This window comes from Pinus tabuliformis, chromosome 3_2 (genome assembly GCF_031772625.1).
Source record: "Pinus tabuliformis cultivar Carrire ecotype Pingquan chromosome 3_2, CPIR1, whole genome shotgun sequence".
Lineage (NCBI taxonomy): Eukaryota > Viridiplantae > Streptophyta > Pinopsida > Pinales > Pinaceae > Pinus > Pinus tabuliformis.
The window spans coordinates 52067388-52355745 of NC_142302.1; the positions used below are offsets into that span (position 1 = coordinate 52067388).

General features: G+C 40.7%; 1 protein-coding gene across 1 annotated transcript; it reads right to left on the reverse strand.

Moving 5' to 3' along the window:
• Nucleotides 1-12350: 12350 nt before the first annotated feature.
• LOC149179759 (protein REVEILLE 6-like) lies at nucleotides 12351-139634 on the reverse strand. The gene is made up of 6 exons (XM_089418050.1): nucleotides 139259-139634; nucleotides 83841-83898; nucleotides 47607-47730; nucleotides 47319-47498; nucleotides 47089-47193; nucleotides 12351-12501 (listed from the first exon to the last, which is right to left on the reverse strand). Exons 1-6 carry the CDS (start codon nucleotides 139492-139494, stop codon nucleotides 12371-12373), a joined length of 834 nt encoding a protein of 277 aa, XP_089274176.1. The 5' UTR covers nucleotides 139495-139634; the 3' UTR covers nucleotides 12351-12370.
• Between the last annotated feature and the right edge of the window lie 148724 nt (nucleotides 139635-288358).

The window sequence follows — 288358 nt, forward strand, 5'->3', positions numbered from 1 at the left end:
AGACCATTCTCATCCCTAGGTTCCCTCTGGTTGGTGGCTTCATTAGGATCATTGTACTCAAATTCCAAGAGAAATTCAATTCCTTTGATCCTATTCTCCTCCCTAACTTGGTCAAGATCATCCATTTGTTGCTCCAATCCAAACCCTTGACCTCGTTTGGGCCCACTTGGGCTTCTTTGTGGTCCCACTACATTATAACTTCAATTTCACAAAGATCACTTAGAAACCCTAGTCTTCTAGGATTCCTTGATCTTGGGCACTTCTTTTCAAGTAACACTCCTCAAACCCTAGGTCTAGGCATCCTCTTAGCCCTTCTAAGAGAGCCCTCCATCTTGCTTCCATAGCAAGTAAGCCCATTATCTGAGCCTCTCTTGTGAATAGGCTTTAGGAATCACCCTACATCCTATCATTGATCCATCTATTCTAGTGATTCCTCTCATACCGAGACTCCTCCCATTAGTGAAAGTCCATAAAGAGCAGTGAGCTTTAGCTGAGGTGACAGTGGGTTATCGCTCCATTGTTGCCATTTGACCGAGTAGTTTCCCTATAGGATCCCCTCCTAGGACCCCACTAGTTTGAGAGGTAACATTTTTTCCGTCGTTGTCGAGGACACGAGACGTGTGTCTTGTTCCCTGTGACATCATTGATATATCTTTTGGTGACTCCATTGGAAGAACAAAGCCCTAGTTCTTCTTTGAACTTCAAATTTAATGCTTGTAGGGTGAAGCAAACATATATAAGGGCATTTTGATTCACCTTGGCAACTCCATTTTAATCCTAATATGCAAAATCATGAAAAATGGCTTCTTGTGAAAAGGAGATCCCTCTCTGCTTTCCTTTCAATAAACTTAGTCATGAAGACCTTGAAAATCTGCAGGAAAGCATGGACCAATGTGTTCAGCATTATGAATATTTGATAAAGCACAAGGATAGGGATTGTGTGTCTCAATATTGTAAGTGGAAGAGAAATGAGTTATACATAGTGCAGTGGCACCCTGTCTTTTTCAGCTTGCTTACCTTACTTGTACCTTTGATAGCCTAATTGATCTTGTCAATGAAAAATATTATAATCAGCCACAAAGCCCCATAGAATATAATCAATTGGATTACCAGTGTGACCCTAAAAATAGTTCTAATATAGAGGACCCTCATGAGGATGAGGGATATAGGGAAGGATGGGATGATCCTAAGGGAGACCATGATCCCATGGAGGACCTTCGGACTGAAAGCTTGGGAGTTGGGAATGAGCATGGCATAAATGAAAGCCCCATTGAAGTCCATAAGGATGAACATAATGAAGTAGGGTCTCTCATCCTAGAAAGGGCTCTTGAAAGAATGGATATTGTAGCTCCCCGGGAAAATGGCATTTTTGATTTCACGCACATTAATGAGGGAAAATGGGATATAGACAACTATCATTTTGACGGTGAACTTAGTTATGATACTGACAACGAATTGGAAGGTACTTTTCCCTTTCTTCAGGACACTACTCACAATGATATACTTATTCACACCCCTGAGAAAGAGGATCATTGTTTTCCCATATATGAAGAGGGTTTGTTGGTGGAAGTTCCTCCCATCTATGATACCAATGATGACATTGACACAAACCTTACATTCCCTTGCCCTCCTCAAAATCCCAACGACATAGTTATACTATCCATTAGCCCTCACCTCGCCTTTTCTCATAAGCCCTTTCCCCTTCCTAAACTCGATGTTGGGAAAGAACAGCTCATTGAATGTAGCCCCTTTTCCAAAGCATGCCCTCAAGATTATGAGCACACAATCATTGCCTCTAACCCTCATGACTATCACATCAAGCAGCCTATTTGTTGTGCCCCTCCATTTCCTCAGTTCTCTTTCCTTTCCCATCATAACTTTGTGACATCCACAAGAAATGATTGCGATAAGGGTTCCTTGGATTTGATCATTCATCTTCCATCCTATGCATAGAAGAAAGTCTCTGCACTTCTGGATTGACATATTTTTCCTCATATAGGACTCCTTTCTGCAGCATATGGGTATCATATTTTCCTGCCTCCCAGCTGCATCATCCTCCATCTGATTGTTTCTATGTTGCCTTCTAGATCTATTGCATAAGTAATCATATAGGTAGGCTACCGACTGAGGACCATTTGGGAGTAATCATATGGTAGCTACCTATATGATTACTCCCAAATGGTCCTCAGTCGGCAGCCCCTTGCAGCTACCAAATAGCTTGATGTGTCATTATCTTTGTCGCCTGATCCAGCCATGTGGTCCCTCGCCCATCTGTTATGATCGTATGTTTGAAGATGGGCCCTCCAACTCTAAAGGTATGACTTTTCATTATGTTGTTGGGTATTTTTGTTTACATATCATGGATACTTTTAGGCAGGATTAGTGGGGAGATTCGGCGGAAAGAGTGGGCTAGGTCTGTACTCTTGTCTCCTCGACCCGATTTGATGGTTAATCTCGTACCCTACTCCAGTGGGATCTCATTTATTGGCTATTAGCTTTCGAGGTGGCACTACATGGAAAACCCTGATTTTGGTTGTATGGTCCCACTTCCCGACACCACACATACATCAAAACCTCACCCACTCATTATAACCCATTCACCATATTTCCTATCTTGGTCCACATTTGTCCATTGGGTTTGTTACCGCTCAAACTAGCAAGGGTACTAGGAGGGGATCCTATACAACAACTACTACGTCAAGGGGCAACAATGGAGCGATAGCCCGCTGTCACCTCAATTAAGGCTCCCTGCTCTTTACGGCCTTTCACCAATGGGAGGAGACCCAGTATAAGGGGAATCACTGGATGAATGGATTAATAATAGGATAAGGAGTGATTCCCAAATCCTATTCTCAAGAGAGGCTTAGACAAATGGCTTACTTACTTGAGAAGCAAGGTGATAGGCTCTCTAGGAAGGGCTAAGGGGATCTTTGAGTTTAGGTTTAAGGAATATATTTCGACAAGAAGGTTCCTAGACTCAAAGATCCCAATGAAGAAATGGTTTCTAAGTAATCCTTGTGGAATTTGAATTGTAAACTTGTGGGACTATTACTGCTCAAACTAGCAAGGGACCCAAAGGGTAAATGTTAGGCCAAGGGCAATAAATGGAGACTTAGTCTACTGTCACCTCAGCTAAGGCTCCCTTCTATTTACGAACTTTCACCGATGGGAGGAGCCCGGTATGTTATGGAGTCACTGATGAAGGATAAATCAATGAATTGATATGAGTGACCCAAATAATCCTCTTCCCAAAAGAAGTTTGAAGGATGGAGCTTGCTTGCTTTCTAAGTAAAGGTACAATGTCTTCTAGGGAAAGGGAGGATTTGAGGGTTAGGTTTATGGAATACGACCTGCAAATGAGTTTCCCAATCCCTATAATCCTTATTGAAATTGGTATCCCAAATGGTTCTTGAACGATTGACTTTTCAAAGGAGTGGGACCAAACGGGCCAAGTGGACCCAGTCTAGGGTAGGAGGAAAGAGTATGGCAGCCAATGATGTTCTTACCCTAGACAAAGTAGGGGAAAGATCAAAGAAAGAATTTTACTTAAAGGGGTTGATTTGATCCTATAACGCACTAACCTTTGGGATGTTAGGGCAAAGTTTGATCTCAGAGCTAGGGCTTGGCTTTTCTCACAATTCCACCATCGAAATGACTTCAAAATTGGAGGAGGCCTTGAGGAAACACCAGCGCAGGACACCCTAGGAGATCAAACAATTTGGAGGGATAGTTTGTCAGAAAAATGATGCCCTAAATGATCGAACTTGGCTAGACCTGGGAAAAGGTGAAAAAGATGATTTTAGGTGACCACCTCTTGGTAGATCAGTGCCTTAGTCCTGGGAGAATGGAGTTTATGATGAATATGAGTGAGGACCTTTGGTTCTTGGTCAAGGAGGCCTCAAGACTACTTCGCTAGCCTTCTAGGTCAAAGAGAAGCAATCTTGCAACTTTTATACTTCGATGTGCAAAGGAGATGGCTTATCAAGGTCAATTCGTTAATGGAATTAACCTTAGGAGATTTCATTCACATTACATGGCCCATACATTGAGAGATGTTATAATAGAGAAAAAATTCCACAATTTAAAGCAGTAAATGCATGCAACAATTAGCCCTAAAAATAGCGAAAATCTCAGTCCAATGTATATGACAAAGTAAAACAAGAATAATATTAAAAGCATGTACTTACATGTAACAGAGTATATCCAACCATCCACAATTGACAAGAGAGAAGCTCCAAGATAAGATAGACCAATATCCACACATCAAAATTCATCCATAAACCTCCAATTCATCTTCTAGAAAAAGTGCGAAATTCTCAAGAGAGAAAAGATCCAATCCAAAGTGATGATGATAAAATGAACTCATCTCACTTGTATTTATACACTAATGAGGAGTTCAAATTAGCCTCCTTGGCCTACATAAGCCCCAAAAAAAAATTAATGTTCTAATAATCCAACTTTTGGTGACAAGCCCACCAAACTAGCTCATAAATGAAAGAATAAGCCTCTCAACAGATCAAATAATAATCTATGCATGTCGTAGGACCCTCTAAAAGGCCTGATGAGGTCCATGGGTGCCATAATGACGAGCAGGACCCTCAAAAGCAGTGGACAAGGGGTTGGCCCCTTGAAATAACCTGTGGTGCTCCAAATGACATGTGGGGGCACACATGTGTCGTCATGGGTCTCTAAACTGTTGAATTTCCATGACCTTAGGTCTAGGTTAGAGTCTTAAAATCACTGACGCTACCAAACCAAGAATCTTAGCAATAAACTACTTTGCCCAACAGAAATATAAAGCAATAAATCACATATGCACAAATATACACACTTTTTAACAAAATTGTACAATATTGTACAATCACCAATCTTTGTTATATTAAACCAAATCTGAATAATACAACAGTCTATGGTATACAAGATACAATGACAAACTTCACTGCAGCTTCTATGTCATATCTTGTCATGTCAGTCATTCGCTTCCGTACTGCTCACTAGCTGCCCCTTAGTCCTTCAAAGGACAACACATCGAGACTCCAAGAGGGCTGCCACCTAACAATGTTGCATGTCACTTTTGCTACAAGTACACGGGCTCATAAATCTGCTCTCTGGGTAGGCCTAATTCCCAAGCTCCAATCTGCCTTCTAGTAGCCTCTTTCATCCATCAAAGAGCTACTCATAAGGTTGCAAACTTCACCCAATCACACACCAAACAACGTCCTTCTTGTATGTTGCTCTAGGGCTACTTTGGGTAGCCAACACACTGCCCTCCAATCAGATCAATGGCACCCAATCCAATCACTGCGGAATCTGCACCAATGAAGACACACGATCACCCAATCTCACCTCCAAATTGGCTCCCACAAGCTACCTAAACAATCTGATCCAATCTGGTCACTACTTGTCCCAACGTTCCTCCACAAACAATCTGATCCAATCTGGTCACTGCTTGTCCAAATGTTCCTCCACAAACAGTCTGATCCAATCTCATCACTGCTTGTCCCAACATTCCTCCACAAAACATTGTTGTAAATTATGTTTGACATCGTTGTTTGTGACATTCTTGGTTAGGGCACATACTGCAGCCCTAACTCCACCTAACAGTCATCAAACAAGCCCTTTAAGGGTTGCGGCACACCTTGGCAGGCTCCCTCCTTTGCCACGCTGCCTCCTTAAGGCACTTGTCACCTCTTGACAGCCCTAAATCAAGCCCAGTTGTTGTGTGGCCTAGCAAAACAACCCTCCTCCTGTAGAAAAAAGCCTTCAAAGGTTACCCAAACAATCTCTAAACAGCAACGTATTGCTCCTCCTATACTCGGCCCAACAGCAAGCCTACTTGGCCTCTAGAACAACAAACTTAGTCATCTTTTCTAGCCCAAAGACAGTCTGTTGCCTCTACATCTCACTCAGCCTCCATAACAGAATTCAGACCCTCTTCTCTGCGTTGTCTTAGCCTCTCCTTTGCTGCGGCTAGGGCTAATTTTAGAGCTCCTTTTCCTTGGGAGGATGTTGCACAAATGGATGCTCTCAACACATCACATCACCCTCTATTTATAGCCAAAAGAGGGGCTCCAACGAATAGATGAAGAGACACATCTATTGGACTAATTTACTTCAAGCCTACATGACTTGAAAACCAATAATTACTTGTCAACTTCAAAAATTCATTTCTCCACTTCTACAACTCGGAATTCGACGACTCTCGAAGCGTTGGATTCTTCTTTCTGCCCTATATCGTCTCATGCAATCACATGTAGAAATGTGCTCTCAAAATTGCCCCAAACACGATTGGGTGCAAAACCCCATCCTTGGGTTCCAAGCCCACAAGTGACCCTTGTAGCGCTTTTCCCTCCAAAACCTGAACCTTAGGGCTTGGAGTACCTCCCAAGATACACAAATCAACACAAACAAATTGAAGATGCCTGTAGATCACCTGCAAGGGCTAGGATGATGGTATAGGTGATGTCGCATCATCATTTCCCCTAAAAGAAGAAACCCTAGTTCATACAAGGAATGTATGACATCATGTTAGCAATGAGGACGAGGATGACAAAGATGTAAGATGGATGCAAGAAGGCCAAGATTAAGAGGGAGCTAACATTCCCTATAATCATCAAAGATAATTATTTTACATTTGATTATTACTATTGTTGTTGTTAGTTACTCTCTTGTCTTTGTATCCTTTGCTTGGTTGTAATCGTTCTTCCATGACCTCCTCGTGAGGATTGCAAGTACATAGTGAAGGTTGCCAAGGCTTTAGCAACAGATGGAAGAAATGGAAGAACGAAGCAAAGCGTGTGACAAGAGGACTTTGCTAGAATCGTGATTTGTGTTAAAAGATATTTTACTCTGAGCTCAGAGGGAGCTAGTAGATCAACAAGTCTGAAGTACGCCTTGCTTGTGTCGAAGAGAAGTCAAAAATGACTTCCAAAATACATCTACAAGATCTAGCATGCAACAAATGGTAGCATAGAAACAAGATTTGGGAAGGTTCTCCCAAAAAGAGGGAGAGGATCATGACAAGACGTTTGCCCTAGTTGTGAGGTACACTTCTGTTATCATTGTTTTGAAAATTGCACCAGGTTAATGCAAAGATTGCTTTCCTCAATGAAGTAATTGAGGAGGTAGAAGTGTACATAGAGCTACCTCAGGTCTTTAAGGCACATGAGAACAAGTCTCATGATTAAAGAAGGCCATTACAAGCAGACATTTGGGGTTTAGTTAATCTTATTTGATTTGTCTCTGACGAAAGATGAAGGACTCATGTGTCAAAGAGAGCAGTCAAAGAGCAATGTTTTAGCTTCAGAGGGAGTTGACCTCTAAGTTCGAGATGATGGACTATCATTAATATTGTCAGAATAGATAGTTGAGATGTTGAAAGACAACAGTGCCAGAGGAACATCTGGAATTAACATAGCAAGATGTGTTTTAGTGTGAGGAGCACCCACTCAGGGTGACGGGAAAGGAGTTGTGATGATGGACCCAGTGAAAGGAAATTGATCAGTTTCATGAGCCAAGGCATATTACTCAACATGGGTTGGAGTACTAGCATGAGTCAGTTATGATTTAAGATTTGCCTTAAACAGTAAGTATAGCTACAAATTTAGATTGAGCAAAGAGTGCTAAAAACAGAAAGAGTTAATTGAAACACTGCTTCAGTTTGGGCTCTATTATGACTATGAACAAGAAGTAGACATCTATCGCACTCAATATTACAAAGGCCACATATATTGCAGTTAGATTGGCAAGTTGAGAAGTCGTATGGCTTCAGAGGTTACTTGCAGGACTGTCTTGATCAGGTGCAGGCGATGACCATGATAACAGGTTGAAGCACAAGAAATAGTGTGGCTTTAGTACTATTCCATAGTATAGTAGATTGTTGGCAAAGCCTCTATCCCCGGGTGAAGTCTATAAATATACTTAGGGACAAGTTCATATTTGTTGATAATGTCTCCTCAATAAGGAGTATTGATAAGATAGCATCATGGACTGACATTCTCCCTGTGTCAAGTATATTGACTTGAATTAGGGAGAATGGTACAGTAAAGGGCTGACATTCTCTTTGTGTCAAGTATATTGACCCGAATTAGAGAGAATGGTCTGGCAAAGGACAATTATTCTTCATCTGTCTAATATGTTGACCCGGATGAGGAAGAATGATCCTAGTGCATTAGGTACGTTTAGCATTGGGCCCTGGATTATGCAGTTAGAATATGGCCTTTGGAGATTCACCATGTGCCATGGACCCGAATGATGGTGGACCAAGACTAGTCTGGATACCATGTGTCAGGGACCAACCCAAATAATGGTGACTAGATGCTAAACGATGTACCATGTGTCTGAAGTATTGAACCGAATTATGGTAGGGATACACCATAGGTCCAAAGTACTGACCCGAATTATGGTAATTATTTGATGTTGTCGATTTACCACAAGTCTGAAGTACTGACCCGAATTATGGTGAGGATATACCATAAGTCTGAAGTACCGACCCGATTATGGTAACTAGTTGATGCTATCATTGTACCATGTGTCACAAATGTTGACCAGATTATGGCCCCTGGATTTGTTATAGCCTTTTCTTAGAGAAATCTGTCAACATGAAAAAATCGGGATAGTCATTATGAATACCTCCCTAGCTAAGAGGGAGTGTTAAATTTTGTAGCTATGGTCGGTCTTCAAAATTACTACTTTTAGTCACTGATGTATTTGTAAAGCATGTTCTTCATGTGATTGTGAAAAGAGAAAAATATTTGACATGTTCTTCATATCGGTTTTTAAAAGAAGAAAATTTGAAGTTTTGAAATTGAATTTTTGTCTGCAAAGAAGCTAGGTTGGCCCTCCTCCAAGACATGTCGAGACTTGGCCCCAACCTAAGAGGAACCCATTCGTCCCAGCAAAAGACTCTATATATGTGCCATTCAACCTCCCTTCTAAGCAAGCAATTCGGATCTGTCTGAGGCAAGTAATTCGGTCTATCTGACAGAGAAAAGAATTACATTTGAGGTCAGCAAAAGAGGATGGATCTTACGCCAGCGAAGAGGTCTATCTGAGGTAGCGAAGAAGCATATCTGAGGATGAATCTGTGGTGCAGTGCAGGACGAATCTCTGTGATAAATCTTCTATTGAAGGACTGAAACTCTGAGGCATTCTAGGGCTGCAAGACCGAGTTTATGGATGAAAAGGGAGGTCGAAATTCTGCCCTAACAGAGCAAGCCCAATTGAGTTTCTTGGGTAGCCATTTGACATGACTAAGAGGCTAATGGACCAAGTTTGACTTAGCTATATGGTTGGTCTATTTAACCTTGTATTTGACTAATGTATCTCTATTGAACTTGATGATTTCTCTAAGGAAAAGGTTGCTGGGTTTTCTCCCATGTGGGTTTTCCTAGGGTAAACTCTTGTGTTCTTTGTGTGGCTGTCTCTTCATGATCCTACTGTCATAACTATTATGTTGTTGATGTCTTCTGTGTAATTGCTTAATGATGGAATAATGGATAAGAATGTGAAAAGAAATCTAAATCATTTGAAGTAATTATCAGTATAGAAGACCCTATAAAAATTCAACAGCTCATAGGGTTGTACAAGGAGCTTGCTTTGGAGTTCAAGATGAAGGACATTGGTTTGATGCATTACTTCTTGTCATTAGAATTGCAGCAGCAGCTAGGAGAGATCCTTCTTGGGCAGAGCAAGTATGCAGTTGAGATTCTGAGGAGATTCAAGATTATCCAGAGAGGCCAAGTTGCACAGATATGCAGGTCATACAGCAGGTTTGGGAAGGCTGTGAGCAGCATGAAAAGGTCGAGCATTTCCAGAGCAAACCGAGAAGTTTTTGGGGCCGATTTCCAGCTGACAAGTTGAATTTCAGGAGGCCAATTTCCTTGGGGGCTGAGTTACAGGTTCTCATACAACTGAAAATTTCTGTGTGTATTTTCTCTGTGGGTCTAACCCAGAATTTTCCAGAGTTTAATAAAGTGAAGGAAGATTGTTATTGGGTGAATTTTCTGCTGTTATATGTCTGATTTCTCATGATATTTTCCGCTGCAATTTAATTTTCTGAGTTAATATACCAGTGTGTTTGTTTTATCAACAATTTCAGAATTTATTTGAGATAAATATTTTGACTTTTTAATAAAATTGTTGAAGTAAAATAAATCAGATCTGGTATAAAAGAATTAACATAAGATTTTTTTTCTTCCAGAATATATATATATATATATATATATAGAGAGAGAGAGAGAGAGAGAGAGAGAGAGATATTGTGAATAGCCTTCTCTTCACTAACAGACCATGAATTTCTCCTCAACAAAACAAATGCGAGAGGAGAGCTCTAAAAGGATCCATGCCTTCTCTACAAAACCCTCTCATTAGAGAAATTCGGTGGCTACCTATAGAAAGCTTTCTAGCTTGAGAGGCCTCTACCTGCAAGTTTAGGAATTTTACATGCCTGAACCATTCTCATGTTTAAATTATTCAGCAATAAGCAGGATTTTCTTCACCGTGACAGCATAGACAGATTGCTAATCACACTCTCATCCTCCAAGACAACATTACAAAATTGTAATTTCTAATCAAAAGAAGCTGCCAATCAAGCTGCTTTTTCTCCTGAATAATATAACAGACAAGTTTAATCAAGCTGCTTTTTCTCCTGAATAATATAACAGACAAGTTAAGTTTTCTACTCAAAATGAGCATGCATTCAGAAAGTAAAATGTTTGTGGTACAGACTTTCTGCGACTTTGTCTTTGTACACTAATAAAAAGATTAAAATACAAACATGAGTGCAGTACTGCAAAAACCAGTAGAAACCTGTTCTGGGATTGATTCATATTAACTTTTGCGATTATCATAAGTAACAGACCATAATCATCTCACATAACCCACATAGGAAGATTCCAGTCAACAATTTGAACCTTGAAAAAGTTCATCATCAGGACAAAAGAGTCAATTTTTGAAAAGCAAATTGCTGTTTATATATACAAAAGTTGGTATTGGTGGACATTACATCGGCTGCAATAGCTGATTAGACTTGTTCTGAATATTATTATTATTATTATTAATGTCAGTAATCTCATTGCTGTTATTATTATCGTACATCTTTCTTTGTTGGAGCAAAGGAATCTAATTAATATTCATATCCCATTCCCCAACCCTCTTCAAATTATTGGGATGTTTAATGATCTTGATGGCCTCTCTAAACTTACATTTAAAGTAAACTTCAATTTTCACAAGCACTAGTGCCTCTGAGACAAGGCTGGTGCATGGTATTATGGGATTTCTGGCAAGGGAAGAGGCACGGCAGCAATCAAACCAGATGTCTGCTTCATGATTTTTCATCCATAACTGGAAAGATCATCCTGTTTCACCAATATATGATTTCCCACAAGGAAGGCACCTTGTGGACACCTTTATGCTGACGTGAATAAATAGGATCTTTGACTGAATTTATCATCCCTCTAATGGTGTTATAAGGTTTATATAAATAAAAGCAACCTGATTTTCTCTAAATTGATTTTTGTGTCCTGATGATGAACTGTTCTCATATAGCTCAAAACATTGGCTGAGATATTCTTATACGGGTTCCATGAAACGATTATGGATATCTTCTTGGATGTCCACACTTTCTTTGCTTACAAGTAACTTAGAAAAATTATTTGTGAGAGGAGTATGTTCCCACCATCTAAATTGCTTTTGAATGAGTTTTGTTTCTAGTCAAAACCTTCAATGGTTTAATAAGCATGGCCTTATTTATGTTCTTCAGTTTTTAAGTTGAAAAGTTTCATCATAGCACTCATATAACATATCAAGAAGTGATAAATTCAGATAATCCTAGCACTGTAAACAAGAATCGCTTGTTGTCAAATCTATTTCTAGTCTCTAGACAAATTAACTATTCAAACTTTCAAAATGGCAGACTGACTGGACAAACCGAACTCTTTCTCTTTCTTGTTTAACTGTGCTACAAAATTGAGGAGGAACTATAGAGAACTATCAGTGCTCAAAAACGTTTTGGTTTATGATTAATGTATCCAAATAAATATCATTGGTGTCATATAATGTCTGCAGAAGTGACCAATTCATTCAAGCCTAGCACTGTAAACAAGAATTGCTTGTTGTCAAGTCAAAATTTCAAACTGGCGGCTTGAACGGACAAACTGAATCCTTTCTCTTTCTTATTTAACTGTGCTCCAACACTCAAGAAATCATAGAGAACTATCAGTGCTCAAAAAGATCTCTGCTTAAGATTATATGCTAGGGATGCATCCATAAATATCACTGGTGCACATTGGATAAGCAAGATAAAAACCACATGCTCTTCTTGCAGGTGAATGTCTAATAGGAAAACTATTGCTAAGACAAATGCTTAGCCTCAGAAGATATCCATACATACAGTTTCAAGATCAATTGGATCCATTTCTTTAAGCTTCTTCAAGTGATCAGTTGTGCTCGGGTCAAAGACACTGCCAATGAACTTATAAACTTGTGAAAAATCTGGTTTGACTGCAAGAGACACAAATCACTGCAATCAGAAATAAATATATTTCGCCAAATCACTCATCAACCCTCTAAGCATAAGATGGATATGCAAGAATAGAAGCAGAAACAACTGATAAGAAAACCATCACAGATAAAAGATTTTAATTGTATATCACCACATTCTGTATTAAAGCTTCTCTTCAATCAAACAACCCAGAATCTTCCAGCTTCAGGTGAGTGCAGAAGCCAGAACAATACAAAGTTGAAACTACCTTTCTGATTGTCAATCCATTCATTTTAAGGCAATGTGACAAAAGCAAGAATTAATCCCTAGGGCTTGTTTTCCTTTTTATATCTCTAGATAAGCAATAGAATGGAATTCTACAGTAAATAAGTTGGTAATACACTAGTGATTGAATCGCACAGAACCAAACCATATAACATAGAACTGCAGAGCAAGGCTTTCTATAATGGTATGGATTTTAGAAACAACACTTTGAATTGAACATTTCAAGAACCAGAAAGCAGCATGCATGTGTGCATGTATGTATAAATTTTAAATGTTTATTAAAAAGACACCATCAGGAAAGAAAAACTTATCTTTAATATGCATATACTGAACAATATAGCCCCAAGGGTTAGCTAGATTGGTTGACCCAAGGCATGTTGCCAACAAGAAGGCCTTAGGTCACATGTTCAAATCTGGTTAAGTCCTAGATAGTGGTTGAGCATCCCTCCCTCCAAATAGTTTGAGGAAGGGGGTCTGTTACCCACCAAAAGTGGGTGACGCCATAGGAGAATTTTTCTCCTAGTTATCTCTTGAGCCAGCAACCAACAGCCCCTAACAGCCACCAGTGTAGCCGATACATTGTGCCATTTGATCTTCGTTCCCTCCATCAGTCAAATGTCCCCTCATCCATATGTCGAGACCATATGTTAGAAGGTGGGCAATCCAGCCCAAAAGGTATGTTTTTCATTGTGCAATCGAGTGCTTATGCTTGTTTTTCTTGGGCATCTTTGGCATGGATTATTGGGTGAATTAGAAGAAGGAAGGGTTTTGACCATTGTTTTGTTCCCTCTGTTGCCTTTCCACAATACTAGAGTTCAGGATATAATCTTAAATCACTGACCCTACCAATCCAAGTATCACAACAAGACTACTTTGATACAGCGGAAGATAAACAACAGTAAATCTACTAGTGCACAAAATATACACAACTTTTTACAAATTTATACAACAACTCAATTCGTTATATCAATCAAACTGATAATACAACAGTCTAGGGCTCCCGTACCATGGATAATGGCCCTCAAATATTCACTAGTACAAGAATACAAGATACAAGATACACTGACAATCTAGTTGATGTAGTCGACAATCACAGTTGCTTTGTCATATCCTGTACACTGTGGGTCCTTCGCTTCCGTTCTACAGCACTGCCTCTATCAATGCACCAACTCCTTTAGGCAACAGAACACGGTCTCTACAATATGCCCTCCTCTAGTTGCTCATTAGTCCATCAATGATCCAACTCATAGGGTATTCACGCTCACTAGCTTCTCCTTTATCCTTCAAGGCCACAACACTTTGAGACTTCTGCCCACTGCTGCTCCTCAGCACTTTTGGGACTTTTCTTCCCACAATAGTCTTCCTGCGTTGCTCCAATGAAGACTAACATAGGGCAGGAGGGCTGCCACCTATCATCATCGAATGTCGCTTCTCCAACAATGAATACAGGCTGTACAAACTGCTTCTGGTTGGCCAGACCTTGAGCTCCTCCAAACTGCCACTCCTACCATCCACCTTTGTCCATCAACGTGCTGCACTTAGGGCTCAGATTTGGGCACTTTCACGCTGCCCTCCAACAGACCTTAAATGTCCAATCCAAATGTCTTCTCCTAGTACCTCATCCCTAGCACCAAAACAACCTCAAATTCACCAATACATACCTTTTTCTACGTTTGTCCAACTGCTGTAGGTTCTGGCCCTGATTAGGGTTGATGACAGTCTGCTTCAGCTCCTCTTTTCTCCTCCAAAACCTCTTCTAAAGTTGCGACCTTGCTTTCCTTACCTCCTGCTCCCTCTTCCTGTTGTTCAGGGCTAATTACTAGCCCTAAATCACCCTCACGACACCCTATTCTAGGGAAGGTAAGGCCTGCGGCCTACCTGTTCTTTCTGTTTGGGTTGCAGCCTCATGAACAGGGGTAAATACCACCCAAAACCACAATAAAAACAGACCATAACTTCCCTCACACCATGCAGCCGCCTCCTGTTCTTGATTCGGACCTGCAATAGACAAAACAACCCTCACAATCTGCCCAGATTTGACTCCAAGGCTTACAGTTGTCCTTCTACAGCTTCTCGGCCCTGTTGTGGAAGCAAACTCACCCCAATCAGTCCTCAAACCTCCATGCCCTGTCCTCCTCTTGAGCTCAGCCACTTCAGAGATGTATTGAAGATGTTTTGACGCACTTGGATGATTTCAAATGCCTCTCAATCACCTTGTATTTATATCCTTCACAAGGGCTTCATCAAATATGCTAAGAGGGTTTGTCCAACTGTCATAAGACACAAGCCTACATGACTTGTCATCCACAAAACCCACCAGCCACATAAAATATTAAAAACTCCACTTTTAGAGCTTGGCTTTGAGTGATTTCCATTGCCGCTTTTGTTGAAACATGTAGGGCATTAATGATTAGGAGATTTCTCTTATTGATAATTGTTTGTGACATGATTTTACTTGTATTATGATCTTCTCTTCGTTATATTATCAATGTGTTCTTTTCATCAAGACAATTACCAAATAAACAATAGAAGACAAGAGACACAGTATGTAGGCTTGTCAGCCAGGGCCAAAACCTCTCACTCTTTGAGAGGAAAACCCAATCAGAAATTCTTCTTATAGATCTTCAATTGACAAATACCAAGACCATGACAAAGACCCTTGACTCTAGTGTCCTCCCAAGACCCTTGTCACTAGCCTTGATGTTCTGCTTCTTCCCTTTCTCGGCTTCTTCTGCTCTCCTCGACTTCCTTCTAGAGAATCTCAGTCTCTACTCTTCCTCTCGGCTACCCTAGAGAATCTCGGTCTCTATTCTTCCACACTGCTTCTCTCGGCTTCCTTCTGCGAGATCCTATACCCAAACAATGTCACCTCGATGCAACAACTAGTTCTTCGATCTTATCTCTATGCCTTCGGTCCTTCTTTCTTCGCACGTGGGAGAGTATATATGCCCAAATCAGATCTTCCAGAAGTATCCCTTCCTTCGCTATCCTTCTCTTGATCTTCGCACTTTTCTCTAGCTCTTCTTCACACTTCTACTTATTCTCTTCACCAAATTTCTTGCCTCTAAGTGAGGCCGAGTGTGGCTATATATACATGTTGCCTCATGTCCTTTAGGCTGACATGATCACAAGGAGGAGAGCCAACATCATCTTCTAGGTAACTCCATTCGTTGTAGGCCGACTTGAAGAGGGCTAGTGACAAGGTCTTGAAGGAATACTTTACATAGACAAGTGTGACTCTATACAATGTGTAACATGACTTCAATACATGACAATGACTCTTTTATTCTTTTATGACTAGATGATAAAATTCCTAAAGGCTCTCAATGGGAGCCTCGACTCAAAAATAAAATCCCTTTACATCTCTTTACATCTTTTCTTCTTTACATCTCTTTACATAAAATCACAATTAAATGTCATTATGAAGACCGAACCTGGTTACACTTTTCAACATCTTTCTCCTCTCGAGGTCCTCTATCATCTCAAATCATCACATGCCAAAATCCACTAGTGGTTTCACACCACAAGCTTGGGTGGTGTTGTCACACAAAGTGTCTAGGCACCGCGACAACGCTCAGAGTAAGAGTTGTCACTCTTAATCCTTACTCTATTAAGACTCTCTCCTAGACAAGTTAAGGGGGGTAGTCCCTAAGGTAAATGGATAAAGATAGCCTGTGAAACAGAGACTCTAAGAGATTTTAATGATGGACAATTTGATGAATCTAAAGCGAGTCTCGGTCAATTAAGATAGATAAATCAAAATAAGACACAATCCCAAGATATAAATGACTACAGACCAATGCCTTTAATATTTGAATTAACCATCGACTAAATAAAACAAGTTATCCAGAACAATTTTCCAATATGTGACGAATAATGACAATCATGAATAATCAATATAAACGCCCAAAACTGTATCATGCAAGAGATTACAGAAGAATGATTTTCGTTAGGAATTCAGATCTAGAACAATTAACTTTCTCCAATAGTCAATATAATTTAAAATATTTATCGCACTAGACAATAGAGAAAAAAATGCATTTAATCACCAAATAACACTAAGGAACTTCAAATTTAAATCTTAATTATTCCTTAGGCAATAACTAGAAATAAAATAAAACGAAGGGTTAATAAATTAAAATTTTAATGGGCCATAGGCCACATTAAAAATTTTAATGTGAATGCACAAATCCCTTTAATTTATTTCATTTTTAATTTTTAGATTTTTTTTTTAAGTTTTTCAAATCTTTTAGATTTTTTTTTATGTTTTTCAAATCTTTTAGATTTTTTTAATTTTTTTATATTTTTTTAAATTTTTCAATGTTTTTAATTTTTAATTTTTAGGATTCTTCAAATTTTGAATGTTTTTAATTTTTAAAATTTTTTAGATTTTTAGGATTTTTAATTTTTTTAATGTCTTTTTTCAAATGAAAAAATAAAAATTTAAAATCATAATTTAATAATAAAAAATGAAAAAATGAAATCAAAATAAAAAAGGGTCAAAATTTAAAAAATAAAAATGAAAACAAAATCGAATTTTTTTTTTAACTTTTAATGAATCTAACTTAAGTTTTATTTAAATGAAATAAAAAAAGCACTAACCTAAACCCTAACTGAAATATACAATTGAACTAAAAAGAATAGACTAATGCATACATAAAGTTAGAGATTTTTTTGTTGTTTGCTGTGCAGATGAGCCCGACAACGGAAACGAGATCGTATGTCTTGTAGTGCAGGTCGGACGACGGCAAGGGACATCTGCTCGATGATGATACTTGCGAGGAGAGGATGCGGAATGGCTAGCGCGGACAAACAGCGAGCAGCTCAACGGGGTTTTTGAGGGAGAGCAGCAGACAGAGTAGCAACGGGATACGGGCAGCAGAAATGGAAGAGTTGTAGCAATGGGCGAGGGAAGAAGAATTCGAGAGGATTGACAGCAAATGGAGAGTGCGGAGTGATGGGGCCACGATGTGTAGCAGAAGAGAGTCATGGGTATAGCAGACAGATGCGAGTGTTTGGAGAGCAGAAAGAGGATGCAACGTGTAGGATGGCTGCTTGATGGCAAAATGGAAAGTTGGAATGGGCAGACAGATAGCAGAGGAGCAGCTATAATGGAGGTTGTGATGAGAGTGGGCAATAGACTATGGGTTTCCCTTTTTTCTTACAGGGTTTGAGGGTAGCATACAAGATGAAGGGACGCTCAGAGAGATGGTGAGGTATGATGGCAGAAGAGCGAGGAGAGGGTTGTGCAAGCTGCAGAGAAGAATAGGCCAGCAGACTGAGGAATAACACAGATCTGATATATGGCAGTGAGGGCTTAAAAAAAAATCGAAATTGCACAGTGAACCCAAAAACCCAGGCAATGAACCAATCAGCGAAAATGGCGGCCCAAAACCTCTTTAAATCCACCTGAACTTCTTTAAGTATTTTCCAGAAATCTTAATTTAAAATTTTGAATCAACTTGCTACAGATTTAACCCTGAAACCCTCACAAATTTCCAGATCTAAATTTAAGTTTAAACCCCTGGACTGCAAAATGTCTAAATAATATCCCTGGAAAACGATTTTAATGAACCCCAGAGATCCAGATCTTACCCTCCAGGGCCTAGATCTAGACTCTACGCAGTTTTCTCCTTTAGATCTGTAGCTGCAAGACAACAAGAAACACCCAAACGATATATACAATGACCCAAAAAACTAAAACCCAAGTCAGAAAATTGAAAATAATTACAGATCTATGCACATGAATGACAGATCTATCAGATCTAGGGAGTGTAAGTCCAACTCCGAACCCAGATCTGACAATTTAAGGCTCTCAACAACCAGATCTATCGATTTAGCACAACAACAAAAAAAAACAAAAAAATTTGAACTTTAAAGGAGGTGCTAAGTTCAAAACCCTTCATGCATCACCAGTGAAAAATATCTTATGATAAGCCCGGGATCAAATTAAGTTGGGCTCTTCAGAAAACACGAATCAAGAGTTGGTTAGTCCAACTGAAAACTTCTCTGAACGCCCGATGATCTAAAAATCAAGACTTTCCTGCAAAACTCAATTCAGCCATCAACATAGAGCGAGAAAATGATAATAAAATTCAGATAAATAGAGATACCTGCTATTATATTCAAAACTTAAATTATCATTTAAACCCTAGCGACTGAGCAAGATACCTGTACTCAAATCACTCTTCAGAAGCTATTATCAATAGCTAAAAAAAAATTACACATGAAAAATGATACATCTTACAGTATTTCCATGAAGAGTAACACCGGCGAAAATTAACCCCAAAGTCTTCCTTTATTATCTGAAAAAAGTTTACACGAGCTTTTCGCTTAGCACACGATCAAAAGATCGGATGAATTGACTGACAAATGACCTCCTATTTAAAGATAAATCCTCCAACAGCTAGTTCGAGTGATCCTCGTCAAAGCAATCTCGACCGTTGATGAGGATCAAAATTTCTTTTAATCTCATCCGTCGAAATTTTAAATTCTTGAGGAAATTCGAATTTTTCAATTAAATGCATTTTAATTAATTCAAAAATTAAATTTTTGAATTAATTTCCTCAAAATTTTGACTTTGACTTAACCCCAGGGACCAAAGGCTTAAAATTTAGCAAAATAATCAATTTACCTTAGTCCCGGGACCTCTTAAAATTTAATTTTTAAGGACCGACGAATTTTGCCTTCGGAGAATTTAAATTTACCTAGGACCTAAAATTAATTAAATTTCTGGCTTAGGATTTTAATTAATATTTTTTGCCAGAAAATTTAATTAATTAACCTATGAGGGGATAAATTATTTTTTCCAACCCTCAAGACACTTTACATCATAATTTTCATATTTTTACATCATAAGGGGGAAAACCCATTTGAAAAAGACCCTCACAGACTACCCATTTCTGCGACACAAATATAATCCAACAGACCAAGCAATTTGTAATAAAATAACCTAACCAAATAGTTAGGATTATTTCCAAATCACTTTTACATAGACTCGATTTATAACACTAGGACTCGCCTAAGATCCCAGTGACAAAATCCATTCCGGCTTTGGGGTAAGGCTGAAGGAAAACTCTGCCGACCATTCGAGAATGGATCGGTGAGACAAAAAACCTCCCGGAATGTAGATCATCACCAGAAAAGTAGGTTTACCTAGGCAATTACATACATGACACGGATCTGTTGAGATTATTTACATTATACACATGTAGAATGGGTTTACATTATAACATGATAATCAGGCTGATGATGATAGCTAAACAGCACGGACACGTTGATCAGGTGCTATCCCTTTTGCGAAAAAAGGGGGTGTATTGCTATGGGTTGTTGACACGTAGTGGTCAACAGGTGGAAAGCCCACACCTTGGGTTCCAAGCCCACAAAGCCCTTTTGTGGCAATCCAACCTCCAAACCTCGAACCCTAGGGCTTGGCATACCTCCCACGCTACCAAATCTCAACACTCGCTCTTAGTGAGGGAGGTACTTCCAAGACTAGGAAGTAGCTTGTCATCATCGTTGTCGCTGCTCGCAACACTCCCCCAACTTCTAGTGCCCACAACTACAGCAAACCCTGTAACATGGACTACGCCTCTCTCAGAAGTGTCACTGTCACTAGAAGCCTCTTGCTTCTTCTTCTTCTCTTGAAATGTTTTCCATTCTCTCCATGATTCCTTTTTGGCTACTGTAGAAGCACCCTTGCTCCCCACTGACCACGCGATCTTCTTGGGCTGCAAAGTCTCCCTCTGAACCTGCAAGCTCCCTCTAGAACTTGACTCCCTCTGAGCCCTCTGGAACCTGGACCTTCTTCTCTGGAACTTGTACCTACTCCTCTGAAGCCTGCACTTGCTTCTCTGGAACCTGCAACTGGTTCTCCTTTGTAATGTCCCCAAATAAGGAATTTTTGGAACAAGCGCTTCATATAAAACTATCATGCATTTTCTAGAAGATTTCCATGTAAAACCAAAACCATAAATCTATAAATTGCACAAAATCTCATTAAAAGATCACAATACGAGGAACAATGAGAAATGCAGCAACCAAAATCTGGCTTTATTATATATAGATAGATGCCAATACAATAGCTAGGAATGACCCTCCGGTCTCCAAACTGAAATAGAAAAACAATCACTACACCTGTGGATTCTGAATGAATCCACCAAGGGGAGATGGGTGCTCGCCCAATCTCTCTATATCACCCGAGGGTTTTCGTCCTAGGGCTACCAATGGAGTAGAATCTTCTATTTTATTATTATTTTAATTATGGAGCACTTTTCCCTCTTTTATTTTAATTAAAATATTCTTTTTAATGCGTGAAAAGGGTAAATTGGCCACTATGTCTCCTCAGGTCACTGAAACCCCCATCCAAAAGTCCCATCATGTAGATCTTCTCATTCTGGTTCCAACGAGCTATTACACTGAGGTGTTTCATTAATTAATCTCCCTGGAATGCCACCTCGAGCATAATTAATTAAGTTATGCCCAATAATAATGTTGATTTTTGAAAGTTGTTAGAATGCAACGAAACGAAAGGCAAACGGTGTTGATGATGGAATATGCCCAGCGAATGCCATCAAATCCCACAAAAACTCCTCAAAACTCCATCGGGACCCCCGTTGACATAAACCTGCTCCACTGACCTAGCCATCCCCTGTCCTAGAAATCCACCCTGGTTGTACTATGAAGAAGAATAAAAATGGGGACATGACAGTCCTCTTGCCCCAAGATTGCTTGCCCTCAAGCAATCCAAATATGTGGACCAATCTAGTGGCCCAATGCCACTGAGACCCAATGCCCGGATCCCATACGAACCACTGGTCCACGTCACATCTCCAAGCTATCGAAACATGATTGGATCCTCCAATACCTGGATCCCATGTCCATCTCTGACTCAACCTGCTGCGAGTAGATCCACCTGGATCCCAATGCCACCAAGAAGGAGCGTTAATGCTACATGGCTCCTGTTGTGTTGTAGCTCCGGCTGTGAATGTTGCCCTACCAACTGTGTACCAACTCATCACCTCTCTCCAATCCAATCCTTGGCATACCCCAAGGTCAGTCTCACCATACTGATGTTGCGCTGAGATACTGATGAGTGGCCAACCCACATTCTGTTGTCGACTGGAGCATGTAATATCCCCCACCTCTAAGGGCTCCTGCAGTACACTGCTCCCGACTAAGAATGATACTCCATCAATAGGATACCAACTCATGATCTCCCGCCAATCTAAGTCATGGACTCCTGTGTAAGGAACAAGTCTACTATATTGATGTTGGTCCATGCTCAACTCATGTTGCCCTATCTGGTTGGTCAGTAATATCCATCGAGAAAGTCCTGCTCTCTCCCTGTAATGCGTATAAGTAGCCAAAATGTGTTGCAAGCCTTGTCTATGTACTCCTCGAGAGGGCTGCTGCCTGAAAATGTTGTAGCTCAGCTAGCTGCCACTACCCCTGTTTGCACCTCATCAATGGGTAGACCCAAATATGGATGCACCGCCATCTCCCTCGCCTGATAGGAAACTCCATGCTCTTCCAATCCACCAATATCCTGTCATACTCCAGCATCTCCTGAGGACAAGTGTCAGCGAACATCGTCACCCTACTAGTTGTCTGTACATCTGTCTACTCCTCATCAACGACTGACCCCAAGGGTGGTTGTTCATCCTCCATCATCACGGGTTCAATATGAAACTCCAACTGGCTCTCCCAAAAAGGCTTGTCATGCATATTGTGCGCCTCATCCTCCTCAGCTGACTCACACTCCATCATATGCTGCTCATGCTGACTTGTCACTGGTGACACACTATCCTGAATGTCTGTCCTAGGACCCATGGACTACTCATCATATGAATCTGGCCTAATGTCAATGACTCACCATGACTCATGCTCCTCTATGCGCTCTATATGTTGAATCATCAGCCGCTCATCTGCTCCTTGATCTCTTTCCCACATGGGAACAATCCGCTGCTCCTACTTGTTTATTCCTTAACAAGTTATTTAACCATATAAATACTGAAAATAAACACAAATGCAGTCTCGACTCATCTATAGATCATCAAATGAAATAATAGACAAACACACAAGGGACACAATTATTTTTGGACAATCGTCCTCGGAAAAACCCAACTTGGGAAAACCGGTGCAGCAGTTCTTAGGTTTGATTATTAAGCAGCTTTCTTGAGTACAACTAGGGTGCCAAACTGGTTCACCCAATAGAGATTTCTATTTGGCAATAATACCTCTCTTCGGAAGCAGATATTCGGCTTCTGAGCACTAGTCTACCCCACGAAAATCCTTCTGGTGCTTCTCCAAGGCTCTGCGTCAGCCCTGCTAGCCTCTGCGTAGCTCTGGAACTCCCTACGTCATCCCTCTACCTCTCTGCGTCAGCTCTCTAGTCTTCTGCGTCACCCACGCAGGCCCCTCAACCTCTGCACAGTCTCTAGCTGCCTCTGTGTAGCCTCCTCAGTCGTTGCGCTGACCCTCTGGCACTATCTCCGCCTCTCCGTTATGTATTCACTGCTCCTCATTGCAACGCAGATCACTTGTTCAAATTTTTTCAGCAAACCCCGCTCCAAAAAATCGAACTAACTGATCAATCTTGGTGTATCTCCAACTGACCCTCAAGCCTCCTCTTATACTTTTCCGGTTGGTCCTTCAACGGCCAAGATTACATCTCTAATCAACGACTAAGATTAGATTTGGCTTGATCCATGTCATTTGGAACCTTCTAACCCAATTTTATATTAATACCCATTAATATTTTATTTTTCCTAAGTTTAGACTTAGGAACTCCATTAAAAATATTAATTATTTTAATATCTCCCAAACCGGTTAGAATCTGCCCAAACCATTTCTGGGTTTTGGAGATCTCATGTGCTTTAGCCTCTCCACCAATTTTCATGGCTAGAGCACATCCGATGCTACCCCAAAATCAACACTCCCTCTTAGCGAGGACTGTGCTCTAGTAATGCTCCACCAATGAACATCACACTGATCCTTCTGCACTAGTACCTATGTTGATGTTGGGCCTGCTGCCCTACATCCATTGCTGCTTCCTGTACTGTTGCCCATGGCTCTGCCACTGCCACTGCTACATCTGTATTGCAGCTCCCTCTCAACAAGCTGCCCATAGCACTACCACTACCACTGCTGCACTGCAACTCAGTTACCGAGAAGTAAGTAATTGATCTACCCAAGCACTGACATCCTTGTTAGCCTAGAAGCCTCCTGATGCTGAAGCTACCTCTGTTGCTGTCTGGTGCTTTCTCTACTACCTCTGTGCTGCAGCAAACACCTTTGTGCCTCTCGCATTCCAGCAACCTCCTTTGTACCTTTCTGCACCGTTGCAACCACCTTTATGCCTCTCGCATTGCTTCAACCTCTAAGTTGCACGAAACGGGGAAACGGAAACGAGTTTCCGAAACGGGAAGCGAAACGAAACGCGACCTCCCCAAATTTTGGAAACGGGGAAACGCGAATATATATAATAATATATATATATATATATTAAAAATATTTAAAAATTATTATTATATATATGTGCAATCATAAAGCATGAATGATACATTTACATTATATGATTATAATTTATTACATTTAAACATTAAGATTAAATTTACATCACATTTACTCATGAGTCATGAATGATCACATAATGAAAATAAAAATATAGGAAAATCCAAAATCAGCCTAGGAGTGGTGCAGAATACATTCCTCACTGCTCACTGCTCAAAACACCCTAGCTGAAACAACTGCCAGTCTCCAAGAGAAACGACTTGCTGAATAGTGTGATGAGAGAATGAGACAAACTGCTCTTTTATAACTTTAGAATAGGTTTCTAGAACATCCTGGAAACCTAAAAAAAATTAAAAACTAATTAAAAAAAAAAAAAATTTAAAAACACAACATAAATTTGGGGAAACGTGGCTCGTACGGCCTGGAAACGCGTTTCCGGCCATACGGCCACGTTTCCGTTTCGGGAAACGTGGCCGTACGGTACGCGGAAACGCGTTTCGTTTCGTTTCCCTGGGTGAAACGACCCCTAGGGCCACGTTTCCTGTAACTTAGTTCAACCTCCACTGCGCTGCTACAGACCTCTGCACTCTAGCACTGCCTTGTTGCTCCATCGCATCTTGCTTCTACCGACATCCGTCATCCTGCTACTATCATTCGAGGCTCCCGTAGCCAAATATGATCCAAGAGTTTGGGTACCTCAAGGATCTTGCCCCTCATCTTCTGTAGTCCTCCTAACTACAGCTCGATGTCACCCCACCTCTTCTCTAGAGGTGCATGAGCACTCATGGCACAGTCGTCATATGTCTCCACTTCTTTCTTCGCCTTAGCCGGAGTTGCCTTGGAGTCAGAAGCCTCTCCTTATTCTTCTTCCTGGGACATTGGGTTGTATAATGACCCACCTCCCCACCATGGAAGCACTTCACCTTGGAAATGTCCTTCTTCTTCCTCTTCCCTTGCTGTCTCGCAGATGCCAAAGCCGCATCCTCCTCCTCTTTCTTGATTCGACCTCCTTTGCTGCTACTTCCCGCCTTGGTCAACCGTCTGATCTCTTCTTGGCGAAGACCTGTCCACCTCTCTTCCCATCCTGGAAGATCAGCACTGCCCAAAATGCTTTGGACAAATGTCTCCCAATCCTCGGAGACTGCATTCTGGACAGTGCTCACCATGAACTCCTGATCCGGCGTGGCCCCTATGGAAATAAGTTGGTCTCGAATCTCTTGCAACCAGTTGAGGTATAGATCTATCTGCTCCCCCTTTTGTGTCTGATATGACCGCAGTTGATTCTCCAATAGCATCTTCCTCTGCACGGAAGTGCCCTGATACAATGTCATCACGGTATCCCACATCTACTTTGCCGTGTTCTTCTCAGCAATATTCGGTATTACATGATCCTTGACCCCATAAAGGATTATGCACTTTGCCTTCGCCATTGCATCCTCATACCTTTCATTATCAGCTGGGTCAACTGGGATAGCCACGGTTCTCAAGGTGAAGCCTTTGATGCAATGTCTATCCAGAACAAACAGGAACCTGGCCTTCCAGATGACAAAATTGGAGGCCCCGTCCAACCTGTCCCGATCCCTCAGTCCGTTCATTGCCATCTCCACTCTTCTACTGGACTCCCTCCAAGTCTCGACTTCCCTCCTTGAAGTTCTCTCCTAGACTCCCTCTAAGTCTCAATTTCCCTGCTGAAAATCTTCCCGCCAACTATCATTCCGCTCCTCTCCGATCCTCTTTGCAACTGCAACTTGGATCTAGATTTCTTGGCTAGAAATCCCTCAAGGCAGCGGCTCCCTCTACCTTGGTTTTGTCCTGTTAGGTACTGTTCTGCTTCAACAGCAACAGCACCCCACCAGCTTCCCAATCCACAATCTGCCCACAGCTCCCTAGGCCCCAGCAACTAAAGAAACTGAGCCTCTTAGCTCTGCGCAATCCCGGCAAGACTGAATTGCTTCTCTGGCCGACCGCGTCAAGCCTACCTGGCTGAGTAGGATGACGTGGCTCTTCATGAGCCTCTTCTACCTCTCTCTGCCTTTGCGCTGGCCCTCTCTCTGGCTCGAAATGATGACACAGGCCCTCTGTGTCATTCCTTCTCTGTTGCTTTCTGCTTAGGAGCGACTCTATCTCTCGGGACAATTGCTACTGCTGCAAATACTTATGATTGTGTTGGTGCCTTCAGTCCTCCTATGATCTGCAACCCTCTGATACCATGTTGAAATTTCTAAGTCTAACACGTCAAAAATTCCTACTGCATTATCTGGTCTATTTCACCTACTTGTTTATTCCTTAACAAGTTATTTAACCATATGAATACTGAAAATAAACACAAATGCAGTCTCAACTCATCTACAGATCATCAATTGAAATAATAAACAAACACACAATGGACATCGTTTATTTTGGACAATCGTTCCCGGAAAAACCCAACTTGGGAAAACGGGTGCAGTAATTCAGAGGGTTTTATTATTAAGCAGCTTTCTTGAGTACAACTAGGCTGCCAAACTAGTTCACCTAACAGAGATTTCTATCTGGCAGTAATACCTCTCTTCGGAAGCAGATATTCAACTTCTCAACACTAGTCTGCCCCACAAAAATCCTTCTGGCGCTTCTCCAAGGCTCTGCTTCAGCCCTACTAGCCTCTGCGTAGCTCTGGAACTCCCTGCGTCAGCCCTCTGCCTCTCTGCGTCAACTCTTTGGCCTTCTGTGTCACCCACGCAGACCCCTCAACCTTTGCGCAGTTTCTAGCTTCCTCTGCGTGGCTCCTGTAGCCTCTGAGTAGCCTCCTCATTCACTGCGCTGACCCTCTGGCACTATCTCTGCCTCTCTGCTATGTACTCACTGCCCCTCGCTGCAAGTCAGATCACTTGTTCGAATTTTTTCTCAGCAAACCCAGCTCCAGGAAATCAAACTGACTGATCAATCTTGGTGTATCTCCAACTGACCCTCAAGCCACCTATATTTTTCCTGTTGAGTCTTCAACGGCCGAGATTAAGTCTCTAATCAACGGCTAAGATTAGATTTGGCTTGATCCATTTCATTTAGAACATTCTCACCCAGTTTTATATTAATACCCATTAATATTTTAATTTTCCTAAGTTTAGACTTGGGAACACCATTAAAAATATTAATTATTTTAATATCAATTTCCCCAAACCTCTTGGAGATCTCATGTGCTTTAGCCTCCACCAATTTTCATGGCTAGAGCACATCTGATGCTACCACAAATCAACACCTCGTACTCCTCTACCACACATGGATGCATATCTGGGCTACTATCATCAACTCCATATGACTGCTCGTGCTCCTCTAAGGTATCATCGTATGAACCCATGGACTCGTCCAATGAAGAGTCCTCATCCTGACAGACATAAAGAATATCTCCCTGCTCTATCGCTGTCATCTCCTCAGTGTCACTCAAGCATGAGTGGTCAGGTCCCCAAGGTCCTTTGCAGATGAAGCAAAGTCCCTTCCTGCTCATCTCATTCTTGCTCCATGAACCCCCAAACCGGAGCTGCTCCCCCTGGTCAACTGTCCCCTGAACAGCACAATGTTCTGCTCAACCAACCTCTTAGCTAGACCATAAGCAACGGGTGAGACCAATTGCTCTCCCCTCCAAACAAAGAACAATCGAGCCTGCAACTCCGACAAATGGCATCACGACCTCTCATACATGATGATAACATGGACTGCATGTGCGCTATGACTATGTTAGAATGATGTTTCCTAATGCTGAAGAAGCATTGGAACATCTGCAGGATCAAACCATCGCACTCAAGATCAAACATGATTTCATAAGTCCTCATCATGGCCATGTCTCCTAAAATATCAAGCTTCTTCCCAAAGGTAGAGCCTGCATTGTTGTCCAAGTCCTGAATACTCTACTATCAATTTGAAAACTCTCCTCATGACATCATCATTGTAAGGAGCTATAGGGGCGGTGAGTCTCATGATGTTATTGAGACAAGAGGCAACTGGAAGTCTAACCCCTTCACAAGGTTCCTCCAAGAACTTGTGTTGTATGAAAGCAAGCATAGATAGTTTTAGAGCCCAAATCAATTTTCTCCCTTCTAACTGGTTTACTTCAGAAAGGAGTGCATCTAGTTCATCCAGTTTGAAAAGAACTTTCCAGGTGACCTTCATGTGTTTCAAATCTGTTCCAAGGGCAAGGATTTTGTGTCCAATCTTTGGCTCCTTCTGCAAATCTCTTGGTTGCTTTTGGTTAAGAATGGCATGGACCTATATAAGAAAGGTTTGTTGTTCTGATTGGGTTTGTAGTCCATATTGCAATTTGTTGATGCACTGTTGTTTTGACTTAGGAGGTATTTTAAATACCTCATGGCAATGGACTCCCTATAACAACTCAGCCCATACAATTAAGACTGATAAATCAAGTACATGCCAAAGGTTATGACAAAAGGGTACAACAATAACACCTCTTACTACCCAAACTTGACTCAATAAAGCTCTCACAGTTTTACTATTAATTTCTGAGTTTTGGGAAGTTATCAGCGGGAGTTTGTCAAACACTTGATTACTGACTGTTATAGCTGTAAATTCTTCTGTTTGCTCGATTTATACATCACCATACAAAGGTAAGAAGGTACAACCAGATTACAACCAGCTATTAGAATGTGACCCTTAAATCAGAAATGACATAGATATGCTTATATAAGTTGCTTTACTAAGCAATGCATCACAATAGAAAAATACATTTATCAAAGCACAATAAGAAACCTGATTTTGCAAACTGTGACTGGTCTGCTAAGATGTTCACCATCCCAGATTCTTCAACACAAGCAAACTTGCTTCCACCACCTGAAGTCATCGTACAGGAAGAGAGGTACATCTAGCAAACCAATCCACACTAGGTTCCTCAGAGAGTATTATACCTGCCCTCAAAAATGGTTCACCCAGCCAGTCAATGGGAAGAGAATTGTTCAAGCCGTGATCTTTCTCTGTCCATAACATATCCAGCAAACATAGAAGTATGGCATTTGTCCTTCCCAGCTAGGGGATACAGTTCCTTCATCCAAAAGGACTTCCCAACTAGCATTAATATGCTCAACCAGAAATGTGTGGCTTCCTGCACTTTTCATGAAACACGATTTTCCAGAGGGATCTATACGCCTTGCTCTTCACCCAGTAGATTACTTACAGGAGTGTTGTTTGCCTTGAACGCAAACACAGTAAATCAATCAGCACCTTGGCTTTATGCAACAGCGAAGATGACTTGGTCGATTAAGTTGATGCTACTCGGTTGGAAAATTAACGTGCTCGACAGTCCCTTATCTGAGCAAGAACTGGGTTGCGATATCACAGCTCCTTGGTTCGGGGCCAACATGCATCTAATGACCGACCTCAATAATACTCAGCCTTCCGGTTGTGAATAATAGCAACTCCTCAATTCCCAGGCTCGACGTTCACACATCACCCTCCAAGCTTGCAAACTATGAATCGACCCTCGAATAATGAATCTTCAGCTGGCTCAGAGAGAGAACTCGGCCGCCAGACAGAGAGAGAATCGACCCTCGAATAATGAATCTTCAACTGGCTCAGAGAGAGCACTTTGTCGCCGGACAGAGAGAGAGGTCGACTCTAGGCTCGGGTAACAAGAGGGAAGACGGCCCCTTTTGACAGCAACTCGGCTTCAATTAAAATTGGCCCAAACCTCATGCTACTAAGATTATATGTTGATGTCCATGCATAATGTGACCAAGGATAATGCTGGCGTCGAATATCCAAGTCATGCGACGACTTCCACAACTGGGCCACTTGGCTTGACGTCCAAAAAAGAAACTTTGACTTTTAGCAAATAGGGGAATCCGCTGGCCTGGCAAACTCGTCACCCACGCACAGGAACCTCAACTTCAGGAAAATACAGGTTCGTAGCACTGTCGAATTACCCACAACAAATTGTGTTTTCGTCTCGGGTCAACAAATTAGCTGGCCACACATAAGGAAGGTCCACGGTATTCAATTTGCAGCAAACTAAAACCGATTTAAATTTTAATTCAGAATCACCCGTTGCAGAAGTGACGCAACTGCTGAGACCACGACCTGTCAAACAAGTGCGATGACCAACGCACTTTGAAACTATTAGATGGCCCGCAAGAAAATTCGATAAAAAATATGGCCTTTAGTTTAACTGGTCCCTTTCCGCTTATATGAATAATGAATTCCCTCTCAGCCCCTCTGAAAATCAACTTTGGCCATTGGCCCTTCAAATAATTCAGCCAATTAATCCCCCCCATGACACCTTAAAATTAATTTGGGAAAAAAATAATATTTGCGTGTTGTAAGATTGGACCAAATAAACAAAAAAATTGTTTTCTCTTTAAAAGAAATATTTTCACGGCTCTGCGATTGTCGAATAATTATGCAACAATAGGACATTGCTTCTGTAGAATATTTAATGCCATAGCCAATTTGTTGAACCTTTATTAAAATCTGGCTATACCCTAGACTAAATCAACCCGCATTAAACCCTCAGGCTCACAGGAAAGCCAACTCTGATACCACTGTAATGTCCCCAAATCAGAAATTTTTGGAACAAGTGCTTCATATAAAACTATCATGCATTTTCCAAAAGATTGCCATGTAAAACCGGAACCATAAATCTATAAATTGCACAAAATCTCATTAAAAGATCACAACACGAAGAACAATGAGAAATGGAGCAACCAAAATCCAGCTTTATTATATATAGATAGATGCCAATACAATAGATGGGAATGACCCTCCGGTCTCCAAACTGAAATAAAAAAACAATCACTACACCTGTGGATTCTAAATGAATCCACCAAGGGAGATGGGTGCTCGCCCAATCTCTATATCACCAGAGGGTTTTCATCCTGGGGCTACCAATGGAGTAGAGAATCGGGTCCTCAACCTCTCATACAAGAAACAATATCAAAAACCAAGAAGTCCTCTAATGGCCTCCTCCTCCTCTCTTATAGATCTGATGGACCCCTCTAGAATCTTCTATTTTATTAATATTTTAATCATAGAGCACTGTTTCCTCTTTTATTTTAATTAAATTATTCTTTTTAATGCGGGAAAAGGGTAAATTGGTCACCATGTCTCCTCAGGTCACTGAAACCCCCATCCAAAAGTCCCATCATGTAGATCTTCTCGTTCCGATTCCAACGAGCTATTACACTGAGGTGTTTCATTAATTAATCTCCACGGAACGAAAGGCAAATTGTGCTGATGATGGAATATGCCAAGTGAATGCCATCAAATCCCATAAAAACCCCTCAAAGCTCCATCGGGACCCCTGATGACATAAACATGCTCCACTAACCTGGCCATCCCCTGTCCCAGAAATCCACCCTGGTTGTACTCTAAAGAAGAATAAAAATGGGGACATGACATCCTTCTTCTTCCCATGATCTATAGTCTTGCCCATCAGCCTATATAGACCATGCTTTCTAACTCCAATCACAAAACCTGTGGAGCTAGAGCCTCTGGGCCTGAGTCTCGCCTTCCCATCCTGGAACAAAACCTCAAATCCCTTCCGCTTAATCGTTGAGACAAACATCACATTATATTTGAGCCTTGGTACAAACAATACGTCCTGAACTTGCACACCTGTCCTGACTCCATCTTGAATGGCACAGCCCCTGATCCTCTGATCTCTTTCTGACTCTTATCACCCAACACCATGTGAAACTTCAAGTCCCACTCAACTAGAGTCTTAAATACCTCCTGTGACCCTGTCCTATGCTTTGACACACCATTGTCGTGTTGATTTGGGGTGGCATCGGATGTGCTCTAGCCACGAAATTTGGTGGAGAGGTTAGGGCACATGAGATCTCCAATACCCAGAAAAGGTTTGGGCAGATTATAAACAGTTCAGGAGCTATTAAAATAATTAATATTTTTAATGAAGTCCCTAAGTCTAAACTTAGGTAAAATAAAATATTAATGTGTATTAATATGAAATTGTGTTAAAATGGTCCAAAAGACATGGATCAAAGCCAGATCTAATCTTAGCCATTGATTAGGGACTTAATCTCAGCCATTGATTTGTCAACGAGAAAAGTATAAGAGGAGGCTTGAGGGTCACTTAAAGAACACACTGAGGGAAACCAGTGAATTCAATTTCTGGAGCGGGGTTTGCTGAGAAATTGAACCAGTGGTCTGGAAAGCAGTTAGAAAGCAGCAAGTACAGAACAAAGAGACGGGAGATCAACGCAGAAGAGGCAGACGCAGAACCAGAGGAAGCCACACAGAGGCAGCAGAGACTACGCAGAGCCAGAAAGGCCTGCTTCATCCACGCAGACGCTGCAGGAGTGACGCAGAAGCCCAGAAAGGTTGCGCAGAGCCTCAGTAGGTTGACGCAGAGGGTTTTCAGGCTGATGCAGAGGGTTTCAAGCTGACACAGAGGGTTTCAAGTTGTAACAGAGGTCAGTAGGGCCTACACTGGGTTTAGAAAAGTGTTGGAAGTTTGTCTATCTGTGGATAAGCCAGTTTGGCACCCTGTTGTACAAGAAAATTGCTGAATAATAAAATCCTCCCTTGCTGCACCTGTTTTCCCACATTGGGTTTTTCCGGGGACATTAGTCCAAAATAACTGTGTCAATGTGTGCATATGTTTGTTTCTGTATTATGATGTGATATCTGCAGCAATATTTATTGTAATGTTTGATTGAAGTAATTTCATGAATAATTTATGATAAAATAAGTAGGAAAAGTAAATCAGTTGTTGCAGTGATAGAATTTTCACATGTCGATGTACCATGCACCCTCATCCATGGTACCCTACGAGGAATGAGAGATCAAATCAAAGTCCTCTTTCTCCAACCCACTGGAGAGATCATCTATCTCGACAAAAGTGGCGACACCTGCGACCTGCTTTCATCTCTACTTCTCGTCATCTCCCTTCTTCATCAAACACCTCGTCGAAAAATGACCCATCTCGCCATAGTTGAAACACTTGATTTTACTCAAGTCCCTCTGCTTGCCCTTCATTCTTGTTGCAAGTGCCACATCATCATCTGAAGTATGCTTCTTCGGATGAAGATCCTTGTCTCACAACCCTTCCTAAATGAAGCCATCCCACAATGTAAAAATTCCTAGATCTAACGATCTCAAGAATCCTATTGCAACCAACTGAATCTATTTCACCTAGATTGTAAACTACATTACAAGCTTATTTTAGATTTCTTCTTGAAACATTGAAGTGAATTACTGAAGCAGCCTACACTAATTAAATATGATTCTGAAACATAGAAACTTGTTAATTTGGGGTAGCATCGGATGTGCTCTAGCCACGAAAATTGGTGGAGAGGCTAAAGCACATGAGATCACCAATACCCAAAAATGGTTTGGGCAGAATCTAACCAGTTTGGGAAATATTAAAATAATTAATATTTTTAATGGAGTCCCTAAGTCTAAACTTAGGGAAAATAAAATATTAATGTGAATTAATATAAAACTAAGTTAGAATGGTCCAAAAGTCATGGATCAAGCCAGATCTAATTTTAGTCTTTGATTAGGGACTTAATCTTGGCCGTTGAATTGTCAACGAGAAAAGTATAAGAGGAGGCTTGAGGGTCACTTGGAGAACACACTAAGTTGATCAAGAATTCAATTTTTTGGGGCAGGGCTTGCTGAGGAAATCGAAGGAGTGATCAGAGTTGCAGCTGAGGGGCAATGAATGCAGTAGTAGAGAGGCAAAGATAGTACCGGGAGCATCAGCGCAGAAGTCGGGAGAGGGTTGACGCATAGCCAGCTAGAGGCCACGCAGAAGCAGCCAGAGGCAACCAAAAGCTGCGCAGAGCCTGAGGAGGGCCAGCGTGGGAGACACAAAGGCTCCAGAGGTTGACGCAGAGCCCAGAGAGGCTGATGCAGGGCCAGAGAGGCTGGCGTTGGGCCAAAGAGGCTGACGCATACCCTAGAGGTTGACGCTAGGAGATTTCGTGGGGCAGATTGGGGCTGATATCTGTCTCCGACTAAGAGGTACTACTGCCGAGGGCATTCTCTGTTGGGTGAGCCATTTCTGGCACCCAGATTGTATTCTGAAACTGCTTAATAATAAAACCCTCAGATAATTGCATCGGTTTTCTTGCATTGAGTTTTTCCGAGGACATTAGTCCAAAAATAACAGTGTCACTTGTGTGCTTGTTTTTCCTTCAGTTGATGATCTGTATGTGTTGAGACTATACTTGTATTTATTTTCAATATTTACATGGTAAATAACTTGTTAATTAACAGAACAAGTAGGAAGAAATAAATCAGAAAGTACAGGAAGGATTTCTAACAGTTAGACTTAGAAATTCCAACAAAATTGAGCAAGGAAAATAGAAACATATAGGACATAGTTAATTTTGGAACAAAAGTCCTCGGAAAAATCCAATGCGGGAAAACTGGAGTAGCAACTCTGATGGTTTATTATTATTAAGCAGTAGCAAAATCTGAATACATCAATGAATACCTCACAGAGTTATTTAGTTACAGAGAGAAATACTAGTAGAAGCTTTGTGAGTTTTACCTCACACAGTCTTTGAGAAATCCTAGTTGATCCAACTGCTGGATGAAGTGCCCCTGGAAGGCACTGTGTTGCCTCTACGTTGTCCCAGCGTCAACCCTTCTAGGCACTGCATCACCCAGTTGAGCATTCGATCAGTAGCCCAGAGTCACTGCTCTCAGCCTCCCCGGTATCACACCCCAACTTTCGACTGCTAAAACTAACCCTCTGCTCTGATTTTCGAGTTTCTCTCTGTGCCTCTGTGTTCTGCATGGCCCTTTTGGCCCTGCGTCAGCCTCTGCGTCAAGGCTTCTGGATCACTTACTACCTCTCTCTGTTGATGTATCTCCGGCTGAGAATCTCTCTCTTCGGAAGTTGCTATCCCTACCCCTCAACTGCAAGAGATTTCCTTAATCGATTTTTCCTCCTGAGAACTTCTCACTTCAGAAAATTGATTTTCTCTATCTCTCTGTGTGTTTTCCAAATGACCCTTAAGCCTCTTCTTATATCTTTCTGTTGGACAACCAATGACCTAGATTAAAACATAATCAAAGGCTCAAAACGTTTTGGCTTGATCCGTGGCTTTTTCTAGAAGTTTCACCCCTGATTAGATTAATACCCATTAATATTTTAATTTTCCTAAGTTTAGACTTAGAAACCCCATTAAAAATATTAATTATTTTAATAAAATCACTTCTGGGTAGAATTTCCCAAAATGCTTTCTGGGTTCTTTGGAATACATGTGCCCAAGCCTCCCTGCAAAATTTGAGGCTTGGAGCACATCCGATGCTACCGCAAATCAACACACAACATGTTCCAATCTTGTAGCTTGTCCCTGGCAACAATCCCCTTGATGAACGACTTCCACTCTAGAGTCAGCCCCTTCAAGGCAATCCTCACCATCATGGAATTTGCAATAGTCACATCGACGGCAGCAAGCTCATCTCGAACCTGAGGCAAACTCGTTAGATACGAAGTCACCCCTTCACCCTGTATCATTTTGGGGGACTTCAACTTATCCTCCAATACCAATACCTGGTTCTCATTCTTATTCTCGAACAAATTTTGAAGAGCTACCCACAACTCATGTGCAGTGTTCTTCCAGGACAAATAAGGTATCAAGGAGTCCTTCACACTATCTAGGATGATCAACTTCACCTTCGTATCCAGTTCTTCGTACACATCCAGCTCCTTAGGGTATGTTGGCTTCTTGATTTCTTTCTCGGTGAATCCCAAATCTTGTTGACCATCAAAACCAACTTGATCCTTTCCTTCCATGGACTATAGATGGACAACCCTTCCAACCTGTCCTCATATCAGAGACCAACCTGCAACTTCGACATTGTTGTGAGCCCTTCACCAACAATGTGACCAACTCCCTCCTAAGTTGTACTTAGCAGTGCACATTCTGATTCACTAAGATGCTTTCCAACTGGGATAATAAGGCGAATTAGTTTACATGCAAGAATGTCAACCAAGAAGAGTAAAACTCAATCTGCTTTTGGATTTGACCAAAAATAGCAAGCTCTAGTAATTCAATCTGTTGAAAAGTGTAACTAGGTTCAGTCTTCATAATGACGTGTAATTGTGATTTTATGTAATTGATGAAAAGAAGAAAAATAAAATTATTGTAATGCTTGTCTCATAGGTTTCAAGAGCAACGAATTTTATTTTAGTGATTGCTCCCATTGTAAGCCTTTAGGATTTGTCATCTAGTCATAAAAGTCAACTTGCGTTTATGTCATGTATGAAGGACCCTTCTTGGGCATGTTATATATTGATATAAGTCCTTAAATAAGTTAGAAAGCCCTCCAAGACCAAGACAAAGTCTCCTCCTTCAAGTCGGCTGCAAAAGAAATAATAATATCTCTCCCGAAGACACGTCGGCTCATCTCCAAGTCATGTTAGCTTATTACAGGCTCCAACAACTATAAATAGGGCAGTGCGGATTTCATTTAGGCACAAAATTTCAGAGTAGATTTAGGTGATCATACAGTCTGATGTAAAAGGTGCTAAGTACAGCGAGGAAGGCTTATTATCAAGCGAAGGAGAAAGAGTATAATCCGAGTTCTATTCTGGTATGTTTTTGGGTTTATATCCTCTACACATATGAGGTATCAAAGGATCTGTTGCAGCGGTAGGAGCCAAGAAGAACAACAATCCTTAGGAAGGAGCAGAAGGTTGGAGCTGAAAGAAGTTCAAGTCATAAGGGAAGGTCGAGTCAAGCTAGTAGGAGACCCCATCCCTAGCAAAGGAAAGGCATAAGAAAAAGGTCTTATGTACAAGTTAGTGTTGATTTTTGGTAGCATCGGATCTACTCTAACTCCGAAATTTTATGGAGGGGCTAGAACACATGAGATCTCCAACACCCAAAAATCGTTTGGAGAAATTCCAACGGATGAGGAGTTATTAAAATAATTAATATTTTTAATGAGTTCCTAAGTCTAAACTTAGGAAAATAAAAATATTAATGTGTATTAATAAAAATATGGATGAGAAGGTTCTAAGTGACGAGGATCAAGCCAGTCCTAATCTTAACCGTTGATTAGAGATTAGATTACGGCCGTTGATTCATCAACAGAAAAAGTATAAGAGGAGGCTTGAGTGTCAGTTGGAGATACACCAAGTGATCAAAGAGTTCGATTTTTCTGGGGCATGGTTTCCTGAGAAAGTCGAGCTAAGTGATTTGAGTTGCAGTGAGGGTCAGTTCAGCAAGGGAACTTAAGTCCGAGGCCGAAGAATACATAGCAAAGAGGCAAAGCAACACTGGGAGAGACAGCGTAGTCCCAGAGAGGGTGATGCAGAGGCCATAGGGGCTGACGCAGGTGACGCAAAAGCCGTAGGGGCTGACGCAGGCCCTTAGAGGCAGCGCTGGGGAGATTTTGTGGGGCAGAGAGGGAGTAGTTCAGCAAATCGACTTTCTAAGCAGAGGAGGCTCATTGTGGAGGTGACGCAGTTCCAGTGCAGAGCTTGGAGCAACCATCGCTGCCCAACACTGGGAACAGCGGGGTCATCTGTGGGGTTTGATCATCCAGTTGTTGAAATTGTCAGAATATCTGTCTCCGGGTAGAGGTACTTCTGCCAGGATTTTCTCTATTGGGTGAGCCATATCTAGCACCCTAGTTGTATTCAAGAATCTGCTTAATAATACAAACCCTCTATATGTTGCACAGGTTTTCCTGAATTGGGTTTTTCATGGACGATTGTCCAAAAATAACAGTGTCCCTTGTGTGATTGTCTCAGTGTATTTTAGTTCATGATTTGTATGTATGTGTAGGCTGCAATAGTGTTTTACATCAATATTTATGTAATTAAATAACTTGTTAATGCAAAGAACAAGTAGGAGATGTTAAACCAGTGATTGCAGTAGAGGTTTCTAGTGTGTAGATTCAGAAATTTTCACATCGTATCGGAGCGATTGTAAATCATAGGCGACTGAAGACACCAGCCAAGAAATCCGAAGAATTTGTAGTAGAAAAGCAGTTGTCCCAAGTGACAGCGTTGTTCCAAAGCCTAAGACGCAAAAGGAGGAGTGACGCAGTGCAGAGAAGGTGACGCAGAGGCTCACGCAAAGCTTGCGTTGACACTGAGCCAAGTGAGGGTGATGCAGTAGCTAGGAGGAGCCCACGCAATAGTTGCATCAGTCGTCAAGGCCAGCGCAGAGGCAAAGGGAGGCAGATCAGGCTCACGCAGAGCCACGTCATCTTTTTGAGCCAGGAAGGATTGACACAGTTGGCCAGGAGGAGTTGATCCAGCCCATGCAGTGGTTGCGCAGAGCCTGAAGGGCTCAGATTCTTCAAGTTGTCGGGGCTAAGGAAGCTGAGCAGATTTTTCATTTTGAGGAGCTAGTGGGACGTTGTTTCTGTTGGTGCAGAACAGTGTCTAAGGAGACTGAACCAAGGTAGAGGGAATCACTACCTTGACAGATTTCTAGCCAAGAAATCTAGATCCAGGTTGCAGCAGCAAAGGAGGATTGGAGAGGAGTGATTCGACAGTTGGTCGGAGGATTTCCAAGAGAGAAATCAAGACTCAGAGGGAGTCTAGAGAGGAGTTGTTCCTTAGAGGGTTTCTTGCGCCCAAGGAATCCAGATCCAAGTCTTGCTAGATTGACAGCAGGAGAGGGAGAAGAGAACCAGTTCTATTTTTTTAGCGAGATGGCAATGAATGGGTTGAAGGATCAGGACAGATTGGATGGAGCATCCAATTTTGTCATCTAGAAGGCCAAGATCCTGGCAATCCTAGATAAACATCGCATTAAGGACTATGCCTTGAAAGTGGTTGTTGTTTCGGTTGACGTTGATGCGGCAAAGAAGTACGAGGAGGCCTAGGCGAAGGCAAAGTGCATGATCCTAGACAGGGTCAAACAGCAAGGGGGATGTGGGAGACCCTGACCACCTTGTACCAGGGCTCTTCCGTGCAACGAAAGATGCTATTAGAAAATCAACTGAGACAGTACCAGATGCAGAAGGGAGAGGAAATAGATCCCTTCCTTCTCAGGTTGCAAGGGATTCACGACCAGTTGACTTCCGTGGGGTCTACACCCGATCCTAAGTTCATGGTTAGAACTGCCCTGAATTCAGTGACTGAGGATTGGGAGACATTTGTCCAAAGTATTTTGGGCAGAGCAACTCTCCCTAGTTGGGAGGAGATGTGAGCAACTCTTCGACAAGAAGAGCTCAGGAGGATGACCAAGACAGGGAGTAGCTACAAGGGAGCCCAAGTCAAGAAGGAGGAGGAGAAGGATGCAACTCTCGCATCGTCGGGACAGCAAGTGCAGCAGAAGGGGAAAAAGAAAGATATCACCAATGTCAGATGCTTCAATTGCGAGGAGCTGGGACATTATGCCACTCAGTGTCCCCGAAAGAAGGGCAAGGGGGAGGCTTCTGAATCAAAGGCTGCTCCAGCAAAAGCGGACAAGGATGGTGAGGATGACAATTGTGCCATGAGTGCTCATGTGCCTCTGGAGAAGAGGTGGGGCGACATGGAGTTGTAGTCGAGAGGACTACATGGGGGCAGGATCCTTGAGGTGCCCAAACTCTTGGATCACATACAGCTACGGGAGCCCTTAACGACAGTAGCAAAGTGACGGGTGTCGGTTGGAGCGAGGTGTGATGGAGCGACAGTGGCATTGCTAGAGTGCCAAAGCCTGAGGAAGCGCAGTGGATGTTGTAGTAGTGTGAGAGGCACAGAGCAATTTGTAGCAGCACAGTACCAGCACAGGGTCAGCACAGATAGCACAAGAGGTAGCTTCAGGATCACAAGGCATCCATACAGACCATGATGTCAGTTTTTCGATGAAGGTTCAGTTGCTTACTTCTCAGCAACTGAGTTGCAGTGCAGCAGTTAACAATGGCAGTGCTATGGGCAACGTGAAGCAGCATTTTGAGAGGGAGTTGCAGTACAGATGTACCAGTGGCAGTGGCAGAGTCATGGACAGCAGTACAAGAAGCAACGGTGCAATGGATGAATGGCAACATGCCAAGTATTAGCAACACAGAGGACCGATGCAGTGGATCAGTGTAGTACTTTTGTTAAGGAGTGTCACAAAAGCACATTCCTCGCTAAGAGGGAGTGTTGATCTTGGGTAGCATCGGATGTGCTCTAGCTCCGAAATTTTGTGGAGGGTCTAGAACACATGAGATCTCCAAAACCCAGAAATCGTTTGGAGAAATTCCAACGGATGAGGAGTTATTAAAATAATTAATATTTTTAATGAGTTCCTAAGTCTAAACTTAGGAAAATAAAAATATTAATGTGTATTAATAAAAATATGGGTGAGAAGGTTCTAAGTGACGAGGATCAAACCAATCCTAATCTTAGCCGTTGATTAGAGATTAGATCACGGTCGTTGATTCATCAACAGGAAAAGTATAAGAGGAGGCTTGAGGGTCAGTTGGAGATACACCAAGTGATCAAAGAGTTCGATTTTTCTAGGGCGTGGTTTGCTGAGAAAGTCGAGCTAAGTGATCTAAGTTGCAGTGAGGGGTATTTCGACAAGGGAACTTCAGTCCGAGGCCGAAGAATACATAGAAGGGAGGCAAAGCAACACTGGGAGAGATAGCACAGTCCCAGAGAGTGTGACACAGAGACCATAGGGGCTAACGCAGGTGACGCAAAAGTTGTAGGGGCTGACGCAGGCCCTTAGAGGCAGCGCTGGGGAGATTTTGTGGGGCAAAGAGGGAGTAGTACAGCAAATCGACTTTCTAAGCAGAGGAGGCTCATTATGGAGCTGACGCAGATCCTAGAGGAGGTGACGCAGTTCCAGCGCAGAGCTTGGAGCAACCATCGCTACCCAACACTGGGAACAACTAGGTCATCTGTGGGGTTTGATCATCCAGTTGCTGAATTTTCCGGAATATCTGTCTCCGGATAGAGGTACTTCTGCTAGGATTTTTCTCTGTTGGGTGAGCCATATTTGGCACCCTAGTTGTATTCAAGAATCTGCTTAATAATACAAACCCTCTATATGCTCCATCGGTTTTCCCAAATTGGGTTTTTTCGAGGACGATTGTCCAAAAATAACGGTGTCCCTTGTGTGATTGTCTCAGTGTATTTCAGTTCATGATCTGTATGTATGTGTAGGCTGCAATAGTGTTTTACATCGATATTTATGTAATTAAATAACTTGTTAATGCAAAGAACAAGTAGGAGATGTTAAACCAATAATTGCAGTAGGGGTTTCTGGTGTGTAGATTCAGAAATTTTCATTGTTAGAATTAGGATTGAAGGCTTATTACAGGCTCCAACAACTATAAATAGATTTCGTAAAGAAATATATATATTGTCGGCTTATTACAGGCTCCAACAACTATAAATAGGGTAGTGCAGATTTCATTTAGGCACAGAATTTCAGAGCAGATTTCGGTGATCATACAGTTTGAAGTAAAAGGTACGAAGTACAGCGAGGAAGGCTTATTATCAAGCGAAGGAGAAAGAGTATAATATGAGTTTTGTTCTGGTAGCTTTTTGGGTTTATATCCTCTACACGAATGAGGTAGCAAAGGATCTGTTGCAGCAGCAGTAGCCGAGAAGAACAGTAGTCCTTAGGAAGGAGCAAAATGTTGGAGTTGAAAGAAGTTCAAGTCATAAGGGAACGCCAAGTCAAGCTAGTAGGAGACTCCATCCCTAACAAAGGAAAGGCATAAGAAAAAGGTCTTATGTACAAGTTAGAATTAGGATTGCAAACCTAATTCAAGAAGGCCGAAAGTTGAAGAAAATGGAGGTCGAAGTGAAAGAGGAGTCGAGACAAAGGAAGGAGTAGAAGATTGACTATCATCAAGGGAACTTGTGTCTTTGTCTTGGAGAGGCAAATAGGTCAAGGGTCTTGGTCTTGGTATTTGTCAATCGGAATCTCTATAAGAAGAAGAATTTGTTCGGGTTTTCCTCTCAAAGTGTGAGAGGTTTTGGCCCTGGATGATAGCCTATATTCTGTGTCTCTTGTCTCTTTATGGTTTATGCATTGGTAGCTGTTTGATGAAGAAGAATACTAATAACCTAAGTAAAAGGTCCTAATCTAAAGAAGTAAAAATCACTCACAAGCAGTTACAAATAGAAGAGAAATCATTTAACCTCTATGCCCTAGATTTCTCAACACAACCCAAATTTTTTATTTGACATTTATGGCAAAACAAATTAGGTCTTTAAAAGGTCAAACTACGAAGAGTTAGTATTTTAATGCTAGGCCATTTGGACTGTCATATAGATGGATACCCTCCAACTAACTACCATGTTTCACACTACGAGAATAGTTCACTTGCTCAACACTGCTCTTGACTCATCATCCTTCAACTAAAAACTTCAACTTGAATTTCAGATTTGAGATTATGTATTTGGTTTTGTAATTATTAATATGAATTTCAGATTTCTTAGCTAGTTCAATGTTTATAATTTTATTGCAATGATGTATTTATTATTTATGATTTATCTTTATGCACATGGTGAATTTAAAATAATAATGATAATATTTATTATTCTATAGTTTATATATATTATTTTCCTCTCCAACTTGTCGTTCCCTGGAAAATTTTGGGGTGCGCTCTAGCCATACCAGAAACTCATCCCCCGTCCCCAAAGGCAGTGCAACATACCGTGAGACCAAATTTTGATTTTGCAAAGTTGAACTAATGGTTCAAACATAACCTCATTCTTATACATCCATGTTCTCATCGTGACTAGGGAGGTCCACATCGTCCACTTACAAGAGTTAGGTCATCATAGTGCTAGTGATTTTAAGCACTATCCTAATCATCTCTAAAGAAATTGTTTAAAGCAGCTCAAGACAGAAAGTGAATAGTTTTCACCATAATGTACCCTAAGTAAGGACAAGCCATACCCATGTGGGCATTAAATCACATCTAACAAATAAAATGGGACCAAACATGAAGATGATGTGGTACTTAATGATAATGTGCACACAAGAAATGTGGTCAAATTAAAAGAAAAAAAGTGGGAAAGCCTAGCATGTTTGCAAACGTTTTTTAAATCTATTTTAAGGCAAAGCACTGAGGCAGAATGGAATTTAGTTATTGTTACCCACCAACAGTGGGTGAGCCTATAGGAGAAATTTTCTCCCAATATTTGTCTTTAGCCGACAGTCAGCAGCGCCTTGCAACCACCTAATAGATATCATGTGCTACCATTCTCTACCACCTGAGCCAGTCATTGTGTATCCTCGTTCATCTGTCATGATCGTATGCTTGAAGGTGGGCCATCCAACTCGGAAGGTATGATTTTTCATTATGTAATTGGGTGTTTATACTTTTTTTCTTGGGCACACTTGGGCGTGGATTACTAGGAGACTTGGAAGAAGGAAGGGCTTCCACTGTACTCTTGTTCCCTTACCTCAACTGCAGGGTCAATCTTGTATCCTAGTCCCATGGGATCTCCTTTATTGGCTATTAGCTTTAGGAGTGGCATTACATGGGAAACCCTGATTTTGGTTGCATGCTCCTGCTTTCTGATAACATATATCTAACTCCCCTCCACTCATTACAAGCCCTTTTCACATTTTCCCCATCTAGGTCCACAAGGTGTCAACCTCCCCTTCCCCTTGTCCACACCTTGGGTCGAGCCTAGAACGATGCCCCAGAGGTTGATGTAGCTAAAACAGAAATACAAAAGCATAATATGGCCACATACAACAAGTAATGTACCACAAAATGCAAAAGATTGTCAGGACAATAAAATTTGGCATGTGGGGAAAGCCAAACATGAGCTCCTTATCATTATGGCCATCACCATGGTACCTAGGGCCCTTATGAGTTCCCCATGCATCATCAAGGAACCCATGAATGTCCCAAGCCCTAGTGAGCAATGAACTACCCCACCTTAAGGGGTAATCACTTCTATATCTTACACATCAAGCTCTCATCCCTTTGAGCCCCGAGCAATAAAATGAAGAAAAATTAATAAAAGGCAAAAGGCCAGATGAAGAACAAATGATGTGGTAACTCATGTGCCACAATTGCTCCCTCCTACATTCATATACCAAGGTGTGGCCTTTCCTCATCATAGTTGCCCTTGTACCATGGCATGTGGCTTGGAGCCTTCCCTTTGTCCCCACTCTATTCCATCATTATTTACATGACACTTGTCACTTGATGGGTGTACCTTGGACCCGTCATTCCCTTGGAGGTTGAAATGATCTAATAGGGGCCTTCACTAACCACTCCAACCCAAAGAGGTAACACTAGTACATGTTCAAATTTAAAAGCCCCAAATTTGGAAGGGAAACCCGCTATGAAGTGTCCACTTCTACCCTTGATTAGCAAGCTTATTTGGTCAATTGCACTAATGAATCATTGTAATGGAAGGTGAGGAGACGCATTGGATCTTATACAGGATTGCAAGTGGGTTTTCATCTTAGACTTGGCCTCCCTATACAAGATCCAAGCCCTCCAGAGGATCACATTAGCATTTGTACGATGAGCGCTGAGAGCCATGGGACTCCATCCATGCAGAGGATTAACTGCCACACCATGGGCTTCTTCAACACCACCATTTGCTTTCTCGCGCCAAGATGATGATGCACTTAGACCACGTTGCCCAACCAACTACACATTGCACCCAACACTTGGCAATTGTTCCAAGGCTTAGAGGAGGTTATGTCTTTCCTAGGGGGATATGGGAGGGCATGTGTCATCTTCTGGCCCTCATCGATGGAGCATCAACTTGATCTTGAGCCACTTGAAACCCATGAGACCCATTTGGAGCCCACAAAGCCCAAATTAGGGTTTGGAGATGTGTTGCAGCATATGGAGGGCATCCCCCTCTTCTTCATGATTTTTTTGGCCCTCTCTCACATTTTTAGCGCATGAGGCTTCAAAACTGCTCCTCGAGGCCTCCACGCATGCATGATGTCAGCGTTGCATGGGCTTAAGAGGGAAAATTGATTTAATTTTTGAGCTATCATGGTTGCCTTGTAACCATGGGTGAGTTACTTGGCATATTAGGCGAATAGAGGAGCTTTGTCTTTCATAATTTGAACTCCTAACACTTGTATAACTAGGAGAGACCTAGTCTCTTCCTAGCATCATCACTTGGATTTTCGGTACCTCTCTTGAGATTTTTGGACCTGCAATTTGAGGACGAATTTGGATGTTTTGGATGAATTTTGATGTTTGGATAATTTCACTATCTCTATTGGAGCTTCTTTTTGGCATTGTCATGGATGGATATGTTCTTCATTGTCTTGTAAGTGCTATTTAATATTGTATTTCTGATTTTGATTAATGTCTAATGCATGGAATATTATCTCATGGTTATTAATGTGCCCTAATTGATGAAATATTGTCTAAAAATTGTAACTATTGGGAAATTTTGCATGTATTACTCATAGATAATGAATGAATGAATTTTCCTAGGGGATTTATTGCATTTGTATCCTTGAAACTCCATTAACAATTGTCATCGAAGTATAAACATCTAAGTGTTGTGTAGCTGCTTCATTAAGGGTAGCGAAGCTGCTTCTAGGTCTGCTTGAAGAGTGAGTTGCCATATTGAGATCATCTTTGACTCCAATTCTCCCAATTGTTAGGCACTGGTCTTAAATACTTGGTTATCACTCAAAACTCGCAAATTTCCTTCTCTTTTCATCATCCTTTCCTCATCCCTTCAAGTATAAGGAGGCCTTTCTAGGGCTTGGTGCGAAATCTACTAGAGGAGGATGTTTTGCATTTCTTCTGGATAGAACTCTTCCTTAGTGTCCTCTGACGATTCTCAAGTTTTGGTGGATTTCCCACAGTGGAATCTCCAGAAATTTGATGCCTTAGCCATCACATCAAGCGGGAACCCTAGAAGCTAATCCTTCAACTTAGGTATTCTTTGAAGGCATTTGCTTTAGTGTTCATTGGAGTAAATCATTAATCGCCTTTTCTCTTATCTACCTTGACCTTGGATGAACTCATATCTTGCTAAATATCTCAACCCTAAGTCTCGTGTGGCTTTCTTTCAAAGGGGTTTTTCGTGGAAATTCGTACTAGCTTCTCTCAAAGCCCACACTTTTGTTGAACCTTTCCATTGAATGAGCCACCTTCCCTCACTTCAAACCTACCATAGAGACATATCTATCACAAGTGAGTAATCCTGGAACTCCTCCCGATGGTGAAATCTGAGAAGAGTAGGGGACTAAGGTTGTGGTGACAGTGGGCCTCTATCCCAAGTGTTGTTGTGCCTTCTAGCTTCTGCCTCTTTAAAAGGCCTGCTGGTTTGTGCAGCAACAGTTACCAGCCTGCAAAGCACCTTGCAGTGAGAAATCAACTCATGTATATGGATGAGAGATGAAGTAAAACCCAAAGAAGAAATTGATTGCTAGACTCACCCTCATTTTTAATGGGTAAGGAACATGATTTATAACTTAATCACCTTAATAGTACAGATTCACAGTAATGCATCTTCTTTCTACTGTGTAAAATAAATTTTCTGATTAGCTTAGGATATGCATCTGTAATTCCAGTAAGGAGTTGTCTATAACGCGACTTTTTGAAAGCCTTTTCGGCGGATTTTTCCGGTCGAAATCCGGCAAGAATTATTGGAATCGCAAGTTTGATAGCTAGTTTCTGCACAATGAAAGCGTCCCAGAGGTTTTTCAGGGTGCTGAATCCAAATATGCAGTTAAAAAACCATTTTAACTGCAAGAAATCAAGATTTGACCTCAATTTCTTCGCCGGATTCCGTCACCGGAATCTTCAAAAAGTCGCATTATAGACAACTCCATTCCAGTAATCCCATTCCTGTTCACAATAGCTACACTTGGATCATGAAATAACTCAAATTTTCAACATTTACTAGAAATATAAATCTAGAAACAGCCAACCTCGAACTGGTAAAGTTTCACAACCTTTCTCAGGGATTTCAGAACAGGGTGGCCACATAGGAGGAGAACTCTCAGTGCTACCACTACTGCAATTATTCCCTGTTGCAATGCCTGGAGGCCCACCATCATCTGGAGGGAGCCAAAAATATACCAAATGATCAAGACAGAAGATATTTTAGAATTACAAGAGAATAAGCATACTACTAATACATTATAATAATTTATTCCAATAGTTTAATGAGTTATATAGCAACCTTTTTCCACAAACGAAACATCTGTTGGTGGTATGGTATGATGAACCCAGGAAGAAACAGTTGGGCATGCCGAGCCAGATTTGGTGAGTATGGAAGACGACTCTGCCCTTGGATAATATCCAGAATCTAGTTGAGTAGCAGCAGTTGGAAAAGTAGTTGATACTTGCTGTGACACAGGAACTGCCAGCAGTTCACATAGAAATATAGATATCAAGATCTGCTTAATGCCAGAACCACATACTGACAAATAAGGTAGACAGCAAGCCTGGCCATAGCAGTTTTCATTACCATTTTTTGAGGCCTTCTGTGGGTATGGATGAGATGCTTTGCGTTTTGGACGAGGAGGTGGTACATGTTCTCTTGTGCCATTCTTTTGGACCTTCAAGAAGTACTTTTGTGCATGACTCCGAATCTGCAAACACCACTCTGAATTTCATTCAACAGAGGAGACATGCACTTGTATATTGTTTACATTGTAAGCAGAAACATTATTTCAAACAATGTAACTTTACCAATGACCATGCAAATAGCATTCTGATTTCTAACATCAATAATTGCAATAGCAATTAAAAATAAAACAGACATTATTGTTCAGTCATGCAAGCATTTAAATATTCACTAGATGAGGATACTCCGAACTGACCTATGCTCTAACATCCCCTACCAAAAGAGCATATATATCTTCTGATGTAATACTTTTATAAAAGCAGTGGATATATGAGTGATCCTCCCATAGCAGTAAATTGGTAATGAAAAATGAGCATATTCACCATATTGCCAAAGCAAAACTGCATCTCAGATTAATGAGAAATTTGAAATCAATAGAATAGCGAATAAGTGACAGTTTTACTTCTAGAAAAATAAAATTATAGCAAATAAGTGACAGTTTTACTTCTAGAAAAATAGAATTTAATATTTCATTAGAAACTGTGAGTTGCAATCTTGGCATAAGACCACTAATTGAGCTTATACACTCTGACCAGTAACTAGTCATCAGCCATATGGTATGCCATGGACTGCAAATAGCAGACAGAAGCTCCACGGTTACGCAAGGCAAATGTTCATAATTCATCTGTACTAAAGTATGCACAGTGGACCTCTGCAAAGTAACTTGCCCAGCTTCATAATACATTCTTTTGGATGAAATCTAAATCTCAGACACCCTGAATTGTACTTTCGAATTATCTTGATTAAATGAAACAGACCAGAAAAAGAACCACGTCATATTGGGGCTAGCTGGTGTTGTGATTTGCTTGCAGTACTTACCTATGCTTTGGTTAGGTTGCTATCTATTGCCATTGTATGTTAGGCTGTTTCCGTAGCTATGTACTTGAAATGTCTATGTCTAATAATGTCACAACTTTTGATTTAAAATTAAAGAATTCACAGCATATGGAGAGGCTTTGTTTCTATTAGCCTTCTGCCTTTTTCAAAAGATGAAATATTGTATGGCCAGCTTTTGGCATAATTCCTAACATAGCAAAGGACTTTCCAAGCACTGAAAGGAAGCATTGCAGCTTCCATGTCAATAATAAATGCTGGAAAGTTTCAAGTCCAGAAATATTTCTGATTAACATAGCTTCAAATTTGACAGACATTGCCACTCCGGGGTCTGGACTTCGCTTAGATCAAAGGTAATGTTACAACAAAATCTAGTAGCCGCAAAAGTGCAAGGTCCCAAGGACCAAAGGACCAACCTTGTGCAACTAAGGAAGACCACCCACTGTCACCACACTAGCTCTTCCTCTCTCTTTTGGTTCACTCTTCTCCAACTCAAGGGGGGCTTCCCCAAGCACAGCATTATCAAGGCTATCGAGTGGTGATTCAAGGTCAAAAATGAAGAGTAAGCCTTGAGATAAAAACTGGTTCCTTGAAAAATGGAAAGCAAGTGCAGAATTAAAACAGCAATACACAAGAGGGAAAACCAACTCACATTGCTCATTCATAAATGAATATTGAATTCATTATTAAGCCTTCACATACGTATGATAGCAAGGAAAAATGGAAAGCAAGTGCAGAATTAAAACAGCAATACACAAGAGGGAAAACTAACTCACATTGCTCATTAATAAATGAATATTGAATTCATTACTAAGCCTTCACATACGTATGATAACAAGGAAATTCTAAGATATCAACCACAATTGAAAAAGAATAACATAACTATACAACAAATAAGATCAATAACCCAAGCTTCATTAGTCTTCAAAGCTTTGATACACAAAAGAAGCTCAACATGAGGAAAGGGGTAACTCATGCCACCACGATTGCTCCCTCCATACATCTATACACTCAGGATGATGGACCACCATCAGCTGGTCACATGACCACAGCACCTAGATATGAAGCATTTCCTCTCTGTTGCCACATTATCACAAACACCTATGAATTGACGAGTTGACCTTGGACATGCCACCTCCCCTTGAGGGCTAAAAGCACCTAACAAGGTTAACCATCTAGCCACCCCTAAGAAGGTAGGGAACAATTTTACGGGACTTGATCTAATTAGATATTTGAAGGTGATCCCAGTTTGAAGTATTATTATGCCCTTAACATTTAAGTATGGTCTACTATGATGCATCTATGGTCATTCTCTCTAATGATTGGTAACTTTCACTTGAGTTTGACATGGTTTTGTCAAGTGGTCCTTCACAGAGCAGCCAAGGCCTTGAGGACACACTCCATGCCTCCATTACACATGATTCCCAAGCTATACCTCACTTCTAGAGAGGAGTGATGACAATGCAGATGCAGTGTTTCCCCTCTAGATCAAAGAGTTGGGCACTTTGATGATTTTAGTAGTTGATTGACACCTTAGAGCACCCCCAGATGCTGAAACGTTGAGCATCCTTTGATTGGTGTTGGAGATTATTGATGATGTACCCAGCAAACCCAACATAACCCTAGGCTAGCCTTGACACTGTTTGATGGGCATGACTTGATTAGAAGTCCAAATGATGATGGTGATCCTTGGGATTACAAGGGTGGGCTTGTACTACCACTTGGAACCCTAATGCTTGAGAAAGATTGTGCCACATCATAATTCTAGCCACATTGATCATGCCACAAGTCACCCAGAGCAAGGTTTTGACACTTGGAGACATTTTGAGGCATGTCTTAATGGTGCCCCCTCAAAGATGTAATTGATTATGATGATGGGACATCCACCTAGGCCATTTCATGCACTCGAATTCATTGCCCAAAAAGGGCATGACATCATGCTTGAGGAGACTTTTGACCCGCATGTGTGGCCTTTTGCAGCATATTTTTGTTATTATGAGCTCTTGGGGCTTGTGACCCACTTTCTTGATGCATCCTCAACATTCAACTTGTCACGGGGTTTTTAGGCTAATATTTTGTTGTAAAATTGAAGGATATACCTCATATAAATTGATGATCTTTCCATTCATTCTATTCATCATCACACTTGGATTTCGGCCTCTTCTTGAGAGGTCGACTTAAACTTTGTTAAACTCTTTACTTGTGGAGATGTAACGTTTATGGTGCTCTTGCTATTGAAGATTGGCTTATGTCTTGGAGATGACTTTTTGGGATCGAATTAAGGCTTTTTCATGGAAGAAGTGTAAGTCTATTGCAGAATTTCATTGTTTTACATGTAATTAATTATTGCTAGGGTTTTTTTGTGCTACATTTCTAAATGGAAATTGTTTATGGAAAATCTTGGATAATTTTTGCATGTTGAAAGTTTCTTCCTTGAAATCCATAGGAGACCTCTTAGTGTGCTTCTCCTATTTAATTTATTCCCTCACAAAAAAAATATACAAAGTTTACATAAGTGGAAACAACCCCCTTACTCCAAGCATTTCTCCTTTATCTCTTGAAGTAGCCCCAAAATCTCCATTACCCAAGTGAGATTAGGCATTCGCAACCTTTGTGTTCATCAAAAATTTTGGAAAACTTAAGATTTTTCCTTCTTTTCATTTGAGCCACATGTGTGGGCTTTTGTGGCTTATTTTTGTTATTATGAACTCTTGGGTTGGCTTGTGGCCTACTTACCTGCTACATCCTCAACATTCAACTTGTCATGGGGTTTTTAGGATAATATTTTGTTGTAAAATTGAAGGATAGACCTCATATAAATTGATGATCTTTCCATTCATTCTATTCATCATCACACTTGGATTTTGGCCTCTTCTTGAGAGCTTGACTTAAACTTTGTTAACCTCTCTACTTGTGGACATGTAACTTTTATGGAGATCTTGCTATTGGATATTGGCTCTTATATCCTGGAGATGACTTTTTGGGATCGAAAGAAGGCTTTTTCATGGAAGAATTGTAAGTTTATTGAAGAATTTCATCGTTTTACATGTAATTAATTATTGATAGGGTTTTTTTGTGCTACATGTCTAAATGCAAATTGTTTATGGAAAATCTTAGATAATTTTTGCATGTTGAACATTTCTTCCTTGAAATCCACAAGAGAAATCCTAGCACGCTTATCCTATTTAATTTATCCCCTCGCAAAAAGATATACAGGGTTTCTATTGTTAATTTTTCTTAGGGCTATATTGTTCTTTGCTTTGATAATTGCATTTCTTCATTAGCACATTCAGCTGACCCCATAACATCATAACATTATTCAGATTTACATCATTATTCAGCAACGTGTGCAATTATGTAGAAAGAACAATAACATCATCATCAATGCAACGGAACATAAAGGAACAATAGAAGAAAAGCATTCACACATAGAGACACCAGGATTGGTCGGAGACCAGGGAAAAACCCACTATGGGGAAAACCCTTGCAAATTCTTCTTCTTAGATTGTCATCAAATGATTCAGTAAAAGAGAGTACAATGATCCATATATTCATCTATGCAACTAACCAGCAAAACAACTACAACATCCTTGAAATGAACCCAACAATGTATATACTCAAAACCTTGATTTTGAAGTATGTAATGAACTATCAATGTCTGCGGTCGACGAGCGAAATCTTCGGAAGATTGAAATTTCATCTTTTAGTTCATGGTCGCATGGAGGAGGAGTTATGCTAGCAACTATAGCTTCCTAGACGCTCCCTTAAGCCCGGCATGCGAGCAACTGGGGTCAGATCTAGACTGTGGAAACCCTAACTCCCAATCTGTTGGGTCCCTATAATACTAGTGATTACCCCATTACTATTGTAGTTATACCCCTTATTTATAATGTTGTGCCCCTATTACCCCCATATTGTTATTTCTGTGCCCCATAGAATCCCTCTATTGTTATTTTTGTGGCTTTATATTATTATTGTTAGGTTGGCTGGATTATATTGTGACTCCTTAGACTCCTATATATAGAAAGGAGGTTTTGTCATTTGTATCATCCAAGAATTGTTCATTTATGTAATGTAAAGGAGGTTGCCCCCTCGAAGAGGCTGAATTCTAAGGCGTTGATCTATCTTTTCTATCTTTTCTTGAGCTGGTTTCATAACACAATCGCATGGATGGAGAGTTGTGCGTGTGCATGGAAAGCTCCAGTTGCACGTATGAGCTTCTGTGCGAGCGATTGCCATCAACTTCTTCCTATGTTATGCCTGCGACTGAGGCCCAAAACCCTAAATCAGATATGCAGGACTAAGGCCCTGATATTTCACCTCAGAGCAAGCCTATTCCTCCGCGAACGAGCCTCAGACCTGTGCAAGCCAAAACAAAATAGAAGAGTGTCTCATGGTTGTGTCTAAATGAGGTAGAGGGCACATGTATTTATAGCCTTTCAAGGTGGTCCACTTTGTATTAAGGCCGACCTTATCAAATATGTACATGTGGGCTTTTCTTCATAAGTACACTTTCCTTTATCCGATTGAGTGATCTTTAGGTCGATTTTGGGCCTCTCAAAAAGAGGAATTCAATGCAATTATTATCTCCATCAAGTGAGTTGTCTAAAGTGGAATTTGACTGCAGTTGCATATTTTTAACACTCACTCTCAACTAGGGACAATTTCCCCTGCCAATATCTGACCATCGATCAAAATATCATCTTGTCATCATATCCTATCCAATCTCAACTTTCAAGTATCTCATCATCATGTATCATCATTGATCATCTCAATTCATCTCTTGCTTATTCCTACTTATCTCTTGATTGTTCCTGCTCATATGTTGAACATTCTTGAATCTAAAAGAAGAAGAATTTTGACATTGGAGGGGAGCTCAGTCTACCACCCTCTATCCATCGGGCTACTACCTGGAATCTCAGCAGGGAGCTAAATCTGCAATTTGTATCATCATCAGAGAGCATACCATCAAGGGAGCACATCTCAACCTAGAACCACATCAGGGAGCTCAATCTCAACCCAGAATCTCATGGGGGAGCTATTACTACGACCCCATATCGAGCAATAGGATATCCAAACACATAGGGGAGCACATCTCAACCCAATCCTATTGCCTGTTGATCTTCCCATCAATGACTCTAGGCAGTCATGTGGTAGAAAACCTGCATCATAATCAACTTGGGTTGTACACCCTAAGTACACTATCAACCCATTGGGAGCGGTATTCCCAACAAGTCCTACTTGTGGGTATGATGTCAACTGGGGTATGCTCTGCATAGACTAGATAGGCGGGCAGCATCTCCGACCTTATGAAGATAGCGAAGCAGCATTTCAACCTTGTGGGTAACAAATAGGGGTGATACCCTATTGTCCGTAGTTCCCTCAACCCCAGGAGCCCTTCTATCTCAATTCCTCACCCTGGGAGCTCGAACAGGGGGGAAGAGTTGGCTCAATGTCCTTGATCAGCGTTGCTCTCATCATACTTATATCTGGTATCAGCTTGATCATCATGTAGCAATAGCAGTGGTCTCCTGTTCATGCAGGTCATCAAATCAAATATCATATTAGAACATAAATAATCGTATAAATCACAAAAGGATACCATATTCATCCTCCCTCTTAAGGAGGTGCCAACCACAAGCTTGAGCTTGTCTCGTATAGCAGCATTGTCTCAATATATGAAGGTAACTCAGTCCTAGCTATATATGGGATTCTATGCCAGTTGATTCCCACTCTTTGTCATCATAGTGTATCCATGTCATATCTAGATCCTGCTCAGACGGCTCTCTAAGGAGCTTCTTCATCCTGCCTCATAGCTAGACATGCTAACAACATCGTACTCAACCTCGGTCGTGCTATGGACCTCTCATCCAAGATATCATGAAAAATCTCATACTAAGGCAGCATCCAAATGTGCTCATCAATAATAATCCCAAACATCATCAGTACATCCATGCAGTCACATATCGTAGATTGAATATCTTAGATCAAAAACCAATCATCCCATGCAAGTATTTTGAAGGGTGCTTGATGGCAACTCTTGCGAGTGAAGTGGCTCAATCATGAACTCATTCAAGTTCTATTCACATCATATATATACGAACGGGTGTTCAAAACGGAACATCAATGCTTCAAACAACTGTCGGTTTCCAAGTTTGTTGATTTGGGGTAGCATCGGATGTGCTCTAGCCACGAAAATTGGTGGAGAGGCTAAGGCACATGAGATATCCAATACCCAGAAAGGGTTTGGGCAGATTCTAAACAGTTTGGGAGATATTAAAATAATTAATATTTTTAATGGAGTCCCTAAGTCTAAACTTAGGGAAAATAAAATATTAATGTACTAATATAAAACCGTGTTAGAATGGTCCAAAAGACATGGATCAAGCTAGATCTAATCTTAGCCATTGATTAGGGACTTAATCTCGACCGTTGATTTGTCAACGAGAAAAGTATAAGAGGAGGCTTGAGGGTCACTTGGAGAACACACCAAGAGATCAAGATTTCGATTTTATGGGGTTGGGTTTGCTGAGAAAGTTGAGAGAGTGATCTGGGGTTGCAGCTGAGGGGCAATGAATATAGAAGCAAAGAGGCAGAGATAGTGTCGGGAGGATCAGCACAGCAGCCGGGAAAGCTAACGCAGAGGGCAGAAGTCGGAATAGCTGGAACTGCCAGGAACTGCCTAAACAGCCGGGAAAGCTAACACAGAGGGCAGAAGCCGGAACTACCGGGAACTGCTGAAACAACCGGGAAGGCTGATGTAGAGGGCAGAAGCCGAAACTATCGGGAACAACCAGAACTGCCAAAACAGCCGGGAAAGCTAACGCAAAGGGCAGAAGCAGGAACTACCAAGAACAGTCAGAACTGCTGGGAACACTGACGCAGAGGGAAGAAGAGTTTGACGCAGTCCCTAGAGGCTGGCGATGGGGTTTTTCGCGGAGCAAATTGGAGCTGAGGAGCTGTTGGAGTGTTTATCTAGGGATTCAGCCCGAGCATCTGTCTCCGAAGGAGAGGTACTAATGCCGAGATTATTCTCTATTGGGTGAGCCAGTTTTGGCACCTAGATTGTATTCAGAAACTGCATAATAATAAAACCCTCAGATAGCTGCACCGGTTTTCCCACATTGGGTTTTTCCGGGGACATTGGTCCAAAAACAACAGTGTCACTTGTGTGCTTGTTTTGTTTCCTTCAGTTGATGATCTGTAACGTGTTGAGCATGTACTTGTATTTATTTCCAGTATTTACATGGTAAATAACTTGTTAATTAACAGAACAAGTAGGTAGAAATAAATCAGAAAGTACACGAAGGGTTTCTAACGGGTCAGACTTAGAAATTCCAACAAAGTTGAGTTCAACAATATCTCTTCACAATTTCTTGAAATTCAATCAGAGTGTCCAAGGATTTACATTTCCTTTTTCCAACAATTCTTCAATAGCTTTGCGATATGAAATTTCTTTTCCCAGCTTAAAAAATTGATTCATCATGCCATGATTCTTCATGTTGCACTTCCGAGACCATCTCCCTCTTACTTCGATTATCAGGGGCTCATTTCCTGTCAAGAGAAGATCGTCAACATATAAAACCAAATTCAAAACCAAAGCCATACCTTGGAACACTTTTGAAATACAGGTTTGGACCAACACATCATCATGACTTCACCAGATGATTGTCAATGCAAACATATCAAGATCGAGGAGATTGCTTCATACAGTGCTCTCTGCGAACATAATACTTTTCCAAATCAATATGCTCAGTCTCACAATATTGTACAATCAAGTCAACTAAGTCAGCGTATCAAAGTTTAGATGCCAGATCAAAACCAATATCAAAATCATCACAGTATCAATTATTTGGACTAGGTGACAGGTAGAGCTCTCATCAAGTCATGACTTCATCTATTATCGTGCCAGCAAGTTGTCATAAGAAATATCAACCCAAACAATCCAAAGGTCAAGAAATGACTTTATCTATGTCAACAAGTAGCCATTTTCCAAACAAGTTATGCAGGTTCCATCCATTCATTGTCGGATTACTTCACATTGAATTACAACTGTCAATACTTCAACCAATGTGCTAAGAACAATGAGGCCAATACAAAACCATTATCAAACACCAATATTAGTGATTTCTCCAAGCCATGTCGACTTCTTCTTATAATCCTTTGTTGAGACTTCAACGGCCAAGATTAGATCTTAATCGATGGCTAGGATTAACTTGAAGTCGATCCATGTGAGTTTCTAGAACATTCACGCCATAACTTAATTAATCTTGCTTAATTAGTCATATTCCCTAAGTTTAGACTTGGGAAATATTTAAAAACTGACTAATAATCTAATTAAGTCATTTCTAGGTGGAATTTCCAAAAACGATTTCTGGGTTTTGGAGATCTCATGTATTCTGGCCTCTCCACAAAATTTCAAGGCTAGAACACATCTGATGCTGCAAAAACTAACACCAAACCTCCCGAACCTCCCCCCTGTTGAGATGCAGGGCCCATCTTGTTGAGATGCTTCAGCGTCAGGACCCCAAAGCCCTAAACTAACCCCTAAAGCCAGTAAGCGTGACAAGAAACCTTCTAAAAATCCCCCTCCACCAGATTCCTCACCACCCCTCAGCGCTTCCAAACCCACCCAAACCACTTCAACATTATCCTCCCTTGAAATTTCCTGGATTACCTTCAATACCCATCAAAGCTCAAAACACTAAAGGGACGAGACAGAATAAGGTCATCCACCGGGACCCCTAATCCCACAGCCTCCTCCGGGAAATATTCTGGCATAGGAGAGGCAACTTTGCCGAAACCCCAGGAAACCCCATTCTGCCATGAAACGACAGACTATGCCAGAAAAACCCCAAAATGAGTTTCATTCTGATGATGTTGAAGAACCTCCAGATTGGACAAAGATGAAAAAACTTCCCGAATCGGCGAGCCTTCAATATCTCCCAGCCCCTTAATAAGGCGCTGAGGTGGCGAATCCTACCAAATCTTCACATTCTCAAATGGGTCCAGGGTGAAATCCACCAATTCCTCATCCATGTTCCCCATTCAAACACCCCCCAAAGCACCTAGAGAAACCCGAATGAAACCCCTAACACCTTTCACCCTTTGCGAATGAGACAAACCCCTTTTGCTCCAACAGCGTAAAACCCTAATTACTACAATAATAAACAGTAAAAACCCTCGGCCAAAACACTAAAGGGAAACGACAAGTCGCTAACCAAATCTATTCCCTCCCACGTCAAGCCTTGACCGTCTGCAAAGAAACTCAAAGCGCCAGGTTGATGCACCCTAAAGTGCATCCCGCCACTTAGCCTTGGCCCTACGGCCTCATCAGAGTGCCATCACTTTTTTTACTACCAAGTATGTTAATTATACATAGAATCGATGACACTAAGACTCCCCTAAGACCTTACCATCAAGCCCCACTCTAGCTTTGGGGGATGCGTGGGAGACAAACTCTGCCAATTATTTGGGCTCGGAAACGCAAATAATTGACGGAGGGTAAAAAATGCCCTACAGGAAACTCTTTGCTAAGGGTCATAGGCTACCTAATGTTTTTACATGACTTTATAATGTTGATTTGGGGTAGCATCAGATGTGCTCTAGCCATGAAAATTGGTTGAGAGGCTAAAGCACATGAGATCTCCAAGACCCATAAATGGTTTGGGTAGATTCTAACCGGTTTGGGAGATATTAAAATAATTAATATTTTTAATGGAGTTCCTAAGTTTAAACTTAGGAAAAATAAAATATTAATGGGTATTAATATAAAACTAGGTTTGAAGGTTCCAAATGACACGGATCAAGCCAAATCTAGCCTTAGCCGTTGATTAAAGATGTAATCTCGGTCGTTGAAGGACCAACAGAAAAAGTATAAGAGGAGGCTTGAGGGTCACTTGGAGAATACACCAGAGTGATCAGTGATTCGATTTACTAGAGCGGGGTTGCTCAGTAAAGTCGAATCAGTGATCAGTGGCGAGGGGCAGTGAGCACTGGACAGAGAGGCAGAGATAGTGCCGAATGACCAGCGCAGAGGCAGAGATAGTGTCGAGAGACCAGCACAGAGGCAAAGATAGTGCCGAGAGACCAGCGCGGAGCAGGCCACACAGAGCCCAGCAGAAACAGCACAGAGGCCAAAGGGCCTGCATCATCCACGCAGAAGGCGGCAGGAGTGACATAGAGGGTCCCAGAGGCTGTGCAGTGCCTCAAAGGGATGATGCAAAGGGTTCTGAGCCTGACGCAGAGGCCAGGAGGGTTGACGCAGTGCCTCAGTGTTGTTGGAGAGGGTTTCGTGGGGCAGGGTTTCTAAATACCTGCTTCCGAATAGAGAGGTATTACTGCCGGTTATTTTTCTCTGTCGGGTGAGCCAGTTTGGCACCCAGTTGGACTCAAGGATATACTGCATAATAATATAACCATCATAATTGTTGCACCGGTTTTCCTAAGTTGGGTTTTTCCAGGGACGAGTTGTCCAAAATAACAGTGTCACTTGTGTGTCTGCTATTTCTTTCAGTTGTTGATCTGTATATGGTTGAAACTGTATTGTGTTTATTTCGATGTTTATATGTTTAAATAACTTGTTTGTGATTAACAAGTAGAAGAAATAAACCAGAAGAATACAGATAAAATTTCTAACGGTTAGACTTAGAAATTTCAACATGGTATCGGAGCGTGGTTGCAGATCATAGGAGCGCTGAAGGCATCAGTTGAAGCAGAGCATTTGCAGCAGAAACAGTTGTCCCGAGTGACAGAAGTTGTTCCTTGCGAAAGCGACAGAAGAAGGGTTGACGTAGAGGGACTGCGACATCAGTCCAGGCCAAAGAGAGGTCAGCGCAGAGGCTGAGAAGGGTAGAAAAGGGCTCACGCAGAGCCACGCAGAGGGTTGATGCAGTTGACTGAGGGAGCATTTTAGCCAATGTCGAGATTGCGCAAAGCCTAGAGGCTCAGTTCTTTAGTCTCTGGGGCATAGGAAGCTATGGGCAGTTTGCGGGGAGTGAAGCTGGTGGGGCGTTGTGGACAGAACAGTACCTAACAGGGCAAAACCAAGGTAGAGGGAGTCGCTACCGAGGTGGATTTCTACCCAAGGAATCTGGATCAGTGTTGCAGGTGCACAGAAGATCGGAGAGGTGCGACTTGACGATTGGCAAGAGGATTTCTAGAAGGAAAATCGAGACTCGGAGGGACTCTAGCAGAGAACTTCCAGGCGAGAAGTAGAGAGACTCAGCAGGAGTCAAAGAGAGAACCTCCGGAGGGAAGTAGAGAGACTCAGAGGAGTCGACAAGAAGAGCAGACAAATGGCCATGAATGGGCTGAGGGATCAGGATAGGCTGGACGGGGCATCCAACTTTGTGGTCTGGAAGGCCAGGATCCTGTCCATTCTAGATAGACATCGCATCAAGGCCTTCGCCTTGAGAATAGTGGCGATCCCAATTGACCCGGCTAATAATGAAAAGTAGGAGGCAATGGCCAAGGCGAAATGCATCATCCTTGATGGGGTCAAGGATCATGTGGTCCAACATATTGTCGAGAAGGAGACGGCAAAGGAAATGTGAACACCTTGGAGAAATTGTACCAACATACTTCTATGCAGAGGAAGATGTTACTTGAGAATCAGTTGCAATCATACTAGAAGCAGAAGGGAGAGTAGATAGATCACTTCCTCGGTAGATTGAAGGAGATCCGGGACCAACTGACTTCAATAGGGGCCACCGCGGATCAAGAGTTGATGTTGAGGACCGCACTAAACACGCAGTCTATGAGGAGTGGGAGACATTTTTCCAGAGCATACTGGGTAGGGTGAATCTTCCAAATTGGGAAGAATTGTGGGTAGCTCTTTGCCAAGAAGAGATCAAACAGTTGTCCGAGACGGGAAGTAGCAGCAAAGGAGTTAGGATCAAGAAGGAAGAGGAAGAGGATGCAGCTCTGGCATCTGCGGGGAAGCAAGAGAAGAGGAAGAAAAAGGACCTCTCCAAGGTCAAGTGCTTCAACTGTGGGGAAGTGGGTCATTATGTGAACCAGTGTCTGAGGAAGACGAACAAGGGAGACGCGTCTGACTTCAAGGCTAGCACCAACGAAAGCGGAAAAGAAGGTAGAGGAGGATGATGATTGTGCCATGAGTGTTCATGTACCTCTAGAGAAGAGGTGGAGAGACATCAAGTTGTAGTCAGGAAGCCTACAGGCGATGAGGGGCAGGATCCTTGAGGTACCCAACCTCTTGGATTATAACTTGTTATGGGAGCCCCGAAGAGAGAGTAGCAAGATTGGCGGATGTCGATAGAAACAGATGTGGATGAAGCAGCGGAGAGTGCTACAGTGCAGAGTCCCGGGCAGAGCAGACCTAGCAAGCTGCAGCAGTGTGAGATGCACAGAGAGGGTTGCAACAGTACAGGATGGCACAAAGAGGTTTGCAACAATGTGAGATGCAGGGAGTTGTTGCAACAACGCAGAGGCAATAGAGGGAGCACTTAATAGCGGCAGAGAGAGCTTTAGCATCAGGAGTGTTTCTAGCCTGACAGGGACGTTAGTAGTTGGGTGGATCAGTTACTTCTTAGTAACTAAGTTGCAGTGCAGTAGCAGTTAGCAGTAGCACGATGCAACATGATGAGAGGGGGTTGCAGTGCAGATGCAGTGTTGGGAGAAAGGACCAGCAGCAACACGGATGCAGAGGGAGTTGTTGTACAGATGCAGTAGTGGTAGTGGCAGAGCCATGGGCAGCAGTACAGGATGCAGCAGTGTAGAGGATGTTGGGTGGGGAGGCCTAGCATCAGCACAGGTACCGGTGCCGTATAATCAGAGTGATGCTCAGTGTGGAGTATTACTAGAGCATAGTCCTCGCTAAGAGGGAGTGTTGATTTGGGGTAGCATCGAATGTGCTCTAGCCATGAAAATTGGTGGAGAGGCTAAAGCACATGAGATCTCCAAGACCCAGAAATGGTTTGGGCAGATTCTAACCGGTTTGGGAGATATTAAAATAATTAATATTTTTAATGGAGTTCCTAAGTCTAAACTTAGGAAAAATAAAATATTAATGGGTATTAATATAAAATTGGGTTAAAAGGTTCCAAATGACATGGATCAAGCCAAATCTAATCTTAGCCGTTGATTAGAGATGTAATCTCGGTCGTTGAAGGACCAACAGGAAAAGTATAAGAGGAGGCTTGAAGGTCAGTTGGAGAATACACCAAAGTGATCAGTCATTCGATTTACTAGAGTGGGGTTGCTAAGTAAAGTCGAATCAATGATCAGCAGCAAGGGGCAGTGAGTACTAGACAGAGAGGCAGAGATAGTGCCGAGAGACCAGCGCAGAGGCAAAGAGGCAGACGCAGAAGGCAGAGAGGCAGACGCAGAAGCCAGAGCAGGCCACACAGAGGCCAGCAGAGACAGCACAAAGGCCAGAGGACCTGCGTCATCCACGCAGAAGGCAGTAGGAGTGATGCAGAGGATCCCAGAGGCTGCGCAGTGCCTCAAAAAGCTGACGTAGAGGGTTTTGAGACTGACGCAGAGGCCAAGAGGGTTGACGCAGTGCTTCAATGTTGCTGGAGAGTGTTCCGTGGGGTAGGTTTTCTGAATACCTTCTTCCAAATAGAGAGGTATTACTGCGTTATTTTTCTTTGTCGGGTGAGCCAGTTTGGCACCCAATTGTACTCAAGGATATACTGCATAATAATATAACCCTCAAAATTGTTGCACAAGTTTTCTCAAGTTGGGCTTTTCCGGGGCGAGTTGTCCAAAATAACGGTGTCACTTGTGTGTTTGTTATTTCTGTCAGTGGTTGATCTATAGATGGTTGAGACTGTATTGTGTTTATTTCGATGTTTATATGTTTAAATAACTTGTTTGTGATTAACAAGTAGGAGAAATAAACCAAAAAAATACAGATAAAATTTCTAATGGTTAGACTTAGAAATTTCAACATATAAGCATACTAGAATCATTTTTACAATGAAGGCCCACAGGGCTGCAGAATTTGGATTACATAATATATTGAATTGATGAAGGATGATGAGGAACTTGATGGGAACCAACAAGCCAAGGGGACACAATTGAATGGCCTAACAACTTGGTTTAAATTAAGAGGCAAGTATGATTATTAAGCACGATTTGATTAGATTCCTTAAGATTATAAGTTAGAGACCAATGTCTTGCGAGATTATTTATTTGCTCAATATCAATTAGAATTCCAAGTTACCAGATGAACAATTGCTGCAGGATGCAAATTCTATCCTAGATGAAATGCAGGACCTAAATCTATGTGAGATGCAAGCTCTTGGTAAATTTTAGTTAGATGCCCTATCTAAGTGATTCCTTCTCAATTCTTTTGGAACTAGTCTCGAACGCAAGTTGTAGAGAGAAGCCCAAAGGAAGGAGGCTATGGCCTCATTAACGATACCTCTCGTGGGGTTCTAACCACCTAGGTGCCTCCATTCCTACAAGGGATTGCCCGCAAGAGAATTGCAAGGTGACCTATGTTAACTGTGAATGAAGGTCTAGAGTCCTCAAATTGTTTAAAGAAGGTGGGCCTATTTTCTTACAACCAAGCTTATGCTTGTAGATGAATTTTAGTGATGCACTTCCAACTTAGAATGAAGATGCAAGATGTGAGTGATTACTTCAATGAGATTATTAAATGTGTTAAGTACTTCAACAAGAATAGATCACTTGAAATCAAAATGCTTGCAATGATATTCAACACAAGATGACAAGAGGAATTAAATGAAGTACTTAGAACAATTAGCAATTATCCCAATGAAACAATATTAGCAATTCCAAATTCTTCAAGAGCTTATCAATGTGTCAACAAGATCTCATTCAATTCTTCTTATGATAATGTGATTGAACAATTAGGCACAAGAAGCCTTTACCATTTAGATCATAAGCCAATAAAGCATAATAGATGATCTTAAACACAGTATTAACAAGCATAATAAGAGATTTCTAACAGAGATCTTTAAAAATGGTATGCCAAGAATGCAAGATTGATAATGCAAGGAAATGCAAGGGTTAGTATGCCAAAGAGAGTAGCTAAGATATGCTATGCGAAGTGCAATGAAAATGTAGAGATGCAATATGCAAAATGCATCTAGCACTTTAACAATTTGGAAATGAAAGAGATACTCTAATGTCAATGCAATGCTTTGCAATGATGCAAGAAGAAATGTAAAAAATGCAATTAAAGGCTATTGTTAAGACATAAATGCAACATAGCACATTCAAATCTTCCTCTTGTACTATATCGCTGTTCCAGATCAGCCCACAATATACTTGAATAAAGTCACTATTCCAATGGCAAAACTTCAAACAATTATGGAATGACCTTTAGCCTTATTAGAGTTAAGTCTTAAGAAATCATTTCAAGTCTGATCAGACCTCTTTTATAATGATATTGATCCAATATTTCATTTGCAAAGGAGACAAAACAGTGATAAATTTACCCTAGAGTTATTTAGTGAATTACTCTTAGGATCTTGAGGTTATTTAGATTATATTTAGGACCTCTTATGAGCGATTATGAGCCACCATTTATGTCACTTATGCCACTGTTATTAATACTTCAGATCTGATGTAAATTCTAATAGTGAAAAGAGAGGGATGAGGATAAGAGAAGCAAACCCTTAGGCCTAATGGCCTATGCCAAGTTTGGGGATACCCAAGAGAGAAGTCACTCCTCCAATGCCTGCACTCACAAAGGTTAGTTTGAAACACGAGCGGACTTTTTAGATCACTGCAACCACAAATTGCTAGTGCAAACACATATGCAAATAATGGATCAGACTTGTAGAGAACTAGCTAACAAGACTAGGGCTTAGAATTTTGATGTCTTGGCCATGTAACCCTTCAAAAGAACCTGCAACACAAATGGATCAGCCTCAAAACAATTATGTGTGATGGATTTTAGCCCTCCAAAGGCTGCGGCTAGGCCTAGGAAGCCCAATGAAGCTTGTGGCCTAGTGAGAAAGAGACTTTAGGCCTCATGGCTAGGGCTTTTAGCCCTCCTTGTGCTAGCAGCTATGCCTCCAAGGGTTTGGATGATGAAACAAATGACTTTAGGCCCTTGAAACCCTTCTTCAATGGATAGTGAGCCTACAAAACCAATATTAGTCCACAAAATCACAAGAAATACAATGAGAAACCCTTACAAACCCTTGCCAAAATTCACTTTAGGCCTGCAAAACAACTTGTTAGCCCTTAAAATCACTTGCAAAGATAAATTTAAGCCCTTCTAGGGCTGCGACTAAGTTAAGAAGGCCTATTTAGGCCTACAGCTAGGGCAAAATGGCCTGCAAAAAAACTTGTTAGCCCTTAAAATCACTTGCAAAGATGAATTTATGCCCTTCTAGGGCTACGGCTAAGTTAAGAAGGCCTATTTAGGCCTGCAGCTAGGGTAAAATGGCCCTTTTAGGGCTGCGGCCAAGGCCTAGAGGCCTCAAAACCCTGCAGCTAGGCCTCAAGGGCCTTCAAACCTTTGCAGCCACCTCTTTCAAACAAGAAATGTCAATCTCAAGCCCAAAAATGATCTCCAGCACCAAGAAACCACCTGCAAAATCACTCCAAAAGATAATTACTCAAGAAAACCCTAGTTGCAACAGCAAACAAGCCCTCTAGGGCTAGTGGCTTCGTCTTGGTTGCTAGGTGTTGCAAAAATGGCACTTGGGTCTTGTAGCTTAGGGCTTCTAGACCTCAAATCAGCGCTCCTTGGATGAACAACTTCTTCCTTAAGGTTGGACGGCTCCTTCTAAGGCTGAAAACCCTCTCAAACCCTAGCTGTTTGGGTTAGGTGAGCACTAGGATCCTCACACCTGAATTGCTCTTTGAAAATTTGATCCTCTAGCCCCTGCAAGTCCAATAAAAAGAGCCATCCCACAAAATCTAGAAAGATCTAAAACTAAACACCCCAAAATATTATTTACAAAATGAGAAAAATTATATACAAGGGTTGGGAATAATTTACAAATAATATACAAACTATTTAGAATAATCCACAAGAAAATATTAGCTCTAATTAGCAAATAATTCATCTATATCCCAAGTAAATTTTGAAAATAAGTAAGAGAAATAATTTGTATTTGATGTACCAACCCAAACCCTGCACAATCAATCGTTAGGTAAGCTCAAAGGCCAAACAAAATGCAATCACCTTGAAGTCCATGTACTTGGGTCATACCCAAGGGCTAAATATCTAAAGGTCTCTACACATAAGATAGATTATTAGTTCCAGATGGGCTAGATTCACACAAGAAACCTAGAGATCTAGAGACACCTGCTAGATCTGCTAGTTTTAATGTCCTTACTCTAACGCAGTACTTAAAGCAAGATACATGTGTGAATAGATAATTCAATCACTAGCTATGGAACAATAATCTTCAGTTAAAACAATAAGAGCATTAAAATAAATTCAACACATACCATGAATCATCAAGCGAGAATACACCTTGAATTGAAACCCCAAAGACTTTTATTAAAAATATTCCAGCAGAGCTTAGCTCAATACATTGAATGATTTTTTGATGAGTACATAATCAATGAGGAGGACCTCAATAGCTTCCTTATATAGATAATGAGAGGATCAAACCCCTCCAAGTGGAAATCACGGCTAGTTTCCTTGATCCTTGTCTTGATCCATGCCAAAATTAAATCATTTCCTTTGATCTGGAGAAAAAAATCGAATTTGTTGAGTAAGGACTCGATCCTCGTCCAAAAAACATTTTTTCCAACCTTTTTTCCTTGAAAAATTATCCTTGACTGAACCACCATGGCCCAAAGGTTAAATTTTTCTTGAAAATTTGACTTTTCCTTTGATGGAGGACCTCATAAAATTAATTTCTTTTGGACCCACGAATTTTTTAGGGACTTCTGATAATTTTCCACTTGGAGAGAATTTAATTTCTCTCAAATTAATTTTTTGAGATAATTTAATTAATTTTTGGCTAATTATTTTTCTTTTATTTTTGCCAGAAAAATTAATTAAAAGACTCTAGAGGGGAGTTACACATTTTCCACCCTCAATGCGGGTCTAAAAAATATTTTGGTAATGGTGTTCTAATTATGAAGAACCATTCACCAAAAATATTCCTAGACAACACTTTTACATCACAATATTACAAATAATCACCTTTACAAAGGGAAATTTACAATAGACACATATTCCTTAAGACTCAACCAAATTTTGCGACACAAGGCACATGATCTAATATGATAAAAATACATCGACTCGATAACACTAGGACTCAACTAAGACCTTGTCAATGAGTTCCACCCTAGTTTTGGGATATATCTAGGAGAAAAACTCTGCCAATTATTCATGTTTACAAACACAAATAATTTGGGGAGGTTAAAAAATTCCCTAGAGTGAAACCCTTTGAGAAGAATTATACGCTTATCTAGGTGTTGTTACATGGCTTGATAGTCATACTAGAATCATTTTTACAATACAATAGTAGAATTTAGGATTACATTAACAAACTGGAAGCTTCATGATGATAATAAATTTGAAAAAATTTATCCCTTTGATAAGTACTCTGCTTCTTGGAATAGTTGACACATATGTGGTCAACTGTACCCTAATTTGTTGAAGATATATTGAATGTTATCTAGATCATCTATTGCATGCATTACTCATACATAACATGTAAATGAATGTCCTATTGGTGAACTCTTAGTAGCTCTCCCATGAAAAATCCATTATCTATTGCATAGGTAATTTCTTGAAGTTTTGTAGCTAGGGCATCAAAACTTTAGCTTCCTTGGAATCTTATCGACTAATCTATCATATCATAGAGTCCAGACTCCCAAGGGGTAAGGGACTAGTCTACTTGGTTCGTGATCAAACACTTTCAATCCATAATTCTCTCTCTCTCTCTCTCTCTCTCTCTCTCTCTGTCATTTCGACCTCTTCAAGGATAAGCTTGCTAACTAGAGCTTGGTGTGAATCCCTAGGCAAGGTGAATTTGTGGGATTGGAGAGCCTAAACATCAAGAGGAGTGTATTTGCCACAAAATCTCTCCATTTGGTGGGCATCCACTTCAATTTTATCCACAATTTTTTTTGCCTTAGTTGTTTGCCTTAGGGTAAAACCCTAGTTTGTGTTCCTTCAACTTAGAGGCTTATTGAAGGGTTTCATGCACCTTAGTTTCATTGAAAATAATCATTTGAAACATTTTCCTTGCATCTTAGCCCTAGGTCTCTCCAACATTCAACCTATTAATCAAACCCTGGGTCATAGATTGCCCCTCCTAGGTTTCTATAGAGAAAGTGAATTGCCTCCCATTCGAGTCGTGAGCCTGTAATGTCCCCAATTTTGAATTTTTCATATGAGGGAGTTAATGAAGATTATTGGGGAGGAGCTAAGCATAGCACAATTTTGTAACTTGAGCATTGGAGACATTTTTGGCATATGGGACTTAGGAAAGATAGGAAATTATTTTGCTAGTGGAATGTGGGGGCCACACCTACAAGAAATACGCACCACTTGGAGAGAAAATCGAATTGCTAAGGGAAGGAGGTCGAAATATTGGATGGAGGGACCCACATGAGGAGGCAAGAAAAAAATTATAAATAGGAGCATAGAAGCTATTGGGGTCTTTGTTCACTCATCTATTTCCTTTGTTGCTCAAGTTGTTTAGCTGGGTCACAAGTGTTGCTTAGCACAGAGTTCTCCAAGGGGAGAACTCACCCTTCTTTCGGTGGACTTCGAGTGCCACCCTAGGGAGGCAAGCTATTGCTACTTTGGTGAGAGGGTTTGTGGAGTATTGTAGCACATTTCAGTAGATTCCTTCAGCCAATTCGTACTCCAAGGAGGACGCAGTAGAAAAATCGTACCACTCATTTCAGCTAGTTTCCAAATTCCAATGGTGTTTTGTCGGGAGAAAATTAGTGTAGTTGCTTGAGGGGGAGTCCAACCTTTATGGAAAGTTATGGAGCTAGAGGTGACTGCTACTATGGGGAACGAATTTATCTTTGTTAAAATTGGCAACTAGGGCAAAACTTCATGTGGGTCATCTTATTCATGGCTAATAATATTTTTATTAGATTCCCCTCATCGAGAGGTGTACGATTGATATAAAGATCATCCGATTCTGATAAGTATTCATGGAGATATGAATTTATTTTGATTATGGAATTATTATCAAGCCAACCTACAACTCATGTAGGCTTAGAAGCCCAACAGTCGCATCTATTCAAACACCAACGTTGTGTATAAATATAGGACTTTTCCTCATTTGGACTCACTCATCTCATCACATCTCTCTCTCTACTGCGCAAAAAATATTCTCTTCTCTACTACGCAGAAAAGGGTCTCTCCCTCACACATGTGAAGCCGGAAGCTGCCGAAACTAAAGCTGCAACTGCAGAAGTAAAGTTTGACCTGCGTGGACTAGACGATCTCCTCATCTGAACTGCGCTATGGGTTCATTTGAACCTCCTCTGAAAGCTGCAACTTTTGGTGGTGGAATCAAGTCAATCTGACAGACGGTTTGCAAGATATCGACTGCCCTAGTTTGAAGCCAGAAGCTGCTGAAACTGACGCTGCAACTGCAGAAGTGAAGTTTGACCTGTGTGGACTAGAAGATCTCCTCATCTGAACTGCGTTGTAGGTTCATCTGAACCTCCTCTGAAAGCCACAACTTTTGGTGGTGGAATCAAGCCGATCTGACGGTCGGTTTGTGAGATATCGTCTGCCCTAGTTTGATGATGAAGCCGCTAATGCTGATGCTGCTGATCTAGGGTTTGCTACTACTGATATAAATCAGATTTATTGTACTATTTCTCTCTACTGAATTATTGAAGATAAAAGAAGATTTGATCAAAGGGTTTCCCCACACATTGTGGGGTGTGTCCCTGGCTAGCCGCCACATCTTGTGTCTCTTGTCTTGGCTTGTTTTCTATCAATCGTTTAATGTTCTATCTGCACTTTAGTTTATGTACATGTGATTGCTAATCTGTGGAATATAATAAAAAAAAGAAGTAAATTGTTATAAGCATAGAACATACCATAACTTAACATGGTATCGGAGCTGAGGTGAAGACAAAGTGCAAGCAAGAGCAAGAGCAATCACTGAAGAGAAGATTGGCAAGGCTATCCTAAAAGAACAATGGGATCCTCAACACTCTTTCTTGCCGAAGACAAGCTCCGTGAGAAAGCTGACTATCACAGATGGAAGATGTCTATCGATCTAACCCTAGAAGATCAAGGAGTGTTGGACCATGTGAGAGGCAATATTGTTGAGCCTCCATCAAATGCATCTGCTGCTGCCAGGAACAAATGGAAAATCGGAGAAGTCAAAACAAAAGATCATCCGGGACTCTATCGACAAGCACTTGGTGGTCTACATCTCTGACCTGAACACCTCCAAGGAAATCTACGATAGACTGGTGAGTTTATTTAAAGTAAATGATGAAAATCAAGTTTTGTTTCTTAGAAATAAGCTGAGGAAAATCAAGAAGGGTAAAGATGAGAGTATGCAAGCATGTTTCTTAAGAATCACCGAGATCAAGAACGATCTCCTATCTATTGGGGAGACTATTGCTGATAGGGAAATGGCACTCACGACTCTTGGAGGATTGCCATCCGAATGGTACGTGTTCAGGACTACTCTTCTGAACAATAGTATAATTCCTAGTTTCAAGGAATTAATGGCTATATGCATTCAAGAAGAATCAAGGGTAGAAGAGCAAGAAATGCCCATGCCTAAAGGTCCTCCTGCTACCTTTTCTTCTGATGCTAAGAAAACAAATAATTCCAAGACTAAATCAAAAGGAAAGGCTGAACCTAAGGGTGGAAGAAAGATGATGTTACATCTGCGATAAAGCAGGTCACTATGCAAGGGAGTGCCCTGATAGAAAGTACTCACACCAGGACGATGATCAAAATCCCTCTGATGGCAATCAAAGGAATGACAAATTCAATAACAAAGGTAAGAGGAGAGCTGGGAATCGAGGAAGAGGACAACCATTCAAGAAGGCTAGAAATTCCAGGATGTATTAAATGCACCTGACCTCAAAAAGAACCTAGTGTCCATTTCGGCAATGGAAGACAAAGGTTACAAGGTAACCTTCAGCGATGGCAAGGTACGTATATGGAAAAATAATGTTAAAGATGCCTTTACTCTTGGGTTTAGTGTTGATTCATTATATCAGGTCGATGGAAGTCCGCTAGGTGTCATGTCTTATGACATATCTCTTCAGTCTGAACCTTGGCATCGGAGGTTTGCCCCCCTTCATTACAAAGCTATACTCGGTGTAAGACAAATGTTGACAGGGATGCCCGAATTCCGAGTGGAGAAAGAAGGTGTATGTCCAGGATGTACCAAAGGAAAGCTCAAAAGGGGACCATTCCCCTCAAGCCAAAGCAAGACCTCCAATATATTATAGTTGGTTCACTCAACATACCTGAGGTTGGCATTAAGAGGGAGACTACTACACCACATACTCCAGAGCAGAATGGTGTGGCGGAAAGGAAGAACCGTACGATTGTGGAAGCTGTCTAGGCCATGCTACATGATCAAAGACTTCCGAAGTTTCTATTGGCTGAAACTACAAACACCGCCGTATATGTACAAAATCAATGCCCTCATCAAGCATTGGGTTCCAAGACTCCTGAAGAAATGTTCACCGGTAAGAAACCTGATGTTTTTCATTTTTTTGGAAGCCCTGTATATTTTCATGTGCCGAAAGAGAAGAAATAAATTGGGTGCATCTGGAAAGAAGGGAATTTTCGTGGGCTATGGTGAAAATACTAAAGGCTATAGAATCTATGTAGCCGTCAAAGGGAAGTCGTGATTAGTCATGATGTCACCTTTGACGAAGATATCGCTCTCAGCAAGGTGGACAATCTTCCGACTTTGAGGAGCTCTCAAGAAGCCGACACCAGGTAACCGAAAGAAAAGGATGATGAATCAATGCCTCATGTAGAAGAACTCATGGATCTGATTGATCGTCCTCCACATGAGCCTTCCTCTTCTAGGAAGAGGCCTTCATGGCTTAGGGGGCTACTTGATGATGTTCAAGGATGTGTTGCACCCCGAGGAACCTTCCGTGAAAGTAAGAAACCTAACAGGTATCAGGGATACCTGACCATCATGAGCACGATCATACAAAATGAGCCTTCATCATTCTCAGATGTCGTTAAGCATCAAATATGGAAGGATGCTATGACCGAAGAACATGAGTTTATTATGAAAAATGATGTCTGGGAAGTAGTTCCCAGACCCCCGGACGAGACAGTTGTTACTTCCAAATGGCTTTACAAGATAAAGCATGCAGCAGATGGAAATATGGAAAAGTATAAGGCTCGTTTTGTTGCTCGTGGTTTCTCCCAGAAGGAAGGTATAGACTATGATGTGATATTTGCACCTATTGCCAGATATACGACCATCCGCTCGATCATAGCCCTTGCGACTTCACAAGGATGGAACCTACATCAGATGGATGTCAAGACCGTGTTCTTGCACGAGTCGATCAAAGAAGAGGTCTATGTGGAGAAACCCGAAGGATTTGAGATTTATGATTGAAAATCTCATGTATGCACGTTGAAGAAGGCTCTCTATGGACTGAAGCAAGCACCCCGAGCATGGTATGAGAGGATCAATAGCTACTTGATGAAGTTGGGATTCACTAGGAGTGAAGTCGATCCTAACCTTTACTTTAAGGTTGAAGATGACAAGCCTCTCACACTGGTGTTGTATGTGGATGTCCTCTTTCTAACAAGTGCATACCCTCTTATTCACAAATGTAAGAGGGAGTTGGCTTCTAAATTTGAAATGAAGAACCAAGGACTTGAAGTGTGGCAGAAGCCAAGGGAAATTTTCCTATCTCAAGGAAAATATGTGGTAAAGATATTGGAAAGATTCGGTATGATGGACTGCAAGCCTGTGACTACCTCGAGGATCTTAACTTTTAGAAGTTATATGGTAGTGATGTCGGACCAAATTTGGGAAATGCCTCTGAGTTTCATAAACTCATTCGCATTGATGTTCTTAGTGAACCTCCGTCCGAACATATGTTTTGCAGTTAGCATTGTGAGCTCATATTTGGTTGAGCCTCACTGGATTGATGCCAAGAATCTTCTGAGATATCTTCGTGGCACAATTACTAATGGGTTAAGATACACTACCGGAGATGTGAGACTACTTGGATATACTGACGTTGATTGGACAGGCAGTGTGGTGGACCGTAAGAGCACTTCCGGGTGTTGTTTCACCTTGGCTCTGCTTCGATATCCTGGATGAGCCAGAAGCAGAAGTCAGTGGCTTTGAGGACCACCGAAGCAGAGTATATTGCTGCTAGCATGGCCTCCTGTGAGGCAGTATGGTTGTGAAAGCTCTTCAGTGAGCTGTTTGGATTTACATTGGATACCACTGTGATTCTCTGTAACAACCAGAGGTGGGATTCGATTATTGAGGAATCCCGTATTCAGTAGATAGACATCATCTGGGATATGGTAAGTCGATGAGCAATGAGGCTCCATCACATTAAGATGATGTACAAGAAGATACACCTTGTCAAAGCCCCGAGGAAAGATCTAATCTGTGATTTTCCCAAACAACTTGGAGTCGTCAAGAAACCCTTGTACAAGGGTCTTGCATGTTGCATACATTGAGCTCTGGGAGCTCTGAGGGCTTGCGATTCTTACTAGAGCAACATACGACCATAAGGTGACTCACCCTCCCCTGGTGGTGCACACTAGAACAAGATGATTCGCTCTCTTGTGGGACAAGATGATTCGCTCTCTTGTGGAGCAGGATGATTCACTCTCCTGTGTAGCAGGATGATTAGTTCTCCTGTGAGGCCTGGATTGATGTGTTCTCCATGGCGATTGTAGCAAGATTGATGTGTTCTCCTGTGAGGCCTAGATTGATGTGTTCTCCATGGCGGCCTGGATTGACGTGTTCTCCATGGCAATTGTAGCAGGATTGATGTGTTCTCCTGTGAGGACAGAATTGATTAGTTCTCCTGTCGAGGCATCCTACCCATCGAGGCATCCTACCCATGCAGTCTGGGACTCATGGGAAGTACCTCTCATCTGATCAATGAGCAGGGAAATGAAGTTAGGGACCATAGTAGTACCGATGGATGCATCGTTGTATCTACCGTACTCCCTACGCTAGGATGACCTCCATTGATCTGGGATCAATGATACTGGTCTGGGACCAGTGGTAGGAGTTGTACCATACTATGACACTGACTTCGAGTCGGTTGAGACTGGTCTGGGACCAGTGGTACATACTCTGAGACTAACTTCGTGTCAGTGCAATACTAGTCTGGGACCAGTGAGAGTGGTACATACTATGACGCTGACTTCGGGTCGGTTGAGACTGGTTTGGGACCAGTGGTACACTCTCTGAGACTGCGATACTGGTCTGGGACCAATGGTAGGAGTGGTACTTACTATGAAGCTGACTTTGGGTCGGTTGAGACTGGTCTGGGACCAGTGGTACGCACTCTGACACTGACTTTGAGTCAGTGGAGGATGATACTGGTCTGGGACCAGTGGAGTTGTACTCACTATGACGCTGACTTCGGGTTGGTTGAGACTGGTCTGGGACCAGTGGTACATACTCTGAGACTGACTTTGAGTCAGTATGATACATCCTCGATCATTTCTTCTTCTTCATAATTCGGACAAAAGCAGAGCAGAACAAAATAATGCAAGAGCAAAGCAGAACAGAGCAGAACAATACAGATCAGTACAGGGCAGAACAAGACAAAGCAGAACAGGCAGAATAGAGCAAAGCAAGGCAAGGGTCAGGCTGTACAGGGCAGTGCATTTGATGGATGAATAGTAACGACCGATAAACAGATTGCAGATGAAGTTCTCCCTAGTTGAGAGGGAGTGTTAAAATTGGCAACTAGGGCAAAACTTCATGTGGGTCATTTTATTCATGGCTAATAATATTTTTATTAGATTCCCCTCGTCGAGAGGTGTAGGATTGATATAAAGATCATCCGATTCCGATAAGTATTCATGGAGATATGAATTTATTTTGATTATGGAATTATTATCAAGCCGACCTACAACTCATGTAGGCTTAGAAGCCCAACAGTGGCATCTATTCAAACACCAACGTTGTATATAAATATAAGAGTACTTTTCCTCATTTGGACTCACTCATCTCATCACATCTCTCTCTCTCTACTGCGCAGAAAAGAGTCTCTTCTCTACTGCGCAGAAAAGGGTCTCTCCCTCACACATGTGAAGCCGGAAGCTGCCAAAACTGACGCTGCAACTGCAGAAGTAAAGTTTGACCTACATGGACTAGAAGATCTCCTCATCTGAACTGCGTTATAGGTTCATCTGAACCTCCTCTGAAAGCCGCAACTTTTGGTGGTGGAATCAAGTCAATCCGACAGATGGTTTGCAAGATATCGACTGCCCTAGTTTGAAGCCGGAAGCTGCCGAAACTGAAGCTGCAACTGCAGAAGTAAAGTTTGACCTGCGTGGACTAGAAGATCTCCTCATCTGAACTGCGTTGTAGGTTCATCTGAACCTCCTCTGAAAGCCGCAACTTTTGGTGGTGGAATCAAGCTGATCCGACAGTCGATTTGTGAGATATCATCTGCCCTAGTTTGATGATGACGCCGCTAATGTTGATGCTGCTGATCTAGGGTTTGCTACTGCTGATATAAATCAGATTTATTGTACTATTTCTCTCTGCTGAATTATTGGAGATAAAAGAAGATTTGATCAAAGGGTTTTCCCACACATTGTGGGGTTTGTCCCTGGCTAGCCGCCACATCTTGTGTCTCTTGTCTTGGCTTGTTTTCTATCGATCGTTTAATGTTCTATCTGCACTTTACTTTATGTACATGTGATTGTTAATCTGTGGAATATAATAAGAAAAAGAAGTAAACTGTTATAAGCATAGAACATACCATAACTTAACAACCTAGGGCCTGCGCAGGGAGTCACTGGATATCGTTTTTCTAGAGTTGGGTTTAGCTATCTTGTGCTGGAATTTGATGTGAAACCTCTCCCCTACATCCGGGAAAATTTCCTATATCATTCCTATTGCAGATTGAGGAGAAATAAGGAGAGTTGCAACAGATAGAGCCACTGGGGACGCAGTTTCTGCCAAGGAGGGCATAGCACCAATTTTGGGTAATTCCGGGAGGTCGGAATTAGCCCAAAACATTTATGGGTTTTGTCGGTCAGGGGTCAAGGAGTTGGCTCCTAATTTTGCAAAATTTTTGGGGGAGTTTTGGTGCCCCAAACAGCAGAATTATTTGGCAGCTAGTGGGGAGGAGTGAGCTGAAATTTTGGGTTTCGGGTGGTCGGTAGAATTTGCCAAAACCCTTTCTGGGTTTTTCTGGGTTTGTGGTGGAGAGCCCAAGATTAATTTGGTAGAATTTTCTGAGCACTTTTGGAGGCTCAAACAAGGGTTTCTTCTAGCCAGCAGTTGTAAAAATTCTAGGGCCAGCGCAGTACATTGAGGAGAAGTCTTTCCTTTGCATCCAGGCAGCATTTTCTCACCTGGGATTGTCTAGCTTGCTTTGGCAAGCCCAGATGCACACATTCCATGCATTGTACTCTCCTCTTGATAATAAAATGACTCAGTTTGGTGCAATTCTGGTGCAATTTTATGGGTGTTTAATTGTTGTTTGAATTTTTCTGGGTTGCATGTGTATTTTGCTTAATATTGCTATTAATTTTCCATTTGGAACATTACAAAGCCTTTGTTGTGTCTTTCTTGTAGAAGACCTATCCAAGTCACCTTGTACCTTAAAAGTTATAACATCCCTTTTAGGTGACCTCTTCACATATTGGGACTCCTCCCATCAATAAAATCCCATAAAGAGCAAGAGGTTTTGGTTACGGTGACAGTGGTCCACTACTCCATTGTTGTCACGTAATCTAGTATTTCCCTAGTAAGGTGTCCCTGTTAATTTTAATTAACATGTTCTTTGCTTAGGACAATTACTTCAATGTTCCATATTAGCCCAATTAACAATTCCATTTCATTTCCATTAGCAATTACATAAACCATTATCACATTGACAGTAATTGTAGAAAGAACAATAAACAAATACAGAAGACAAGCCAAGACAAGAGAACACAAGAATTTGGCTCAAGCCAGGGAAAAACCCCAAGATGGGGAAAACCCTTGATCAATTCTTCTTATTATCAAATGTTCAGCAGAGAGAGAGAGTACAATAATTCAAAGTCAAAATTGACTTGCCAATTTGATGATCCAATAGCACTGTCCAAAACAGCCCAGTCAAATCTGCAATTCTGCCCTCAGTCAACAGCAGTGCGTGCCCTAACCAGTCAACGGTCAAGGGTCAAAACAGTCCCTTAGCAGCTCGGTAAAAGGTCTTCCAACTCGACCTCCTTAGCTGGTCACCAGAAATCAAAACAGTCCAATTCTGAGCAGTCAAACTTGGTGAACACATTGAAGAAGCCTTCGGTCAAAGTCTGCAATTGGTTTGTCGTCAAAGTGCCCAGACTACCTCAATTTTTGTGCCCTCCAATGCGGCCTAGAAAAACAGAAAGAATCCCAAGAAAATCGCAGTCAAAATCAGTCAAACAGCCCTTGGTCAACGCTGGTCAAAGCCCTGAAACAGATCTGAAATTTGGCCCAAACAGAAAAGACACCTGTTCTTTGCAAGTGTGAGAGATCCCTGCAATCTTTGAGCTGTACAAACCAATCAGGTGAGGAGAGAGAAGAATGTGTTGAGTTGATGAGGTGCAAAATGAGGTTGGAGGTCTCTTCTATTTATATGTGATGGAGGGTCAATTTGTCCAACTTGACCCTAAGCCAACCTTGACAAATTGCAAATGTGTGGGCTTCATTTCAAAAACTTATTTCTCCTTGTCCAAATCTAGTCATCTTTAGGTCAATTTTGGTCCTCTCGAAAAGAATTCAATGCAATAATTATCTCCATCAAATGAGCTGTCCAAAGTGGAAATTGGCCCTAGTTCCTAATTTTAACAGTCCCTCTCCTAGGCCTGCTAGATTTTGCGGCAACACCAACCACTAGGACCAGCAACCAACGTTCCAAGATTAGGTATGTCCCTCACCTATCTACCTGTCTATTCTAGTTTTGTTCACATGCCTGCCAAAAAGGATTTAGTAGGCCATAGGTACACTGTCTTTCATAGGCCTTGGACAAGCCTGTGGGATCAATACTCTGGCAATAAAGGAAAATCCGAGTAAACACATGTGGATGGGAATGTCAAAGACATAGGTCTTCATGTTCTCTTTGTTGGTGTGAACTCTCAAGTAGGCGTCAAGCCTCTTTGCTAGGCAGACCTTCGAGGGGGCTTCCTTAGTAAAAGTTTGGTTTGTTTCATGCCATAGTAAATCCCTGTGCTAAGGGAAATCCTATTGAGGAATCCTCTCTAGTGGGTTTTTTGGGCTTTGCAATTTGTCCTGATTGGCTGTGAGATTACCCTCTTCTAGATGCTAGTCTCTTCCCTGATCCATTATTCCAGGTAACTAACAAAACTAGGGTTGTCCTTCTTGATATCTTCTTGTTATTGATCTTCTCTTGACTCCATCACCCTTGAATATTGGCACTGGTCTTCACATCCCCCCCATCACCACTCTTTTCTTTTCTCTTAACCTTAATTGCTGGCATTACTTGTGATACCACCTTGTTCCTTATTGCTTAGTCATAGTGATTCTTTAGGGAAGCCTCCCTTAAGCTAGAGGAGAGGCAGCCAAAAGTGGCAAAGGTAGGTCACTAAGTTGACAGTGGGTCTCAAGTTCCACTTGGATTGTACAGTGTGAGTTAGAGCTTTTACCATTCTAACTTACAATATCAGCAGTAGCAGGGTCAAACCTGCCAAACCAGCCAGTTCCAGTGCCAATTCAAACAGTTTTTAGAATGTCAATACAACTAAAAGACTAAACCAAGGCTCCATGCTATGGCCACCAGAGGAGCTGGAAGAAATGGACTGACGCTTAGACCAGTCTAGAAGAGGCGAATCTCTAATCAATGCCCTGCCAATCTGGATTACAACTCACTTTACCTTTTTTCTTGCCTTAACTATGAATCCTAATCCTGTCCAGTACAGGAAAAGGGCCATGAACAGAACAGTGACCCCTTGCATGCATTTTTACCTCACATAACTGCCCATCATATAAAAGGGTAATTTTTGTACCTGAAATCAAGATACAAAACGGATTTAGTAGGCCATAGGTACACTGTCTTTCATAGGCCTTGGACAAGCCTGTGGGATCAATACTCTGGCAACAAAGGAAAATCTGAGTAAACACATGTCGATGGGGATGTCAAAGACATAGGTCTTCATGTTCCCTTTGTTGATGTGAACTGTGAAGTAGGCGTCAAGCCTCTTTGCTAGGCAGACCTTCGAGGGGGTTTCCTTAGTAAAAGTTTGGTTCATTTCATGCCATAGTAAATCCTTGTGCTAAGGGAAATCCTATTGAGGAGTCCTCTCTAGTGGGTTTTTTGGGCTTTGCAATTTGTCCTGATTGGCTGTGAGATTACCCCTCTTCTAGATGTTAGTCTCTTCCCTGATCCATTATTCCAGGTAACTAACAAAAGGAGGGTTGTCCTTCTTGATATCTTCTTGTTATTGATCTTCTCTTGACTCCATCACCCTTGAATATTGGCACTGGTCTTCACATCCCCCCATCATCAGTCTTTTATTTTCTCTTACCTTAATTGCTGGCATTACTTGTGATACCACCTTGTTCTTTATTGCTTAGCCGTAGTGATTCTTTAGGGAAGCCTCCCTTAAGCTAGAAGAGATGCAGCCTAAAGTGGCAAAAGTAGGTCACTAAGTTGACAGTGGGTGACCTTCTCAGGTTCCACTTCGATTGGACAGTGTGAGTTAGAGCTTTTACCATTCTAACTTACAATATCAGCGGTAACAGGGTCAAAACTGCCAAACCAACCAGTTCCAGTGCCAATTCAAACAGTTTTTAGAATGTCAATACAACTAAAATACTAAACCAAGGCTCCATGCTATGGCTACCAGAAGAGCTGGAAGAAATGGGCTGAGGCTTAGACCAGTCTAGAAGAGGTGAATCTCTAATCAATGCACTGCCAATCTGGATTACAACTCATTTTACCTTTTTTCTTAACTTAACTATGAATCCTAATCCTGTCCAGTACATAAAAAGGGCCATGAACAGAAAAGTGACCCCTCGCATGCATTTTCACCTCACATAGCTGCCCATCATCTAAAAGGGTAATTTTTGTACCTGAATTCAAGTTACAAAAGGGATTTAGTAGGCCATAGGTACACTGTCTTTCAAAGGCCTTGGACAAGCCTGTGGGATCAATACTCTGTCAACAAAGGAAAATCTGAGTAAACACATGTCGACGGGGATGTCAAAGACATAGGTCTTCATGTTCTCTTTGTTGGTGTGAACTGTGAAGTAGGCGTCAAGCCTCTTTGCTAGGCAGACCATCGAGGGGGTTTCCCTAGTAAAAGTTTGGTTTTTTTCATGCCACGGTAAATCCTTGAGCTAAGGGAAATCCTATTGAGGAATCCTCTCGAGTGGGTTTTTTGGGCTTTGCAATTTGTCTTGATTGGCTGTGAGATTACCCCTCTTCTTGATGCTAGTCTCTTCCCTGATCCATTATTCCAGGTAACTAACAAAAGGAGGGTTGTCCTTGATATTTTCTTGTTACTGATCTTCTCTTGACTCCATCACCCTTGAATAATGGCACTGGTCTTCACATCCCCCCATCAACAGTCTTTTCTTTTCTCTTAACCTTAATTGCCGGCATTACTTGTGATACCACCTTGTTCCTTACTGCATAGTCATAGTGATTCTTTAGGGAAGCCTCCCTTAAGCTAGAGGGGAGGCAACCTAAAGTGGCAGAGGTAGGTCACTAAGTTGACAGTGGGTGACCTTCTCAGGTTCCACTTCGATTGTACAGTGTGAGTTACAGCTTTTACCATTCTAACTTACAATATCAGCAGTAGCAGGGTCAAACCTGCCAAACCAGCCAGTTCCAGTGCCAATTCAAACAGTTTTTAGAATGTCAATACAACTAAAAGACTAAACCAAGGCTCCATCCTATGGCTACCAGAGGAGCTGGAAGAAATGGGCTAAGGCTTAGACCAGTCTAGAAGAGGTGATTCTCTAATCAATGCCCTGCCAATATGGATTACAACTCACTTTACCTTTTTTCTTCCCTTAACTATGAATCCTAATCCTGTCCAGTACAGGCAAAGGGCCATGAACAGAACAGTGACCCCTTGCATGCATTTTCACCTCACATAACTGCCCATCATCTAAAAGGGTAATTTTTGAACCTGAATTCAAGTTACAAAAAGGATTTAGTTGGCCATAGGTACACTGTCTTTCATAGGCCTTGGACAAGACTGTGGGATCAATACTCTGGCAACAAAGGAAAATCTGAGTAAACACATGTCGATGGGGATGTCTTCATGTTCTCTTTGTTGGTGTGAACTGTGAAGTAGGCGTCAAGCCTCTTTGCTAGGCAGACCCTCGAGGGGGTTTCCGTAGTAAAAGTTTGGTTCGTTTCATGCCATAGTAAATCCTTGTGCTACGGGAAATCCTATTGAGGAATCCCCTCTAGTGGGTTTTTTGGGCTTTGCAATTTGTCCTGATTGGCTGTGAGATTACCCTTCTTCTAGATGCTAGTCTCTTCCCTGATCCATTATTCCAGGTAACAAACAAATGGAGGGCTGTCCTTCTTGATATCTTCTTGTTATTAATCTTCTCTTGACTCCATCACCCTTGAATATTGGCATTGATCTTCACATCCCCCCATCACCAGTCTTTTCTTTTCTCTTAACCTTAATTGCTGGCATTAATTGTGATACCACCTTGTTCCTTACTGCTTAGTCGTAGTGATTCTTTAGGGAAGCCTCCTTTAAGCTAGAGGAGAGGCAGTCTAAAGTGGCAAAGGTAGGTCACTAAGTTGACAGTGGGTGACCTTCTAAGGTTCCACTTGGATTGTACGGTGTGAGTTAGAGCTTTTACCATTCTAACTTACAATATCAGCAGTAACAGGGTCAAACCTGCCAAACCAGCCAGTTCCAGTGCCAATACAAACAGTTTTTAGAATGTCAATACAACTAAAAGACTAAACCAAGGCTCCATGCTATGGCTACCAGAGGAGCTGGAAGAAATGGGCTGAGGCTTAGACCAATCTATAAGAGGTGAATCTCTAATCAATGCCCTGCCAATCTGGATTACAACTCACTTTCCCTTTTTTCTTGCCTTAACTATGAATCCTAATCCTGTCCAGTACAGGAAAAGGGCCATGAACAGAACAGTGACCCCTTGCATGCATTTTCACCTCACATAACTGCCCATCATCTAAAAGGGTAATTTCTGTACCTGAATCCAAGTTACAAATACAGTTAGACAAAAATTTAACACGCAAAAGAAAAAACACTAATACAATATTTACAAGATGTAACAAGCACAAGTGATTCATAACTAAGTGCCCACTGATATCTCTTCCAAAGGTATGACCATTTTCTATTAAATCTTTATATATGAGTTTTTTAAGTAATATCAGTTTGTCCTGAACTGGCAACATATAATTTACAATGTTCATAGTCAATGGCCTGAACAAGAATGTGCCATGAATTTATCATTCACTCTTTTGTCCTGTAACATTTTAGCCTTTTTTTTTTGAAATAGACTTACCATTCCAGATTTGCAAGTAGAATTTATTTGGTTGAAATTGAAACAGGAGTTTTCCTCAGAAAGAACTATACTCAAAATTCATATCATAATAATAATAACTAAGTTGCCGGAAACGGCTACCTCCAACCCCGAAACGGCGTTTTCCCGTTTCGGATCCGGATCCGCGTACGAAACGCCAGAAAAACGCCGGAAAAACGTTTTTGTGCCGTTTTTTTTTCTGGAAACGGGAAGTTTTTTTCACAGCCGTTTTTGAGGCGTTTTTGTCAGAAAAAAATTGCAGTTTTTAAAAAATGAAAACGTTTCCAGGAATCAGTATGCTAGTTGCAAGTTGTGAAGAAGTACACAAGGTCTCATTGGTCTGGAAGCTGATGTATTCAAGACTTAGCGCATTGCTTATGCTCTTCTACTGTTGAGATTGAGGGAAAGAAGGCAGTGATCATCCTAACATGGTTTGTCTTGTATGGTCCCTGTAAAATCTATCTCCTGAATCCAATAACTACAGTCAGGAAAAGAGCTAATACCTCTGGTCTGAGTATCTGAGGTAAGTAGTGAGGAATCCTTCACACTCTGTAATAAAAAGGGAATCTCCCCCTAATAAGGTGCTCCTCTAACTCAGTGTCCTGTTTTTGACAAACCTGAAAGAGCTTCTATGATCTGAAATGTGATGATATGTCTTGATCCAAGGTCAATGCGAATGAACCCTGAATTGGCTATGCATCCAGTGATTCCATGTGTACTTGGGTTTTATAATAAGGCCTTCTTTCAGCAGCAAAGTTTCCTTTGAGAACCAGGACCATCGCTGTCCAGGGGGAGGCCTGCAGAAACAGCGATCCCATTTGAGGAGCAAAGTACTTGGAAAGGGAACCGCTCTCTACCTGAAGTTGAGTCATCTAGAGATTACCATAGAGGTAAACTCGGATCATATATGAATCATGAATCATGATAGATCATAGATGATACAGATAGATCATAGATGATACAGATAATCTAGATTCTGAAATATGAATGGTAATATGAATTTTTTATTTTTAATATATATATATATATTATGTGCCGTTTCCTGCCGTATCGTATCCAGATTTTTTGAAAATTTGCCGTATCCGTTTCAAACCCCGTACCCGTATCCGTTCCCGTATCCGTTTTCTGGTAACTTAGAATAATAATAATCAAATTTTAAGGTCACGGCCTGGCCAGACATCAGATTAATATATGAGACATCCTTGTTTGTTGGACAAGGCACCCCCTCCCTGCAACAATTTGAATGCTTTGATTTATAAAGGTGTACATACCTACCTCCATATTTGAACCTGTGACCTCCAGGGAAGAAACACATCTTCTTAACAATTATACCTAGAGTGAACCATTTGACCAGAAACTTATTTCTCAAGTGTAATTTTCTGTTTTCAATGGATGTCAAATTTCAAGAACTTCATGCCATCATTTCTATTGAAACCAATCCCATCATAAAACAAGCACTTAGAAGATGATGACTGTCATACTTATGAACATGATAATACGATAGAAATTATTTTATCAACAAATTTTCTTAGTTTACTTATTTACCCAAAATAGTTCAATATATAGAAAAGGAAACTACAATGAAAATTTAAAACAAACATTATAATGATGACGAGCATACCTGTATGACAGTCTTTGATCCTACAAAAGCTTCAATCTTTTTCCAATCACGATCAAATCTGAGAGACAACCAAAGAATTAAATGCTATAATTTAACTCCAAACTATACTGTCAACAATCAAAATAAAGACACAGAAAGTTTATCTCCCTATATTAACTGAGAACTCTCACTGGGGCTAAATGCTATACTCAACTCAAAACTATACTATCAACAATGAAAATAAGGACAATGATAATTTATCTTGGTTTATCTCCCTGTATTAACTGAGAACTCTCGCTGGGGCTAGTAACAAAGGGAAAGAGTGACAGGCAGAGACAGCAAAACAACTTAATAAAAAAATCTATGTGAGAAGACCACAATTAAGCAATTGCTCAACAATATGAATTTTAATGATTGAGATGACTTCGTTAAGGCTATTGTTGCCACAAAGCCTCAATCATTTTTGTAGAATGGTGCAATGGCAGACATCATAGTACCTTGAATGGATATTTCAAGCCAACATATGAAAACTGGAAGTAAATTTCTTTAGCTCAAGGTCAATTATCAAAATTTAAAGAATGTATACAGTGCACTTTCCATTATTTCAGTATTTCACTACTGACACATTGAGTAATTACTGTCAAAAGTTACAGCAAAAATTGAGACATCTCTCACGACAATACTTCGCAATTTTTCATCTATGATTTAGATGCACTAACAACTACAAATCCTTGGCTTCAAGGTAATGTTCTGAAACTTTCACGCAGAACATTATAAAGACACCCGTCTTTGATTCGTTCAGGTCAACCCAGACTAAAATCTTTAACACACAAGGAGTCAAGATGACTGAGTTCTGATATAACAATAACAATTTAAATATGAACATGGTCTATTTCAAAAATATATATCATAATCTAAATTTGACAGAGTACTTGGGTTCAGGGGCAAGGATGGGGCTCATCAGGAGTACACTGTATACATAACAACATACACATTGCATAATATCATATCATTTTCAGCAAGTAAAAACAAAAACAAAAACATTGCTTCATTTTAGTGTTGAACAATCATACAATGATTAGAAAAACACTGAACAGCAAACGTGTTCAATATCATTTGAAAAACTGAAATTGACATTAATAGGTCTTGACTCTTGAGTATTAAAAAGTTAAACCAAGTGACAAGTACATATGTCATACTACATTCACTCCACTTCACCACTTCACTGTCTATCATTGTCCACAAAGTTTTAGGAAGAATAGAGCAGCAGCAGCATCCTTAACTGCTGGAATGTTCTGACTGGATTACTCCCTTTACTGCTGAAAATGAAATGGTAAAAATAAAAAGTTAATTTAGTGTTTTGAGTGCACGAGGATGAAGTAAGTGAGGGATAAGTGCCTTGGGGAAGGACCCGACCTTATCCTTGCATTTTTTATCCTTTTTTTAATTTAAATAACAACAAATAATAATTAAGAGGAGAAAAAAATAAAATAAAAAAATAAAAATAAAAATAAAAAATCTTATCAAGGGTGTGCCCCTGAAGTACCCAAAAGACGCAATATCAGGTTCAGGTACCCATTTTGGGCTAACTTCCCAACTTCCCTGCTGGGAAGAACCTGGTTTGTTCGGGTCATGAGATGAAAGTGTGAGATAACCTGCCAGAATACCTTGGAAACCCATAAAAAATTTCTGAGTTTTATGTAATGGTTCAGTGTGGTATTTTTACAAACAGTTTGTATACTGAGTGCTGTAGGTGACTGTTTGGGGTTTAACTCCAACAAGAAAGCACAGTGAACATATATGCCAAATGAAACTTCAATATAACATAAATAACACAACAGTCATATGGTAGCAAGACTATTGTACATGCCAAGAGCACTTGTATTAAAAATGAAAGTACACATACCACTGATAGCCCAAGTGCCAGCCAACAAACGTGAGAGAGATTGAGAGATACCAGCAAGCCGATAAGAGATATATGACTGTATATGAGTGCTGCTTTAATGTAGACAAGATATCAGCAGTTACATACATATATGTCACTTTCAGATGTGTGAATGTGCCCAGAAATAATGTACAGGTCCAGCAACTCGTTTTAGCAGAGGTTAGCCCAAGAAAATGATAATCCATGGTCTTGAGTACCTATGACCAATACAGTGCCTGTGCAGCTGATAGTCAACTAAGTATTGACAGTGGTAGCTCATATGGTTAATAAGAAGGCAGTTTCGACCTCTGTCCCATTTACACAAGCAAATTAACTTGTCCTCAGTCTTAACTGATACGCAGAGGTTCCCTGGCCTGCCACAACTCATCCTTTATGTGTTTGAGACCACACCAACAGAAAAGGAAATGTATGCATTCAGCTTGAGGGAGGTCACACATACAGCCAACCAACTAGAGGGAAATTGACCCCCCTCTCTTAAGAGCCTTCGAACCACTGATTTATGAACACGATCCACAGAGATATCGAACTCAACCAGCCGGTCAATGGGTGAGCTCAGCCTCCTTAGAAAAAAATAATCGACCCCTGTACTTGTGATGGCGCTTGCCTCTTCATGGATGGAACCTCAACCTGAAAAGATATATAAAAAACTTGAAATCAGAAGATAAAATCAACTGATAAGACCTCTTTAGCTCAATATCTTCTGCTAATCATCTTTTACTTTGAATTCCCATGGTGAAATTTGAGTGACTCCACTCTCAAAACCAACTAGGGTGTATAGTTTCAACGACAAAGCTAGCGATGGTGGCTTCGGATTTTAAAATCCCAAGTTTTTCTTCAAAAACTCTCCAAGAGCTCTTTTTCTCCAAATACAAGTGAAAGAATGAGAGAGTCGAGACTCCTCACTTTTCTATTTTTATAATTGAGTGGTCATTTTTGCCACCATTTTACTTTTCTAATATTATATTAAGTCACTTTATGAGACTTTCATTTATAAAATTAAAGTGACTTTACATTAGCCTAGCATATGTCTCCCTTTTCACCCCTTAAGCAATTATAAAGTACACTTAGGCAAATCATGTTCCCTTATTAAAAAATTTCCTTGCCTTAGCCTACGGGAACTTATTAGGCTAGCGGAACCCCTCTTATTTCTCCTAAGCAGTGGGAGACATTACAATCCTCCCCGCCTGAGTTTGCTTGCCCTCAAGCAACTTCATCTCTATTTGTTTGAGCACATGTTCGCCTTCCCATGTGGCATCCGCAATTGAAAAATCCCCCCATTTAACCACGTATTGTCTCACGGTGCTCCTTCTCAACTTGTGCTCCCTTCTCTCTAGAATTTCCTTTGGTACCAAGATTAGCTCTCCTTCCTCACCCAAGGGAGGGAGCTCAGTGGAGTTGACTACCTACTTACCCAAGGCCTTCTTGAGGCACGAAACATGAAAGACGTTATGAATTTTACATCCTTCAGGGAGCGCAAATTCATAGGCCACTTCTCCAACTCGTCTCATGATTTTGTATGGCCCGTAGAACATACGTTTCAGCTTTTTTGCCCCCTTTGTTTTTAGAGATGACTATCAATAGGGTTGAAGATGAACGTATACCATGTCCCCCACCTAAAACCTGTCCCTATCTACATAAACTTTGTTGATTTTGAGCCATCAGCAGGTTGTCCTTGAGGACTCGAAATATTTCTCGGCTCTCTTGAATCCAGTCTTAAGCCAAAGTGGCACGACTATCCCCAAATATTATATTTGCAAATGTCGGGGCATCATATCCGTATAATGCCTTGAAGAGCATCACACTAATGGACTAGTGGAAATGGGTGTTGCAGCAATGTTCTCCAACATGCAACCACCTAAATCATGCCTTTTGTTGGCCAAATACATAGTTTCAAGATAGCCCCCCAGCAACTTGTCGACTATGTCGATCTGACCATCAGTCTGTGGGTGATAACTAGTGCTCGGTGTCAGTTCAATCCCCACAAGTTTGAATAACTCCTACCAAAATCCACCCATAAATCTATTGTCTTTGTCGCTCACTATGGTCTTTGGTAACCCATGCAATCGGAAGACCTCCTTGAAGAATAGTTCAGCCACCTGTGATGTTGAATATTTAGATGGTATGGCAAAGAAGTGCGCAAACTTCGTGATTCGATCCACCACTACATATATGCAGTCCTTTCCCTATACCAGAGGTAGCCCAATGATAAAGTCCATGGAGATACTCTCCCACTTCTGCTTAGGAATAGGGAGTGGTTGTAGCAACCTTGTCGGATGGGTACATTCAGCTTTGTTCTGCTAGCAAATGCTACATTCTTTCACAAACCTCAACACATCCATCTTGAGGCCCTTCCAAGTGAACCTCTCTCTGATTTGTTTGTATGTTTTCAGTTATCCCGGGTGCCCTACCAAATGTGAGCTATGAGTTGTCAGCGTTATTTTTTCCTTCGACTGTGATTCTAATAAAAGATAGATTTGGTCCTTATAGTAGATGATGTCATCCAAGACTCGATATCTATCATCATGTATCAACCTCTCCGGAATCTCACAGGCAAATTTGCTTTCGAAGTATTCTACAAGCAACAGTGACTTCCAGTCATCTGTTATCTCCATGATCGAGAGAGTGGATGGCATCCTCGGGAGGGTATCTGCTACTGCATTATGTTGTCCTTTGACATACTCAATCTCGAAGTCATACGCCTGTAATTTACAGATCCACTTTTGTTGTCTCTCACTTGGCTCTTTCACCTCCATGAGAAATCTCAGGCTATTATGATCTCTTTTTACTTTGAACCTGTTCCCCACAAGATATTGTTGGAATTTGGCCAATGCATCAATGATGGCCAACATTTCCTTGTCATAAATTGAGTAGTGGTGCTCATAATCTCTGAGTTTGCGGCTCTCAAATGTTATGGGGTGGGGATCCTGCATCAAAACTACTCATAACTCAGTCCCTGAAGCGTCATACTCTAGCACAAAGGGCCAGGTGAAATCTAGTAACGCAAGCACGAGGCACGAGCTCATCACCTGCTTCATCTTCTCAAATGTTTCTTGTGCCTTTTCAGTGCAACTGAAAGCCCCTTTTTGGTAAGGTCTATAAGAGGTCAACTGTGAGAACCCCTTAACAAATTTCCTATAATATGTGTTGAGGCCAAGGAAGCTTTTCAATTCAGTTATTTTTTTTTTTAAGGTAGGCCATTTGATGAAGGCCCGGATCTTTTCCTGATGGACCTGAACCCAATCATTCCCAAATACCTGCCCTAAGTAGAGCATCTTTGTCATACCAAACTCACACTTGGACTCCTTCGCATAGAGTTCCTACTCCTCTAATATCCCCAATACCTCATCCAAGTGCATCAAATGGTCCTCCCAAGTCTTGTTGTAGAAAAGAATATCATCAAAGAAAACTAGCAAGTACTTTCGCAACTGTTTATTGAACACATGGTTCATGCATGACTAAAAGTTGTGGGAGTGTTGGTTAGCCCAAATGGCATAACCAAGAACTCATAGTGCCCATAGCGACACCTGAACGTTGTCTTTGGGATGTCCTGCTCCATAACTCAAATATGATGATAGCCTAAATGAAGATCAACCTTCAAAATATATTTGGCTCCCCTCAATTCATCCATCAACTCGTCTATCCTGGGGATAGGATACCGGTTTTTTATTGTTCTCTTGTTAAGAGCACGGTACTCTATAGTATATACACATCCGCAAGGAACCGGCCTTCTTCTTGGCCATGACCCCCAAAGAAGCGAAAGGACTGGAACTAAGCCAAATGTAACCCAACCTCAACAACTCCTTCATGGCCTTCTTAATTTTGTCTTTGTAAACCTTGGGATGTTGGTAGGGGCTGGTAATGACTGTATGTACACCCTCCAAATCTATAACATGCTCAAAACCCCCTTCTAGTGGTCTACCTAAAGGAATGTCACAAAAAACCTTCTAGTGTTTATGGAGTAATACCTTAATGTCGTCGTGATGTTGTCGTGGTTGATCTTGTTGATTGTTGTCTAAAACAAAGCACTCAACCGCCCACTCTATATCACCTCGCCTCAAGGTTGCTTCCATGTTGTTAGATGATACTATCTTCAGTGGATACTAATGCATGGCCCTCAAAACTACCTTTCTGCCATCCATTAGATCTTTGAATTCCATCTCCATGTTCCACTGATCTGTAGTATACTTCCCAATGTAGTAGAGCCACTGAACTCCTAACACCACATTGGTGTCCAACACATCCACCACAAAGAAGTCATCCGTCACTGTGTAGTTCCCCATGGTCAGTTGCAGCTTGAGGATGTATCTAGTGCAATCCATCTGATGGTCGTCGAGTATGGAGACCACAAATCCATCGAACTCCTTAATAGGAATCCCTCTCCATTCAACCATGGTTGCATCTATAAAGTAGTAGGAAACCCCCCCATCGATCAATATTGTCACCTTATGTCCTGCCAAAACCCCTCTAACTCTGAAAGTATGATACCTAGGAATTCCTGACATGGATGCAAAGAAATGGATTTTGCCTTCTGCATGTGAAGTCTCACCCCCAACTGTCTAATGTATTTGTCCATGTTCCCCTTTCTACATCAACTCCTCATCTCATCATCACTATCACTCTCAAAGTACACCTCAATATAGTGGGCCTTTCCCACCTTGTCCTTTCTTGTGCACCTGTGCCATGGTGCCCAAGGCTCTTGACAACTGAAACAAAGCTTCTTCTTTCTCAACTCCTTCCAGGATTCTTCATCAATCTTTGGTTTCTTTGCGCGCTCCGTTTGAAAAGGTTTGACTTCTTTGCCTTTATGGGGAAAGGAAGGCTTAGGAGAGAATCTCCTCTTAGAAATGGTATCCGGCAGGTCGTTGGTATTGCTAATTGTCGCACGAAGAGTGGTAGGATCAAAACTTTTGACCCAACCACGTAGAATCTCAGACAACCCCTCCACAAATAGCACCACCAACCCAGCATCCGAGATATCTGCAACCATAACTGCTAATCTCTGAAACTCTGAAATATAGGCCTTCAGACTGCCTATTCGTCTGAGTTGGGCCAGCTCCCTAAGATGAAGCTCCGGTCCTTCCTATCAAATTGCTCAATGAGCCTCTAAGTGAACTCAGTATATGAGGTGATGTTATTGTGATTCGTGACCCATTGTCACCAACCCATGGTACCACCATTCATGGGCTTTGCCATCCAAATGTAATGCGACCAGCTTAATGGCTTCCTCCTCTGTCATCTGATGTAACTGTAGATATGTATCCAGTTTTTTAACCCATGACTGAGCTGAGCATTTGTATGACCCATCAAAGCAAGAGATGGTCACTTTCCCCAATGTCTTTTGCAACTCGTTATTCTGCCTCAAAGCCTTCTGAACTGTTTTAGGCTTGCTTTTTAACTGAAGGTGGCAGAAATCAGTGAAACTCATGATAGCCTGGAACTCACGTCCCAATGATCTATACTCCTCCAAATAATCTACATAATGGATCCCTTGACTTGTTTATTCTGTTTGGTCCTCGACTGTCTCATGTTGTAACTGAGGCATGTTGGGCCTGGGTGTTCTGCTATATGAGCGAGAATGGTTGTGTGGCAGTACAGACATGACTTCCCTCTGCGCTGTAAGACTCTTCCCAATTTATAGGATCCTTTTCGGTGGAAGACCCCTTGATTGCTTTTCTCTCATCAAGTCCACCATCTCCTTTTTGGCCCTTAGCCAAATCATTCAGATCATTGAGCATTAAATGCTTGAGTCTCCTTATTCCCCCATGTCTGGATTTACTCTCTCAAGTGACTCTTCTACCCCTTTTCCCTTACCAGGGGTTTCTTCTTCTATTTCTTGAATCTCCTCCCTCTAGAATGGGAGTGGGCTCTCTGATTTTGTGGTGTCTTTTGTATGTGACATATGGATGATCTTCACCACTCATTAAATCACTAATAATCTGCCCTTAGACTCCATAGCAGTCCAAGATATTTTTACAAGCAGTTTGTATACTGAGTGTTGTAGGTGATTGTTTGGGGTTTTAACTCTAATAAGAAAGCACAGTGATCATATATGCCAAATGAATCTTCAATATAACATAAATAACACAATAGTCATAAGGTAGCAAGACTTTTGTAAATGCCAATACCACCTGTATTAAAAATGAAAGTACACATACCACTGATAGCCCACGTGCCAGCCAACAAATGTGAGAGAGATTAAGAGATACGGGCAACCCAATAAGAGATATATGATTGTATCTGAGTGTTGCTTTAATGTAGACAAGATATCAACAGTATCATCACCTTCCAGCAAGGACAATACATAAATATATGTCACTTTCAGATGTGTGAATGTGTCCAGAAATAATGTACAGGTCCTGCAACTCATCTTAACATAGGATAGCCCAAGAGAATGATAATTCAGGGTCTTAAGTACCAATACAGTGCCTGTGCAGCTGATATTCCATCTCCATTAAGTATTCACTGTGGTATCTCATATGGTCAATACAAAGGCAGTTTCGACCTTTGTCCCATTTACACGAGCAAATAAACTCGTCCTTGATCTTAACTGATACGCAGAGGGCTGCCACAACTCATCCTTTATGTGTTTGAGACCACACCAACAGAAAAGGAAATGTATGTGTTCAACTTCAGGGAGGTCACACATGTAGTCAACCAACTAGAGGGAAATCAACCCTCTCTTAAGAGCCTTTGAATCAATGATTTATGAACAGGACCCACAGAGATATATAAAGGAACTCAACCAGCCAATCAATGGGTGAGCTCATCCTCCTTAGCAAAAGAAAATCAAACCCTGTACTTGTAATGGAGCTTTCCTCTTCATGGATGGAACCTCAACCTGAAAAGATATATGAAATACTTGAAATCATAAGATAAAATCAATTGATAAGACCTCTTTATCTCAATATCTTCTGCCAATCATCTTATAATTTGAATTTCCGTGGGGAAATCTGAGTGATTCCACTCTCAAAACCAACTAGAGTGTCTAGTTTCAACACTGAAGTTAGCAATGGCGACTAGGGTTTCCAAAACCCTAAGCTTTTCTCCAAAAACTCTCTAAGAGATCTTTTTCTCAAAATGCAAGTGAAATAATGAAGAGAGACTCCTCACTTTTCTCTTTTTATAATTGAGCGGTCATTTTTGCTGCCATTTCACCTTTTTAAATTTTTATTAAGTCACTTTAGGAGACTTTCACTTCATAAAATTAAATTTATTTTTCATTAGCCTAGGATATGTCCCCCTTTTCACACCTTACGAAATTATAAAGTTTTCCTACGTGAATCTTGTTCCCTTGTTAAAAAAATTCCCCAAATTAGCCTACGGGAACTTATTAGGCTAGCAGAACCCGTCATATTTCTCCTAACCAGTCGGGGAAATAACATTCCTCCCTACCTGAGTTTGCTTGCCCTCAAGCAACTTCAACTCTGGTTGTTTAAGCACATATTCGCCTTTCAAGTTCCCATGTGGCGTCTTCCGCTGGTAGATCCCTCCATTTAACTAGGTACTCTCTCACAGTTCTACTTCTCAGCTTTCGCTCCCATGTCTCTAGAATTTTCTATTGGACCATGATTAGCTCTCCTTCGTGATCCAAGGGAGGGAGCTCAATGGAGGTGACTACCTACTTACCCAAGGCCTTCTTGAGGCAAGATACATGAAAGATGTTATGAATTTTACATCCTTCAGGAAGTGCCAATTCATAGGCCACTTCTCCAACTCGCCTCGTGATTTTGTATGGCCCAAAGAACCTGGGTTTCAACTTTTTTGCCCACTTTGTTTTGAGAGATGACTGTCAATGCGGTTAAAGACGAAGGTATACCATGTCCCCCACCTCAAAACTGCGCTCCACCCTGTGCTTGTCTGCATACACTTTTTGTTGATTCTGAGCCATCCACAAGTTGTCCTTGAGGACTCGCAATATATCTTGGCTCTCCTGAATCTAGTCTTTAGCCAAAGGGGCACAGTTATCCCCAGATATTCAATCTACAAACGTTGGAGCATCCTATTTGTAAAGTGCTCTAAAGAGCATCATACCAATGGACATGTGGAAAGTGGTGTTGTAGAAGTGTTCTCCAAGATGCAACCACTTAACCCATGCCTTTTGTTGGCCAGATACATAGTTTCGAAGATAGCTCTCCAGCCACTTGTTGATTGACTCAATCTAACCATCTGACTATGGTTGATAACTAGTGCTTAATATCAGTTCAGTTCAGTGCTTGATATCAGTTCTAGAGGATTTATGTTAAAATCTAAATATCATACAATTCTATTTTTCATAAAGAATGGTCATATACCTCTAGACCTTAGATATCATGATTTAGAGATTCATAGAGGGAACAAGCAAAAATGATGTGTTGGAATTTCTAAGTCTAACTGTTAGAAATATTTCCTGCACTTTATGATTTATTTCTTCCTACTTGTTCTGTTAATTAACAAGTTATTTACCATGTAAACAATGAAAATAAATACAAGTATAGTCTCGACACATACAAATTATCAACTGAAGGAAAAAAACAAGCACACAAATGACACCATTATTTTTGGACTAATGTCCCCGGAAAAAACCCAGTGCGGAAAAAACGGTGCAGCTATCTGAGGGTTTTATTATTAAGCAGTTTCAAAATACAATCTGGGTGCCAGAAATGGCTCACCCAACAGAGAATGCCCTCGGCAGTAGTACCTCTCAGTCGGAGACAGATATCAGCCCCAATCTGCCCCACGAAATCTCCCAGCGTCAGCCTCTAGGGTCTGCATCAGCCTCTCTGGCCCAGCGTCTACCCAGCGTCAGCCTCTCTGGCCCAACGTCAGCCTCTCTGGGCTCTGCGTCAGCCTCTGGAGCCTCTGTGTCTCCCACGCTGGCCCTCCTCAGGGTCTACACAACTCCTGGTGGCCTCTAGCTGCTTCTGCATGGCCTCTAGCTAGCTCTGCATCAACCCTCTCTCGGCTTCTACGTTGATGCTCCCGGTACTATCTCTGCCTCTCTGTTACTGCATTCACTGCTCCTCAGCTGCAACTTTGATCACTCCTTCGATTTCTTCAGCAAGCCTTGCCCCAGAAAATCGAATTCTTGATCAACTCGATGTGTTTTCCAACTAACCCTCAAGCCTCTTCTTATACTTTTCTCGTTGACAATTCAACAGCCAAAATTAAGTCCCTAATCAACGGCTAAGATTAGATTTGACTTGATCCATGACTTTTGGACCATTCTAACTCAATTTTATATTAATTCACATTAATATTTTACTTTCCCTAAGTTTAGACTTAGCGACTTCATTAAAAATATTAATTATTTTAATATCTCCCAAACTGGTTAGATTCTGCCCAAACCATTTCTGGGTATTGGAGATCTCATGTGCTTTAGCCTCTCCACAAATTTTCGTGGCTACAGCACATCCGATGCTACGCCAAATCAACACTCCCTCTTAGCGAGTACTGTGCTCTAGTAATACTCCTCACAGAGCATCACCTTGATAATCCAGCATCGGTCCCTGTGTTGATGCTAGGCCTGCTGCCCAACATCCTCTGCACTGTTGCATCATGTACTGCTACCCATGGCCCCGCCACTGCCACTGCTACATCTATACAGAAGCTCCCTCTACATCAGTGTTGCTGCCCATGGCCTTGCCACTGCCACCGCTGCATCTGCATTGCAACCCCTCTCATCATGCTGCATCATGTTGCCCATAATACTACCACTGCTAACTATTGCACTGCAACTCAGTGACTGAGAAGTAAGTAACTGATCTCCCAACTCTGACATCTTCGTCAGGCTAGAAACACTCCTAATGTTGAAGCTCCCTCTGTCACTGACAAGTGCTCCCTCTTTGCGTTGCTGCAACAACTCTATGCATCTCGCACTACTGCCTCACATTGTCCTAGGATTCCTGCACTGTAGCTCCCTCTGTCACTCCATCCGCATCCGCCAGTCCTGCTACTCTTCGGGGCTCTCGTAGCAAGGTATAATCCAAGAGGTTGGGTACCTCGAGGTTCCTGCCCCTCATCGCCTGTATTCTGTCTGACTACAGCTCGATGTCTCCCCACTTCCTCTCAAGTGGCGCATGAGCACTCACGACACAATCATCATCAGTCTCCACTTCTTTCTCCGCCTTTGCTGGCGCAACCTTGGTCTCAGAAGCCTCTCCCTTGCTCTTCTTCCTCGGACATTGGCTTGCATAGTGACCCAGTTCCCCACGGTGGAAGTATTTGACCTTTGAGAGGTCCTTCTTCCGTTTCTCCTGCTTTCCCTTAGATGCTAGGGCAACATCCTCCTCTTCCTCCTTGATTCTGACCCCCTTGTCGCTGCTTCCCACCTTGGTTAGCCTTCTGATCTCTTCTTGACGAAGAGACGCCCACAATTCCTCCCAATCTGAAAGGGTCGACCTGCCCAGTATACTCTAGACAAATACCTCCCAATCCTCTGAGACTGTGTTCAATGCGGTCCTCACCAACATCTCCTCATCCGGCGTGGCCCCTATGGAAGTCAGTTGATCCTGCATCTCCTTCAATCGACCGAGGAAGGTGTCTATCTATTCTCCCTTCTGCATCTGGTATGACCGCAGCTGATTTTCTAGTAGAATCTTCCTCTGCACGAAAGTATGCTGATACAATTTCATAAGGGCCTCCCACATCGCATTTGTCTTGTCCTTTTCGGCAATATGTGGTACTACATGGTCCTTGAGCCCGTCAAAGATGATGCTCTTGGCCCTCGCCATTGCCTCCTCGTACTTTTCGTTCTCAGCCAAGTCAACTAGGACTGCTATCGTGTTCAAGGCGAAGTGCTTGAAACGATTCCTGTCTAGAATGGACAAGGTCCCAGCATTACAGACTACGAAGTTTGAGGCTTCGTACAGTCTGTCGTGATCCCTTACCCCATTCACTACCATTTCGCTGCTCCTCTTTCGACTCTTCCAAATCTCTCTACTTCCCTCCTGGAAGTTCTTGGTGTGACTCCCTCTAAGCCTCGATTTCCCTCCTGGAAACCCTTTTGCCAATGTCAAGATGCCCCCACTCCAATCGTTAGTGCAGTTGCACCACTGATCCAAATTTCTTGGCTAGAAATCCTCGGCAGCAACTCCCTCCTCCTTGGTCTTGCCATGTTAGGTACTGTTTTAACCACAGTACCCCACCAGCGTCACTCTGCAACTTACCCACAGCCTCCTAAGCCCCAGCAAACTGAAGGTTAGAGCTTCTAGGCTCTGCGCAATCCCGGCACAGCAAAATCCGCACCTCCTGGCCATGGGCGTCAACCGTTACTGACTAAGAAAGATCATCGGGCACTGCGTAGGTCAAGTCTTCTCCTCTCTGCCACTGCGTTGATCCTCTTCCCGGCTCGACTGCCTGCGTCACCCCTTCTTTGCTGCTTTTCTGCTAGGAACATCTTCTGTCACTCGGGACAGTTGTTTCTGTTGCTACTGCTCTGCTCGGCTGATGCCCTCAGTTATCCTGTGATCTGCAACCACCCTCTGATACCATGTTGGAATTTCTAAGTCTAACTATTAGAAATCCTTCCTATACTTTCTGATTTATTTCTTCCTACTTGTTCTGTTAATTAATAAGTTATTTACCATGTAAACACTGAAAATAAATACAAGTACAATCTCAACACATACAGCTCATCCACTGAAGGAAAAAAACAAGCACACAAGTGACACCGTTATTTTTTGACTAATGTCCCCGGAAAAGCCCAATGCAGAAAAACCGGTGCAGCTATCTGAGGGTTTTATTATTAAGCGGTTTCAGAATACAATCTAGGTGCCAGAAATGGCTCACCCAACAGAGAACGCCCTCAACGCTAGTACCTCTTAGTCAGAGACAGATATCAGCCCCAATCTGCCCCACAAAATCTCCCAGCGTCAGCCTCTAGGGTCAGCGTCAGCCTCTCTGGCCCAGCGTCTACCCAGCATTAGCCTCTCTGGCCCAGCGTCAGCCTCTCTAGCCCAGCGTCTACCCAGCATTAGCCTCTCTGGCCCAGCATCAGCCTCTCTGGCCCAGCGTCAGCCTCTCTGGCCTCTGTGTCAACCTTTGGAGCCTCTGCGTCTCCCACGCTAGCCCTCCTCATGCTCTGCGCAGCTCTTGGTGGCCTCTAGTTGCTTCTGTGTGGCCTCTAGCTGGCTCTGCATCAACCCTCTCCTGGCTTCTACGTTGATGCTCCCGATACTATCTCTACCTCTCTGTCACTGCATTCACTGCCCCTCAGCTACAACTCTGATCACTCCTTTGATTTCCTCAGCAAGCCCTGCCCCAGAAAATCGAATTCTTGATCAACTCTGTGTGTTTTCCAACTAACCCTCAAGCTTCTTCTTATACTTTTCTCATTGACAATTCAACGACCGAGATTAAGTCCCTAATCAACGACTAAGATTATATCTGGCTTGATCCATGACTTTTGGAAAATTGTAACTTAGTTTTATATTAATTCACATTAATATTTTATTTTCCCTAAGTTTAGACTTAGGGACTTCATTAAAAATATTAATTATTTTAACATCTCCCAAACTGGTTAGATTCTTGCCAAACCATTTCTAGGTATTGGAGATCTCATGTGACCAATTTTCGTGGCTAGAGCACATCCAATGCTACCCCAAATCAACAAAATGTACTATTTAGCGTCTGCAATCCCTAAATAACTAGCCAACCTTTAAAGTCATATAGGTATCCAAGCTCTAAAAACAAGATATATATACCTCAAAATTGCATACCTTTGATTTGATGATCCATTGGACTTGTTGCTACAACTACATACATATTTGTTACATAACATAAAGAGTAGCAATAATACTTACTTGATAAAGACTTCGAACTGGTCCTAAAACGTTTGCTGTCCTTTTATTGACTGTAGTAGATTGATCTTGCTATTTGTTTCCAAGTAGACTTCACTCATACTGATATATACTGCTTCTACTCAATAGTGGAATACATAGACCTTAACACTTAATGATCTTCAATATTTTATGCTAGGTACAGAGATCGTTATCAGGTCAGCTTTTAGGTCACTTTAGAAGCTTGGATCCTATATTTATATGCCTGGATTTTCGTCCTTTAATCACTGTGGTTTCGATTTCTTTTACAATAGATCTTCCAAATGATCTTTTCTCTTTGCTAAAAGGAGATATCACAAATTTTACTTTGGTCACCAACAAAACTACGAATGCCCAAGTTCTTTGTTCCATTTTCGACTTCTTCAGAGATTGTGACTTAGTAACAATCCTTCAAAATAGCACTTGATTTACTTTGTTGATGGCTTTCTAGGGCTTCCTTTAAATCTCCATTGGGACAAATCAAACTTGGATTCGATCACCTAGAATTGTGCACAGGCTTCTAAATTTTTGGATCTTTGAGATTAGAGAATTCGGCTTCTTTTTGTAGTGATTTCAGACCTTATTCTTTTATGCTTAGAATTGTGTTTCCTCTCCTAAGGAGCTCGATCCTCTATAGACTAAATCATTAGCCTTTCACTATCAGAGAACAAAGCTACTAAGTTCTTCTAAACTCTTCGACTTCTCATATCAACTCTGCATCCTTGTTACTGTGATTAGGCTTATGAATGAGCCCAAAATTTGTTTTGGAACCCGTCTTAGGAAACTCTTCTTTTCTATCTAGTCTTGAAGCCCTTGAGATCTTCTTACTGCCCTCATGTAAATGCTCTTCCCTCTGATACCATGTTGAGAAATCTAGGGCAATGATTAGGTTAGGGTTCATTAAATAATTTCTCTTAAATTGACAAGTTCTTGTGATATTATTATATTAGTGTTCAATCCATCACAAGACAAATGCTAAAAACAAATGAAGATCACAGACACAAAAAGAGGAACACCAAATGTAGGCACTCAGCCAGGGAAAAACCCCTAGGAAGGGGAAACCCAATCAAACTCTTCCAATAGTATATTCAAATCAAGATGAGATGACCAAGACCCTATTTACCTAGACCAAGAACACCTTCCATCTATCAAGTCAGCCTTGTTCAAAAACAACACATCTGCTAGCCCATTTCTTCATAAGTCAATGACAAGTAGTTCATCAAGATGCTTGTCCTTCCTTACACTTATGTAACCTCGAATTCCTAAATTCATACAGAATTTTGATCCTGTGATTATAAAGAGCTTCGGTCCTATAGTCTCCTAATACTTTGGTCCTGTAGTAACACGATGCCTTGGTCCTGTAGTCACCCAATACTTCGGTTTTGCAATAACATGATGCCTCGGTCCTGTAGTCACCCAATACTTCACTGTCCTATAGATGATTTGAATTATCTTGATAACCCTAACTTCATTGTCCTATAATTAATATCTGAACTTCTTGACAACTCACTTTTGGGTCGAGTTCACTTGGGTATATATAGTTGTTTATGCTCGTAAATTGAGGCCGACATGAATAGTAGGAGAAGCCGACTTATAGAAGATGAAGTTGGAACCAATTTTAGAAATGCTTGAGGCCAACTTGATGGATGGAGGGTTTGACATGACAAAATAAATTTCTTTCTTTGACACCATGAACCCAAGAAGGGTTTCTTACATAATAAATTTGACTTTGACTCAACAAAAATCCTAGAGCACTCAATGGGTGCTTTGACCTATTGACCATTGACCCAAGCATGAAACCCATGCTTTAATAAGTCAATAAAAAATTCCTTTTATAAATAATTTTTGTTTTCTTTCTTTTGATAAATACATGACTCAAATACAATTATGAAGACCGACACTAGTTACATTCTTCAACATATTGGACCATCATTTGGAGCAGATTGGGTGCAAAAGAAGGAATACGCACCCCTTGGAAAATAGCTACAGTGCACCCTCAATTTCAGGCTTTCAAGAGGAGTTGGACTTGGTAATTGCTAGAGATTTGAGGTATTTTGCAGGGCTGAAGTGCTAGGAATTTTGGGGAAGTATTTATGGGGTTGTGCGTAGGGGGTCTTTGGCTGGGCCTTCGTTCAATTGTGGAGTTGTGGCATTGGGGGAGAGATTTTTGTTACGAATTTTGCAAGTATTGTCGAGATATTTGCAGGGGAATTTTTGGAGGAATTTCTGAAGGAAATTTGGAGGGTAACAGGATTTCTTTATCGGTTGGGCGTACACCAGTCTAGGGAAAGGAGTGTGCATTTTTAGGGCTTCCTGATCCAGCCAAAAGTAGCCCAATTCCTTGTTGGGTTTTCATGGGTTTGGGGTCTTGAGGCTATGGCTAATTTGGCCGAATTTTCTAAGCAGTTTAGAAGGCTACACCAACAGTTCTTTTCTAGCAAGACAACAGATTGTTCCTGGTTTGGGCATTGGCACCCTAGCAAATCCATTTCAGCACTTGGGCACTGTTGTCGCGCAAACTGGCACGGCAACGCTCAGACCGGGGGCTGTCACTCTGATCCCCGGTCTCTCCGTTTAAGCCTGTCTCCCACGGCTAAGGGGGGTAGACCCTGAGGAAAGATAAAGGCCAACTGCCACAACAGTTGGGCCAGGAGACGAAAAGCACTAAAATGACTTGACGAATTGAGCAGACCAGTGCCTTAAGAGATCTAAATGATTACTAGCTAGATGATCTAAGAACATGAACCACGGCCAGCAATCATCAGATAAAGAGAGCAATGCTTTAAATATTCAGTAAAACCACAACGCTCATCAAATAGCGATATCCAGAAACTTAAAAGAAATGAGTTTGCTTTGAATGACAGAGAAACCAGATATTTATTTCTTTTTTAAACCTCAGCACGAAAGATATACGATGATAAACAACTGAAGGTAGCAAGAGCAATTCTCCACAACAGAAATTTTTATGCTTTTTTCAAATTTTTTTTTTTTTTTTTTTTTTTTTTATACAAACTAAAACATTAACTAAACTACAGCACCATAAACTAAAAAAATTAAAACTATGTGAAAATTAAATAAAATAAACTCTAAAAAAATTCTAAACTAAACTAAAGAAATTAAATTAAAATTTAAAAAAAAGATGAAATCAAATTTAATTCTAAAACCTAAACAATGAAACGCATGTTTTATATTTTTTTCTTTTATGTTGAAAACTAAAAAAAATAAAAATAAAACACAACTTTGAACTAACAAAATTAACCTACGTCTAAATGTGAAAATGCAGATACGTAAGAGCTCAAGACAAAACGCTGAACGGTGATAGTGACCCCAGCCCAACGCAAGCAAAAAAAATTGACGCGGACAATATGAACCCTTGAACAGGACCAGCTAAACGCGGCGGAGACACAGCAGACAAATCGATTTGAAGTGCGGATTGGAAAAAAATTAGTGATACGCAGATGGCTACCTGAGCGACTACGCCCAGCAAGCAAGACGTGGATATGGAACCGGCAGCCCTGACCCGTGCACGCAGAGATGAAACGCGTTCACTGCTGAACTATAATCCTAACAACCTCAAAACGTTTTGCACCCAAACACGCCATCATAACACTGATATTAAGACAATCCGAGATGAATCGAATGCCAAGCAAAGTGAAAATCGTAGCCCTGGCTCGGGAAGGGAACTGAAAATCGAAATTTCGAATATGCATAAGATTTAAATGTGCAAAAGAAAATCGTTTGAGTCTCCTCTGAGCGTGGTTTGCCTGGATTTATGAAATAACTCAATACGTTTCACCAGAAATCAAATCACAAAATATCCAAACCGACAACCTAAGTTATATATGCAGTCATGCTTCCATTGTATTTCAAAAAAAAAAAAAGAAATTTCTCTGTCGTTCCTCAGTGTTGTGCTTGCAGTTTTAAAAGGACAGCAGGGTTTTGTAAATACCTGGGATGGTTTGGGACATACAGATCACACCTTTTCACGCTTGACTTTCACTCTGGCGCAATGTGTTTTCAGCAGCATCATGGGCCTTTGAAACCCTGGAAAACAGAAAAAAAAACAAGGGCCTAGCAGGGATATGCAAAATTTTCAGAGTAAAACCTTCAAAATTTACCAACAGTTACAGAAATTCTGCAGCTCTAGAACAGCCAGATTTAACCATGATTACAGTAACATTTTCAAGATATCAAACATTTGAACTTTACTGTGAAATAAAGAAAATCCCTCATGTAAAACAGGAAATAAACCCTAAGAGATTAACCCAGGGCACAAACAGCTGGGCTCTGCACAGAACAGCTTGTGGGAGTCGGCTGATTCAGCCCAGAACTTCCCCAAACGCCCACAGATAACCTTCACCTAAAGTTTCCTGCACACCTCAAACAAGCATCAGCAAAAGAGGGCAAGAAATGCTGCTAAATTTCAAGAGAAAATGGAGATACCTGCCATTTTCCAGAAACCCTACAGCACTCAAACCCTAGCACGTGAGCAAGATACCTGTACTCACAATGCTCTGAAAAAAATCAGCTATTTTAACTGTTGAAAACTGAAATATGCAAAAAAAAAAAAAAACAAACACCTCACAGCAATTCCAGAGAGTAACACCAGCCAGTTTGAAACCCCAAAGTCTTTTTTATTAATCAGAAACCAGTTTACAAGAAGAGCTTTCAGTACAGACTCACAGTTCAGATAAAAAACTCAAAATGACCTCCTAAGACCCTACATAAAGGAAATGATCCCAACGGCTAGTTTTGGGTGATCCACAAAAATATTATTTTATTGCTTAGGGTTTTTGCTTTATGCTTTTTATTTTTTATTATTTTTTATTTTTTTAAATTTTTAAATTTTTAAATTTTTTAAATTTTTTTTTTTTTTTTTTTTTTTTATTATATATGAATTTATTATTTTTATTCATTAAAAAAAAAAAAAAAAAAAATTTAAATTTATCTTAAGACGGATCATCAAACCCAGCCGTTGGAATCATCACCTAGCACCTAGGACCTAGAACTCGTGAGGGGATTTACAACATTTTCAACCCTCAAGACACATTTCATCATGATTTTTTACAATTTTTTACAATTTACATCTCAAAGGGATGAATCCACTTTAACATAGACCCTCATAGACCACCCAGATCTGCGACACAACTATAATCTAGCAGAGTAACACGCTAGGATTCTCCTAAAGTCCTAATAACGAAATGCATCCCGGCTTTGGGGTTGGGTTTGAAGGAAAACTCTGCCGATCCATGGATCGGTGAGACTAAAAACCTCCCGGGACGCAGATCGTCATTAGAAAGTTAGGTCCACCTAGGCAACTTTACATACATGACTCTGATCTGCTTAGATTATTTACATTTCAAACATGCAGACTGGGTTTACAACAAAAATGATCAAGCTGTCGATGACTGTAGGCTGGCACGGACATGTCGCTCAGGAGCTATCCTTCTCTGCCAACAGGAAGGAGGGGTACTGCATGGGTAGTTGACCAGTAGTGGTCAACATCTGGCTCTACTTGGGGACACGTTGCTGCACTGGTAGGAATGTGAGAATCCAGAATCTGCATCCATACAACACACAAATAAAAATAAGTAGCGTCCATTCCCAAATCATCATATGCATTAAGTATAGGAAAAAATAAAAGCTCTTCATTTATTGACTAACTAATAACATGGAAAGTAAATCTAATCCTAAAAACAGAAATAAAATGCTGAAAAGACAAGGAGTAGGGATAGAAATACAATACAAAAGATGCCCCATGGCATCAGATATCATCTCTGAAGAACAGCTTGAGCATTTGGCCGTTCGCTGGTAAATGAAGTGGTTCACCATCCAATCTGCTCAAGTGGAATGAGTTTGGTCCAGCTATATCTCTAATGATGTACGGTCCCAACCACAAGCTGTCAAACTTTTTATGCTTTCCTGGTTTTTCATTTTTGCGATCCCAAAGTAAAACCATATCTCCAACCTGCAAAGATCTAGATCTAGAGCATTTATCAAAGCTTTTCTTAATATTAGATTGATTTTTGCATATATTTTCAAAAGTTGTCCGACGTGTCTCATCTAATTCCACAATCTGATCTATCCTATTCTGAACAACATCTTTATCAGTGGAAAAATTTTGGAGGAGCTGATAGGCTGGCAATTTTAGGTGCACAGGTAAGGTAACATCCAAGCCATAAACCAATTCAAAGGGAGATTTACCAGTAGACTTCTTCTTAGTTATTCTGTCTGCCCACAAAGCATACTTGATTTTGCTGTCCCAAGACTTCTTGTTATCTCCTACTATTTTCTTGATAATGGTTATGAGATTTTTATTACTTGATTCAGCCAAACCATTACCCTGAGGATAGTAATTCGACGAATGAGATAAGACAATGCCATATTTGAAACAGAAAGATGTAAACTCTGAGGAACTAAAAGCCTTGGCATTGTCCGTAGTGATTTTAGCGGGGACACCAAATCTAGTAATGATGTTATTCTCAATGAAATCCATAATCACCTTCTCAGTGGCATTCTTAGCAGGAATGGCTTCTACCCATTTAGTGAAGTAATCAGTAGCAGTCAAAATCCAAGAGTAGCCATTGCTAGAATTTTCATGGAACTTCCCTATGAAGTCCAGACCCCAATGCTGAAAAGGTGCCTCTACAATAACAGGCTGTAGAGGAAGGGCAGCAAGCTTCTGTTTCCCAGTGAACAGTTGACAGGCTTGACACGATCTAACAAACTTGTGCACATCAGAAAAAATCGAAGGCCAATAATAGCCAGCTCTCAGGATTTTGTGGGCAGTAGTTCTAGCGGCATAATGACCACCACAAAATCCTGAATGAAATTCGGAGATTAATCTTTTGGACTCAACATCGTCAACACACCTAAGCACTATGCCCTCTGGATTTCTCCATCCAAGGCCATCCTTCATAAGGCAGTACTTAGTGGCTTTTAGTCTAAGAGCCCTTCTTCTATGAGCGACTAAGTGGTTAGGACAAGCAAGATTTGTTAAGTAGTAAACTATGTCCTGATACCATTCATGCTCAGCTAACCTTCTTAATTCTGGTGAAGAAAGATCGTCAAGGCAGAACAAACCAAGAGTCTTTTCATTACTTTCAGTTAACATTTGAGCTAAACCTTGGCCTTTGATCAGTTTAGTGGGTCTAATTTCTAAATCATACTCCTGTATCTTAGTAACCCACCTAGCACGAGTCCCTAAGCAATCAGTTTGAGTTAATATGTCCTTAACAGCAGAATGTGGGACGAAAGCAATGATCTTAGAATAACCCACATAAGTTTTAAAATGCTTAAGAGCCTTGACTAGGGCATAGGCCTGCTTTTCCATGGTATTGTACTTCAATTCGGAATTTTGAAGTGCTCTACTCATGAAAGCGATAGGCTGCTCGTGACCTTCTCTATTCTTTTGAAGTAAGACACCGGCAATGGTATCCTCAGAAGCGAAAGAAAAAATCATGAAATCTTTGGAGTAATCAGGACTAACAAGGACAGGAGCCTTCGCGATAGCAGACTTGATTTCTTGGAAAGCCCTTTTGCCCTCTTCTTGCCAGACAAATTTCACATCCTTCTTCAGAAGACTTTGAATGGGCTTAGCTATTTCCGCATAATTCGGGATAAATCTTCTAATAAAATTTATCTTTCCAAGGAAAGACTGAAGGGACTTGAGGTTATGCGGGAGAGGAATCTTTTGAATTGCTTCAACCCGTTCAGGATCGACCCTGACTCCTTCCTTAGAGATGATATGACCCAGAAGTTTCCCTTCAGTTACCCCAAAGACAGATTTAGCCGGATTCAAAGAAATTCCATATTCTCTACATCTATCGAAAACTTGCCTAAGATGATCTATATGACTGATACCATCTCTAGAGAAAACAGTAAGATCATCTTGATATATTTCGATAATTTTCCCGATCAATCCTTTGAAGGCATAGTCCATGGCCCTCTGGAAAGTAGCTCCAGCGTTTGTCAACCCAAATGGCATTCTGATGTATTCAAAAGTGCCCCATGGTGTTGTGAATGTGGTCTTGTGTCGATCTTCCTTTTTAACCCAAACTTGATTATAACCAGAAAAACCATCTAGCAACGACATCATTCCAGACCCAGTTACTCTTTGCAACAAAGTTTCCATTTTTGGCAAAGGGTAATTATCCTTCTTGCACGCCAGATTAAGGTTTCTAAAATCGACACAAAGTCTTATTGTACCATTCTTCTTCCTGACAATCACCAAATTCGAACACCATGTCGAATGCCTAGTTTGAGCGATGATTCCTGCTGCAAGCATCTTCGCAAGTTCTTTTTGGACCAGGGGGGCTAACTTAGGATTAATCTGCCTAAGTTTCTGCCGAAAAGGTTTAGCATTTTCGTCCTTTAAGGGGATAGTATGCTCCATAATATCTTCCCTGTAGCCCTTCAACTCATCATAGGAAAAAGCCAAAACATCTCGATATTCACGAAGTAAACCAATTAACTTTTTCCTTTCCTCCAGACTAGTACCTTTACCGATTTTAACCATTTTCGGATTTTCAAAAGTACCAATGTTAACTTCAAGGTACTCGCCTGGGTCCAACTTGTCTTCTTCTCTCAGCTTCGTGGCATCATGCCGATCAAAATATTGCTCTAAGGCAACTACATTTCTGGGAGTGGGATTTATGATATGTCCTTGATCTAAAGACCCATCCTCGCCAGAAACTAACCGGAAATCCTCAAACTCGTCTAAACTATTGAGAAAACGCACGACTTGCTTTTCATCATTAAAAACTTGCCAATGCTCTGAGTTGTCTGGGACAGATGGTCTGAATATTATCTCCATTTTAATTTTATCGTTGATTAACTCATCAGACAACTGAAAAGTGCTAGCAGCTACGGCAAGTTCATCTGCCGAACTATTTAGCTCTCTAGGAATTGCTTCAAGGTTAAGGGCATCGAAGTGCTCCATAGTATCCCACACAGCATTTCGATAGTTTCTTAATCTCTGATTTCTACATGTGAATTTGTTCTTAAGCTGCATGATAACCAGATCGGAATCCCCCTTTATGTTAAGCAATTTAATCTTCAAAGCTTTGGCCAATTCAAGGCCCAACAATATGGCTTCATACTCAGCGACATTGTTGGTTGCTTCAAATTCTAGACGATAGGCAAACTTGAATACGTGACCAAGGGGAGACTTAAGCACAATCCCAGCACCCTTACCATGACTAGAGAACGCACCATCGAAATACATATACCAGACTTCATCCTTAAGATCTTTAATCTCATCATCGGGAGGAATTATGAAATTGGACATGATAGCATAGTTCCCGATGTCAGATTTTTCTTTAATTATCTCGTTATGAGGCTTTTTAGGATTTTCAACATGAAATTTCCTCTCAGGCTCTCTATTAAGTCTAACAAAACCGTCACCGCTAGGAGAAGGAATCATAGCATATGACCAATTCATCTGAATGCTTCCCCCTAGATCAGAGGCCCACTTCCTAGATAACAGCATACCCCAAGCATCAGGTACATCAACGACAACAATATCCATAACAACCATGATGTCTGGGTAGACTGAAAGATGAACTTGCAAATCCTTGATTAAACCATGTACCTCGATCTTCTTAGAATCCATGGCACATATATTATAGTAGGGTCTGGAAACTCTTAAGTTAAGCTGTTCCATAACCCTTTTAGTCATAACACAAGCAGATGCACCTGAATCCAACATGCAGTTATTCAATTTATACCCATTGACTAACAAGGTGATAAAGAAGGGTTGATGATCCTTGTTATCAGCATCTACGCTTTGCAGATAAATAGGAGCATCATGATAGTCAACCTCACGAATCTTCTGTTGAGAAGCGTTGACTTGAGGACCCTGAATTGCTTTTAGTAATTTGTCTCTTTGGGAAGGGATCTTAGCGATCTCAGAGACGGGAACCCAGATTTTAGCATTATTAAACCAACTCCCCAAATCGACATCTATTCCCGAATTTATACCAGGGTTTAAAGTTCGAGGAGGAATTTGATTCCCGCTCTGATCCTTATCCCTTCTCTGGTATGTCAAACCCTTATCTCTAGCAATTTCCAGAATTTTCTCAGGAGAAGGTTTCTCACCATATAACCTAGCCAAAATGTCATCTTCGTCTTCAAGGTTATTTATGCTAAAAGCGGATTGAGGATTCACAACATCATAGCTCCTTTCCTTAACCTCTATCCAATCATTCATGGGCAAAGGGAACTTGCTCCCTACTACGTTTATTTGCTCACCTGTCCCAAGCATTCCATTATCGAGAAGTCTTCTGATAATGGGACAAGAGGACTCTTCGTGAAAATCAGCACAAGCACGACAGTAGGGAGGAGCATCATCCACCAGATTGGTAAGCGGATTAGGGGGCCTCTGTTCACTAGTTTGACCCTTTCTTTGCCAGTTACTATTTCTGTTATTATTATTTCGAGGCTGAAAATTTTGCGGTTGCGCTCTTTCCATTTGAATTAACCTATTCTGCAAAGTGTTTATCTCCTTGTTATGATTAATTTCCATGGTTTCAATTTTCTGAAGCAATTTGAGAACAAGTTCATTTTCAGGCTCTTGGGCTGCTTTTCCCTTAGTTTCCTTCAGTTTTGTAGCAGCCCTGTCATAACCTGGGATTTCAGACTTCCCAGAAGCTGCCTTGTCCTTCTCAAGTTCTACAGCTAAGGTTTGGCAAGCTCGATAATCAGTAAGTTTAGCACGCCTTAACTCATAAGATGGCTCAGGACCAAAGGCATCAATATAAAAATCCTGGAGAGTTTTATCTGAAGGTTTATAATCTTGAGGTAGCTCTTTAATAATGCTATTAAACCTTCTATTAAATTCCTCAACAGTTTCGTCTTCTCTCTTTCTCATCAGAGTAAGAGCTCTTACAAGATGTCGTCCCTCTCTTTTATCTCCAAATTTTTCTCTAAATGCATTAATGAGTGATTGTAGAGAGTCAAAAGTATTAGGAGGTTTTTCTGTATACCAGTCATGAGCATCACCTCCTAAAGTCAAGACAAAAAGGGTCATCCTGACATCTTCATGATCAAAATCAGGAGATCTAGCATACTTAGCCATCCATATGTTGAAATCTCGCAGATGGGAATTAACAGTAATGGCATTATCTCCATGAAAGCTAGGCAACTTGTCTATCCCAACAGATGGAATATCATTGGGGGCTCCAGGAATGTTAGAAAAATCACAAGGGGCAAACAGACTCATGGTGTTGCGCCTAACTTGACCCTAAAGAGCAGATGAACGTCAGAAAGGGCTTCTTGTCCAAGATTTGTAAGGAGTGTACGAGAAGCGAGTTTGTGTGATCGCACCCTGTAAACCTTTTCAGGATCTGGAGTGGGGTTGCACAGACTGCCTGGATGTCTTCTAGTGTACACTCTCGCAGATAATAATGGAAGTGGAGTCGCCACTTGAACAAGAAGCTAAGCACAGCAGAGCTTGAAAAACAAGGACCAAGGACAGAAAAACTCTGTCCCCGGCAACGGCGCCAAAAAATGTTGTCGCGCAAACTGGCACGGCAACGCTCAGACCGGGGGCTGTCACTCTGATCCCCGGTCTCTCCGTTTAAGCCTGTCTCCCACGGCTAAGGGGGGTAGACCCTGAGGAAAGATAAAGGCCAACTGCCACAACAGTTGGGCCAGGAGACGAAAAGCACTAAAATGACTTGACGAATTGAGCAGACCAGTGCCTTAAGAGATCTAAATGATTACTAGCTAGATGATCTAAGAACATGAACCACGGCCAGCAATCATCAGATAAAGAGAGCAATGCTTTAAATATTCAGTAAAACCACAACGCTCATCAAATAGCGATATCCAGAAACTTAAAAGAAATGAGTTTGCTTTGAATGACAGAGAAACCAGATATTTATTTCTTTTTTAAACCTCAGCACGAAAGATATACGATGATAAACAACTGAAGGTAGCAAGAGCAATTCTCCACAACAGAAATTTTTATGCTTTTTTCAAAATTTTTTTTTTTTTTTTTTTTTTTTTTTATACAAACTAAAACATTAACTAAACTACAGCACCATAAACTAAAAAAATTAAAACTATATGAAAATTTAAATAAAATAAACTCTAAAAAAATTCTAAACTAAACTAAAGAAATTAAATTAAAATTTAAAAAAAAAAGATGAAATCAAATTTAATTCTAAAACCTAAACAATGAAACGCATGTTTTATATTTTTTTCTTTTATGTTGAAAACTAAAAAAAATAAAAGTAAAACACAACTTTGAACTAACAAAATTGACCTACGTCTAAATGTGAAAATGCAGATACGTAAGAGCTCAAGACAAAACGCTGAACGGTGATAGTGACCCCAGCCCAACGCAAGCAAAAAAAAATGACGCGGACAATATGAACCCTTGAACAGGACCAGCTAAACGCGGCGGAGACACAGCAGACAAGTCGATTTGAAGTGCGGATTGGAAAAAAATTAGTGATACGCAGATGGCTACCTGAGCGACTACGCCCAGCAAGCAAGACGTGGATATGGAACCGGCAGCCCTGACCCGTGCACGCAGAGATGAAACGCGTTCACTGCTGAACTATAATCCTAACAACCTCAAAACGTTTTGCACCCAAACACGCCATCATAACACTGATATTAAGACAATCCGAGATGAATCGAATGCCAAGCAAAGTGAAAATCGTAGCCCTGGCTCGGGAAGGGAACTGAAAATCGAAATTTCGAATATGCATAAGATTTAAATGTGCAAAAGAAAATCGTTTGAGTCTCCTCTGAGCGTGGTTTGCCTGGATTTATGAAATAACTCAATACGTTTCACCAGAAATCAAATCACAAAATATCCAAATCGACAACCTAAGTTATATATGCAGTCATGCTTCCATTGTATTTCAAAAAAAAAAAAAGAATTTCTCTGTCGTTCCTCAGTGTTGTGCTTGCAGTTTTAAAAGGACAGCAGGGTTTTGTAAATACCTGGGATGGTTTGGGACATACAGATCACACCTTTTCACGCTTGACTTTCACTCTGGCGCAATGTGTTTTCAGCAGCATCATGGGCCTTTGAAACCCTGGAAAACAGAAAAAAAAAACAAGGGCCTAGCAGGGATATGCAAAATTTTCAGAGTAAAACCTTCAAAATTTACCAACAGTTACAGAAATTCTGCAGCTCTAGAACAGCCAGATTTAACCATGATTACAGTAACATTTTCAAGATATCAAACATTTGAACTTTACTGTGAAATAAAGAAAATCCCTCATGTAAAACAGGAAATAAACCCTAAGAGATTAACCCAGGGCACAAACAGCTGGGCTCTGCACAGAACAGCTTGTGGGAGTCGGCTGATTCAGCCCAGAACTTCCCCAAACGCCCACAGATAACCTTCACCTAAAGTTTCCTGCACACCTCAAACAAGCATCAGCAAAAGAGGGCAAGAAATGCTGCTAAATTTCAAGAGAAAATGGAGATACCTGCCATTTTCCAGAAACCCTACAGCACTCAAACCCTAGCACGTGAGCAAGATACCTGTACTCACAATGCTCTGAAAAAAATCAGCTATTTTAACTGTTGAAAACTGAAATATGCAAAAAAAAAAAAAAACAAACACCTCACAGCAATTCCAGAGAGTAACACCAGCCAGTTTGAAACCCCAAAGTCTTTTTTATTAATCAGAAACCAGTTTACAAGAAGAGCTTTCAGTACAGACTCACAGTTCAGATAAAAAACTCAAAATGACCTCCTAAGACCCTACATAAAGGAAATGATCCCAACGGCTAGTTTTGGGTGATCCACAAAAATATTATTTTATTGCTTAGGGTTTTTGCTTTATGCTTTTTATTTTTTATTATTTTTTATTTTTTTAAATTTTTAAATTTTTAAATTTTTTAAATTTTTTTTTTTTTTTTTTTTTTTTTATTATATATGAATTTATTATTTTTATTCATTAAAAAAAAAAAAAAAAAAAATTTAAATTTATCTTAAGACGGATCATCAAACCCAGCCGTTGGAATCATCACCTAGCACCTAGGACCTAGAACTCGTGAGGGGATTTACAACATTTTCAACCCTCAAGACACATTTCATCATGATTTTTTACAATTTTTTACAATTTACATCTCAAAGGGATGAATCCACTTTAACATAGACCCTCATAGACCACCCAGATCTGCGACACAACTATAATCTAGCAGAGTAACACGCTAGGATTCTCCTAAAGTCCTAATAACGAAATGCATCCCGGCTTTGGGGTTGGGTTTGAAGGAAAACTCTGCCGATCCATGGATCGGTGAGACTAAAAACCTCCCGGGACGCAGATCGTCATTAGAAAGTTAGGTCCACCTAGGCAACTTTACATACATGACTCTGATCTGCTTAGATTATTTACATTTCAAACATGCAGACTGGGTTTACAACAAAAATGATCAAGCTGTCGATGACTGTAGGCTGGCACGGACATGTCGCTCAGGAGCTATCCTTCTCTGCCAACAGGAAGGAGGGGTACTGCATGGGTAGTTGACCAGTAGTGGTCAACAGGCACCTTCATCTCCACCTAAGTTATTGCCTTGCTTGCTAAAGCAAGCCCAGGTTCCACTATCTCCATATATAATGTACTCTCTATTCAGTTAATAAAACGGCTCAGTGTGGCACAGTTTCTGGGGTTTATTGTTCTATTTGTTGCATGGGCTGAATTTTGTGTGTGCATGTTGTTATTGTCTCTTGTTATCATTGTTATTTCCTATTAGGAATCTTACAATTCCATTTTATTGTAATCGTGGAAATTTCACATGGTATCATAGTAGGTTATATCAGAGCAGCTCTAGAGCGAGGGTTGTGCAATTCAAAGGGTGATCTGATGCACAGTAAACCAGATCTACGCAGCGCTAGCCAAGTTGTGTGAATTGCAGAGGCAAAGGTTCGATTTCCCATCCAACGAGGTGATCTAGAGGAAAATCGAGTTGTCTCAGTTGCAGCAGCAGGCAGAGGAGTTACCGGAAAGGGTAGCATCGGATGTGCTCTAGAGCTTTAAAACTGTTGATTTGGGGTAGCATCAGATGTGCTCTAGCCATGAGAATTGGTGGAGAGGCCTCTTGTCAAACTAGGGAGAATTCCACTTATCAAACCATCAGTCATTTTCACTGATCATCATGCCATCCTGTCGCCATGAACCATCTTTGTATCTCGATTCTGCCCTGCTCTGCTCTGCTGAACATTGATGTAATAATGAAGAAGAATTGATCGAGAGTGAGTCATAAGACCTTACCACTCTCCACTGACAAACGCCAGTCTAGAGGTAAAACCTCTTGATCCGAGATCATGTTGGAGAACACCATGCATCCTAGTCATAAGATTATGGCAATACCTAATGCGTCCATCAGTAGTGCTATGGTCCCTAACCACTTTTCCCAACTCATTGGCGAGATGAGAGGTACTTCCCATGTGTCTCGGACTACATGGGTAGGATGATACACAATCAATAGCGGGGAAAGAATGTATCACATCCTGCTCACAACCACATGTAGGGAAAGGACGAACCACATGCTACAATCACACATCATAATCACACGTAGGGAAAGGACGAACCACGTCCTACAAACACAAGTCACAACAATCAATCGTAGGAAGGATCCTACATGTGGGTAAAGGATGAACCACGTCCCACCGACATGTCAACCAATAATCATAGGGAATGAGCATCCTACATGTGGGGAAAGGATGAACCACATCCCACTGACATGTCAATAGATGCCCATATGCATCTCTCACTGGGGTATCCGCAGGAGAAGGTGAACCACTCAACCTGCTCATATGTGATAGGAGAAGGTGAACCACTCAACCTATGCATATTCCATCAACAGTAGGGGAAGGTGAACCACTCGCCCTACACACATGTCAACCACCATGGGATATCACAGGGGAAGGTGAACCACTCACCCTGTACATAGCGCACCAATAGGGGAAGGTGAACCACTCACCCTATGGTCGCTCATAGCTCAATAAGTACCCTAAGCCCCCAGGAGCTCCCCAGCTCAATGTTCAACTAGGACCCTCATGGTAGGGTCTATCCACGACTCCCAGTCTCTCCCTGAAGAAAGATAATCTTGACCTTACCAAGAGGCTATGTAAGGATGATAGTAATATGCTCATCCAACCAACAATGATGGAGCTTGGTAGCTCTCCAATGTACCATATCAAAATAAAGCGGTACCCAATACTTGGAGCTATCGTGGAACATGGATTCTCTGAAAAATGAATCCCACTCAAAAATATTGCAATGGTGGTTACCAGTACGTGCTCAAATGGCTCACCGAAGAGCTTCCTCAACCAACTGGTCTCATAATGAGCCATACTTGCTGCTATATGCATTCATCCTCAATAGTGCTTCTAGAGCAACCAAATTAAGAGTTACAACATTGGATGTGCTATTTCCATCCATCACAGTACCAACCGAGCCAGTATCAAAATATCCAATACATGAGGCTTATCCATAGATCGACTCGGAGTCTTCATTGTGAGGCATATCACTGATAGGGTGTTTACCAAGGATACCACAAGATATACATAAGCAAACTTGCAGCTTTTCCAACTCATCAGATCTTTAAGTGCAAGAAATAGTGCAACATGGCTAGGTCTTTCATCTTGACTTTAAAGGTCAACTCCCTCTTACATTGATAAACGAGAGGGTCATCAATCATCAATAGTTGCATCTTTACTATCAACATGGCTTGTCCATAACTCCCTCTGAATATAGGTGAAGTGACCATGCCAAAGCATAATCACCGAGCCATCTGTAACCTGACCCTTTTCCTTAGGTCCATGTGACAAAGTCATCAACCATAATTTGTTGCCATGACTTGTCTTTGTCAACAAACATCGGGCAAGAAGAATCATCGGGACATGCTTGATGAGCTTCCTATGAGAGAGACTTTCCACAACGCACCTGCAACAGCAAACTTCTAAGAAGCTTGCCTCAAAACAGAAAGAAAACTCTTTAGATCATCATGGTCCTTCTTCAACCAAAATGAAGAAATAGCTGCATTTTCCTCCTTTGCTAGATTACGGTGACCAATGAATTAAATTTCCCAGTCCATGATTTCCAGGCATTCATATTCATAAGTTTGTCTTTCATAAGTTCCTGGCTTAATGCATCAAAGAGCTCAATGACATAATCAGGATGTCAAGATCAGGGTCCTCACAGTTGCATTTGCTTATCGTGCTTGTCAAGACATAGAATTTGATATGTTTTCATGCTGATAAGAGCAGTTATAAGGAATAGCTCCAAAAGTGCCATGCACTTTTTCTCCTAGCTGCCAGACTTTCAAGGGTACTCAAGGTTACCAATATAAAGGTGTTGCATAAACTTCCTTTGCTCCAGCTGCTAGATAAAAATGAAAATGTTTGCCTCCATACACCATCATTGCTCTTTCGATTATCGCTATAATTCACTACATCAAATACCACCATCATTGCTTCAAATGACTATTTGTCATTGTTCCTCTACTCCTACACTTCTCTGTTTAAAAACATTTTGCTGATTGCTTAACTCATCAAGTCCTTATAGACATTAAAGTCAAACATATTGTCTTATTGATTATTGTCATGGACACTCCCAGTGGAGCCTCTAGCATCTCTAAACTTAAAGGCTCTGGTCTAGAATCATATATTGATCAAAAGCATCTGAAACAATTTGCCTACTATACTATGTTTTGTATGCGTTAATGATAATTACACCTCAAGTGTAATGATGCCTTTTTGTCCTTGAAGCATCTTGCTATCAACAGTACATCACAAGGATTACGCTGGTTGATGCTTTTAGGATCCCTTCAGGTTCATGGCCACTCATACAATACCATGCCAGCAAACTCTAGAAGACCTTTGTGCTTAGCGAAACAGTGTGATCTTCAGAACTTCCTTACCGCAGGTATTCTTCAGTTAGGCCCACCAGTGGACTATCATCAAAACTTTAGGATCACTGTCATACAAACGGTTATTATCACAATGGTAATGTGTCAAACTGATAGTCTTAAGCAATTGTTGTAGGGCAATGATGAATTTGCTCTTCCCTTACTACTGTGAAAGGATGCTTGACCTGTTGTAGTAACACTGCAAATATTGATGAAGTCCTATCAGCTATAATATTGCAACTATCCTTTAAGTCTCTTTACTATAAAGACCGTATCAGGGATACATATACAGTCATTGAGATGAGCCTTCAATTTTGCCTTCTACCAAAAAGTGCACTATAGCTTTCTTCAGGAATTGTTTATTCAAGTTTCTGTAGGCAGATAATCACTTTCCACGCTGCTTCTCAATCAGAAATTCTGCAATGAAGGCCGAGCTTGGAGAATGCCTTTCAGTGGCCTGAACCTTCAAGTTCTTTTCAGAATCGGTGCCCTGTACTCTTTGCTACCCAGACAATACAGAAGAATTGTCACTGATCCTTCACAACTGCACAAGAATGATGTCATATATAGTTTTGGGTTGAATCCACAGAAGATGAGACTTAGCTCAAGAGACCTGTAACAATCCTTCAAGACTTGTAGAATATTCTCAGATCCAAACCCACAGAGATTAGACACAAACTTCGTTCGTTACCTTGCAGAATAGTTTCCCATAAACAAGAGAATTATGTCGTGTCTTAGGTCTTTAGGTCTGCAAAATAAAAAAACTTCGGTGTTTTGCAATCGATGCCCTCATTGGGGCTTGTCAATGAGACTTCTACCTCAACGATGACCATATCCCAATTGGACTGCTTTGGATATACATGAGAATGTTCTCAAAATACTTCAGCTCTTTACCAACGAGAGAAAGGAATATACCTCAGCAAAATACAGGTCTGCAAAATATACAGCTCCTTGGTCTAGAAGAAAAACAAAAGAAAACTTTTGTTGTGCGTTAGCATCCCAGGACTGCAAATATTTAGAGAGAATCAAATTCTCTGACTTGGACCATTCACTTTGATCAGAATTCTCTAAAAATAATGCACTTGGATCTTGACTTGAAATAGGAACTTGGTTCTAGGTATGCTACTATGAAACTGACCTTCTTTTCAATCCTCTCTGAAACTCTAAGAAATGATAGATCTGCAACTTCAACTGTGGCTATTGATTTCTGATTCAAAACAAGGAATTCATCTTTCTTTTTGTTGTTGATCAACAAACTTCACTTAGTGATGCTTTCTCTTTCACTGTTGCTTGGACATGTCCTCACCTGTGCTCTGATATCATGTTAAATTTAGGATAACATGTTCTTGCTTAAGATAGATACTTCAAATTCCATATTAGCCCATTTGTTAGTCCATTTCACTTTCATTAGCACTGAATCATTATCACATTGATAGCAAGTTAAAAAAGAACATATGATTGAATTAGAAGACAAGCCAAGACAAGAGAGCACAATAATTGGCACAAGCCAAGGAAAAACCTCAAATGGGGAAAACCCTTGATCAAATCTTCTTATTATCAATATCAAATGTTCAGCAGAGAAAAAGAGTACAATAAATGTCAATGTTGACTTGCCAATATGATGACAAGAACTACTGACCATATGCCAAATGTGTAGCCCAGACAAGTTTGCAATTTTGTCTACAAATGATAGCAGACAAGTTCTACCCTAACCAGAGGACAATAGAATTCAAAAGCTGCAACTCAATAGGTTCCAAAATGAGCTCAGTCTTGGTTCACTTTAAGCGGCTTCCTAGGTTGATTATGAAGAGGCCAAGATAGTACCAAATTGAGCAGTGAAGCGTGGTAAAAGGGTTGACGAGTTTTGTTGTCAAATATCTGTAGTTAGGCCTTGTAGATTAGCCCAGATCTTGAGAAACTTGTTGCAGTCCTTCCTTCAGGCAAACCTGATCTAAGGTTCTGTGCTACAAACAACCTCCATCAAGATTTCATGTCTACTTGTACTTGGGGTTTGAATCTGCAGCCTGTTCTGCTCCTTAGAACAACCTTTCGGCCCCTCTGTCCAAGACACACAAATCCTGCAGCCCTCCTGAAATGATTACAGGAAGATGCATCCTTTAACGGAGGGGAAAGCTCACCGAAATTCTCTACCCTGACCTGCAACTATCATATTGCTTCAAGATCAAACCTATGGGAGGAAGAACACACCAAAAATGAACCCAATACTAGTCCTCCTACCTCCTTCAAGCTGCGGCTACCTCAGAGATATATTAGAGCCCTTGAGTTGTGACAAATGAGGTTGAAAGGCACCTCTTTATATACAATTTGAAGGAGATGAAGAGACGTAGCCAACCTTGATAAATTATATGCGAGAAACATAAATTCAAAAAATCATTTTTCCTTATCCAAATTTGGCGATCTTTAGATCGATTTTGATCCTCTTGAAAAGAGGAATCCAATGCTGTAATAATATTCCCCATAGGAGATGACCAAAGTGGAATTTGGCCCTAGTTGCCAATTTTAACAAGTGTCCATAGTACATCCTTTAAGAGGTAGGTAGCAAATGATATAATGATGGAATGGAGTGGGGATCAGGGAAATCGTCCAAACCACATGTCAAGGTACAATGGGTAGCTATAACAAGGGAGGCCCACAACTGAGTACAGTGTTGCGGGGAAGTGCCCCCCTCCCCCCCGATCCCACTCCCAATGCGCGCTCCGGGTGGGAGCGACTCGGGAGCGGGTCGGGAGCGCGTTCCCTAAAAAAAACACTCCCTGCCTTTTCGGGAGTGTTTAGCCTTTTTTGCAATTTTTTTTGCAGTAATGTTTCAAATGCAAATTTTTCAAACAAAACAAATAAGTTTTGAGTGGGGCAACTTAATGATCAGGCCTATGGCCCTAGTATTGATATGCGATTCATGGTAATGTTAAATTCTTAAAGTGACATTCTCCTTAATCTTCATTTTCATCCTTTTACTTAAATTTTTAACATTACCATGAAATGACTCTGGATGTTTGAGAGTGGTTCCAACCTCATTGGATTTCATATGGAGAAAGTAGAATTTTAGATTTCATTCAAAATCCAACAGACTTTTCAGGATTGCAATGTTTCCATTGAATTTTGTCATGTATTAGGGTATGGAACTCATATTTAATCAAGAGCACCAATCCCTCTATGTACCTTGATGTTAGTGACATTGGTTGTCGAACTCCTCTATCATGACCCTCCTAAAAATGTATGCATCACTCAAACAAATTCTTGACTTGACATGTTATCCTTTTTCTATCTTACGTTAATGCTTAGAGGGTGATATTAATGACAAAGATCCCTATACAGTTACAGAGGTAATGACAAAGATACCTCTGGATATTAATGCTTAGAGGGTGATATTAATGACAAAGATCATGATTTTCCAGCAAGACTAAAAAATTAGACATTTCTCGTGGTGGCAAGAGGCCCAAGCATAAGCAATAGATAATAGATTTACTTGTCTTTTCTAATTTCTAGTAGTTTTTATAACTATCGACTCTTTCATATTTATTATGATATTTTTTTTAAAAATATATGACAATTTAAGTTTGAAGTTGGCAATTATAACTCATTAGTAATGAATTATGAATATGATGTTTCATGAAAGTTGAAAGTTGTTTCATTTCATTTTATAACATTCATTTCATGTTAGATATTATTTGTTGTAATGGTTACACTTAGCTTACAAGTACAACTTTGGTGATCAATGATGATAAATGTTATATATTGAATTTTGAAAGCTTGAAACTTTAAGATTGATGAATCACGAGACTCAATATGTTGTATGCAATGTTACCAGACTCGGAATCGGCAATAAATCGGCGAGGCAAAAGAGCGAAGAGTTTTAATCGGATCGGGAAAAAATCGGCAAAAAATCGTTGAATTCATTAAATAAAAATATACACATATATTGAATTAAAAAAACCGTTTTTCATTATGATTGGGTAAAGGCATGTTCAAACAATGCATAATATCAATAGATGTCCAAAATGTCATGAATAAATAAGTATCTCATATATGTATAATTAATATATTATTGATAAATATTAATTAAATTTATATAAAATAAAAAATTATATTTAAAATTTAAAATATAGAACTTCTATATGATACTTTTAAAATAATTATTAATTTAATAATATTAAAATTAATGTATCATAATATTCAAACATTAAGTACTATTATTATATTTGAAATAAATTACTATTATTTTATTTAAAATAAATGACCATTAAAGTTACTTTATATTTAAATTAAATGACCATTAACCATTATTATATTTAAATTAAATAATCATTAAAATTACTTTATATTTAAATTAAATGACCATTAAAGTTACTTTATGGAACTTACTTTATGAATCTCACTTTTTTACACTTTAAATAAAAATAAAACTTAATTAGAATATGTAAACGGTCGTAGCTTATCATTTATAATATGGTCAATCAAAGAAAAAATTAATGAACTATCGCAGCCAAAATCTATTGAATTTAAAACTATCACTCAGTGAGGGCGTTGATCTGCCAAAGCGAACCCACGCAGTTCTGAAAAAATCTGTTGAATTTAAAACTATCGCTCATTAAGGTCTCTGATCTGCCAAAACGACTCCCCGCTGATTTAAAACCAGTGCATTTGCTCGGATCAATCAATGATATATTAACATGCTCGTCTAATATTTTGGTTTAGATATGGATTACTACGCCGAAGACCCAAGGCCACGTTTTCAGTTGCAGGCATCCTCCATACCCGCTACCCAACAATCTGCTTCAATCGACAGAAAACACGCAACATTTTGCATAGCAACAGGAATCTTAATCTTCAGTTACGGTTGCCTTTTGCCCGGCATTTGGCAGATCTTACTGACATGGATCGGCTTGTCACTCACCATTGGACCGTTCGCCCCGATTTCCCTCACCGGTGGCGACATCAGAGTCGGCTGCGGCGAAATCCTTGAAGAACCACAGATCAAAACCCCAAAACCGGAACCCGAACGGAAAAATTATAGAGGAAAGGCCAAGCGGTCAGAGAACAGTAATCCCGAAATACCCATTTTAAATATCCCCAGATCAGACGAAATTCCGGAAGGAAACAAAAATGGAGAAGCAGGTGCTAAGGTTTCTGTGGTTTCTAGGGTTTCATGGCCGAGCCGACTCGCAAAGATTCAATTCAGATCGTTTCATGGCCGAGCCGAGTCCGAATCGCGATTTTGCCGATTAATCGCCGATTCCTGTTTCACTGGTTGTATGTTACTGTATTACTAACTTGTGGACGTGGTTGATGAAGATTATAACTTCTAGATGATTGTTATATGGTTCAATCTATGTTTTTTCATGTTTTTTATATCTAATTCATAATTCTACATGTTTTTGTTGACATATATGTATCAAAATATAAAAAATATATATATTATATAAAAAACGCTCTGGGATTCACTCCCAAACTGAGAGCTTTTGAAAATGTCGCTCCCACACCCGTTTTCGCTCCCGCTCCCAAGTAACACTGCCTGGGTATATAAGTGCAGGAGGGGGCAAATCGTGGTACATGAGTTACGCTGGCCTCTTTTTTTCACCCTTCTTCATATGCCTTTTTCCTTTGATTGATTTTTCTTCATAATTGCTCGGGGCTCTAGGGGATGGAGAGCATGATGTGTAATATGTAGCAGTGGATACCCCCTTTGAGATGAGGCATTTCATCACCCACTAGGGGTTGGATGATCCGGATTTAAACAGGAATGCAACAAATTACAGAGATAACCATAAATACAGAGATACAATAGAAATAATCTTCATTTCATTAAGGTAAAATATTGAAATATGCTTACAAACAGAAATGGAAATAAACTAGCTCAGGCGATGGTAGCTTATCTTTGAGGAGAGATGTGGCGGCTACATGCCTCTGAACTGTCTTACAATCAGGCTTGAAGGCCTATTTATTGTTGAAAAACAATGGAAAACCCTAAACATCCAAAAACCTAACCCTAGGAGATGAAGCACCAAACTATGGGCCCCGTTTGGGTAAATTGGTACATCAACTTCCCGAGATCGTAACTTTGGCATACGATCTCCGTTTGACACGCACAATACCTCATTAGAAAGATCTATCCGAGGACTACAACTTTCGAATGGGCAACATCGATACCGATGTTGCTCCCAGTTTTCCCAAAAAAATGTCATTTAGGGCCTCAAAACGGCTCCGGAAGTTCAGGACCCGAAAAGCTGCTAAAAATAGTAAACTGTACTACAATTAAGGAAACTGAAAAACTGAAAGAAACAATGGTGGGGATCCAAGTGGAATTGGACGGTGGCAACCAATATCCACCTGGATCATTCCTTCCCCCCTTAGAAAGCAATGGTCCCCATTGCATTGAGTTCCTCCATGAGATGAGGAAACTTCTGCTGAATGTGGTCCATGGTGAGCCACTTGCCCTAGTGAAGGAGTTGGCCTGCTTTGACAACTCAATACAATTAGATCTTCTGCTGGTGAATGTGCTTGATCTGCATGTCCATGATCTGATCAGTTGCAGCTTGTTCCATGCAATCTAGATTTAACTCTATTGGTGTGAGTTGTTTTGCAATGTCGGATGTGTCTAGTAGTGGAAAGTACGGCCGAAGGCAGTCCACATTGAACATTGGGTGCAGGCCAAGGAATGAGGGAATGTTGAGCTCAAATGCATTGTCTCCCACAGCGTTGGTAATGATGTAAGGACCATATCAGAATGGTTTGAGTTTCCGATAGGCTCCGATAAGGCGTTCCTTTTGCAAATGCAACCAGACTTTGTCGCCCACCTGAAACTTGTGTGGCACCTGATGTTGATCATGTTGTTGCTTGTACTTGGCATTTGATTTCTCCAAAATGTCGTGGACCTACTGGCGGATATGTTGGATGTGCTCAATGAAGTTGTTTGCCTTATCTGTTTCGGACTGGACATGAGCCGAATCTGCCTGAGTAGCTGCAAATGGCATGGCCACATCAATGGGACATAGTGGCTGGAATCCCAAGCCCACCTGAAAAGGGTTGTGGCCAGTCGCGCTGTGGAAAGCCCGGTTATAACTATGTTGAACATAAGGGAAGCTCTCATCCCATGTGCGTGGATGCTTTGAGTTGTACATGCGCAAAATGTGTACGATCATCCTGTTGACAACCTCTGTCTGACCATCAGTTTGGGGATGGAACTCTGTGGACTTAGTGAGTTTGGTGTCCAACATCAACCAAAGACTGGACCAAAATGTACTGAGGAACCTACTGTCCCAATCTGAGATGATAGACTGTGGGATCCCAAAGTGTACCCACACTCATTCAAAGAAGAGTTTAGCAGTGGCTTCTACTGTGATATTCTTCTTGCAGGCCGCCATAATGGCCATCTTCAAGAAGTTGTCGACGACCACAAAAACACAGTCATTTCCATGCTTAGTAGAAGGAAGGCCCAACATGGAATCCATGGAGATGGATTCCCAAGGTCGACTAGGGGTAGGCAGCGGAGTATAGAGGCCTTGCTTCTTGATGGTCGGTTTGGCCTTGCGCAGGCAGTGCAAGATCTGATGTACTTCCCGACATCACGTCGAAGATTCAGCCAATAGAAATACTTCCGCAGCACTACCACCGTTTTCTCGACCCCGAAATGCCCAGCAGCCCAACTGTAGTGTACTTCCCAAATCATCTTGACACACTCGCTTGAAGGAACACAAAGGTGACCCAAGTGGCATAACAGGGCATCCTGGAGGTGAAAATTTGGAACATGCTGACCCTCCAAGAGTGTCTGGTATGTGTGGCCGAATTCTGGGTCGCTTTTGTAGAGAAGTGGCCAATCAAAAGTCTCGTGCCCACAAGAGTTGAGCATGCTGGTTAACGCCATGATCGATGGTTGACTTAGGAAATCTGCAACATTATTGGTGTTGCCCTTCTTATACTTGATATTCAAATGGAACTGTAGCAGGTATGTGGACCACTTCTGATGATGATCATTCTGCGACTTCCCTTGGGTCTATATGAACTGCAGAGGCCGGTGGTCTGTGTGGATGACCATTTCCTTCCCCAAAATGTAATGCTTCCATTGTCGGCAGGCCTGCACAATGGAATACATCTCTTTGTCATAAGTGGGATACTTCCGGACTGTGTCTGAAAGTGTCTCACTGTGATATGCCACTAGATGCTCATGTTGAGTAAGGACTACCCCAATAGCATAGTCAGAGGCATCTATCTCAATCTCAAATGGTTGTTGCAAGTCTGGTAATGCGAGCATTGGTGCCGAGCAAAGGCGACGTTTCAACTCTGTGAATGTCTTCTGTTGAGATTCAGACCAAAAGAATTTTGCTTTCCCCCCTCCCTTGGTGACTTGACTCAAGGGCCAAGTGATATGAGAAAATCCAAACACAAACCTGCGGTAGAAGTTGGCAAGACCCAGAAAGCTGCGGAACTTTGTCAGAGTGGTTGGAGATGGCCAATCCCGAATGACTTAGATCTTGGATGGATCCACATGCACCCCCCATTCATCAATAATGTATCCCAGATACTGAACTTGGGTCATGCCAAAAGTGCATTTCTCCAAATTGGCACATAACTTGTGTTGCCGCAGTGTTTGGAGAACTATCGGATGTGGTGGAGGTGCTCTTCCCAACTCTGGCTAAAGATCAGGATGTCATCCAAGTATACCACTACAAATGAGTTGGTGAATGGTCGCAAGATGTCATCCATTAGCCTCATGAAGGTTGTAGGAGCATTCGTCAAACCAAAAGGCATAACCAACCATTCGAAAAGGCCCTCCTTGGCTTTGAAGGCAGTCTTCCACACATTGGAGGATTCGATTGGTACCTGGCGATATCCTAACTCAAATCAATCTTGCTAAAATATTTGACCCCTTCAGTTGGTCCAGAAAGTCATTAATCAGTGGAATCGGGTACCTATTCCGGACAGTGATCTTGTTCAGCGCCTAATAATCAATACAAAGTCTCCAAGTCCCATCCTTCTTCTGTACCAACACTATCGGGCTCCCACAGGGTGATGAACTCAGTCGGATGTGACCTTTCTGCAGCAGCACCTGAATCTGCCTCTTGATTTCATCGTTCTCCAGAATAGAGCGTCGATAGATCGGTCCATTGGGCAGCGGCACACCTGGGGTCAGATCGATGGAGTGTTTGACCTGACAGTGCAGAGGAAAGCCTGTGGGGGAGGTGAAGATGTCCTCATACTCCTCCACGACCTTGTCCATCTGTAGTTGTCATGCGGAGGGGCCCTGTCTAGAGATCGTGGCCACCGTCTTCTTCTTTCCTTGAGGGCGTATCATCAGGAAAACAAATTTCCCGATTTTGGAAATGAGCTTACTGCATTGTTTTGCAGTAACCAAAGAGATGGCGGTAGGCGGTGCTACCTCCGGTATCCTGTACAACTTATTTCCCAAAGTAACAATAACAGCACGAGGCCTTGACTCATACACAACATGTCGCTTCCACAAGTATGGTTGGCCTAATAATACATCACAAACATCAAGGGGAGCAACGTCACACAATACCTCATCCGTGAAGGGCTTGATGTTGTATGGAAGGCGACACTGCTGGCTCACGCGAAGATCCCGTCCTTGGTGAAGCCACCCGATGGTGTACGGTTGTGGATGCGCTGTGGTCGGTAAGCCCAACCGCTTCATGACCTCTGCCGAAATAAGGTTCTTTTGGCTCCCACTGTCGACAATGAACTGTAGCGGGGAGCCCTTTACCCACATTTGGGAGTGGAAGAGGTGCTCCTCCTCATCTGGATCTTCGTGGTGGCAACGATGGCATTGGGCTCCACATCAATAATCTGCTTCCCTTTGTCATTCCCCTTATCGGGTTCTGACTCAAAATTGGAACATGCATCTGATTCCGAAGACTTTAGCTCGGCCACCAGTGATTGCTTGGCCCAACACTCACTTGTGTTGTGAGTGGAGCTCTTATGGAACTCACACCACTTTCCCATGTCCTTCTTCGACTTCGCAGTGTTGTTCTTTGCTTGCGGCTTTGGCGGGTTGTCCTAGGCCACCCCGCCTTGGCTTTGTCCTTTGTTTAGCAGTTTGGGGGCGCCTTTCCCTTGCTTCGGATTTGCAGATCCAAAGTCTCGCTTCTTCTGTTTAAACTTCTGCTCGATCTTGACAGCGTATTGGTACGCCGTGCCAAGCGAGGAGATGTCCAGGAACTCCATCTCGTCCTGGATGTACCTGTGTAGGCAGCCGCGGTATTTGAGTACCAAATGTAGCTTAGAATCCTTGATACCCAACTTTGTGCGAAGGGTATGAAAAATATTGGTAAACTCCAGCACGTCTTGGTCCCTTCCCTGCCGCAGCATGGTCCACTTTATGTATTTATCCTCATAGCTTCTGACAGGGTAGTACTGCTCCTTGATGGCATTCCGGAATGAATTCCAAGTGGGTGCAGCTGAAAACAGTGAGGTCGTACTTTCATCCTTCTGCTCGCAGTAGGTTTCCCACCAGTCCTTGACATGGGGGTGACTTTGAGAAGAGCGAAAGTAATCTTTTCCCTGCCGGAAAAATCATAAACAAAAAAATACCCTTCTAGCAGATTTAACCATTTATCTACAGCATCTGCATCTATCTGACCCTCATATATGGTAATGTCAAAGTTAACTTGTACCTTAAAGGGTGTGGCACTTCCCGAGTAGCTACTGGAAGTAGATGTGTCGCCCCTAGGCAGCCGCTGAAGGATCTGGGCAAAGTTGTCCATCATCGCATTCCTTTGTCGCTCGAGGGCCTCTTCGAGTAAGATTTTGATAGGATCTCCTGCCCCCTCATCTTTCTTTTCATCCACCATGCGAGACCGTCGAGATTTGCGAGGCTGGTCTTGCAAAGGTTCGACCAGTTCAAGCCCTAACTCCTTATATCCCGACCTCGTTGGGGACATGCAAAGAAAAACAAAGAAAGAGCAAACCGCTCTAATACCACTGATCCGAATTTAAACAGGAACGCAACAAATTACAGAGATAACCATAAATACAAAGATGCAGCAGAAATAATACTTCATTTCATTAATGTAAAATACTGAAATATGCTTACAAATAGAAATGGAAATAAACTAGCTCAGGCGATGGTAGCTTATCTCTGAGGAGAGATGTGGCAGCTACATGCCTCTGAACTGTCTTACAATGAGGCTCGAAGGCCTATTTATTGTTGAGAAACAATGGAAAACCCTAAACATCCAAAAACCTAACCCTAGGAGATGAAGCGCCAAACTATGGACCCCGTTTGGGTAAATTGGTACATCAATTTCCCAAGGTCGTAACTTTGGCATAGGATCTTCATTTGACGCGCACAATACTTCATTAGAAAGATCTACTCGAGGACTACAACTTTGGGATGAGCAACATCGGTCCATGGACCCATGTTGCTTCCAATTTTCTCAAAAAACGTCATTTAGGGCCTCAAAACGGCTCCGAAAGTTCAGGACCTGAAAAACTGCTAAAAATAGTAAACTGTGCTACAATTAAGGAAACTGAAACACTGAAAGAAACAATGGTGGGGGTCCAAGTGGAATTGGCAGGTGGCCACCAATATCCACCTGAATCATTGGAACAAGCATGGGTTCCTTAACGATGGAGGGGACTTATTTAGGGCCCATAAGAATCAGGGTGATGGCCATGAATGAGGGGTAGAGCTCATGTTCAGCTTTTGCCCACGTGCTAAATTTGTATGTCCTGGCCATCTTTTGCATTTTGTGGTACATTTCCTATTGATAGTGGCCAAATTATGCTTTTTACTTTCTTTTTAGCTACATCAACCTCTGAGGAATCGTTTGAGGGTCGACCCAAGGTGTGGACAAGGGGAGGGGGAGGCTAACCATATGTGGACCCAGTGGACAACTGCGGACCCAAATGGGAAAAGAGATGAATGGGGCTCAAATGAGTGGAAAGAGGAGTAATGTAGGTGGTGTCAGTGAGCAAGACCAAGCAACCAAAATTGGGATTTCCCATTTAGCGCCAACCCTAAAGCTAATGGCCAATAAAGGAGATCCCACGGGACTAGAATACAAGGGTAACCACAAAATTTGGCAATGGAGACAAGAATACAAACCTAACCCACTCTTTCCGCCAAATCCCCCACCAATTCATGCCCAAAAGTGCCCATGACAAGTAAGGAAAACTACTCAACTATACCAATGAAAAGCCGTACCTTTGGGGTCAAGAAGCCCACCTTCAAACATACATTCATAACAGATGGGCAAGGGACTACATGGCTGGCTCAGGTGGCGGAGAAAATGGCACATTGAGCTATCTGGGGGCTGCAAGGGGCTATTGGCTGTCGACTGAGGACCATCTAGGAGAAAAAAATTCTTCCATATATACTACCCACAGGTGGTGGGTAACAACCCTCTCTCTCTCTCGTGTTAGGGTTTCTACAGTTACTGGGCAAGATGAAATTCTGAAGTTGCATCTAGGTTGAAGTTGTGACACTGCATCGAAGACTTCAGCTTTTGCTACCCATTTGGTTTGTGGTCTTCCTTAAACCACTATATTCAGAGAGCACATCCAACCATTGACTGCCATCCATCTTCATATTTCAGCCCTCTTCTTAGACTCACATACACCCCTTCATATTAAGGGGGAACGTTGGAAACGTAATCCTTAGGGATTATGTAAATTTGTCGTATTCACTTAAGAAGGAATATGAACAACCTCAAGGGAATATGAATAGGCGTTGGGAATCCAAAGGACCACTTAGAAGATGAATCCAATGTCAAATAAATGTATTAATATGTCTATCATTTGAATAATAAATAATCACATGCTTATCTATCTTTGTCCATTTTTGTGTGTGTTTCTAATAGATGTCCCAAGCCATATATTATAATTTTGCAAAGTTGGAGCTACTGTAGGTACTCTTTTTCTAATCAATATCATTTGTATTTTCTTATTTTTATTTGAATTTGAAATTTGACTTTTAGAAACTTGTAGGTTGTTGAAAACCCATTTTTCCTCCTACAAATGTAAATTTGTCGTATTCACTTAAGAAGGAATATGAACAACCTCAAGGGAATATGAATAGGCGTTGGGAATCCAAAGGACCTCTTGGAAGATGAATCCAATGTCAAATAAATGTATTAATATGTCTATCATTTGAATAATAAATAATCACATGCTTATCTATCTTTGTCCATTTTTGTGTGTGTTTCTAATAGATGTCCCAAGCCATATATTATAATTTTGCAAAGTTGGAGCTACTGTAGGTACTCTTTTTCTAATCAATATCATTTGTATTTTCTTATTTTTATTTGAATTTGAAATTTGACTTTTAGAAACTTGTAGGTTGTTGAAAACCCATTTTTCCTCCTACAACCTAGTCATAAAGAGTCTTGTGGGGGTTAGACAAGCATTATAGGTCATAGTCATTGAGCCTCCTTGGGAATTGTGGAGGATACTATTAGCATAGGACAAAAAAACAAGTTTATCATTCTTGATGATGTATGGTGGAACAAGGTGCAATGACTTTTGTGGTTTACAAAACTAATATTAACCATGCTCAAGGCATTTGACAAGGGTATTCCTTGCTTGGGTAAGTCTATGAAAACATAAATAGCATGCTATAAAGGGTAAGTCAAATTATAAAGGCAAATAAATGTGGCCCCTTTGAAATATGTGGCATACCAAAAAGTGGAACAAAAATCATATGCCACTACACTTTCTGATTTATGCATTGCACCTCAAATATTATCACTATAAAAAAATTCCATTACTAAGTAGCATAGCCACAAACAAGGATTTTGAAGTGGTACAGATATAAGATGGATTTTATGAAAAATTATAGGGAAGCGGGAATTGCAATAGAAGTACGTGAAGAATTTAGCGCATTTGTACAATCCACTAGTAAATTTACAAATCCACTACCCATGGCTGATAGGAGAAATATTGATTCTATTACTTGGAGGGCCTTCCACATCAAGGACGGCATTCATCTCTTGAATCTAGCCACCAAGGTGTTATCACATGTTGCTAGTTCTTCATTTTCTAAGAGGGATTACAGTACATATGGCTTCATTGATTTGGTGAAGCAAAACAAATTAGGAGCAATGAATGTTGAAGATATTTGTATGTTCTGTTGATTTCTGGTAGCATCGGATGTGCTCTAAGTCTCAAAATTTGTAGGGAGGCTTAGACACATGCATTCTCCAATACCCAGAAATCGTTTTGGGAAATTCCACCCGAAGACAATTTTATTAAAATAATTAATTATTTTTAATGGGACCCTAAGTCTAAACTTAGGAAATTAAAATAATTAATGGGTATTAATCTAAATTGTGGGTGTAACTTCTAGAAGAAGACGAGGATCAAGACAAAATTATCTAAGCCAATGATTAGAGGTTAATCAAGGTCGTTGGTTGTCCAACAGAAAGATATAAGAAGAGGTTTGATGGCCACTTGGAGAACACACATCGAGTGAAGATCCAAAGATCGATTTTCTGAAGCAGAGCAGCTGCCAGAAAGAATTTCGAAGTGATCTTTTGCAGTGAGGGGTAGGGATAGTAGCCGGTGAGGAGTTTCCCTGGGCTGGTGAGTACAAGGCAGAGAGGACAGAATGATGTCCAAAAAGAGGCTGACGTTGGCCCACGCAGAGTTAACGCAATGGCAGCGCAGAGCCTAGAGGGAGATTGAATTCCTGCTAAGGAAATCAAGTTTCAGAAGCCAGGAGTCGGGATGTGAGACCGAGAGGCTGGAAATCGAAGTTTCTAGTCAGCAGAGGGTCCGAAGGAGGAGGAGCAATCCCTAGAAGAGGTGACGCAGAGATTGTGTGGGGTTGACGCAGTTCTACGCAAAATCTGACTCAGAAGGGACGCAGAGCCTCTATTCCAGCAAGATCATAGTCAGATTCTTCCAGTGACAAGGTGAGAGCATCTCACTACTTGTTTTGTCCAGTTTCTCTCTATATAGGATAGCCAGTTGGGCATCCAACGAATTGTACTCAGAATTACTACTGCATAATAATAAAACCCTCAGTTGTTGCACCAGTTTTCCCACACTGGGTTTTTCCGAGGACATTTGTCCAAAAATCACTATGTAGATGTGTTGTATTTCTTTCTTGTTCAGTTTCTTGTTTCCGTATTTTATTTAAATTGTGAAGGTTGCAATGTATTCGTTTCAGTGTTTATTGTAGGACAATAAATAATTTGGTTCAGTAATTAACAAATAGGAGAAACGTAATCAATTGTTGCAGTAGGAATTTGGGCATCCAAATTTTCACATGGTATCGCAGGTGAAACAAGAGAACAGTGTCAGAAGAGCCCAGTGCTGAAGGAGAAAAGGAGTTTGAAATTCCCACAAAGGCAACAATTTGAATCTCCAGAGGGTTTGTGCAATCAGTGTTGGAAAATCAAAAAGGTAGTAAAGATTTTCTCGATCTTGATAATTACTTGTGATGTTACTTATTATTATGATTCTTATATCTTCTTTCTTTAGTTCATCAAGCAATTACACAAAGCAGCAGCACATAAAACAATGAACACAAAATGTAGGCACATCCCAGGGCAAAATCCCCCTCGAGGGGAAAACCCAATCAAAGTAATTCTTCCTTTCAATAGTATTCTTTGAGACTCTTCACCCTAGACCTTGACTAGACCTTCCCTCCACACCAAGTCAGCCTTCAGAAGATTGATCTCTTTCCAGCAACTTCGACTATAAAGCAATTTGCGGCAGCTCACGACTTCCAACAGCAGTCCAACTTGGGAGACTTCGTTCTCCCAATCCAGAGCACGAAACAGAGAGAGATAACCACCAAAATTTCGATTTTCCTTTACTCCTCCCCAAACCCGCATTCACTTCGGCTTCTCGGAAACAAACTTTCCCAGCTTCCTACTTTGCACTTCTGCCTAGCAAACAAACTTTCGCACTTTTGCCCAAAAGAGAGAGAATGAGAAGGGATGATCCAAATGAATTTGTAGTCCTTCCCTTTATAGGCTTCTTGTGGGGTAGGATGGATCCTTAAGCCGACTTGATCTTCTCTTAGTCCGACATGGTGTGGAGGTTCCATAATTCATATTTGACTCAATACTTAACCAATTTACATGATTCAAAAGCCTAAGAAGGGTCTCTTTAAATGTACAATAACTCTATAGACTCAGAATAAATCCTAAAAGTCCTCAATGGGGAATTTGACCTAAACCATGGTGACCCAAGCATGAAACCCATGCTTTAATAAATCACAATAATAATAATAATAAAATATTTTCTTTATTCTTTTGACAAGTACATTACATGATGACTCAAGTACATTATTGAAGACCGAACATAGTTACTTTTTCCAACAATCAGGCCAGGAGGCAAGATTTTCGTGGTAAATCTCTTTCTGAGTGAGTTGACAAAGAAGTAGGATTTCCAGATCAAATCTGTTAGCAGCAAAAGGAGCAGCACAGCAAAAGCTTCAGCGAAGAGAGGTTTCTAGTGGGACGCAATTTTCTGCAGGCAGTTGCTGGACAGAAAGACGTCAGAAGGGAAAAGAGAGACACTTGAGAGAATTTCTTCCTCGGAGAATTCCTAGCCAGGGAATTCAAATTCTCATTTGCTAAGCAGCAGCAAGAGAGAGGAGGTCATTCGACTTTTTCGATTGGCAAAGATGGCAGCGAGTGGATTGAGAGATTAGAATCGGTTGGATGGTGCATCCAACTATGTGATCTGGAAGGCAAGGATGTCGTGCCTTTTGGATGAGCATTTTCTCAAAATCTACGTCTACAGCGTGGTAGTTGAGCCCGTAGATCCAAATCCGCTCAAGAAGTACAAGGGAGAAATGGCGAATACAAAGAGAATGATCCTCGACGGAGTAAAGGATCATATAGTCTGTCACATCGCTAGCAGAGACACTGCCAAGGAGATGTGGGATGCATTGTTGACGCTGTATCAAGGATCTTCTAAGCAGCAGAAGATGTACTTAGAGCAGAAGATGAGATCTCTGCAGATGCAGAAGGGGGAACGCATTGATCTATTCCTCACTAAGCTTTAGGATACCTGAGATGAGCTGGCAGTTGTTTGGTCAACCCCTCAAGGTTGTGAGATGGTAAGACTGACCCTAAATTCAGTATCTAAGGAATGGCAAGTCTTTGTCCGGAGCATCCTGGGCAAGGCGACTTTTCCAAACTAGGATGAAATGTGGACAACGCTTAAGCAAGAGGAGCTGAGGAGAGACTTGGTCAAGTGTAAACTTGACAGAAGCAGCAGCAGTGGGTCGAAGCCCAAGGAGGAGGAAGAGAATGCAGCCCTCGCATCCAAGGGGTAGCAGGAGCAACGGAAGAAGAAGAAAGATGTTTCGAAGATCAAATGCTTCAGGTGTGGTGAATTCAGTCACTACGCAACACAGTGTCCTCTCAGGAAGAAGGACAAAGATGAGAAGCATGATCCGAAGGTTGCAACCGCGAAGATCGAGGAGGAGGAGTTCACCATGACAGCCCAAGCATCTCCAAGAGGGAGGTGGGGTGATCTAGAGTTGTAGTTCGAAAGGACTGCAATTGGGCAGGATCCTTGAGGAGCCCACCTCTCGAATCAATTCCTTGCTACGGGAGCCTAGATCAGAAGTAGCAGGATGGACTGGGTCAGTTGATGCAGAGGAGTGCTGGAGTGACAATTGCAGTGGCTAGTAGAGCCAGAGACTGAGCAGCGTAGAGCAGAGTTGGCAGCAGTGCAAATGGCATAAAGCAGAGGTCAGCAGCAACGCAGAGGCTTCAGAGGGTCAGCGCAAAGACTTGCAGCAATCAGAACTCCAGCAACGAGATGCATCATGCTGAACACCAGTTCAGTAATTTGGGATGCTTTTCCATTATTGATGCAATAGCAACAGCGGTTGGGGAAGGTCGTCGTGCAGATGCAGAGTTGGCGGTGGCAAGGCCAATAGCAGCACAGGTGCAGAATTAAGAGGGAGTTGCAGTACAGATGCAGTGTTGACAGTGGCAGGGTTAGCAACAGTACAGATGCAACATTTGCGCAATAGTTGGTGGGTAGAGATGTCAAACATCAACAGCGCAAAAGGAGATGTTACAGAACAGAGTGATGCTTCAGTGGGGTGCATTGCTAGAGCACATTCCTCACTAAGAGGGAGTGTTGATTTCTGGTAGCATCAGATGTGTTCTAAGTCTCAAAATTTGCAGGGAGGCTTAGGCACATTCATTCTCCAATACCCAAAAATCGTTTTGGGAAATTCCACCCGGAGATAGTTTTATTAAAATAATTAATTATTTTTAATGGGACCCTAAGTCTAAACTTAGGAGATTAAAATAATTAATGAGTATTAATCTAAAATGTGGGTGTAACTTCTAGAAGAAGATAAGGATCAAGTCAAAATGATCTAAGCCATTGATTAGAAATTAATCTAGGTCGTTGGTTGTCCAACAAAAATATATAAGAAGAGGCTTGAGGGTCACTTAGAGAACACACATCGAGTGAAGATCAAAAGATCAATTTTCTGAAGCAGAGCAGCTGCCGAAAAGAATTTCGAAGTGATATTTTGCAGTGAAGGGCAAGGATAGTAGCCAGTGAGGAGTTTTCCTGGGCCGGTGAGTACAAGGCAGAGAGGACAGAACGATGTCCAGAAAGAGGTTGACGTTGGCCCATGCAGTGCTGATGCAGTGGCAGCGTAGGGCCTAGAGGGAGATCGAATTCCTACTGAGGAAATCGAGTTTCAAAAGCCGGGAGTCGGGGTGTGAGACCAGGAGGCTGGAAATCGAAGTTTCTAGTCAACAGAGGGTCCGAAGGAGGAGCACAATCCCTAGTAGAGGTGATGCAGAGACTGCGTGGGGTTGACGCAGTTCTGCACAGAAGCTGATGCAAAAGGGACGCAAAGCCTCTATTCCAGCGAGATCAGAGTCGGATTCTTCTAGTGACAGGGTGAAAGCATCTCACTACTTGTTTTGTCCAATTTCTCTCTGTATAGGATAGCCAGTTGGGCATCCAACGAAATGTACTCAGAATTACTACTGCATAATAATAAAACCCTCGGTTGTTGCACCGGTTTTCCGACACTGGGTTTTTTCGGAGACATTTGTCCAAAAATAACTGTGTAGATGTGTTGTATTTATTTCTTGTTCAGTTTCTTGTTTCCGTATTTTATTTAAATGGTGAACGCTGCAGTGTATTCGTTTCAGTGTTTACTGTAGGAAACAGTAAATAATTTGGTTCAGTAATTAACAAATAGGAGAAACGTAATCAGTTGCTACAGTAGGAATTTGGGCATCCAAATTTCCATATGTTCATTCAAACCTTCGTCTTTTATCATCATTCTAATCCAAAGTATAAAAGGGTCTGAACAAGATGTGGGATGTGTAGTTTGATATCTCCAACTTAAATATCATTGAATGCCATGACTCACCTCAACCTACTCACGGATATTACACCACCAATCTAGTGTTCTATTGCAGCTTCTAACATTCTTAGAATGAAAACAACAAACAATGCCCTACTTCCTCACTTCTTCTTTGCTGGCTTCTTCCAAGCTCACATAGCCAAACTGAAAATGTAAAAGTGAGCATGAATTTAGGATTTAAAATTATAAAAGGGGGCAACACTTGGTTGTTTTAGGGCTTCCTCCTGGCTTCACCATAAATGCAACCTGATTAGGGCTTTTTAATTATTCATGCTAAATCAACAATGTTTCTGAAATCCAAGTATGCATCAAAGTTGCCCAAGGTATACAGCAAGGTACGCGAAGGTATTGCAAGGTATTATGGGTATGGGTACAGGCACATTTCCAATATGTGGGTATTGGTAGGATACGAAAAGTCCAACCCCTGAGAACACACACCCATGCTACTTAGGTTTAAAGGTAACCATGGACAAATCCTACAAATCTATTATCAAATTTTGGGGACAGGGGCAAATAATTATACAGAATTCAAAGCTATCACCCTTTATATTATGGAAGCCCTTAATACAGGCTTCAGGAAGGCTACATATGAAAGGGGCTCAAAACTGGTTATAAACATCCTTAATGAGAAATCCAAAAGCTCATCATGGGAAGTGGCTAGCAACATAACATGGTGTAGAAGAGTGATTCAATCCTTTGAGGAGCACAGGTTTGTACATGTCAAAAGAGGATCCAACCAAGTGACTGCCTTGCTAGCTAACTAGGCTATATCTGAAATTACTCAAGTCTTGGCCTTAACAGACCAACCCCCTTGGTTGAACGTAAAGATTGGAAAAAAGAATTACCTAGGTCCCTAGGTAGCCCTCCCTCCCCCTACTCTTATTCCTGATGGGACACCGAATTCCAACACTATTCTTTGCAGATGGCATCACCTCAAATACAGTCTCCTCAAAAGTATGAAAGTGGATTATCCAGCAATCTTCATCCGTTATCACTAGAATTTATGAGGGCTTGACTTCTAAAGTAGTAATCAAGGGTAGTTTCAGTATGAGTTTCGCTTCTTTTCCCAAACTCCGTTCATCTAAGTGAAGTGTAAGCATGGCAGAAGAAGGCAGTTGAGTTCGCCTCAGAATCAGGGCTTTCATAACTCAACAGGGCAAACTGCAAGTTCGTTCAATTAAGACTTGGAGACAGCAAAGAATTCTCAGGTGACATTAAAAAAGTTGTACTTGGTGCTCTGTGGATATGGAAAGAGGCCTAGATATGGAGACAAGTGTAATTCTATCAGACAGGGAAAGCTTGAAGAAAAACAGCAACTCTTTTAGAAAAATAGGTTACTCTCTACAAGGTATCTGATAGGGAGAAATTGTAAGATGAAGATTTTAGGCATAAAATTGAAAACTGTTTAAAATATCTGGTTGACTTCATGGCCAAGCGTCAGGCCCCTTTGTTCATGGACGAAGAGCCAGGCCCCGCAAGCACAAAGAAGCACCCCACCCTGGTGCATGATATCCTACAGGCTCTCCCAGCAAGGAAAGTGATGATAAGGTTTCTTTGGTTTGTACTGTCAATATCCTGCCTTAATTATTTTCTGTAAGCAATTCTAGTATGTAAATTCAGGTCTTCTGGTTTAATTTCTACTATCTAGGTCTGTCTACCAAGATGTTTGATTGCAGTCAATGGCTTAGCTGGTTGGTGAAGCAGGGATGGTGATATTCCCCCTCCCGGGTTCAATTTCCCCAGGCACATGTTCACCCATCATGGGCCGTCATGGCCACATAATGCTGAATATTGTGGCTCTTAGCCAAAGGATGCAGACAAATGATCTGCTACGAGGAAGCATCCATAGTCCCAAAAACAAGGGCAATTAAAATGTGTAAGCCCTGTTTTTGGTATAATAAGCCCCGCTGTAAATACATTCCAGGATTCCCCTGATACATTCAGCAATGGGTGTTTTTATATAAAATAAAAAATTTATTTTTATCTTAAAGATAGGGTTGATTCATAGTCATAAATCTAATCTCTACTCCATGACACCACCTTCTCAAAAAATACATTTATATCCCAGAGAGTCGCTTTTACACCCAATAAAATGGCAAATACAAGCAAGAAGTGATCACATCATACTCGTAGCTGATTTCAGGTGAGTCATTTTACAGTTCTTGCTAACTTTACACGTGTCCATACTCCATTAATAATTCAGTTAAAAATTACGCATAAAAATGAGTACACACGTATCCATGAACAATTCATTTAAAATTTAAAGCTAGAAATTATTATAGACCGCTTCACACAAGGTAGGATTTGAATAGAATTCTCAGCGGGCTCTTGTATCCCTGCATTTTGTATAGGCTTCTCATGATGGATGTAATCTCTGATCTCTTTAACCTAGTTCGGACTCAGCTGAACATTGATATAAATTTCAATGTAATCTCTCATCTCTTTGAACTACTTTGGGCTCAATGATGGATGTAGTATCTGCTCCCTTTGGCCTTGTTTGGACTGAACTAGCAATTAATACGAATATCAATGTAATCTCTCATCCCTCTGACCTTGTTTGGGCTCAAATGAACAGTAATATAAATTTCAATGTGTATGGACTTCTGGAGGCAATCTCTCATCTCTTTGATACAGTTTGAACTTTGGTCTCTGGTGGACATCAATATTAATTTCAATTTTTCATTTCTATTAGTTTGAACTTTGGTCTCTGATGGACATCAATAATAATTTCAAATTTTCATTTCTCTTAGAATTTTGTTAAGCTACTCTGTCAGATATAAAGTCAACCGAAATTGATTAGAGTCGACATATTTTGAAAACTTCTTGAAGAACCCTAGGACTCTATCTTTTAAAAAACAGAAAATGTTTCCGGCCATTTTCATTTGTTCTGTTAAGATTACTTTATGCTAATTTTACTGAAAGACATCAACTAATGCTGACTAGCCCTAAATCTGCCTCAACCTGTGCGCTTAGAATGAATTTTAAATTGCCCGACGAGGGACTTGCATACTTATTTAGAAGATATCTTAACTTATTCTGCAAGAAGGCCGTTTATGTCAGCCGGGACAACGGCCTGCGACCAGCAATCTAAGTTCAGATATCATCTACACGTTTAAACATGTGAATTCGCTGGGGTTTCTCAAAGGATATGTTCGGCCTCTCTTAAAAGCATGCATAGCCAATTCAAAGCATTGCACGCGTGTCATGAGAACTTTACAGTGAGTTAAAAGCGCAGCCACAGCAATACTTGTTGAGCGGCAGTGCGAAAGTCAGCTTCGTAATTCAATGTCCAGGTCTGTTTAGAGTAATTTGAAAATGTGGTCGCAACTTTATTCAAACGTTTTTTTCTGCACAAATTGAAGGTTATTTGCGTACAAACCCCGATGACGGGAGTTCAGTGTGAGCCGAAGGTCGGAAGTTCGATTCAGAATGCAAAGAAAGTATTGCAAATGAAATTGGAAGGAGGGGAACGTACAGTTGAAGTGCTTCGAGGAATTTATCGTGCTCTTGCTCAGACCAGCTCTCTCTGGACTTGGTGATGGTATAGGGTTTCCTTATTTTCTTCGCAGAATCTTCTGACGCTGATGCTGAAACTGAAGCAGAAGACAAATTAGGGGCCAAACCTGGTAGAGCCATTCCTACCAGATCCACGCTGCTACCTCCCGAAGTCGTCTCAAAGCTGTCACGGTATGTTTCCGCAAGCATAGGCATAGCCTTCAAGCATGATCAATCGTATCTCGAATAACAATCTGTATTGCAGATTGAAAAAGAAAATATGGATGACAGGGATATATCTGCTTGGATTTGTGAAACACCGACTCCCGATGTTTTGACTAAAGATCAAGAATTAGAAGAGTGTGAAACAGTGTATAAGTGTTAACCATGTATTTAAAGAATGGCGCCTAGGACAAAAAGAAATGATAGTAAAACTAAAGCGGAAGCCAAGACGTGGAAAGCGGACTATCCAGAATGGAAAGAGAGGATCAAGCTTTGCCATTTGGGGAATATGCATCCAAAGCCACATAATAACATGTGGCTTTCAGATTATGATAGAGAATATGATTACAAATGTTGGGAACCTATTTAAACGGATTAAGATGAAGGATTTTTTTTATTTTTTTTTAATTACAGATGAAGTGATTTTCATTTTTTTTAAATCACATTTGAATTCCATGGAGGTTTGAGGGATGAGTAAAGTTTCAATAATGGTTCAAAGAGATTTTCACTTTTTGTAAATCATAGTTGAATTCCATGGATGTCAGGGATGATTAGAGTTTTAATAATGGTTAAAATTTTATTTAAGGGTAGATGTTATCAATTGAAAAAAAAAAAAAGAGGGTTAAGTTATTGAGTTATGAAATTTATAAAAGGGAATTAAGGTTTAATTTTTTTAATTAAAGTTTGTTTTTAGGTTGGAAAGATAAAGAATTATATATTTTAAAATTATTATGTGATTTTATTAATATTGTGAAAGAATTAAGATAGAATTTGTGTTAAAAATATTGAGAAGGGTTTGAATAAATATTTCTTTATTTTTTACAATTTTTCACTTAGGTAATTTTGAAATTGATTCACATCATATAATTAATCATTTACTATGTATGAATATAGAAATTAATGTGTAAATCAAAATTTGAAGAAGAAATACTTGTAAACAATCTTTAATTTATTACAATTTCTTGTGAGGAAACCAATCTTTTGTAAGCACCAACTTACAAAAATTGCAAGCTCCAACCTAACAAGAAGATGAGGACACTAGCCCTTAGTAAGCACCAACTTATGGTAATTGCAGGCTCCAACTTGAACTCAGCCTTTAATACACCAAAACTTGGACTTCAAATAGCAAAACTCAGCCTTCAAACAATAGAACTCATCCCCTAAAACTCATCCTTCAAACAATAGTATGCAACCATGAAACTCCGCCTTCCCAGGGACATAACTCGACCCTCAAATCAAAACTGCAACTCAGCCTTAAGACAAGCTTGAAACCCAGCATCTATGGGACAAAATTTGGCCCTCAAGACAAACCTAAAGCTCGGCCTTCTCCTCACCATAACTCATCCTACTCAGCCTCCAAAGACACCTATACTCGAACCTCAAAAATAGACCTCAAACAAACAAAAAACCCTTCCCAAGAACAATGCCAAAAACCCTTCAAAAGATTTGCCAAAACCCTTCCACAAAAAATTGCCTCTCCTTAGCTTCACTTCAGTTCTTCTTGGTTCAAGAGGTATGAACTTCAAGCCTGCTCTTTTGCTCTCCTAAACATAGAACCAAATGCTTGAGTTAAGTGATTAGAAATGCTCCTTCTCACACCTATTTATAGTGTGTTTGGATGTTAAATTAGGGTCGACTGGTGCAACTAGAAAAATGTATTGTGGACATTCAAAAATTCATTTCTCCTCACCTGTGAGGAGTTAGAAAGCATGCCATATATCGTTGGAAAGGTCTCAGAATAATATTTCCAACCATATATATTATGCTCTCATTTGAACTAGGTAATTGGATCAAAAATTCCTTCAAAGAGAGGGTATCCAAATGGGGTTTGTTTATACTTAGGTTGGGTCACCTTGACAAAATATTTCATATCTCCTCATTCCTATGGAATTAGAGGGAACTCCATATACCATTGGAAAGGTCTCAAAATATGTTATTTGACTGTATAATTTCATCTTTCATTTGGACAACCTTTAACATCAATATCAACCATTTTCAACAATTTGGATTATATTTTTTTTAAATGTACTAATAATCAAAATCGAAAATCTTTTAGTATATATTTTCTTTGCATTTTATAAGTTAATAGTTTTTCCAATAATTCATTTACACAATTTTCTACCAGTTGTCCCTCTTTTGAAACCTTGCTACTATAGATGTTTGTCTAATCTTGAATATCATGCTTGCAGTGCTTACTTTAGCCCATACAAGGCTTTCTTAAGTCTACACACATAATTTATATTATGTGACAACTAGAACCCTTTAGGTTGTTTTATATAAACTTCCTCTTCAAGTTATCCATATAGAAATGTTGATTTATGTTGAGAAATGGCAACAAGAAATTCCAGTTTAATTTGTCCTTGACCTAAACTAAGAATTAAAATCGAATTATATTCTCATAGCAACTTGTAAATAGTTAATTAAATTTAATTAACTTAAATAGCTTAGGAATTTCGAGTTGCAAGTCTTTTTGTAGTCATGTATATGTTCTCCCTAAATTTTAGGGGTCCAGTATGAGTTTAAATTGAGTTGGAAATTAGATCACTCAGTTCACTGAGTTAAGTTCAATTAAATTAGTTTCAAACTGTTTGAGGAACTAATAGAGGACTAACAGTTAGTTGGTGCACTAGTGCATCCACTAGTGCTACTCCAGTTAATTGAAGATTCCCTCATGAGAAACTCATGCATGTCAGTTCAGAGAAAGACCTAGTTGAGACTAGAGTGTAGGGACAATGTACTATCAGTTGTATTATTTATTGGAGTGTAAATATCATGCATGCATCAAAGATTGATCCTATGTTTGGATTCCACAGTTTTGGAAGCATGAATTCCCTTTAAATACGAGTTATTCATCCTAGGAATTACACAAGAGATTAGGGGCTTGGAGAGTTGCAAAATTGGCTAAGTGTTGCCTAAGAGCTAGCTTGTGAGCTGAGAGAGTTGAGCATACTTGTGTGGAATTGTTCTAGTGAGAACAAACTTTGTATCTTCACTCATATTTCTAATATATACAATATAAATAGCGTGGTTTTGAGCAGTGGCTTTCCCCAGATACATCTTGTGTTATGCGCCATTGATTTATCTTCTTCTTGTTCATATTGTTTTCATCGATCTATTGGCTTTCGCTAGTTGCAAGTAGAAGTAGATTCTTGTCTTGTGCTTTAGTACATTGCATGAGCCTGTGAATCTACAAGATTTTCTACAATTTCATATCCATCTAATAAAATGAAACTTCTTGTGATAGGAAAACACTAAAGAAATCTTATTGCATCCAATCTTGCAATAGGAGTAAAAGTTTCTTCGAAGTCTACTCCTTCAACTTGAGCATACCCTTTGCATGCCAACCTGGCCTTATTCCTTATAACTTGTCCATCCTCATTTAACTTGTTTCTAAGCACCCATTGTGTGCCAATGACATTTTTATTTATTGGTCTTAAAACGAATTATTATCCGAATTTATGCAGGAATGAAATGAAATACATATTTAAACAGAAACAAAGGGCTACAACAAAAATTGAACTTCAATTAATTAATAACAAATGCTAAAAATTGTTTGCATGCAATATGGAAACAAACTAGTTGACTGATGCTAACTTATATCTAAGAAGAGATGTGACGGCTACAAGCCTTCTGAACTGTGTTATAATGAGGCTTGGAAGCATATTTATTATTGAGGAAAATTGGAAACCCTAAACATCCAAAAACCTAACCCTAGGAGATGAAGTGCCAAAAGCTTGTGGGGCCTGTTAGGATTAGTTGGAATGCCAACTTCTCGGGGTCATAATTTGGGCATATGATCTCAATTTGGCATGCATGATACCTCGTTAGAAAGATCTGTTTGAGTACATTTTTTCCTAGAAATCCCATGGCGATTAGGCGCAAGATTGGTTCATTTAAAAAAAAAAACGTTGTTTAGGGCCTAAAAACAGCTCTGGAAGTTCAGGAATCGAAAATTTGCCAAAAAAAGAAAGTTGTGCTAGAAACTAAAAGGAAACAGTGTTGGGGGTCCTAGTGGATTTGGCAGGTGGCCACGAATGTCCACCTGGATCAGTCCTCCCCTCCCTTAGGAAGCAATGGTGCACATTATGTTGAGTGCCTCCATGAGATGGGGAAACTTCTACTAAATTTGCTCCCTGGTGAGCCACTTGCCTTGGTGCAGGAGCTAGCCAACTTCGACAACCCGATATAGTTGGATCCTCTGTTGGTGACTGCTCTTGATTTGTGTGTCCATGATCCGATCAGTTGTGGCATGTTCAATGCAACATGGGTTGAGCTCTATTGGTGTCAATTGTTAAGAGATGTATAATGTGTCCAATAATGGTGGAAAGTATGGCCGAAGACGGTCCACATTGAATATTGGGTGCAAGCCAAGGAATGGGGGGATATTGAGCTCGACAGTGTTGTCTCCCACAGCCTTGGTGATGGTGTAAGGCCCGTATTAGAGTAGCTAAAGCTTTCGATGGGCTCTGGGAAGGCGTTCTTTCCACATATGCAACCAAACTTTGTTGCCGCCCTAAAACTTATGTGGCAGTCGATGTTGATCATGTCATTGTTTGTACTTGGCACTGGCTTTATCCAAGATGTCATGAACCTGTTAGTGGATGTGTTGAATGTGCTCAATAAACCTAGTAGCTTTATCAGTTGCAGACTGAACATGTGCAATTTTTTCTTGTGTAGTGGAAAGATGCATTACAACATTAATGGGACATAATGGTTTAAATCTCAGGCCCACTTGAAAGGGGTTGTGGTCAATCGAGCTATGGAGAGCTTTGTTATAACTATCTTGTACATAGGGAAGACTCACATCCCATGTTCGTGAATGCTTAGAGTTGTACATGCGTACTATGTGCAATATCATCATGTTGACGACCTATGCATGTGTTGTAGCGGCTACAACCACCCTCCAAAAATTTGCCTTAGCTTTGTTTTGGAGCCTCCCTACCAACCATCCTTAACAACATGTCTTGCATTGTCAAGTACATAGGCTTCATTTGTTTTTCAGTCGCTTACCACCCTGTGCATGTCAGTTTGCTTCACTCCCTTCATAGATGCCATTCTGAACTTAAGTTATTTGTTGGCTAAGAAGTTCCCTCAAAAAATTGCGCAATTTTGGAGGGGAACCAGCCTTCCCTCCATAAATTTCACAAATTTGTTGGGCTCAGAAATTGCACAGAATAGTCAGACAGGCTTCCTTGAGAAAACTGCGCAATCTGCCCCAACACTACATCTCAACCCAAAAATTGCGCAATTTTGGGCAGCAGTCACCTGCTGACCCCAGAAATTGGGCAATCCCTCTAGGATAGCCAGCCCAAAAACTGCGCAAATTTTCATCCCAGGCTCACAGACCGATGCATGTGCCTTCAGGTTGACCGATTCCCTCCGGGACCGAGCAAAACTGATTTGCATGCATGGGCTTCTTTTCCCAAATTAGCAAATGGCAACATGCAAAAGGCATCCCTACATTTAGGGATCTATTTTTAGAAACTTGACGTTACATGCAAAGATCGTTCTCGAAACCTCCTGCCAAGTGTCGCTTTTTCCTAGATTTGTGGCATGCGCGTCATAACCTCGATCTTATCAAAACTTATGAATCAGACACTACAGACCTCATTCCTCACATCGATCTTACATCTCTGACATCCCACATCACATCAAGGAGTCTTTGGCACTTTCAGCTTAGTTGTTTCAGGGTGAGTCGACTTCTCATGTCTTGCACTGCGTTTCTGTCGCTTTTTGTGTTTCACTTCGTGTAAGTGTTGTCTACTTGATTTCAATGAGCGCTTGTTGTCATTTTAATGTATGTTAGCTTGTAGAAGCATTGTTTCAGTTTTCATTTGCATCTTACTGTTGGCCCATGCATGACATTGTTTTTGCACCAACGGTCGTCGTTGCGGCGACCCGCTTCACACACATGCATGCTTTTTCATTTTCTTAATCCTGCACTTTTGTTTGCATGCATGACCATTCACTCTTGTTTACACTCAATTTCACCATGCATTCAGACTTCTCATGTTTTTAGTCGCCCGTCGACGGTTCCAGACTGCCTTGGCCCGGACCTTGCCTTGCTCGACTAGCATTATGCATTTCTGGAAGTGAAGGCTCTGCCTTCCCTCCAAAAATTGCGCAAATCTGGCCCAGCACTAACCTCCAGGCTTGCATTGCGCAATTATGGGAGGCAATGCCTTGCTAGCCCCAGAAACTGCGCAATGCAGTTTGCTAGTTTGCATGTCACTATTGACTAAAATTGTGCATTGTGCAGTTTTAGTCCTCAGCAGGCCAGGTTAGACTGTGCATTGCACAGTTCCAACAGTTATTCAGCCTCCCAGCAGCCCGGATTGTGCCTTGCACAATTTCGGTAGTCAGTCTCCTAACCTCCCGGTGAAAAGTGCGTAATCTTCACATATAGTCACACACGTATATTGCATGTCGGTCATCCAATTTGTTTTTGTTTTCAACTAACATATTGCTTGTCATGAGTGTTGCTATGTCTCCAGGTATCACAGGTGTTCGTCTACCTCTCAGCAGCACAGGTACAATGGCTTCCAGGAGAGCAAAGTCAAAGACACCGTTGAGAGTGCAACTAGGGATGCAGTTGATCAAGTGTTTATGAACTTGCCTATCTATGAAGACATCAAGTTGTTCATGGACAAGGATATTAAGATGAAATGGCAGTGACATCATAATGAGCAACACCATCAGCAACAGCAGAAGGTAGCACACCTGTGTGTGACAAATGCAAAAGGAAGGTTGTTGACAGCACAGAGGTAGAGCATAGTTGCAAGCTCAAGGAGATTGAGGCTATGAGGCGATGACGCAACAAGAGGATCGTGCGAAGGCAAAGAGAGAAACAGAGGAGTTGCAAGTGCCGAAGCAGAAACTCAAGGAAGAATAGGAGCTGCACAGACGAGAGAAGGAGTTGCGGCAGGAACAGGTACAATAGGAGGCGCAACATGCACAGACTAATGAAACTGCACCCATACAGGTTATAGACCCAGCCCAGTAGCTAGCACGGAGCAGATAGGGTGAGTAGTGTTGCCGATCACATGCAAGGGTGTTCAGGAGCATGGATGTCATTGTGCGCACGCATGCGATCCCACCCATTGGAACACTCACGGAGGCGGAGACAACAACCAAGTCCGACTAGAGCTGAACATGTATATCGACAAGTTGATGCACATAGTCACCAACACACACTTGGAGATCAACACAGACACTATGCAAGGGTCACCCCACCCTTTGCTATTTATAGAACCTCATAATTCATTGTAAAGGCTTTTGGGCAGCTAAGCTTCCGATAGGAGTATTTTAGAGAAAGCTTGGAGAGTATTGTAATGAGCCTTGGCTTCTCCACAGTGCAGAGCTAGTACATCTCTTTGGAGGAGCAGGCGATAGTGACTGTGACGTTCCGTTATCGGGACTAGTGGTTGGTCATGGTTGTACTGTATCATTGGAACGTTCACTTCTTAATATAACATAGCCAACACGTTTCATGCATATGTTGTTATTATATTTCAGTTACCTTGGTCACTCTAATGATATATGTATTTGTTTGCTTATGCATGTATGTATAGACTCTTTTTTGTATATGTATGTATGAATCTTACTAAGATCTGTTGTTGGTTTAACCATCACTTTGGATTGTTGGTTCGCTTGCCTTCCAATTCGTGATGCATCTTTGCTTATGTGTTCCCTTCCAAGCTACGTGTTTCCACAGGTTTCCAAGGGGCGCACTCACTCCACTTTTCGTGTGTTAGAACCGTTCATGCACCTTCCTTAGCTTGTTGCGCATGTCACACCCTTGCTACCAACAAGGACATCCTACTTACCTCTGCACGCAACCGCGGTCAAGGAAATATCGTACAATCCACTACTGGGACTCCTACACCAAACGGTCTGAGGTCTAGTTGGGACTTCTTACTGGGGAGATCCCCTTACATGTTGGTGGGTCCAGCACCGTCAACAATCTGACCATCAGTCTAGGGGTGGGATGCGGTCGACTTGGTGAGCTTGGTGTCTAACAATGACCAAAGGCTCAACTAGAACATGGTTAGGAACATGCTATCCCGATATGATATAATGGTCTGCAGGATCCCGAAATGTACCCACACTCATTCAAAGAAGAGTTTGGAAGTGGCTTATGTTGTGATACTCTTCTTGTAAACAACCAATATGGATATCTTAGAGAATTTGGCGACGACCACAAACACAGTCGTTGACATGCTTGGTAAAAGGAAGGCTAAACATATAGTCCACGGAAATAAATTTCCAAGGCTGGCTAAGAGTATACAAGCCTTGCTTCTTAATGGTTGTCTTAGCAATGGCATAGGTAGTGCAGGATCTGAAGTATTTTCCAACATCCTGTCAAAGATTTGGCCAATAAAAATACTTTTGTAGGACTGCCACTACCTTCTCTACCCCAAAGTGGCGTGTGACTCGATTGTAGTGCACCTCCCAAATCATCTTGGCACGCTCGCTTGAAGGAACACAAAGGAGTGGCATAACAATGCAACCTAGAGGTGGAAATCTGGAACTAGTATGCCATCCATCAACATCTAGTATGTGGTGGTGAATTCTGGACTATTTTTGTAAACTTGTGGCCATCTAGAAGTCTCGTGCCCACAAGAGTCAAGCATAGTGGTGAACACCACAACTAGTGGTTGGTTAAGGCAATTTATAACATTATTGGTGCTTCCCTTCTTGTACTTAATGTTCAGATGAAATTGTTGCAGATATGTGGATCATTTCTAATGGCAGTCATTCTACAACTTCCCTTGTGTCTGTATGAACTAAAGAGGTCAGTGATCTGTGTGGATGATTATCTCCTTCCTCATAATGTAATGTTTCCATTGTCGGCAAGCCCGCACGATGGAATACGTCTCTTTATTGTGGGTGCAACATTTCTAAATTGTATCAGAGATTGTCTCACTATGATAGGCCACTGGATGCCCTTGCTGGGTGAGAATTGCACCAATAGCATAGTCAGAGGCATTTTGTCTCAATTTCAAATGGTTGTTGCAAGTATGGTAATGTGAGTATTAGTGTAGAGAAAAGGTGGTGCTTCAGCTCAATGTACACCTTCTGTTGGGACTCAAACCAGAAAAAAATTTGCTTTCACTTTGCCCTTGGTAACTTGACTTAAAGGCCAAGTGATATGACAAAATCCTAACACGAACCTTCGATAGAAATTGGCAAGGCCCAAAAAGTTGTGAAGCCCTATTAGAGTGGTTGGGGCTGGCCAATCTCAAATGACTTTGATCTTAGCCAAATCCACATGCATGCCTTGCTCAGTAATGATGTACCCCAGATATTGGACCTAGCTCATGCCAAAGGTGCATTTCTCTGAGTTGGCACATAGTTTGTGTTGTCGCATGCTTTGAAGGACCTGCCAAATATGTTGTAAGTGCTCTTCCCAACTCTTGTTTAAGATGAGGATGTTATCTACATATACAACCATGAATGATTTGGTGAAGGGCCGCAAGATGTCATTCATGAGCCTCATAAAAGTTGAAGGGCCATTTGCCAACCCGAAGGTCATGACCGATCACTTGAAAAGGTCATCCTTAGATTTGAAGGCGGTCTCCCATACATCTGAGGGTTCTATTGGAACCTGATGATAACCAAACTTCAAATCGATCTTGCTGAAGTACTTGGCCCCCTTAAGCTGGTCAAGAAGGTCATCAATCCATGGGATTGGATACCTATTCCTGACAGTTATTTTATTCAGTGCCTGATAATCAATGCAGAGTCTCTAGGTCCCATCCTTCTTTTGTATAAGTATAATTGGGCTCCCATAAGGTGAGGAACTTGGTCAGATGTGCCCTTTTTGTAGCAAATCCTGGATCTATCTCTTGATTTCCTCATTTTCCAGAAGAGAGCAGTAGTATATCGGTCCATTGGATAAAGGTGCTTTAGGAGTTAGATTGATCGAATGCTTGACCTAACAGTGCAAAGGTACCCCTGCGGGTGAGGAGAAGATGTCTCTATATTCTTCCACAACCTTATCCACATGCTTCTGCTGCGTGGAGGAAACCTTCCCGTGGACCATGGATGTGGCCACGATCTTCCCCTTACTTTGAAAGTGAAAAAAAAAAGGAACAAACAAAAAACAACAACAAATAAACAAATAAACTTCCCAGTTTGGGAGATGATCTTACTGCATTTCTTAGCAAAGATCAACAAAATGGCAGTAGGCGGGGCTACCTCCAGTATCCTGTATAGCTTACTGCCCAAAGTAATAATAACAGTATGAGGTCTAGACTCATACACAATATGACGCTTCCACAAGTATGGTTTGCCTAATAATACATCACAAACTTCAATGGGAGATAACCACAGTAGAAATTGAACTCCATTGCTACTTGGATGTATCTGTGCAGATAACCACAATACTTGAGTACCAAATGTTGCTTAGAGTCCTTAATACCCAACTTCATGCATAGTGCATGAAAAATATTTGTGAAATATGGCACATCTTGGTCTCTTTCCTACCATAGTGTGGTCTATTTTATGTACTTATCTTTATAGCTCCTGACAAGGTAATATTGTTCCTTGACGACGTCTTAGAAAGAATTCCAAACAAGTGCAGCTAAAAATAGGGAGGGTTCCTTCTCATCCCTTTGCTCATAGTAAGTTTCCCACCAATCTTTGACGTGGTGGGTGGCTTTTAGGAGCGCAAAAGTAATATTTTCCCTCTTGGAAAAATTATGGACCGATAAATAAACTTCCAACAAATTTAACCATATATCTTTGGCATTTGCGTCTATTTGGCCTTCAAATATGGAAATGTCAAAGTTAACATGTACTTTAAAGGGGGTAGCACCTTAGAAGTGACTGTTAGATGAAGATGCTTCGCCCATTGGTAACCACCAAAGGATCTAGGAAAAATTATCCATCATCTAGATCCTTTGTCACTTGAGGGCTTCTTCAAGCAACAATTTGATAGGATTTCCTAGTCCCTCATCTTCCTTTTCTTTCGCCATGGGAGGTGTTGTAGCAATTTCTTTCACTAAAGAAAGCTACAATTTTTTTTTTAGAAACTGCCAATTTCCTTCTGGACTAAATGCTGAAATATATATTTATTATGCTTTTGAATGGTTTATTATTTTTTTATATAATAATTTTAATTATGCTTTTGAATGGTTTATTATTTTTTTATATAATAATTTTAATTTTAAAAAATGTATTTTTATAAAAATATAATTGTATATTTTTAAGAAAATATTTATTTAAAATTAAAATTATATTATAAAAAAATTGGTTCAAGTTTAATCATAAAGGTAGCAGTCAAAGCAAACACTCATAAGAAGCCAAAACCTCATAGTCAAATTAGCATATCAAATCAAAGCTAAAATATCTTGATCAAGTCAAGGCCAGTGCACGGGATAAATATTGAGCAGTTTTAAATGGTTTATATTGTCGCTTTCAAGATCAACGCTATATAAATGGTTTATATTTTCCCTTTCAAGATCAACGCTATATATTCAATTTCGGAGCCCTCAGGCTTTTCGATATTTAATGGAGGAGGGGGGTCCAAAATAAGTCAATTTTATAAAACCACATATGATTACGCGGCATCATCCGGAGGATTTCGGTCCCCGGGTCTAAAACCATTTACCAAGCAGCACCCCCTCCGAAATCAGCTTATCGTTTTAATTTGAGTCGGTGGGACTAAAATTTGATTCTTCGTAAAAATGAGCAATGTCACATGTTGTTGATGGTTGTTTTTCTCGATATGGCATGCAGTTCAAACACTTTTTTATATGGTTTTGGCTCAGGTAAGAATGGCTCCTCCCACCCATATTAAACGTGGCGTGGGCATGGTTATTGATGGAGTTTTCAGCCATGGGGAAGCAGAAAAAGAGAGCTAAGAAGCTTGAGGGATCAGTGGTGAGGATGGTGAAATGTATGGAGATTGTTAATGCGATTGGAATGTATGTGAAAACAGAGATCTCAACTACCCGTGTGGAGATTTCATCAGCGCAGAAGAACACCACAGTATATAAGTTAGGTTCATAATATATGATACAGGGAGTTCAGCTGGCATCGATGAGTTATGCTCTTTAAAATGGTTGCAACAAACTCTAGAAATGCCATTGATTCACAAAAGTCAGTGGACAAGACTCTTCACAACGATGCATTTAAAGTATTCAGGCACCCTAAGTCGGGCAAGGGCTCGAGAATATGTCTTTGCTCTCCATGCAGCGAATTTAAACAAAATTCTTGCAAAACCCTTTCTGGAAACAATGAGTGGACACATTGATGGTATTTCTGCCATGGCACAGAGCCCACATCATTTGAAAAGCATATTTTTGGGTTCCATGGATGGAGATATCATGCTCTAGAATGTTGTTTCCAGGCGCACAATTCAACAATTTCCAGGTCATAGAGGAGCGGTGTGTGGTTTGACTGCGTCTACAGAAAGAGAGCAGTGTATTTCTTGTGGAGATGATTACACAGTTAGACTATGGGATATCCCCGTTGCTGGCGTTGGGAAATAAAGTTTTTTCGGGTCGGAAAAAGCTAGATTGCTTTTATATCAGAAATATAAATAATACATTATATCAGTACAGCTGTTCTTCATATATATGAAACTATACTTTGGAGAGGAATTAACACGAGAAGGAAACTATACTTAGGAGAGGAATTAACACCAAAATTAACACCAGAAGGTGCTCCAGCCAGAACTGGAGGGCAAAACTGTTCCTCATATATGAGCCTATTATAGGAGCGGCTAACACCAAAAAGAGTTCCCGTCAAGATTGGACAACATCTGAACAGAAACTATCAAGTGAACCAAAAACAAACAGCCATTAAAGAGCTGAATCTAAAATGGGCTCGCAGATCATAGAAAAATTGACCGCTGAGAAATAAAACAGATCATAACAATCTGCTCCCCGCAACAAGAAAGACGAAAACAAGCATGGAGAACCTGCGATCACTGGAAAAGCAAGATTAGAGGATGATAAACTTCAGCGTCCAGAGAGAAGCATCTGAGCTTAATAGAAAACAAAACCAGAAAATGATGAAAGAGCCAGCACCAAAGCAAGGTTAGAAATCAGGAGGAAAGAAGTCCTGAATGGATATGAAATTGCCCTCAAAGGAAACCTGCATGAACCATAAGCCTGGAGCCACCTGGAGACCTCTTTTGGACAAGTCATCTGCACGCTGGTTAAGATCCCTCTTGATGTGATGAATGGAAACTCCCTTTGATCTGTTCCAAAAAAAGTTGATCCTATCAATCCATCCAGTGAGCTGCGGCTTCCTAATGATGTTCTTACCAAGAACACCATCAACCAAGACCTTAGAGTCACCAAATATGGAAACATCCTGGAGATTGATAAAGAGACAAAAATGAAGAAGGCCAGCAAGGGCCATCGCTTCCGCCTTACTGTTTGATCCTCTCCCCCCATTCCAGAAAATGTGGTAATGGCAATTTTCATTTACCGAGATGATGACCCCACAGCCACATTGACCACCCTGTTCAGCCCCGTCGAAGAAGGCCCTCGGCATAGAAGACAGGTCCTGCTGAACCGCATTTCCTTTCTGTTCTGGATCCTTGGATATGCATTGCGGAATCGATTCAAAAATAGAAGAGATGGTGGAGATAGTTTCCAGAAAAGGGGAGACCTTACCGTTGAAGATAAACCTATTGCGCCACTTCCATATACACCATACAGTAATGATGAAGATTGATCTCCATGATTTCTTTTGAAGACTGCTCCATAAAAAAGCATCTGAAATAGAGGAATGAGACATATGCTGGACGCCATGGGCTTCCTCCAGAGTCCACCACAGAAGACGAGTTTTCTTGCAGTCTAGGAAGAGGTGGAAGTTGGTTTCTTCTTCAGACCAGCAGATGGAACAAACACCCGGACCCTGCCATCCGCGTTTTCTTAAATTTTCCCAAGAGAGGTTCCTGTTGTGGAAAGCCAACCAGGAGAACAGGATCATTTTTGAGGGACATCCTGATTTCCAGAGGATGGGCGGAAAGGACGGCTTGAGGAGAGAAGGCTTTTGGCTAATCAGGTCTCTATAAACATCTTTTACCTGAATAGCATATAAAACTTTCGAACTTCTCCAAATGAGACCATCATGATCCCTTGTGCGAAAGATTCCACAGTTCCTAAGACGGATTCTTCCTTCCAAAGAGGAATCGGGCCTTTCCAGCCTACAATTAGACTCTCCCAATAAAACAAACCTTTCCTGTGGAGAAAATTTAGAAGAGAATCCTGAAACTCAATCGCTTCAGCACCACTCATGAAACGGTCTTTTCCAATGAGAATATTTTTACCTGTTTGGAAATGCCAATATAAATTTTCCAGAAAAAATTTGCCAATTTTCCGGAGGCTTTGCCAAATAGGAGATCCCCTAGAAGAGCCTAATTTTTCCTTTCTGAGCCAATATGCCAGATTCTTCCTTCTTAGATATTTGAAACGAATTATGTTACTCCACGGACCATCTTCGAAAATGCCTCTCCACAGAGTTTTACAGAGTAAAGCCCTTCCAAAAGATTTCAAGTCTAAAAGCCCCCATCCGCCACAGCTCTTCGGTTTGGAAATATTGGCTAGAGCTGAGAGATGAAATTTTTTTTTACCCACTTGATCTCCCCATATGAAATTCGCCATGAGCTTATTCATTGCCATAATTATGCTTGCTGGGATGAAGAATAAATGAGCCCAGTATACCATCATCTGATTTAAAACCGATTGGGCGAGGATCACTCTTCCTGCAAGAGAGAGATACCTGTATTGCCAGGCGGAAATCTTCTTGTAAAACTTGTCTAATATCCATCCCCAGTCTGCCTTTTTATAACCTGCAGCTTTTAGCTGAAAGCCCAAATATTTCAACCCTAGCCTGATAGATTGGGCTTTGATTCCAAACAGATCCGATAACCAATCAATCTCATCCTGGCACGTATCATTATGAAAAAAGACAGACTTTTCGAAATTTATATGAAGGCCTGTTGCCTTTTGAAAATTTTTCAAGATCTCATAGTAACATAACCATGAAATCCTGCACAGCATTCCAAACATTATGATGTCATCAACAAAAAGATTATGGGAAATCGAAATACCCCTGCAAATTTTAAGCGGAGAACATCTGGATTCTTCTACAGCCTTATTTATATGAAGGCTAAGAGTATTCATTGCCAGAATAAATAAAAGTGGAGATAAGGGGCATCCTTGCCGGAGACCTCTGGAGGCAGAGAAGAAAGGAGAAGGAATTCCATTTATGATCACCGAAAAATTCACCATCTCAACGCATGCCATTATCCAGTTTGTCATACCAGCTTTTAGGCCAATCTTTACCAATAAGCACCTTAGGAATCCCCAATCAAGGCAGTCGTATGCCTTTTGGAGATCAATCTTAAGAATGACTGCGTTCCTTTTCCTTGCCTGAATAGCAAATAATCCTTCCTGAGTACTTGCCACCGCATCCTGTATGTTCCTCCCTTTCAGAAACGCATGCTGCTCTGATGAAATATGTTTTGATAAAGTTCCTTTTATCCTTTCTGCAATTATTTTTGCAATAATTTTGTAAGTAATATTGCATAGTGAGATCCGCCGGAAGTCCATAAAAGACTCCGCTTCATCTTTCTTTGGGATGAGTGCTATGTTGGGAAATAAAGTTATGGCTCGGAGAATGTTCACAAGCCACTAGCAACCTATGTGCGAAAAAATTGTTTCAGGGTTGTAGATTACCGGTGAGATAGTAATGCATTTGCAACTGGTGGGGCTCAAATTTCCATTTGGAATCATGACAAGTCATAACCGATAAACAGTTCGCTTGGGGATTTGATAGTGTCATTTCTGTACGGTTTAATCCTGCAGAGAGAGATATATTTGCTACAACTGCTAGTGATCGCCATATTTTTCTATGTGACCTTCAAATGGCATCAGCCTTGAACAAGTTAATATGCAGACAAGCAATAATTCCATTGCATGGAATCCAAGAGAACCTATGAATCTCACTGCAGCTAATGAAGAGTGTAACTGCTATAGCTACGATATGAGAAGAATGAATATTTCCACATGTGTGCACCAAGACCGTGTTTCCATTGTGATGGATTATTGAAGGGAAAATCAGAGGACCTTGGAGAACCCCAGTGGAAAGCCATATTTCTTCCTAGTCTTCCATCTCTGCTGAGTGAATAACTAAACATAGTTTCTTTGGCTAGGAAGTTTCGGTATGTCTTTTGTGGTCATCCAAGGAGATATTTGTTTACCACTGGTTGGATTGTCTTCATTAGTTACAAAAGATTTGTGACAAATTGCAATTACATCGCATCCAACTGCTCATTATTTTATGGCCTGTATACCAAAAAATTTGAATGGTAAATCAATGAAATGATGTACTGGTTTTGATCCAAATTGCACAAAGACTCTACAGTTGTGTGATAGGCTTGGGTCAAAATTTCGTGGGCATTTTCGTACAGTGAACTTCAGGGACAGATTTTGGACAAACGATGGTGAATTTAAAAAAATCCGGAACATGGATTTTGTGCAGAATGGTGTTAATTAGGTACAACACAGGAATTACTGGCAAATTCTGAGTGATTTGGGAGATTTCATCTGTTCTCTCAAGGGTATATATCCAGATTTCGTGATGGAAAGAATGCAGACTAGTGATGAGGCTGTGTATGACGAATTTTTTTCATATGCCTGTCCTAAATTTATTACTCCTTCAACACCAAACTATGATGAACCTCTTGTAAATTATAACCAGGATGCATATAGGCTTCAGTTGAAGTTGTTCTTATCAGATGTAAGACAACAACAACTTTTGTCAGGTTTACGGAGCATATTGAAGTTGTAGATATCCATCTCAATGGAGAAGCTCATGAATTTTATGGACGTTGATGAGTCTACCTTAAGGACAACTCTAATGACATACAAGCATAAGACTCATGCAATTGATCATGATGGAAGAATTATATCAAATGCGGATGTTGACTTTTATATTAATAAGGATATTGTTCATATGGTTGAATCAGAATCTTCAAAGCTGTATGCTGGTGACTTTATGTGTTACATTATCAAGTGTTCTGCAATTGATCATGATGGAAGAATTATATCAAATGCGGATGTTGACTTTTATATTAATAAGGATATTGTTCATATTGTTGAATCAGAGTCTTCAAAGCTGTATGCTGGTAACTTTATGTGTTACGTTATCAAGTGTGAAGAGATTATTAGTGATTTGGACAGATTTAAGCTGGAATAAGATGAATGCTGTTTTTGTTTCATTATGCAAATTCCAGTTGTAATGAGGTTAAACATACAAATTTTGTAATTAGAGAAGAGCAGTCTTGGATTTTGGGAGGTGTTTGTGCATTGGTTTAAGGATGGTCGAAGCTATGAGCTTATTCAAGGGAGAACATAGCAAATGTGGGATAAAACTAGACATTACCTATGTTTTCCAAGGATATTCTACTTTTCAAAATGATGAAGTAGGCAGTATGAGCACGTTGTTCTTGTTCATTATCGAGAAATTAAAGAGGGTAACAAAGACGGTCATATGTGCTCAATAAATACAGACAGATATTTGCAGATGCCAAATTCAGGGGCCCTCATTATTTCTTTATCATGTTCAATTCAAGTGCACACAAATTCTTTGCTGGCACAAAAAGGTCACGCTTCAAGTCCCAGCATATCTAAATGGAATGGGATAACTCACTTTTCAGAATTCGAAAAAGTTGAATCTAGGGATGATGTTGGTGTGGCTTTATCGGTTAAAGTTGAATCCTCTTCAACAGAACAAGGAAACTTTTCTGAGCATATTGATGAAAGTCAATTGAATATGACCTTTCAAGATACACATGACTACAACAACGGAGAAAACCTAAGCCTGATACACACCCAAAGTTTGTCAGGATGCAATTATCCAGGCATGGAAACCCAGGATATGGATTTATGGATGCTTGTGAACAAAAGAAATCAATTGTTAGAGATTCAAATGAGGCAAAAGAGTCCACATATCAGCACAAGTATCATGAAAAGAATCGTTAAATACATAATAATGACAATTCTCAGCGTTCCCAAAATGAATATTCTGTGAAATTGGAGGCTGAGAATGGGTCTCTTGAAAATCCATTTTACCCTCAGATTTCGAAAGAAGCTATTGCATTGTCAAATCCAGATTTCTTAGCACATTTTAGTTAACATGAGGCATAAAGGAATACCTGGCAGCAAACGAAGGAGCCCCTCCCAGTTTTGTGGCAAAGTATTATGAAGTTGGTAAACACATATCCATATTCTAGTTACAAAATAGCAAACAATTGCGAGATTTCTATTCGAATCACAATGAGTATCCTTAGGCATCCAATCAGTAGGTCAAACAGTGACCAAATAAAAGGGCAGAGGTTGAGATTTTCCAAGCTCAAAATTAGCTACAACATTCGGTGGCATATCTTTTGATTTTTTTAGCATCCAAAGGACCATAGTTGGAAGTCTAATAAACACTTGGTAGCCAATAGATTCTGAAGATGATTCTAAACACTCCAGCAACACCTACAACTTGAGACACTTTGCAACAACTTTCCAGATTCCAAGGTAGAGAATTTGCAAACAGTTCCAAATTTCTTGCAGGCTATTCAGAGATTGTTTTATTTTTAGTATATTATTCAGGATTTTATTCCAAAATTATTGTAACAATTAGGAGAGATTTTGTCTATATATTATATCATTTGTAATAAACAAGGGTTGGCTTTTGATGCCAAAACCTTTCAGCTCTGTAAAACTTTTATTATAGAATTCCTTATCAAAGCCTTCCGACTTTAGTTTATGACAGAATTTGTGTTTCTAGTATGTATTTCTAGTGTTTCTATAACTTTTTTTTGCACATGTGGAGAGTATTATAGAAGATCTAGGTAAGAATAGATTGAGTTTCAATCTCTTTGAAATCCCCTGCAAATTTATAATCATTTAAAGACATTAGTATATTGGATTGTCTGTTTGAGTTAGCGCCTCTTTGAACTGGTTATTGTTTGTCCTTCTATCTTCTCTTAAATGTGTTTTGTTGGGTTATGGAAGTTTTCTACACGCATCTAGTTTTGCCTGGTTAATTAAGTATTTTGTCTGACTCTTTAATTATCAGGAATCCCCTTATATTCTTCTTTCAAATTCTTTAAAAAGTTAAGTTCTTATGTCAAGATGGAAGATGACACTTTGAGAAAGGACTCTGCAAGGGAGGGATTTATTCATGAACAAGAATTGTGCAATCATTAGCAACCACCCCATTAAATCCTAAATCTAGCCATTGTGCTTCATAGGCTATTGTCCAGTGACAGTGAATAACGTTAAACAAGGCCTCGTAATTATTGAGGGAGCTCCCTCTAGTTCAAGGGCCAACTTGAATCTAAAGACTGGTCGAGTTGGTTTCTCAATGTATTTTTTACAACCAAGAACTGCCTACAAGAAACAAGTACAACAGGAGGCCATCGAGGTCGGTGAGGCTGGTCTTGCAAGGGCTCAACCAGTGCAAGTCCCAACTCCTTATACTCAGACCTTGTTTGGGACATGCATAGAAAAACCAAGAAAGAGTAGACCGCTCTGATACCACTGATCTAGATTTATGCAGGAACAAAATGAAATACGTATTTAAACAAAAACACAAATCTGTAACAAAAACTAAACTTCAACTAATTAATAACATATACTAAAAATTGTTTACATGCAGGATGGAAACAAATTAGCTCGAGCGATGGTAACATATTTGTGAGAAGAGATGTTATGGCTACATGCCATTTGAATTGTGTTACAATGAGGCTAAAAGGTCTTTTTATTATTGAGAAACAAAGGAAACCATAAACATCCAAAATCATAACTCTAGGAGGTGAAGCGCCAAAATTTTGTGGGCCTCGTTATTAGTTAGAACATCAACTTCTCGGGGTCATAGTTTGTGCATATGGTCTCTGTTTGGCGCGCATGATACCTCGTTAGAAAGATTTTTATGAGGAAAACAAATTTTCCCTGCAAGCCCCTATCCTATGGGCTACAATATTGATGTGTTTTCCAACAAAAATGTTGTTTAGGGCCTCAAAACAACTTCAAAAGTTCAGGACCCAAAAAACTGCCAAAAATAGAAAGTTGTGCTAGAATTAAAGAAACTGAAAGGAAACTGCTATAGGGTTTATTGACTGGGTGATTGTGGATGAAATACCCTCTTGGGTCTTCCCGAGACCCAAGGCAAACTGTTTCAGATTAACTGCAACTATTGGAAAGAAACATACATATATTCATATTAATCCATGATTGATAAAGCGAAAAGAGAAGAATTACCTCAGTCCTTGGTGTAGTCCTATTGGAGATCTCAATGTGGCAAAGTAGAAGACCTATCCGCCAGCTCCTAAATCATAACATGCACATAAACAAGACAAAGCGTAATCTTCACAACATATGAATCTTGATAATCAAAACATCAATATATAAGAGAATATCAGCCAACATGCATCTAAGCTACTTATCAGTTATGAAATTGAGCCAATGCATAAAGAAATCCAATATCGACACCGTCAAGTAGACAAAACAGAAACAGATCTACATTATTAGATAAAATAAGGATGATTACAACTATCTTGGCTGGATCAAGCCTCCTCTAATCCTTCAAATCCACTCTCTCTCTCTCTCTCAACTTCTTGGTAACATAACAACACTTAAGCTCTTCAAACATTTGACAACTATTCGACCTCTGTTACAATGACCGAGCCTCCAATTTATAGATGGAGAGAGGCTCATCCTTGCCAATTCTTTCATGAGCTCCAATGAGGCAAAATCTTGGATGTTGCCTCGCTTTATTGCTCTTTCCCTTCCTGTGAAGCTCTGTTAGGAATAAAAATGTCCTTAGTTAGGCCCAAGGCAGATGTTTCCCTCTTTTCAAACTGACATTTGAGTGAAAAGTGGAGTGTTAGACAGTCAACTCACGCTTTGACCTCCAGAATCTCATAAATATCTAGTAACGTTGCCCTTTAGGCAAAACAAAGCGTTAACCTAGGGATTAATGCTTTGGCTGAGAGTTGGAAAGCGTTATAACTCCTCTTGTCTGATTATGGGGTGTGTTACCCTAGCAAATAGGCCTGTAACCTAGGTCTTTCTTCCAACCAATGAGTCTTTCTCCTCTGAGTTAGTGAGGAGTTTGTTTTGCTGTATAATAGATGCCCCCTAAAGTGTGAGGTTAGAGACAAAGATGATGGCCAAAATACTTTATAAATGTAGTAGAAGAGAGAGAGGATTGGAGCTTTGGGACCGTGGGAGGCCTGAAACAAGCCACATATGTCAAAAATATAAGAACATGTCCTGATTCGGGCATTCCCATGCTCAATAGCTGTGTCAGAGTGATTTCTCAAAAAGAGCTATGTGGTGAGCACCAGTATTGCAGCAATAATGCTGCAACTCCTGGGGCTCCTTAATTTACTTTTATCAACCCGATAGTTTGTAACAAACTTGGAAGTGACGATGCTATACGCACAAGTACTAGCTCTTACTACACGCTGTCATTTGGTCAGCTGGCACAAGATCACCAGGAACTCAAGCCAACTTCTATGAGTTCTCGGAAGAAGCTTTTAACTGTGATGAAAAAAGCTAACTCTACAAAGGCTATTCTATTTGCAGAAAGAGAAGGAAAACTGAAATGTAATGCAAACCCTAGCAAACCCTAATTTACCCACTAACCCTACTTTTGCAAGAAAAGAGATGGAAACTGAAGAAAAGAGTGCCATTGACTACTGAAAAGGTAAATTGCATTTATTCAAACTACTTCTGAAAAGAAATGAGAAGAAAACATTTTTTTGTGCTTTTGAGTGTTTTTATGTGAAGTTATTATGCTCGTGATTTATCTGGTGGTGATTGTGCAGAGGTTTGGTGGCGAAGGAAGGTGGAGTTGGTTTTTTCAGAGGTGGAGGAAGGTGTGGATAGGTCCTAAGAAGCCCCTAGTACCCTTCTTAAGACTTCCATCGCGATTAGACTTAGAAAAATCACTCATAGGAAATTTTACAGGAGGCTGCAGGGGATCTACAAGAGGAGGCCGAGAGCTATTTTTGGAGGTTTGAAGGTGGAAAAATGATGGGAAAGGGTAACTGAAGGCTAGATGAAGGTGTTGAGGGGTCTAGAACTTGTTAAGGAAGATCAAGAAAGAACATGATGGTTGGATTTGTTCAAATGGCAAGAGGGTAGTTTATGAGAAAACGCTGAAATTAGGGCAGATTGGCAAAATGTTGCGAATGACTTGGGAAATCTATGAGAGGTGAGCTGGTGCTGGCTGTTTTATGGATGTATGGTGAGCTGAGGTGTCCTGCAAGAGATTTGCACATCTACTTACGAAAACTGATCGAAGAAAGGACTAACTATGCCATGAAAACAGAACTTTTTCCTAGCTTGACCTAATTTTTGACCTACAAACAGAAAATGCTGAATAGTAACCTGTGAATAGAAAAGAACGCAGAGAGATCTATGGTAAAAGAACAGGAAATGATCTAAGCAACTGAATCTGAACCAATATATCAATCTTTCCAAATCAAGTTATCACACTAGCAGTTGCATGGAAGAGCAAAAACTGTGTTTTTGGTGGCAGCAGAAGTGCCTTGACCTCAAATCATAGTCCCAGAAAGGGAGAAAGGAGATCAGGGCCTGCTGTTGGCCTTTTTGAATCTTATTTTTTCATTGCAGTAACCTACTTAAGCAACTGAAACACAAAATAGCTATGCAAACCATCTAAAGCAACCTAATCTAACGAAGTAAAATGAATCTATGTAACAGAAATTAACTCATGAACTGAAGCAAAAACATATAAGTACAAAGTAAGAGGTGTTGGGCAGCTTGGGTTGGGCCCTAACCCAAGAGCATCATCCCTCTGAAAGAGATTAGTGCTGGCTCAAAAACTGTTTCATCTTCATTACCAAAAATAATAGTCACATTACATGAACTGTTCTCAAAAGGAACTCGAAAATAAGCTGAACAATGTGCTGCACAAAAGTGCGAAAATTCTACTAATGACTGGCTAAAATCCAACTAAAAAAACTGAGCACCTAAGCCCTGCTATTTATACAACTCAAGCCTCCAACAGCTCTCCTAAAATCAAGGAGCTCAGCTTCCCAAAACTGCAGATAAACAACAGTCCTTCTTTACTTGCTCGGCTGCCCCTTGGATGCACTAATGTGGTTTCTTGTGCTCCGAGTTTCTGATGGAGAATTCAAGGTAAGGGTTCATAAATGAAGGGGACACCCTCCTACAAATCCTCTCCCTTGTTCTTCCTCGAATTTGGCTGCCAAATGCTCATTAAACCTTTGATTTTGTCTCAAAATTGACCAAAAATCTGCATAAAGCACACATTAGACTTTTTGGCATAATGACTAACCCAGTTCACTCTATTAACATAAATATAATAAAAAACATGCAATAAACTAATGAGAATGGTGGATTAAGTCGAATTAAGAGGCAAAATGAGCCCATATAATTACCCATTTGTGGGGCTCATTAGTATGATTGTCATGTCCACCGATAGGCACGATGTGGAAGTTGTGTCATAACATGCTCAATCTGACGAGTTGTCTCCAAAAACAATATACGTAGCTTGCGAGAGGAAACAAGGCTGAGTGATGTAAGTCTTTACCTAAGTTCTTGGTCGTCGCTTATTTGAACATCATATTTCTGTACATGTGAATAAAGGAGTTGAAATCCAACATGTGAGAAATCGTCTAATTACCAATCAATGATGAAAATTGTTAACATATGCGAGGATGGCCACCGATAAGGATGATGGTCTCCAAGATGTGTAGTACAATCTAGTAAGTGTGAGAAGGATGTTGTCATTGAACACTCATAGAATCATTCAACTAGGAGCCAAGGATGAAAACCCCTAATCAAACGCATAGTAACCTGCCACTAAGGTCTGCATGCTCTAGAGTACTGATATGTTTATGGATGTACTTCCTAGATAGATTGTTGAAGTCGAAAGGAAGAGATTTGTCAAAAGGCAAGTTGTGAGGTGTCATACATCACTTGACACGAAACGAGACAAGAATGATTGCTTTGGAGATAGATTATGAGAAATGGATCAAACAGACGAAGGGAAATTTTGAGGCATATGATGGTATGGCCGATACAAGAAGTAGAGGATAGATGAATCCCTTGAATGATATAAGGCATGACATCAAGGTTACCAGGCAACTTAGACTCATGAACACCAAAGAGTGTTAGGTTACAAGGATGCAGGAACATCAAAGTATGAAGGCTAAACTCATAGGATGGTAAAGTTTGGCGAGAAGATGACAAAAGAGGTTTGTTGAGGGAGTGCCATGTTCAAGGGATAGACTGCTACCAAAAGATCCTTCAGAATATAGATATTGAGCCACTATTCTATCCAAAATTTCCCCATCTGATTAAGTTTAATGAGTCCAGATGGGTAAACTCGGTGGTCTTTTCATATTTAGAGTCTAAAAGATCATAAAGACGACTTTGAGGAGGTAACTTTGTCATAGTTGATGTCCGGGTATGAAAAATGGTTAATAGTATACCGACACAATTCATTTTCCGTAAGTTAGTCCATTGAGTCCAACTAAAGTGATAAACCTATGCTCAATAGACGTCTACCTCATTTTGTTATGAGTACGAGGAGACAAAGTGAACTCGATATTCTTCGTGAAATTTTAATGAGTCAGACGAAGAAAAACTCGATAGATCTTCATAAAATTTTAACGAGTTAGATGAAGAAAACTTGATGTCTTTTTTCAATTTAAGGAGCAAGAAAAAATAGATAAAAGAATTACTCAGGTCTTCTTCGTAGGAGTTTTGCGAACCCAAAGAAGGTAACTCAGGGATTTTTTCAGTTCAAGAGTGAGAAAAGGTCCCAAATAGATGTGCTCATATCTTCTTTGTAGGAGTTTTATGAGCCCGAAGAAGATAACTCGGGGATTTTTCAGTTCAAGAGCAAGAAAAAGTCCCAAAAAAGAATGTGCTCATTCAGAGTCAAATTTGGTCAACTCTGCATAAAGACACTAAAATATCATCAGATCATAAGTAAAAATTGACATAATATCAATATGGGGCAGGTTTAAACAATATAGGAGTGAAAAAATTCAAATTCAATGACTAGATAGAGTGAGTCATACCTCTAGAGTGACTATAATAAGAGTGACAGGCCCTTATTTTCATTGTTTGAGTTTTGTGAGAGTGCTCTGGAGAGAAAAAGGAGCAAAACTTTCCCGAGTGATTACAAGTAATCCAGGCAACCATTCATTGCGTCGTTAGTTCTAGGTAGATAGCTTCATCCCTATATTACATTTAAATACTTAATTTGGGCATTTTTCTGTTTAATTTTTCAATTTTGAGTAAGCCCTAGGTGGCTTGACCGGCTAACACGGTCGCCCAGGCCATGGGGCACGTTAAACGCCCTACCTGTGAAAGGGAGGGGCATTACCACACCCTATGGGCATTGGAGGGCCACATTAGTGGGCCAAGCACAAGATGAACTTGGCTCTCTTGATTTCCTAGGGTTTTTTTCCAGTTGAAGACTAATTCAAGGGTTGTGTTGTGCAAGAATCAAGCTTGCAAAATGAGTCTATGGAGAGAAAGAGCTCATGATACCGAGGAAATACAAATGTTAAATGATCCAACTTGTTTTACATCTTTACGACGGCGTGGGCTGCTGAAGTATGCAAGAATTGACCTGATGAAGAGTCAGGAGGATCTCCTCAGTTGGATTATTCAACAATGGGATGAACGACATCGTGTGTTCAAGACTGGGGACCATCAGCTCTCTATCGAGAGAGATGACATATATTTCCTCACCGGTTTATTGTGCAGAGGTGCACGAGTAAAATTGACAAAAGGGAGAGCTGATCCTAGGACCACCATGGAGTTGACCCAAACATACTTCAGAGATGGCACTCGGCCAGTGAGCAACATGATTCATATAGAGCGGATCAAAACAAGACCAATAAGGTCTACTCTATGAATGATCGTGCACCTGGTATGGTCTAAGAGTCAGCATAAGGCTACAAAGACCCAGTTGCTACTGACATTGGACTACTTGTAGCCGCAAGTATTCAACTGATGTGAGGGAGTCCTCCCTCAGGTGAAATTAGAGTTGACAATTTGTAAGACCTGGGCCCAAAGAGGGTTTGGGTATGGCACTTTGATCATGTCCTTTATACAAGAGAGAGTACCTATGATGAGGCCTCGTATGAGTTTGGGTATAACCGGTCCCAAGATGCTTAGACAGGAGTGATGGGAATCCCTAACACCTCGTATTGGAGGGGGACCGATTATACACTTTTTTTAGGATGGCTTTTTTGAGTGGCTTAGTGGCCAGATCCTAATGATTGAGGATTATCCATATTCTGGCATGAAATACTCAGGGGATCTGAAACTGATATTGCTACCTGGCACTCAGTGGAAGCCACTAGGTAAGAGGATCGATCAAAGTAAAAAAAAGATTTTTTGTCTTTTGAAGTTTATGTAAATTTTTTGTTTTATGGGTGAATTGTTTTTTGACATGAAGCATTTGCTTGACACAGATGTGGCACTAGTACGGCTTGCGGATATTCTCGCCGTGCTAGACAAGGTGATGAGCTACCTAGGGTTGGAGCAGCACCAGAGGGTGCGATAGCCACCAAAGAGGGACACATAGAGTATGCGCGATGTTGCTAGGAACCTCGAAGGTTTGAGCATGGGTGTGCCACCTCTTCCCATGAGAGAGATATTGGTCCATATGCAGCGACACATAGTGGGTGTGCCAGAGCGGTTTCTGGTGCCTTTGAGGAGGTTAGCTAGAGCAGTGATCTATTACCATGAGTAATAGGCTCAACATGAGTAGGGTATGGCCAGTGGGTGTTAGAGCGAAGCTTAGCAGAGCCATTTTTGTACTTAAAACACCCAAGTTTTGGGCATTTTTGATGTAAAAGGACTAGACATGCGAATAGTCAGGAGGAATGAGTAGTGGCAGATATGAGTGCCTGTTTCAAGGCATCAAATGATCACTGAGCTTGATCGTCCCATAAGTATGACACTCCTTTCTTGACCAGGCGCATAAAGCCTTTTGTTAATTCGGCCTAATTCACGATGAAACGGTGTAAGAAGTTTGCCTTCCCTTGCAAACATTGGAGTTATAAGCTGGATTGTGGTGCGGGGAATTGAGTTATCACCTTTAACTTATCAGGATCAACTTGTATCCCATGTTTGGAGACAATGAAACCAAGTAGGCATCTAGAGTCAACAAAAAATACGCACTTATTCGGATTTAGACGAATGTTATAGAACCTACCCATAAGAAAGATTGCTCGAAGATGAGCTAGGTGTTGGGATCGTTTCTTGGAATGGGCTGGAAGATCATCTAAGTAAGCTTGAACAATATGTTTAATATCACGAAATGCATCATCCAAGGCCCTCTAAAAGGTTGCACCCACATTCTTTATACCAAATGGGAGCTTCCGATACACAAATATGCCTCAAGGATAGATGAAGGTGGTTTTGTGCTGGTCTGCATGTTTTAGCAATATGGTTATAGCCTAAGAATCCATCCCTAAAGTAGAAAGACTCACAATCGGTGCAATCATCGATTATTTGGTCAATGAACGAAGCCAGATAATTGTATTGTGGACATGCGATGTTCAAATTGCGGTAGTCAACACAAACACAGATGATACCTTGTTTTTTGTTTACAGGGACCACATTGGAAACCCATTTAGTCAAGGGAACATGGTAGATGAAACCAACACGTAACAATTTTTCAACTTCAGTCTTAATAGTTGTAGTTTCTTGGGGGTGGATTGGTCGAAGTCTTTATCAGACAAGCCTGACATTGCAATAGACCTTGATCTCATGCTCCACAATAGAATAATCTATGTAGAAAATTTCCTCATAAGACCAAGTGAAAACATCGTGGAATTATTTGAAAAGGTAGGTGAAGCTCACAATTTCCTCAGGATTGCAGTTAGCTCCAATCTGAATGTTTTCCACGATGCCTGTTTTGACCGAGATATCGATGAGCATAGTCTTTGAAAGATTGCCCAAATTGCCTTCCCAATCCATAGTTTGGATAGTCGTGTAAATCGAGGGAACAATTTCAGGTGGGTCAAAAGGTAGGATTTGTATAAGTGTCATGTTCAAATCAGATATCGAAGCGTGGTGATGAAAATTTTCCCAAGGTCACTCTTCTAAAGACATGATCTCTCGAATAGCTTCATCCGTAGGTAGTAATTGATTAAGGAGATCGTTAGAAGGATTCATAATGGGAGAGGAAGCAGTGCCATTGGTCGTAACCAAAGCAACGGAAAAATTATATGCACATTGATTGGCTTGATAGGCCAATTTAGTTGGTGAAAGCGACATTTGTTCTCCATAAGAGTCAATGTTTGAAAGGGTAGGGAGGATCCAGGGATCAGTTGGGTCATGAGGAAAGGTGGAGACCATCGAAACCATCTGTGGAACCTCGAACGACGGGAGAGGAAAGCAACCCAACAGGGAGAACCATTCAAAATACTAATACCAACACTAACATAAGAGTCAGGTATGCCACCTACTAAGGGCACGATATCGCTAGGTAATGGGGACTAATATGGGGTACAAAAGGAAAACTAGTCCACTGTGACTATTTTCCCATCCAACAGGAAGAGGATGAGTTGGAAGACCGAAGAAACAATGGCAATCATGGCATAGGTCCAACTGCAGCCCAAAAGCATATTATAGTCAAGATGATGATCTACGACTTCAATATCCATCATTACCGTTTTCCCACTCAAAGTGATGAGGTAGCTGGCAAGGTATCCTTTCAGGATGAAAGTGTTGCCATCAAATTCTTTAAGGGAATTCGACGACGGTGTGAGAGTGGGAGAACCTAGGGCGAGCCAACATGAATTGGACATTATGTAGGTCGAAGCACCTTCGTCAATGACCACGATGGATAGCTCTGCCTTTCAATATAACTTGCACCTGAAATGCAAGTTGGTGGTGTTGTCGCTTTTAATGACACTCGCAGCAAGAGTGCTTCAGGAGACATAGAAAGATTCCTAGAGACAACCTTTGGGTCGATTGTAGACCAGTGCCTAGGAAATCTTAAATAGAGGAGTGCATGGAAGATTATGAGTGGGGTTTCTGTTGCACTCCAATTGTCATGTAAGTAAAAAGAGAATAAAGGGGGCTTGGTTCAATAATCTATCATGCAGGTAAACTCAAGCCGATACATGGATCCAAACACTTAGGGGGTAAATCGGGCCAACCTCAAAGAGAAATGTCTGGTTCTGGTGGCCGACACACAACAACATGCATATTTTTATTGAATTTGTAGTAAAGTGAAGAGGAGGAAAGGAAGGAGGGAATTCGATGCAAAGGGCTGTAAATAGGACAAAATCCCAAGCAGTAATGTTTTGGTTGAAGGGTGGAATTCGATACATAGGGTTGTAAACAACACAGAATCCTAAGCAACGATGCTTCAGAATAAATGTGGAAGAGAGAGGAGGTGGAAAGATAGAAACAACATAGTGCTTATTGAGGTTTCATACCAGGTATAACATGGGTACCTCTATCACCAAATAGTGTGAGTAAATCTATGCTCATATATGTACTGTGGGTTAATATAATAACACAAGTGAATATGTAATTACTACGGGTATCGTAGTTTATTGAATAACACAAGTAAATCTGTAATATACACAGGTGTGGTTCTTTATTTAGCAGCCTGGATAAATCCATGAACCGGTGAGAAACCGACAGTGTCATTACACTATTTCAGAGAAGGAAAAACATATATGAAATGATATTTACAAAGAGGAAACATACTGTACAATGATTTGCTTGGAATCACTAAATAGTTTCATTAATTTTAGAAATGGGTCCAAATACCAGTGCATCACATTCGTCAATCTATTGCTCAAGTCCCTCATGAACAGGCAACTTAGAAACAAGAATGGCATCTCAAAATTTGATGACTATGGGTGCAAAATTCCAGAACCTTTTCTAAGCCTTTGCCCCCCCTATTTATACAGAGAAGGGGGGGCTTTGAATCAATAATTACAAACTATCTTAGCTAGGGCCAACTGTCTGATTGACTAGCTGTCTCGCCCTGTGATGGCTCTGCTACCCAAAAAGATTACAATCGGGATTTGATCCCTTTCTAGAAAATATGGAAATTACAGAAATAATAAGGAAAAGGAAAAACTAAAATATGATGGAGGAAGTGTCCCTCTGCTGTCCCTATGAAGGCCCTCGATCAGGCCACGTCTCTGTCATTGTGCGTCCCTCTAGCTGCTCAGTTGGTTTCTGTCACTTTCGCCTTAACTACCTGACTTCTTCCCTCTCTAGAGTTGAAAGCGATCGACCGTGGTTGCTTGTTGCAGAGTGGAAGCGGAGTTTGTCCGGGCAGTCCGTCATTGTGTATTTGAGTGGAGCTCCATGCCTAGCCATTAAGTCTTCATGAGTCCCCCCATACTAATTTTCCACTGCACCTTGTCTTCATTAAATACTTCAGTTGTCGACCCATCCGCCTTCAAAGCCAAGTACCATATTATCGGGGCTTTATGACCACGAGACATTTACTCTTAAAGGTGTTGCAGAACAGTGGGTTCTGATTCTCCTTGGCCCCCTTTGTTTTATTCACTGTCTACATTTCTTCTCGTATAACCGGGTGGTTGTGACCAAGTGCTTAGTTCTCGAGTGCCGGGGCCTTTGGTGGGAGAGAGTGAGGATGAATGGTTTTCGAAGGGGGCCATGAGTGGTAAGTGGTAAGTGAGGGGGGGGGGGGAATGATATGAGAGGGACACGTAGCAGTGGGACTCGGTGGGGAAATCAGTTTTTCGGACCCCCCCCCTTCTAATAAAGGGAAACATGGCGCGGGGGGGGAAGGCTTGGGAGCCCTCGATCTGGCGGACTCAATCTGGGTTGTCTCGAGATGGGGGTATTTATTTTATGGTGGAGGAGGGACCTTGCCTTGTGCAATCACCAATTTGCGATGGGTGACGTCATCACTACTACGTGTCACCTTATGAGTGGTCACACGTGTCACCCAAAAATGCCCCCTTAGAATGCTGAAAAAGCTAAATCTGTGTGCCACGTGTCCTCCATACTACCACGCCATGATGACACTAGCTTCCATGTTAGTTTATCGGGGCCAATAGTATTCCACCACGTGGCCTGTCAGAGGAGAGAGAAAATGATTGCCTCCTATTTTTGCGTTAATTTCTTTTGTAAATCGGCCTCTGCCCTCCTCGACGCTTTAACACTAGATGCCTGAATCTCAGTGATATCAAGGTTATCGGCCTTCGGCGGTTTGATGACATTTGTATTTGTTTTCACCCTTTGACCCTTACAATCATTGATATGCGATATTGGAGTTCTGCTTTGTGAAATGTCGATATACTATGCGCAATGGGCCTTCGACCGCCGATTATGATTTGCGATATCGGTGATCAATGATCACTGATTTTGTTGCCCCTTTGCATTGCACTTTGAAACCTCGTCGATCGCTGATATGCCGTGCCTTGGACCTTTGAATTTTGTGATCACTGATATCAATGGTCGTTGATCGCACATTTGATCATCTATCCCCTAATGTTGCTTTTCCAAGACTCTGATTGCGATTGTGATGAGCCTCTCTTGGTCTTTTCTCTTTGTTTTCTAGCTTCCAAACGGTAACTTCAACAGGGCTTATCTTCTGATCTAGAAGTCCATTTTCGAACTTCCACATATCGTTGGAAAGCTTATTACGGGCACTATGTAATGGATAGGGTCTGATTAAGCTCTGAGGGCTTCTGTAGCTTGGAAATGGCTTCAAAATTCACTGCTCTTTTGCACTCTTTTCACAGCTGAAAACACATTTAGCAGTGAGTGACAACATTGGCTCCAACTGGGGACAATGCCTTGCTGGCAAGGTGCTGAGAACCTGTAGACCAGTATCCTTCACCATTGGGCATGGAGTCAAAAATATAATGAATCTATATAACCAGAAAATCTCCATGGGACTTCATTTGCTGGGAGTACTTTCCTCATCAAACTAAAATGCAGAAATAAAAATTCTAACAACTGTAAAGTAAATTCTCAGCTAGTGAGATTATTTATATACATTCCTACTTATGCACAGGGCTCAATTCAACTAAGTGAGTTCCACTCTCCAATGGAGCTAGGCCAACATTTGGGTGCTAGACCTAGTGCCTCCATGCCGTTGAAAAATAAAAATTAAAACAAACATGAACAATGAAAAGTCTTCAAACAAAGAACCTAATACATGTTCTTGAAATAACCTCTGCTGTTGGCTTAAGAATGTCATCATGTAGTCAGCTACAGGGTCATAGAACTAACAAGGAAAGTTTGCAACTGCCTCTTTTTCACAAACAGTCTGCTGAACACTATTTAGTTCCCTAGCCTTAGGTTTTTCAAGAAAAACTTGTCGTTGATCCTTTTCTACCCCTTTGTCCATGGGCCAACCCTCTTGGGAATTTGCAATGGGATCTTTAGTTTCTGAACTGTAAGAGTCATAGACTGGAGGGCCTATTGAGAATTCCTGATAGGGACCTTTCTACAATAGGTAATCACAGACACTGCTTGGTGCTTCAGCTTCGGGCTCTTCTTGAAAAATTTGTTGCTGGAAGCCTGCTCCCCACTTGTTGGTGAACAACTCACTTTGAACCTCTATGGTCGTCTCATCCTCCTCTAAACAATATGAATCATAAATCAGAGGAGCTTCTTGATCTTGTTCTCTAGGTGAAGGATGTGCACAATGGACTGGAGCTTCTTTGCTGACCTCCTGGTGGGCCTCTTCTTCTTGTGTGGCTTCGCATAACTGGGAGCATTGTGGCTCTGCATCACTTGAATCTCTGTCAGAGTCATATTCATCATAGGAAGGAGAAACATCAAATTTAGCCGAATCATACCTCTAAGGGTTTATTTGCAGCTTGATGATGTTTCCTTCCTCTCTTTATTTCTCATTGGGTGATGCTTCTTGATGTGAGTAGATGTTTTCTTGGAGTGGAGCTCCATAAACATCTTCAGTAGGGCCACCAGCCTCAGAAGTATTTTCAACATTAAAATGTGCGCAACAATCTTCAAACAGAGCATTCGGTGGATATAGTTCTTTGTAATAGTGATTGAATGATATATGAAAATGTTTTAAGGAAAATATGCTGCCACGAGGTATTATTTTGTACCAGAATCTAGCATCCTCATCTAAAGAATACATGAACAATTTCATTTGTACATCTTCAAGAAAAATACCATGTTGTTCCATGCATTCATGAAATTCTTTAAGGTGTTGGTCGGGGCTTCTATCTGTGCTCCCACTGAATCTAGGAAAATAGGTAATCCATTCATGGAACGAAGGGACATGATTAGGATAACCAACAATAGAAGAAAAATTCATTGGGGAAAATTTGTCGGCCAAGAATGCAGGAATGGCGATCTCGAAAACCTCCACAGATGAGTAATTGTAGGTTCAAAGGTAGAGAAAGCTTTCGGCTACTTAGCATCAGAGTGAGTATGAGGCAGATCGAAAGCCAAGATGATCAAATAGAGAAATGAACAGTGGATTCGCTAGGATGTTTACCAAAAACTTGAAATAGTGGAGTCACTAAGGTGAGAGATCTTCAACCCACACTTCCCTTGCTCACCTAACAAAGGAAATGTAAAAAAATTGTCGTACCCAGGGAAAAATATTCTAATCCGTTCCCCAGCAATGGTGCTAGAAAGATGATGTCGCTTTTAACAACACTCGCAGTAAGAGTGCTTCAAGAGACATAGAAAGCTTTGTAGAGACAACCTCTGGGTTGATTGTAGACCAATGCCTAGGACATCTTAAATAGAGGAGTGCATGGAAGATTATGACTGGGGTTTTTGTTGCAATCCACTTATCATGTAAGTAAAAAGAGAATAAAGGGGGCTTGGTTCAATAGTCTGTCATGCAGTTAAACTCAAGACGATACATGGATCCAAACACTCAGGGGGTATATCAGGCCAACCTCAAAGAGAAATGTCTAGTTCTAGTGGTCGACACACAACAATAGGCAACTTTATATTGAAGTTGTAGTAAAGTGAAGAGGAGGAAAGGAAGGAGAGAATTCGATGCAAAGGGTTGTAAACAGGACAAAATCCTAAGCAGTAATGTTTCGGTCGAAGGGTGGAATTTGATACATAGGGCTGTAAACAACATAGAATCCTAAGCAACAATTCTCCACCAAAAATATGGAAGAGAGAGGAGGTGGAAAGATAGAAATAATGGAGTGCTCATTGAGGTTTCATACCAGTATAACATGGGTACCTCTATCACCAAACAAGGTGAGTAAATTTGTGCTCATACAGGTATTGTGGGTTAATATAATAACACAAGTAAATCTATAATTACTACAGGTACCATAGGCTATTGAATAACACAAGTAAATATGTAATATACATAGGTACGGTTCTCTATTTAGCAACCCAGATAAATCCATGAATCAGGGAGAAACTGACAGTCTCATTACACTATTTCAGAGAAGGAAAAACATATATGAAATGAGATTTGCAAAGAGGAAACATATTGCGCATTGATATGCTCGGAATCACCAAATAGTTTCATTAATCTTCAAAATGGGTCCAAATACTAGTCCATCACATTCGTCAATCTATCGCTCAATTCCCTCATGAACAACCAACTTAGAACCAAGAATGGCATCTCAGAATTTGACGACTATGGGTGTAGGATTCTAGAACCTTTTCTAAGTGTTTATCCCCCCTATTTATACAGAGGAGGGGGGGCTTTGAATCGACAATTACAAACTATCTCAGTAAGGGCCAACTGTTCGATTGACTAGCTGTCTCGACCTGTGATGGCTCTGCTGCCCAAAAATATTACAATGGGGATTTGATCCCTTTCTAGGAAATATGGAAATTACATAAATAATAAGGAAAAGGAAAAACTAAAATATGATGGAGGAAGTGTCCCTGTGAAGGCCCTCAGTCAGGACACATCTTTGTCATCGTGTGTCCCTCTAGGTGCTCAGCCGATTTCTGTCACTTTCGCCTTAACTGCCTTACTTCTCCCCTCTCTGGAGCTAATAGCGATCGACCGTGGTTGCTTGTTGCAGAGTGGAAGCAGAGCTTGTCCTCGCAATCCTTTTTTGTGTATATGAGTGGAGCTCCATTCCGAGCCATTAAGTCTTCCTGAGTCCCCACATATTGATTTGCCGTTGCACCATGTCTTCATTAAATACTTCAACTGCCAACCCATCTGCCTTCAAATCCATGTACCATGTTATCAGGGCTTTATGGGCGTGGGACTTTTACTCTTAAAAGCGATGCAGAATGGTGGGTTCTGATGCTCCTTGGCCCCCTTTGGTTTAGCCACTATCTACATTCCTTCTCGTATAACCGGGGTGCTGTGACCAAGTGCTTAGTTCTTAGGCGCTAGGGCCTTTGGCAGGAGAGAGTGTGAGGATGAGTGGTTTTTTTTTTTTTTGGGGGGGGGGGGGCATGAGTAGTATGTGGTAAGTAAGGGGGGGGTGTGTGAAATGGTATGAGAGGGACCCGTAGTGGCGAGGCTGGGCGGGGAAACCGCTTTTTCGGACCCTGTGGTGTGGTAAATTCTAAGTGTGGACACAAACAATTCCTCTAGCCCGAGAGCGTGGGTCTAGCCACAAACAAACAATCTATGGAAGATCTCCTTAAGTTAGAATCAAATAAGAGGGCCTACCTCTTAGTTCGCTATTCCACTTGGTGATGATATTGCTTCCTCGCTCCAGCTATCTTCCGTTTTCTTCATTCGAACACCTAAAACAAGTAAACAATAGAAAACAACAAACATAATAACATACAAATTGCATTCAACCTACTTAACAGGTCAAGAAACATTAAGCCATAAATATGTGAGATGACATTTCATGTAGGAAATAAATCGATAGTTGCATCTATATTAGTTCAAGAAGAGATTACAACCGATGTCTTGACGTTGTTGTTCTCTTCTGACAAATCCGGGTTTCGACACACTTCTACTAGCATTCCATGGATGGCCCCAACAGTGATAGTCTCAAGGCTCTTCCCCTTAGTCTTCACACCAAACCAAATCACAATTCTCCCCTAAACACAAACTAGAGAGCTACAAAGTATGGATAACTTGCTGATTACTCCAAACAAAACTTAATTAGCACTAGCACACCCACACTAACACTAGTTTGTGCTTGAAAAAAGTGGAGGTTTATATAGCTTGAATGGATGGGAGATGGTTCCTCTTCTCATGGGAGAAGGTCTTATCTCTTGAGGTAGTTCCATCCTAATAGGGGAAGGAGCCCAATCTCACCTCCTCGGCTCCATTCGGCCTAACCATTTACCAGACTTCTGTTACGAAGCTTCTAGAGTTGGAAACTTTGGCTCCATATTTAAAAAACTTTCCAAAAGAGGATCGGCACAACTAGGAAAAGGCTTAGCGACTCCAGTCGGCGTGAGGGACAATTTTAATCTCTGCATATCGGTGCGGGAAGGACACAGGTCATTAGCGTTGGTCTTGTAAACTAGGAAAAACATAAGAGTTTGGGAAAATGATGCAAAGGGGAATTGTTTTGCTCATGAAGAGGGACACAATGGGAGGTTCTTCATGATGGGAAAGCATGAAGGGTTCACTGTAGAGGTCCTCCAGGATCAAGGAACGGGGAGTATAGGGACAGTGACAAAATGTTGTGTAACAGATGCCCCCTAAAGCGTGAAGGCCGAACTAGAGTGAGGGGTGAAATGCTTTATAACTCAGTGCGGGGAACTAGAGTCTACCGTCGAAAAACCTGCAAGCAAGTACAGATACATATACATTACTGAAAACTCTATCAAACGATACATGAATCGTGGTATGGATGCAGCCATCCAAAGAATGATCATGTAAATGGATCCAGGCATGGGTGCAACCATCCGATAAAGAGGATCATATCGAAACCAAGGTATGGTCGCAACCATCCAATAATGAGAAGGATCACATATGACAACTCATGGTATGGTCACAACCATCCATCTAAAAGATACATGTATATCAACACAACCATGTCACATCACCTTGCAACCTGGAATTTTGTAATCTGAGCCCAGGGTCTTGCGCTCCAACACGACCCGATCAAAGTACAGATTCTAACATGTGAATAGATGTGTTGACATCGAACATGCTATAAAATCGCTTGATTACCAGTCAATGATGTAAACTGTTAACAAGCATGAGAGAAACCATCAATAATGACAATGGTTCTCAAGGTACTAGCAACACAATTCACGGAATGTGAATGAAGGAACTGAAGTCGAACACCCGTGAAATCACCCAATTGAAAGCCAATGGTGTGAACTTATCATCGAGTGTGAATAACTTGCCGTTAGGGCATGCAAGCTCTAAGGTACTAGAAGGGAGCCTCTCGGCCAACTTCCTGGATAATGAGCTGAAGTCAATAGGAAGTGACCGTGTCGAAGGAGGGCCATGATGTATCCCACATCATCGACACAAGATAGAGGGATGCAAATGATTTTGGATGATACAAAGAATCAGGAGTAAGTGCAACTACAGAGGGACTAACCCTTGAAGATATCGACGACACGATTCCGGAGCTTGGTAGCTTTTGGATCCATGGGATCGGTGGTCAAGATGACGGGGAAGAGATCAAATGGAAGGGAAAAATGAACGGCCCAACTCAAGAAGGTCAATGATGAAAGGAGGATATTCCAACCTGACATGAAGCAAAAAGTGACATGTTCAAGAGTGAGCTGCCGACACAACTGATCGAATTTCCAATTCCCCCCCACCATTTCCGGCAGGTACCCCAATTATTTTTTAATCACAAGGTTGAATGGGATAGCATATGCTTGCACTGTAAGTTCATTCTTCAGATGAATCCAACCTAGTAAGTTTAATGAGCCCTAGAAAGGAGAATCTCATGTTCGTCACAGTGACAAATCCAATGTCGTTTAAGATTTTAACGAGTGCCACAAAGGTGTAACTCAGTACCTTTTTCATGTTTAGAGAGTTTGAAAAAGACACAGAAAAGAAAAATCCACATGGTCCATTTTCGTACATTTGTGGCTCTCGAGCCCAAAAAGGTAGAAAACGATACTTGAGAGAACTGCTTAACCATTCCAGTCAAGGAGTACCTTTTCATAAATAGTTCATCCCAGCCCGAAAAAGGGGTAAACATATACTAGGTAAATGACATTTTGCAGCCTTTAATGAGTTCAAAAAGATAAGAGCTCGGCAATATTTTCATGTTTAAAGGGTCGGAAAAGAGCTTGAAAGTGGACCCCCATTTTATTCTCTTTAATGAGTCAAAAAGGGAAAAAATACTCGGCAATATTTTCATCTTTTATGAGTTAGAAAAGAGCTTAAAGGTGACTCGTCCTGGAGGAACGAGTGGTATAAAGGGTAGCAACTGGTTCCGACAATGGAGGAATTGCTCAAAACATGTAATGGTCAAGAGGCTGGCTAATAAAACCACTCATTGTTGCGGTTCCTCAGGAAAGGAAAAAAAACCAAGTGAAAGCATATGATCGGCCAAAGAGATGGTGGCGATGGAATAAAACAACCAAGGCTCATCTAGTAGAAATCAACTGATTAAAACGGAAATCACGAGATGTAAATCGGGCATGGGTTCATTTTTACACAAGCTTGAACCATGGAGAACTCTGCTTGGATTCGATTTCATGTTTACACAAGCTTGAAATGAAAAACTATGCTTGAGTTTGGTTTAATTTTTACACAAGCTTGAAACAAAGACAAACTATGCTTGAGCTAAGTTTGCATGCCCCCAACATAATGACTCAATTCGAGGTACATGGCCCCCAAGTTTCATTTCATTTAGCTAGGTGAATGGAATGAAAATTCACTTTCGAGATCCAGGAAAGACTCGACTGGGATTTTATGAGATCTTAATCAAAGACTCGATTTGGAAAAGGGAGTTGCTTCATTTTTTAATGAGGTTGATACAGTAAAAGAACTATCCTCGAGACCCTTGTTTTATTTTTTAACGAGCTTGACACAAGATAGAGAACTATGCTCACACCCTTTGTTTCATTTTTTAATGAGGTTGACACAAGACCAGGAACTATCCTCATGACCCTTGTTTCATTTTTTAATGAGCATGGCACAAAATAAGGAACTATGCTCACACCCTTCGTTCATGAACCATACGAGAACATGGCTCCCAAGAGGTTTTCACTAGATGAAAGAACGATGCTCTGGGAGGAATAAATGTCATTTGGTACCAAAGACAGATCAGGTTCCAAAACCCCCAGTACATAATGTACTATACCATCTGCGTGATCATCAACAGATGCAGAGATGGAACGGGTAGCCACATAATTGACCTGTGGCAGGGAAGGTATTGCTTGCAAACAAGAGCCGATAGGGGATGATGGTTGCAAAGGAGGCGCCTGGTGACCAATGAACGACAATTGATCAATGGTCACTATTCTCCCTTCATGCGGAAAACAAACCACACGGAAAAGTGAAGAAACAAGAGCTCCCATGACATAAACATAGTCGTGTCCAAGGAGAATATTAAAATCTAAGGGACCTTGGACTACCATCACGTCTATATAGATGGTCTTTCCTCCCAAAGTAATAGGGAACTTCAGAAGGACCCCTAAGGGTTGATTGGTTCCTTTGTTGAAAGCCAACAGATTCTGAGTGACAGGCACAAGCTGTGGGGAACCCAAAGCTTGCCAAGTAGTAGAAGACATGATGCTGACAGACGCGCCTTCATCCAATATAGTGCCATGTACTACCATATTATAGGCTTGTACTGTATTCTGGAAAGGCACATAAGATGGGAGGCGGAATGCAGTCAATTGACTCCAATCGAAAGAAATGACAAAACAACTTGGTGGGGGTATCATATGATTCCCCCCATGCTCTATAGAAGAAGGAGAAGGACTCTCCTGAACAACTGGGATGGGAGGTTCACTCTTCAATTCATGAGAATCTGAGGAGATGAGAGGAACATGAGCAGTATGATCACTACTCTCATCGGGAACAACGTGAACAATTGAAGGCGGAGCCAAGTAGACACTTTTTTTGACCAATGGTCGGTCGAGAACAGACACAAGAGAGTCATGCTCAGGAAGAGCAGGATGGACAAGAGATGAATCCAAGTGAATCTCTTTACCAACTAGGAGAGGGTTAGAAGAAAGCCTCTGAGAACCAACAGGAAGTTGGGGTTGAGGAGCTGCAAGGTTTTCCAAAATTTTGGAAGCTTTATCCATAAGAGGACAAAGGTGAAGAAGATGCTCTCCTTCACATAACCTAGAGGGGAATCTAATCTTCCCTTTCTTCTTATCATCACTAACCGAGGGTGCAACATCGACATGATTTCCAGAGGTTGATGGGAATGGTCGATCTAGATTTTGAGACCATACCTCTAAGACTCTGGGAATGCCAGGATAGTCTCAAAGGAGATGGTCACCCTTACATAGCTTGCAAGGGAATTTGACCTTCTATGGAGGATCAGAAGGTTTTTCGATGGGAGGTGCATTTGGAGTAACAACTGCACGGTTGGCCTCTCGCTTATCTATTTTCTTCTTCTTCTTAGCCTCCTGGTTACTGGATTTCAAACTTTCACCGGGCGAAGTAGAAGAGGAGGGTGAAGAAATAGGGGAATAAGGTGAGAGGTCAACCTTAGAATCAAAATGATGTGGTTCAAATGAAGGAGATGGCTGGGCAGGGGTCAGGACACTCGGGACCACCGAGGTAAAAAATAACCAGATAGGTAAACCAATGGTTAACCCAGGGAGGGACAATGTTGCCATATAAGGAGCACCAACATTTCCAGAAGAAGGAAAAGGACCAGGATTCCTATCCGAGGGGAATCCTTGTCTGGTAGACTCTGCGAATGTTTCCATTGGAATCAACCTTAAAGAATCACTAAGGAAGATAACTTTAACCATTAATATTTTGTGGGTAGTTAATTTTTAGACACTGAAACAAAATTTTTCCTTTTCATAGTTTAAGAGTTGTGAAAAGGGCGAAAGGTGACTCTAGTCGCCTTTGGAGTTAACGAGCTTGAAAGGACAAGTGCTCGATGATCTTTTAAATTTAAAGAGTCAAAAGACCAAAATCACTGCTCTGGATGATCTAGGCAAAAGGATTACCAGGTAACCGTGAACTGTAGAATACCTTCCAGCGAACCGAGAAGTACAGGCATACAATCTCCCCGAATGCTGTGTTTGGTGTATCACGTTTACAAGTCGACTGACTCAGCTTCCTATAGATAAAGGATTGCAAGCTAGTGGGGTCTCCCTATATATACATGACGGTACGTGGAGCACAAGTCCGTACTAGCGCTGTTTAGTGCTGAAGCGAATGACAACTGCTAGGTTTTAAGACGTCGGAACACGTCTTTAGCCTAGACCTATAAATGTAAATGTTAAGTTTCAATGCTTCCTTAGGTTAATTTGATAGATTTTAATGGTTGATCTTGAATTATGTTTCAATTACAAGGCCCTACTGCTGTCATTTGACAAAACTCCTACATGCAGCTATATGAGAAAATAGATCTTTGTCTTCGATGAAAGTTAACATTAATTGAGAGATAGGGAACACAAAATCAATGCAACAATCAAAGAATGAAATCTTTCACTAATATATGTCCTAAATGCACTTAATCTTCCCTTAACAACAAAATAAGTTCCATTTCATTTCCATGCCTATGATGATGCAATTCTAGCTTCTCAATAACAATACTAATGCAATATTTCCGCTTAAGTAAACTAGAATGATGTTAGTCTTTTCATAAAATGCAAATAGAGTCTTTCACATAAAGCACTTTAATGAAAATTTTCACAATTATGAACAAACAAGCAGCGATCAAATCCAAAGCATGATAAATGAAACTAAAAGCAACTTTTTCCCTAAATTGAACAAACCAAACACATAAATGCTTCAATTGACAAACCAAGCAATGTAATCTATGCTCGGAACGAGAAAAGAGACACTTGAAATAAGAGAACAAATGAGACTCTTTCACTCATTCAATTGAAAATGAATCAATGAAGATGTTGCGACTGAAAGATGGATTAAATGAAGCAGCAAGTCAGAAACTTGACACAATGAGTAAACAAACAAATGAATGGTAATTCACCTAGATGCCCCAGGGTCATAGAAACCATCCAAAAACTAAAAAAATCAATCAATGAAACTTCAATCCAATCAACCAATCAAAACTAGCAAACAAATCATCCTAGTCACTTTTGGGAAGAAGAAGAGAGTTTGAGGGTCAAGACACACTGGCACTGGAATGGGAGAAATTCTGATTTTTTCTTAACTCAGAGACTGGAATGACTGCCTAACTGACAACTAGCACTGATCGGCACGACCAACATGACTGGCCAGACTACAACTAGCGCTGATAGGCTGATCGGCACGACTGGCCAGGCTACAAGTAGCGTTGATCGAGGGATTCAAAGAAAAAATAAAAAAGAACTTCACACAGGGCCAGACTTAACACATCAGAGGGTGGGCTAAACCAAACAAGCACACAAACCAAGCTAATGAAGCTTTCCAATCAGGGAGAAATAACCTAAAACAAGCTAAAAGGTAGAAATTAAGAGAGCAAGACACATTGGTTGAGATTTGGGGCAAACCCTAATATCCACCTAGAGGCATCAACACAACTGCCTAACTGAAAAAAAGTGCCAGAGGGGGGTCAGTGCGACTGTTTTAGAAAAAACCACGCTGGCTGAGGATTCAAAAGAAAAAATGAAAATTTCTTCAGGTAAAAACCAGACTTGCTACTGTAAATTTTAGACTGAGAGTAGTAAACCAGGCAAAGCATATATAACTAAAGGGAAAGGGTGATACTAGAAAAGTTCAGACAAAACCATGGAATTACAAACAAGCAAAAAGAAGGATTGGATCCCCAGTGGAGTTGCCAATTTGTGGTGCAGCTAAATTCTAAGTGCGGACACAAACAATTCCTCTAGCTCGAGAGAGCGGGTCTAACCACAAACAAATAATCTATGGAATATCTCCTTAAGCTAGAATCAAATAAGAGGCCTACCTCTTAGTACGCTATTCCACTTGGTGATGATATTGCTTGCTCGCTACAACTATCTTCTGTTTTCTTCCTTCGAACACCTGAAACAAGTAAACAACAACAAACAACAAATGTGATAACATACAAATTGCATTTAGCCTACTTAATAGGTCAAGAAACATTAAGCCATAAATATGTGAGATGACATTTCATGTTAGAAATCAATCGATAGTTGCATCTATATTAGTTCAAGAATAAATTACAACCGATGTCTTGACGTTGTTGTTCTCTTCTGACAAATCCGGGTTCCCACACACTTCTGCTAGCATTCCATGGATGGCCCCAACAATGATAGTCTCAAGGCTCTTCCCTTTAGTCCTCACACCAAACCAACTCACAATTCTCCCCTAAACACAAACTAGAGAGCTACAAAGTATGGATAACTTGCTGATTACTCCAAACAAAACTCAATTAGCACTAGCACACCCACACTAACACTAGCTTGTGCTTGAGAAAAGTGGAGGTTTATATAGCTTGAATGGATGGGAAATGGCTCCTCTTCTCATGTGAGAAGGTTTTATCTCTTGAGGTAGTTCCATCCTAATAGGGGAAAGGAGCCCAATCTAACCTCCTCGGCTCCATCTGGCCTAACCATTTACCAGACTTCCATTACGAAGCTTTGGCTCCATATTTAAAAATCTTTCCAAAAGAGGATCGACGCAATTGGGAAAAGGCTCAGTTGCTCTGGTCGGCGCGAGGGATAGTTGTAATCCCTGCATATCGGTGCGGGGAGGACACAGGTCATTAGCGCCGGTCTTGTAAACTGGGAAAAAGAGAAGAGTTTGGGAAAATGATGCAAAGGGGAATTGTTTTGCTTGTGGGAAATTCTTCATGATGGGAAAGCATGAGGGGTTCACTGTAGAGGTCCTCCAGGATCAAGGAACGGGGAGTACAGAGATAGTGACAAAATGTTGTGTAACAGACCCCCCCCCTTGCTGGTATAGGGAAACAAGGTCGGGGGGGGGGGGGGGGGGTGTCCGAAAAGTCCTGGGAGCCGTCAATCTGGTAGAGTCAATCTGGGTCGTCTGGAGATGGGGGGTGTTTATTTTATGGTGGAGGAAGGACCTTGCCTTGTGCGATCGCCGATTTGTGATGGGTGATGTCATCACTGCCACGTGTCACCTTATGAGTGGTGACATTGGTCACCCGAAAATGCCCCCTTAGGACCGTGAAAATGGTAAATCTGCGTGCCACGTGTCCTCTGTACCACCACATCACCTCCGTACTACCACGTCATGATGATGTCAGCTGCCACGTAATTTTATTAGGGCCAATAGTATTTTTCCATGTGGTTTGTCGGAGGAGAGAGAAAAGGCCCGCCTGCCTCCTGTTTTTGTGTTAATTTCCTTTGTAAATCGGCCTCTGCCCTCCCTAGCGCTTTAACACTAGAGGCCTGAATCTCGACGATTTCAAGGTTATCGGCCTTCGACAATTTGATGACATTTGTATTTGTTTGCGCCCTTTGACCCTTACGATCGCCGATATGCGATATCAGAGTTCTGCTTCGTGAAATGTTGATATACTATGCGCAATGGGCCTTCGACCACTGATTCTGATTTGTGATATCGACGATCATTGATCACTGATTTCACTGCCCCTTTCCATTGAACTTTGAAACCTCGTCGATTGTTGATATGTCGTGCCTTAGACCTTTGAATTTTGTGATCTCCGATATCGGCGATCGCTGATCGCATGTTTGATCGGCTCTCCCCTGTTGTTGCTTTTCCAAGACTCTGATTGCAATTGCAATGAGCCTCTCTTGGTGTTTTCTCTTTGTTTTCTAGCTTCCAAAGGATAACTTCAACATACCTTATCTTCTGATCCAGAAGTCAATTTTTGGACTTCTACATACCGTTGGTGTTATCACCAAAAAGTTGATCATCTAGCCTAATTTACTAGATGGATCAAAGTACACCATGTAAAGCCAATTTTACCATAGTGTTGACGATGTTGGACCTGCCAACATGTAAGGGGATCTCCCTCGTAAGAAGTCGTAATTAGACCTCAAACCACTTGGTGTAGGAGTCCCAGCAGTGGGTCGTACGGTAATGCCTTGATCGTGATTTCGCACAGAGGCAAGTAAGATAGCTCTGTTGGTAGCAAGGGTGTGATAGTTGTAGTGAGGCAAGGAAGGTGCATGAGAGGTTCTAACACACAAGGGTTGAGATGAGTACGCCCCTTGGAAACCTGTGATAGCACGCAGTTAAGAAGGGAACACACGAGCGAAGATGCATCACAACATGGAAGGAAAGTTAGCAAGCAATCCAAAGTGATGGTTAAACCGACAACACATTTTGGAAAGATTCATACATGTTGGCATTATGTTTTCTGGTATGACTGTATGTTACAGATGTTGTACTTGATGGCAACTCCAGTGGAAAGGCTCTCAGTTTGTTGAAAATTAAGAAGGACGCAGGAAACCAGTTCAGGAGGTGCGTACCCGCAGGTACACCATGCAGGGTCCGCGTCCAGCGGCGCTGGCTAGCCGTTCAGGGGGTGCATCCACCCAGTGCACACATTTCAAGGCAGAGAAAAAGCATGTGGGGGTTTCTTGTATGGTATCTAGCTGACGGTTTTGTGTTTCTATGGTGTCGGCTCGTGGTATTGTTCCATGTTTTGGGGAGGAGCTTGCCTATATAAAGCAAAGGAGTTCATTTGGATTGAGCATTGTCTTTGGTTGAATATCTTATTTGGTGAGATCTAGTCCAGATCTAAGAGGGCGAATCTTCTAAAGGACTGTGATCTCTATGGCGCATGATCAGATTTGTAGATCTGACTGTTTGGGTTAGTCTTGAAGTCTTCATATCATTTATATCTGAAGGGACGCAGGTTCAGTGGAAGAAAAGTGCGCCGGGACGCAGGTATTGTAAAGGGCAAGTGCGCCGAGACGCAGTACAGTAGAGAGAGACCTGCGTGGGGACGCAGGGCGATCAAGATTCAGGTGCGTCTCTGAAGCATAAGGACGCGGCGCGATAGTGTTTTCAGGTGCGTCTCTGTAGCGAAAGACGCGGCGCGATAGTATCTTTGGGTGCGTCCCTGAAGCAACAGAACGCAGAGCAGTCAGAGGAACAGTGCGTGGGCACGCAGCGGAGCAGAAGGATATCTGCGTGTGGACGCAGAGTAGCAGAAGGTTAACGGCGTCTGGTCGCAGGCCACAGAAAGAAAAACTGCGTCTCTGTTTTAAGATGTTCTGTTGATTGAATTTCTCTATTGATAAGGTGTTTTGGGTTAGTTCTGTTGTTGCTGATCTGATATCTGTAGTGATCTATATCTGTTATGTACTTGTTGATTATCTGATGCTTTATGAAAAGAAGTAGGGGGTTGTAGCTCCCTTCCAGGAGTAGACTGGAAAACGAGAGAGAGAGAGAGAGTTGTAGCTCTCTGCAGGTTGCAGCCTGCGTACTGGTAAAGGACTGCACCAGTACAAAATCATTGTAAAAGAAGTTTCTAAATTGAAAGAAGATAGAGACATATTGCAGCAGGTGGTTTTCACCCACATTGGGTTTCCACCTTACATCTTGTGTTCTTTGGTGTGACTATCTGTTTTTCATGCTCATTATTTTATGGTACTGACATGCTAAAATAATTCAAAGATCAAATAAGGAAGATTTATTAAATTGCTAGATAATACTGATTCACCCCCCCCCTCTCAGTATTATTTCCAACAATTGGTATCAGAGCAGGTCCTTCAGAGAAGCTTGATCGCTTGAAGGTAGATCGTTCATCATGAGCAACTACGAGAGAGAAGCATCAATCAGGCCACCGATTTTTGATGGGACAAACTTCAATTATTGGAAGGTAAGAGTTACTGCATATCTTCAATCTCTTGGTACAGAAGTTTGGGACATTGTAGAAACAGGCTATGCTTTTCCTTCAGCTACTCCTACAGATCCAGCTGAGAAAAAGAAGTATGAAACAAATGCAAAAGCAGTCAGTACTCTATTAGGAAGTATATCCCAAACAGAATTCATGAAGGTAATGCACTTCAAATCAGCAAAAGAGATATGGGACAAAATGGTCACGAGCTATGAAGGAGATGAACAGGTAAAACAAGCTAAACTTCAAACTCTCAGGATTCAATATGAGACTCTCAAGATGTATAATGATGAAAGTGTTGCTAATTATTTTCTTTGGGTAGATGAGATTGTTAATTGTATGAAAAATTTGGGTGAAGAAATAAAAGAGGCCATAGTAGTTCAAAAGATTCTAAGATCATTATCCCCCAAGTTTGAATCTAAAGTATCTGCAATAGAAGAAAAGGAAAATCTCCGTGTTCTCACTATGTCTCAGCTACATGGAATTCTAACTGCTTATGAAATGAGAAAGGGAGGTCCATCAGACAGAAGGGAAGCTGCTTTTAAAGCATCAGGCAAAGAAGATTACTATGAAGCAAGCCATGTTCCAGAAGAAGAGGAAGAAGAATCAAATTTTGTCAGAAATCTTCAAAGGGGTTCTGGAAGGTTCAGAGGTAAGCTACCTTTCAAATGCTTTGCTTGTGGAAGAGTAGGTCATTATGCTGCAAAATGTCCTTATAAGGATAAAGGAAAGGAACCTGCTAGATGGAACAAGAAACAAAGTGCAAATAAGAAAAGCTACTACACCCATGAAGATAGTGATGGTTTATCAAACAGTGATGAAGATGAACAAGGTAATAAATATAAGTTATTAATGGCATTTGAAGATGATGATTATGAGGATGTTGTAGATGTGAATAACCTCTATGATGAAATTACTAGACTCAAGAGATGTATAGAAGAAAAGAATGTGATCATTGATACTCTACAATTTCAAATTGATGAAAAAGAAAAACATCTTGAAAAACTAGAAGGTGAAATTGTTGGTCTCAGAAAAGAAATTGAGAAAACAAAAGCTATTAATCTTAAGTTTGTCAAAGGATCTGAAACTTTGGATGAGATTATCAATGTGCAACGGTCTCCTCTAAACAAGACAGGTTTGGGTTACAATGGAGAAACCTCTCAAGCATCCACCTCAAAAAGTTATCTTGATGTGGCAAGAAGAAATGAGCAGAAGAACAATGAAGATAATCAGGTAAAGCAGGGACAAAATACAAACAGAAACTATCAGGGGCAATCCATCTTAAGGGTGAACAAAAGCTACAACCAGCCACAGGTAAAATCTTCTCAGTTTGGTTCAAGAATAAATGAAAATAGAAATTACAATCAGTTGGCAGGTAGATTCAATAACCGCAGAAGCTTCTTCAATGGACAATGCTTTTCTTGCCATAATTTTGGTCACAAAGCAGCTTAATGTGTTGCATATAAAACAATCATGACTAGGGAAGCTCAAAAACAAAGAAGTATGACAGGGATAACAAAAAGGACCTATAACAACTTTTCGGTTCTTGAAAATGAAGTCGAATGTTCTATTTGCAATAACTTTGGTCATGAAGAATTTGAATGCAGGAGCAGGTTTCAGCAGAAAAAGGAGCAAGCCTCAAGCACCAAAACATGGAGAATAAAGGAACCTCAAACAGAAAGATGTGGAATAGCATTTTATGCAGAGGGACAGGAAAATCTATGGTACATTGACAGTGGATGTTCGAAGCATATGACAGGTGATAAAGAAAAACTTGAATCTTATTCTGTTCTAGAAAAAGGAAAGAAAGTCTCTTTTGGAAACGATACTCCTGCAATTATAAAAGGAAAAGGCATTGCTCAGTTAAAAGGAAAGGTCAAGGCTGGAAATGTTTTGTACGTTGATGGATTGAAGCATAATCTTCTAAGTGTCAGCCAGATGTGTGATCAAAGGACCGAGGTTATTTTCAGATCGAATGGATGTCTTGTTCGTGATCTTGATACAGGTAAAACAGTACTCAAAGGCAAAAGAACTCCAAATAATCTGTACATATTTGAAGAAGGACAACAACAATGCTATCTGAGCAAGGATGAAGAGCACTGGTTATGGCATCGAAGGTTGGGACATCTAAGCTTCTCACAAATAAGGAAAGCATGCAAATATCAGGCAGTTTGCGATCTTCCAGATATCAAAATTCCTGACAACACCATATGCAGATCATGTCAGTTTGGAAAACAAACCAGGACTAACTTTCCAGAGAAGGAAGGATCAGCTAGCATGCCTCTTGAGCTAGTACATACAGATACATGTGGTCCATTCAGGAAAAGAACACCTAGAGGAGAGGAATACTTGATATTATTTATTGACGATTTCTCCAGGTTTGTCTGGTTAGGACTTATGAAGCACAAAGATGAAGCTTTCGAAAAATTCAAATCCTTCAAAGCCTTGGTTGAAAATGAATCAGGTCACAAAATTAAGTGCCTCAGATCCGACAGAGGTGGGGAATTTACTTCAAATGAATTTTTCGATTTCTGTGATGAACATGGCATAAGGAGAGAATTCTCTACAGCTAGAACTCCTCAGCAAAATGGAGTTGTTGAAAGAATGAACAGAACAATCCAACAAATGGCTCGTGCTATGCTTGATGAATCAGGAACTCCCGCAACTTTCTGGGGTGAAGCTGCACATGCTGCGGTTATTATTCTCAACAAGACAAATGTCCGGGTAAACAGCACTCAAACTCCTCATGAGCTCTGGAGTGGTAAAACTCCTTCGGTAAAGCACTTCAAAATCTTTGGGAGCAAATGCTATATCAAGAATACTGATGAGCAGCTTGGCAAACTTGAACCTAGAGCAGATGAAGGCATTCTTCTTGGTTACTCTCCACATAGCAAAGCATACAAGTGCTACAATAAAAGACTTGGCAGAATTGTTGACAGCATTGATGTGGTGGTTGATGAGAAGGGATACATTCCTAGGCAAGTACATCGGGAAGATATCGAAGAAGATGAAGGCTACCCTCAAAGACAGAATGATGAAGAAGAAGAACCTCAAGAAGAATCTCAAGAAGAACCAGAGGAGCAGACAAGAATAGAAGAGAAAACTCCATCCAGATATGTTCAGAAGAATCATCCAGAATCTCAGATTGTGGGGCAGAAAGAAGCAGGTGTAGAAACAAGAAGAACAGTTGCAGAAGCCTCAAGCTATTTGGCATTGCTATCCTCTACTGAACCACAAAATGTGAAAGAAGCATGCAAAGATGAATGTTGGGTAAAAGCAATAGATGAAGAACTTGAGCAAATCGAAAAGAACAACACTTGGGAGCTGGTTCCTAGACCAAAGGATAAGAATGTTATCGGAACAAAATGGGTCTTCAAAAATAAATTGAATGAAAATGGAGAAGTAATTAGAAACAAAGCCAGACTTGTTTGTAAAGGGTATGCGCAGCAAGAAGGAATAGACTTTGAAGAAACTTTTGCTCCTGTTGCAAGACTTGAGGCCATCCGAATGTTCCTTGCTCTCTCAAGTTTTCAAAACTTCAAAGTATTTCAAATGGACGTAAAATCAGCCTTTCTGAATGGAGACTTGGAAGAAGAAGTATATGTTGAACAGCCAGATGGGTTCATTCTTGGAAATGATCCAAATCTTGTATGCCGATTGAAAAAGGCTCTCTATGGTCTCAAACAAGCTCCAAGGGCTTGGTACTACCGGTTGGACAAATATCTTCATCAACAAGGTTTTTCAAAAGGTTCAGCAGATAGCAATCTGTATATAAAAGTTGAAAATGACAAATTGCTAATACTTGTTGTGTATGTAGATGACATTATTTTTGGTAGCAATGAAGAAGCTATGAGTCAAAGCTTTGCCTCGGTCATGCAGAAAGAATTTGAAATGTCCTTGCTAGGAGAACTGACATATTTCCTTGGTTTGCAAATCCAACAAAAGGAAGGAGGAATCTTTTTATCTCAAACCAAGTATCTCAAACAGATTTTGAAGAAATATGGCATGGAAGATGCAAAACCAGTATGTACACCCATGGTCACAGGATGTAGTCTCAGTGCAAATGATGAATCTGCAGCAGTACATCAACCAACCTACAGATCTATGATTGGAAGTTTACTATATTTGACAGGTACCCGACCGGACATCATGCATGCAGTTGGAATTGTTGGAAGATTTCAGGCAAATCCGAAGGAGACTCATCTTCAGGCAGTAAAGAGAATCTTCAAATATCTTCAAGGGACTCAAAATTATGGCTTATGGTATCCTAGAGATACAGATCTTTCTCTTCATGCTTATACAGATGCAGATTGGGCTGGAAGCGTGGATGACAGGAAAAGCACAAGTGGTGGTGCATTCTTTATGGGTTCCAAACTGGTATCTTGGTTTAGCAAGAAACAGAGTTCGATCGCCTTGTCTACAGCTGAAGCGGAATATGTTGCTGCTGCATCTTGTTGCACCCAACTTCTTTGGATGATGCAGACTTTGCAGGATTTTCAAATCACTTGTACACCACCAATCCCCATCTTATGTGATAATACAAGTGCAATCAGCATCTCAAAGAACCCTGTTATGCATTCAAAAACCAAGCACATACCAATCAAGTACCATTTTCTCCGGGAACAAGTGCTTGAACAGAAAGTCAAGTTGGAGTATGTTCCTTCCAAGGAACAAGTTGCTGATATTCTCACCAAACCATTGCCCAGGGACACGTTTGAGTACCTCAGGCAAAAGCTGGGGGTTGTTGATGCATCATCTTATTGTTGAACATCTTCTTATTGGTGGTACAGGCTCAGGGGGAGCACATAATGCATTGTTGGCATTATGGAGAAGGAGATCTTGGAAATAGCTGCAATATGTCTCTATCTCTTTCATGGTGGATCTCTGGTTATTTGTTGTAGATCTGGAGGAGCATGAGCTTAGGGGGAGCATACCCTTTGCCCTTGATGTCAAAGGGGGAGAATGAAGCTGAAGTTTGTAAGGTTGCCATCAAGTCCAAAGGGGGAGATTGTTGGCATTATGTTTTCTGGTATGACTGTATGTTACAGATGTTGTACTTGATGGCAACTCCAGTGGAAAGGCTCTCAGTTTGTTGAAAATTAAGAAGGACGCAGGAAACCAGTTCAGGAGGTGCGTACCTGCAAGTACACCATGCAGGGTCCGCGTCCAGCGGCGCTGGCCAGCCGTTCAGGGGGTGCGTCCACCCAGTGCACACATTTCAAGGCAGAGAAAAAGCATGTGGGGGTTTCTTGTGTGGTATCTAGCCGACATTTTTGTGTTTCTATGGTGTCGGCTCGTGGTATTGTTCCATGTTTTGGGGAGGAGCTTGCCTATATAAAGCAAAGGAGTTCATTTGGATTGAGCATTGTCTTTGGTTGAATATCTTATTTGGTGAGATCTAGTCCAGATCTAAGAGGGCGAATCTTCTAAAGGACTGTGATCTCTATGGCGCATGATCAGATTTGTAGATCTGACTGTTTGGGTTAGTCTTGAAGTCTTCATATCATTTATATCTGAAGGGACGCAGGTTCAGTGGAAGAAAAGTGCGCCGAGACGCAGGTACTGTAAAGGGCAAGTGCGCCGAGACGCAGTACAGTAGAGAGAGACCTGCGTGGGGACGCAGGGCGATCAAGATTCAGGTGCGTCTCTGAAGCATAAGGACGCGGCGCGATAGTGTTTTCAGGTGCGTCTCTGTAGCGAAAGACGCGGCGCGATAGTATCTTTGGGTGCGTCCCTGAAGCAACAGAACGCAGAGCAGTCAGAGGAACAGTGCGTGGGCACGCAGCGGAGCAGAAGGATATCTGCGTGTGGACGCAGAGTAGCAGAAGGTTAACGGCGTCTGGTCGCAGGCCACAGAAAGAAAAACTGCGTCTCTGTTTTAAGATGTTCTGTTGATTGAATTTCTCTATTGATAAGGTGTTCTGGGTTAGTTCTGTTGTTGCTGATCTGATATCTGTAGTGATCTATATCTGTTATGTACTTGTTGATTATCTGATGCTTTATGAAAAGAAGTAGGGGGTTGTAGCTCCCTTCCAGGAGTAGACTGGAAAACGAGAGAGAGAGAGAGAGTTGTAGCTCTCTGCAGGTTGCAGCCTGCGTACTGGTAAAGGACTGCACCAGTACAAAATCATTGTAAAAGAAGTTTCTAAATTGAAAGAAGATAGAGACATATTGTAGCAGGTGGTTTTCACCCACATTGGGTTTCCACCTTACATCTTGTGTTCTTTGGTGTGACTATCTGTTTTTCATGCTCATTATTTTATGGTACTGACATGCTAAAATAATTCAAAGATCAAATAAGGAAGATTTATTAAATTGCTAGATAATACTGATTCACCCCCCCCTCTCAGTATTATTTCCAACAATACATACATACACATATAGCTATACATGCATGTGTAACCAAACTAATACATATATCATTTAGAGTAAACCAGATAGCATAGAATACTGTACAACATATGCATGAAACGTGTTGGCTCTTTTTATATTAAGAAGTGTAAGTTCTGGTCATACAATACATCCATGTCCAACCACAGTTCCGATAGCGGAAACCTTCTACTCCTCCAAAGCGATGTACTAGCTCTGCGCAGTGTAGAAGCCAAGGCTCATTACAATACTGTCCAAGCTTTCTCCAAGATAGTCTTATTGGAAACTTGGTTGACCAAAATCCCTTACAATGAGTTATGAGGTTCTATTTATAGCAAAGGGTGGGGTGACCCTTGACATTCCCCTTTTAGACAATTCATCTACCCTCATGACTCTTCATCTACTCTATGACTTTCACGTCCAACTATCGACACTTTAACTTCCACTTGACAAGACATTACATTACAATGCACATGTGCCCATGTGAGACAAAATGGCTCGAGCAAGCCATGCAAGAAATCACTAACACTCGATCCGTTGTGGTGAGACCAACTCTTTGACATGATTGTGATGGTGAAGGTGGTGAGCTGATGCCAAGCTTGGTCATCTATGATGGTGTGCATGTGCTCCATGGTGATATCTTGGTGAAGTGAACTCTTGCTTTCGTTGCATCCGGGTGCATTAGTATGACTCCTCCATCCAACTCGTCTACTAGCATGCACACGGTCTTCTTGCGTATGGACGAACCGGCAACACATTGATGCATAGTGTCCATGTTGATCTTCTGGTGTGTGCTGCTGGTCATGCACATCAACTGTCAACTGCATGTTTAGCTCCAGTTGGACTTGCTTCTTGTCTTTGCCTTGATGAGTGTGCTGAATGGGTGGGATCGTATGCATGCGCATAATGACATGCATGCTACTGAATTCCCTTACATGCGATCAAAAACACTGCTCACCATGTTTGTTCCGTGCCAGCTACTGGGATGGATCTATAACTTGTATGGGTGCAATTTCATCCATGAGTGCATGTTGTACCCCCTATTGTACTTGTTCATGCTGCAACTCATTCTCTTATCTATGCAACTCCTATTTTTCCTTGAGTTGCTGCTTCAGCACATGCAACTCCTTCTCTGTTCTGTTCTTTGCCTTCACACGATGTTCATGTTGCACCGTCACCCCATAGCCTCAATCTCAAAAGTTTCCTTTATCACAAGTGGGCTGCTTGAGCTTGCAACTTTAGTCCGCCTCTGTGTTGTCAAAAACGTTCCTCTTACGTTCATTGCATCCGGTATGCTGCCTTCAGTTGTTGTTCATGGTGTTGCTTGCTGTGATGTTGTTGCCATCATATCTTGATGTCCTTGTCTATGAACAACTTGATGTCTTCGTGGGTAGGCATGTTCATAGACCCTTGATCGGCTGCATCCCCAAGTGTGCTTTGATCGGTGTCTTCGACTTTGCTCTCCTGGAAACCATTGTACCTGTACTGCTGAGAGGCAGATGAACACGTGCGATACTTGGAGACATGGTAACACTCATGGCAAGATATCTGTCGGTCAAAAACCAAAATGAACTTGAGAACTGACTTGCAGCATACATGTATGACTGATCATGAAGGTCGTGCAATTTCCGTCGGGAGGTCAGGAGACTGACTACCAAAACTGCACAAGGCACAATCGGAGTCGTCAGGAGGCTGATTGACTGCTGGAACTGCGTAATGCATAGTCCAGCCTAGCTTGCTGAGGACTAAAACTACACAATGTGCAATTTCAGTTAGCAGTGACATGCAACCAACAAATTGCATTGCGCAGTTTCTGGGGCCAACAGGACACTGCCTCCAAGAATTGCACAATGCAAGCCTAGAGGTCAGTGCCTGGCTAGACATGCACAAATTCTGGAGGGAGGGCTATTTGCCCTCTAGAATTGGGCAATTTCTTGAGGGAGTTGCTCAGCCTGCAGCTGGACCAAGTCCAAAGGAACAACTGTGATGGGAATGCAACAAGCTCTGATGGACATGCTGTCATTCTGCAAGAAAATCACTGAAGCTTATGTACTTGACGAAGCAAGACATGCTGTTGTGAAAGGTTGGTAGGGAGGATCCAAAACGAAGCTAAGGAAAATTTTTGGAGGGTGGTTGTAGCTGCTACGACACTTGGTGACACACTGGTAGAACTCCAACTCTTTGAATGGACCTTGTTCGTGAAAAGCAAGTATAACACCTCTGGAAGTATTGTTCAGTTCTCAGTTCACTTTGGTTTCCACACTTGCTTGATTGTAAGATGTAGCATCTGCCAAGCTCTTGGTTGATTGACACATATTCCAAGCCAAGTCAACACAGTTGTTTCGATTGGGGTTGAGGGATATATTGATGCACAAGCAGTATAGTCGTTAGAGTCTTAGTTTCATCTTTGGTGTTGCTCCGCGTCTAGCAGGCCTCGATAGTACCCCGACGGAGTCACATAGGAACACAAGCATGGCTCCACTGCCAGTGAGCCTGGTCAATACCCCGACAGAGTTACTTGCATTACCCCTCTACGCAGGAAGCCTTTCTCTTCTTTCACCTTATTCATTTTCATTTTTTTCAAACTTTTTTCACTTTTTCTCTTTTTCATATTTCATCTTTGTAACTGTGCATAACACTTAGTCATTTCATAGGCGGAAGAGGGATCCCCACTTATTGAGAGCAGAAGAGGTTGTTCCTGCAGCGAATTAGTTTATTATACCTATGACGTGCCTATTAAGTTTCCCCCCTCACCTTACTCTACTTGACTGGGCTGACAAGGGTTAACCCAAAAACAAATAACTAGAGTAGGTGATACTAGTTAGTGCACAAGTGTTTTGTTTTCACCAAGGTTTACTTCGAATAGTACGTATTTTCCATTTATGTATCATGGACTGAAGAAAAAAAGTTCTTACATAAGAGAGCGGAAAACAGATAACCAAATGTTGATAGTTGTACAAGTCCTCTTGTACTTTACCCAACTTGTTTCAAGAGTCATACATGGTTTCATGCGAAACTAACCTATGAACAAAACAAGCAAATAAACAACAAAGAAAAGCAGAAGCAGAAGAAAAAGCGAAAGCAAAGCGAGTAAGCAAACAAGCAAGTAGGAAAACAAACCAACAAAGCAAGTAAGCAAACAAGCATGCAAGCAAATAGACTGAAAGCAAACACTACTCCTACTCCTAAGCTAACGGTGCATGGGCCATCTCACGTGAAGTGATACTTCCAATGCAGCCACTGGCGCATTGGTTGACCCATGTTGGTGAAGGCATGGTTCACGAACAAGACATATGTGCGAACTAGCAAATAAGAAATATGTAACAGTGAAGACAAACACACTCCAAGTTTAAAACCGTCCACAAAACAAAAATGAGTGAAAGTGCATGACATGCACGCTGTGGAGCTGCTATGGTGTTGTGCTACACTGCATGCAGATGTTGAGTGTATGCATTCTCTTGACTGTGACATGCAAGCAAATGTAAGAAAGGTAGACCACTTACGATGTGCCTCTGTGCTTACTGTGTAAGGTTCCTCCAATGCATGAGTAATGGGATCATGTAGTTCGAGTGGAGGAAGCGAAATCTGGGTGTTTGGTTGATCTTCAATGCTAGGTAGAGAGTGATGAGGAGCCTTAAGTGTTTCAATAATTTCTTGACTGGAAGTGAAACCAACCTCAGGACAGCGAGGGCCTCACATAACCATCAGCTCGGGCTGAAGTGCCTCGACAACCTGCGGGGTTTCGACTTTGTTGACAGATAGATCATCGCGGACCAGTGTCTTGGATAGATTAACACCTGTTGAATTAACATCATGATCGGATGAGGAAGTGGATAGATCATGACAACCAAGATCAGAAAATTCAAGATGTTTGTCGACATCATCATGATTTGATGAATCAGGCAGAGAGGTAGATGGGAAGCAAAGATGTTCACCCCTTGTGTTTTCAGAAAAGATAGATGATAGATTGGACGGATTTTCCGAGGAAGATGTGTCCTCTTCACATTGTAATGATAGGCTGACATCAGAGGTGTCCTATGAATGATCGGGAGTAAAAACATCCGGAAATGGGTTTTCATGGGAGAAATCAACAGTGGCAGAATCACAAGGGATGTCAAGATAGAGTGGATGAGGTGCGGCTGGAAGGGGGTAATCCTTCACTGTGGGTTCTTCTTTAGATATCCACACACACTCATCATGAATGATGGCATAGGTTGGCTGCATAACACCAACTCTGTCAACAACTTGATCCTCGTTCATAATAGGCGAGGAGCCCAAAATGGAAGAGAACAAGATAGTACAATCTGGAGGATCAACAGAACACGGGGATGGGGGTTGAGGGAACAAATCCATGTGACAACCAACAAGATTGCAAGCCAAATCTACGCAGATATCAAGAGCATGTGGGGTGGGAGGATGTGATAGTTCAATAGATGTGTGTGCATGTTCTCCCACATCACTCTGCGGTGGTGGAGCTGTTTGATGAGGTGAAGGCGGAAAGTCACTTGTGACAACAACTGTGCCTGCCTGTGATTGCATAGCTCCATCATCGAAGTGTGTTGAGCGGGGTTCAGATATGTGAAGAAGATACTCAAATCTTCCATCGAGAAATTCCTAATCAATATCATCTTCGGGAAATCAATATGCAAGATTACAAAAGTGTGTGTAAAACTAATCAACAGATTCATCGGGTGCTTTTCGTAATTTCATAATTTCTTTGTTGAGTGCTTTATGGTCAAAGTGATTGAAAGCACGATCTATCTCTGCGACCAGATGAGCAAGAAAATGAATAGATTTTTTAGGCAGCATGGCACACCAGTGCATTAGGTGCCCTTGAAGCGTGTAGACGAACAGCGCGCAAGTCATGTATTCTTCAAAGATTCCATGCCTTTTTTATGAGCCTACAACGCTGACCGCGTGCCTAATCAAGGCTACGTGGCCTCCACCATCATATGTTTTATGAGACAAGTTATCTGAGAGATTTTCCGAGATAATGAAATTGTTTCCATAAGACATACACTCTAAAAGAGCAACTCAGTAGTTATTCATGACATATATGTAGAGATTCAAAACCTATGCGAGGACTCAGCTTGTCATCTGGCCCTCCTTCCAGCGCCAAAATGTTGACGGTGCTGGACCTGCCAACATGCAAGGGGATATCCTTGGTAAGAAGTCCCAGTTGGACCTCAAACCGTTTGGTGTAGGAGTCCCGACAGTGGGTTGTACGGTAATGCCTTGACTGTGATTTCGCACAAAGGAAAGTAAGATAACTCTATTGGTAGCAAGGGTGTGACAACTGCAGTAAGGCAAGGAAGGTACATGAGAGGTTCTAACACACGGGGGTTGAGATGAGTGTGCCCCTTGGAAAACTGTGATAGCACGCAGTTAAGAAGGGAACACACGAGTGAAGATGCATCACAACATGGAAGGCAAGTTGGCAAGCAATCCAAAGTGATGGTTAAACCAACAATAGATTTTGGAAACATTCATACATACATAGATAGATAGCTATACATGCATGCATAAGAAAACCAATACATATATCATTTAGAGTAAACCGGATAACATAGAATACAATACAACATATGCATGAAATGTGTTGGCTCTTGTTATATTAAGAAGTGTAAGTTCCAGTCATACAATACATCCATGTCCAACAACTGGTTCCGATAGCAGAAAGTTACAGCCACAACCACCTACTCCTCCAAAGAGATGTACTAGCTCTACGCAGTGGAGAAGCCAAGGCTCGTTACAATACTGTCCAAGCTTTCTCCAAGATAGTCTTATTGGAAGCTTGGCTGACCAAAAGCCCTTACAATGAGTTATGAGGTTCTATTTATGGCAAAGGGTGGGGTGACCCTTGACATTGCCCTTTGTGACAATTCATCTATCCTCATGGCTCTTCATCTACTCTATGACTGTTACATCCAACTATCGACACTTGAACTTCCACTTGAAAAGATGTTACATTACAATGAACATGTGCCCATGTGAGACAAAATGGCTTCAGCAAGCCATGCAAGACATCACTGACACTTGGTGCGTTGTGGTGAGACCAACTCTTTGACATGCTTGTGATGGTGAAGGTGGTGAGCTAATGCCAAGCTTGGTCGTCCGTGATGGTGTGCATGCGCTCCATGGTGACATCTTGCTGAAGCGAACTCTTGCCTTTGTTGCATCTGGGTGCATTGGTAGGGCTCCTCCATCCAACTCATTTTCTAGCATGCGCATGGTCTTCTTGGGTACGACCGAATCAACAACACATTGATGCATAGTGTCTGTGCTTATCTTCAAGTGTGTGTTGGTGGTCATGCACATCAATTGTCAACTGCATGTTCAACTCTAGTTGAACTTGCTTCTCGTCTTTGCCTCGATGAGTGTGATAAATGGGTGGGATCTCATGCATGTGCATAATGACATGCATGCTGCTAAATTCCCTTTCATGTGGTCAACAACACTGCTCACCATGTTGGCTCTGTGCAAGTTGCTGGGATGGATATATAACTTATACGGGCGCATGTTTCATCCGTGAGTGCATGTTGTGCCCCCTGCTATACCTGTTCATGCTGTAACCCATTCTCTCATTTATGCAGCTCCTGTTCTTCCTTGAGTTGCTGGTTCAACACATGTAACTCCTTGTCTGTTCTGTTCTCTGCCTTCATACAATATTCATGTCGGGCCGTCACCTCATAGCCTCAATCTTCAAAGTTGCCTTCATCACAAGTGGATCTGCTTGATCTTGCAACTTTGGTCTGCCTCTGTGTTGTCAACAACCTTCCTCTTGCATTCATTGCATCTGGTATGCTGCCTTCAGCTTCTGTTCATGGTGTTTCTTGCTGTGATTCTGCTTCCATCATACCTTGATGTCCTTGTCTATGAAAAACTTGATGTCTTCGTGGGTAGGCAATTTCATAGATCCTTGATCGACTACATCCCCAAGTGTGCTCTAAACAGTATCTTCGACTCTGCTCTCATGGGAACCATTGTACCTATACTGTTGAGAGGCATATGAACACCTGCGATACTTGGAGACATGGTAACACTCATGGCAAGAAATCTGTCAGTCGAAAACCAAAACGAATTTGAGAACTGACTTGCAACATCCCTGTGTGACTAATCATGAAGGTCGCGCAATTTCCACCGGGAGGTCGGGAGACTGACTGCCAAAGCTGCACAAGGCATAGTCTGGGCTATCAGGAGGCTGATTGACTGTTGGAACTGCGCAATGCACAATTTAGCCTAGCCTGCTAAGGACTGAAACTGCGCAACGTGTAATTTCAATCAATAGTGACATGAAACCAGCAAACGACATTACACAGTTTCTGGGGCCAACAGGACACTGCCTCCAAGAATTGCACAATGCAAGCCTGGAGGTCAGTGCCTGGTTAGAATTGTGCAATTTCTGGAGGGAAGGCAGAGCCTTTTGCTTCTAGAAATGCGTTGTGCTAGCCGGGCAAGGCACAGTCTAGGCCAAGGCAATCCAGTTTGGCCGATGAGTGACTGAAAACATGAGAAGTGTGAAAGCATGATGAGATGAGTGCAAACAAGAGTGAATGATCATTCATGCAAATAGCAAGTGCAGATTTAGAAAACGGGAAAGCATGCATGTGTGTGAAGTGAGTCGCTGCAATGGTGACTGTTCGTACAAAACAATGTCATGCATGCGACAACAGTGAGATGTTAACGAAAACTGAAACGGTGCTAGTAAAAGCTAGTATGTATCGAAACGACAACAAGTGCTCACTGAAATCAAACAGACAACATTCATACGAAGTGAAACACAAAAAGTGCCAAAAATGCAACACAAGACATGGAAAGCGGGCTTACCCAAAAACAACTGAGCTGAATGTGTTGACGACTCCTAGATGCGATGTGGGATGTTAGAGCTGATGGGTTGATGTTAGGAATGAGCTCTGCAGTGTCCCGTTCATGAGTTTTGAGAAAATTGAAGATGTGACGTGCATGCCACAAATCTAAGAAGAACGCCACTTGGTGGGGGGTTTCCGAGATGATCCTCGCATGCAACCTCCAGCTGCTAAAAGAAGATCCCTGAATCAAGGGATGCCTTTTCATGCTTCGTTGGGAGAAGCAACCCATGCATACAAATCGATTTTGCTCGGTCCTAGAGGGAACCAGTTAACTCAACTGCACATGCAAGAGGCTGCTCAACTGCTAGGAGAAAATGCGCATTTCTGGAAGGGAGTTGGGTTGGCTGCCCAGGAGATTTGCACAATTTCTGGGCAGAGAAGCTCACTACTGGGAGGAATTGCACAATTCCTGGGCTCAGCAGCCCTGTTGGGAGGAATTGCGCAATTTTCTGGATGAAGCCTGACTGGCAGAATTGTGCAATTCTAGAGCCCAACACGTTGCCAGATAGAATTGCGCAATTTCTGGAGGGAAGGCTGGTTTCCCTCCAAAATTGCGCAATTTCTTAAGGGAGCTGCTCAACTTGCAGCTGGACCAAGTCTGGAGGAAAAACCTGTGAGGGGAATGCAACAAGCTCTGATGGACAGGCTGTCATTCTGCAAGAAAATCACTGAATCTTGTGTACTTGACGAAGCAAAACATGTTGTTGTGAAAAGTTGGTAGGAAGGCTCCAAAACGAAGCTAAGGAAAAATTTTGGAGGGTGGTTGTAGCCGCTACAACACATAGTGAATTTTCTTTCTTTGTGAGAAATTACTTAATAAACCACCCTTGTTAAGTAAGTTATAATTAAACCCATGAAGAATAATTAAATAAATCACTATTTATATGATTTGCTTCTAGGAATAGTTAATTTAACCATTGTTTTATTATTGTTCCTTGTCATATTTGACCCAATCATGAAAGATAAACAGATAAATCATTAATTATCTTATTTTTCTCCAAGAATAATTAATTAATCACTAAATAATTATTATTCTTTGTCAAATTTGACTAAATCCTTTAGGAATAATTAAATAAATCCTTATTTGTTTATTATTCCTTAACTAATTCCTCGATATGATAAATAAATCATTTATTTATTTATTATTTCTAAATAAAAGTTTAAATACTTTTTCCCTCCTAAACAAATATAATAAAATATTCCAAGTGGTTATTCCAAGAATGGGATCAATAATATTTTATTGTTGCTCATTATTCGAGGACAACTCAATATTTTGTTATAAATAGAAGGGTTTTGCATTCATTATTCACTTTTGATTACTTTCATTGTTGCACTCATTGTTGTAACTCTAATTATTTTGATTGTCGCACACCATATTTTTGTTGGGTTTACACATTATGGAGGAGAGAGACTCTACACAAGCTGAAGACGTTTGAGGATAGCCAAGAACCCATCCCATAGAGGGGGACTGGTAACAATTATTTGTTCCCTTCACAAGGGTTATAATAAAATTATTCTTTACATATCTGGTTTCCATTGGATGATTGGAGTTATTACTCTTTCTTTTTGCTATTTAACTATGATTATGGCATAGCTCCGGACTTTGGAAGGTTTTGTTCCTATCAGTTGTTGCAGATCTACAATGTTTAGCAACCATTTATATTGTTGACATTGTTTTTCATCCATAATCTTAAGTGGGTTCTTTTTGTACATCTTTGAGAAGAAAACAACACTACAAAATTGGCGACTCCGCTGGGTTTATACTTCAAATCTAGAAACCTGGGTGACCTTTGATTTTCATCTTAGGGTTTCTCCTTTTTTCAATTTTCTTAATGCTTCCAATTTTTTAAACCCTAGATCTGTTAAATTCTGACTTCTGCAAGCTTTCTGGTCTTTTCCGCAGGTCACAGGAACCAGTCGCGACAAAGGCGACACTTTTTCCGAGATTTGCCGACCGAGATCCACAGAGAAGAAATCACACCTTTTGGCCCAAAAAGTGTGATCTGGAGGCCAGAGCTCACTTAGCAGCCCAAAAAGTGTGATCCCTATGAAGAAACATGTCAGTACCTGCGATTTTTGGGTTTTAGGGTTTTTCTCATATCTATTTCTAGGTTTTGGAGAGAGTTGTCTTCTGGGTTGTCTAACTTCTATCTCATAGCTCTTAGGCCTTGATCCACTATGATTTATTCGTCGAAGTCAAATTTAGCTTCCCTTAGGGATTCTACTACGCTTCCACCTTTCTAGGAGGAGTTTAGTGGAGTGAGTAGTCTGAGTTTCTACAACGCTTTGAGCCACATTTTCTAGATCTGTACTTTATGTTTCATATATGTTAAGGTAGGTTGTTACCATCCATAGTTTCACTTTTAAACTTTTTTGCTCATTTGCCTTAGGGTCCTGTTAACGGTGCCGGACTTGCCAACATGTCAAGGGGATCTCCCCGGTAAGAAGTCCCAATTAGACCTCAGACCTTTTGGTGTAGGAGTCCCAATAGTGGGTCGTAAGGTAATGCCTTGACCACGATGTCGCATAGAGGCAAGTAAGATAACTCTGTTAGTAGCAAGGGTGTGACTGAAGCAGAGAGTCAAGGAATGTGTACGAGAGGTTCCAACACTTCGAATGGAGAGGAAGGTGAAGGTGAGTTCCAGGTTGAAAGGGATCAGTCCCAACTCGGTTAGGAACACACCACACAAAGGACATGCATAGCTTCCGGCGGAGCAGTCCACTCGGATGTGGCAGTCATAACAACAAGGTAAGATAACATGAACAACGCTCATGGATCAGCCTGAGACGAGTGTGATGGTTTATATAGTAAAGTTCATGAGAAAGCTTTGTGTGATGTTCGACAGAGCAGTCGACACGGACGGTGACAACATTAACAACATATGCAACACATTAAAAACAAGATTCATATAATTGCATACAAATCAGTTCATATACAAGTACACAAGTTAAACAACATATATCATTAAGGCAACCAGAACAATCCAACTACAATAACAACATATGCATGAAAATGTGCTAGGTCTTATTATTAAGAAGTGTAAGTCACAGTCATACAATACACCATGTAAACCTGCTAGCCCCAATAGTGGAATGTTACAGCCACATCCGCCTGCTCCTCCAAAGAGATGTACTAGCTCCGTGCAATGGAGAAGCCAAGGCGCGTTACAATACTATCCAAGCCTTCTTCAAGGTAGTCTTAGTAGAAGCTTGGTTGACCAAAAGCCTATACAATGAGTTATGAGGGACTATTTATAGCAAAGGGTGTGGTGACCCTTGACATTCCCCTTTGTGACAGTTCAACTACCCTCATGACATCAAACTATTGACACTTGACTTACAGTTGACATGACTAAACATTACAATGCACATGTACTCATGTGAGACAACATGGCTTGATCAAGCCTTGCAAGACATCACTAACACTTGGTCCACTGTGATGAGACCAATTCTTTGACATGCTTGTGATGGCCAAGTTTGGTCGTCCGTGATGGTGTGCATGCACCTCATGGTGACATCTTGTTGAAGCGAACTCTTGCCTCCGTTGCAATTGGTGCATTGGTTCGGCCCCTTCATCCAACTCGTCTGCTAACATGCACATGGTCTTCTTGGGTATGGTTTAACAGGAAAACACTGATGTAGAGTGTCCGTGCTGATCTTCAAGTGTGTGCTGGTGGTCATTCATATCAACTTGCCAAAGTACATGTTTAGCCCCAGTTGGACTTGATTCTTGTCTTCGCCTTAGTGAGTGTGTTGGATGGGTTGGATTGCATGCATGCGATCAACGACATGCATGCTGTTGAATCCCTTGCATGCGATCAACAACACTGCTCACCATGTCTGCTTCGTGTCAGCTGCTGAGATGGATCTTTAACTTGTACAGGCGCAGTTTCATCCGTGAGTGCATGTTGCGCCCACTGCTATTCCTGATCCTACTGCAAGTCATTCGTCTGTTTGTGCAGCTTCATGTTCTTCCTTGAGTTGCTGCTTTGGCACATGAAACACCTTCTTTGTTCCATTCTCTATCTTCACGTGATCTTCATGTCGCACCGTCACCTCATAGCCCGAGTCTCCAAAGTTGCTTTCATTGTCAATTGATCTGCTTGATCTTGTAACTTTGTTCCGCCTATGTTTTGTCAACAAACTTCCTCTTGCATTCGTTGTATTTGCTGCGTTCACTGCATTTAGTATGCTGCCTGCAACTGTTGTTCATGATGTTACTCGTTGTGATGCTGCTGCTTGATGTCCTTGTCTACGAACAACTTGATGTCTTTGTGAGTAGGCAAGCTCATAGACACTTGATCGACTGCATCTCCAAGTGTGCTCTGAACGGTGTCTTTGTCTCTGCTCTCCTGGAAACCATTGTACCTGTATTGCTGAGAGGCAGATGAACACCTGTGATACCTAGAGATATGGAAACACTCATGGCAAGCAATATGTTAGTTGAAAACCAAAATGAACATGAGAATTGACTTGTAACATACCTGGGTGAATGATCATGAAGGTTGCACAATTTCAGCCGGGAGGTCGGGAGACCAACTGCCAAGACTACACAAGGCACAATTCGGGCTGCTGGGAGATTGACTGACTGCTGGAACTGTGCAATGCATAGTCCAGTCTGGCTGCTGACTGCTGGGATTGCACAATGCACAATTCCAGCTGGGAAGGACTGCTGGCCTAGGGACAGATTTGCGTAATTTCTTGGGCCAAGTAGCCACTGTCCTCCAGAAATATGCAAAACAGTCTTGGAGGCCAGTGCTAGGAAAGAATGTGCAAATCTGGAGAGGAAGGTGAGCCTTCCTTTCCCATATTGCGTAATGCAGCCTTGGTGAAGGTAGAGCCCGGGCCAAGGTTGGCTCGACTCGTTGAAGGGAAATTGAAAGCAAGTAAGTCAATGAATGCATGGTGACACTAAGTGATAGCAGAAGTGATTAACAGTGCATGCAAAACATGAATGAAAGATTCAACAAATATATCAGTGTGCAATTGGGTGAGGCAATTTGCTGGTTGGGCGAACGTCCGTGCAAAACAGTTTCATGCATGCGACAAAAATGAGATAACAACAAAAAATGAAACAGAGCTAGGACAAGCTAGTATACATGTAAACAACAACAAGCATTCAAAGAAATCAAGCAAACAATACTCCCACACTCGAAAACCCAAAAAGCGACAAAAATGCAACATAAGGCATGGGAAGTGAGATTACTCCAAAACATCTGAGCTGAATGTGTTGAATGCTCCTAGATGTGATGTGGGATGTTAGAGCTGCAAGGTTGATGTGAGGAATGAGCTCTGCAACATCCAGTCGATGAGTTTTGACAACATCAAGGTTGTGACGCGCATGCCACAAATCTAGGGGAAGCGACACTTGGTGGGAGGTTTCTAAACTCCTCCTTGCATGTAACCTCCAACTGCTAAACATTGATCCCTGAAACAAGGGATGCCTTTGCATGCTGCCTTGGGAGAAGCAACCCATGCATGCAACTTTGTTTTGCTCAGTCTCGGAGGGAACCGATCAACTCAGCTACACACGCAAGAGACTGCTCGACTACTGGATAAAAATGCACATTTCTATACGAGGAATGTCCCAGAACATAAACAAAAATAAGTCGTCGAGTGGGAGATCTAAATCTCCAGGAAAAATTGTAAAGGTGGTGTGCTGGAAATGCGGAAAGGAAGTCCACTTCAAAAGGGACTGTAAATCTAAAGCTCCTGACAAAGGAAAGGGATCTGATGAGGCTCCTTCTACAGAGGCGAAAACCACCTCATATGAAGGTGGGGATGTGTACTTGGCTTCTTCAAGTACACATGTAGATCATGAGGCATGGTTGATTGACTCAGGTGCATCTTTAACTTCACTCCCCATAGAGAGTGGTTCTGCGAGTATGAGAAATATGATGGTGGTGATGTCTTCTTGGGGGATGATAGGAAGGCCAAAATTGTTGGTAGCGGAAAGGTAAAGTTGAAGTTGCAAGGTGGAAGAGTTAGAACACTTCCGAGTGTTCTACATATTCCTACATTGGCTAGAAATCTAATTTCTGTAAGCAAGCTAGATGATGTAGGCGTAAAAACAGTGTTCGAGAAGGATACTTGCAAGATGGTTTGGGGAGCACTGGTATTGATGATTGGAACTCTGTACAAGCTGCAAGGTAGCATGGTTGTTGATGGGTGCAATAGTTCTATGGTTCCTGAAAGTAGAGCAGAAAATCTAGTGGTCTCTGGAGAGAAGACCATGTTGTGGCATCAAAGGCTTGGACATATTGGAGAGAAAGGCCTTCAAATACTTCATGGTAAAGGTATGGTAGAAGGTATGAGTAATAGCTCTCTAGATTTTGATTTCTGTGAAAATTGTATATATGGGAAGCAGAATCGGGTGAGTTTCCCCTCTGGTAGTAAGAGGGCGAAACAAATATTAGAACTTGTGCACAGTGATGTGTTTGGACCTGTGAAGGTTCCATCACTGGGTAGGTCTGTGTACTATGTATCATTTATAGATGACTTCTCAAGGAATACATGGATATATTTCCTTAAGAAGAAATTTGAAGTCTTTGATAGGTTTAAAGAATTTAAGGCTCTGGTGGAAAACTGGACAGAGAAGAAGATAAAGGTGTTGAGGACAGATAACGGTGGAGAGTTTTGCAGCAAGGAATTTGAAGAATTCTGCAAGAAGTGTGGTATAGCACGGCAGAAGACTACTCCATATACACCTCAGCAAAATGGAGTTTCAGAAAGAATGAACAAGACGTTGATGGAAAGGGCAAGAAGCATGCTTAGTGGTGCCGGGTTAGGACAAGAATTCTGGGCAGAGGCGGTGGATACTGCATGTTACCTGGTCAACAGGTCACCTTCATCAGCGTTGGAGGATAAGACTCCACAAGAGGTATGGACTGGTAAGAAACCCTCTCTTTCACATCTGAGGGTATCTGGATGTGATGCATATGTACATGTTCCAAAGGAGAAAAGAACAAAGTTGGATAGTAAATCTGAAAAGTGCATCTTTTTTGGGTATAAGGATGGTTTAAAGGGTTATAAGCTTTGGAACCCAATAATAAGGAAGGTTATGTACAGCCGAGATGTGGTGTTCAGAGAGGTGAAATATGTTATTAAACATGAAGTCCAACCAAAGGAACCTGAGAAGATAGAGTTTGAGCTAAAGGAGGAAGAATTAGACTCTACAACAGAGGAGGAATCAGAAGATGAAGAGCCACAAACTCCAGCTGTGAGAAGATCAGTTCGAGAAAGAAGGTAGCCAGAAAGGTATAGTTCATCTGCTTTCTGTTTAAATTTTTCTTTTTCTATCACTGATGATGATCCCAGAACTGCGAAAGAAGCAGTGGATTCAGAGGATCGAAAACTCTGGAAAGAGGCCATGGTTGATGAAATGGCATCTTTGCACAAAAATGAGGCTTGGGATCTGGTGGAGTTGCCGGCTGGAAGGAAACCCATTGGCAGCAAATGGGTGTTCAAAAAGAAGACAAATGCAGAAGGAAAAGTGGAGAAATACAAAGCTCGGTTGGTAGCAAAAGGTTATTCCCAGGCACCGAGAATTGATTTTGGTGATTTTTTTCTCCTGTTGCCAAGGTAACTTCCATTAGATTACTTTTATTTGTCTCTGCTGCTTTTGATTTTGAGGTAGAACAGATGGATGTGAAGACAACATTTCTTCATGGGGATCTGGAAGAGGAGATCTAAATGAAACAACCTGAAGGCTTTGCGGTGAAGGGTAAGAAAGAACTAGTATGCAAGTTAAAGAAGTCTTTGTATGGGTTAAAATAGTCACCAAGGATGTGGTATCAGAAATTTGATACATTTATACGAGGACTTGGCTTCACCAGAAGCAAAGTAGATCACTGTGTGTATTTTAAATTAATTGGTGACCGTGTTATTTATCTGGTCTTGTATGTGGATGATATGTTGTTGGTTGGAAATGACAAAGAAGTTATCCAGGATTTGAAGACCCAATTGTCCTCCAAATTCGACATGAAAGATCTTGGTACTGCAAACTGTATTTTAGGCATGGAAATTAAAAGAGATCAGGCAAAGAGGAAGCTCTGGTTAAACCAGAGGAAGGATGTCGAGACAATATTGCAGAGGTTTAATATGCAGGATAGTAAACCGGTGAAGGTTCCTATTCCTGTAGGTGTGAGGTTATCTGCTGAACAGTGTCCCAAGACACAAGAAGAGGAAGAGGACATGTCCCATGTTCCATATGCAAGTGCAGTCGGTAGCGTGATGTATGCAATGGTCTGTACTAGACCAGACATTGCACATGCAGTGGGAGTATTGAGCAGGTTTATGTCAAAACCAGGGAAGGAGCATTGGACAACAGTGAAGCGGGTTTTTAGGTATTTGCGTGGCACTAGTGATTATGGTTTGTGCTACCAAGGAAGACCTGGATTGGACAGAGTGTTGGATCTTTGTGGCTTTGTTGATGCAGACTGGGCTGGAGATCTGGATCAGAGAAGATCTACAAGTGGGTATGTGTTTAACCTATTTGGAGGTGCAGTCAGTTGGATGAGTAAGAAACAATCTGTAGTGGCACTATCAACTACAGAGGTAAAATACATGGCAACCACTCATGCAAGCAAGGAAGCAGTTTGGTTGTAGAGATTGTGTTCAAGTATGGGGTTAGTACAGGAAGCTATAAGGATAGACTGTGACAGCCAAAGTGAAATTTTCTTGGCAAAGAACCCTACATATCATTCAAAGACAAAGCACATTGATGTTCAATATCACTTTGTGAGGGATATGATAGAAGACAAAAAGGTGTTGCTGGTAAAGGTGGACACTTTGAAGAATACTGTAGATGCATTGACAAAATCTGTGAGCTCTGAGAAGTTATCTTGGTGTAGAGAAACAATGGGCATTGCAGGGGTGGATAAATGACTAAGCTCTCTTTTGGCCCCATGTGGAAAGAAAACAACAAGTGGGAGAATGTTGGGTTGTGTTATATTCTTTCCACATAGTTAACAGGGGGTTTGAGGGGCACCCGTAGCCCCACTTTATGGGGTCCAGGGCAGCGCCCTGGAAAATTTTGGTTTTGGACCCTATGTTAGGTTGGGTGGACCCACCTATGGTTTTGTGCATGATTTTCGCACATGTTTTTTGGATGCGATGGTTTTTCGGTCCATGGTATTGGATGCTTCGACATGTATAAATATGTATTGTAACATTGAAAGGAACATAATGAAAAATCAAGCTGGTAGTCTCGGTTTTGGGATCCACGGGAAAATCTCTGTGTATATGTGTTTTATGTGTTTTGCTCTCGCATTGTTTATTTTCTGTGTTTTAGAATTCGTATGCAAGTAATTTCTGTACGGGGTTAAAACCTACAACTTGCATAAGAGGATGAAGCCACAAGCCGAGCTAGACAAAGCACAGATTCAAATGTTTATCTAGAATGATGAGAAGCTCCCTCCACTCATCACCAGCATTTAGGCTTCCTATGCACGGTTGTTTAGGAGTCTAGATGTCATAGTGCGAACGCACAAGATCCCTTCCATTAGAACCCTCACCCAAGCCATGAGGAAGAACCAAGTCATGCTGGATGCCGACAAGTACATAGAGCAGTTGATGTGTGAAGCCACCAACGATGACTTGCAGCTCAGTGCAAAGAGCATGAAGAAGTACATCAGTGGTCCAGCCACACTCAGGGCAGTGTTGTGCATGCTTCAGGATGAGCTGGATAGAGGCTTTAGAACCATATACCTGGAAACCATGGAGCTAAGAGTCTGTTTCGAAAAAGACATCATAAAACAGTACGGGGGCACAATAGCACAGTACCAAGCTTGGTATCAGTTCATCACCAAATACCATCGCAAGGAGGTTACCGATTTGTTCTTTCCCCAAGACCTCAAGTGATGTTGTTTGTCTTGTCAGGCTGACTCAAGCCTATTTTTTCCCACATGGGTATATGTGGAAATTGTATTATTGTAAACATCTTGTAAGTGAAAATTCCAAGTATCATCAATGGAATGCGAACAATCACTATGTAATGTGAAGATTCATGAGGATAGTCCAAGAGTCGAAGGAGAATATCAAGGGTCAACCCACCCTTTGTTATATATAGAACCTCATAACTCATAGTACAAGATTTTGGGAGCCAAGATTTTGGCTAGACATTGCTTAGAGAAGGCTTGGAGATTATTGTGACGAGCCTTGGCTTCTCCACAGCGTAGAGCAAGTACATCTCTTTGGAGGAGCAGGCGGTGTTGACTGTATTGTTCCACTATTGGGGCTAGTGGTTGTAAATGGTGTATGTATGGATGGAACTTTCACTTAATAATATATAACAGAGCCAACATGTTTTCATGCATATGTTGTTATTGTAGTTGGACTAATCTAGTTGCTTTAGCAATGTATGTTATTTAACTTACACATTGTGTATGAACTATTTTGTATGCAATTGTATAAATCTTGTTGTAGATGTGTGGTTGGTTTAACCCGTCACTTTGGATTGTGGACTATTATGCTTTCCAGCTTGTGTTGTCATTCAGCTCGTGTGCTCCTTTCAGGTTGCGTACTATTACAGGCTTCTAAGGGACACACTTCCTTTTCCCATCTGCATGATAGAACCCCCATGCATCTCACTTGACTCGCTGCAACGTCACACACTTGCTTCCAACAGAGATATCACACTTACCTCTACGCGATATCACAGTCAAGGCATTTCTTTACTACCCACTGCTAGGACTCCTACTCCAAACGATCTGAGGTCTAGTTGGGACTTCTTACCGGGGAGATCCCCTGACATGTTAGCAAGTCTAGCACCGTCAACAGAGCTCAACTCCCCGATAAAAGACACCTAGAATGTGCTAATGTCATATTATATTGGTGTAAGATTGGGGAAGTATGACTAAGAGTTTGTTAGCAAGTCTATTAGTGGTGCACGGTCAGTTGAATAAGCTTATGCATTTTCTTATGCTTCCATGGGAGTACTATGCTACATCATATGAAAACCATCCATGTCTAATTCTTCTTGAAGGATGCACGAAGTACGCTGGAGGAGGAAATAATGAGTTATTCTCTTCAATTTTATCACGGATTTTTATGGAACATGGCCTACATCTTTGTGATAATGCAGAGGATGGAAGTGATGTAGAGTTTTGAATCATCAAGGTGAAAGATGATACACCAGATATGTGTTGAATCCTTCCACATACTTGTTTGGAATCTTGGTATTGGTGTTTGGATTGCTTGGGGAAAAATAATGTTGATAAGGGAGGACCATAATGTCCCTTTTCTCAAACATGGGTAGCAGAAATCCTCTTATTAGCTTAACCATTCCCATAGGTTACATATTGAAATAAGTTGGGGAATCTCAAGGGAGGAAATAATTAATTAAGGTGACTAAAGAAAAGAATATTAAAAAGTCACTTTATTTAATGAAGGAAAAGGTGACCATGGTATTCAGACAACTCATGGTATTAACCATGGTAGTCCGATAAGCCATCGTAATCAAAAGAGATGTAGGAGCTCATTCGTAAACATGACTGGATATTTTGGTAAATTGAATTGTGGGATCATAGAGCTGTGTGTGAGGCTTTGTAACTCTAAGTGTGGATCTTCTTTGGGAGTGAAACTATCCTCCCTAGTGATCAAAAATAATTCCAGTGGTGAAACATCCACCCTAGCTAATTGAGATGAAGTACCACTTCAGGTTCTTTTATGGAACTTAGCGAAGAAAGACAATTGAGAATCATCATAATCCAAGGTTCAAGGCAACATAGTATTTGCAACAAATTGCGATTATTTTTGTGAAAGAAATTACATTACAAAGCGCGAATTAATTGGGGGCAGTGAAATATCTTGAAGGAGGCTAAGTTGATTTAAGGGGAACCAACCAAATTTCGCTAACAAGTTCCGCTATTAATTTTTGTGTAAATTTCCTCATAAATTACTAATCAAAATTAGTTGGAATTTGCTATGGAATGTCATCCAGAATTTACAGTTACCGGATCTTATTTTTCTTGTGTGGATTCTCCATAATTTTTTTGTTGAATTTAATTAAATTTTATGGAAAAATTATTTCTAAAATTTTCCTGAGGAAATTTGGATAAAAATATAAAATAATTCAAAAGGGGATATTATACTTCCACATGAGCTACTATGTGGCTCACAATTTTGTTGGAAAAATCTCTTAATTTGAGCGACTTTATGTTTCCTGTTTATATTGTTTACATGAAATAATTATATAGTTTTGATAAACTTAGATATATGTATTACATAAGAAAAACCGATGTTAGCAGTATGCTTAAAAAATGCCCTGGCCATTATCAGATATATGACATTTTTTGGATAGAAGCTCTACTTTTCTGCCACTGGTCTGGTTTCCCCAATAATAGGCCATGGCGAAAGAGGTATTAACTATGTATGCACATGAATGTATCTTCATACTTGATCAATGAAATGCTTTAATATACAAACAAAACAAAACAAAACAAACAAGCAAACAATTGAATAATTATATTTTATTATGAAATAATTATTCATCATAAAATTATTTTAATAAAAATATATTATTTGTATTTTTAAAATTAAAGTAAAAAATAAATAATAAATAATAAATAATATTCATTTTTAAATTGAAAATTGACTCATCCCTTCATCGAGAATTCCTAATTGTTGGCTTGCTTCTCATAAATTTAAGTGTGACATCTACAAGATGAAAATAAGGTAGTCGATGGTTTGACAACCCTTGGTGTATATTTAGAGGGGAAAATAAATAGTATGGTGAAAATAAACTCTTCAAGCTTAGTAACAAATATCTTAGGCTTCCCCGGATCCAAGTGACAATCAAAGTATGGAAGGGGGAGTGATTTCCACTTTTCCACTTTGCCACATGCCCCTACAATTGTCAAGGAATTTAGTGAGTGTTAGAATATATTGGTTTTGATGAAGAGTCAGCTAGTGTTAATGAGAAGCATGAGGAAGGACATTGGTAGCATGGATAAATTTGGGAGCATGGTAATCAAGTGGTGCAAGATAGATAGGTAGATAGGTAGGAAGGTAGTGTGGTATTGGCTTGAAAATTATGGAGGCTTGGAGAGTTAATGCTAATGAACATTCTCCCTTAGAGACAATGTTGCATGTGTGCGAGAGATAATTGAAATTCTAGGATAGGTGGTCCATTTAATTCGAGCTCGCTAATTGTGAATGTACAAGATGACAAGTAGGAGCAAGGTCTTGGATGTTGTTGTAAATGAGAAGGCGAAAGCCAAGGCTCCATTACTGGATGACGAGGAGGAGAAACGCTGGTTGGTGAAAAAAATTTGCCCCAAGGAAATTGAGTAAAGCTCAGAACATTATGTAACTAGATCGCAAAACAGAAGAATAAATAGATCAACGACTTCAAAATAAGCCTCTTCGAGGCGGAAACCTCCTTTTACAACACATAAATGAACAATCATTGGATGATACGGATGACAAGATTTCCTTGGTATATATAGGAGTCTAGGGGGTTATAATATAATTAGAGCCTACATAACAATAATAATGTAAGGAAATAACAATAGTGGGCTTATATGGGGTACACCAATAACAATATGGGGGTTACATGGGCACAACAATAACAATAGTGGGTTACACTGACAATAACAATAAAGCGGCTACATTAGTATTATATGGACCTAACATGCCCCTCTCTTTCAAACAAAGTGTTTTTCTCAACGCTTGAGTAGTTCTGGATGCTTCTGTATAAAATTCTCATCCTCCCAAGTGGAATATTCAACGTGTAAGTTCTTCCACTTAATGAGATACTCTGAAATTGATAAATTTCGTAGATGTTGGGTTCTTGTTTCCGTGACTGCTTCAGGCTCCAAAATGATTTTTCCTTCTTCGTCAAGTTCTAGCAATAATGTTTGAACTGGAAGCTTGTCATCAATAACCTTCTTTAAGCATGAAACATGGAAAACTAGGTGTACTCGGGAAGATGTAGGCAACTCCAATTTGTATGCCATAATACCAATCTTTTGAAACACTATGTAAAGGACAATAACACTTGGGTGATAATTTATTATCCTTCTTAGCTTGCTTGAGGGATATTTGTTTGTATGGTTGTATCCGTAAAAATACCCAATCACCTACATCAAAACTTCTTTCACTATGATGTTGATTGGCCTGTTGTTTCATTCGATTATGTGCCAGAGTGAGGTCATCCTTTAAGAGTTGGAGAACTTGTTGTTGATGCTCAATGTGATCTTCCATTGCTTGAACCTTAGAATTTTCTCTTAAAGATGATGTGATGGACGGTGGATGATATCCATAAAGTTCCATAAATGGGATCATTTTTGCAACAGTATGGAAGGAAGTTTTATACCACCATTCAACCAGAGGTAACCACTTGACCCATTGCGTTTGTTTATCAGATACAAAGCAATGAAGATATCTTTCCAAACATTTGTACACTATCGCAATTTTCCCATTAGATTGAGGATGATAAGATAAGCTATGAGCTAATTGAGTACCAAGACAAGAAAATAATTCCATCCAAATATTTCTAGTCAAAATGGGATCTTAGTCACTAAAAATAATATTTGGGTTTCCATGTAGATTTTGAGTTGTTTCCATAAATGCAATAGCAACTGTACTTGAATTTAAAAGGAAGAGATAATGCACAAAAGTGTGCATACTTGGTAAGTCTATCAACTACCATCATGATGACACTATTTCCTTCAGACTTGGGTAAACCTATGATAAAATCCATTGAGACATCCTCCCAATGCTGAACTAGAATGGCTAAAGGTTCTAACAAACCCGGGGTCTTAATTGTCTCAACTTTATTTTGTTGCAAACCGAACATCCTGCCACAAAATTCTAAATATAAGATTTAAGGCCACCCCAAAAAAATTCCTTGACCCCGTGGTAAGTTTTTAAAAATCATGAGTGCCCTCCTAAGGGGGAGGTGTGCAATTCTAAAAGAATCTTTTGTTTGATTTGGGAATTCTTACAAATATATAAGTGATCTATGTACCATAATGAATCATTTTTCCAGATAAATGTATCAAATGTACATAAATCTTGCTGCAACTTTTGAAAGAGTGTCCACACCTCTTCGTCATTCTTCCATTCATCCCTTGCTTCATTTATCCAATCATGTTGGATAATATAAATGGAACAAAACAATGCTTCCACATCCTCATCCTTTCTTGAGAGGGCATTTGCAACAACATTTTGCCTCCCTTTTTTGTAGATGATTTCAAATTCATAACCTAACATCGTGGTGACCCATTTTTGCTGCTCTTATGAAGATAATATTTGTTCCAAAAATTATTTAAGACTATTGTGATCTGTTTTTATCTTGAAGTGTCTTCCCATTAGGTAAGGTCTCCATTACTTTAGTGCATGTAGTATTGCTAACATTTCCTTCTCGTAAATAGGCTTGTGTAAATACATTGCCTTGATTATGAGACTTTCAAAAACAATGGGTATTCCTTCTTGCATTAAAACAACACCAATTTCATTTCCCGACGTATCATATTCCATAATAAAGGTTTTTGTGAAGTCTGGTGTAGCTAAGACCAATTCTTGGCACATTGCCTCTTTGAGATGTTCAAAGGCCTTAGTTTCTTCTGGAGTCTAAGAAAATGCATCTTTCTTCATTAATGTTGTTAGAAGTGCTGCTATTCTCCCATAATTCTTAACAAACTTACAATAATACCATGTCAACCCGAGAAATCCTTAAATATGCTTTAGGGTTGTGGGGATTTTCCTTTCCTTAATGGCTTTAATTTTTTAGGGTCTACCTCAATACCCTCATGAGATACAATATGACCCAAATATTCCACCTCTTGTACTCGAAAGAAACATTTGGAGGTTTTTGCATATAATTGTTTCTCCTCCAATAGTTTGAGCACCCTGTCAACATGTTGAACATGATCCTTTTAAGACTTGATGTAGATTAGTATATCATCAAAAAATACTAACAAAAAATTTCTAAGGAAGGGTTTTAAAATGGGATTCATCAAAATTTGAAATGTGGAAGGTGCATTAGTAAGGCCAAAAGACATGACCAAAAATTCATAATGGCTTTCATGAGTTCTGAATTTTGTTTTTGGAATGTATTCCATCTTCATTCTAATTTGATGATATCCTGAACGAAGATCCAGCTTGGTGAAGTAAATTGATCCATGTAATTCGTCCAACGTTAATGACAGGAATGGGAAATTTATCTTTAATAATGAGCTTGTTGAGCTCCCTATAATTTAGACACATACACCATGATCCATCCTTCTTGTGCACCAATACTACTAGAGCAGAGAAAGAACTTGTACTAGGTTGAATTATACTGGCCTCTAACATTTCTAGAACCATACGTTCAATTTCACTCTTTTGGGCATAGGGATATCTGTAAGGCCTGATGTTTGGAGGAACAATTCCTAGAATCAAGTGAATAGCATGATCATAATCACGAATAGATGGGAGTCCTTTGGGAGTCTCAAATAACTTGGAATGATTGTCCAAGACTTTTTGGAGACATGTAGAAATAGATAATTTCGATGTTTCAACCTATAGCAAGAATAATTGTGCAATTACGTCTCATTGTTCTTTATTCAAAAGCTTTTTCATACCATTAGATCTTATTATCTTTCCTGGTTTCCTTACAATACCCCTTAATTAAGTTTTCTTTCCTTCCCTAACAATTTCAAGAAAAGTTTTTGAAAATTGAAATTTATCATCCCTAAAGATTGTAACCATTGGATTCCTAGTAAAACATCAATGCCACCCATTGGAATGGAAAGCATTGGACTATTCAATACATATTCCCCCATGGTTAGCTTGATATTATGGCACTTTCGAGAGCAATTTATAGTTCTTCCATTTGCAACCATCACTTTACACTCTTATGCTGAATATAGAAAGCAATTTAATTCCTTGGCTATCTTACAATAAATAACATTACATGTACTATCCAAATCAATCAACACTATTACCTTTTTCTTCTTGATATATCCTTCTATCTTGAGATTTTGAGGAGTGGTAATTCCCACCAATGCATTACAAGATATGGTCGGATTCATTTATTCTTTCTTTGGGGTTGGTTCCTAGTGTATATACTCTTATTTCGATGTTTCTTATTCCCTTTCTTCCTCCTTTTCACAATCTATGTAAAATAATTTATTCTCAGCACACTTATGACATTTATTATATTTGTTATCACAACTGTAACAAAGCCATTTTACTCTTTTTTCCTCCAATTTTTGTGGTGTCAACCTTGTAGGCTGTGGAAGGCTAGGAGAAACAACACTTCCATCTTTATAGTTGTTTGTGGTAGACTTCCTTGTTGCCACAATTTTGCTTTCAACTTTTCTTGCCACCCTAAATGCCTTCTCAAATGAAACAGGTTCCCAAAGGTGAACCTCATGTTGGATGTTATCTTTTAAAGTTTATATGAAGACATCAATCTTATGCTCCTGAGGAATATTAGTTACCCTGATATTCAATTTTTGGAAGTCCTCAATGTGCTTTGCCATTGAACCCTTTTGTTTGAGACTTATCAATTGGATAAATAAGGTGTTGTTCTTTGTATCTTCATAATGTGCTATCATTTCCTCTAAAAATTGACCAAGTGAAAAGTGGTCATCAGGGGATTTTTGAGGTCTAAAATGGGCCTCCTAAGGAAATTATAAAATAATAGTGGAAATAATAAAATAAGATTATATTACATCATCAAATTTTAGAGGGAAAAAAGAAAAAACTATTTTTTCAACTCGTATTTTCAACTTATCTCCCTATGCGTTTACTCAAATTTCGAGCGGAAACACTTGTTGGATGCAAAATTTGATTCCTCATCCAAGGAATACCCATGTTGCATACTTTTGATGGACCCTGCTATACGAAAAATGAGAAATACATGAAAACATGTGATTGCAATCACGTGTTTTCATGTATTTCTCATTTTTCATGTAGCAGGGTCCATCGAAAGTATGCAACATGGGTACTCCTTGGATGAGGAATCAAATTTTGCATTCAACGAATACTGCCACACAAAATTTGAGTAAAACCTTAGGCAGATAAGTTAAAAATACAAGTTGAAAAAGTAGTTTTATTATTTTTACTTTTTACTCCAAAAATGGTGAATCATCCCCTATGGTTGACATCATCACCTTGAAACCTATTAGTTCTTATAACATTTGTTTTTGTTGTACAATTTTTTTAGGAGGCTCATTTTAGACCTCAAAAGTCCCCTAATTTACAAGAACAAAGCCATTGATACCATACAAATTGATTGGGTTCTAAATATGAAGATGAAATGTGTACCTTTTGTGTGTTGCACATCATGTAGATCAAAATATTGCTACATCTGTAGTATCCATGTTACCGGATCCTTGCTATCAAACTTCCTTATATCTATCTTTGGAATGTGGTGGTTCTTAAACACCACATTGGAGTCTCTAAAATCATAATTCATATTCCTTTCGTCCCCATCATGATTTTCATGGATTATCTTGTCACCACTGGGAATCATTTATTACAACAACTTTGTCAAACCTTCCAACTTGACATTCATCACGTCCATTTCTACTTTAAAAACCTCCATGTTTCCTTTTATTTTTTCTTCTAAACCATGCATCTTAGTTTCCAATTCATTTTTGGTTACTCTTTGCGAGAGTGAAATTTGTTACACTTGGTCTTGTAATTTTGATATATCATGTTGCATTTATTCCTCTTCTTTCTGCGTCATAATATAGCTTTTTGTTTGCTTACTAGGTCTATCTATTTTCTTGTTTGGAGGCATTTTTGAATCAAACAATGATATCTATGATTCATTGTGCCCTTTAAATAACTTCAAACTGATTTTTTAAATAGACGTTATGCAATTTTTTTTACAACATACACACCTTTTTCTTGCTTTTAGGATCTGATTGTTAAAACTATTTTATCTCTGCAATTTCTGCCTCACAAGGTCTAAAATTTCGTCCTGTGGCAGCCCTCCGTGCCTTCTTTCCAATTCCACAAGTAAGACCAAGATTGGATTATTCAAGATAAAGTTATGCCAAATCTCCCATAGTGACCTGATTATTTAATGGTTGAGTAGAGAGAACTTGTATGAAATGGCACGTGTCACTGTTTTAGCCTCGAGCCCTGAAATTGATCCACGGGAAACTAAATTTTGTGCACTTTCTACCAATTTTTGATGCTTGAAGAGAACGTTATGACAATTTTCCCTAGGTCACCTGTTTGATACTACATTCTAAAGCATTCAAAAACTCTAACTTCTTTGAACCATATCTCAAAAAATATAGTGAACACAGATCTAAATTTCTACACAAAGTTCACCAAGATTTTGGCTCCACATGGTTGAAATTTTAACCTTTGAATCTTCATGTAAAAAAAGTTATAGAAAAAATTCCAAGATGACCTATTTGAAGGAGTGAAAACCTAGAATCCAAAGTTCTCATACCAAATTTTATGTAACCAAATCACAAAATAGAAGAAGAAATAGATCAACGACTCCAAAATAAGCCTTTTCTAGGGGGAAAACTCCTTTTGCATCACATAAATGAACAATTCTTGGATAATACAAATGAAAAGACCTCCTTGGTATATATAGGAGTTTAGGGGGTCACAATAATTAGAGCCTACATAACAATAATAATGTAAGGAAATAACAATAGTGGGCTTCTATGGTGCACAACAATAACAATATGGGGGCTATATAGGCACAACAATAACAATAGGGGGCTAGACTAACAATAACAATAAATGGTCTACACTAATATTATAGGGACCGAACACGGAAGGTAATAGGGAGAAGGGGAAAGTTGATAATTCAACTAGCACATTCCCTGACAACTTTTTGTTATCATGGGATTTATGGGTGATTGCATGTAAACTCCTCCTTGGCAGATCTAGATGTGAAGGAAACCTTACGCACGACGCAGAGGTAGGATGTTTAATGATGCCAACCTACACTAGTGTTATTTGTAACCCATGTATTTCTCACTTACCCCTTTAACGATGAAAACCTGCACCAATATTATTTGTAACCTAGTTATTTCTCGCTTACACCTCTAGTGTATTGGATTTGTATCAGATTCTTTTGTCTACAAGTACTATAATTGGATATCTCTAAGTATTTTTTTGTTTACATCTTTGGAATAAGAAAGTTCAATCTTCAACATTATTTTCTGGTCGAGTTTTGGAGGGCTTATAATGTTCTATGTGTTAGGGGGTGTCAAAGGGTAGGAACATAGAGGGTTGTTTAAGGACCCAAGACTACAATTTTCCTTTTGGGTCTAGAGACTAGGAGGGTTATCTCCCTGATAGACAACAATAACCTTATCTTTGACAAGTGGTGGTTAACCTTAGTTGGTCCAGGCGAGAGTGAATCATGGTGGTGTCTGGACAGAGGTATGGGACTTGGAAGCTATAGACTCTAGTTAGCACAAAGCATAAAACTAATTCTCATTATGCCACATGAGAGAGTTAAACCCAAGATAAGCATTGCCTATTATGAAGAAGAGCCCATTGTGGCCATCTTACGTTTCAGAATAGAGTTATTAATTTTGTAGCCAAATACAACGAAAAAAATGCCAATGCAAGTTAAGGAGTAATTGTCGAGATCATAAAGGGAAGCTTCCTCTCAGAGAACATCTCTCTCTAATGCATAAGTAAGAGCTCTGCAGGACAACTAGATTCCAGATACAAATCAAACGAGGACAATGAAAATATGCATGCAATTAATATCTACTGGAAAATGAAATATCTCTTGGGACAAACACTTCTTGACAATAAATAAGCTAGAAGGGATTTGATTCAAACTACTTATCACATGCATGATCACCTCAAGCATTATGATTGCAGAATGGATGTGATGGACAAGGGGCTAGATGGCATGGGCAGAAGGCTGGTGCATATTGAACAACACCTAGGGATTCCACCAGTAACTCCAAAACCCGCATTCACATTAGTAAATCCCATCCGAGTGGATGGATTGGACTTAGACCCAGTTCCATGAAGATCTGATGTTTAGTTTTTTTTTTGTTTATGGGATCATGATTGTTGGTTTTCGAAATAAAGATAGGACAAGAAATGTTTATGACGTTTGTTAGATATGATAGGATATGGCAGTTATTGTTTGTTTATATTGGCCCTACGAAGGGTTATTTTTGGGTATGGTGTGGCCTTACTAGAGAGAGGCTGGCGAGACTGAAATGTTTATGATGTAATATTTTGATTTGATGTTGATATAATAAACCTTACACAAAAAAATATCTTAGGTTTAAATCAATTTATTAAGGATATAAAGTTAGATTAGTAGATTAAAAAATGATGTAAAAAGCTATAATATTTCAAATCTTAATTTTTTCAGTTTACTGTTTTTATATAATAAGTATATATAAATATTATATTTAATTTATTAAAAAAGTTTATAATTTTATTCGAAAATTAGTAATTCAATATGTTTTTTTATATATATTGTGAATCAAACTTTCTATTAATTGCCAAAAGATTTTACATACAATACCAAAAAACTAGTGGTCTCACCCCGACCGAGTTTTTTGACCATTGATAACTGACCATTACAAAACATTCAAAATAAACTAAGGGTTTTTGCCAAAATCTGATAAGGCCAAAGACACCAAAAAACCTACAAAATACATAACACCCTGTCACCATGGCTAATCATCGGAAGTGATAGATTCCGTATTGTCAGACCCTATCCCTGGGGGGGGAGGTGGGCAATACGGGTAGTCTATATGTTGCTCTAGATGAGTCAGTCCTGATTCCAATATGTCCAACTTTTCTAACGACATATTTTGGCCACACCACACCACAACCACATGCTCACGAAGATGGCATTGGAAGTATTGCAATTGTTTGAGTGTTGTCATCATAATCTCATGTTCCTCCCAGCGAGTCTTATTATGAGCCTCCAACATTACCTGAAAAAATTGCACTAATGTCTTGGAAGTGGCTGCATGAATGCCACATGACGAGGAGGACTCCCACACCCAACAAGGCTCCCACTGCCACCCCTGCTGCTATGTCAGGTCATTCCACTGCCATGATCATGACCCCTGCGAGTTTGCCTACCTCCTCCATGACCACAACCAGCTTTCATGCCCCCACGCCGAATGTTCCCCTTGTAGCCAGGCGGGGCAGGGGAAGATTTGGCCAAATGAGAAGACCACAGAACCAACTTCATATTATGTCTGACATCACCTAAACCACCAGAAAACCACTAGACACGAACATAATCAATTATTTTCCGGCCACCCCAAAACCACTTCAAACTTCCCAAAGAGTGCACCAACCCTTCGACTAGGCGGCCTCTACCCACACCATAAGGAACCACAAGGAGGTTCCCCCTCTAGAACCACTACTCGCTCTCGAATCCAATATTTGCCACCCTTAGCTAGACTTCAATCCACCAACTCCTTTCTGGCTGTTGTGGAGCCGCGCACCGGAGACACAACCACAACAACTTCCTCCGCAATCAGTGTGTTGGCTTAGTGGGGCCTGACCTAGGTTCGGAAGTGATTTAGCCAAGAAAATCCTAGTACTACTGGCCCTTTCGATAACAGTCCGTAGAGCGCGGACTGAGGTCTCACCCAAAGTAATATGGGAGGGTGCTAGAACCAGGTTTCCGCACCTTGTGGATGTTTGATATGTGGTGATTGGTACGTGGTCCAACCTTCGCACTTACTATGCTATGCCCACCTATGGGCACCCTGCGCCCTGTGATACTACCTTCGCGCAGTTCTAGCCGCAGTGTGACCCGTGTTATTTACCCAAGTCTTCCTTAATTAGCCTTTCGATAGCTGATTACTTAGATTAAATTCACATATAAGCATTCATACATGTATTTATCAATTGCTCACAGTAAATAACAGAGTAAAAGTAATGCATAACATCAAAATACAGATTCAATAATAGATGCACATAATAAACTTCTCTCTATTAGCTTTCAATCCCAAGTACAAACCCGACTCCGCCCTTCGCACTTAGCTGCAAGGGTCCGTGCACTCAGCTACGGACTCTACTAGGCCTCTGTGCACTTAGTTGTAGAGCCTCTTCCTACTACTATGACCCAATACACTTCAACTTTCACTCTATGCTCTTACCATGCCTTCGCTATTCTATATCTCTACTTGGCTTAGCCGACTTTACAATTTAGAGCCTTGCTCTATTTAAACAATCCCATGGTCCGCGGACCATGGGTAGGACGACACAACTTTACATTAAATTACAATTCTTAGGGTGGACAACCCTATGACTTGATTATCCAATTTGTGCTATGCGCCAGTACTTCGCGGAGTTCTACACCATCTTTGGCCAAAACTTGGGCTTTAAGCCCCAAAACTTGCTGCAGGGGATCCCATGCCCAACAGGCCCCCAACACAATCATCGTGACTCGTCCCGAGTCACTCTACTAGTGTGGCGATCTTTGCACGGAGCCCCTCCAACTGTGCCTGTGTTGTGCGAAGGTCCGTAACACATTGCGCTGCTGTCTGCTGGATCTGCTCCATTTCTGCTTCGACATCATATGCGTCTGACTCGAGTCTCTTCTTTGGTACCCGCTTGTAGTGCTTGTGTTTATAGTCCCGCGCCTCTGTCCGGCTCCTTGGGTCGCGAAGACTGTGCTTTGGTCGGTTAGTTAGGTGGTTGCACCACTTGTACGAGACTTCAATCCACCTTCTAGCCTGGTCTGCGGGCACTCCTCAATTACCCTTGCGACAGTCATCGCCACGTGTTCCTCCTTATGTGGTGTGCTCCCCTGGTTACTCTGTCTGGTAAGGTTCGGTCGTAGCCATGGTAGCATAGTCACAAATTCTCAGCGACAATCTTCTAATGTAGTAGTATGGTTGTCTGTATCTGGTCTTGTCATTCTTAGTTTATCGACAAGACATGCTTGCGCGATTTTGTTTTCTAATTTTTTGATCTCCGCATCCATTAACATGCTTTTCTTCCTTAGTCGTACCCGATCCTCTTCGAGTTTGTGAAGCTTAAGGTTCCCTCGCTGAATGGCTTCCTGAATCCACATAAGTTTGCCCTCGCGTAGCTGCATAATTCCTTCGTTCTAGTCCTCGCGTACTGTCCCAACTATGGGGGCTATTGCGTGAGGATTCCTTTTTTCCAAAATTATGGTCTCGACCTTGCTCCTCAGCTTCGGAATCATCTCCACGCTCCGGTTTTCGCACATGGCCCTATAGGCCCATTGGACTGTTGGTACACACAGGTCCCAATCAGTTCGTCTCACCTGGTGAACTCTGTTTAGGATTCCACATACCTTCTTGAATGTTTTTGTGTGGAACGTTTGTGATGTGCGTCGCCTCTCCTGCTGCGGTGTCCTATTCCGATTTTTAATCTTGAATTTGGGGTGTGCTTGGGTGGACAGCACAGCACATGTCTATACCCATCGAGACAGGTGGGCGCGCAAGTTGTTCCATCCTCGCTGATCGACTTTTGCTTGAAGCTGGGGCTTCCAAATCGTAGGTGCATAATTCTTCTACATCCGCGCCAGTCCTCAAAGTTTCCTTGATGTGTACCCCACCATCGTGCGGGTGTTGCGCGCAGTGCCCATTTCAACGCATCGAACCACTGCTGTTTTGGTACTATGCTTTCAAATTTTCTCAGGAATTCATCCACCTCTGTTAATCCATCATATGTTGGCAGCTCTCTTGCCTCCGTTGTCATGCAACGCAATGATCTAACCATCTTGTTGCAATTCAGCGTTGTCACTTCGTGCAACCGATTCTGCCATCGCTCTACTTCTTCGTTTGAATCCAAAGTGTAGGAGCTTTCGCGCTCCCACGAGATCCTCCCATCTGCAGTCGGATTCACCCAATCCTAGTCTTGCGCTGTTATCTTGAAAATACAATCGAGATCATCGTCACTATCATCGTCACACACCAGTTCAGTGTAGCGTGTTCCTTCGGCTAGGTCCAGTGGGACTACGACGCGTAGTGACTTTTTATCGAATATCATTTTGCGCTTCTTTAGATTGATGACTCTGTTCATATCGGTGGCCCAATCTATTCCTAACAAAGCAGGATAGGGATTGGTGTCATCGACAATCTCTATTACTTCAAAATTCGCCTGCGCGCTTGCGCCTTCAATATCAACTGTTACCCCTTGTAACCTCCCCATGGGCAAGCTCTTCTGTTGGTTCGCCATTCGTAATTGAATAGGGGACCATTGTAATGTGGGCCTGCCCATACGTTCCCATGTTTGCTTTGGTAATACATTCACGTCCGAACCTAGATCTAGGATTACCTGGTCCATTTCATACTCATCAATCTGTGTAGTCAACCTCATTTCCCTTTCAGTGCGCAATGCATGCTTTCCCAATTTCCTGACTATGCGCGGTTCTCCTGACCCCACGCACTTGGTGATCAGCACCTGTAGTCCTTTAACTGCCTTGTTGTCGCGCAGCAGTTTCATGAATGTCTCCAGAAAGGTAGTGAGCATCGAAGGATCCATTCCTAGCTCTGGTTGATCCTTACCACCTGGAGTGCAGGCCTCCGCAAAGCTCTTCTTAGCTTCCATGAATGTCTCCTTTGCGCATTCTAAGTCAAACTCGGGTTCCTTTGCAGGAGCCTTGCTAACCCACGTACTTTCCTCTGGCTGCTTTCCCTTATCCTCTCCCATGGTCGCACCACTTCTGAGCATCATGTTTATATTCATGTCCTCTTCACATGGCTCAAACCTCATCATTTGTATATTCTGAGTCGGGGGAGGCTGGAATACCCCTTTTTCACGCATCTTTGTGATCAACATAGGACAATCTATTGTTTCATGATCAAATTGAGCACAATACGAACATGATATCCTCATCAGGTTGGTACAATCGTAAGCATAGTGCCTTGGTCCTCCACAATTGTAACAAATTAACTGTCTGCGGCCCATTCCTGGTTCCATTCCACCTCGTCCCTGACCTCGCCCCTGAAATCCAGTGCGCGCCATCCCCGCATTTGGGTCAAAGGCTCATGTTTTGGTCTGCATCCTATAGGCCGGGGTCTGATCCATCATTAGCTTGTAACTGCGGCAAGTGCGCTCATCGTGGTCTACCAACCTGCATAAATTACAAAACAATTGCCAGGGTGTCTGTGTATATTTCTGTGGCAAATGACAATTGTTTGTCATGTATTTCCCTCCTATCTGACAGATCGCGCACCATAAAATGGGTGCCGCACTCAGCTCTGCTTGTGCCTCCAGTCTCAGCGGCATTGGCCCCCCTCTTGCCAAGTAGTTTGTGAACATTGGACAATGATCCTTGTCATGGCCTTGGCCTTTGCATTTTATGCAACATACTTCCTCGCGCACCTTTGGCCGCGATGCCCTATCCTGCTTCAAGCTTTGAATTTCCAAACACAAATTCTGTAGTTGCGCGTGGATTTGTTGGATTCCCAGCCCAGGGTCTTGTATCGGGGTCTCATGTAATCTCATCGCCATTTCCAACGCTTCGGCCTGGGTAGAAAATTTCTGTTGTGACAACGCTGTCCTCAAGTGCGGTGCCAGAGGTGCTACAAACCATGTGCGATGTTGTGCATCTGTCAACGTCTTACTGGCTTCGCAGATTGTACTCTTCAGCTATTGATCCAGATCCCAGGGAGTCTAGCCCGGGAGCATCGCGATCTATTTAAACCCGATGATTGATTGTGTTTCGGACTTTGGTCTGCTAAATTTCCTGTTCAGCGCGTTCTGGATCTCTGCTATCCCTTCCTTTGGGTAGTCATTAGAATTTTTGATATACCATGTTAATGCGCGATCTTGCAGTGCGCTCACTAATGTAGCCTTCTTAATATTGTCGTCCGTGATGCCCTGTGCTTCCCGTACTGCTCTTACCACAAACTAGAATTGGTTTGGATCCTCATTCCCTACTCCTCTGAACACTGGTAGCTTGATCGCGCTTGCCATGTTGAACTGTGGAGGTGGTGGAGGTGGAGTGGGTGGAGATGGGGGTGAGGGAGGTGAAGTGGGTGGTGGTGTGGGTGGAGGTGGTAACCGCAAAATCCGCTACCTTATCAAACTGACCGCGCTTCTCGGAGAAACCTTTGCGAGTTCGTCTTTGCTCTCCCACAAGGGCGAAATTAAGGGACTGTTTTCTAATTCTTTGCTACTTCCTCGTCTGTAGATTTTTCCACTCCGCGTAGTCCCAAACATTAATTTATTCGCATAACCCGCTTTTCACATAACATCATCTTAATCCAGGTGTTCAAAGATTTAATATGCTTACCTTGCGGTCCCTTGAGAAAATGTCGCTCTGCCTCGCTATAACTGATGGTCATGTACACCGCAAACTCAGTGATAAATCCTCCTATTATTCGGTCGAGCCAATGGTACACAACTCGCGTGATCTTATCTTCTGATGCTTCTAGTCTGCACACTGATTCTGGAGTCCACACTATCGGTTTGTTGAGCCTACACCTTCCTTGGTTGTTTGCTAACCTCGCGATCCACTCATACAACTCAGATGGAAAGGATGCAAAGAAAATCTCGTGGATTTCCGTATACATGTAGCGATCCAACCACTTTTTCTCAGATACTTGCGGAGTTCTATTTTCCCATGTCGCGAACTTGTGAATCTTCTTGTCCAACCACTCTTCAATTTCCTTCTTTGTTGGGTTCCAGTGGCATGACATTAGACATCCCTTATGCAGATCCCGGTCCCGGCAACGGAACCATTTGTTGTCTTAGTGGGGCCTGACCTAGGTTTGGAAGTGATTTAGCCAAGCAAATCCTGGTACTACTTGCCCTTTCGGCAACAGTCGCCGGAGCGCGGATAGAGGTCTCACCCGAAGTAGTATGGGAGGGTGCTAGAACCAGGTTTTCGCACCTTGGGGATGTCTGATATATGGTGATTGGTACGCGGTCCAACCTTCGCACTTACTGTGCTACGCACACCTGCGGGCACCCTGCACCCTATGATACTGCCTTCGCGCAGTTCTAGCCGCAGCGCGACCTGTGTTATTTACCCAAGTCTTCCTTAATTAGCCTTTCGATAGCTGATTACTTAGATTAAATTCACATATAAGAATTCATACATGTATTTATCAATTGCACGTAGTAAATAACAGAGTAAAAGTAATGCATAACATCAAAATATAGATTCAAGAATAGATACACAGAATAAACTTCTCTTTATTAGCTTTCAATCCCAAGTACAAACTCGACTCTGCCCTGTGCACTCAGCTACAGGGGTCCGCACACTCAGCTGCGGACTCTACTAGGCCTCTGTGCACTCAACTGCAGAGCCTCTTCCTACTACTATGACCCAATACACTTCAACTTTCACTCTATGCTCTTACCATGCCTTCGTTATTTTATATCTCTACTTGGCTTAGCTGACTTTACAATTTAGAGCCTTGCTCTATTTAAACAATCCCATGGTTCGCGGACCATGGGTAGGCCGACACAACTTTACATTAAATTACAATTCTTAGGGTGGACAACCCTATGACTTGATTATCCAATTCGCGCTCCGCGCTCGTACTTCACGGAGTTCTATACCATCTTTGACCAAAACTTGGGCTTTGAGCTCCAAAACCTGCTGCGGGGATCCCATGCCTAACATAGTAGTTCCCCTAGAGTCCCCTAGCCATCTTTCAGCATTAAAGTGCCTAGGGGGACCGTTCCTCTACCATTATCAGAAAGAAGAGCTCCGCAACACTCCATCGTTCGCCATACACCCCAAAAAGTAACACAGTTTCCACCTGAACCGAAAATTTAAGCAGGGAAGAAATAATTCCCCAGAACACCGAATATGGCAAGTCCCATAATGAAAAGGAGAATTTTGAACTTAAAAACTAATAACAACCCCGAAGAACCCTAGGCACAATCCATCATAACAATAAAATACCTTGAGAAAAATAGTCCTTCACCCATGCCACCCAGGCCTTTGCTCCAAGACCAATTTACTAAGAATCCAAATGGCTGAATGCACTAATATGAAAAAAAAACCAAAACAAACATACTTACCAATAGAACCCCTCCATCTTGGAGTCCAAGCTCACCCAATCCATCAGAGTCTCCATGATTCTTGTCTACACTGTAGCCAACATGCATTAACTTTCCTTCAAGACCCCCACTGGTATATTGCAAAAGCTGCAAAGCTTGTTCTCCAGAACGACTTAACCACCTAATGGTCAGGCCAGACATCTTCCCAAATCTTTAAACCCATCTCTCTATACTTCCACCATCCCTAAGAGACTTGATTGTCACACGCTTTCAAAGTAAATGAAACAATACCCAAGTGAGGGGCAACTTACCTGCCCTCCCACCACCTTACATTAAGCCTTGAGTAATGTCTCCCTGCGGGAGTGATCGACTATCCCAGTGTCCTCCTCTTAGGCACGCACCCTCATCAGGGTAATATATATTTAATATTAAACAAAACAATTTTAATTAAATAAATTTAAGTATTAAATATTTAATTTTAAAAATAAATCAATCAATCAAGCGTAATTTAAGTAGGCAAAATAATGTTAAGTGCTACTTGTTTTTGGGAAAATATGTATAATACTTTAATCAATCGAGCGTAATTCAAGTAGGCAAAATAATGCCATGTGCTAATTGTTTTTGGGAAAATTTGTATTATGAATTAAACAAGTGTAATTCAAGTAGGCAAAATAATGGTAAGTGCTAATTGTTTTTGGGAAGATGTGTATAATATTTTATATAATCTGCCATAGTTAGGATTTTTAAATTCACGTAACCAAAATAATAGTAAATGCTAATTTTTGTTTGGGGAGAAATATGTATAATATTACTTAGGATTTTAAAGATAATTTAAAGATTTTGCGTGTGACAAGTTTAACTTTTAAATTTAACAAGAGGAGCTGAGAAGCAACAAGTGCCTGCCATTGATGCTTGGATTGCTTTCTGAACTTAAACCATTACACTTTTAGGACTGTACAGCTTTCTGGACTTGGACACTTAGATCATTACCCATTTAGAACTGTACCGAGAAGTTAACCAACTCACTATCCGGTCATAAAAGCTTCTGCCCTTTTAAAGCTAGATCTCTCAAATAACAAATTAGAGGTAAAATTTTCAGTTTGATTCTCCATGTTCAGTACTTTTCCAAAGGAAAGCAGTGAATGAATTACTTGTTTTGATGGTGCCCAATTGATTGTAGTGCTTGCCCGAATGCATGACTAGCCTTGTGAATCTGAGAAGTCTAAATGCTGGTTCCAATCACCTCAAATCTCCTCCTGGTTGCATCAGCAGGGTCTTGAAGCTTAGATTCTTAAATGTTTTCAGCAACATGCTCTTTGCCCTTCTTGATAGAATACAAAATTATCACTTTGGTTTTGCCAAAACAAAATATGCATTCCAATTGTTCATTTTACTCGCTCTCAACGTGCAACTGATCATCTGTTTTCGATGAATTTATTGGATAAATCACCTGTCTAATAATGGGAGGAAATTATAAGTTTATGTGTCTGACGTGGGTATTGAAAATAAATTTAATGTTGGCTTTTTTAACGTGCATCATACATATTTGTTTGACCAATTTACCACACGACTTAGAGAGATGCTTGTAAATTTTTTATTTAATATGTAAATATTTTGATGTTAAAAGAAAAATTTAAAATAACAAGTTACAAGCAAGTTATTTAAAAAAATTGAAATTAAAAGAATGATTTTACATTTTAAAGTTAAAAAAGCAATTAGATAACTTTAGAAAACTTCAGCGGGTCAAATGTTTTGGACTCTTAAAAAACAAGTGACAAGTTGATGACTAAAAAGTAATTTCACATTTTAAATAAGAAAAGCAATTAGATAAATTTATAAATACTTCGAGGGGTTGAATGTTTTAGCCCTACTACTTTCACTCGGCCAAGATAAAATCAAATAACATTTTTTTTTTTGATTAATTCATTTTAGTTTCCGCGAGTGTGATCATGCACGTTGCTATCTATGTCACGACATCTGCATTTACAACACTTGTGTGAGGGACATGATACAAGTAAACAAACTGACATGATTGAGGTAAACAAAGGTAACTCTCCTCAGAAGCATTTTTGAACGGTTAAGGGCTGGTGTCTGAATAGAAAACTGACATCAGGAACTACAAAAACAGACACAATGGTTTTCATTTCCATGTGCAATGGAAATGGTATTATTAATATCGGAGGAATGCTAACTCTTATGCCCTAAATAGGTTTTATGGGGATTGATAAAGTGGTTGATGACAATGGGTGATTTCTAGAAATTGGAGAAGGAAAGCGATAGCCAAAACACAATGTCTGCCTGATTTGCATGTGCAGGTGAAATATTTCATCCATACATATACTACTCAGAGGGAGGCATCCTCTACTATAGGAGTGGAGGGGCATCTGAAATGGTGAATAAATTTGAGTATTGAATCAAATTCAACATTTGTAGATGTATTGCCTGGAAAATGGCACGACATCCGAGATTTCATTGAAACGTGATTTCAATGTTTATACGTTTGACTCAACTTTGTTAATTGTAAAACCATAGAGACTACATGTTATTGAATCTTAAATTAATATTTGTTAATATTTGTAAGTTTAATACTCTTAAGTGATTGAGAGAATTACATTGTTTTTTTGCGTAGCTAGCTTAATGGTTTCGTTTCGTTTTTAAACCGTAGATCATGGAAAATATTTTATTTTTTTCCACGACTCGCTGAATAGTTCCTATTTTTGTAGCTCCTTCTTTCAATAGTAATTCATGATGTATTTAATTAACAACAAATTTTAAAATTCATAATCTGACAGATCAATCTGTGTTGAGATTGCTAACTGCAGAGTAGTGCAGTTCGGAACAGCCGACAATGCTAGCTTCACTGTATAGGGCGGATGAGTGTGAAGTTTTTAAAGAAATTTTTTCCCTACACAGAGTGTATTGGAGCGTAGAAATGCACAATCAATGTGAAGTCTTCAAAGAATTTTGTCATTGAACAAAGTGAATTGGAGTAGAGTTGGAGTAGAGGAATGCATAGTGAGTGTGAAGTCTTCAAAGAATTTTGTCACTTCACAGAGTAAATTGGACCAGAGAAATTCTCTGCATTAGAGTAGAGCCATTGTTAAGAAGTCTTCATGGAATTTTGTTGTTGCTCAGAGTGAATTGGAATTGCTGCCCAAAGAAAGTTGGAGCAGATTTCTATTGCCGCACAAAGAAACAGAGCGAATTGGAGCAAAGGGGAACTTTGTCACTGTTAATTTTTTAATTTTTGTGTAGCATCGGATGTGCTTTAGTTTCAAAATTTTGTGGAGAGGCTAGAACACATGAGATCTCCAAGACCTAGAAATCGTTTGGTGAAATTCCATTTGGATTATATTTTATTAAAATAATTAATATTTTTAATGGGGTTCCTAAGTCTAAACTTATATTTTATTAAAATAATTAATATTTTTAATGGGGTTCCTAAGTCTAAACTTAGGAAAATTAAAATATTAAAACTTTTAAGAAACGAGGATCAACTCTAATTTAATCTTAGCTGTTGATTAGAGATTAGATCATGGCCATTGATTTTTCAACAGGAAAAGTATAAAGGAAGGCTTGGGGTCGGTTGGAGAACACACATAGTGAGAACAACACTTGAGCTAGATCGAAATTCTGGGGCGAGGTTTGTTGAGAATTTCAGAGTGAGATTCTAGGCAGAGAAGGGCAGTTTGGCAGAGGGACTTTTGTCCAAGGTCGAGAATACATAGTGGAGAGGAAAGGTAGCACCAGAGAGAGACATCGCAGCTCCAGAAGGGTGACACAAAGGCTGGAGGGTTGATGTAGTCACTTAGAGGTAGTGTTGGTGTTTCTATGAGGCAGATCGGACATCAGTGCAACAGATCTATTTCTGAGCCGGGAAGGCTCACTGGGAGGGTGACGCAGTTCCAATGCAAATCTGGGAGCAACCATCTCTGCATAGTGCTGGGGAAAAAACAGTCACCTGTGAGGTTTGTTCATCTATTTGATAGATTCACCAAATTATATGTTTCCGGATAAAGGTACTTATGTCGGGCTTATTCTCTATTGGGTGAGTCAGATTTGGCACCCTAGTTGTATTCATAAATCTGCTTAATAATAAAACCCTCATATCTGTTGCATCAATTTTCCCACACTGGGTTTTTCCGAGGACTTTTAGTCCAAAAATAAGTGTGTCCTTTGTGTGGTTGTCTCATTTATTTTTCAGTACTCGATCTGTATAGTGGTGTAGGCTGCAGTGTATTTGCATTAATATTTTTTGAATATTTCTGAAAATAACTTGTAAAATGGAGAACGCAAGTGGGTAATGCAAATTAGTTTACTACAATAGGATTTTTAGTTTTCTAGATTCATAAATTGTCACATGGTATCAGAGCGATTGCAGATCAAGGAGGACTGAAGCCATCGATGAAAGGACAGAGGAAAATTTGTGTTGATGACAACTATCCCGAGAGACAACGCAATTTCTGTCTGAGAGAGTAAAGGAGGGGTGACACAGTCACCAATGGAGACTCACGCAAAGCCTACGTCAACCTGATTGGGTGACGTTGTTGCTGCAGAGTGCAACGTAGTGATCACTGGGCCAACGCAGATACTGTTGAGTCTCGTTTTTTTGGTAGTTGTGGCTAGAGGTGCAATGCAAATTTCATCTAGAGTCGCTGGTGGGATGTTGATTATGTTGGTGTAGAACAATACCTAGTGGGGTAGAAGAAAAGTAGAGGGAATCAGTTCCTCAGAATATATCTAGCCAAGAAATCTAGATCCAGTGCTGAGAAACAACAAAGAGAGTTAAGAGAGGAGTGGTTCGACAGTGATTGGCAGAAGGATTTCCGTGAAGGAAATCAAAATTCAGAGGGAGCTTGTTCCTTAGAAGATTTCTATCGCCAAAGAAATCCAGATCCAAGTTTGGCTGGGACAACAACAAAAGAGGGAAAAGAGAATCAGTTCGACATTTATTTGGTAGAGATGGAAGCCACATCTCCAGGAAGGAGGTGGGGTGACTTAGAGTTGTAGTTCGAAAGAACTACAAAAGGGGGCAAGACCCTTGAGGTGCTCAAACTCTTGGATCACATACGACTATGGGAGCCCTTAATGATAGTAACAAAATGATGGGAGTTAGTTGGTACGAGGGATGATGGAGAAACAATGTCAGAGCTAGAGTCCCAGAGTCTGACGCAGTGTAGTGGAGTGTTGCAGCAGTGTGGTTGACACAAAGTAGATACAACATCAACGTAGTAGCACCAGAGGGTCAACACAGATTAGCATCAGAGGTAGCTTCAGTGTCATGAGGCATCTAGACTGACCATCATGTCAAATTTTGGGTGACTTTTCAATTGCTTACTTCTCAGCATCTGAGTTGCAGTGCAACAGCTAGGAGTGGCAGTGCTATGGGTAACATGACGCAACATATTGAGAGGGCGCTGCAGTACAGATGTAGCAGTGACAGTGTCACGGGTAGTAGTATAGATTGTAGTAGCGTAGTGGATGAGGGGCAACTGGCCGAGCATCAGTAGTGCAGAGCACTGATGCCGTGGATTAGTGTGATACTTCTGCTAGGAAGTGTTGTTAGAGCACATTCCTCGCTAAAAGGGAGTGCCTATTTTTGGGTAGCATCGGATATGCTCTAGCTTCGAAATTTTGTGGAGGGGCTAGAACACATGAGATCTCCAAGACCCAAAAATAGTTTGGTGAAATTCCATCTGGGTTGTATTTTATTAAAATAATTAATATTTTTAATGGGGTTCCTAAGTCTAAACTTAGGAAAATTAAAATATTAATGGGTTTTAATGAAAATATAGGTGAGAAGCTTCTAAGAGATGAGGATCAAGTCTAATTTAATCTTAGTCGTTGATTAGAGATTAGATAGTGGTCGTTGATTTATCAACAAGAAAAGTATAATTTAATCTTACTTCTCAGCATCTGAGTTGCAGTGCAACAGCTAGGAGTGGCAGTGCTATGGGCAACATGATGCAACATATTGAGAAGGAGCTGTAGTACAGATGTAGCAGTGGCAGTGTCATGGGCAGTAGTATAGATTGCAATAGCGCAGTGGATGAGGGGCAACTGGCCGAGCATCAGTGGCGCAGAGGACTGATGTCGTGGATTAGTGTGATACTTTTGCTAGGAAGTATTGTTATAGCACATTCCTCGCTAAGAGGGAGTGCCTATTTTTGGGTAGCATTAGATGTGCTTTAGCTCGGAAATTTTGTGGAGGGGCTAGAACACATGAGATCTCCAAGACCCAGAAATAGTTTGGTGAAATTTTATCTGGGTTGTATTTTATTAGAATAATTAATATTTTTAATGGGATTCCTAAGTCTAAACTTAGGAAAATTAAAATATTAATGGGTTTTAATGAAAATATAGGTGAGAAGCTTCTAAGAGATGAGGATCAAGTCTAATTTAATCTTAGTCGTTGATTAGAGATTAGATAGTGGTCGTTGATTTATCAACAAGAAAAGTATAGAGGAAGGCTTGTGGTCAGTTTGGAGAACACACACAGTGAGAGCAACACTTGAGTTAGATTGAAATTCTAGGGCAGGGTTTGCTGAGAATTTCAGAGTGAGCTTCTAGTGCAGAGAGAGGCAGTTTGGTAGAAGGACTTCCGTCTAAGGCCGAGAATACATAGAAGAGAGGTAGCATAGCACCAGGGAGAGACAACACAACTCCAAAAGGGTGACACAGAGGCTGGAGGGCTGACACAGTCACTTAGAGGCAGCGTCGGGTTTTCTGTGAGGTAGATCGGGCATCAGTTCAGAAGATCGATTTATGTGCCGGGAAGGCTCACTCGGAGGGTGACACAACTCCTAGAGGAGGTGATGCAGTTCCAACGCAGACCTGGGAGCAACCATCGCTGCACAACACTGGGGACAATGCAGTCACCTGTGGGGTTTGTTCGTCTATTTGCTGGATTCGCCAAAATATTTGTCTCTTGATAGAGGTACTTCTACCGGGTTTATTCGCCGCTGGGTGAGCTGGATTTGGCACCCTAGTTTTATTTAGAGATTTGCTTAATAATAAACCCTCATATCTGCTGCACCATTTTTCCCACATTGGGTTTTTCCGGGGACGTTTAGTCCAAAAATAAGTGTGTCCTTTGTGTGGTTGTCTCATTTATTTTTCAGTACTTGATCTGTATAGTGGTGTAGGCTGTAGTGTATTTGCATTAATATTTTCTGAATATTTCTGAAAATAACTTGTAAAATGAAGAACACAAGTAGGTAATGCAAATCAATTTACTGTAGTCGGATTTCTGGTTTGCTAGATTCAGAGTTTTTCACAGTGACTACATAAAACGAATCAAAGCAAAGGACATATGTGCATTAGAGCACAACGGTGCAATATCAGTGTCGACATAAAGAAAGTGGTGCAATATCAATATCGATATAAAGAAAGCATGTGGCCAACATAACATCCACGTGTAATCATGCAACAACATGTAATCTGGGTGCCATTCCTTATGGCTATTTACCCTTTCATACAAACATGTGTATTCTGGTCAACATACTTTAACAAACAATCTGGTCTACATACTTTAGCAAACAATTAATGTACCAAGTAATGCTAGCTAGCATACCTAACTATAAAAAAAATTGCTTCACAATATGTTTTTTAACCGAAGAATTTGATACAATATGTGCCTCCCTGCCTAGGGAAGGGGCCAAATAAAAAGTTGAAATTATTGATTGGCTCCCTAAAAGTAGTGTCAATATTTAATAGGGCAGACAAAAAATCAGTTGTATGAAAACTTTAGGTTTGACGTGTTTTGAGGTGACAATTGGCAAAAGTGAAGGACTGGCGGGGCCTCGACCTCCTCGCCCACCCCTTCGCGAAAGTTATAATTGCTAAAGCAATTTTGTTGGGGCATTGTTTTTTTTTTAGGATAATCGGTAACTAGTGAGAGTTACCCTGAACAGACCCAGGATCAATTCCAACTGGATGCCACTATAAACCTAGGCTAGGGGCAACAGTCTGCAAGCCGCACAATAGCAATTAACTTATGCCTCAACAAGAGCCGAGACGTCCGCTCTGGGGTTGCCTACTCTTCTAAACAAGACACAACAGGGCATATATATACTCAATGAGATTTGAATCTTCATCTCGTGGGTTTCACCCAGTGAAACTTACCATTAAACCCCATATCATTATTGGTTGCATGTGGTTATGGGATGAGAGGTGACAAAAATTTTTGGATGTTCGAATTTGCAGGGTGACATTTTCGCTACACTAACCCCTGCCCTTCAAGCTAGGTCGAGTAGTGAAGGAGCTCAAGCCAGCTCCAGAGGTGTTGTAACATTGAGAAGGGAGATTCAAGGTTAACGTGCGTGGGATCGAGGCTCGAGGTGGCTTCCCCAATATATATATATGTTGCGTTTGCCCGGCATGAGGCCGGACTTACAATAGCAAGGCCTAGAAGGTAGAGTGGATCAACTAGGGTATGCGTTGAGCTCTCATCATCTCGATTTTTGTAAGGATCGATGAACGTAGAGTGTAAACAAAATTTACAGGAGAACAACATACTAGAGAAGAAAACTTTGACATAAACTAATTGTCATCCAAGCTCAGGGATGCTTAAATCGTGCACTGATAAGGTTAAGAGGATTATGGTCAATAAGAATAACTAACCCACCACACATTTCCATGGTCAATAAGAATATTCTATGCTAGAAAGTTAGTCGTTGTTGGCTTTAATGTTGTGCAAGGTGGATTCCATATTACATGGCCACTAATTTGTTTCCCCAATTCTTATGGACAAAGATTTAATTCACTTTAGAACCACATGGGGTTATTTGTTAAAATATAATTCAATTACATTTTATTCCTTTTTGTTAATTGTTTTGTGTTATGTTAAATACATTGTTATGCATGGTATTTTTAAGTTTTTTTTGGTAATGTATTATGTGTTTTTCTTTATTTGTTTTAAATTAAATTTAATTGGAAAGTTTAGAAATTTTATTTTTTTATTGTGAAGTTTATATTGAATTAATTTTTATATTTTAAATTAAAATTTAAACTTTAATTTAATCACTGAATTTATTTTTATATTTTAAATTAAAAATAAAATTTTAATTTAATCACTAAATTTATTTTTATTTTAAATTAAAATTTAATATCTGGATTAACTTGTGTGAGTTTAAGTTTATGGGGCTTAGAATAGAGGGTAATGGGCTATTTTGTTAAGTCACCTCATTATGTGAAGGTCGATTCCAATTTACAAAGTCTTAAATATTTTATAGCTAGGTCTTAAAGAAAAATATATAGTAATTATGATTACTTTATAATCAATGGAGGATGAAGAACAGGTTAGTCTTTCTTTGTCATGGCCAAAAGCGAATTCATGAGAGAATGGAGCAACTAGAAGACAAACTAGAGCATATGGAAGACCATGTTCATTGCACTTTCAGTCCTCCTCTGTCACCAAATCATAGACATGATAACCCAACTTTGACTCACCTTCTAGGTCAATGATGAAAGTTGGCTGCTTGCATGTTCTTGGAATTTGTTGGTACTCTTAGCCTCTTTGTATGTAGTTCTCTAACTTGTTTTTTAGTTCATTATGTGGTTATGTTATTATCTTTTGGCCAACAAATCTAGTAGGAATGAGATCAATCTTTTTTTAGCATGAACACCCTCACCATGTATCACTAATTTGAATTAATAGAAAAAAATAAAAATAAAAATAAAAATAAAAATAAAAATAAAAATATTGTTAATATTTGTATCTATATTTAATATATAAATATAATTTTAATAAATAAAATAAAATAAAAAATATATTTTATAATTATTAAAATTTTAAAAATAAAATATTCTTTATTTTATTTTATATATTTAAATTATTATAAATAAATTAACATAAAATACAATTAATTTTATCTTTATTGTAGACCGAAAGATGAAATAGTAAATTATTTTTTAATTTATTTTTAAATTTAATAATTTTTAAATTAAAATAAATTTATTTAAAAAAACAATTTTTTCTCAACATAAATTTTATAGTGGGAGAAAATGAAAAATTCAATTTCAAAGTAAACTTTATTTTTTAAACTTGATCTTTTTAAAAATGATTTATAAACATTAAAATCTTCAAATTTTAATTTTATAATTTTTTATATACAAATATTATTAAATATTTAAATTGATAGATTAAATTTTCCATATTTAATTTAATTTAAATTATTTTTAAATACAATAAAAAAATTATTAAAACTTTTTAGAGTTATGTTTTTTTTACACTATAATTGATCAAAATAACCTAAACCTAGGTTTAGGATTAAACTTAAACTCAATAGACTCTAACTTATCAAAATGATTTAAACTAAACTAAGAATCAAACTCACTAACTATCATTATATTCTTAAAAAAGATATAAAGCAAAATAACTTGCGACCTAACCTAACCTAACCTATAATAAGAACTCATAACTAAACGTAGCTTTGTAATGTCAATATAACTAAGGGACACCTACTGTAAGGCCTTCGTGCAGCAGGGCGATGGCGGGCGATCGTGCACGGGCGCAGGCAAGAGTGCGGGTGGGCGCGCGGGCGTGTTCAACCACGATGTGCGACGGAGTGCGGAGGAAATGCGACAAACTTCCGACACTATGCGACATAAAAATGCGACAATATGGGATAACACTAAAACGACTAAGTGTTGAGCGTATACTTATAAGCGATGGTGAACGATGCTTGCAAGGCCGACTTATGGAGTGACTTGTGGGCATGCGTGGTAGCTTTAGGGGGTCGGCCGAGGGGCTGCACACCCCTTGAAACCTGCGCAAGGTTTCATATAAATGAATGGAGTTGAGACTCATTTGCTCATCATTCGATCATCGAATCTCTTCACTTGTGCGCATAAGAGGGGTAAAACTGCGCAAGAGAGAGAGGACTGCGCATACCTCATGCGTAGGTTATCTTGAGTGCAGATTGGAGTTTCTTATGCCGGTTGGAGTGTAGGCAAGCGTGTCGAGGTTTGGGTGATTTGTGCAGGACTTGGTAAGGAGGTATAAGTGGCTCGGGTGAGCACTTCTCTTTATGCAAGGGTGCACATGATTGTAAAAGGCTGTTCTATGCCTTGATTGTAAAATATTCTAAGTATAGACTTGGAGTTTTGCCAAGTATACTTGATGATTGTATTATTGAAAAACTGATATAATATATTGTTGGGCAGACTCACATTACGGGGAGTTGCCCCTCCCCTTTATACTTGTTTGCAATTGTTGTTCTCGGTTAATTGCATGATGATAATGAATGAGTATGGGCTTCATTAAGTATAAAGGATAATTGCTTTTACTTAGTTGTGAAACACAAGCTAAGTATGTTAATGTGAAAGTAGGTGTAGTCCACGAATGTTAGTATTGGTGAAAAGAACGCGTTCGGTGGTGCCGCACTTTGCTACAAGTGGTTGGAAGACTACCGCAGGTGTAGGGGCATGACAGTTGGTATCAGAGCAAAGGTTTGCTTGTGAAGATTGAAGCCGTTGGATGGTGGAGACTAGATCGCAAAGGAAGAAGAAGCTGTTAGAAATGGCAGCCGGGTCTCAAGTTGGGTCTAGCCATGAAGCCGGGACTTTATCACTTATGGAAAGAATACTGCAGAGGATGGAAGCCATGGAGTCTTCCTGGGAAACGAGGGAGGAATTGCTCACTAAGGAGCAAGAGACCAGCTCGAAGCTAAGGGAAGAACTTGATGAGCTCCGAACGCAGTATGAGTACATGGATCTTCTATGTACACAACTAGAGATGAGGGTCAAAGAGGTCGAAGAAGCAAGGGATCAGGGTCTTGCAGAAATCGTGAACTTGAAGGGATCTTTTGACAGGGTAAACAAATCTCTTGATGAAGCCAAGGATGAGATCGCGGTGTTGAAGAAGGCCGTGAGGCATAACTCAGGTGGAGGCGTGCCTCATGTGAAGGTCAAAGAACCAGAATCTTATGATGGCACAAGGAATGCAAAGACTCTTGGCAACTTTCTATGGGACATGGAACAGTACTTGGAACGGTTGAGTCTACCCGATGGTGAGACACAGGTCAAGGTGGCTGCTCAGTTCTTAACAAAGGATGCTAAGATGTGGTGGCGAAGGAGGGTGGATCAGATTGTCAATGGCAGTGCTGATGACATCACTTCGTGGGATGACATGAAGAAGGCTGTGCAGACCCATTTCAGTCCTCAGGATGAAACGTGGGAAGCAAGGACGAAGATTAAGTACATCAAGCAAACCGGAAGCCTATAAGCATACCAACGAGAGTTTGCAAGTGCAGCTTTGGAACTTCCCGACATGGCGGAAAGGGACAAAGTGTTCAACTTCATTATTGGGTTGAAGCCTTGGGCACGCAATGAGGTGAAGAGGCAGAAGATTAGGACACTTGAGGAGGCTTTTGCTGCGGTTGATAGGTTGGTGGATCATTATGATGAGACTTCTGATGAGAGAAAGAAGTTCGACAAGCCGAAAGATAAGAAGAAGAATGATGCTTCGAAATCGGATGATGGTTTGAAGACGAAGAAGCCTTTGAAGTGTTGGATATGTGCAGGACCACACGTGGTGAAGAATTGTCCCTCTAAACCGAAGGTGGCCGCTATTGCACAGTCTAATGGAAAGAATGAAGATGCTTCTGTGGGGATGATGCAGATACTTGGTGCTTCTGCTACTACGGAAGTGGCCTCTAGAAGGGATCCTGAAAGGAACAAGTTGGAGAATGTTCGAATGAAGGTTGGAGGTGCTGATGTGCTCACTATGGTGGATAGTGGGGCTTCTCACAACTTCATGAGTGAAGATACTGCGAGAAGAGTTGGGCTGAAGTTTGTACCCGCAAAGGCACAAATGAAGACAGTGAATTCTCCTCCTATTGAGATTCTTGGTATAGCTGAAAGGGTGGACACTACACTTGGTGAATGGACCGGGAAGGTGGACTTCACTATAGTGCGGATTGATGACTATGAAGCTGTATTGGGAATGGAATTCATGAAACAATTTGATGCTATGATCGTTCCACATTTGAAGAAGCTCTACATTTATGATGGAAGGGAAGATGTACCCATTGGTGTGCCAACCATTGGTGTGACTAGGCCTGATTGTAAATTGGGAGTGATGCAAATGGAGGATAAGGAGAAGATGAACAAGCGGTTGTCTAGTGTTGAGGCAAAGCTTGTGGAGCAGTCATTGGTCATTAGATCACTTTCAGATAGCATCTTGGATTTGACAAGAAGGCTAGAGCTGGTGGAGGATGATGATGATGATGAGGAGGTATATGTGAGGCCGGATGTCCAGAAGGAAGACCGGGTTGCTTATCTACAAAGGATGGAGATTGAGGATCCTGATAGGTGGATCGAATTGATTAGTGAGGGAGAGCCTTCAGGCTCTACTCCCTCTACATCTTCTTAGATGGATAAAGAAGATGGGGCTCATTGTTAGCTGCTCATGGCAGTGAGTCCTTAAACATGTTTGAGTAGGTATGACTGATGGTGCAGGGATGGCTTGGCATCAAGCATCATGACATGTTGCAGATGAGATGGATGGAGTTTCCATGGACCTGAGCATGGGATTATGGAGATGGATTCTTGAGGAGTCAAGGATGTGGCAGATGTGTGAGGAACAACTGATGGCATGAGGATGTTCACTCTCATGGAATGAGCGTGATGGTTGGATTAGCTACCCAACTAGTTCAGACATGAGGTCCGGAAGTGTACAGAGATGTGTTGGCATTGTGCTGGAGTATCATGACGAGGTTCACATGGTGACATTTGGATCGAGATGACATCTTATGGAGAGCATACCGTGGAGGTGCATGCCTTGGTATGGTGAGCTTGGTGGCAGTGGTCATTGAGCCGGGACATAGTGGAGAAGAGTCTCTACATATGTTGCAAGGATGTTTGCCTTGCGAAGAGGAGTTCACATCACGGATGAGTGATGATCTTGGTGGATGGCTACCGGGATGATATGTTGTCGAGGACGACAACGATTTCAGGTGGAGGAGGATGTAAGGCCTTCGTGCAGCAGGGCGACGGCGGGCGATCGTGCACGGGCGCGGGCAAGAGTGCGGGCGCATTCAACCACGATGTGCGACGGGTGCGATGGAGTGCGGAGGAAATGCGACAAACTTCCGACACTATGTGACATAAAAATGCGACAATATGGGATAACACTAAAATGACTAAGTGTTGAGCGTATACTTATAAGCGATGGTGAACGATGCTCGCAAGGCCGACTTATGGAGTGACTTGTGGGCATGCGTGGTAGCTTTAGGGCGTCGGCCAAGGGGCCGCACACACCTTGAAACCTGCGCAAGGTTTCATATAAATGAATGGAGTTGAGACTCATTAGCTCATCATTCGATAATCGAATCTCTTCACTTGTGCGCATAAGAGAGGGGTAAAACTGCACAAGAGAGAGAGGACTGCGCATACCTCATGCGTAGGTTATCTTGAGTGCAGATTGGAGTTTCTTATGCCGGTTGGAGTGTAGGCAACCGTGCCGAGGTTCGGGTGATTTGTGCAGGACTTGGTAAGGAGGTATAAGTGGCTCGGGTGAGCACTTCTCTTTGTGCAAGGGTGCACATGATTGTAAAAGGCTATTCTATGCCTTGATTGTAAAATATTCTAAGTATAGACTTGGAGTTTTGCCAAGTATACTTGATGATTGTATTATTGAAAAACTGATATAATATATTGTCGGGCAGACGCACATTACGGGGAGTTGCCCCTCCCCTTTATACTTGTTTTCAATTGTTGTTCTCGGTTAATTTCATGATGATAATGAATGAGTATGGGCTTCATTAAGTATAAAGGATAATTGCCTTTACTTAGTTGCGAAACACAAGCTAAGTATGTTAATGTGAAAGTAGGCGTAGTCCACGAATGTTAGTATTGGTGAAAAGAACGCGTTCGGTGGTGCCGCACCTTGCTACAAGCGGTTGGAAGACTACCGCAGGTGTAGGGGCGTGACAGTTGGTATCAGAGCAAAGGTTTGCTCGTGAAGATTGAAGCTGTTGGATGGTGGAGACTAGATCGCAAAGGAAGAAGAAGCTGTTAGAAATGGCAGCCGGGTCTCAAGTTGGGTCTAGCCATGAAGCCGGGACTTTATCACTTATGGAAAGAATAATGCAGAGGATGTAAGCCATGGAGTCTTCCTAGGAAACGAGGGAGGAATTGCTCACTAAGGAGCAAGAGACCAACTCGAAGCTAAGGGAAGAACATGATGAGCTCCGAATGCAGCATGAGTACATGGATCTTCTATGTACACAACTAGAGATGAGGGTCAAAGAGGTCGAAGAAGCAAGGGACCAGGGTCTTGCAGAGATCGTGAACTTGAAGGGATCTCTTGACATGGTAAACAAATCTCTTAATGAAGCCAAGGATGAGATCGCGGTGTTGAAGAAGGCCGTGAGGCATAACTCAGGTGGAGGAGTGCCTCATGTGAAGGTCAAAGAACCAGAATCTTATGATGGCACAAGGAATGCAAAGACTCTTGGCAACTTTCTATGGGACATGGAACAGTACTTGGAACAGTTGAGTCTACCCGATGGTGAGACACAAGTCAAGGTGGCTGCTCAGTTCTTAACAAAGGATGCTAAGATGTGGTGGCGAAGGAGGGTGGATCAGATTGTCAATGGCAGTGCTGATGACATCACTTCATGGGATGACATGAAGAAGGCTTTGCAGACCCATTTCAGTCCTCAGGATGAAACGTGGGAAGCAAGGATGAAGATTAAGTACATCAAGCAAACCGGAAGCCTACAAGCATACCAACGAGAGTTTGCAAGTGCAGCTCTGGAACTTCCTGACATGGCGGAAAGGGACAAGGTGTTCAACTTCATTATTGGGTTGAAGCCTTGGGCACGCAATGAGGTGAAGAGGCAGAAGATTAGGACACTTGAGGAGGCTTTTGCTGCGGTTGATAGGTTGGTGGATCATTATGATGAGACTTCTGATGAGAGAAAGAAGTCCGACAAGCCGAAAGATAAGAAGAAGAATGATGCTTCTAAATCGGATGATGGTTCGAAGACGAAGAAGCCTTTGAAGTGTTGGATATGTGCAGGACCACACGTGGTGAAGAATTGTCCCTCTAAACCGAAGGTGGCCGCTATTGCACAGTCTAATGGAAAGAATGAAGATGCTTATGTGGGGATGATGCAGATACTTGGTGCTTCTGCTACTACGGAAGTGGCCTCTAGAAGGGATCCTGAAAGGAACAAGTTGGAGTATGTTCAAATGAAGGTTGGAGGTGCTGATGTGCTCACTATGGTGGATAGTGGGGCTTCTCACAACGTCATGAGTGAAGATACTGCGAGAAGAGTTTGGCTGAAGTTTGTACCGGCAAAGGCACAAATGAAGACAGTGAATTCTCCTCCTATTGAGATTCTTGGTATAGCTGAAAGGGTGGATACTACACTTGGTGAATGGACCGGGAAGGTGGACTTCACTATAGTGCAGATTGATGACTATGAAGCTGTATTGGGAATGGAATTCATAAAACAATTTGATGCTATGATCGTTCCACATTTGAAGAAGCTCCACATTTATGTGGGAAGGGAAGATGTACCCATTGGTGTGCCAACCATTGGTGTGACTAGGCCTGATTGTAAATTGGGAGTGATGCAAATGGAGGATAAGGAGAAGATGAACAAGCGGTTGTCTAGTGTTGAGGCAAAGCTTGTGGAGCAGTCATTGGTCATTAGATCACTTTCAGATAGCATCTTGGATTTGACAAGAAGGCTAGAGCTGGTGGAGGATGATGATGATGATGAGGAGGTATATGTGAGGCCGGATGTCCAGAAGGAAGACCGGGTTGCTTATCTACAAAGGATGGAGATTGAGGATCCTGATAGGTGGATCGAATTGATTAGTGAGGGAGAGCCTTCAGGCTCTACTCCCTCTACATCTTCTTAGATGGATAAAGAAGATGGGGCTCATTGTTAGCTGCTCATGGCAGTGAGTCCTTAAACATGTTTGAGCAGGTATGACTGATGGTGCAGGGATGGCTTGGCATCAAGCATCATGACATGTTGCAGATGAGATGGATGGAGTTTCCATGGACCTGAGCATGGGATTATGGAGATGGATTCTTGAGGAGTCAAGGATGTGGCAGATGTTTGAGGAACAACTGATGATGGCATGAGGATGTTCACTCTCATGGAATGAGCGTGATGGTTGGATTAGCTACCCAACTAGTTCAGACATGAGGTCTGGAAGTGTATAGAGGTGTTGGCATTGTGCTGGAGTATCATGACGAGGTTCACATGGTGACATTTGGATCGAGATGACATCTTATGGAGAGCATACCGTGGAGGTGCATGCCTTGGTATGGTGAGCTTGGTGGCAGTGGTCATTGAGCCGGGACATAGTGGAGAAGAGTCTCTACATATGTTGCAAGGATGTTTGCCTTGCGAAGAGGAGTTCACATCACGGATGAGTGATGATCTTGGTGGATGGCTACCGGGATGACATGTTGTTGAGGACGACAACGATTTCAGGTGGAGGAGGATGTAAGGCCTTCGTGCAGCAGGGCGACGACGGGCGATCGTGCACGGGCGCGGGCAAGAGCGCGGGCACATTCAACCACGATGTGCGACGGGTGCGATGGAGTGTGGAGGAAATGCGAAAAACTTCCGACACTATGCGACATAAAAATGCGACAATATGGGATAACACTAAAACGACTAAGTGTTGAGCGTATACTTATAAGCGATGGTGAACGATGCTCGCAAGGCCGACTTATGGAGTGACTTGTGGGCATGCGTGGTAGCTTTAGGGGGTCGGCCAAGGGGCTGCACACCCCTTGAAACCTGCGCAAGGTTTCATATAAATGAATGGAGTTGAGACTCATTTGCTCATCATTCGATCATCGAATCTCTTCACTTGTGCGCATAAGAGAGGGGTAAAACTGCGCAAGAGAGAGAGGACTGCGCATACCTCATGTGTAGGTTATCTTGAGTGCAGATTGGAGTTTCTTATGCCGGTTGGAGTGTAGGCAAGCGTGCCGAGGTTCGGGTGATTTGTGCAGGACTTGGTAAGGAGGTATAAGTGGCTCGGGTGAGCACTTCTCTTTGTGCAAGGGTGCACATGATTGTAAAAGGCTGTTCTATGCCTTGATTGTAAAATATTCTAAGTATAGACTTGGAGTTTTGCCAAGTATACTTGATGATTGTATTATTGAAAAACTGATATAATATATTGTCGGGCAGACTCACATTACGGGGAGTTGCCCCTCCCCTTTATACTTGTTTGCAATTGTTGTTCTCGGTTAATTGCATGATGATAATGAATGAGTATGGGCTTCATTAAGTATAAAGGATAATTGCTTTTACTTAGTTGCGAAACACAAGCTAAGTATGTTAATGTGAAAGTAGGCGTAGTCCACGAATGTTAGTATTGGTGAAAAGAACGCGTTCGGTGGTGCCGCACCTTGCTACAAGCGGTTGGAAGACTACCGCAGGTGTAGGGGCGTGACAGTTGGTATCAGAGCAAAGGTTTGCTCGTGAAGATTGAAGCTGTTGGATGGTGGAGACTAGATCGCAAAGGAAGAAGAAGCTGTTAGAGATGGCAGCCGGGTCTCAAGTTGGGTCTAGCCATGAAGCTGGGACTTTATCACTTATGGAAAGAATACTGCAGAGGATGGAAGCCATGGAGTCTTCCTGGGAAACGAGGGAGGAATTGCTCACTAAGGAGCAAGAGACCAGCTCGAAGCTAAGGGAAGAACTTGATGAGCTCCGAACGCAGCATGAGTACATGGATCTTCTATGTACACAACTAGAGATGAGGGTCAAAGAGGTCGAAGAAGCAAGGGATCAGGGTCTTGCAGAGATCGTGAACTTGAAGGGATCTCTTGACAGGGTAAACAAATCTCTTGATGAAGCCAAGGATGAGATCGCGGTGTTGAAGAAGGCCGTGAGGCATAACTCAGGTGGAGGAGTGCCTCATGTGAAGGTCAAAGAACCGGAATCTTATGATGGCACAAGGAATGCAAAGACTCTTGGCAACTTTCTATGGGACATGGAACAGTACTTGGAACGGTTGAGTCTACCCGATGGTGAGACACAAGTCAAGGTGGCTGCTCAGTTCTTAACAAAGGATGCTAAGATGTGGTGGCGAAGGAGGGTGGATCAGATTGTCAATGGCAGTGCTGATGACATCACTTCGTGGGATGACATGAAGAAGGCTTTGCAGACCCATTTCAGTCCTCAGGATGAAACGTGGGAAGCAAGGACGAAGATTAAGTACATCAAGCAAACCGGAAGCCTACAAGCATACCAGCGAGAGTTTGCAAGTGCAGCTCTGGAACTTCCCGACATGGCGGAAAGGGACAAGGTGTTCAACTTCATTATTGGGTTGAAGCCTTGGGCACGCAATGAGGTGAAGAGGCAGAAGATTAGGACACTTGAGGAGGCTTTTGCTGCGGTTGATAGGTTGGTGGATCATTATGATGAGACTTCTGATGAGAGAAAGAAGTTCGACAAGCCGAAAGATAAGAAGAAGAATGATGCTTCGAAATCGGATGATGGTTTGAAGACGAAGAAGCCTTTGAAGTGTTGGATATGTGCAGGACCACACGTGGTGAAGAATTGTCCCTCTAAACTGAAGGTGGCCGCTATTGCACAGTCTAATGGAAAGATTGAAGATGCTTCTGTGGGGATGATGCAGATACTTGGTGCTTCTGCTACTACGGAAGTCGCCTCTAGAAGGGATCTTGAAAGGAACAAGTTGGAGTATGTTCAAATGAAGGTTGGAGGTGCTGATGTGCTCACTATGGTGGATAGTGTGGCTTCTCACAACTTCATGAGTGAAGATACTACGAGAAGAGTTGGGCTGAAGTTTGTACCGGCAAAGGCACAAATGAAGACAGTGAATTCTCCTCCTATTGAGATTCTTGGTATAGCTGAAAGGGTGGACACTACACTTGGTGAATGGACCGGGAAGGTGGACTTCACTATAGTGCGGATTGATGACTATGAAGCTGTATTGGGAATGGAATTCATGAAACAATTTGATGCTATGATCGTTCCACATTTGAAGAAGCTCCACATTTATGATGGAAGGGAAGATGTACCCATTGGTGTGCCAACCATTGGTGTGACTAGGCCTGATTGTAAATTGGGAGTGATGCAAATGGAGGATAAGGAGAAGATGAACAAGCGGTTGTCTAGTGTTGAGGCAAAGCTTGTGGAGCAGTCATTGGTCATTAGATCACTTTCAGATAGCATCTTGGATTTGACAAGAAGGCTAGAGCTGGTGGAGGATGATGATGATGATGAGGAGGTATATGTGAGGTCGGATGTCCAGAAGGAAGACTGGGTTGCTTATCTACAAAGGATGGAGATTGAGGATCCTGATAGGTGGATCAAATTGATTAGTGAGGGAGAGCCTTCAGGCTCTACTCCCTCTACATCTTCTTAGATGGATAAAGAAGATGGGGCTCATTGTTAGCTGCTCATGGCAGTGAGTCCTTAAACATGTTTGAGCAGGTATGACTGATGGTGCAGGGATATCATGACATGTTGCAGATGAGATGGATGGAGTTTCCATGGACCTGAGCATGGGATTATGGAGATGGATTCTTGAGGAGTCAAGGATGTGGCAGATGTGTGAGGAACAACTGATGATGGCATGAGGATGTTCACTCTCATGGAATGAGCATGATGGTTGGATTAGCTACCCAACTAGTTCAGACATGAGGTCCGGAAGTGTACAGAGGTGTTGGCATTGTGCTGGAGTATCATGACGAGGTTCACATGGTGACATTTGGATCGAGATGACATCTTATGGAGAGCATACTGTGGAGGTGCATGCCTTGGTATGGTGAGCTTGGTGGCAGTGGTCATTGAGCCGGGACATAGTGGAGAAGAGTCTCTACATATGTTGCAAGGATGTTTGCCTTGCGAAGAGGAGTTCACATCACGGATGAGTGATGATCTTGGTGGATGGCTACCGGGATGACATGTTGTCGAGGACGACAACGATTTCAGGTGGAGGAGGATGTAAGGCCTTCGTGCAGCAGGGCGACGGCTGGCGATCGTGCACGGGCGCGGGCGCATTCAACCACGATGTGCGACGGAGTGCAGAGGAAATGCGACAAACTTCCGACACTATGCGACATAAAAATGCGACAATATGGGATAACACTAAAACGACTAAGTGTTGAGCGTATACTTATAAGCGATGGTGAACGATGCTGGCAAGGCCGACTTATGGAGTGACTTGTGGGCATGCGTGGTAGATTTAGGGGGTCGGCCAAGGGGCTGCACACCCCTTGAAACCTGCGCAAGGTTTCATATAAATGAATGGAGTTGAGACTCATTTGCTCATCGTTCGATCATCGAATCTCTTCACTTGTGCGCATAAGAGAGGGGTAACACTGCGCAAGTGAGAGAGGACTGCGCATACCTCATGCTTAGGTTGTCTTGAGTGCAGATTGGAGTTTCTTATGCCGGTTGGAGTGTAGGCAAGCGTGCCAAGGTTCGGGTGATTTGTGCAGGACTTGGTAAGGAGGTATAAGTGGCTCGGGTGAGCACTTCTCTTTGTGCAAGGGTGCACATGATTGTAAAAGGCTGTTCTATGCCTTGATTGTAAAATATTCTAAGTATAGACTTGGAGTTTTGCCAAGTATACTTGATGATTGTATTATTGAAAAACTGATATAATATATTGTCGGGCAGACTCACATTACGGGGAGTTGCCCCTCCCCTTTATACTTGTTTGCAATTGTTGTTCTCGGTTAGTTGCATGATGATAATGAATGAGTATGGGCTTCATTAAGTATAAAGGATAATTTCTTTTACTTAGTTGCGAAACACAAGCTAAGTATGTTAATGTGAAAGTAGGCGTAGTCCACGAATGTTAGTATTGGTGAAAAGAACTCGTTCGGTGGTGCCGCACCTTGATACAAGCGGTTAGAAGACTACCACAGGTGTAGGGGCGTGACACCTACCTTTCTAATCAAGCCACTTTAAATCAACCTATTACAAAAGCTGAAACCTACATAGAGAGGTTCACAAGCTTCTTCTCAATTTCTTGAGATATTACCCATTAACATTTTGATCACGTCTTTATATTTAATCAGCATAGATTCATTTTAAATACAGATCTAACATGAGTTGAGAGGGATCCAATTTCTTCACGTGCAATTTTTTTTATGAGTAAACATTGTTTAAATATTTTGTGCAATTATTTAATTTTATTTTTTTAGTTATTTTTTTTTTTTTGGCCGACATGAGCAAAATTTCAACTTTGATGAAGGATGGAAAACGTTAAATATCATATTGTGTTGTAGAATGAGCCTCTAGGCTTAATGAGCCTCTCGACTCAATAACTTTTTTAACCAAAAATCCATTTACACAAATAATTGATATTTGCATATTTTCTTTTTCTAACATGGCAAAATATTCTATCTAATCAAAAACCACATTTTAAAATTTATAATAACAATATATATAAAAAAATAAAATGTTGTAAATTCACATAAGAGTAAAAATAAATAAACATAAACAATAAAACTAAACTTAAAAGAATTAATTAGAATATTTTCATTGTTTAATATTAATATAATCAAGTTTTCAGGGTATAATTTAGTTGATGATATATAAAGTATTATATAAACTACGAGATCCAAAGTTTAAATTTTCCAAGTAACCTGTTTATGGAGAAGACAACAAATTATAGACCTCAAAGGGATAGTAATAGTGATTGAAATTGACAATGTGTCATACAAGTACCAGTATAGATCCATCTTCACCAAGTAAGAGCTGAGGGGATCAAATCTCTTTACTTGAAAACTTCTTTTAGAGTGCAAAATCCTCTCTCTCTCTCTCTCTATATATATATATATAAAGACCACTTGTAATTTTTCATTGTTTATATTGTATTTTTTAATGTATAAAATTGATCAAAATTTATTTGAGTATAAAATAGTGACGCTGCTTAAAATGTTTTAACTATAATTTTTTTTTTTACAATTGCTTTATATAAGATATATATGGTATCTTTTTAACCTTTAACTACTTTATTTCTATAGAAAGTTGATATAAGGTTATAATATTTCATATGGGCATTGAAATATTTTATTTATGGTTGAGGGCAAGAGTGAAATATTTTTACTTCTCGTTCGTATGGACACTGAGATTGAGATTATTGATACTTTATTATACTTTTAATTTAACAAACCAAACATATATATATATATATATATATATATATATCATTTATGGTTGAGAGTGAATGAAATATTTTTACCACTTCTCTTTACTATGACCATTAAGAACAAAATTATTGATGTTTTATAATATTTTTAACTAAACAAACCAAACATACATATATTCATTTTTGTTTTTTTATTTTATATATATATATATAAATAATTTTTTATTTTATTTTAAAAGAGACGGATTAATGTACTTACACATCTCTTTCATACTGGTTGTAAAATAAACATCTTGTTTCAATAAACCCAACCAAATTCTTGATTCTTATGATTACCAAACAAAGATAATAATATGTATATATATAGATAGATATTACTATAAGACATTTTTAACTGAAATTCACACCGTGTCACATAAATACAAACCCAACTCAATTATTAATTCTCATAGTTGCCGAATATTATATATATAAAAAATATTACTATTCAGAAAATTGTGACCAATGTGATGTTTGTGTGTCAACAAACACGAACTTTTAAAGGAATGTTTAAGTTTGTGTACCACCAAACATAAGAACTCTCGTGAAGGTTTAAGAGATCAATGGAAAGTACGACGTGCAACAAGCTGATGAAGACTCCTAAATAACTCCCCTAATTCCCTTTTTTTTAGGGTTAAAAATGTCATTTATATCGCATGTGAAAGGAAAAAGGTACGTCTCTATGTTTACAATACCTTTAAAAGGTATTTCTTTCTTATTATGGAAAACAATTCTAACCCTATTAAAATTTTAAATATTTTTTAAAATAATTAATTTTTATATATTATTAACAAAATTTTATTATTATTTTTTAAATAGTAAAGAGTAAAATTATATTATATTAATATATTGAGAAAAAAATTAAATGAAAATTCTTTTTAAGGGAGTCATCGCCCCACACATGTATGATTAATTTGAGTACCACAACCAAGGAACTTGACAATGAGCTTGAGTTGCTCAATTCAATGCGTAAAAGAGAGGAGTTACTTTGGATTTCTGACAAATTGGGTACATAGACATGCTACAACTATTTGTCGGGACTAATTCCAGAGAAGGGCGTGTTTCGAAATCCCATAGTCTCTTCTTTACTTGGAAATGAAGGTTTATGTGGGCCGATCCTTGGTTCAAATTCTCCAATTTTTAATGGCTTCGCCTTGTATGGAACCCTTGGTACGTCATATGCATGCAACGTCTCTTCTTCAAACAACCTCTTCCCCATCGTCTCCACCCCTATTGGCTTCCAATGCACCGCATGCAAGCACCCTTGAGCTCTCAAATGACCCTTCTTTCAAGGATGTCCAATACCTCGTGTGCAATGGATTGGATCAAACAAAGAGCATGCAAATAGATACGAAGGGTATACATGCATAAATATTAAGCCATAAAACCCTCAGATTAGCCAATAAACCTGGCGATTATGGGAAGTCCAAGTTGCAAAAGGTTGACTTGCAGTTCTCGGAAGGAAGAGTCATTAGGTTCCCTAAGGCCGGAATGCGTATAGATCATGTGGAGGCCGGAACCTTCGTCTAGGGCAATTGGGGAGGCAACGATGGAGGCTGAGATGACAATAGGGGCGGTGGTGGTAGTGGCTACGATGATGGTATCTACAACAATGGTGGAAGCCCGCTACCCTTCTCTTTTGTGATCAAGTGCCCTCGACTCCAGGATCCTCAAATTTCTTTTCAGATCTTTGTCAAACCTCTTTCTAGACGTTAGTTTCTCCCTGGGGTTTGCCCCACAGATTTGGTATAGGACCTCAAGCTCTCCCTGGAGTTGCAGGTGGGCATTCCCTATGGCATGCAATTCGATGATTCTTCCGTACTTTAAGTTTATAATATTGGTAATGATCCCATTGTCTTTATGGCCCTTCATTTACGAGGGGGGGATGGGGGCAAGCTTTCCCCCTCTCAAACCTTTTCTTATAAATATGTTGTGCATGCTCATCCCTCCCCAAAGGAAACTCAGTCCCAGGCTGTTCCTAGCTCGTTTTTTGGTCAAAGAAGTTTGAGGAAGTTCCCTCTGTAGAAATCTCTCACCCTGCTCTTGAGAACCTTCATCAGATCTATGCAGATTCAACCCTAATATGTCGTTTTAATGGATTATGGCCCTGTGCAGGCAATATTTACCAATGGATCCATTCTTCATGGACCAATAATTGCAAGGTTATTTTCTGCTCCAAAGGCTTCTTCATCGTGGTGTTTGCTGAATCAAAAGACTACTAAAAAGTTTTATCTGAAGGGCCATGGTTTTGGGGCAATGTTGGACTATTCCTTACCCCATGGTTTCCAAATTTTAACTCTTCTACAATAGTCATTACCAAGCTGCCAATATGGGTCTGACTTCCTAATCTGCTTGCTCACTTGTGGCACCTCTCAGTCTTTCAGGGCATTGGAAACTCATTGGGTCATTTCCTTGCAATTGATTCTTCTTGTGGGCAGCAGCATGGCATCTACACCTATGGTAGAATCTATGTTGCAATAAGTGTGAAATAGATATAAGTAAAGGGGTTCCATATCAAATCAATTTAAAAATAAGTGACTTTCATTGGACCCAGACTCTATACTATAAGAATACTACTTTTCGTTGTCACTTCTGTCAACACACAAGCCATTAATAAAACTCTTTCCCTCTGTTCAAATCTTGCCAAAAATGGAATAGTCTAAAGTCCAGAGCTAAAATTTGGAAGCCCTGCGACCTACGTCCTATGGAGGATGAGGTTTCCTCTGTTTCAGATAAGGATGATGAATGATCAGATGATGAAATGCGTTTGGTGGACTAGGTCCAGACTTCAGATCCTCAAAATTCTCTTGAGGATCTTGTTGTGGTCCATGCTCTTTCAACAAGCACAAAGATAGTGGATAATAATGCTTCTTCAGGCACATTGAAGTGAGTTCATGAATCGACTTCTTCAGACTCTATCAAGGATTCTCCTTCAACACACAATTATAATCTTTAGATTGCCTTGATAAGCTTCCTTTAGAAGGTTTGGTCAAGGTTTAAAAAAGGAAAGGAAATAAAGTTCACTCCAAGGACTTTCCTCAATTTAGTTGATTCTCCTTTGTAATTTTTTCTTCTATCCCTCTATGTTTCTCTTGCTATTCTCAGTCTCATACATCTCAGTGATGTTCCTATTAGTATATGGTACACAGTGCCAGGAAAAGGGTCGTGATTTTATATGATGTCTTTTATTCCTAGCTGATCAATAAAATTTACCTTACAAAAAAAAATATATTAACATATTGTGTACAAAAACACAACAAAATTATATTCAAAAGCTATTAAGTAGTGGGATTTTTCCGAGTTTTTCATGATACGTCTAAATATATTAATATTTTAGACCAATTTTTTTTTTTAGATAACCAAGGGTGTTTATAAATTGACTTCCTATAGTAAACGCTCAAAATTATATGACACTTAGTTGGCATGATGAAAATTAGAGAGAATGAACACCATTTTAATAATTCAAAACAACTATATTGTCCATAGAGAATGCCAGGTTCATATAAGGAAAATTGGTCATGGAGAAAGTGCATAGTTGACAGAGGATGTTGGGGCCATAAAGATGCATGTTCCTTCTTGCTGACCTGCTTGTACATTTTCTAGATGGTTCCTTAAACCTTTTAATTCATCACTCTGCTCATGTATTTAATGGCTTCGTCAGAATTTTCATCAATGAGTTGAATTCCATAGATAAATTATCTACCCATAGCCTGAGGGAGTTGAGATGAATATACACCTTAACTTCCATTGCACCCATGATAGCCTATGAATTCCACTATCAACCTTGCTTAGCTTCCATTGTTAAGTACACAGGTCGATTTGGGTCCTTAACAACCTAGTCGAGGTTGCGAATGGGCGTGCCAACTTCCTTTAGGAAGCATAATACCTTGTAAGAATATATTATCGCTAAGATATGGAAAAGTCTCATATCCTGGAAGAATTAGGCAAGATTCATTTTAACAACCCACATCAATTCATCTGAGCCACTATATCCACTCCTCGATTTGAAACCTGTGTTAATCAGGAGGTTGGGCAAAATCATAATTGAGAAGTTATTGCCCCCCTACGCTCGCATGCCATCCCCTGCCTCCCATGCCATATCCTCTTTCATGGCCACTTGAATATTTTCCATCATCAACATCCAATAATCCATTCATCTGAGGGAGTTCTATCATGCAACCATCATTTTAAACAAATTAAACCAATATTGTGTAGCATGTGCCCGTCCCTTATTCCAAATAGTGGATGAAGATCTTGCAACTACAATGACACAAAGACCACTAGTCATTGGTATTGGGCTATGGAATAGGGATTGATCACATGGTTCCATTAAGCTTCATTGATCTTGGAGTGAATGAGACAACTTGGTGGACTAATGAATCCACAAAATATTTTAGTTCCTTAATACATGCTTGGTTTGAGTTTTGGGAATAGAGGATAGGATAATCATAATTCTCTAAATATGGAACTTTATATGAGGTATGAAGGAGCAGTTCCAAGATTGTGATGCCTAATTGTATTTTTGGAGTCACCCACAATAAGTAAGATTGTAAACTAAATATTTCTTAGCCAAGTTAATTCTTTAAAGGAGGGAATATCTCTTCGCTTGGTTATTTAACACTTTACTTAGAGTCCAAGAATAAGTTAATTCAATTTAACCTCTGAGGCCATAGAGAACCCACTAACACAGACCACCCCTATTTACAAATTATGACATTAATACTATTTCTTATACATAATTAAAATTAAATATTTTTATTGAAGTAGGCTAATATAATAACAATAATAATCTATTTGTGAGGTCATGGAAGACACCAGATAGGTGTATGAGACCCTCTTATTTTTGGGACAAGGGACTGACTTTCGCCCCAAAAATTTGACTATTGTAACATACCTCCATGCCCCCTACTAATCCCAACCCAAAAATAAAGTTTAGAAGGAGGTAGTTACAATGATGACCCAATCTCCAAGGTCCAATTATGGAAATGGAGTCCAATATTTTTTTCAAACTTTTTTCGACTTCCTTAAAACTTAAAATGGATAATGTCATTGTGTCTGTCTCGTCGAGACCTTTCCAATAATTTAAATTTTGTCTAGATCCAACGTCTTGATAAAAGGATATGGCCACTTAAAGCTAGCCTATCAAATAGTGACACGCTATTTAATATTCCCTGTGTCGCCCACATGGATACCCTTGTCATCTGCCAGGTCACCACTGACATGGTAAATTAACACAATTATTGACCTGCTCATACTGGTCACATAATACCCACTATATCGCTGGCATGACCCAACTCATAGGGCATACACACTTATGAAAAGTATGATGAGTGCGAGCACTCTATGGCCATGTTACTTTAGGAGTTGAATCCCGATAGGTATCGATGTTGCTCACTGTGGAAAGCTTCTAAGGACAAACTTTTGGGCTACGTTGGCAGTGCCACCTCCACATTAAGCCCAACCACCCCCTTGTCCGGCAAGTGAATTCATTCATGCCACATGGTACTCGTCGCCACAAATAGAACCCACATGCCAAGTCACCCCGAGACCTAAATCTTAGGTGTTCTACTATGCCTTTCGCTCACAATCTTCAGGGTCAAGGGTATGGGGTGACACCAACTTTCGTCACACCTCCCATGCTGCGTGCCTCATAACTATGGGTTCCACCACGCATTGTCAATGATCTCACCAAATGGGCTTCACTCACCATGTCATCCCAGAGAGTGAATCTCATTTGCTCTGCTATGCCATACATCTCAATCCTACGAGGTATGGTATCCAGGGTGATGTCATCCAGTGTCGCACCCTCCACATGGAATGTGTCCCACTTAGTGATCGAAGCCTACATTTCACCACGTTCCCTTTATAAGAGTTTTTGGGTATTTTTCCTCCCCACCGAAGTGTAAATGGCACTCTTAGGTTCCATCCCCACTACCATATCATCCCGAGAATACTACCTCGACAATTTCCTTTGATGCTCCCCTCAACAATTCCAGGGTACCAAATTTTAGGGATCATTTGAAGACCGTAAGTGCTTCCCCATTGATGGCCCATATTTCTCCTGCCACAAACATTTGCTCATTGCGCTTGGTCACAAGGTTGAAGAGGGTTAAACAAATTCCTTCTGGCACCCTACTCTTCAAGCTTAAAATAGTTATATCTCTATGCTTAGCGACCACTTATTAAGTTTATAAAGCCTTCACTCAGGATTCCAATACATAGTTAATGACATACAAGACATACACAGGCTCTTTTGGCCTATCCCTCCTAAGGTTTAGCGAAACTTGGTAGTGGTCATAGACCATTGTACATGGGTGATCATAAAGATGTCTATGTGTGTACACAAACACACACAAATATACTACACTATCTATTTTGAGCTTAAATGAGCAAAACACAATCCAATACTTACAAACACATATTTATCCATATTGAAATGTTGGATATGCACCATTGTACTAAGTTTACAATCTCCAGATAAACACATAGACCATTTAAACTAGAGATTTCACCCATACATCTAACAATTATTAAGGTTATAGTAAACTCCAAAAATCATCACAGAAAAACAATTCTTTCCTAAAAATAATAATTGCATAGAGTATTGGAATTCCTCTTTTATAAATGGAGTCCCAATTTCATATCATGAATGCAACATTCAACCAATGCTAAACACACATAGAACATTTAAAAAAATGAACACAGATAAATGCTTATCTTATGTGCAACAAAACGATTTTTCGACTGAGAGTGGGACTCTAAATCTCCACCCAACCATAGAGGAGCTACAACCACTATTAGTTATAACTGTCACCCCCGAGACAAATTTTTGTTCTTGTGGTGGAGTTCTTCTTAAGAGGAATTTTTAACCAACAAAACAACTGAAAAAGGATGCCACAAGGCCACACTGTCTTCATCCACCGGCTACACACATCTTCACTCAATCTTTTCAGACATAAATAACATCCATGCGAGGATACCACAAAACATATAATCTTTGCTCACTTTCAAGAGAAGAGAGTCCACATCAAGGGAAGGTTCATCAGTGGATAAAATACTAGTGGGTAAAGAGATCACTTCTTAAGGCACTTAATTAGTGATCCAATCAGCAGAGTTTTAACCCCAAGGCAACTCTTGGTGGTTCATCAACCCTGACAAATAATTGAGTGTTTTTCCCCAATCCCGTAGTTTCATCAATCCACAAGCTTCCAGTGGGTTCTTCATTCTTTAGGCAAGCCAATGCTCTATATAAATATTTTACCCAAAAATCCTCGGTGAGGGTTCTTTAGTTGGTTCCTATCTCTCCATAACTTTCTTTCTACCAAATCTAATCACTGCTCTCTCACTGTTTTCTCACCTCCACCCTTGGAGGAAATTTTCCAACAGTGTTGTCACTATGGCCTCTCTGTTGCTGCCTGAGCATATACATGAGAGAGTAAACATAATGTGTTCCCTTCGTCCATTTTCTTTGCACATGAGAGGGAATATGAGAGTCTTTTCTTCCTTGCCTATGCATATGTGTGAGAGTGTCCCCCCCCTCTTCCATACTACGCGTGCCTTTTCCAACCAAACCATGTCTATCATTTTCCATGGTTGTGCGTTGGCAACTGGTTGGACAACAAAACCCATTCTACCTTTAAATTTTTGTCCTCTTCTTGCTTGGATTTGGAGATGAAGGATACCCAGACATGTCCTTGTCTTTTTAGTTAAATTTAATGCATATTTAGCTCATTTAAGCTTCTCAACCAATCCATGGTTGAAGTATTTAATCTTCCAATTCCTCAAGAAATCTCCCTCCCCGTCCCAGAATCTGTGTCCCTTCTCTTAGGCTTTAATTAATTACAGTTTATTTACAAAGGGAAAAATATTAACCAGAGGATGTTATAGTCCCCTCCCCCTCGGGGAGAACAACGTCTTCAATGTTCAATAACCATATACAACCAAAAAATTCTTTAGATAAGGATTTTTTTGTTTATAGAGCTTTATATACACAACTTTGTACAACATTTACATTACATTTACATTTTCCTTACTTAGAAAATAAGAAAGGATGTGTTGCCCACATTTGGTCAACCATTTCACACATGGCTTTCTTGGGCCCAAACCAATAAATCACATGATTAACATCCTGCACATATCTTTTAAGAGATGAAACATGGAAAACATTATGCAATATTAATGATGGAGGAAAATCCAACTTATATGGCATTGGCCTTATTCTTTCAAGCACTTCAAATGGCTCAAAAAATTGTGGTGCAAGACTTGATCCAAGAGATAAGCAATTCTAAAAAACGAAAGTATCAAATTCTCCCGAAACCTGTGCCAAATAGTAGATCTTGCTGTTCTGATTCCAATTGCACTTGAATAAGCTAAATTCGACACCGTATGTGAAAGTTAACGCATTCTGAAGTTATTGACAAATAATTAAAAAGTCAACTTACAGGGTTGAATAGGATATTAATTGAGCAATCCGTACGATGACATCATGTTGATGTCAACATGATGATCGGGCTGTATGGTGGTTGGATGAGCCAATATGGGATTGACAAGTGGCGATATGTGATTGGTTGAAGGAGATTTGGTTTGGGAAAATCCCGAGCCACCATGTGGCCTAATGAGAGGGCGCCACATGGCCTAATGAGAGGACACCACGTGGCCCAATGAGAGGCCACCATGTGGCCTTAGAATATGTGCCAAAATTTTGGTTATTGGGCAAATAGACCCCATCAAAATTGAACCCATGACCTCACAATTATCAACCAACCGTTGAACGGTTAGACCAACCATGTTCCTCATTAATTGTGGCGGCAACATTTATATTTAAATTAAGCAGTTTCAGAATTCGTGGGAGGGAATGAGGCACATGGTCCCAACCTCATGTTCTACGATGACCATGTGTCTAATCACGTGGCGTGGGGGGTGGGGTGGGAATTCCTGGCCCTGGGTCTTATTAAATGCCATGGAACCACTAATAGGGGCTGCGGAGAAGGGATGGTGCGTGGCACCTAGCCCGTGACCACATGGCCCATCATATGACCAAAAGCATCAATCTGGTGGGCGCGTGGCCTCTGGCTTGCACCCTTGGTCACATTGGGTGCCACATGATTGACAAAAGGGCGGAAAGCAAGGGCATGATGGCTAATTAAATGTTTGAAAAATTACACCTATTTTGGCAGAATTTCCACCATTCTCGCACTAGTTTGTTTCCTGGCAGTTCTGCCAAAGGAAGATTCATTACCAATTTTGACAGGGAGGTCATTTTGTAGGATAATTAGCAGGGAAATGAACAAGGAGGTCTAATTTGGCCATTTTCAGCCTTTTTGAGCCCAAGAAGAGCCTACATACGGGGTTTTGGGTGTTCTAGACACAATGGAAGAATTATTTTTGTGACTTGAGCATTGTATGTTGATGTAATTGACATTTTGAGAATATCATTTAAAGGGCCAACATTGGAAGCTGGATGTGGAGACGTAGCCCAGGAGGGGTGAACTTTGTCATCAAATTGTTGTTTTGTGATGTTTCATGTGGTCTATTTTTCTCTATTTAAATATGTAAAACTTAACTAAGTTTAATAAGTTTATGTGATTTTTTAATTTAGATCCATTTCCCACAAGACATAAACTAGCTTGCAAACTTTTTCAAGAAATATTCAATTTTTAAATTTCAGATCAATTTGGTATATAAGCATGGTTCTTTTAAAGGTTTGACAATTTTTGCAAGTGTTTTCTTGAATGACTACAAGGTCTAAGCTAAGAAGAGGATAAGGAGTGCTTGAAGAAGCAAACCCTCAAATTTGTTCAAGGAGGTCACAAACTCCAAAAAATCCACCAGTCATGGCACATGAAGAAGGACAAAAGCTGATGTTTGAGGATGAGAGAACTTTTAGAAAGGATTTCTAAGATATGTCTGAGATGGTGAAAGTGTTGTAAAATGAAAGGACAACAAGGTTGCAAGGAGAAAGTTATAATCAATAAAAAGGTAATGGTGGTTATGGGAGAAAGCCTCCACCTCAACCTCCTCCTTCACCTCCATATTCACCTCCATCATCACCTCCTTCAACACCTAGACATACTCCTCCTAAATCTCCAAAAGGACATGCTAAGTCTCCTTTGCTTAAGCTTGATGTCAAGTTTGAATTGCCTATGTACAATGGGGAAGTAAATGCTGAAAAGTTGGATAATTGGGTTTGTCAAATTGAAGTCTATTACAAGATTCAAAATATTGATGATGATGTTACTAAGAACCAACTTGCTTCTCTCCATTTGGAAAGTGAAACCCTCATCTAGTGGACAACCAAAACTTAAGAAGATTTGAATAACAATGGTAAAATTATCTCTTCTTGGAATGATTTTATAGTTGAATTAAGAAGGCAATTTTATCCATTAGCTTACATGCAAAAAACAATTATGGATTGGAAAAATTTTAGACAAGCTAAAGGTCAGAGTGTCCAAAGTTACACACAATAATTTAGAAGAAGAGATTTAATCTTGGGTGTTGATTTGTCTTCACAAGATACTCTCCTTAAATACATAGGTGGATTACATAGTTATTTGAGACATACTATACTTATGTTTAATCCCACCAATCTAGATGAAGTATGTGTTCAAACAACTCATTTAGAATCAAGAGGCAAGAATGTTCCTCAAGAGACTAGCAAGAAACCTTCCAAATCTAGAGACAAAGGAAAGGGGAAGTTTAAAGGAAAAGAAAAAAATAATTCTACTATCAAGAAATACAGAGAGAATCTTACTTGTAAACACTGTTCAAAAGAAGGCTATGATGAAGACCATTGTTGGAAATTACATCCAGAAATGAGACCAAAGAAGTTCAATAACAAGGGGAAACAAAAGACTGCTGCTACAACTCAACAAGATCTAGGATTTGATTCAGGTGATGAAACCAAAATCATAGCCATGGGAATGAAAGGTAAAGTTTCTAATGCAAGTAATAGTTCTTCTAGTAATCCTATTGAGTCTCAAAATGATAAAGAAGGAAGTAAGCTTTTTCATATCAGGGTCATTACAAAACATACAGAACTTGATACATTGTTTGATAGTGGATCCCAAGTCAATCTTATTTCTGAAGCAATTTTTAAGAAAATTAATTTGGAGACCACAACTCATACTAAACCTTAGTCTTTGGGTTGGGTATGTGACGATGCCAAATTACAAGCGACAAGAAAGTGTAAACTCAAATTTGCCATCATTGCAAACTTTATAGATGAGGTAGAGTTTGATGTTGTACCACTTGACATATGTGGAATTGTTTTAGGGAGTCCATACTTGTATGACTGGAAATCCATATTCTATTGTGATGAGAAATAATATCATATTTTTAAAGATGGAGTTGAGTATATTGTTAGATCACATCACATCGAAAGAAGATGAAAAGGTCTCTTGTTAGTGCTAATTAGATGAAAAGGCTTGCAAACGCTAGTAAGAATTTTGTGTTATTGATGATTAAAGCTAAAGATACTTCTGAATCTAAAGCTTTCATGGGATGTGATTCTAAGATCGAGCATTAATTGGTTGAAGTTGTTAACATTTATGACAAGATGTTTCAGGAACCTAAAGGGTTGTCTCCTAAAAGAGGAATCCAACATGAGATTCATTTGCAACAAGATGCACCACTTCCAAATATTGGCATGTATAGAATGTTAGTTTTGGAGAATGAAGAAATCAAGAAGAAAATTCAAGAGCTACTTGACAAAGGGGTCATTAGGCCAAACACATCTTCTTATGGATCTCCTATTGTCTTGGTTCCAAAGAAAGATGGTACATGATGCATGTGTGTGGATTTTAGAGCTTTGAACAAGATCACGGTAAAGAATCACTATCCTCTTCCTCACATTGATGATTTGCTAGATCAGTTAAAGGATGTTATTTACTTTACTAAGTTAGATTTGAGAAGCGATTATCATTAGATAAGGATTGCTAAAGATTGTATTTGGAAAAATTATTTTAAGGAAAAACAAGGTTGGTTTGAATGGTTAGAAATATCGTTTGGGCTTTGAAATGCACCTGGAACATTCATGAGAGTTATGAATAATTTGTTGAGACAATTCCTTGATGATTTTGTCTTATTCTACTTAGATGATATTCCAATTTTCAGTAAGACTCGTGAAGAGCATGTCAAGCTTGTGAAACAAGTTTTGGATGTCTTGAAGAAAGATAAATTTTATTTGAAGATATCTAAGTGTGAATTTGGGAAAACCTATTTGGTTTATTTGGGTCTTATTGTAGGAGGGGTGAATTGAATATTGATCCCTTAGAAGTTGAAGTCATTATGAATTAGCCTAAACCCAATAATGTAATAAAATTTAGGATATTTTTGGGATCAACCCAATATCAGAGTGAATTTATAGCTAACTTCTCACTCATTGCAACACCATTACATGCCTTGACAAGTGTGAAACAAGTCTTTCAGTGGGGAGGCAAGCAACATAAATCCTTCAACACTTTTAAAGATAAAATCAATACAACACTATTTCTAACACTTCCAGATCTTAAGCATCCATTTGAGACTCAAACCGATGTAATCGATTATGCTATGGGAGCAATTTTGATGCAACATGGTAAACCTATTTCTTATAATTATGAAACCTTTACCAATGCATTAATTAACTATCCAAATTATGATAAATATTTGTATGCTTTGGTACAAATCGTGAATAAATGGAAGCATTATTTGATGGGTAAAGAAACAATTATTCATACCGACCATCAACCTTTGTAATATTTACAATCTCAAACCAAGCTACAACAAGCTAGACATTTCAGGTGGATGGGATTCCTACAACAATTTCATTTGGTAATCAGGTACACGAAAAGTATGTTATCAAGGACCATTTTTAATGCATCTATCATTCTTAAGAATAAATTAATTATTCATGAAAGTTATATTGAACAATATGCTCAGGATGATGATTTAACAAATGTTTATGCAACTTTGATTCAAGGCAATCATGTTGAATAATTGGATTATCATGTTCATAACAAGCTATTGTATCATCTTAGAAAGTTATGTGTTCCATAGGGTGAAAGAGTCAATGTTATAAGGGAAGCCCACACTTCTCTTATTGATGGTCACTTTGGTGTAGGAAAAAAAAATGCTCAAATTCAGAGGTATTGTTATTGGTCTTGCATGAATGAAACTATTTCAAGATATGTAAAAGGATGTTCCATTCGTGCTACTAGCAAGCCTAGCAACAGGAAATTGGGTCTATATACTCCACTTCATATTCCTTCTCATCCTTGGGAAAGTATTTCTATGGGTTTTTTAGGGACTACCAATGTTTAGGAAAGGTCATGATTATCTATATGTTTTTGTGGATCATTTCAATAAAATTTGTGTGTTGATGCCATGTAAGAAACAAGTTAAAGTTGAACAAACTGCAAAGATGTTCTTGCAAAATATATGGGTTCACTTTGGGTTACCCACTTCTATTATTTTTTTATCAAGATTCTCAATTTTTTAGGAAGTTTTGGTCGAGTTTGTGGGAAATCATGGACACAAAGTTGAAGAAGATCACCACATTTCATCCACAAACCAATGGCCAGGTAAAAGAAGTGAATAAAACTATACTGCATCTCCTTCGTGGATATTGTGGTAAGCATCCTAAACTTTGGGATGTGCATTTACATTACATCCAACATACTTACAATTGTGCCAAGAAATCATCTACACAAGTATCTCAATTTGAAGCTTGTTTGGGTTATGTTGACAGTGCTTGACCCACCAACATTCATGGGATCTCCCCGATATGAATTCCCAACTAGACCTCACACCGTTTGGAGTAGGAGTCCCAACAATTGGTGGTAATGTTATGCCTTGATTGAAGAAACACGCAGAGGGAAGTATGATAACTTTGGGTGAGAGAAAGTGTGTGACCCTACGGAGTGTCAAGTGAGATGCATGAAGGTTCCAACACACGATGGGAAAAGGAAGTGCGTCCCTTGGAAGCCTATAATAGTAAACAACTTGAAAGGAATTCACGAGCGAAATGACATCACAAGATAAGATGCAGAATAATACACAAGTTAAAGTGATGATTTAATACAACAACACACATTCAAAAAGATTCATACAAATGCAAACGAAATAGTTCATAAGCATATGGGGAAGTTAAATAAAATACATTGCCAATACAACAAGAAGAGTCCTATTATATTGACAAGATATGCATGAAAGCATGTTGGCTCTGATTTTATTATTATAAGTGAAAGTTCCATTCATACATACACCATTGACGACCACTAGCCCCAATATTGGAACATTACAATCAAGAATGCCTGCTCCTCCAAAGAAGTATACTTGCTCTACACTTCGGAGAAGCCAAGGCTCCTCACAATACTCCCAAGTTCTTTCTAACCCTAAGCCTAGCCGAAATCTTGGCTCCCAAAAGCCCCTTACATGAGTTATGCAGTTCTATTTATAACAGGAGGGGGTGACTCTTCAACTCCCCTTTGTGACCTTTGGACTACCCTCATGACTCTTCAACTTATTCACAAAATAATACATTACATTACATGATGACTTTTCATATTCCAATATTGACACTTGGAATTTGACTTACAATATAATTACAAATAATATTTCATTTTACACTTGTACCCATAGAAGAAAAAATAGGGTAGAGACAACTTGACAGCCTACCAAGACACAACACTTGATGGAGTTTGAGATAGGTCTAGATCGACAACCTCCACTTGCTACTTCTTGGTCACATATTGGTGCTAAGCTTGGTACTGTGTGATGGTGTCCCCAAATTGCTTAATGTTGTCTTGCTGGAAGCATACTCTAGCCTCCATGGAATCCGGGTACACTTTCTTAGAACCTATGTCCAACTAGTTTTGAAGCATGTACAACATTGTTATGAATTTGACAGGACCACCGATGAACTTTTGCATGTTCTGTGCGTTCAACTCCAAGTCTTCCCTGATGGCATTCTGTCTCAGCTGCTCCAAGTAATCTTCGACCTCCTGCCAGACTTGGTTCTTGGGTTTAGCTTTGGTGAGGAAATTGACTAATGGGATTTGGTGTGTTCTCACCAAGACATCCAAACTACTGTACAACTGTACATATGAGGCCTGAATATTACCAATGAATGGGGCGAGCTGCTTGTTTTTCTGGATAAACATTCAAACCTTCTCTTTCTCCAGCTCTGCCTGTGGCTTCATTTTCTTCACTAAGTCAAGTGGGGCCCCTTTGTACGACATTATCCACTCTTGCACATAGGCATGGGTAACTTGTATGTTTTTGATAGTTTTAACAAACTCTTTGCTCTTCTACTGTAAGCCATGCAAACAGACAACTGTTTTATGTATGGTGACAAACTTGTCATAGAGCTTCCTCATGGTTTCTCCAAGTGTTGATACTTCAACAAGTATTACTCCTCTAATATCCCCCAATGTGGAAACTGCATTCTGCATTACTGCTTGAAGTTTTTCTTCCTCTTGCCTGACAACCTACAAGTTCTCTGCCAGTTGCTCATTCTTGGCTGTCAAATACCGAACATTTGATCTTGTTTCTCCTACATAGGCCAAGTTGCCTTTGACAATGGAATTTTGATACTTCCTCATGTGTGACACTATCACCCTTTCTATAATGAATGCAGGTGATGAGTGATCATCCGGAAAGTTTTTTCTCTGTGATTGTACAATCCTCTTGTGGAACTCATCGAATAATAGATTGTACACATCCATCACTGAATCATCATTAAGGAGAACAACATCTCCTTTCTCACTTGAGGCTGGATCTAGTGCTAGAGGTGGTGGTGATTGAGGGATGACTTGTGGTGCTCTCAGCATCAGGTCAACATATTGATGCTACAACTCTTGTTCCAACTCCATGTCTGTCACTTTGATCAATTACTCAATCTTCTGAGCAATCCCCCGATCCTACATCTGTTCACCTTCCTCCTCAGTTGTTGGTTTTTCCTGTTCCTCAACCTATATCAACACTATTTCATATGTCATAGCACCTTTCCTTTGTTATTCTTCCTACTTCTGCTTCTCTTCTCATTCCATCCTCCTCAACTCTTGTTCTTCCTTCAGCTTCTTCTCTGTCTCCTGCAACTTTAGTTCTGCTTCTTGCAACCTCTGCTTTTCTCTCCTCTACTCTACTCTTTGTATCCTTTGCTTCCTCTTTGCTTTTGATGCCAAAGGTTCCTTCTCAGAAAGAGCATCTGATTTCATCTTGCAAATTTGTTCTCCCTTCAAACTGTCAACAATCTTCCTCTTTCCCTTGTCCTGCATGGGATTGCTACCTTCTGTTGTTGTTGCTTCTAGAGCTAGTGCTGTTTATGGAACAACCTCTGAAGTCCTTGCTAAACTGACTGGCTCATTGAGTCTAAAGGAATTGAAGCAGTACCTCCATGGAGCCTCCTCTGGCCAATGAAATGCCCTGCCAATCCTTGCAAATACTGCGGGGATCATACCGATTAAAGTATTTAGTGTCGAATTCCAATATCACTATCTCCTTAGCCTTGGCATCTGCGAATTTCAATTTACTTATCTCGTATAATCCAATCTGCAAAGGAAGAGTGGGCCATGGTGCTTTCTTCTTCGTATGTAGTGCTATTGAAAACCCTGTAGTGAGATGGTATGATGCTTCTTGCATGATCAATTTTTCAGTGGCATATCTTGGTAAAACATGCAGAGGCTTCTCTCTACCAAACACTCTAATGAAGGTGCCACCTGGTGAGGCATACCAATCTGCAATGTCCACTATCGCCTCATTGCTTCTCGTGACATGCAAGGTGGATCTTCTTCAAATATATTCTTTTACAATGGGATGATGAAGTGGTTAGTTAACTGTCCCATTACTCCTCTATAACTGCATTCCGAAAGAAAATTGCAATATATGTGCACGAAAGGTTCTCGTGGTGTCCATGTCCAGTTCATGCCAGGGAATTGCTATTGTGCACATATTGCATCCAGTAAGTATGTAGGTATATAAAACCTTTTTCGCTCATACTTGGGTGGATTCCAAGCCTATGCTACATGGGACTTCAATTGTTGAGCCAACAAATTTGACTAGTTGAACGACCTCCCATCGCTCATAAACTGGTCTAATAAGAATTGCCACCCTTTAGGAAAGGCTTCAGTGCTCTCTTGACCATGGATTATGCAAGCAAAGTTGACCAAGAGTTGGTAAGCCTTCCTGAGGGACTTTGTCTTGTACACATGGGTGGGTGTCTGTCGAAACTTTGATGGATCTTTCAACCAACGTTTGACAATGTCTCTTGTGTTCACAAAGATGTGGGTGGCATAAAAGAGTGATCCATGCACTCTACTGGCTCAATAAAGTGATACATCTGCTAAAAGTCTTCTGTCCAGAAGGTGGTAAGCTTTTGCCCATTTGCATTGCTCAATGTCATGGTCTTCTCATCCATGTGTGAGACAATTCAACTGATGAAATCTGCACACGAGAAGGCCAGATATCTGCATATAACATTATATAGCCCTCACTACCAGATGCTAAGATAAATCTGTCAGTTCTCTAAGTCTGACTCAAAGTCTTTTGCAAAAGCATCTTTAATATGCTGCCATGTTAGTGATGATACTTTATCTATAAACAACTGAGTATCTACATACACTAGAAAATTAACTCAGGTTTGCTCAACCACCTCCCTAGTACTGCTCTTAATGGTTTCCTTTTATGAAACTCTCTTATATTCGACAGTAACAGTGACTGTTGGAGAGGTTCTCAACAACTGTTGCACCTATGGGACATAAAGGACACTCATGGACAATAAATGTTAGTTTTAAGAAAAACAACTTACAAGGCAAGTTCAAGCAGTAAACCAGGCACTAGATGGGGAGAATTGTGCAATTTTTTCTGACAGGAGGGTTTGGCTACCTGTGGCAACTATTCACTGTGCATTCCCAGTAGCCAAGGTGGAATCCTGATGGTTGAAACTACGCAATTCACAGTTTAGCCTGGGTAGAGGCCTGGGAGAGACTACGCATTGTGCAGTCTCATTGGCTAAGATGATAGATTGTCTCTTGGAAACACACAGTGAAAAGTTGGAGCTAGCTTGGACTGCATATTACGTAATTCTAGAGGCCAAGATTGTGGATTGAGCCTTAGGATTGTGCACTTCTAGCTGGGAAAAGTGAAAACCGACCAAGGGAAACCCAGATATGCCCAAGGGAAGTGTGGAAAACAAGTAGATTTGAGAGATAACGTGAAGCTAAGTGAAAATATGACTAAGTGTAGATAAATTCATGTGAATCAAGTGTAGAAATTAATCAAACAAAAGGAAAACGAAGTATGTGAGGAAAGTCACTGCAACAATGACCATTGGTGCAAAAACAAGAAAACTAATACGACACTGGGGAAAGGCAATCTAAAACTTAAAAAAACACTTCTATAAGTTAAAGCATGTCAAAACGATAAAAACCATAAAGAGAAACAAGTGAAACAACACTCACACAAGCCAAACAACAAAAAGCGATAGAAAAAGTGACAAAAGATGACAAAAGCAAAACTCACCCGGAAAAGCGACGACGATCGCACTAAAGGTTCCTTGATATCCTCGGGAATGCTAGAACTCCAAGATCGAATGTGAAAATGAGCTCTAGAAGTGTCAATTAAATAGATTTGGACAAATTAGGATTTATGACGCGCATGCCTAAAATCAAGGAAAAAGCGACAATTGGTAGAAGTTTCTAAAATAGCGCAAGTGCCTCCTTTGGGATACTAAAAATAGATCCCTATTTTAAAGGGATGTTTTTTTGCTTTTTTGGGGAAACTTTCCATGCACATTGTTAGGAAAGACTCTGCAATTCGGGGGAACTAGGTAACTCTCCGGCTCAGTGCATTGTGCAGTTTTTGAGCTCAATGAGGTTGCACAATTTCTGGGCTTAGTGCTACTCTTCCCCGCATGAATGCATAGTTTTTGAGCCCAAGGCTTACTGGCATCTAGGACTGCGCAATTCCCATTATCAAGGCTCCTTGCCCTGAAGGATTGCATAGTTTCTGGAGGCAAGCCCAGAACTGCTATGTGACCAAGTTGGGAGATCAACTTGTGACTTAGAAAAATCAACTAAGTAAAAAAATACAAGCAAGATTGAAAATATAAGTCTCAATCGAAGCATGAATACCTGGATCAGTGCGAGATGAGCTGCTATGGTTAAGAAGGGAAGGCTCCAAAATCTAAGCGTAGGAGAAATTTTAGAGGGTCGTTGTAGTCGCTACAACATTGACGACACACTAGTAGAATTCCAGCTCTCTGTATGGACCTTGTCTCATGCAAAGCAAGTCTAAATATTTTGGAAGTATTGTTCAGTTCTTTGATCGTCATAGCTCTTTCACTAATATTGAGTTAAACATGTAGTCCTTACTATTCTCTTCATCAAAAACACACATACGAAGCCAAGTCAAACTGATTTGTTTTGATTGGGGATGGGCGATATATAGATTCACAAGTAAAATAGATTGTCAGAGTTTTAGTTTCATCTCTGGAGTTGCTCGCCTGCTAGCAGGCCTTGATAATACCCTGACATAGTCACTTGAAGAACACCAGAATTGCTCTGCTACCAACGAGCCTGGATAATACCCCAACAGAGTTACTTGCTTCACCTATTTGCACAAGAAGCCTTTCTCTTCTTTCTCCCTTTATTTCATTTTTTCAGTTTCATTTGTTCAAAGAAATGTGCATAGGAACTTATTTATTTCATGGGGTGGAATAGGGATCTCGAATTATTAAGAGTAGAAGAGGTTGTCCCTTCAGAGAAGCATGTTTATATATACATCCGATACACTTGTTAAGGTTTCCCCCCTCTTCTTACTCTACTCAACTTAGTTGAGAAGGGTCAACTGAAAATAAAAGACCGATTAGAGTAGGCAGTAATAGTTAAAAGGGAAAGCATCGTGATTTCACAATGAATCTCTTTGAAAGGAACGTATTTTCCATCAGGGTATCATTGAATAGAAGAAACATAAGATTCACATAAAGAGAGTGAATATACAAATAACCAAGTGTTGATAACAGTACAAGTTCCTCTTGGAATTCACTTAGCTTGTCTAAGAATCCAAACACGATTTCATGCGAAAACTAACCTCCAACTGTAAAAGAATACAAACTAAAGGAAATAAGTGGGGTAAAGGTGAATGAAAGCAAATCAAAGAAACAAATAAGAAAATAAAACAACTACTCCTACTTCTAACCTAATCAAAGCATAGGCCAGCTTACTTAAAGTGATACTTCTAATGCAACCATCGACGCATTGACTAGCCTATGTAGGCGAGAGCATGTATGCCAAAAAGGATATACATGAAAACCAACAAACAATAAATATAAACCAATACAAACCAGAACGTTCAAAGTTTTAATGAACCTACAAAAAAGAAAGAATGGAAAGCACATGAAAGGCACTTTGGGGATGTACCATGGTGTTCAAAGACATTGCGAGTTGAAGACAAACAGGTGCAAACTTTCAAACTTGAAAAATGAGAAAACATGAAGAAAGAAGAAAATTTCTGTTTTGCAACAGTGCTTGCTATGTATGACTCCTCCAATGACTGAGTGATAGGATCGTGTGATACAGATGGAGGATGAAAAAATTGTAAGATAGATTGATTTTCAAGGTGTACATTGGAGTGATGAGGAGCCTGGGAAGATTCAATAGACTTCTTATTGGAAGTGGAATTAACCTCAAGACTACGAGAACTCAACATAACAATCAACTTGGGTTGAAGTGCCTCGACAACTTGGGGATGTTCCAATTCATCAGAAGATGGATCATCAAATATTGGTGGCTTGGAAAGATCAACAATGGAAGAATCAGAATCATGATCAAATGAGTCAATGAAGAGATCACGAAAGCTACGATTAGAAAGATCATGATCACAAATAACGAAATCCTCATGATCTGATGAATCGTAAAAAGGGGATAATGGAGAATGAGAAACTTCACCCTCCATGTTCTCAGAAAGACAAAATGAGAGATTGGGAGGATCAGGGAAAATAGATTTGTCCTCTTCACGTTCAAATGAAAAGATGGCATTCCAAATGTTCTGTGAATGATCACGAGTAGTAACATCCAAAAATTAATTTTTGCAAGATTGAATAGAAGTGACAAAATCGTGGAAAATGTCAGGGTAATGTAGAAGAGGTGCGGATGGAAGGAGGTCATCCTTCACCGTAGATTCTTGTCCAGACTCCCACTCATACTCATCAAAAATGATATCGCAGGTTGGATGTTCAACACCAACTCCATCTAGAACTTGATCCCCGTGAACATCAGAAGAGAGATTCGAAACATGCGAACAAAACACATCAAAATATGGAGGATCAGAGGTAACAAAGGATGGGGGATGAGGAGATAACACTTCATCACAACCATTAGATTCACATTCCAAATTTGCACTGAAATTCTGAGTAAGTGGGGTAGGAGGAGATGGCGGTAGATTAATAGATGAATTCTCAACTTCCCCCACCTTGACCTACGACACTAGAGTTGTTTAATGAGAGGGGGATGAAGGGTCAGTGGGAACATCAACCTTGTCCGTCTCAGTTGTAGAAGATTTAACACTGAGATATGTTGGGAGAGGTTCAAAAGATTCTAACTTGTGTGGATTTTTGAAAATGTGAACAAGATATAGAAATTTGTCTACCAAGAAAGACTAATCAACTTCATCTTCAGGAAATTCAAAGCAGTAATAAATGAAATGATCATGAAAATCATGAACAGGTTCATCGGGTTCTTTTCAGAATTTTCTTATTAAGGGCTTTACGATCACAAAGATCAAAAGCCTGACATGGCTATATGAAAATATGTTCAAAAGAGTGAATGAAGTCATTAGACAATGTGTTACACCAGTCTTGCGCGTGCCCTTCGAATGTGAGAATGAATAACCTAGAGCCAACATCCTCACAGTGGATGTTGTACTCTGTGAAAAATCAAGAAACTGTGCGGTGTGGTCAAATAAGGTTGTTTCTCCCTTGCCATTAAATTTTAGATTGGATAAGTCATTAATAATTCTCGCAGGCACTTTCAGATTTGCATGTCTGGAAAAACATGCCAAGGTTATGATTTGGTGAGAAGTCATTGAATGTGTGCATAAATTCAAAACAAAATTCAAGGGGTCATCTTGTCATCTAGACCTCCTTCTAGCATCATAAATGTTGATAGTGATCGACCCGCCAACATTCAAGGGCTTTCCTCGATATGAAATCCCAACTAGACCTCACACCGTTTGGAGTAGGAGTCCCAGTAGTGGGTGGTAATGTTATGCCTTGACTGCGGGAATGCGCAAAGTGAAGTATGATAACTCTGGGTGAGAGCAAGTGTGTGATCATATGGAGAGTCAAGTGAAATGCATGGAGGTTCCAACACACGAAGTGAAAAATAAGTGCACCCCTTGGAGGCTTGTAATAGTACACAACTTGAAAGGAACACATGTGCGAAATGACATCACAAGCTAAGATGCGGAATAGTCCACAAGTTAAATTGATGAGTTAATACAACAACATGAATTCAACAAGATTCATACAAATGCAAACGAAATAGTTCATAAGCATATGTGTAAGTTAAATAAATTACATGGATAATACAACAAGAATAGTCCTACTATATTAACAAGATATGCATGAAAGCATGTTGGCTATGATTTTATTATTATAAGTGAAAGTTACATTCATACATACACCATTGACGACCACTAGCCCCAATAGTGGAACATTACAATAAAGAATACCTGCTCCTCCAAAGAAGTATATTCTCTCTATGCTACTGAGAAGCCAAGTCTCTTCACAATACTCCCAAGCTCTTTCTAAGCCTAAGCCTAGCCAAAATATTGGCTCCCAAAAGCCCCTTACATGAGTTATGAGGTTCTATTTATAATAAGAGGGTGTGACTCTTCAACTCCCCTTTGTGACATTTGGACTACCCTCATGACTCTTTAACTTCTCCAAAAAATAACACATTACATTACATGATGACTTGTCATATTCCAATATTGACACTTGGAATTTCACTTACAATATAATTACAAATAAATTTTAATTTTATACTTGTACCCATATAAGACAAAATAGGGTAGAGACAACTTGACAACGTAACAAGATGCAACACTATGATGTCAGAGTTTGAGAGAAGTCTAGCTCGACAACCTCCACTTGCTGCTTCTATGTCACATATTGGTGCCAAGCTTGGTATTGTGTGATGGTTTCCCCAAACTGCTTAATGATGTCTTGCTGGAAGAAAACTCTAGCCTCCATGGCATACAGGTACACTATCTTGGAACCTATGTCCAACTCATTCTGAAGCATGAGCAACATTATTCTAACTTTGATAGGACCACCAATGACATTATGCATGTTATGTGCTTTCAGATCCAAGTCTTCCCTGGTGGGATTTGTCTCAGCTGCTCCAAGTACTCTTCGACCTCCTGCCAGACTTGGTTCTTGGGTTTAACTTTGGTGAGGGAACCGACTGATGGGATTTTGTGTGTTATCACCAAGACATCCAAACTAATGTAAAACCGTACATATGAGGCTTGAATGTTGCCAATGAATGAGGCGAGTTGCTTGTTTTTCTAGATCAACATTCAAACCTTCGCTTTCTCCAGCTCTGCCTGTGGCTTCATTTTCTTCACTAAGTCAAGCGGGGCCCCTTTGTAACACATTTTCCACTCTTGCACATAGGCAATGACATCTTGTATAATTTTGAGAGTCTTAACAAACTCTTTTCTCTTCTACTGTAAGCCATGCAAACAAAAAACTGATTTATGTATGATAACAAACTTGTCATAGAGCTTTCGCATGGTTTCTCCAAGTGTTGATACTTCAGCAAGTATCACTACTCTCATCTCCCCCAATGGGGAAACTACATTCTGCGTTGCTGCTTGGAGTTGTTCTTCCTCTTTCCTGACAACCTGCAAGTTTTGTGCTAGTTGCTCATTCTCATTCGTCAAATACTGAACATTTAATCTTGTTTCCCATGCATAGGCCAAGTTGGCTAAGGCAATGACATTTGGATGCTTCCTGATGTCTGACACTATCACCTTTTCTCTAATGAATGTAGGTGATGCGTGATCATTCAGAAAGTGTTTTCTCCGTGCTTGTATAATCCTCTTTTAAAACTCATCGAATGATAGATTGTACACATCCATATCTAGATCATCATCAAGGATAATAACATCTCCTTGCTCACTCGGGGCTGAATCTGCTACTGGAGGTGGTGGAGATTGAGGGATGACCTATGGTGCTCTTGGCATTAGGTCAACATCTTCATGCTGTAGATCTTGTTCCAAATCCATGTTTGTCACATTTCCATCAATTGCTAAATCTGTTGAGCAAGCTCCCAATCCTGCATCTGTTCACTTCCCCCTCAGCTGCTAGTTGTTCTTGTTCCTCAACCTGTATCGACACTTTTTCCTCTATCATAATGCCTTGCCTTTGTTCTTCTTGCTGCTTCTGCTTCTGCTTCTCTTCTAGTTTTCTCCTCCTCAACTACTGTTCTTCCTTAATCTTTTTCTCTATCTCTTGCAACTTCAATTCTACTTCTTGCAAACTATCCTCTTCTCTCTTCCTCCACTCTACTCTTTGTATCCTTTGCTTCCTCTTTACTTCTGCTGCCAAAGCTTCCTTCTTGATAAGAGCATCTGCTTTCATCTTGAAACTTTGTTCTCCCTTTAGATTGTCAACAAGCTTCCTCTTTCCCTTATCTTGCATGGGATTGCTGCCTTCTAAAGTTGTTGCTTCTGGAGCTGCTGTTGTCTGTGGAGCAACATGTGAAGTCCTTGCTAAATTGACCAGATCATTGAGTTTGGAGGCATTGAAGAAGTACCTCCAAGGATCCTACTTTGTCCAATAAAATTCCTTACCGATCCACGAAAAGTAAACTATCATATAGTGGTCCTTGAAAATACCGGGGGGATCATACAAATTAATGAATTTAGTGCCGAATTCAAATCTCACTATCTCCTTAGCCTCAACATCTATGAATTTCAAGTTATTTATCTCGTATAATCCAATCTACAAAGGAAGAGTGGGCCATGGTGCTTTCTTATTCGTGTGCAATGCTGCTGACAACCCTGTAGTGAGATGGTATGATACTTATTGCATGATTAATTTGTCAGTGACATACCTTGGTAAGAAATGCAGAGGCTTCTCTCCACCAAACACTCTAATGAAGGTTCCTCTTGGTGTGGCATACCAATCTGCGATGTCTATTATCACCTCCATTGATTCTTGTGACATGTAAGGTGTATCTTCTTCAAAGATAAGCTTTTAAAATGAGATGATGAAGTGGTCAGTTAGCCGTGCCATTACTCCTCGATAACTGCATTCCGAAAGAAACTTGCAATAGATGTGCACGACAGGATCTCATAGTGTCCATGCCCAGTTCATGCCAAGGAACTGTTGTTACACACAGATTGCATCCAGTAAGTATGCAAACATATTGAACCTTGCTCTCTCACCCTTGGGTATATTCCAAATCTGTGCTACATGGGACTTAAATTGTTGAGCCAACAAATGTGACCAGTTGAATGACCTCCCATTGCTCACCAAATGGTCTAATAAGACTACCCACCCTTCAGGAAAGGCTAAAGTTCTCTCTTGACCATGGATTATGGAAGCAAAGATGACCAAGAGTTGGTAAGCCTTCCTGAGGGAATTTGTCTTGTACACATGGGTGGGTGTCTGTCAAAACTTATATTTCTCTTTCACCTCATGTTTGACAATGTCTCTTGTGTTCACATAGCTGTGGGTGGCATAGAAGAGTGAGTCCATGCACTCTACTGGCTCGGGAAAGTGATACATTTGCTGAAAGTCTTCTGCCCGGAAGGTGGCAAGCTTCTTCTTGCTGGAACTGCTCAATGTCATGGTCTTCTCATCCATGTGTGAGACAATCCAGCTGATGATATCTGCACACGGGAAGGCGGGATACCTACATGCAACCTTATATAGCCCTAACTGCCAGATGCTGAGATAAACCTGTCAGTCCTCTAAGTCTGCCTCAAAGTCTTTTGCAAAAGCATCTTTAATCTGCTGCCATGTCAGTGATGATCCTTTCTCTATAAACAACTAAGTATCTACATACACTGGCGAATCTGTTGATGTTTTCTCAACTACTTCCCCAGTACTCCTCTCAATGGTTTCCTTTGATGTAACTCTCTTAGATGCCATTGTAACAATGACTGCTGGATAGGTGCTCAACAATTTTTGTACATGTGGGACATAAATTACACTCATGGAAAGAAAATGTCAGTTTTAAGCAAAACAACTTACAAGGAAAGTTCAATAAGCAAACTGGGCACTAGATGGGGAGGATTACACAAATTTTTTTGACAGGAGGGTTTGGATGCCTGTGGGAACTGTGCACTCCCAACAACCAAGGTGGAAGCTTGATGGTTGAAACTACACAATACACAGTTTAGCCTAGGAGAGATTGCGCATTACATAGACTTAAGGGCCAAGATGACAAGATAACTCCTGGAGGCCAATCTTGTGGCTTGAGCCTTAGGATTGCACAGTGCCAGTTGGGCAAAGTGAAACCTGGCTAAGGGAAACCCAGACTTGGCCAAGGGAAGGGTGGAAAATGAGCAGATCTGAGAGATAGTGTGAAAATATGACTAAGTGTAGATAAATACATGTGAATCAAGTGTAACAATTAATCAAACGGAAGGAAAATGAAGTATGTGAGGAGAGTCGTCGCAACGACAACCATTGGTGTAAAAACAAGAAAACTAATGCGACACTTGGGAAAGGAAATATAAAACTTAAAACAACACTTCTAAAAGTTAAAGGATGTCAAAACGCCAAAAACCATGGAGAGAAACAAGTGAAACAACACTCACAAGCCAAACAACAAAAAGCGACAGAAAAAGCGGCAAATGACGACAAAAGCAAAACTCACCCGGAAAAGCGATGACAATCGCACCGAAGGTTCCTTGATCTCCTCAAGAATGTTAAAGCCCCAAGATCGAATGTGAAAATGAGCTCTAGAATCATCGTTTAAATAGATTTGGACAAATTAGTGTTTATGACACGCATGCCTAAAATCAGGGAAAAGTGACACTTGACAGAAGTTTCTAAAAATAACGCAAGTGCCTCCTTCGGGATACTAAGATCCCTATTTTTTAGGGATGATTTTTTTCTTTCTCGGGGAAACTTTCCATGCACACTACCGAGAAAGACTGTGCAGTTCTAGCAAACTGGGCAGCTATCCGGCTCAGTGCATTCTGCAGTTTTTGAGCTCAATGAGGGTTGCGCAATTTCTGGGCTCATTGTTGGGTTGCACATGACTGCGTAGTTTCTGATCACAAGACTCACTGGAAGTCAGGACTGCGCAATTCCCATCATCGAAGTTACTTTCCCTCAAGGATTACGCAGTTTCTGGAGGCAAGCCCAGAACTGCTATGAGACCAAGTTGGGAGATTAGCTTGTGACTTAGAAAAATTAGCTAAGTAAGCAAGCACAAACAAGAATGAGAATATAAGTCTCAATCAAAGCATGAATACATGGATCAGTGTGAGATGAGTTGCTATGGTTAATAAGGGAAGACTCCAAAATCGAAGCGTAGGCAAAATTTTGGAGGGTGGTTGTAGTCGCTACAACAAGTTATTTTCCAAATTATCCTTTGGATTTGGTAAAGATATTACATTAGATAGACATAGTGATGTGGACAAAGCCAAGCACTTCATTGAAAAAATTCAACTAGTGCATCAAAGAGTACATGAGCAACTAAAGAAAAACAAAGCAAAGTATAAAGCAAGACATGACAAGCATCAAGTTTATCATGATTTCCAAGTGGGAGATCAAGTTTGGTTGTATATCAACAAGTAAAGACTTAATGGTAGAGGTAAAAATCTTAAGCCAATTAGATATGATCCTTTCAAAATCTTGGAGAATATTGGTAACAACACTTTCCGATTAGATTTGCCACCTAACATGCAAATTTATTCTGTTGTGAATGTGGGAAACTTGATATTGTATGAGCCTCCAATTATTGATGATCATAAAGAGAATGTTCATATTCAGTCTATAGAATATTTTTCTCAAGAATATTTAAATGAGTTGCAGGGAGACTCAATTCTTGACAGGAGAATAAGGATTTCATGTAGAGGCAACGTGGAGTATCTTCGAGTGGGGCTTTGTTGTAATATGAAACAACCCCCCCCATTTATATATAGTAATAGTTAATGTTAGACATATAAATGGGGACCTTTCTTTAAATTTTTTAGTCTTTAAAAAATAAATCCTAACTCTAAGAAATTTCCTTGAAAACTCTTAGAACGACCCAAGTTTAGGATCCTCATCGCAAATCGAAAATCACATTTTTCCATGTGATGATCATAAACACCTTAAAGAAATTGCGATATGCAATCAAACCTCCCGCTGCGACATACCAATCAAAACCCCTTAAGAAATTGCAATTGCATTTCACAGGAGTCGTAAGTAAATAAGACCTGCCACTATGTCATCCATTAATCATTTGCGAAATGCGATATTGTGATATTCCCAATCACATTTCACAAAACCGCGATGCGGAAATAAAGCAACAAGCGTGGGAAGTAACTATGTTTTAATATAATAATGAACGGTTTGACATGTTTAGCGGCTCGAGGAGAGGTAATGATTTTCCAAGTTATGGCTAGTTAACATTGAGTATCTCATTTGAAATCCTCCAACGATTCAAATCATTTCACAAAGCTTTCAACCTTAATTTCCCAATATTGTCTGTGCTGATATATATTGTCCATTTTACGAAAGCTACAAAATAAATGTCATTGCGGAAGGTGATGCAGAAACAGAAAACACAGAGCATTACAAAGTCCGAGCTAAAAGAAATGTCTCCTATATTCTCTGATATGATCTGCAATGCTGATGGGGGAGCAACAAATTGGGAGGTCATATAAAATATGCTTGAGGACGAGCGTCTCGAGATTACTGTCACAAAAGTAGCAGTTGACTCAATAAGACCTTCGGGACTCCAATTCAAGGATGCTACCTGTTCTTTCCTTCATAGAATAGGAGTGAGAGAAAAAATCCTCCCATACACTGATATGATTAGGTGGGTGGTGGAAAACCTCACCATTGAAGATAGGCAATTCAGAAACTCGAGAATGGCACTCATGGGGTCATTCAGAGCAGAAGACCTGAAGCAAATGTACCATATACCTGACCCTCATGATACATATGATAAAACATACTTGGCCAACTTCGCAAAGAAGAACGAAGAACCCTTCAAGATGATCCAGGGCTGGAGAGTACTGGAGAACAAGTTCAAATTTGATAAAACGAGTATGTATCCTGTAGCCTCTTTGGAAAACCCCTACAATGATGTAGTTGCTATTTTATGTAGACTATACAGGTTACCTAATAATGCTAAGTTTTCCATAGAATGGATTCCTTTGATTGATGCCTGTGTTAATTCTCACATTATGAATTAGGCCACCATCCTATCTGATAACCTAGCCACCATCATCACCGAATATTGACAGAAGAGATCCTCCTCTCCATACAACCTTCCTCCATTCTATTTTAGTGCCTACATTATGGATGCCATCTATTTCTGCACTAAATTTCCAATCATGGGTTGGAAATGGACCTTGCAGGACCCCTACCCTATCCATCTCAGCCATAAGAAAATTTGGGAATCCCATTATATACCCCATTTCTATAAAATATGCCATGCTGTTATTTTTCCATTGCATCAATTAATTTTCAATAAGAAAGCCCCAAGTTTTCCCAAGAAGCCGCTACAGACCTTCTGGCTGTTGGCAAATATTTTGTTGAAGAATGGTTCACCTACATTAGGGTTTTTGGTAGCACAACAGACCCACATGTCCTCCCTTTGTATGTCTCTGATAAATTGTTAGCAAGAGAAATAGCCCACCAGACCGTGGGAAAAGGCTTGACCAAAGTTCTGAAAGAAAGCAAGAAGTTATTATGGCCATCTTTTCCTATTAGGTGTGGTTCCTTTTCATTAGCAAATTTTAATCATGCGATAAAGGAGTCAGTAAGCCTGGAAAGTCTCAGGCTCCATACTTTTCCCAAAAGGCAATTTGATCCAGACAAGATAGCATATAACATCACCACTGCAGTAAAGATCAAGCCTTATAACCATGAGGCTAATAATTTTGAAGACCTTTTACAGTCAGCTCAATCCTTCGAACAATCATTCGAATGGGCAAGGACAAATCTAAGTCCTGGAGATTTTGAGAGCTTTCAGGAGTTCAAAAACAAAAGGCTCGAGGTAATCCCACTACATTTGTTGAAAATCAAGGACAAGCCTACCCCCAATGTGACTGTCAACAACGAGGGACCTCATTCTTACATAGAGTCTCATGTAGATACAGGGAAAGCACTGAATATGGAGAAAGCCCAAGACATCGAGACTACTGCAGAATCTAACAGAAAATCAGCCGAAATGCAGGGTATGAGTACCCCACCCAAAGATATTGGTTTAGAGATCAAAAGCAGCAGCTTGGAGTAGGAGTGGGATTAATTCAATAAGAAACTACAAGACACTCCCAAGAAAATAGATGCCCAGGAAACTACAGAGTATCAAAATCCTCTGCATTTTCAGAAGAATACAAAGTCTAAACTGATGGATGAGCAAGCAACGACATCTCAGCAGACTGAAATCATCCCTGCTCTGCCCACATCGGAAATTGTCTTGAAGGTGACTGAAATCCCCCCTCTTGATGTGTTCTACAACCTGCTACACAAGGCTATAGTAAGGAGACAGAGGAAAAGGAGAAGGATAGAAACACCCGAACTCCCACCTAGGAATGAGCCAATGGACATAGTTTGGAAGGACATCCCTTCCAACCCAGCTGAAAACTTGACTATATTGTCACAGTTTACAGGAGCGTACACAACTGCTACCATGGACAAAGTTACCGAAATATCTGTTTTGTTGAAGGAAAAAGAATAAAATATTGCATAGCTCGAGCAACAGCTCAAAACAGAGAGAGCAAGTGTGAACAGGCAGGCCGCTGAGAAACCGACCCAATTTCAACAGAGCATGGAAGTGCTGAAAACAAGCCATGAAGCAGACATATCGGCCAAAAACATGCAACTCCAAGACTTGCAACAAGCCATGGAAAGATATAAGGATGTTCCTACTATCGAGGAATTCATCAAAGAGGCGCTAGAGATTAATTCTCTCTTATTAAAACAACAAGAACATTTTTTCCAAAAGATGTCACATATTACTCCTTATCTAATCACTAGTGACCAGCTAACGGATAAAGCGATTGACCAAAGAATTGAGTTTACTGATCTAAACACAAGAATCTCAGAGTTCATTGAATGGAAAGAAACAAAAGAGGGGAGGAAAGCCAATCTGCCTGAGATCGAGGAGACACACAAGGAAATTCTTTTCACAGATTGGGACGCAAGGATCAAACAAGCCGAACTAGTAGTGGCAAGAGCGGCTGGGGTGTCAAAGAATATAGTAAAGGCAGTAAACCATACTTTGTTTTCCACCAACTTGGTGAAAGAAGGCAACTCGAAAGAACTGCCCGATCTAAATGACTTGCATAACAGATGGAAGGAAAGAGTGGAAACTCAAAGGGAAGCAATCGCAAAATTAGCAAAGACTGATTGGGAGTCGTATTGGCAATACCTCATCAAGCCACACAGTCAAATCATGACCCTTAACTGCTCTCTCCATTCAACTCAGCGGATGTTGCCACCTCTCACAGATGCAATTTTCGCAGGACAAGTCAGAACACAGTTTGGGGCACCTCCTCAAGTCAAACCGATGGCCGATATATGTGATTTGAAGAACAAGCTGGCAGACAACAAATCATCATCATAGCCTTTGCTCATCAAGACACTATTTATTTTTAGAGTTAGTTAACTAGTTAGGAGGAAGGTTGTTTGAAACCTCCTCAAATTTTTGTATCATCTATTTTTGAACATTAGTTAGAATAGTATTTATACCCTTCTCATGCATTTAGAGAAGGGTCCAAAACTTTAGCAAAAACATTTACAAAGAACGCTCTATTGTAAGTTTGTGAATGCTTCGGTGAAATTATGGAACATGATCGTTTCTTTTAAATATCAGACCACTTTCCTTTGTTGATGAACTTTTGTATACTTGGAAGATAATTTGATCTGAAGAAAGGAGTTGATCTATGTCATTAGTCAAATGAGCAGAACTTCACATATATGGTACTTCTAGCTTATATGATTAGCCCTGTTTCTGTTTAATTAGTGACAACACTTTATTTTCATGAATTGTATATGAGATATGTTTTTTCTGTTAAAGCATTAATTACACTATTGTATGATGCCTAGTTGCGATGATTTATTTTCATATATATATATCTCATCACATATGCGATATAGTTTACACATTTCTTTGACTAACTATTTAGTCAAAGAAATTATCTTTACACGTTATCATCTCTGTTTTATGTGTGATTAATCTTTATTATCACATGTCAAGCAGAGATTTTTGTAGATCGCATATTATACAGAAATACCCTGGGTTTGTATTAGATTAAGTTAGCTAGAGATTTGCATGATAGAATAGGTCATTTAAGTTATCATTATTCTATTGCAATCACTCGTAAACCACCCACTCTTGTTTTAAAACCCATACGGGGAAATTGGTCCCATTATCCCTAGTCGAAGCCACCACTTTAAATGGAAAAGGGGCTATCTTAAGGTCCGGACCGGGTGGTTATCCTCCATGTTGAAGCAACAGAAATCTGAGGCCTCAACAGGCTCAAAGGTATAATTCTAATTAAAGCAAGGTGGATTGAGATCAAGAAAGTTAGGGAGATGTACCCTCACTTAGGTTTTGAGTAAAAATAAATTTTTGGTGGTCCAAAATCTTCCAGTGGGGAGGAGTGATCCAAGGGATCAAAAACATGATAAAAAATGAAAGTGCTCAAATTCTCCCGAAATTGGCACCAAATCGTAAATCTCGTCATTATGATTCCAATGACACTTGAATTGCCTCAATCTAACACCACATATGAAAGTTATCACATTATGAAGTTTTTGGCAAACAACTAAAAAGTAAATTTGTAGGGTTAACTGGCTAGCTGATTGGGCAGTTCATATGATGACATCATGCTGATTGGGCGGTATGGTGGTCGAATGAGCCAACCCAAGATTGAAAAGTGGTGCAATGTGATTAGTTGAAGGAGAAGATTTAGTTTGGGCCAATCCTGGGCCACCACATGGCCCAATCAGAGGGTGCCACATGGCCCAATGAAAGACCACCACGTGTCCTTGATATATGTGCCAAAATTTTGGTTATTGGGTAGACATACCTCACTAGAAGTGAACCCATGACATCAAAGTTATCAACCAATCGCCAAACTGTTAGACCAACCATATTCCTCGTTAATGGTGGTGGCAACAGTTATGTTTAAAATGCAGTGGTTTTGACATTGGTGGGAGGGGACGAGGCATGTGGCCTCAACCCTAGGTTCTATGGTGACCATGTGTCCAAGCGCATGACGTGGGGGGCGGGGCGGGAAGCCCTAGCCCCAAGTCTTATTAAATGCAATGGAAGCACCGTTGGGGGCTATGGAGAGAATGGTTGATGCATGGCACCTAACCCATGACCACATGTCCCATCATATGACCAAGAGCACAGAGCTTGTGGGCTTGTGGCCTATGTCCCGCGCCCCTGGCTACATTGGGTGCCACATGACCGACAAAAGGGTGGAAAAAAATGGCATGAGGGCTGATTAAAAGTTGAACAAATTGCACCTATTTAAGTAGAATTTCCGCCGTTCTTGCACCAATTTGTTTCCTGGAGGTTCCGCCAAAGGAAAATTCGTTGCCAAGTTTGACATGGAGGTCATTTTGCAGGATAGTTAGCAGGGAAATGAACAAGGAGGCCTAACTTGGCCATTTTTAAGTCTTTTTGAGCCCAAGAAGAGCCTACACAAATGTTTTTGGGTGTTCTGGACACAACAGAAACATTATTTTTGTGATTTGAGCATTGTATGTTGATGTAATTGACATTTTGAGCATGTAATTTAAAGGGCCAACATGGAAGCTGGACTTGGAGATGTAGCCCAAGAGGGGTGAACTTCGTCATCAAATTGTTGTTTTATGATGCTGGATGTGGTCTATTTTTCTCTGTTTAAATATGCAAAACTCAACTAAGTTTGATAAGTTTATGTGCTTTTGCAATTTCGATCTATCGCTCACAAGACATAAACTAGCTTGCAAACTTTTTCAAGAAACCTTCAATTTTTAAATTTCATATCAATACCTAAATTTCAAGGAGATCTTCTTGGGTCTAACTCATCGGAAAACATGTTCCCCTACTTGGAACTCTTTTGTGCACTCTATGCTGGTTTGCATATCTCTTATGCCTATCCTGTGCCACTTTTACATTTTTTTTGATGGCTTGCATTTCCTGCTCCATGTCTTTCAATAGATCAGGCCCAATAAGGACCCTTTCACTTGATTGCTTTAGTTGATAGGATTTTTACAACTCCTCCCATAAAACACTTCAAATAGGCTCATTCTTAGAGATTCTTGATACCCATTTTTTTATGAAAATTCCAAAGGTGGAAGGTTCTCTTCCCACTTCTTAGGTTGGTGCATTACATACATTCTTAGCATATCTTCCAGAATTCTGTTTGTTCTCTCTATTTTCCCATCGGTCTAAGGATGGTATGTTGTGCTAAATGCTAACTTTGTTCCCAAGCCTACAAATATTTCTCTCCAAAATTTTGAAGTGAATTTGACATCTCTATCCGAGATAATTTTCTTGGGAACTCCATGCAATCTCACAATCTCCTTTATGAAAACTTGAGCCACCTCACTAGCTGAATTTGTAGATTTAACAACCACAAAGTGAGCCACCTTGCTCAACTTTTCAACCACTACCATGATTGCATCATGTTGTTTTGGAGTCTTTGGCAGCCTTGTAATAAAATCCATAGAAATCACCTCCCACTTCCATTCCAGAATGGAATGGGTTGCAGTAAACCAGCTAGGTGCTTGAACTCAACTTTTACTTGTTGGCACTCTATGCATTTAGAGATAAAATCAATCACCTTCCTTTTTAATTCAATTTAGAAATAAAATTTCCTGATCGTTGTTAGTGACTTTTGGTAGCTTGGGTAGCCAGAGTATGGCTTGGCATGGAACTCCTTTAATATGAGTTTCTTCAAGCCACTCTTATTTGGCACAAATATTCTGGTTTTGATTTTAATCAACCCTTTTTCTTTAAGGAAATAGTCCTTACCTTCATTGCCTTGAGAGCTTTACTTTTCATCTTGTTGTTCAACATTTTTGATATTTTCTTCAATATTAGTCCCATAGGAACTTATGGCTACTGAATGGTTTAATTTCACCCTCCTGCTGAATGCATGAACTACTTTATTCTCATTTCCCTTAATATATTGGTCTTTAAATCAAACTCACTAAGCGTATCTAGCCATCTAGCTTCTCAGACATTTAATATAGGTTGATTAAACAAATATTTCAACCCTCCATGATCAACCATTAGGATAAATTTCCTTCCAAGAAGGTAGTGTATCCACATTTTTAGGGTGTGTATGATAACATCCATTTCCAGGTCATGAGCTACATAATTTTTCTCATGCTCATTTATCTTTTGTGATTCATAACAAACCACTTGAACTTCTTGCATCAAGACTCCACCAAGTAGCTTCTTGTAGGCATCTGTATATATATTGAAACCCATTTTAGGATATGTTATTCTTTGTATTGGTGCATTAGTTAACAATTACTTCAGCTAATTGAAGCTTACAACACAATCAATTATCCATT

Coding starts and splice junctions, on each gene's coding strand:
- LOC149179759 (XM_089418050.1), bottom strand. CDS start 139,494: ATGCCTATGCTTGCGGAAACATACCGTGACAGCTTTGAGACGACTTCG. Junction 83,899..139,258: donor TTCCTCGAAGCACTTCAACT/GTACGTTCCCCT, acceptor GTTGTCTCTCAG/ATTTGATCGTGATTGGAAAA. Junction 47,731..83,840: donor GATCAAAGACTGTCATACAG/GTATGCTCGTCA, acceptor TGGTGTTTGCAG/ATTCGGAGTCATGCACAAAA.